The sequence below is a fragment of the Phoca vitulina genome, unplaced genomic scaffold (assembly GCF_004348235.1).
Source record: "Phoca vitulina isolate PV1807 unplaced genomic scaffold, GSC_HSeal_1.0 scaffold49, whole genome shotgun sequence".
In the NCBI taxonomy this organism is placed as follows: domain Eukaryota; kingdom Metazoa; phylum Chordata; class Mammalia; order Carnivora; family Phocidae; genus Phoca; species Phoca vitulina.
Window position 1 is genome coordinate 821,537 of NW_022589752.1, and position 288,358 is coordinate 1,109,894.

Below are 288,358 nucleotides of genomic sequence, written 5' to 3' on the forward strand. Positions count from 1 at the left end.
TGTCCTGACCAGATCCTTGGGCTGGTCCCTCCACGATCTGAACTTGGCCTTGGTAGGATAGAAGAGGAGCTGACTCTTCCTCTCCTCTGCTGAGAGCATCCCCTCAACCATTCCAACCTATCACTTGGGATGCACCTTGTTGGTTGTTCTCCTTTGAGGGGACTTGAAATCCCAGCCTGTGCCCAGGGAAGTGAGAAAGTCCATCTGCTCCCACATACCTGAGGCTTATCTAGAACTTGACTTGGAGCAGGGAAAAAGAAGTCATAGATGTGACCACATGCCCTTCTTTCTTCTTCTCCACTTACTTCTTTTCCTGGAGATTTCCCATCCTTCCCTACACCAAGAGAGGCCTACCCATATCATAGACTGTGTTCTCCCTCTTCCTGTGCTCCCTAGTAAAAACTGAAGACTTCAAGGAGTTTGGGAATGTAGAAATCCTCTTCTCTCTCAACAAACTTTGCTTCTCAGAAGCCTGCTTTTACAAGAGCCCTAAATGCATCCATGCAAGAAACAGCATGTTCTCTAATGCCCTGAAACCTACTGTTTCATTGGGTGGAAAGTCCCAGAACATCATAATTTAAAGGGAAAGAAAATACATCACTTCACTGTTTCCAATGTGTATCTGTTACACTCCCATTCTTAAAGGAAAACTGCTAAAGATATTGATAATGTTTCCTTCCCACACATTTCTCCAGCACCACTTGTAACGAATATTACCTTGTGGTATTTGGGGTATCATAACTTTCCTCTCTAGGACAATGCTAATATCTTGGATGACTTTCATATCCAATATCACACAATCCAGTTCCAGTAATCACTTCTCTGGCCCTTTTTTCCCGATAAGTGTTGAGTAGTATCCATTGTCTTAGAGCCACACTGGGAACTTCAATGTGGCTATTTTGTTAAAAAAAAAGAAAGAAAGAAAGAAAGAAATCCCTTGTCTTTTAGAATTTTAACTTGTTTATGTCAGTATTATAATTAAAAGGGCAAGTTTTCTCGACTACCAGTATAATTTTTCAGTGGGATTTCTGAAACAAGGCTGCTCTTTGTGTTAGAAGTCTGGCTCTTAAGGTCAGAAAAACTAAAAACTGTCTCAAGTAGAAAATTAGGAAATGTAATCACAGAGGTTTGCTATTCTAAACATTCCTTTTTTTTTGTTTCCTTTTTTTTTATTATGTTATGTTAATCACCATACATTACATCATTAGTTTTTGATGTAGTGTTCCATGATTCCTTGTTTGTGTATAATACCCAGTGCTCCATGCAGAACGTGCCCTCCTTAATACCCATCACCTGGCTAAACCATCCCCCCACCCCACCCCCATTCTAAACATTCTTCATGAAGAATTGCTCTGTGTCAGAACTCGGCAGGGTGGTGACACCGGGTACATGACTGCACTGAAGTGAGTCCCTAGATTCAGGTCCCTGTCTCCGGGGAGCACAGAGTGGGGCACCGGCATTTGGGCAACCTTGGGTCCAAACCCAGGTGTGGGGAGGAAGGAGGAGACAAAGAGTCCTTTAAACTAGTAGTTATAGATTTTAAAGCATATCCTGGTTATACCTCTGTCAGACGGACATTTGCTTAGCCATAAACTATGAGGAATATTTTGTACTTACAGATCGTGAAAACATTGTCTGACAATTACCTAATATCAGTGTTCTGATACTTCAGTTTGTCTTTTTAAAAATAGAATAAGCTGCCTTGTGAGTAGTAAGTTTCTTTTCACAGGAACTATTCAAGTCAAGGCTGCTGAGGTTTATCATTGAAATTATGAAAATAAATTCCTTGTTAATTTACATTTGACAAGACCTAAAGTCCTGTGGAATCTCAGTCCAAAAGAGCAAAGAGACAAAATCAGTCCTTTGAATTTGGGGATGAAAAATCATCTCATTCAAAAAAATGTTGTGCTCTTAAGAACAGAAATATAGGAACACCTGGGTGCCTCAGTCGGTTAAGCATCTGCCTTCGGCTCAGGTCATGATCCCAGGGTCCTGGGATTGAGCCCTGTATTGTGTGTGTGGGGGGGTCCTTGCTCAGCAGGGAGCCTGCTTCTCCCGTCTGCTGCTCCCCCTGCTTGTGCTCTCTCTCTCTGACAAATAAATAAATAAAATCTTTTTTAAAAAATGGAAATATATTCAATAATTATTTCTATAACCTCAACAACACAAATATCAAACACCTCAGCCTCCACAAGGAGTATCAGCAAGATAATACTTTATATGTAGCCTGTAAAGGGCCATCAAATTTTTTTTTCCCACATCTGCTGAGCATTCACAGTAATTTCTATTTTAGCAGTTTCCAGTGATGTAAAGTGGAATAGAAGCCACTGCACATCTTTTGAAAAAGTTATAAATATCCAAAATGCCGCTGACTCAGGAGAACTGCAGATGCCCTCAAAACCTTCCTACACTTTTGCATGTCCCTCTCCCAGCTCCAAGGCCAGCCACTGCCTCCTCTCTCACTACCTGATGCCTTGCAGTGAGTAACATCAGTCATTTCTTGTTCTTGTTGCCTTGTGGTCTATAGTAAGTACCCCAGGGGCAAAGCACTTGTTTGTTCTATAATATCACTTGCCCTTTGTGTCTTTTTCTTGTGACAGAAGAGGAAGCAATATAAAAGATATTAAAATTAAAAACAGAAGCAGCTGTGGTCACTCGTGTTGGTAAAATGGAGCCACAGAGCTCTGTCCAGCCTTTACTGCAATGAACTCAGAGTTTAAATTGAAATGATAGTTTTTCTACTACTAGCTGGGTGACTTTGGGGAAAATAACTCATTTCTCTGTGTTTCATGAGAACATGAAACAAAAAATGAGGAGAGTATAACCCTTCCCTCACAGGATAGTTGTGAGGATTGAAAAGTTAATAGATGTAAAGCATTCAGAGTAGCATCTGTATATAACAAGCATAATATAAATGTCCGCTATTTTTGCTGTGGTTTGTTCAGGTGGAAATAAAGGACAACAAACATGGAGCTGATGTCCTACGTTCTATTATGATTTCAGTGTATTTCTTCTGATTTGGTCTTCAGGAAAACTACTGACTCACTCAATTCACCTCAAGGCACTCAGGTCCTCTTTTCAATGATTGCTTTTTCTGATAGCTAACAATCAGCCAATTGAGGCAATTATTATATGGTCCCTTAGCTTTCTTTACTTTACACTTGACAGTTTGACATCCCTAAAACCCATCTCATATATTTTCACAGTAAATGGAGGATTATAAAATTTATACCCTAACGTTATATATAGCCTACAAATTTAACACTAATAACATTGTATAAGCCAGGAATTGGCCAAATTACAGAGTCAATAAATAATAACCAAGAGAGTTAATGGTAATAGAATTAATTTGACAACTCCAAGAAAATATAAAAATATATTTTTTAGATGTCCAAACTACTTGAAGCAACTATATTCTAAGAAATATTTAAATTTGGGGGCACCTGGGTGGCTCAGTCGTTAAGTGTCTGGCTTCAGCTCAGGTCACGATCCCAGGGTCCTGGGATTGAGCCCCGCATCGGGCTCCCTGCTCAGCAAGGAGTCTGCCTCTCCCTCTCCCCCTCCCCCTGCTTGTGTTCCCTCTCTTGCTGTGTCTCTCTCTATCAAAAAAATAAATAAAATCTTTAAAAAAAATAAATTTTCATGTAACTGAGAAGTGAATCTATGTGAAATATGATAATGCCCAATTAGGCAGGATTTTTTAAAACTGGCCATTTAAAGTTCCCTAATTCTTTTCTTTTCAGATAAACCCATGTTTTCAATTTGGTCAGCATTTTCACCGTTCAAGAAAGAGCCCTGAAGGCTCCACGTCTCACAGGTTTCCCACAGGAATGCTGAGTGGCAGTGACTGAAGTAATAGCAGCTGAAAAAGGAGTCTCCCAATGGATTGTCAGTCTTCGGTTCCTTCCTCCCCCGGCACCTGGACAACGGAGAGGCCCCTCTGCACTAAGTAAGCCTCCAGGTTCTTACACATTTGGTTGGAGGACATGAGAACTTGAGCAAATGGAGGCTGAGCTATTACTATGAATATCAAAGGAGATGAGTATTTGAGAAAGCAATGCCACAGAAGCCCAGAGAAGATGGGTCCATGCAGAGTGGAGTGGTAAACAGTGTCCAGAGCTGCTGAGACTGGAACAAGATTGCTCAACATGCTTTTTAGTCACCTCTCAGATCTATGGTTTAGGTCATCAACCTTGTAAGCAGAGTTTTGGTGGAAAGCAGGTTTCCATGGATGGAAGAGTAAATAGCGAGTGAGGATGTAAAGAGGACTACATTCTCAATAAGTTTGTTTGAAGAAGGGAGGCCCAGTAGCTAAAGACTGACATAGGAAAGAGCAGGAACAAGTTTATATATTAAGATCAAGAATAAGAAGAGAGGAAAGCTTAAAAATAAAAGAGATGAACTAGAATTGGGAGATTTAGATTTAAAACTCAGCAAAGGGGATAGCCAGAGAAAGGAGGAGGGCTCCTCCATCCTCTGGCAGAGTGGGGAGGAATAAATAAGGTTTGAAATAGCTACTGAGAGGAATGGGAGAGGGAGCCTGCCAGAGACAGGATGAAGTCTACTATGGATTGCTTGCTGTCCAACTGAGATTATTCCAGCACCAATTTGCAAGAAAAGGGTGGATGGCTAGCCTGGCCCAGGGTTGGGATCTTGTCAACTGGTGTGGCAAGAAAACAGATTTCAAATTTTCCTAGCCAGGTCACAATCATGTAATTTCTAGAAATAAATCTGTTTTCTGTATGTGTGTGTATGTATATACTTATGTATAGATCTCCTAGTAGTTCTGTTTCTCTGGTAGGTCTCTGACTGATACAGATATTCATAGCTTATTCAAGGGCATAGTGCTGATAAGTGGTAGAGCCACTCTCCTGACCTGGGCAGTCTGGGCCTTGAACCAATGTTCTTAACCCACCACCCGACTCTGCTTCCCTGTAATTTCCAGTCATCGGTGGTCTAATTGAATATTCAGGACTTGGCCCTCATGGAAAAAGCAAAGAGAAAGAAAAACAAAACACACATGAATGAAGAGGAATACAGTATAAATGAGTTCATTGAGTGAAGGAACATGCAGAGTAAGGTGAATAGCATTAGACTCTGGAGAAGAGATTTTGGATTATGCCGGGAAATGAAAATGAAGAACGTGTATTTGCTTAGAAGAAGAGAAGAGCATTCCAAGTGAAGTGCATGACACATGCAGAAGCCTAAAGTAAATCACATAGAACATGGTTATGGTAAGCCTCCAAATGAGCAAAGAACATGCACAAAGAACATGAAATCTATATTACTTATCAACTGCCTCATAACAAACTGAGGGCTGGAATCAAGGGAAAACTCACTCTCACACATGTCTGGCAGTAATGCTGGCTGTCTGGTGATGACTGCTTCATGTGGTCTCTTCACATTAGCCATTTGAGCTTCTTTAAAATATGGTGGCTAGATCCCAAGGCTGAGTATTGACAGAGAGAGAGAGAACTGACTATATCAGCTTCTTATGATGAAGCCTCTGAAGCTGGGTAGTATCTCCTGTACTTCTTTACTGCTTTTATTCTACTTCCAATTTCAAATGGAAAACAACTACTTCACCTCTTGGTGGGGAAAGGCAAGGTCTGGACAGCATGTGGAACTCAAAACACTGCATTGTCAATTTTGGAAAATACAACGTGCCACACAATAACTCATGGCAAATTAGTCCCATTGTGAGCTGGACCATTATGTCTTTTAAATGCTTACTGATAGGGAGACTGGGTGGCTCAGTCAGTTAGGCGTCTGTCTTTGGCTCAGGTCATGATCTCAGGGTCCTGGGATCAAGTCCCACATCGGGCCCCTGCTCAGCGGGGAGTTTGCTTCTCCCTTTCCCTCTCCCTCTGTGCTCTCCCCTACCCTCTCTCAAATAAATAAATTAAATAAATAAATAAATAAATAAATAAATAAAATCTTAAAAAAAATAAATAAAAACTTACTGATAAATACTTGGCGGGGGAGGGAGAAGTCTGTATCACCCTCCTGTTTGTTTATAGTCCCTTCATTCAACATTCTTCAAAAAGTGGTCCAGCTTTTAAACCTAAATTAAACATTTAATTTCACACCTGAACCTCAGAGATCTGTAACACATAAGCACTTCCTGTTGAAGTTTTGTCATGGCACGAGTGAGGGAGGGAAAGCTCAGAGCTGAGCAAGTGAGCACAGCCAGCGTAGTCAACGGCCAGCTCGTGCCGTAGGCTGAGCTTGGGGCTAGGGCGAAGCATTCGACCTTTCTCATTCGACCTAGAAAATGACTTCCATTTACAGCAGAAGCATAAACAGAATCTGAACACATATGTTAATTATTCTTCCTATGGAGGGCACATGAGCCCGGGTTTTCTACTCTCATACAGTGGTGCCATGATGGAAAGTGCTATCATCGTCTTCATACAAGAGAGGCTTAAAGACACAACAGGCTTTTCAGTCTAAGGATCCATGACTTTTTGCTCTGGTTGGAGGCTGTTGTCTGTGATACACAAGGTTTCCCCTAAATGCAGTTTCTTCACCGTACACTAATTGAATCTTGGTCAGCTGTCACTCCACTCTATATCTGTGCACTTGATCTTACCTTGCTTCCAGGACTGTGCTAAAAATCTCACTTTCTGTCTGACTTTTCTAACTGGAGTCACTGACTTTTTCATGTATTTTCTGACAGCAATAAATGAACTTTTCCCATCTATTTTGTACTAAGTTATTTTTTCAATGCCTCCAACAAGCCACGTTGATTGACTTGGGTTTTTTTTATAATTACTTCTACCAACTGCTAATGTCCTAATAATTAATATCCTAATAATCTAATATTGAGAATACGGGAGTTTTTAGAGAACTGATAGAAACTGTCAGAAAGTTTCTGGAAACAAGATAGAAATCAAAGGAAACAAGTACTTTGAAAACTATAAAGCACCAATCACATACATATATGTACATGCAAACATGTATTTATATATATACACCTACAAATGCATATTTGAAACTTCTCCGTTTTTTGTAGACTTGTCTAAATATTTATTTATTTTTAAGATTTTATTTATTTATTTGTCAGAGAGAGAGAGAGAGCACAAGCAGGGGGAGTGGCAGGCAGAGGGAGAAGCAGGCTCCCCAGTAAGCAAGGAGCCCGATGCAGGACTCAATCCCAGGACCCTGGGTCATGACCTAAACTGAAGGCAGATGCTTAACCAACTAAAGGACCCAGGAGTCCTAATATTTATTAAATAATATGTAAGGGATGCAGTGATTGCAGCTACCTTCTGGTAGGTGAAGCAGAGGAAGCCAGGAACACTGTGAGAGTGTGATAAGAGCTAGTGTCAGATAGAGTGGCAGGAGACAATTCATATAGAATCTTGCCGGATTTTAAATGCATTCTAAATTTAATGAGACATCAATGCAGGGTGGTGGAGTTAATGGAGAGAGCTTGACTGGAGGAGATCTGTATTCTAGATATTGCTAATACAATTGTACCTGGTTTCAGGGTGACTGGGTGGCATTAGTTGGTTAAGCGTCAGACTCTTGGTTTCGGCTCAGGTCATGATCTTTAGGGTCCTGGAATCAAGCCCCATGTCAGACTCCATGCTCAGTGTGGAGTCTGCTTGAGATTCTCTCTCCCTCTCCTTCTGTCCCTCCCACTCATGCTCTCTTTCTCGAAAATAAATAAATAAATCTTTTCAAAAAAATTGTGCCTGGTTTGTTGTTATTGCTTAACTTTTCTCTATATTTGTTCTGTGGATGGTACTATTTCAGGACTTCCCAGGGTTTCTGACCACTTGTACTTGAGACTAGTTTTGAATATCCTTCCCTAAAAACTATAGCAAAGGATGAACTTAAGGACATAAGACTGGTCTGGGTGACCTGAAAACCCCCTCCAGGCATATAATTCAATATATCATGCTTTGGGAAACCTCCATATACAGGGAGCAGGGCACCTAGCAAAAGCATCCAATTTAATCCTCTCAAAGGTATTGCCCACGACTGGTGAGTGGTGTCTTTCATGTCCTCAATTGGGAGACACATCTCTTATCACTTCTATTTCAGGGCTAACACCTACACAGAATCAAATGCAATGAAGACTTACATTTTAATAGTTGACCCAGCACATAAATCTCTTACCCATCCTACAGTTTACTTACTTATCATTCATCTAATAATGAATTGTGGCAAATTCTTCGTTAGTCAAATTTCCCTAATTTGTTATTTTTCTATTTTTTAAACTTTACCAAAAAATGTTCATGATTAAAAAAAAAAAAAAAAGCAGTTGACCAGGTGAAAGATCGTTCAAAATGCTTACATGTGTTTTAAAATGTGACAGGTAATTAGTTTTCCATAATGTAGGACTCTGGAAAGCTAGTTTACAATGAATAATGTATCTGGAAGAGCATGGCCATTAGGCTGAACCTCGGGGGCTTTGCCGTTTCAAAGGAGAAAATATATTCTGTATATAATTGCATGGCATTTTTCATGGCTGCAGAAATACCAGTAACTAAGTAACTTTGACTATAATATTAACAAAAATTTGGCAGTGTACTTAGCAATTTTTAGTAAATGCAATACATTCATAACTGGCAGGATATAAGTATTCCTAAAATGGTCTTTAAATATTAAAATGGACTTCTTTCCAATCTTTATTTGATTCTAATCTAGAAGTAGAAATTCAAATTTTGCTGGGAAGAGAAGATTCCCACACCAGTGTGAAGCATTAGCCTCATGCCAAGTATATGAAGGAGTCTGTGAGGGAAGTTTAAGACAGCTTCTCTCTGTGCCATGTAACCAAAATGGAATGTTTCCTGAGGCATCAAACTACGATAAATTATCTGTTCCAGAACGGTTATTAAAAAAAAAAAAAGTAATGCACTGATTTTAGTTAATAATGCACTCCATTGTTCTTCCTCAGTTCTCTGGGGAGTATCTCATAACCCAGGGAAAGAAACAGGCAGGAAGCAATTAATTACAATAGAGTCAGATACTTTCAGTAATAGAAGAAACAAAGTAGAAACCAATCCTGATGTTCTGACTCTACTTTCAGTCCTTTGACTGATGTGCAAGAGGTCACTGTAGCCAAGACAAGGCCTCCAGAAACACAGTGAGGTGTATAGTAAGTTTAAGGCCATGGAGATGAATGGGTGTAAGTAGCCATGCTGGGCACGGCCTATAGAGATTTTTAGCTGGACAATGTGCATATATACAGGTTATGTGGGGGTTCGTGGAGTGACTCCCCCAGTTTGTAGGCGCTGGCTTCAGGCTTACAAAGGAGCAATTCTGTATTTACAAAGTGGCAGTTCAGCCACATCTAGAGATAGGATTCTGAGGGCTGTGTACAGACAGACAGATCTTACTTGAAAACCAAGATTTTTTAACTTCTGCCCATTGGGTCACCTGCACCTAGGCCAGATATTCCCATGTTGGTTGGCGGGTCTGTCATGGCTGCAGCTGGAGGTCTAGTCTCTGCTTGGCCCCTCCAAATATTTTCTAACCTTGCAAAGAGTCCAGAGGCCCTCCTTTCCCTATGCCCTGGGAACTAAGCTATATAAAGGTTAAATATACATTTCTTCCCGTGTGTAAATCCTCTCACTGATTACTTTTTCTCTCTCTGATGACAGTGTTCTATGTACTATACACTAACCAGCTAGAACCAGGGAGAGAAAAGGGCCAGTTAAATGTGGCAAAAATCCCCAGACTTCACATAACACATCTTCTGATCTGAGGTTTTGCACTTCTCACCAATTATCTAAAGAACGGCTGGGTGGGAGTCTTATTGTTTGACCTGGACCTTGAACCCTTTAAGACTAGATTGAACAGAAAATCTCTAGTGAGTGGTAAGTGCTAGGTACAGAATTAGAATTGGGCTTCTTTAGATGATCAAGTTTCTCACCTCATGGAGGTGACTTTAAGCTGAAGAAGTATTCATACTAGATGGGTGGAAGAGCCAGGACCAGAAGAGTTTCCTGAATACCAGCATTCTTGCCAACATACCTGGGCTGGATGATGGTTTAATGACTATGCCAAAGCCTATTTTTTAAATTTCACTCTAGTAGTATTATTCTTATTTCAAAGTAAATGTGGCCTTTAGAGCAAACTACTTCATCTGGTCATTTTAAATGGAAATATAACTATCTCAGATAGGTGGTATTTTATGCAATGAAACACATCCAAATTCTAACGAAGTAAGTCATGTTGTGAGAACAAATCTTGAACATCTCTGTGAAATGCAGAGACGGAAGGAAGGAGGGATGGAAGGAAAGAAGGGAGGAAGGGAGGAAGGAAAAGAAAAGAAAAGAAGGAAGAAGGAAGGCAGGCAGGCTTAACATCAACTTTCTTATCCATCAATACTTTTGCCAAAGCTTTAAATAATTAGACAAAATGAGTATCATAATTGAAGATTATCCATTTGGATTTTGGGCAAAGGAATAATTGACCTCATTGGCTTTTTAATCTTTCCCAGACTGATTGTTGTTTAGATAGCAGGTATTTAAAACCAGGGTGTTTATAATCAAATAAAACGTTCTTGGTTAGTGACCTTTTAAATATCACGTTGAGATTCCAAAAACAAGCCTACAAAAGAAGTGATAAAATTTTCAAAGACTTTGAAACACTGAGATCAAAGAATAAAACGTTAATAAAAAAGACACACAAGGTAACTCCTAGATAGATTAAAACTCAGACAGCATGACACTAATATGGTAACAAGCTATTAAAGATACATAAACACTTAGGGAATTAACTGTTTTTTAGCTTAAACATCTTTATGCTTAAACATTTATCTTGGGCTGTAAAAAATAGCATTTCAAGCTTTTTTAAAAAAGAAGAAATAAAAGCTTTCAATCATTTTACATGTAATAAATATTTACTTTTCCCTATTATGTACTAATCACTGTGTTTGTGGGGGTGGAACCCTTAACATGCCAAGATTAGCTGAAGCAATATAAAAGCAACTGTAAAGAGGTTAAGAGTTTGACACCTAAAATCTGAGGGGTAAATTTGTACCTGTGTCCATCCTGTTGAGTATGAAAGAAAATTGGTCTACAGTGGGGACCATTAAGTGGCAATCCTTTAGGTTCATGCCTCTGCAACATAATGAGAATAAATCTGAAAGGCCTCCCTGGAAAATGCCCAAGGGGACAAATAGCAATCAACCCGATGAACCCAGCTGCTACCCACCTCCTTCTACCCATTATGAACTGATGCTTCAGCTTTTATTTCCACTATTATAACCACTTTGGTAAATGAGGTGTTTGTGCCAATGTGCGGGGAAAAAGCCTTACAGACCAATAAGCATTTCTAATATCTATACTGAGAACCAATAACAGCTGAGTACTTTATTTCAAAGTGGAGGATTAGGAATCTGATCAATTTAAATTCAGAGGAGGCCCATCAAACATAACTGAGTGTGGCCAGGTAAAAATAGAGATAATTTCTCCTCAATTTCAGGGAATGACAAAGAGATAGGGATGACATCTACAGATAAACCAGTTTCTCTAAATAAGCTTAGCAAATACCACCAAGGCAGACAAGAATAATTTAACTAGATGACTCTGCTATTAAAATATATATGTATACATTTGTGTCTTGTAGGGTATGGGTATCCTTATGCCAAAAAGAATCCATTTTGTTCCCTCGACCTGATTTCTAGTAGTTTCCTTGAAAATCTTATCTGTGAGAAAAATGCTTGTGTGACTAGAGGTTGTTATGCTGAGCCAAATAAGTCAATCAGAGAAAGACAATTATCATATGATCTTGCTGATACGTGGAATTTAAGAAACAAAACAAAGGATCATAGGGGAAGAGAAGAAGAAATAAAACAAGATGAAATCAGAGAGGGAGACAAACCATAAAAGACTCAAGCATAGGAAACAAACTGAGGGTTGCTGGGGGTGGGGGGGTGCACGGAATGGGGTAACTGGGTGATGGCCATTAAGGAGGGCCTGTGATGTAATGAGCCCTGGGTATTATATAAGACTGATGAATCACTGACCTTTACCTCTGAAACCAATAATACATTATATGTTGAGTTTAAATAAAAATAAATAAATTATTAAAAAATAAATAAAAATAGGGTGAGGAAAGATGGCGGAGGAGTAGGGGACCCTATTTCAACTGGTCCCCGGAATTGAGCTGGATATCTACCAGACCACTCTGAGCACCCATGAAACCAGCCTGAGATGTAAGAAGATCTGGATCTCTACAAGCAGAATATCGCAGGCGGTTGGTTTCGAGGTACAAAGCGGGGAGCTGTGATGCCATGGGCAGATACCGGAGGATAAACGGCAGCGGGACGGTGCCTGGCCATGGGGATCCTACACCGCCAGTGAGCGACAGCCTTGTGCCCGGGCACAGACTCGCAAACCGGTAGCGGTGGGGAAAGGACTTTAGGGCAGCCCCCGGGGCGGAAACCCAGGGTGGCGGGGTTGCTCGGGCGAACTGGGGGCGGCTGGCGGTTTTAGAAGCAGAAAGGGCAGAGACGTGCCCCGACCTGGAGGCAGGACTGGGAGCGCTGTGGAGGGGCGCACAACCCAGGCCACTGCAGTTTATAGCAACACGGACAGAAACGGAGACAGTGTGGCCTGGAGAGCTCACTGAAGAACAGACTGCTGTCTCTCAGCTCTGAGGCAGAGGGTTGGAAACGGTCTCTTCTGCTCTGACTCACGGAAGAGACGCTGAAAGCCGCCAGGGAAAGCCGCCAGAGAACAAAAGCCCCAAAGACTAATTCCCACTGAGCCCATCCCCCACCACAGGGGGGCAGGGCAACTCCGCCCAAACAGGGTTGCCTGAGTAACAGCGCAGCAGGCCCCTCCCCCAGAAGACAGGCTGGGAAAACAAGGGGCCAGCAACCCTAAGGTCCCAAGAAAACAGGTGCATCTTGCTTGGGTTCTGGTCAATAATTTGGACTCTATACATTCCCTCAAACACCCATCAACAGAAGGACTAGGAGGAGGAGCCCCCAAAATAGAAAAGACTCAGAGACTATGACTTATGTTGCAGATTTACAAATGGATGCAGATATAACCAAGATGTCGGAGATGGAATTCAGACTAGCAATTGTGAAGACAATGGCTAGAATGAAGAAATCAATTAATGGCAACACAGAGTCTCTAAGAAATGAAAGCTGAATTGGCAGAACTTAAAAATGCTATCAATGAGATCCAATCCAATCTAGATAATCTAACAGCTAGGGTAACTGAGACAGAAGAGAGAATAAGCGATCTGGAAGACAATATAATAGATAAAAAGGGAAAAGAGGAGGCCAGGGAAAAACAACTCAGAATCCATGAAAATAGAATCAGAGAAATAAGTGACACCATGAAGCGTTCCAATGTCAGAATAATTGGAATCCCGGAGGGAGTGGAGAGAGAGAGAGGACTAGATGATGTATTTGAGCAAATCGTAGCTGAGAACTTCCCTAATCTGGGGAATGAAACAAACATTTGTGTCCTCAAGGCAGAGAGGACCCCTCCCAAGATCAAGGAAAACAGGTCAACATCCCGGCATGTAATAGTAAAACTTGCAAATCTTAGAACCAAGGAAACCATCTTAAGGGCAGTTAGGGGGAAGAGATTCCTTATGTACAGAGGGAGGAACATCAGAATAACGTCAGACCTATCCACAGAGACCTGGCAAGCCAGAAAGGCCTGGCAAGACATATTCAGGGTACTAAATGAGAAGAACATGCAGCCAAGAATACTTTATCCAGCAAGGCTTTCATTTAGAATGGATGGAGAGATGCAGAGCTTCCACGACCGGCAGAAACTGAAAGAATATGTGACCACTAAGCCGGCCCTGCAAGAAATATTAAGGGGGGTTCTATAAAAGGAGAAAGACCCCAAGAGTGATATACAACAGAAATTTACAGGGACAATCTATAAAAACAACGTCTTCACAGGCAACATGATGACCATTAATTCATATCTTTCAATAATCACTGTCAACGTGAATGGCCTAAACGCTCCCATAAAATGGCACAGGGTTGCAGTTTGGATAAAAAGACAGGACCCATCCATATGCTGCCTACAAGAGACTCATTTTGAACCTAAAGATACATCCAGACTGAAAGTGAAGGGATGGAGATCCATCTTCCGTGCCAGCGGACCTCAAAAGAAAGCTGGGGTAGCAATTCTTATATCAGACAAATTAGATTTTAAACTAAAGTCTGTAATTAGAGACACAGAAGGACACTATATCATTCTTAAAGGGTCTATCCAACAAGAAGATCTAACAATTGTAAATATCTATGCCCCCAACATGGGAGCAGCCATCTACAGAAGCCACCTGTTAACCAAAATAAAGAGTCATATTGGTAACAATACGTTAATTGTAGGAGACCTCAATACTCCACTCTCTGCAATGGACAGATCATCTAAGCAGAAAATCAACAAGGAAACAAGAGCTTTGAATGATACACTGGATCAGATGGACCTCATAGATATTTACAGAACATTCCACCCTAAAACAACAGAATACCCATTCTTCTCGAGCACACATGGAACTTTCTCCAGAATAGACCACATACTGGGTCACAAATCAGGTCTCAACTGATACCAAAAGATTGAGATTATTCCCTGCATATTCTCAGACCACAATGCTTTAAAACTGGAACTCAACCACAAGAAAAAATTTGGCAGAAATTCAAACACTTGGAAGCTAAAGACCACTCTGCTCAAGAATGTTTGGGTCAACCAGGAAATCAAAGAAGAACTTAAACAATTCTGGAAATCAATGAGAATGAAAACACATCGGTCCAAAACCTATGGGATACTGCAAAGGTGGTCCTAAGGGGGAAATACATAGCCTTCCAAGCCTCACTCAAAAAAATAGAAAAATCCCGAATTCACCAACTAACTCTACACCTTAAAGAACTAGAGAAAAAGCAACAAATGATGCCTAAGCCACGCATTAGAAGAGAAATAATTAAAATTAAAGCAGAGATCGATGAATCAGAAACCAGAAACATAGTAGATCAGATCAACGAAACTAGAAGTTGGTTCTTTGAAAGAATTAATAAGATCGATAAACCACTGGCCAGACTTATCCAGAAGAAAAGAGAAAGGACCCAAATTAATAAAATTATGAATGAAAGCGGAGAGATCACGACTAACACCAAGGAAATAGAAACAATTATTAGAAATTATTATCAACAACTATATGCCAATAAACTGAGCAATCTGGATGAAATGGAGGCCTTCCTGGAAACCTATAAGCTGCCAAGACTGAAACAGGAAGAAATTGACAACCTGAATAGGCCAATAACCAGTAACGAGATTGAAGCAGAGATCAAAAACCTCCCAAAAAACAAGAGTCCAGGGCCTGATGGATTCCCTGGGGAATTCTACCAAACATTCAAAGAAGAAATAATACCTATTCTACTAAAGCTGTTTCAAAAAATAGAAACAGAAGGAAAGTTTCCAAACTCATTTTATGAGGCCAGCATTACCTTAATCCCCAAACCAGGCAAAGACCCCATCAAAAAGGAGAATTTCAGACCGATATCCCTGATGAATATGGATTCCAAAATCCTCAACAAAATCCTAGCTAATAGGATCCAACAATACATTAAAAGGATCATCCACCACGACCAAGTGGGATTTATCCCCGGGATGCAAGGGTGGTTCAACATTCGCAAATCAATCAATGTGATAGAACACATTAATAAGAGGAGGGAGAAGAACCATATGGTCCTCTCAATTGATGCAGAAGAAGCACTTGACAAAATACAACGTCCTCTCCTGATTAAAACTCTTCAGAGTATAGGGATAGAGGGAACATTCCTCAAGTTCATAAAATCCATCTATGAAAAACCCACAGCGAATATCATCCTCAATGGGGAAAAGCTGAGAGCCTTTCCCTTAAGATCAGGAACACAACAAGGATGCCCACTCTCGCCACTATTGTTCAGCATAGTACTAGAAGTCCTAGCAACAGGGGCGCCTGGGTGGCTCAGTCGTTAAGCGTCTGCCTTCAGCTCAGGTCATGATCCCAGGGTCCTGGGATCGAGCCCCACATCAGGCTCCCTGCTCTGCAGGGAGCCTGCTTCTCCCTCTCCCACTCCCCCTGCTTGTGTTCCCTCTCTCGCTGTGTCTCTTTGTCAAATAAATAAATAAAATCTTAAAAGAAAAAAAAAAAATAAGTCCTAGCAACAGCAATCAGACAACAAAAAGAAATAAAAGGTATTCAAATTGGCAAAGAAGAAGTCAAACTCTCTCTTTTCGCAGACGACATGATACTTTATGTGGAAAACCCAAAAGACTCCACCCCCAAATTACTAGAACTCATCCAGCAATTCAGTAATGTGGCAGGATACAAAATCAATGCACAGAAATCAGTTGCTTTCTTATACACTAACAACGCAACTGTAGAAAGAGAAATTAGAGAAACGATTCCATTTACAATAGCACCAAAAACCATAAGATACCTCGGAATAAACCTAACCAAAGAGGTAAAGGATCTATACTCTAGGAACTACAGAACACTCATGAAAGAAATTGAAGAAGACACAAAAAGATGGAAAAATATTCCATGCTCATGGATCGGAAGAATAAACATTGTTAAAATGTCTATGCTACCCAGAGCAATCTATACCTTCAATGCCATCCCAATCAAAATTCCAATGACATTTTTCAAAGTGCTGGAACAAACAATCCTAAAATTTGTATGGAATCAGAAAAGACCCCGAATCGCCAAGGAAATGTTGAAAAAGAAAAACAAAGTTGGGGGCATCATGTTGCCCGATTTCAAGCTATATTACAAAGCTGTGATCACCAAGACAGCATGGCACTGGCACAAAAACACACATATAGACCAATGGAACAGAATAGAGAACCCAGATATGGACCCTCAACTCTATGGTCAAATAATCTTTGACAAAGCGGGAAAAAACATGCAATGGAAAAAAGACAGTCTCTTCAATAAATGGTGCTGGGAAAATTGGACAGCCACATGCAGAAGAATGAAACTCGACCATTCTCTTACACCATTCACAAAGATAAACTCAAAGTGGATGAAAGACCTCAATGTGAGACAGGAATCCACCAAAATCCTAGAGAACATAGGCAGTAACCTCTTTGACATCACCCACAGCAACTTCTTTCAAGATACATCTCCAAAAGCTAGTGAAACAAAAGCAAAAATGAACTTTTGGGACTTCATCAAGATAAAAAGCTTCTGCACAGCAAAGGAAACAGTCAACAAAACAAAGAGGCAACCCACAGAATGGGAGAAGATATTTGCAAATGACACTACAGATAAAGGGCTGGTATCCAAGATCTATAAAGAACTTCTCAAACTCAACACCCAAAAAACAAATAAGTCAATAAGTGGGCAGAAGATATGAAAAGACACTTCTCTGAAGAAGACATACAAATGGCTAACAGACACATGAAAAAATGTTCATCATCATTAGCCATCAGGGAAATTCAAATCAAAACCACATTAAGATACCACCTTACACCAGTTAGAATGGCAAAAATGGATAGGGAAAGAAACAACAGATGCTGGAGAGGTTGTGGAGAAAGGGGAACCCTCTTACACTGTTGGTGGGAATGCAAGTTGGTACAGCCACTTTGGAAAACAGTGTGGAGGTTCCTCAAAAATTTAAAAATAGAGCTACCCTATGACCCAGCAATTGCACTACTGGGTATTCACCCCAAAGACACAGATGTAGTGAAAAGAAGGGCCATATGCACCCCAATGTTCATAGCAGCAATGTCCGCAATAGCCAAACTGTGGAAAGAGCCGAGATGCCCTTCAACAGATGAATGGATAAAGAAGATGTGGTCCATATATACAATGGAATATTACTCAGCCCTCAGAAAGGATGAATACCCAACTTTTACACCAACATGGATGGGACTGGAGGAGATTATGCTAAGTGAAATAAGTCAAGCAGAGAAAGTCAATTATCATATGGTTTCACTTATTTGTGGAACATAAGGAATAGCATGGAGGACACTAGGAGAAGGAAGGGAAAAATGAGGGGGGCGGGAATTGGAGGGAGAGATGAACCATGAGAGACTATGGACTCTGAGAAACAAACAGGGTTTTAGGGGGGAAGGGGGAGGGGGGATTGGTTAGCCCGGTGATGGGTATTAAGGAGGGCACGTACTGCATGGAGCACTGGGTGTTAAACAAAAACAATGGATCGTGGATCACCACATCAAAAACTAATGATGTATGGTGACTAACATAACATAATAAAATTTAAAAAAATTAAAAATTAAAAAAAAAATAAAAATGCAATAAATAAATAAATAAATAAAAATAAATAAAATTTTTAAAAAATGCTTGCACGACTGACAATGCAAAAGAAGAAAAACTCTTCTAACCATCATAGATTCTGGGTCATTATTCATTCTAAACTTCATCTGTCATCTTCTCTACAGATATAATTCACTTAAACAATCTCAAATAAATAATTTCCTGTCAAGAAAACATTACTGCTAGGAATATCAAGTTTCCCAAGTAACCATTTATACTTAAAGTTATTTTAAAAACCACAATGAAAGAAATATATTGATATACTGGAGAGATTCTTTAATTATATAATATCCATTTTTGCTGTGGCAGTATACTTTTTACTAATTGATATAATTAAACTCTACAGGTAAGAGTTATGTCTGTGAAGCATAATAAAATAATTCTATTGTTTAGCAGTGAAAAATAAACTAACCTTATCAAAAATTCTAAATCATCTGCAAGGCACATATCAAACTCAGTAAGTGCATGCAGATTTAAATCAGTATCTTGGAGACATTTGTCAATTGATATTAATTACCTTGCAATAATTAATCGATTACTTAGAAATTGTACAATTTGACAATTAACAAATAGTTTTCAAATTCATTATATTCTTTTTATTTTGAAACTCGCAAGGATGGTATGAATTAGGGTCCCATCTTCAAGTGAGATTGTTATGCTAAATGGCTTTGCCAAAGCCTAATTATAATAAGTAGAAGATGTGGCATTTAAGGCCAGTTTATCTGACTCCTAATCCAGGATTATTTTCACTATTCTGTTCTCCTAATATCTGTAAAACTCATTCATTCATCCAGAGGTTCTGGTACTCTGCTAGGAATTGTTGTACAGTTCTGAATGAAAAATATTTTGAACATAGAATTCTTTTTTTGGGAGGGGGCAAGGGGCAAAGGGAGAGGGAGAGAGAGAATCTTAAGCAGGCTCCACACCCAGCAAGGAGCCCAATGTGGGGCTCCATCTCATGACCCTGAGGTCATGACCTGAGCTGAAATCAAAAGTCAGACGCTTAACTGACCGAGCCACCCAGGCACCACAGAACCCAGAACTCTATAATCAACTAAATTAGATGGAAAGTGAAGGTGGAATAAAAATAATTTTAGATATAAATTTTTATCAAAAGATAAAAATTTGAATAAACTAATGTCTTAAAAATATACTTGAGATGCAAGAAGGAAAATGAACCCAGAAGAAAGGAATGATATGCAAAAACTAGTAAGTAGACATCGGAAAAGCACTTTGGTAATCTCAAAACAACGATAATTTGTATATGTTTCAAAATGCTAGAATTAAAAATCATAGACAACAACATTAAGTCCTGGCTTATGTGGGAGAAGGATAGAAAGGCTCTGAGTTTAGACTTTTGTTAGAGAACTAAAATATTAAGTATATATGTGTGCTAAGCTGAACAATGGCCCCCAGAGATAGCCATGTCCTAATCTCCAGAACCTATGAATAGTGTTTTATATGACAAAGGGACATTGCAGATGGGATTAAGGATACTGAATTGGGACAACACTGGACTGTCCAGGTGGGCCTTAAATGTAATCAGAAGTGTCCACATAAGAGATCTGATGAGAGCAGAGACAGAGGCAATGTAATGATTGAAGGAAGATGCTAAATGTCTGGCTTTGAAGATGGAGGACTTGAAGGCAGAAAAGGAAAGGAAGCAGATTCACGCCCTAGAGCACCTGGAAGGAGCATAGCCCTGCTGTCACCTGGGTCTCTGCCCAGGGATACTGCTGTCAGACTTGTGGCCTCCAGAACTGTAGAAGAATAAATGTGTGTTGGGCGCTTGGGTGGCTCAGCCGGTTAAGCATCTGCCTTCAGCTCAGGTCATGATCCCGGAGTCCTGAGTTGGAGCCCCGCATCAGGCTCCCTGCTTGGCAGGGAGTCTGCTTCTCCCTCTCCCTCTGCCTGCCGCTCCCCCTACTTGTGCTCACTTGCTCTCTCTCTCTCTCTCGGTCAAATAAATAAATAAAATCTTAAAAAAAAAAAGTAAATTTATGCTGCTTTAAACCATCAAATTTGTGGTAATTGTTACAGCAACCATAGGAAACTAATACATTAAAAATGTGGACGTAATAACTAAAAGAACAGATGTGGAATATATTATTTACTTTCTAAGAATACGTATGCCTCTACTTGTGTTTCTAGGGGTGATTTTTATTAAAATAATATTCTTGGACACTCAGGCTACTCCTTCTCACTCTGTTTGGTAGACAAAATTACTTCTCAGAATGACAGTTTGGGAAAGGCAATTTATTGGTTTGCAAACTGGCCCCTGTACACAGAGGGCAAGGAGAGACTGAAGAAAGAGGCAGCCTACTCCAGATTGGCAAGTGACAGTTTTAATAAGCAAGGAAACTTGCATTGGAGGCTTGCTGCAAGACAAGAAAATCCCTGCACCTACCCACCAGACTTTTAGGACTTAGCTGGGTTCGGTCATGTATACTGTCCAGATAGTCTCAACAACCCCTTACTCTCTCAAGGCTATGTCCCTGGAACAGCTCCTACTGTGGGAATGGTGGGTAGACCATACATTCCAAGGACAGGGAAGGGGGTGAAGAGCCTCTGACTGCCTGGGTCCACCTCATGAGTCAACCGGTGGTCACATCCTCTCAGTGACCTCCTCCAACAAAACTGAACACTTAGCTCAACACCTTCTAATCTCCTTCCTCTCTTGTGATCTGTTTATCAGGAGAGAACATACATTCTACTCTGCTCAACTTCGCTTGTCCCTGAGGAAGGAGTTCTGTGGTTACTCAGCACTACTAGGGACCAGATAATTCTGCCTAATTCACAGACAACAGACTTAGAGTCACATTCTCCAAACCCTTCATCAGTAATAAAAGTGGCATTTGACCTCTGCCCGCCTCACTCTCTTGTCTATTTCTCAGTTGCTTCAGAACACACATGGGGAAAAACAAAATACCACACATTAGTTTTTTGAAATCTGAATTTTCAAACTGGTAATGAAAGAAAAAAGTGGGAGGACTTGATGAATTCAACTGAAAACACAGAAAGAGAAAACAAAAAGAAGCAAAGGAATGGTGGGCCACACATACACAATCAGAACAAAAATCCACAGAGAATTTAAATATAATGGTTTGGGAAAAAAAGCACACCAGGCAAAAATTAACCCAAAGAAAACTGACATACCAATGTTCATATTGCTCAAAATACATGATTTTTAAGAAATGCATTTGTGGGAATACATTTCACATTAATAAAAAACACATTTACATTGGTAAAAGATGTAAACAACAAAGGTGATATGAAATCATAAAACTACATAAACCTAAATTCATAGCCTCAAAATATAAAAAGTAAAAGTACCAAATTATAAAGACAAATTGACAACTGCATAATTACAGTGGAAAATGTTAATGCTATGTGTTGGTTAGTTATGCTCCATAAAAATTATCCCAAACCTCTCTAGCTTAAGATAACTGTCATTATTATTCATGAATCTGCTCATTAGCTAATTAATTCAACTGCAAGATGAACAGTTAAGATGACTTATCTTTGTTCCATGAAGTTTCTCATCTTCTAGCAGATAAGTCAGGGCTTGTTTGCATGGCAGGATAGAGGTTCCAGAGAGAAAGCAGATGCACACAAATATACCTGTGATCTAGGCTCAGAGTAGACACATCAATACTTCTGCTGTATTCTGCTGGCCAGTGCAAGGCAGAAGGCCAGCCCAAACTCAAGACACGGGGAAACAGATTCCACCTCTTGATGGAAGGAGCTGCAAAATCAGTTTCACAGAGGTCATCAATGTAATCAATATACCACATTTACCTTGCTCAGAAATTGATAAATCAAGGGGACAAAAATATTGGTTAAGGATGTAGAAGAGTTAATAATTAATTAACAAGCTTGATTTTATAGATACTTGATGATAGGTGATGAATGGATGATACAGAGATATATATACAACCTTGTATGCAACAAATAAACAACAAATTTTCTTTCCAAGTACATATGAAACAGTTATACAAATTGAACAGAAAAGCAACAAGGAAGTTTCAAGAATTTCCAAAGAATTTGTCAATCAGATCACAATATTTTATCACAGTGCAACTTAATTAGAAAACAACAAACTGAAAGAAACCCATTCATTTGGAGACTAGAAATGCACTCCTAAATAATTTATAGACTAATGAAGAAATCACAATAGTAACTATAAATATTCAGATATAAAAGAAATAAAAACAATGCATAAAACTTGTGGAATGATAAAAGAGCAACTGCACGGAAATTTATAACTTTAGATACACTTATTATGAACTAAGAAAGACTGACAATAAACAAGCTTAAGCATTCACCCCAAGATGCTGATAGAGCCTAAAGAAGAATGAAAAAAATAATAAACTGGATTACAAGCATTCAGAGAATAGTCTCCAACCACAAAGTAGTTACGCTAGTTTATTTGAAGTAAGAAATACTATAGCTTATACCTAAGTACTTCATGTATTTTCAATATACAAATCTGTACTTTTGTGTGTGGGAGGGGGAGAAGGGTTTCACACCTAAGTACTTCATAGTACTTGGGTTATTTGAAGATAGACTGTGATAAATTAAAAGTATATATTGAGGGGCGCCTGGGTGGCTCAGTCAGTTAACCGTCTGCCTTTGGCTCAGGTCATGGTCCTGGAGTCCCGGGATCGAGCTCCGCATCGAGCTCCCTGCTCAGTGGGAGGCCTGCTTCTCCCTCTCCCACTCCCCCTGCTTGTGTTCCCTCTCTCGCTGTCTCTCTCTCTCTCTCTCTGTCAAATAAATAAATAAAATCTTTAAAAAAAAGGGGGGGGCGGCATCTGCCTTTGGCTCGGGTCATGATCCTGGGGTCCTGGGATTGAGCCCCACATCCGGCTCCCTGCTCAGCAGGAAGCCTGCTTCTCCCTCTCCCGCTCCCCCTGTTTGTGTTCCCTCTCTCGCTGTGTCTCTCTCTGTCAAATAAATAAATAAAATCTTTAAAAAAAAAAAAAAGTATATATTGAAAAGTATAGAACCACTAAAACTTTTTTAAAAATAAATATAAGTTATATGCCAATAGTGAAGATAAAATGAAATCTGAAAGAACTTGAGGGCATTATGCTAAATGAAATTAAGTCAGACAGAGAAAGACAAATATTATATAACATTACTTACATGTGAAATTTTTAAAAATCAAACTTGCTTCTTAAATTCCACATATGAGTGAAATCATATGGTATTTGTCTTTCTCTAACTTACTTTGGTTAGCATTATACTTTCTAGCTCCAACCATGTGGTTGCAAATGGGAAGATTTCATTCTTTTTTATGGCTGAAAAATATTCCATTGTGTGCATAGATATAGATATATACCACATCTTCTTTATCCGTTCATCAGTCGATGGACACTTGGGTTACTTCCATAATTTGGCTATTGTAAATAATGCTGCTATAAACACTGGGATGCATATATCTTTTCCAATTAGTGATTTCATATTCTTTGGGCAAATACCGAGTAGGATGATTACTGGATCACAGGGTAGTTCCATTTTTAATTTTTTGAGGAATCTCCATACTGTTTTCCACAGTGGCTGCACCAGTTTGCATTCCCACCAACAGTTCACAAGGGTCCCTTTTTCTTTTCTTTTCTTTTTAAAGATTTTATTTATTTATTTGAGAGGGAGACAGAGAGAGTGAAAGAGAGAGAGAGAGCATGAGCAGTGTGAGGGGCAGAAGGAGAAGCGGACTCCGCTGAGCAGGGAGCCCGATGTGGAACTCAATCCTGGGACTCTGGGATCATGACCTGTGCCGAAGGCAGACGCCCAACTGACTGAGCAACCCAGGCGCCCAAGGGTCCCTTTTTCTCCACATCCTCTCCAACACTTGTTCTTCCTTGTTTTTAAGAAACAAAACAAATGAACAAAGGGGAAAAAAAGAGACAAACCAAAAAACAGACTCTTAACTATAGAGAACAAACAGGTGGTTATCAGTGGGGAGATGGGTGGGGGGACGGGTGAAATAGCTGAAGGGGATTAAGAGTACACTTACCTTGATGAGCACTTAGTAATACACAGAATTGTTGACACTATATGTTAACTATACTGGAATTTTTTTTTTTTTTTAATTTTAAAAAATCGAACTTTTAGGGCGCCTGGGTGGCTCAGTTGTTAAGCGTCTGCCTTCGGCTCAGGTCATGATCCCAGGGTCCTGGGATTGAGTCCCGCATCGGGCTCCCTGCTGGGCGGGAGGCCTGCTTCTCCCTCTCCCGCTCCCCCTGCTTGTGTTCCTGCTCTCGCTGTCTCTCTCTCTCTGCTAAATAAATAAATGAAATCTTAAAAAAAAAAAAAAATCGAACTTTTACAATATAGTGATTATAGGCAATAATACTGTATTATGAACATTAAATTGCTAAGGGACTATATCTTAATTATTCCCACCACAAAAATGAAATTATAATTATGTGACGTGAGAAGGTATTAGCTAACACTACAGTGGTAATCAAATTGAAATACATAGGGGCGCTTGGTGGCTCAGTAGGTTAAGAATCTGCCTTCGGCTCAGGTCATGATCCCAGGCTCCTGGTTTTGAGACCCCTGCCTGGCTCCCTGTTCAGCAAGAGTCTGCTTCTCCCTCTCCCTCTGCCCCCCCATGCTCTCTCTCTCTCAAATTAATAAGTAAAATCTTTTTTAAAAATTGCAATATATAAATATGTCAATATGTTGAACACCTTAAACTCACACAATGTTACATGTCAATTTATTAATAAAATTAATAATGAAATTTTAAAAATAAAAACGCTGAACTCATAGAAACAGAGTAGAATGGTGGTTACCGGAGGCTGGGCATTGGGGGAATTGGGGAGATGTTGCTTGAGGGCACAAACTTGCAAACAGTAGATAAAGTAAGTCCTGGAGATCTAATACACAGCATAGTGATTATAATCAACAATACTGTACTATAAACTTCAAAGTTGCTAAAAGATTATATCTTAATTGTTCTCACCACAAGTAATATATCTGGAAAATCCAAAACACTTGGAAATTAAATAACATTCTTTTAAATAAACCATTAGTCAAAGAGGAAGTTAAAAGGAAATTATATAATATTTTTAATTTAATGTAAATTTTTAAAAATGCATCAAAATTTGGAGATACTATTAAAGTAGTGTATAGAGGGAAATGTATCAGATTAAATACTTATATTAGAAAAGAAGGTCTCAAATCAATGATCTGTTTCCACCTTAAGAAACTAGAAAAATAAGGGCAAATTAAATCAAAAATGGTAAGAATGGTAAGCAAGCATATAAAGGAAATCAATCAAAAGCAAGCATATAAAGGAAATATAAAGATAAAAGTAGAATCAAATAAAATTGAAAACAGAGGAAAAACCAACAGAGAGAAATCAATGAAGCTGAAAGCTGGTTCTTTGAAAAGATCAATAAATGAGATGAACTTCTAGCTAAACTGATCAAGAAAAAAAGTGAGAAGCCACAAATTACCTATATTGGGAATGAAAGAAGACACATCACTACAGAACCACAGGTATTAAAAAAATAATAAGGAAACAGTATTAATAATTTTTTACCAGTAAATTTGACAATTTAGAAGAAATGGACAAATTCCTTAGATACAAACTACCAAAGATTACACAAGAAGAAAAAGATAACCTGAATAGCCCCATAACTATTAATAAAACCAATTTTTGGGTTACAGACATTCCAACAAAGAAAACTCAAATTTGCCAGCTTTATGGCAAATTCTATCACACATTTATGGAATAAATAGCATCAATTATAGACAAACTCTTCAGGAAAACAGAAAAGGAGGGAACATTTGGTTTAACATTTGAAAATCAGTAAGTGTAATCACCATATCAACAAACTAAAGAAGAAGATTAATATGATCATCTCAGTAGGAGAATAAGCATTTGACAAAATTCAAAGAAGTCCTTGGGAAAACCCACAGATAACATCATACTTAATAGTGAAAGACTGAATGGCTACCCCGGAGATCTGGAAAAAGTTAGGATGACCATTCTTACCATTCTATGTCATACTTAATATTTAAACCACTCTACATTATACTTGATATTTTAATAAGCTGATTGTTAATAAGGCCATTTTGGTAAGGAGCAAGAAAAATAAATAATATTCATTCAGAGTCCCGATGCACAATCATGACAATGACTGTCTACATAAAAACCTCATATAATAACCAAAAAAAGCTACTAGAATCAATACACAACTGCAGGATACAAGATCAATGTAAAAAATCAATTCTATTTGTATACACTAAAATAAATAACTGCTGAAAAATTAAAATTAAGGCAGTGTGTGCCCTGCGGTCCCCCGGATCTGTCTCTTGCTTCAACAGTGTTTAGACAGAACAGACCCAGGGACGCCCCTTCTACCAGCCTCCCACCACCCTGCAAACTTTTTCCCCAGGGGCAACCTTCGGAGGCATCTCTCCTTGGCCACCCTCTGCCTCTGGGACCAGCCAACATTCTATTTTGAGCTTAGCTCCTTATTACTGATCAATCAACCCATGAGCTCCCGGATTCCTCAGAATTATTCCACCCAGATGGAGACCACCGTCAACCGCCTGGTCAAATGCACCTGCAGGTCTCCAACATCTACCTCTCTCTGGGCTTCTATTTCCACTGTGGCGATGAGGTGGCTCTGGAGAGGGTTAGCGAGAGCTGGCTGAGAAGCGCGAGGGCACTGACTTTCTCTAGCAGATGCAAAACCAGCGCGGAAGCCGGCTCTCTTCTAGGACTTGTAGAAACTGTGCCAAGATGACAAGATGAGTAGCGTAAAACCACGGACGTGATGGAACCTGCCGCAGTCGTGGCGAAGAACCGGAAGCCAGCCCTCCTGCCCCGCGTGCCCGGCTTCCGTCTGCGCAGGCGCGCATCTCGGAGACTTCCCGCAGACCCACTTCCTGGGTGAGGAGATGAAACTCTTCAAGAAGGTGGCGAGCACCTGAGTCACCTCCGCAGGCCGGCCGGCCCCGAGGCCGGGCTGGGCGGGTATCTCTTCCTCTTGGAAAGCCTCGGAGCCCAGCGGCCTCTGAGGGGCCCCTCGGGCATCCCCCTGGTGCCAGGGCTCGAGCCGGAGCCCCTCCCTGCAGCCACTAGGCAGCATTCTAACCACCCTGGAGCCCTCTCCCAAGCTGTGGACCAAATGGAAACAATAAAGCTTTTTGCAGCAGAAAAGAGAAAAGAAAGTTAAAACAGTACCATTTATAATAGGACCAAAAAACATGGAGTACTTAGATATAACCCCCCCAACACACACACACACACACAAGATTTGTGTATTGAAAACTACAAAATATCGGGGCGCCTGGGTGGCTCAGATGGTTAAGCGTCTGCCTTCGGCTCAGGTCATGATCCCAGGGTCCTGGGATGGAGCCCCACATCGGGCTCCTGGCTCAGCAGGAGGCCTGTTTCTCCCTCTCCCTCTGCCCCTCTCCCTGCTCATGCTCTCTCTTTCTGTGTCTCTGTGTCTCAAATGAATAAATAAAATCTTAAAAAAAAAAAAAAAAAAGAAAACTACAAAATATTGACGAAAGAAAGTAAACAAAACCTAAATGAAGAGAAATAGCATGTTCATGGATTAAAAGACTCAATATTGTCAATTATCCCTAAACTGATCTATAGATTCAACACAAACCCAATTTTAAAAAGCAGGATTTTTTTTTTAACATAAAGCTATCCTAAAATTTATATGGAAAAAACAGAGGAACTAAAATTGTCAGAAATATTTTTTAAGAATGTGAACCAAGTTTTAGGACTCACATTCCTTGATTTCCAGACCTACTATAAAATTAGAAGAATCAAGATCGTGTAGTATTAGAAAAAAGGTAGATATGTGGAATACATGACAGATCCAGAAAGAAATCCATACATCTATATGTGGTCAACCAATTAATCAATTTTCAGCAAAGATGCCAAGTCAATCAAATGTAGAAAAGTTCGTCTTTTCAACAAATTGTGCTCAGCAATTGGATATCCATGTGCAAAAAAGAGAGGGAAAGGGGGAGAAAAGCCTTAACCCATACCTCACATCATATACAAAATATAACTTGAAATGATCATGTACCTAAAAGTAAAGCCAAAAACTGAAATTTCTAGAAAACCTTTGCAATGTTGGGTTAGGCAAAAATTTCTAAGAACACAGAAAGCACAAACCACAAAAGAAAAAAAAAAGTCGACTTCATCAAAATTAAAAATTTCTGTTCCCCAAAAGACAATGTTTGAAGAATGAAAAATAAGCCACAGACTGAGAGAAAATGTCTGCAAAATACGTATTAAAAAACCAACCAACCAACCTCTGATATCCAGAATTTATAGGAAGCTCTCACAACTCCATTGACAGTTGGATTGAGCACTAGGAACTGAAACTTGGCAAGCTTCCTTGTCCTGGAGGAAATAGGACTACCTGCTAAAGAATCATGCAAACCTTTGCAGGAATCTTGGCGTCATCACCGCAGGAGACCAGCATCGACTGTTTTACTGTGCGGAACCCATTCCAACAGCGACATCATGTGGCAGTGAGAAGCTAACGCAACAGTGTTCCACAAACCTTCCTGAGGCTTAACGTTAAAGCTTGGGTGGGGAAGCCGCTCTTAAAGTCCTGAGGACTGCATTGAGCCCCTAGAGTTCTTGGACAATTTTAGAAGTGGAGACGACTTCAAAGGTGAGAGATTCTGGATTTATCCTAATTAGTTGGGTGGGTATTCAAAAAAATTAATTAGAAAAATAAAAGAGATATGACTGTACTTATATCCTGAGTTTGTGAAGCATTTCATATTACCATAAATAGCACTATATTGTAATTTTATACTTTACACATGGCCATAGTTTAAATTTATAAGAACTTTGTATTCGTTTTCTATTGCTTCCATAACAAACTATCACCAACTTAGTGGCTTAAATAAGTTTATTATCTTACAGTTCCATAGGTCAGAAATCTGATATGGGTCTTGTAAGGCTAAAATCAAGCCACTAGCAGGGTTCTGTTCCTTTCTGGAGGCTCTAAGGAAGACTCCATCTCCTTGCCGGTTTGAGTTGTTAAAATTCAGTTCCTTGCAGTTATAGAACTGAGAACCCTGTTTTCTTGCTAGCTGTCAGCTGAGGGCCATTCCTGGAGTCTAGAGGCCACCCATATTTCTCAGCTTGTTGCTCCCTTCTAACTTCTTCAAAGCCAGGAATGGCAGCTTGAGTCCATCTCTCATGGAATCTCTCTCACCTACTCTTCTACCCTCCTCTTCCATTTTTGAGGATTCCTATGATTAGAATCTAGGACCCTTGCAGATAACCATAGATAATTTCCCCATCTCCAGGTCTTTAACTTTGTCACATCTGTGAAGTCCCTTTTGTCCTGTAAGGTAATATATTCACAGGTTCTGAAAATTAGGCCATGGACATCTTTCAGGGGGTGGGGTTATTCTGCCTACCATAGATATATTGGTGTGGTTTTTTTTTAAAGATCTTTTATTTTTAAGTAATCTCCACACCCAACGTGGGGCCTGAACCCACAACCCCAAGATCAAGACTCACGTGCTCCACCAACTGAACCAGCCAGGCACCCCTAGGTTTTTTAATATTTAAAAATCTAATCTTAAAAATATCTTGACTTTCCTACTGGGGAAAAGGCAAATTTTTAGATAGCATTTACCCAATTATTCCTAATCTCTATTTCGGCCTGGTTCCTTATTCCCCTCCATTGATTCTATACTAGGGGTTTCTTTTTTTTTTTTTTTTTTTTAAAGTTTTTTTTTTTTGAGAGCGAGAAGGAGAGAGAGAGAGAGCATGAGACGGGGGAAGGCAGAGGGAGAAGCAGGCTCCCCACTGAACAAGGAGCCCGATGCGGGACTCGATCCCGGGACTCCAGGATCATGACCTGAGCCGAAGGCAGTCGCTTAACCAACTGAGCCACCCAGGCGCCCCTATACTAGGGGTTTCAATGTTTCAATAAACCTCCTGAGGTAGTATGCAGAATATCAAGTGTTTCCTTATTTTTCTGGGGAAAAGTTGCAGAGTTTAGATCAGATTCTCAAAGTACTCTGTGAAAGCCTCTCCCCGGGGGGGGGGGGGGGGGAAGGGGGGAAACTACAAAACTGTAAATAATGTGTTACTTTCATATAACATGCATTTTCATGCCTCCACACTTTTATGCATCTTGTTCTATGAAATTGGGTGGTGTAGTGCAAAAGCTATAGGCTTTGAATCTCCCTCAGGTATCTGGCTCAAGCTAAGACTGACTAAATGTGATGGCATTTATCTAGTAAGAAATAAGGAAGGGCATCAAGTTCGGTGGGGAGCCACCAAGATGAGAGCAATTCAGGACATGTTTGATGAACCTTCAAGAACCTTCGAGATAACCAAAAAATCAAGGGGTGATCATCTTAATTAAGGGAATCTAAGAAAGAAAAGGTAGTCATATTGTCCATAATAAAATTAAATGTTTGGATATGATAAAAAGGTAGCATAAATTATGTTGATGGACAACAAAATAAGGGGAAATTTTGTCAAACACATGGCAAATTATCAACAAGAAAGGTAAATTCCAAAGAGAAATTCAATTTTCACAGAAAAGTGCCAACTCAATTTTAAAAATCACTTTATTCATAATAGCCGAAAATGTTGTCTATATGTAGATGCACCCACTACACTAGGTGAAAGTTATCAAGCATAAAATCCCGGAGCACCTGGGTGGCTCAGTTGGTTAAGCGTCTGCCTTCAGCTCAGGTCATGATCCCAGGGTCCTGGAATCGATCTCCAAGCAGGGAGCCTGTTTCTCCCTACCCACCCCCCCATCCCCTTGTACTCTCTCTCTTACTCTCTCTCCTCTCAAATAAATAAAATCTTAAAAAAAGAAAAAAAGCACAAGATCCCATTTACACAAAAGGAGAAGTGGACTGACTGCCAAAGGGCAGAAGGGAAACCTGGGGCGATGGAAATGTGGTTTTTTTTTCATGCGTGTGCATGTGTGTGTGTGAAATGGAAATGTTCTCTTGTGTGATGGGGATGTTCTTTACCTTGGTTACACAACTGAACCTATTTGTCAGAGCCCCTTGAACTGTACATTTAGATTAATTTTATTGAATGTAAACTATCACTCCTTAGCAGATTATTAATAGAGATGTGATGGGAAAGAGGAGAAAGCCAGGCAAAAAAGGTAAAAAATAAAGCCACTCTATTTAAAATTGTGTATATAATCCCATCTATACATTAATGAAAAATTGTATGTATGTATAAAAAAAGCTTGTCAGCAACCCAATACTTGTACCATTGGCATACAAAGGCAGAGAAGTTGGAAGCCAGATGGCAATGGATTAGGGAAAAGAAGGAGATGGAAGAAGTGGGACAGTGCAGTTAGCAAATCTAACATTGGCTAAGTTTTGTAGTTTACCCTTGGAGCAGCAATAACGAATGAAAGAGATACACATGAGGCCTGCTATAAATACTGTAACTGGCCTCAGTATTCCCAAAAGAGTAAGTCCCAGCACATCTGTAAAAATGATCATTTTTGAGGAATCCACACGAAGGAAAGAGCAACAGCTCTTGGGGTATAGGACAACGTTAGCTTTTCCACAAGAAGCCTAGCTTTGCATGGGCTGATTATGCCTCAGAGGTAGAGCACATGAGCAAATGGCCCATGTGAGCGGACAGAGAGCAAGCCTGAGTAGTTAGGGAGGTCTAGCTCTTTTAGAACTCAGCGCAGGCCTCTGTTGAGTATACAATTGTTCATACCAAAATGGAGCAAATGCCACCCAGCTACTTTTATGTTCAACAATTAGTAATAATGCGTGGGGCGCCTGGGTGGCTCAGTCGGTTAAGTGACTTCTGACTTCTCCCTCTCCCGCTGCCCCTCCCCCTGCTCATGCTCTCTCTCGAACTCTCTCAAATAAATAAAATCTTTTAAAAAAATATAAATAAATTATCATTTCCTTTGGGAAGCTACCTCCATCTCAAGCTGTGCCTACCTTCTCACTTAATAGTGTGGGTTTCAGAGCCAGATTGCCTGTGCTTGAATCTTTTGGCAGATCAAACTCTCTACTCAGTTTCCTCAACTATAAAATAGGGCTTAACTATGATATTTACCTCTACCTCATAGGGTTTCTGTAAAGATTAAAAGGGTTAATACAAAAATACATTTATTAGGGGTGCCTGGGTGGCTCAGTCGGTTAAGCATCTGCCTTTGGCTCAGGTCATGATCTCAGGGTCCTGGGATAGAGCCCTGCACCGGGCTCCCTGCTCAGCAGGGAAACTGCTTCTCCCTCTGCTGCTGTTCCCCCTGCTTGTGCTCGCTCTCTCTCTCTCTGACAAATAAAATCTTTAAAATTATATATATATATTTATATATATATATATTGTATTGCCTGGCATATAGTAAGCATTCAGTAAACATTAACATTAGCAATTGTTATAGTGTGTGTATATACATATACACACACAATACATAAACATATATATACCACATATATATGAATAGTATGTATAGTATATATATATACACACACATATATATACATACACACAGCACATTTTACAAATTATTTACTTGTGTGGCCACTGAAAATAAGCTCCGTGATCATAGGAACTTAAGCGTGTTTTGTTCACTGCCTCAAACTGTGCACTGGGATCTAGTAGGCATTCAGTAGTTGTTGAATGTGAATATCTACCGACCAAAGACCATGAAAGTGCCCCAAGGATTACAGTAGCTACACAATGGATGTTCGCTGACTGCAGGAATGAATGGAGGTGACCAGATGGAAAGTGATTTCAGACTACTGGCAGTACTACACTACACAAAGGAGGCAAACAAGAGATTTAGCAATATTCCAGTTTATAAACTTTTTATTTAAAAAATAAAATTGTAAACAAAATACAGAAAAATATTGACACCTGTGATAACAAGGAAATGACTCCTAATCTTTAGGGTAGTTTGTTATCCTGAAAGAGCAAAACCGTAAGTTTTATAAAGAAATTTTATTGTGCAAAGGAGGAATGTACTTTGTATGGTTCATTTACAATAGGTATTTGGCATTGACAGAAAAAGTATTTCTATGTATACATTCAACACTTTGCAGCATACTTACATTCAAGTTACATTTCCAAATTCTATGCCAAATACAATCTAACTCACCATCAAAAATCCCTAAGATATAATTCTGTTTATTTGGTAGGAGTGCAGTATGATTCTATCAGAAATAATTTTATGCTCCTACTAGATCAATTATACCTTAACTACTTCAACAAAATTCACTGACCTTTTCCTTCCAGTTGAAGCCAAGCCTCTTCTAGACAAATTAAACACTAATAAAATTTGGCCAGTTACAAAATTAAATAGTTTTTTCCTCCCTCCTTACAGACATTATTAGAACTTTCAATGGAAGGACACTGGCTCTAATAAATTACTTTTTCTTTTACAGTAGTTAGGACACAGTATGGATACAAGTTGCAGAATTTTAACTTCTTTTTAAAAGATGGCTGAAGCACTCTTCCTTTCGGTTGTTACCAAATTCCAAATTCAGTTGTTCTCAAAATAAAACATATTAGGAAACCCACATAGTGTTCTCAAAACTTTTCTGCATTTTCTCACACATTCCTCAAATCAGATTTTTTTATTCATTGACAATTTGTAAATTTCTTAGTTTCTCTCAATTACACTAGGATAGCTATTATAATTTTGATAATTTGACCATTTTATTTCTAAGTATGATTTTATTTAAGTCAACATAAATTACCAATAACTTCCATCTCTGCTACAGTTCTCCGAGAAATCTATCTGAACTTAGTGAGGAGTCAAGATTCCATGGGGCCTGACTAGGACTGGCAAACAAAACATCAAGATTTGAGAATTCTCATGCCTCCAAGAGATTCCAGATAAATCAAATCTACTCATAATGTACCAATTCTTTCTTAATTATCTCAAGTTAAGTTCATTTTTAAAAGTCCAGTAAGATAATTAAAGACAAAACAATGGAGACAGATGGATTTCATTGAGTTGAGCTCTTTCTGATTTACTTCAGGTTGTAACTTCTCCTCCAGCACATGATGGGGGGCAGTTGGTAGTAGGCTGCTGAGTTGACACCACTTCTAATTCAGATTCACGAACAAAAACCACTGCATCACCACTTACATTTATAAGACACTGTGCCTATACAAACAACAGGAAATGTTCAATCACCAACCCAACAATCTGCTCATAATTTTCTGTTATTTTAGGGCCAGTGCTACATAGCTGAAAAAGCACAGGCTTTTAAGTCACTTGGAAAAGATAGACAACCCAATAGAAAAATGAACAAAGGGAAAAAAAAGAAGGCAACTCACAAGAAAGGAAACTCAAAAAAACCCCACTGATAGAATTAAATTTTTTAAAGGAAACTTTAACAATTCTAAGTGAGCTATTATATGAACAATATTGATAAAAGGAATTTATTCTAAAATTAATCCTAAGCAACAATTCTTTGCCCCCAAGCAACAATTCTTTGCCCCCACTAAATACAGAAGTATTTATTAGGAATAATAATCGGGACGTACCACTACGTACCACTACGGCGATTAAAACTAGACAGATCATAGTCCAAACTAAAGGTTGTCTCTCACAGTAACTTAGGAGCTAAACTTCCAGAGGTATTTAAGAATACCCAGATGTGAAAACAGCATCTGATCTATATATGACCATGGTTATTAATATATTTGTTAAAACATGTTTCAAGCATCTAGAAACAAAAAGTTCTGAAGAGCAATTCTCTTTGGTGGAGGTTGGGGGGAGGGTGGGAGATGGGAAAGCCATAGCGGAGGGAAATCCTCAGGTTCCCCCAAAAGAAGTTTTTGACTACATCTCACCTGGTTTTTATTTGGATTCTCCATGAAGACACACTGCTTCATTATGTAGGAGACAACAGCATTCCCTCCTAATGCAGCAACATGAGCTCTCACCATTGCAAACACTTCAGCAATAAAAGCATGGAGAAAACCACTGACTCCTCCTTCCTAGAAAATAATATGAAAGAAAATCAAACTGTAGACATGAATGTATATAAAATGCCAAAAATATATATATTAAAAATCTTAAATAATCTTAATATAATGGATGGATCATTTTAATTTCCCTCATAACAGGGATTTGTTACATGAATGAACAAACCTTTACTGAACACATGTCTGTGATGGGGATTAATATCCTTACTTCACAGATGATGAAACTGATGTCAGAGACATATGCCCATGTGTCATATGCCCATGACAATGACCACATAGGTAATAAAAAATGGCAGAGCAAGAATTCAAACTGTTTCTCCAACGTCAACGTCTCCATCAAATCATTCCTATCACTCACAGAAATTGAAGGTAAATATAAACAATAAAACTGCTCTGCTCTCCATCTCTCCCATTCTGAAGCATGTTCCAGGTACACTTGCCTTTTTATCAGTTTCTCAAACCTATCAAAGCACTTTTCCTGCCTCAGGTCCATGCTGTACATGCTGTTTCTGAAGGTTCCTCACCCAATTTTCCACCAGGATAACTCTTACTCAATTCTTCAGGTCCCTGTTTATATGTAACTTTCTCAGAGAAATGTTCCCTAACTATCAGATCTAAATTAAGTTCCCCAGTTGAATTCTCTGATAGCCTCTGTTGTATTTCTTTATATTACTATCACTAGTAATTATACATTAGTTACATGATTATTTGTTGCATGTTCACCATGCTCTGTTTCACTAGACTGTCAATTCCATCAGGTCAGAGGCTGCCATCTGTTTTGCTCATAACTATAAGCTAGCACCTAGTTCAATAGGTACACACACTAAGCATTCCATACATATTTGTTAGGAAATGAAATCCAATAGTTTAGGGAATGTTTTCAGTATTCAAAAATAAAACAGAAACCAAAGTCTAGCAGAGAGCCTAAAACGCTTTAGAACCTAAGTTTTCCATGAATTCTACTGGAGGTTATTTACAGTCAAGGAAGAAATTTCCAACTTTAAACTGGAAGTTAAGGGCAAAATTTAATGCACTGTTAAAAAAAACATTTGACCAGATCACACCTTACTAAAAAGCCAGAGGATCCTATATATAGATCCTACATATAAAGGTAGCTCTTCGTAATTAAGGAATTGAGGTATTTCAGCCTACCTCCAACTCAGTCATAGCTCAGTACATTTTTTTTCTTTTACTTGTATCTGTTTTCCTCCTGCCTTTTAAATCTCGAAATTCTGATGGCAGAGTAACAAAGACTACAGAGGGGTAATTCTTAGAAGATTACATAATAGAAAGCAAATAACTTATCAAGCAATGAATAAATTTGGGATATTATGCCATCCAGTTAATATTACAAATCTCTGTTGAAAGGAAATCTACTATGAAGCAACATTTTGGGGTATGGCTGCTTAAGCAGTAGAGAAGGCACTTAGGAAATAAAATTTTATGGACTACAATAATGCAATATCCATGTACTATTAAGAGCAACTGGAAAGTTAATTCACCAATCTATACCAGCTTCTCACACCCAACTTTGTCAAACTTAAATGGGCTTAAAAGTGTCACCTATTTTAATTCTATATTAAAAAGGGTTTTGAGAATATATTAAGTGTCTTTTCCATCTCAACACAATTAGAATATGATTTAAAACCTAATGTATCATAAAGGAAACATCTAACCAATCTGTCAGAAGTCATTCCTTCATTTACACAAAAATAACTATGTCTACTCTGCCAGGCACTGTGCCAGGTACAGGACGGTGAGCACGATATTAAAACATAGTATGAGGGCTGGGGTGCCTGGGTGGCTTAGGGGGTTAAAAGTCCAACTCTTGATCTCAGCTCAGATCTTGATCTCAGGGTCATGAGTTCAAACCCCATATGGAGCCTACTTAAAAAAATAGCATGAGGGCTATTATTTCTAAGAAAGTATAGAAACACTGATGGTGAGACAATGGGAAAAAAGCATAATTAAGTCATCTTTATAATGCACACACTTTTAAAAAATACAAACTGCTCAAGAGTTTACTGGGTTTCATACCTATTCAATAAAAAATTTCCCTATTCACAATATTAATTTGCTCTAGCCTTATTTCATAACGTAAGACACAATATAAATATAATTTTTTTCTTGAACTTAAATTCCTGTGTAATTAAAGATATAATAGGCTGACTGTAATTCTTAAATTTGACCACATCAAAACATTTATAACTACGGTTATACAGTATGAGGTAAGAATTTGAATAAACGGCATTCTCATGTACTTTTGGAGAGGTGGGAATAAAATGAGTGGCCGCATTCTTTTTCAGGGAGAGAAAATGATAAACTATCCCCACAGACATCTATCTATAATATAGTCCCTTATGATTTCTAAATGTAAGGCCTTAAAAACTGTTATTTAAATATATCTCAGACAAATAACAGAAAACTAAGCTGTTCTTTCAGGCTGTTTCAAATCTCTAATCAAATATAGATCGATTTACTTGTTTTATTTATCATATGATAAGGATCTGGGATTTCTAATAATAAATGAAATTAAATCCAACATAACTCTTGTGATAATACTAGGTGCTATATGAAATTTAGTAAGTCTAATCTAGAATCAATCCATACAGGTTATTGAAAACAAAACAAAACAAAAAGGTGTGGGTATGCGCATGCGTATGTGATTACTTTGGCAAAAAATAACAATCTGGAATTTGTTTGGTTTTGTTACTAATGTCTTCAATCAGAAAATTCATAAAAACAATGTTATAAAGTTACCTCACGAAGAGAAGTGGTTTCCCGAATAAAAAACATGTTAATTATCCCAAGATATTTAGTTATTTTTGCTCCAGGAATAAAAGAAAGAGGTGTCATCTTAACAACCCCAACTGTAGTATTTGCACAAGGTGGAGTTGAACGGTTCCGGAAATTTCCTTCACCCATAGGACTTGCTTTTTCAACTGTCACAGCTAAATTTGGAAAAAGAAGAAAAAACATCAAGATCAGGTGTTGCTAACTCAATTATTCCCTAAGGTTTCCAAATAAGTGGTGACAACATTCAGCTGTCTGTGAGGCTAAGCCATGTCATGAAAGTAAAGAAATTATCATGCACTGCATGCAATTAAAAAGAGAGGGAAAGAATAACTTAAGAGGAAATGCTGGAATGGAATTCTTTTGGAAGAAAAATGGCATTCCTGCAAAAGAAAATGTTGATGCGGTGTAGCTACACACACAATGATCGTTATAAAGTGAAGAAAAAGAAAAAGCAGTAGAGCATTAAAAATTATCTGCTGTAGGAACAAATTATTACAAAGAGAGTGTGAAAGTTGTTATATTTCCCAGTGCAGTTTTTTCCATCTTTTTCAGACGACTTCATCATTGTCAACTTGTAGATAAACCTTATGTTAACTAGTTGTAATAGGTTTCTTCTCCGAACCTTTTTGATCAAACTCATAATTTTAAAAACTTAACAAATGACCTTGGCTGTCTAAAAGCTGATTGTTTATAAAGTAACATAAAAATAGCTACCACGTGACAAGTAACTAACATAAGCCAGACATATATATGTATATATATCTAATCCTTACAACAACCCAGCAACATAGGTATTATTATCCCCATTTTACACATGAGGAAACTGAGGCTCAGAGAAGTTAAATAACTTGTCCAAGGTCACACAGCTATTAAAATGACACTTCTATGATCCCAAACCAGATCTGGCTGGTTCCATATCCTGTGATCTTTCCTCTAAAACATCGTTACCTCCTTTTTAATGTAAATTCTTTCACTCAAATACATTTACCTCAGAGTCTACCAAAACACATGGAGTATAAAGAGCATGTAAGTAATGATGCTGACTCTAGCAGTGAGATAAGAATTAACTACTTTCTATTCAGAAATACCTCATTCTTTTAGCCCTTTGGATATCACTCTTAGTAAACTAACAGATGCCATCTACTACATAGTAGCTTGGGTCCTGGAAGAATGTCTCTTCAATAAGAGAGCTCATAATTTCCTTCCATTAGAAGGATATAATATCTATTTATACACTTTTAAGAATATCTTCACACAAAGTAAAATTTTAAAAACAATTGTACAGTTAAAATGAACAAATCTAAAGGCCCTTCAATAACTTTTGCTAAGTGACCATTAGAGTCTGCAGCTTTCACACTCCAATACATGATTGATTGGCAATGTTATTACTGGGTAGTAAGGTCTAGCCTTCACCACTGGGAAATCAGGGATATGCTTCTCAGATCATAATGTGGTAGAAACATCCGCCTACTTGTCTTAATTGATCCGCGCCTTATGGTCTGAGCTTTCAGTTTAATGAGCTCTATCCAGCTGCTGCATCTGTCTGCAAAGGAACTGTAATCAACTGACGTTGCTGAAAACACAGACAGAAAACAAAAGAAAAAACAAAGAAAAAATATAGATGACGTCTCTTACTCGTCATAACACTCCTTCTGATGACGTAATTTAACTGTAACTTAGAAAAAGAATGGTCCTTTTCAAGTCAGATATGAGAGATAGTAAAGAGTCAAGCTTTAGACACTGATTTGTCCAAAACCAAGTTCTCAATTAGCTGGCTGAGCGTTTTTGGCGATATCATTCATAGTGGTGTGGTCGCTTAGGGGAAATGGAAACAAGGTCTAACAGAAAGGACCATACATTGCTTTAACTTTATTTCCCATTCTTTTTACTTTACAGTGTTTTAACTGTCTATATTTTATAACTTTAATTTACAATTCAAACTTTGTGAATAATTCTTCCCTATTTTTACCTTAAAATCAAAAAAAATATTGAGAATCAAATGCTGAAGAATACATTTTAAAAAATTACTAGTTGACTTATCTTTTATTAAAACACATTCTTTCTACCATCAGTAACAGGAAAGCCAAAGGGTCACTTTGGTCAATATTCTGTTTTCACATCTGATTTTGGCAACAAAGCTTCTGATGACATTGAGTGGGGAGGCAGGTGGGAGTCTAACAAGTTCTCCTTTTTAAAAAAAATAGCTTTTACTCTTACTGAGCTAAAAAATGTTAAAGAGCTAAGATTTTATTTTTAGAAACAGGGAAACTATTAAAATGCTAAAAATGTAAATATTAGTTTAATTAATATTTTAAAAGACACATTCTAACTATAATAAAGCCACGTTTTGGTGTCTATTCCACTGTCCAGTGCATTTCTCCAATGTCTGTATGTTTATGCACCACCACACTAGAATTTCACACCTTTGGTGACTATTTGCTTAATTAGACAAACTCACCTCTCTGTGCAGCTGGTATACCTGAGTTAGAACTTGCACTCTCCAGGTGTTCTAATAAGACAATATGAACAACATTAGCTTGAATGCTAAGTACAAGCCAGTATCTCTTCTTTGCTGTTTGTTAATACCTCTATAAGCCAGATGAATAAGAGGAAATCTTTATGGCTTCATTATAAAAAGCAAACCAAATAGAAGTATTTAGGTTTTAAATGCAGTTTCTATTGATTTATGAAAACTAGCTCAGTTAATAAATATCATGCCAAGGAAGACTACTTGTTACTGTAACACAAGAGGAGTTTCAGAAACATTATAGACATGAGAAAATATAAACATAGTAACAAATGTTAGTAGGATGAAAGCAGGGTGAGAAAACTGAGCAGAGAAAAGCATCAATGTATTAGGAAGAAAATCTGAAATGAAACATGGAAGGAAAATGTTTGTGTGTGGGGGGGGGGGAGGAGCCAATAAGATTAAAAATTACAGACCAGGCAATGACCTATGTCTCACAGATAAACACAAACTGCTTACTTACTAGCCATAACCCTCCCCCTCGCCAACCCCCCTTCATTCAGGGACTTCACTATCAACAGCTCCCTCTGGTGGTATCAAGACGTCATAGAACTAAAAAGTGCTCCCCACAGATAGAACTAGATCCCAAACTGGAATCACTCCCTTTCCAGTAACCTTGTAAAAGGAGCATCCAGAATTTTCCTTAGTATTTTGTATTTTTATTATCGCTATTTAAAGTATTGTACAAATTTAAACAGCACTAATAAAAAAAATTTCATAATCTATTTTTTAAAGTTCAGACTCTACCTACATTAGCATATTTCAATTTTTGTTTCAAAGAATTTTATAACTGAAAGAATTGTGTTGCTGAGTTAGAAATAACTAAAAAAAAAAACAATAATTTCAGTCACCCAGTTTTTTTTTAAACTTATAAATTAAGTAAATACATATTTTTATCTCTGCTTAATGTGTTAATCTTTTGGTAATATTCTTAAATTAATAAAAGTTATACCTTTTAAAAATAAGATTTGTACAGGTTTCTGCTAATTGGGTGCAATGGGAGTATCTCTCATACTCCCCCCTCTTCCCATTTTTATAAAGCAAGTGACCACTAGCTAATACTGGAAAGTGTATAGTGACTGTCATTCCTCTTATAATACTGGGCTGTTGAGTAAATGGGATCACTAGGCAGGATCCACAAAATGACTGTGAGGGTACCATGCTATGGATGTGCCCTGACCATCATGCCCTCAGACTGAAGATCTAGGCAAGAAAACGTCCTCCCTGATTCAGGATCCTGAGGAGCTTTGGAACCCGGAAGGAGATGGAACCGACAGGAAGGAGACCAGAACAGAACTGACATTCAGAAGCTTACCACATCTCTAGGGACAGCTAGTTCAGCACTGAAAAAGGCTGTAGTGCAGAAGCTGGGACAGCAAATGCTTACCCAAGCTTACGAACGTTGGGAGAGTCCCAGGGCTCTCCTATGTCCTATGCAGTACAGACTTGGAGAGTACAGACTTACAGAAAATATAGTGGGCATTAGGAATTCTGTCCAAGTTTTTAAAATGAGGGAACAGGGGGCAAAAGCTAAAAAATAATGTGAAAATTACTAAAGTGAAACCGTCTTCTATATCTCAGTATTATCTGGGTAATATGAAATTCCCCAGTAGCAACTGTGTATAACTTAATGACAAATGTCCACAACAAGAGCTTAAACATGTACAAAGTATCTGCTCTCATCTCTAAATAACAAGTGAAAAAAAAGTACACAATGATCTGTAAAATATTTTTTTTTTTTTAAATAAAAAACAGTATCTTTGCAAAGACAGACAATAAAGCTGATTGAGGGTAGTTGCCTCTTGAAAAGGGAAATGAATGGAGAAGGGAGTTTGATTTTGGACTGTATGATTTTTTGGTAAGATTTGAATTTTTCACCATGCACATTTATTACTTTTCCCAAAAAATTTTACAAAGGGTGGAGAAGTGGGTCTTTTCCCTGCCTCCACATATGAATGTATTTGAATTAATATCTGAAAAAAAAAAGTTTTTAAATTGCAGATATTCTTTTTAATTTTTAAGTTTTTATTTTCATTCCAGTTAACATACAGTGTTATATTAGTTTCAATTACACAATATAGTAATTCAACAGTTCCATACATCACCCAGTGCTCATCACTACAAGGGCATTCCTTAATCCCCATCATCTATTTAACCCATCCCCTCACTCCCCTCCCCACTGGTAACCATCAGATTGTTCTCTATAATTAAGAGTCTGTTTCTCTCTCTCTTTCTTCCCTTTGTAAATTGCAGATATGCTTAAGGGAAAGGTTAAAATAGATGATTTTTTTTTTTTTATCTCACTTAAGGAGAGCAGGTTCATCTAACATGTTTGCTAGGATCTTAATTTTTCTCTCAGAGAAAAGGCCCAAGATGAGATGGTCCTGGGAACAGCTGAACATTGGCACCTCAGACATTTGAATACCTCAGGTATATAATGACCTCAGATTCTCAGTCACTCTGCTCTTCCAATTACAGTTTGGCTTCCAAGGTAATAGGCTTCTCAAAACAGAAGGTATTGCAGGTATTAGCTGTCTGGCTCATTGATACACTAGTAATTATGGTGAAAAAGAAATAAACCCATATGTAATCTCTTAAAAAAAAAAAAAAGACAACATATTTCATATTCAGGATTAGAAATCTTACTAACATCTTTTGGGCTTTGTTGAGGAGCTAATGCCCATTGTCAGCCTCATCTATGTAGAAGAGTTTGAGACAAACACTTCTTATGTAAGGTTCCCCCCATTTTGCTGCAGAAAGTCTCAGTCAAGCCACACAGCAGCCCACGTCTCTTACAATTTCCTTTCCCACTGGATACAAGAAAATGATTATTTTGCTCCATTAAAAAGTCACCAGTAGGTGATAACCCTGTTACCTATAAATGAACAACCCTAGAAAGTCAGCAAGGCAAAAAGAACATAAGATTTTATTATTCTTTTAGTATACTCTAACAATATTTAACAAGGCCTGTCAGTGGGGAGGGGGACCAACCTAGGTTAAAAGCAGTTGAGTAGAAATGAGCATATTGATGACCAACAGAAAACAATGTGGCAAGGATTCTTCCTCCCTCAATTATACATGCTCCAGTGCTTCTGAAGTTTGAGACTTCTCCATTCTTCTAAATAGTCATAACAAATGACAAAGGTATCAGCTGGCTATGATAAAGCTCTACGCTGATCACTAACTCCTCTGACAAGTTGTTCACTTTATATCATTAGAATTTACAGATCATCTTTGTTGTGAATAATTAAAAAATATCTGAGATAATCTTATCTGGTCATCTTAAGAAAATTACTAAAACTAAAAAAAGTTCCTGAAACTTCTGAAGATTCTCTGGCAGATTAAAATATATGTAATCTGGGGCGCCTGGCTGGCTCAGTGCCTACAGCATATAACTCTTAATCTTGGGGTTGTGAGTTCAAGCCCCATGATGTGCATGGAGCCTACTTAAAAGAAAACATATGCAATCTGAAGTCTTTAAAAATGTATACTTTATTTAGTTATTTAAACATTCTCGGGGGCGGGGGTAGGGGGGCGCACTTAGGTGGCTCAGTAGGTTAAGCGCGCTTGCCTTCTGTTTGGGTTGTGATCTCAGGGGTCCTGGAATCCAGCCCCGAACCGGGCTCCCTGCTCAGCGGGGAGTCTGCTTCTCTCTCCCTCTGCCCCCTGCTATGTTCTCTCCCTCTGCCCCCTGCTCATACTCTCTCTCGCTCTATCTCAAATAAATAATATCTTTTTAAAAATAAATTGTTTTTTTAAAAAATAAACAGGGGCGCCTCAGTGGGTTAAGCATCTGCCTTCAGCTCAGTTCACGATCCTGGGGTCCTGGGATGGAGCCCCATGTCTGGCTCCCTGCTCAGCGGGGAGTCTGCTTCTCTCTCTCAAATAAATAAAATCTTTAAAAAAATTAAAAAAATAAAACATTCTTGGGCTTTGTATTTTAAACTTTTTAAAAAGATTTTATTTATTTTAGAGAGAGAGAGCGGGCATGGGGGGAGGGGGAAAGAATCTCAAGCAGACTCCTCACTGAATGCAAAGCCCAACATGGGGCTCGATCCCAGGACCCTGAGATCATGACCTGAACCGAAACCAAGAGTCAGACGCTTAACTGACTGAGCCACCCAGGTCCCTAAACATTCTCAGTTTTAAGTTATTATGATCAAAATTTGGTTTTATGTCTCTTTTGGCATTTCCATCAATCTATAATGCACTGATTAGCTATGTCCTATAACTATAAAATCTGACTTAATGACGGACTTAAACAAATTATGTGTATAAACCTTGTCCATAATGGTATTCAAATATTGGTGGATTGATGATGAAATTGCCATATTATAGCTAAAAAGTATTAAAGCATAGAGAAAAATATAAATAGCTTCAATCTGCATAGCCCACTAAGGGGAAAAACTCAACTACCATCACAATACATACATTAGATGACAAACACAATTAGCTTCTCCATTTGGGTCATTAAAGCTTCCAGCTAAAGGTGTACAACAGCCTAAACCACTTTTCTTCAATCCCCATCTTCTATTTTCCTGCCTCTGTTTCCAGGCATCCACTTCTCCCCTCCCTCGTACCCTTCAGATTTTCTCTTCCAAATAACGCCAATTTTCGTTAGTAATCCAATTCAATTTTCTTTGTTGCTTACTCCCTCTTCCTCAGACTCTGGATTTCACTGAACTCAAGCTGCCTTGAAGAAGCGAAGATTCCTTATCTCTACTCCTCCATCAATTTTCTCTTTCCTTCCTTCCTTCCCATGTCTGGGATAAGTTTCTCATACGTTTTCCACTCCTTACTTTATTTTCCCTTCAATCTCCTTCCCCTCAGCATCTCTCTCCTTTCAGGACTTCTTACTAATTGTTGGGGACATCAATAACATGGAGAACTTCAGCACTTTTTATTTTTGCTACCATTTGGTCATAATGATAAAATAATTTTATGTTTTGTTTTGTTTTTTTAAAGATTTTATTTATTTATTTGACAGAGAGAGACACAGCGAGAAAGGAAACACAAGCAGGGAGAGTGGGGGAGGGAGAAGCAGGCTTCCCGCAGAGCAGGGAGCCTGCTGCGGGGCTCAATCCCAGGACCCCAGGATCATGACCCGAGCCAAAGGCAGATGCCCCCCCCTTTTTTTTTTAAAGATTTTATTTATTTATTTGACAGAGAGAGAGAGAGAGACAGTGAGAGAGGGAACACAAGCAGGGAGAGTGGGAGAGGGAGAAGCAGGCCTCCCGCTGAGCAGGGAGCCCGATGCAGAGCTCGATCCTGGGACTCCGGGACCATGACCTGAGCCAAAGGCAGACGCTTAACCGACTGAGCCACCCAGGCGCCCCAATAAAGTACATTTTAAAAAGAGAGAAAAAACAGACATGCAATGAATTGTTAATACATAAAGACATTTTTAGTTTGTGCAAAGAATTGTGTAATAGTTGTTAAGAATTTAGAACCATTCATTGGCAGGATAAAATAAAAGCTAACTCTTGTAGTTTTTATAGGTTTATATTTCTAATCACTAGCTTAAAAAATGTAAGGCAAGTCATTAAATTTAAAAAATTAAACTACCTTTTAATCAAATTTGGCTTAACAAAAAAATAACCCTTATAGCCTCAATAAAAATAAAGATAAAAAAACTTCAAATGTGATACCTAATTATGGAGTACAATGTATTGAGGGTTTTATTTTTATACTGAAATCCAGATTTTGGCCTATGCTTGTCACATTAATCGGCAGCTGCTTAATGAAAAGAGTACTCCTGCCAGCCTATTATGCCATCGAACGTGAGGCTATCACTCCAGCATAAAGCAAAACGAAAGCAGGAACAAAGTTGGTATAAAAGACTTTTCTTCTATATAGTTTCACCCAACAGTATATAAAAACTAAATTGACTTAATTAAACCTTTTTAAAGGCTTAAACTCTCAGAATTTTAATTTTAAAAAACTATTATCCTATTATAGATTGAACTTATAAAGTACTTGAAATATTTATAGTGGCACATGATTCACACACATTTATCTAAGATCTTAAGCCCCACAGTATGGTATCTAAGATACTGAGATTTAGGTCTTTAGACATGTATCAAAAATAATATGCTAACCTTCTATAAAAACTACATGCATATGAAATTTTTGAGATCAACTACAGTCTGTAAAACAAATCTTATTTTTTTTACTTTTCACCCAGATTACTGTCACTCAGATTCTCCATTTTCACTGTATTTGCTCTATCCCTTGATAACATTTTTTTTTAAAGTCTCTTAAAACCATTTCAGAGTAAAGTAGTAAATATTCAGAAAACTAAAGTACAGACATTAATGATGAGGAAAAAACATCATGGGAGTGGTGTAAAAAGTTTGTTATACCTCCTTTTTCTCATAATACAGCCTCATATAAGTAATTTACATTGATGCCAATCATCTATTTTCCTTAGTATTCATCAAGAATTTTGATGACCTTCACATGATAATTTCCTGGAAGAAATTACTCAGGCTCAGCACCTTTTAATATTTCAAATCAGAAAAATCAAATACTTAGAGCAAGGTAACCAAACCAACATCAAACTCTCTTGTTACCTTGAGAAACGAAACTAAATATAACCAAAGATGAAAGGAAAAAATTGAACATGGATGGACAATTCAGGCCCAGGCTTACTCTACACAGTGAATTAGGATACATGTAATTGAAGCATCTTTTCTTCACATAATAGTCACTCATCTTCAGTAACATAAAAAGATAATTATCAGAAAGGTTTATCTACAAGTTAAAAGATGGAAGTATTAATATATACTGTGCTTAGCTCTTGAAACTACTCTGTCAACATAAAAGAAAAATTTTAATAAATCACCAAATTTGTAATAAGAATGTGAAAAATAAATTAGGATTCAAAGTTTTCAGAATTTAAAAAAAAGGAAAAAGCTCCATCAGCTTAGCGAACTGACCTAACAAAACCATAAAAACTATATATTTATTTACTTATCAATATTAGCAGTTAACTTTTAAGCCTCTTGTGGTTGCATATAATAGAGAAATTTTTGAGCATTTATTCCTAGCACCCTTACCTTCCTCTCTTGCTTGTTACTTCTAAATTGCTAAGCTTAACTTTTGCCACATATTTCTATTCTCTATTTAAAACCTTTCATGTTACAATACTCAATTACTACATTCATATATTACACTCTATTACATTTTTCAGACCTTTTCAAAACCCCTCCTATCCTCAAATCTTCCAAAATACTTTGTGATAACTTTTTCAAGTATATTTAGGATAGCCCATGTCCTCCTGAAAAGACTTGAGAAAGCAAAGACAGTAAATAAGCATGCAATGTAAACTACAATTTACACAACTATTTATAAAAAGGTACAGGTAAACTATTTAGTGTTTACTGATGATTTTAAAATGTAATATTCAAGGAAAAGCACATAAGTTTTGCAGTTAATACTTAGTAAAAAAGTTTTATATATATTAGTATTAGATGTAATGCTATTGAACACTATGAAAATGATGATGATGGCAGCACGATCTGATTCAGTGGTTTTCAAACTTTTTGAAACTCTGTCTTACAACAAAATCACATACAGAAAATCAATAAATAAAAGCATACTGAATCAAAGCTGCTCTATTCAAGGGTAGGAAGGGGGTCCAGAGACCCATCCTCTCACTCCTCCACTCTCCCCTCAGCTCCCTTCCCACCCTGCCTTTTGGAGAAGCAGAGTTTAAAAATTACTGGTTTAACAGATTTGAAGCTATTTGGAAATTTTTAATGTAACACTAGCTTTTGATTTTGATTAATTGGCTTTTGATTTGTTTTTAATAATAGAAACATGTTAATTATTGAAAAACCATAAACCACAGAAACCCAAGGAACCAGAATTTTAAAGGGTAGAGAGAATCTTAATCTTTTCACACTTTATAGATGAGGAACTGAGGCTTAACTGGCTTATTAGAGGTTACTGGGCCAAGTTCTCACACTATCAGTAGCAGAACTGAGAAGAGAATCGAGGTCTGCTACTTTATTACTCCACTTTATGGCCCCTCTCCACACTACAAAATAAATTGCAATATTTTAAGTACTGTTCAGATAGGACTTACTCTACTCAAATTCTTCTTTTGTTGTTCTTCAGTTCAGAGTATCATTTGTACAAAATAGACTAATGACCCACAAGCACGAATTCTAATGACCTTTGAAAACATTTTGAAAGCTAATGCAGAAACCGCAAGGTATCAATGTAGATATGACAAATTTACAGAATTTAAATCCAATCTTCTGCAGAAATCAGTAATGATTAACAAGGTAAAAGTGAGCTAATAGGGACCCGATCTGCATAAATATATATACCTATATATTAGCAATTGATCAAATTTTTTTGTTGTTGCTGATTAGACTTTTGTTGTTGCTGATTAGATTTTGCCACATCGCACCCCTTCCATTGCAGGGTAAGGACAAACGAAACGACACCTAAAACTGATTTGGAATTAACCTTGTGTTAAATACAAGTTTCTGTATAAAGTAGGTGTTTTTTAAAAAAATTCTGTCTACCCAGTTCTAAGGAAGATTCTTCACAGTTCTTTTTGTTCTGGAAGCTGCATTTAATTTATAAATCTGAACTCAAATTATCTTTGGATTTGATTTTTTCCTCTCTGTTCTTTCAAGGAGTTCAATTATGCTAAAATTCTCTATCGAGTTCTAAATTAGAATTTTAGTTTAGATAAAAAAAGAAAGAAGACCACAGTTACCATGTTAGAAAGTTCAGAATCTGAAAGTAGCTTATCTTTTCATCTTCAAAATATGAGACAAGATCTATTTATCTACATACATAAACAGGCTTTGCACTAATTTAGTAAAGATTCTATTGACATAGATGCAATGTGAATATAAAACTATTCTGTATCATAACTAATGCTACGAAATAAGGTATAGTAATTCTGAAAATTCGTATAATAAAAATTGCCCTGAAATCAGAAGAGAAATAGAAAATACTACCTCCCATTAGTACAGATCTAGGTAGATTTAACTGCTATTAAGTTAAGAGACTATCATTTTGCATTTGAAAATATGGCAGTATCTTTTAAGTACATAACAATGTTCCTCAATAATAACCAAGACACTCAAAAGACAGCTCATCCCTTTCTCACTTGTACTACCCCAACCCAAACCTCTCTCCACATTTCTTCTGAAGAAAATCAGTATTTTGTTGTCTATAAAAATCTAAAAATTTTTGTAAAATTTCTATTGTGGCTGGAAAAAACCTTACCAGATATAAATATCAATAGATCATGTGTGAATAGTTACTTTGGGAAATCCAGATCTCTGAAAATAAAATTTTAATACATTTGAAGTATAAGAATGGAACATCACATGATGCTCCTTAAACCTTAATAATTTATGATAAGATTACCTGAGAAATTAAAATAAAAGGAATTATTACTCTCTCCCCTGTATGAACATGAAGAAATAGACAATGAGGGAATGAAGAATAAATCTTCATCTCAAGATTAAGTAAAACTGCCTACGATGAAGAAGTAAAAGGAACTAGAAACTAGGATTTGTGTTTGCATTTCCCTCACTTAACCAACCTTTAGCTGGTGGAAAAGGATGAGAAGGAAGTGAATCTGAACAGAGCTCCAGTGGAAACTGCAGAAGTTCTTCATTATCTGTAGAGGCTTGAGAGGCAAGAAAAACACTGGTTATTTAGTAATGATCTAGTATTAATTTTTTTAAATTAAGAATGTGGGATAAAATATATATTTCCCCAAATCCAATTTATTCTGGTTATTTTCTTCTTGGTTTCTCCCATGGAGACCCATCCTTCACCTGCACGATGATGAAAGATGCTATCTTTCCTGCTAGGACTGTAGTGAGTCTTCGAAAAAATACTAAGTATAAATCTCTTAGCACAATGCCTTCCAAATAATAAGAACTCAATAACAACTATTATTATCCTATTCTTTGTACCATACTGGTTCTATGATACTTAAACCAGCTATTTTCTATCTTCTTTGATAAATATCTGAACGTAATTGTTTTAATACATCTCTATTTAACATTAATTCAATGCTTTACATGTAGAATGTAATCTATAAAAATTTTAGACTAATCGTGAATATTTTATTTAGCTGCTACGTACCTAAATTTTAGAAAGCATACTATTTTCCTCTCCTTTTTTCAGAACACATAGCAATTTTTAACAATTTGAGTTTCTCTGGGATATATTAAAAATGGTACTTCCTAGATTTTTACTGGATAAAGGACAACTCTGAGGACCTTTCCTAAGAAAAATACGTGGTGCTTACTACATCAGTAGGTTCTCAATGCCTTGAAGACCTCCCCAGAGATCCTAGGACAGAAACCTCTAAATTACCGCAGAATATGCTATAATCTAAGTCTAAAAAATAGCAGCATTCTCTATGTAAATAAACACCAGTCAACCACCTATTGACGTTGAAAAATACCAAGTCAACCACAAAGTTATCTTGAAAAAGATAAACAGAAAAAGTGACAGTATCTCTTCTTCAAGAAACAAGTCATTTATTTAATCTACCTTTTTCACTTAACTATAACTGTAGATAAACATTAACTATGCTCCCATCCATCACAGGTTTACCTCTTTGCAGTGACTTTTCAACATGTGTTTTTGTGGTCTGTAAAGCCTGATTTTTGTCAAAAGTTATTGCAACTGCTGTGACTGTAACCTAGAATTACAGAAACAATATGATTAGCAAAATAATCACTGACAAAATAAGTCTCTCAAAAATCTTCAGTACAATGGAACAATTTATATTAACTGGCTAATCTGCTTTTGCTAGTTAAAATTCTGAACCAGAATTACAGATAAGCGCAGATATTTAGACTACAACTGAGTCTGACACATATACCCAACCCTAGATATTCCAGAAAGAGCTCAAGTACCTTCTCTAAAATATGGAGACTGAAGAAATCCCACGTAAGAATACATCCTATTGTATATATGCTAGAAATGTGATTCTACCTTTGGATAATTCGGAGTTCAGAAAAATAAAACATATGTGGTCTGATTCATTCTAGTGTGTTTGTTTAAAAATATTTTGAAGTAAAATCCTTTATATTTATTCAATTATGGCAGATTTATAATATTAAAACATCAGATAAAAGCTAGAAATCTTCTTTAATAATAAACTGAATCTTAATTACCTGTATTAATTCATCTTCAGGCAGAGATACTGTAAAATTTACATGGCAAAGGCAGCAGGGGATCATAGACCGCAGTTTAAAATACAGGCTCTACATAACAGAAAATATTAGTAATATCACTCCTTTTAATTTAAAAAAAAATTTTTTTTTTTAAGATTTTATTTATTTATTTGACAGAGAGAGACACAGCGAGAGAGGGAACACAAGTAGGGGGAGTGGGAGAGGGAGAAGCAGGCTTCCCGCGGAGCAGGAAGCCCGATGCGGGGCTCGATCCCAGGACCCTGGGATCATGACCTGAGCTGAAGGCAGACGCTTAACCAACTGAGCCACCCAGGCGCCCCTAAAAATTTTTCAAAACTGATTTTTCACTGAACATTATATCATGGCAAAAGAAAAGTTTAAAAGATTAAAACAAAGCTGGTCCATTTCTATTTTGTGTATTCTTACATTATTTTAAATATTTAAGCAGACAATAGGTTTAATCATATTTATCAATAAATCATAAAAATATAAGAAAAAATTTTTCATTTACACATATACAATAGATTTCTCTGAAGCTTAAAATTATGAAATAACTTAAAATGTATTTAATAGTGTGGCTTATTAAGATGGAGAGGACAGCTTTAGCATTTTACCAGTGAGAGAGTTAAGATTAATACAATATGTAAATAAAAATCATTCAACCCACAACTGTGTAAGATACTCCAGATAATATACACACTTTTTTAATTTCATAATTCTTAGGAGATTTAACTAAAATATAGTTAGTCAAAAGGTTCCTACCTTGAGCAAATTTTCACAGAGATCATTAAAGTTCTTATTAAGGGCTTGATTAGTCAGGTTAAGGCTGCTTAATCGGATTACTCTTACTGATGTGAACATCTAAATATGGGGAGATATAATAGCATGTCATTTTATTATTTTTAACTAAATACTGTAACAGTTGATAAAACTGCCAAGTAATGAGTAATAATAAATAATGTGGTATGAAAAAGGCTAACATTTTAGTTGCAATAAGGTGGTCAAAGAGAAAACATATTAAGAAGGAACTTGCTAAAATTACATTATGTTGTATTTGCTTAAAATTATGAAAGGTTTACCTGTATTTCAGATGTCCAGTTATTTATACCAGGCATAATTTCTGTATTACAACTATAAAAGCCTGTCAAAATAAATCATAGTTAAACTATTTGATAATATTTCATCTATTTTTATGTTAAAGAATAACATTTTTCACTTATTACATGGAATTCTAACTATAAGATCTATTTATTCTTTTTTTCTAAAACACTACACCTTCAGTAAGCTTTAGACCATCTTAACAAATTATCAGTTTGGGTTTTTTTTTAAATGTATGAACATAAAAGGATTAAAAATCAGTTCACCTAGGAGCACCTGGGTGGCTCAAGTCAGTTAAGCATCTGATTCTTGATTTCAGCTCTGGTCATGATCTCAGGGTCCTGGGAGATCAAGCCCCACAGGCTCTGTGCTCAGTGGGAAGTCTGCTTGAGATCCTCTCCCTTTCCCTCTCTGCCCCTTCTTCTGCTCATGCAGGTGAGCTCTCTCTCTCAAATAAATAAAATAAATCTTTAAAAAAAAAAAAAATCTAGTTCACCTACTTTTTTTTTTAAAATTTTAGTTTTTAGTGATCTCTACACCTAACGTGGGGCTCGAAATTACAATCCCAAGATCAAGAGTCACATGCTCTACTGAGCCAGCCAGGCGCCCCCTCAGTTCACCTAAGTTCTAACATAAATATATTTTTTTAATTTTATTTTATTGTTATGTTAATCACCATACATTACATCATTAGTTTTTGATGTAGTGTTCCACAATTCATTGTTTGCGTTTAACACCCAGTGCTCCATTCAATACGTGCCCCCCCTTATTACCCATCACCAGACCAACCCATCCCCCCAACCCCCTCTCCTCTAGAACCCTCAGTTTGTTTCTCAGAGTCTACAGTCTCTATGGTTCATCTCCCCCTCCGATTCCCCCCCTTCATTTTTCCCTTCCTACTATCTTCTCTCTCTCTCTCTTTTTTTTTTTAACATATAATGTATTATTTGTTTCAGAGGTACAGGTCTGATTCATCAGTCTTACACAATTCACAGCGCTCACCATAGCACATACCCTCCCCAGTGTCTATCACCCAGCCACCCCATCCCTCCCACCCCCCACCACTAACATAAATATTTTTAAACTATGGTTTTTAGCCTTGGAGCAGCAAAGTACATGACAGGATGTGACACTGATAAAGCCTTTAAAATAAAGTTAGTACTATAATAATTTACAAACTAAAATATTGATATATAAAACTAGTCTCATCTCAAAAGTAAGTTTTTTCTGTTCACCTGAAGGAGGAGGAACATCAGTAAGCAGAGAATGTACATCTTCCATAGCATCTGTGTCATCAATCTGAAAATAAAAATATTAGAACTATTATGTATTAAATGTATAATTTCAAATTTTAAAAAAATCATTGTTTTTATTATTTACTAAAAAGAAAACATCAGAGTCAAGGCAGAGCCATTTTTCCCTAAATTAAAATACAAAACTTGAAAAAAAGTTCTAATATCTATAAATTTCTCCACAATTATTATAAATACTTCTAAGTAAATATTTCACATTATAATGTATATTCAGTTAAAAAAAAAAGACCCTTTTCTCAAGCCTTTATGAGGACATGTTTCAAAAGGCTTACAAAGACACCATAAGCAATTATCATCTCTACTTGTATAAGTTAATAAAGTGCAATTTTAAAAAAAAAAGATCTTTTGACTTAAATACAAAAGTGCTTTAAAACTGAATTACATAGGGATAAATTTAAAGGCACATCTAAAAAAAAAAACAAAAAACCCAAATCCTATTTTTCTTGTATCACAGTATTCCATTGTGAATAATAGTGAAAATATCCAACTAGACATATACTGACATTCATCTGTACATCGGGAGTCTAACTGACTCTCACACACTTCAAGCGTCCCTTCACATTACCCTTGAGACTTTAAGAACCATTTTTAACTTTAGTTACCCACAGTCATGGCCATACCTCAACCCACTATTCCCAAAAACATTCCACACGCAGATCCAACTACAATGTCCTGTCTGTCTGTTCCTTCTCTTACTGAATCTGCCTCTGTTCTCAGCCTTCTGTCCAGATCTGAAGCACCTTCATTCTCTGCTTAGCCAGGATCCAGGACCATAAAGATCAATAATATTCTAGAATGCTAAGAATCACTGGAGAGTTTGTTAAACAGATTCCTGGGACCTACCTTGAAATTTTCATTTACTAGGTCTGAAGCAAGGGCTCCAGAATTTGCATTTCTTACAAGATTCCAGATGGGTGCTGATGCTGTAGGTAGTCACAGCACACTTTAAGTGGCACTACCCCAAACAGTACCCTAGAACCTTCTACCTCCTCAGTCTGACATATTCTTTTACCAACCTCCATTTTTTTTCGTTCTCAGACTGTAGAAAAATATGAGAAACAGGCACACATCCATACAGTCTGAGTTTTCTAAAATTAACACTCTCATCTCAGTTAAGTCTTGTGCATCTCCCATGGCTAACAACCTGATCACGATCATGGGCACTGTTATAGATTCTTCAGACTTCTAATCCCATCCCAATACAATTCTACCATGAGCTTTCTGCTTTCCTAAAATAAAGGCATCTGATTTTTTCTCTCAACCGGAACCTACCAGAACATTTCTGAGTATCCTCATTTGTTTTCCTTTCCTTAATACCAAAGGAAGATCATCTATCTCCATCAAAGCTAACTATCTACAGGGCAGGGCAGAGGGAGCAGATTTGTGAGGTAGGAGGCTCCATACATCTTCCATGCCACATTTATTCTCCAGGAAAGTTCTGAGTGTATTTTTATAATGGAAGTTCAACTATACCTTCTGAATTCAGTAAGAAAACACTACACTCAGAATTCGTAGTGCTATTATAGCACATGTAAAAGGATACAATTATACTAACATGTTGTAACACATGAAGCAAGTAGACATAGGAAGTCAATAGCATTTTAATTTAATTAAGTTCATTAAAGTTTACAAAAATAGCTCTAAGAATTTAGCATTATTTTTTAAGCTTAGCATTATTTTAATTTTATTTCAACCCATACATTAATTTTTCCAGAACTACCTGCATTATTGTACCTGGTGTTGATCAAAAAAATATAATACCAGCTTCTAATATTTTCAAATTTGTTGTAATTTCTATAATAAAATTTTTATATATTTATAGCAGTTGTAATAATACAAAATCACACCACATCAATTTAGGATCTGATTGTAACAATGAAAATCTTATCTTCCAAAAACTTTAAGAAATTACTCTAATGCAATAATACCTCCAAAACAAAAGCATCTTTTTTCCCATGTGAAAGGTCCAATTCTGTAATTTCATCAGAGCTTTCTGACTGAGATCTTAAAAGTCTTGAGCGTTGCCTAGGTTCTGGGACGGGTGATCCTATAATCTCTTCAGATATATCCTAAAAGAAATACAATTGCTTTATATCATATAAGACTGTCTTTTTCAGTTTGGGGGTTATTTTGTAAACTGCAGTCTTTTTTTACTTTTACTAAAGTATAATGGATATATAATATTATATTAATTTCAGATATACAACATGATTCAATACTTGTACACTTCAGTTTGGTTTTAAATTTTTATATTAATAAATATCTGTAGAGAAAAAGTCTGTAAAATATATTCACAGCCTATATTTAATTAAAACTTTTATAACTAATTAGCCTTTTATAGAGTACATGGATATTTCCTCTTACCAATAATAGCAGCCTTGATACACTAATCCATTAACATATAGGACTGCCACAGATAGCAAGGCAATACTGACCTCTAGTGTACAGAGCAGACACCACAACGAGTAGGGAATTGGCAGGCCTTCCAGCTCAGAAGGTATTTTCTACTCAGCATTTAAAAGACCGAACAGCCCAGAAATAATTATTTTTTTTTAATATTTTATTTATTTGACAGAGAGAGAGAGACAGTGAGAGAGGGAACACAAGCAGGGGGAGAGGGAGAGGGAGAAGCAGGCTTCCCGTGGAGCAGGGAGCCTGATGCGGGGCTCGATCCCAGGACCCTGGGACCATGACCTGAGCCAAAGGCAGACGCTTAACGACTGAGCCACCCAGGCGCCCCAGCCCTCAAATAATTAAAAATGTAGTCTCCGAAAAGGATTCTAAACTTTTATATCTTTTCTTATCCAGTGGTAATTTTTCAAAGCTCCACATAATAAAATGAGGAATATGATAAATGTGTGCATGTATACATAATACATATATTATGCAGGTATTTGCTGTGCAAATTATTAAGCTAAATAAACTTTGGTAGCTACAACAATGATGTTTTTGAGGTCAGTGTATGGTGCCACCCTATATGGGTCTGTAAGCTTTCACCTACTACACAGCCAAAGATCAGAGCCAACCAGAGATTCTAAGTATCTGTTGGCTACAGGATTATCAGAATGTGAATATGTGAGGACAAATGCAAAATGCAGAGCCTATTGTTGGGATAACAGAGCTATGTTTTTTAAAAAACAAGGAATATAAGAAAATTTTTTTCAAAAATCCAGCTTTAAATGTTCATTGCTAGTGCGTACCTTACAGAAGACTACCACAATTTCATAACAGCGATCTATAAAGTAATTTCACATTTATTTCTCTTATTTGTACCCCAAATTAACTTGCCCTGTATAATTCTGACAGGGTGCCTATTATAATGACCACAAAATGAGAAAGAGCTACAGTTCAGAGGTAAAGCAGTTTGCCTGGGCTTGAAAACTAGTTTAAGTGACAAACCTATCCAGTGCAATGCTCTTCCCACTAGATAACACCTTTCTTTTTATAATTTTTTAGTAGTTTAAGATTTGGTTATGCTTCTGTTCATTATATTATGGACCTAATAAAAGCAACTATCTGTTATTTAATATATCTTAGATTCTTAACGAAGTTTCACCACTGGTACTATTTATTATTCTAAAAGTTTTGCACCTTTTGATACCTTTGGTTGACTGAATTATCTCCATTTAAGTGGTACTACTCCACATTAGAAAGATTTTTCAGTGTTGAGAAAAAAATCAAACGAGTACATTCACTTCAGCTGGAGCTACCTTCCTAAGAGAAGAAACACACTGATCCACATGTTCAGGGTGGGCGTACATTGTTTTAGAAACAGAAAAGACAAAATTGTAATATGAGTAGTGGCCTACTACAGTGACTTTGTCAAACAAATTCTGAGATGTTATGCTGAAAGATATAATGCATTCAGTATCTGAAATAAGGAGAGACATATTAGAAAATTCATGAATTGATTAGTCTTTTTGTGGAAATACAGTCATATTCAACACAAGAAATCCAGATATGCTGAAATTTTAAGAATCATAACAGATTTATTCCCTCCTCTAAAATGTACTAGTAAAACAGAAGTTCGATAAATATTTATTGAATAGATGAATTTAATTCACATTCTCTAAATATGTCTGACTTTAAAAGGCTCATATTAAAGACAGACAGACATGTAAAAACTAAGTGCAATAATATGGAACAGGCCCGATGACAGAAGCACATACAGATACAATAGGAATATAATGAAGGAGAGGGTCAATTCTTCCTGCGGGAGGTCAGCACAGAAGTACATAGTTGATAAATACTGGTAAGCAAGAGAGTTCAGCTTGTATCATGGAGCCCTAACATAAAGCTTTGCAAATCATTCTCCCCAACAGGCATAAATGCGATTTGTAAATGTTCAAATATCAAAACATAATTATAAAAGAAAAATAATGTATGCAAACAAGTAGTCAGTAGTGTTGTGTGGAAAGCTTTTACAATAGCTATTTAAGCATTAATATATTAACACACCAACTTTCTTAGTGAATTTAAAGAAGCTCTATATCAGCACTGTTAAACAGAAATATAAAAGCTAGCCTCATAGGTAATAAAATCAAAAAGAAACAAAATCAATGTTAATAAAATATTTTATTTAATTCACTATATCCAAAAGATTACATTTTCAACATGCAATCAAAATTAAAAATACTCAAGATAATTTACATTCTTTTTCATACTAAGTCTGATTCAAAATCTAGTTGTGTATTTTATACTGATAGCACCTCTCAATTCAGACCAGACACATACCAAGTGCCCTATAGCCACATGTGACCACTGTCTACCACACTTAACAGTGTAGCTCTGTCACATCTTTAAAATTCCTCTCAGCTTAACTCTGCTACAAAGCTGTAAGTCTGAAGCTAGAATGCAGATGTACTGTCCCAGACAACCAACCAAAATGTGTATGAAATCAAATAATAACAATAATGTTACCCAAACACTTTCTTTTTACAGAAGTATTTCATTATCAGAGACTCATAAAAAACAAATAGATTCATTCTAACTCCAACACTTCTTTCCTTCAATTCAGACTCTGGCTATAAGGCACCCCAACACTGTGATACCTACTATAAATTTGGTATCAAAGATTGACTATGGAAGTGACTGGTAGGAAAATCCCGAGAAAGAAGCTAAAACTGAAAAATGGTGTATTCTTTCACATTTTAATCATATAGAAAAGCAATCTTTTACTAAAAATGAACATTTAAACATTTATTTAATCATTCAGCAGTATTTATCAAGAGGCTACTACTAGGAAGAACTGTTCTGGGCCTCAGGAATACAACCCCAGGGGAGCTTCACTCCACTAGGAGTAACAAGCAATTACAACAATCAAAAATATTTCTTTGTGTTTACACACACACACATACACACAGATAAGAGAAACAAAAAACAATAAAACACAGAAAGGGGATAGGGAGTATCAAAAATTGATGGGAGAATACAATTTTCAAATAAGGTAGTCAGAGTCAGCTCCCTAAAAGGAGACATTTGAGCATGATTGTAAAGGGAGGTGAAAAGAATGAGTAATGAGGAGAACAATTCTCAACAGTGAAAAAGAAATATTTTATGTCCAAAATAAGATAACCCCAAAATAAACTAACCCCTAGACAATAACTTACATATTCACAATGTAGATTTATTTTACTTACTGGAGGATTGATTTCATATAATTCTTTATTTTTAGCAATTGTGTCATTTATCTTCTTTTGCATATGCGATATATGCTGTTCGTAGGAGCCATCATTAGGAGTCTTCCCAGCAATCTGAATGCCACCAGGCGTTGGTAAAGCTGCTAAATACACACCTGTGGCCGACTTGTAAAAATAATGGGGGAAATAATCAGAAAAAATAGCTAAAGAATAATAGTCCTTAAGTTTTCATATTTAGGAAAGCTGTCTTTGCCTTACAGGAAAAAGATAATTAGCATCAGTACACGTACTGGACATATGTTGAAAGAGCACAGAAACACGTAACTGGTAACAGGAATTGGTTGCTTCTGGCAAGAATCCTGGGTAGGTAGGTGGATCAGCAATGAAAGAAGGATTTACTTTTCACTGCATACCCAACAGCACTTTTAAATTTTTACCTTATGATTGTAAAAAATAAATTGCACTGAAAAAACAGTTTCCTGGGGCTCAACCATCAGAAGTATTTGAGACAGTGGGCACAATGCTTTTTAAATCTTTGAATCTGAATCAAGCTCTTAGTTCTCACAGACACCCACCAATAACTACAGTTTTGTATTAAGCCGAAATTATACATTTGTAATAATTGCTAAGCATGCGAGTTTTAAATGAATGAATTATAATGAACACTTTCTTCACAAGTTAATCTAGATATCAAACATTTTAATATAAATCAGATTACTTTCATTAATCATTGCAAATTTCTCGTTAAAAAATTGTTTAAAAAATTACTTGATTTGTTTATCATCACCACACAATTATCCCCTACCTACAGAAATATACATATTTGTAAATGTATGAACAGGAAATAGTTTAGCATTTTATCTACAAACGCATACGGAGAAAAAAAAAATCCAAGTTCTATAAATTTCTTTAAATTAAATTTTTATGCATCTCAGAAAGATGGCAGAGAATTCCAATTTGAAAAGTGCCAGTGTCACAGATAAAGATTCTAGCTAGCAAAGTGTCTAAAATAGGAGAGGATTTCCATAAATACTGTTAATCAGTTTCTACCTGGTCAATATGTATTTTGCAAGCACCTAGTTCTCTGGGTCTCAGATGACTTATAAAGACAACTCTTGTTTCCCCACTGACAACTTTCTAGTCAGAACTTCTTTTCTACTATAGAAGCCAAGGTGAACATAAGGCTGAGATAAAGAGCTTTCCACTCCCTCACAATTTTTCTTCTTCTATTTTTTTAAGTAGGCTCCACGCCCAGGATAGAGCCCAGTGGAGGCTCAAACTCACAACCCTGCTGACATCAAGACCTGAGCCGAGATCAAGAGTCGGACGCTTAACCCACTGAGCCACCCAGCACCCCTCCACTGCCTCAAAATTTATCAACACTTAAGAAAAACATACTTTAAAAAAGAAAAGAAAAGAAAAGAAAAGAAACACATACTTAATTGCACATTCCACTGTTGACCACAGGTGCACATTTATGATGAAACTTAATTCTCTATCCAGCAGTAGGCAGTGTTTCATAGGTATTGCTTTATTTTCTCCATACAACTAAAGATTATTTTAGCATAGTGGTCCTCCCCCTCAGGAGTGATTCTGCACCCTAAGGGACATCTGGTAATGTATGGAAACATTTTTGCTTGTCACACTGAAGGGAAGCCATTATAGCATCTAGTGGGCAGAGGCCAGGGTGGCTGCTAAACATTCTACAATGAACAAGACGGCCCCCTACAACGAAGAGTTTTCCAGTCCCAGATGTCAACAGTGCTGAGGAGAAAACCTGTTTTAGCAATGCATAAAAAATAATAAAGTCCAGAACAATGATGACCAACTTACTAAACAAGCTACATATGATAATTTTTAGAAATCTGACTATTGAGATTATGGTCAGAATATAAAAATATAATAATATAAATATAAATAAATTCCATATAATTTTATTAATTGAATTTTAAATAATTCATAAATAATTGTAAAAATAAAATATTTAAAAGCCTATCACCAGATTTTTTATTTCTTATAACGTCCCCAACCCTTAAAGATCTTAATGCCAGTTTCTTTAAATAAGTTCTTTTAAAAGACTCTTTGAATCACACAAAACAGAATCTATTACAACTACAGGAATCACAAAACAAAACCAAAACATCTAAACTTACCGCTAAGCCCATCAACATATTTTCACCCACTGTGATCTGAATTCTCAGTCCAAATAAAGCATTCATTCCTTTGAGTTTTAGTTTATTCATTAGCTGAGTATGCACTTCATATTCCATAAATGGCAACAGATTACTGATAGCTGTGGCATTTGCTTCTGCCTGTGCTTTCTTTTTTAAGCGACACAACCTGTTAAGGAAAATAAGTTAGTCACTAGACAGTATTCTTTGTACCATCTTAAGAAATGTTCAATTTTTAAAACTTTCTATAAGTGTACCTAATAAAACATTTATTTGTTTCAAATGCGCTTATTAAGTTATATCAATAATCTTTTCTGCCATTGTTTTCATTGTGTATGCCTTTGCTAAAAGTCCTATTTTAATAAACGAAAAAGAAAAATCTCAAAATCTCCAGAAATGAAAAAAATACCAATTAAAATTGTTAGAAAATATAATTTAAAATCTTAGGTTTCATAACTCCATGTGATCATATGATGACTGGATAGCAAAGGAAAAAAGTTAATTTACTCATTAAAAGAACACAAAACTTTCCTGAGTACCTACCAGGTGCCAGGCACTGTTCTAGGTGATAAGAACTAATCAACAAACAAAACAGAGTCCCTATTCTCATGGTTATATTCCAGTGGAGGGGGGAGGGATAAACAAAGAAACAAGGTAACAACTTATCTGAAGAAAATGAACCAGGTGAAGTGAGTGGGAATAAATAGAGAGAAGGCCTCACAGGAGAGATGATGCCTGACCTGGGATCTTAAAAACAAGATGGAACCAAGAGAGCTGGAGAAAGACAACTACAGAATGGGGCTGGCATATTAGCAGAAACAAAAGGAGACTACTACGCTAAAGTGAAGTGAGCAAGGGTGAGAGTAGTACGGATGGGGGTGCAGTTAAGCAGGGGCATGATCATGTTAGGGGCTTACAGGTCATGGTAAGGAGTTTGATTTTATTCTACCAGCAATAAGAAACTCCAGATAGTTTTTAAGTAGTAACATGATCCAATTTATGTTTTAAGATATCATTTATATTGCTATACAGAGCATGGAATAAGGATGACATAACTGATAAGGAGATGGTTGCAAAAAGCAATATAGGTGACAATGAGAGCTTAGACTAAAAAGGTAGCAGTAAAGATGAAGGAAAGATCCCCAAACTGACAAACCAGGGTATTTAAGTTAGTAGTTATCAATCTTTAGCTTGACAGCTCATTAAAGAACAATTACTAGGACCCATCCCCAGAGTTTCTGATTCAATAGGTCTGGAGTAGAGCCTGAGAATCTGCATTTCCATAAGTTCTTTCAAGGATGGTGATGTTATTGGTCTAGGGATGACACTCCGAAAACTGCTGATGGACACTAACTCCTTCCTACCTAAAACAAACAAACAAACAAAAAACTGGATAAATTTATATATTTTTAAGAATCTTCTTAAAAGCATCACAGGACCAGGGCAAGGGGTTAGTGGAGAATATAAACATAAGGAGACAGCACAAGGAGATTCTTTTGTGGTAATGGAACACAGTTCTGTGTCTTAACTATGGTGGTGGTTACACAAATCTACTTGTGGGATAAAGTTTGCACAGAACTATACATATACACACAAATACATAAATGAATACAAGTTTAAAAAAGTATAAACACTGAGTAAGGTGTATAGTAAACAGTATTACACCAATGTTAATTTTCTAGTTGATACTCTACATAGCTGTATAAGATGTCACCAATGAGGGAAACTGGGTGAAGAGTAAATGGGATTCTTTGTACCACTTTTGCAACTTCCTGTGAGCCAATCACAGTCTAAGGAAACAAAACACAATGAATAATAATGAACAGAAATAACAGAATACAAAAAATTTCAGATATTAAAACTATCCATGGGGCGCCTGGGTGGCTCAGATGGTTAAGCGTCTGCCTTCGACTCAGGTCATGATGCCAGGGTCCTGGGATCGAGCCCCACATTGGGCTCCTGGCTCAGCGGGGAGTCTGCTTCTCCCTCTCCCTCTGCCTCTCCCACTGCTCATGCTCTATCTCTGTGTCTCAAATGAATAAAAAAAAAAAAACAAAAAACTATCCATTAAAGAATCAGTCACAGGCTATAACATATAATATTAGATTTGAAAAGAACAAAATAAAACTTATAGAAATAAAAATAGATTATGAAAAATTTAAAACCCCAATTATTGGGCTTACTAGAATATGAGAGACAGCTGAAGAGAGAATTAAAGAACTGAAAGATAGATAAGAAAATATCCAGAGGTGCCTGGGTGGCTCAGTCAGTTAAGCATCTGCCTTCGGCTCAGGTCATGATCCCGGGGTCCTGGGATCGAGCCCCACGTTGGGCTCCCCGCTCAGCAGGAAACCTGCTTCTCCCTCTCCCTCTGCCTGCCATTCCCCCTGCTTGTGCTCTCTCTCTCTCTCTGTCAAATAAATAAATAAAATATTAAAAAAAAGGAAGTATCCAAAATATGACGTAGACAAAAAGATAGAAAATACAGACAAGAGAATAACATAGAGGAGGCAGTGAGAAAGTCTAACATTTTTAATTACAGTATCAAGAAGAGAGAAGAGATGAAACATAGAAGAACTAATATCTAAAAATTTTCTAAAGCACATGAAAGAATCTGCAGATTCAAGAAACCCAATATACAACAATTAGGATAAAAGAATTCCATACCTAACATTTCATAGGGAAACTGCAGAAAACCAAAGACAAACAGAATAACTCACAAATAACCTGGGTGGGGGGTGGGGGGAAGGTTACCTTCAAAGGAATAAAAGTTAATCTAATAGGTTATTTCTCAACAGTAGCAATGAAAGCCAGAAGGCAATGGAGAGGTATCTTCAATGTGCTGTAAGAAAATAAATGTGGCAGCCCAAAATATCTTTTCAAGGTAAGTAAATATTTCCAGACAAGCAAAAATAGACAGTTCACCACCAGCAGACCCACCAAAATAAATACTAAAGGGTATTAGCAAAATAAAGACAATCCCAAATAGGTCTAAGATGTAAGAGGAAATGAAAGCAAAAGTAAATAGATCAGAAATACATTCAAAAATAAAACTGAACATGACTTTGTAAGATAACTCCGATGCAGGGAGGTTAGGCAGGAGGACAGTGTCAAAGAATACCATACTTGGCATGAAGAACTGGACAGAGCAAAGAGAGCATTCATCATAATAAAGAAGGCTAGGGACGCCTGGGTGGTTCAGTAAATTAAGAGTCTGCCTTCGGGGCCCCTGGGTGGCTCAGTCGTTAAGCGTCTGCCTTCGGCTCAGGTCATGATCCCAGGGTCCTAGGATGGAGCCCCGCATCAGGCTCCCTGCTCCGTGGGAAGCCTGCTTCTCCCTCTCCCACTCCCCCTGCTTGTGTTCCCTCTCTCACTGTGTCTCTATCAAATAAATAAAAAATCTTAAAAAAAAAAAAAAAAGAAAAGAAAAGGAGGAGGAATCAACAAGGAGACTAAGGATTATACATAAAGGTAGGAAAAACCTGGGGTGGTGGTGGCAGGGGGCACTATGAAGTCAAAGAAATATGAAGGAGAAAACGATCAACTGTATGATACTGCTGAGATGCCAAGTAAGATGAGGACAGAACCACTCAATGGATTTGGTAACCTGGCAGTTGTTAGTGACCTAGACAGTTATGGCTGCTTCCTGTATGCCAACGACAATTTATCATTTCCTACTCCAGTACATTCTAAAAGGAACTGTTAACAGCTAAATGAAGTAGTAAAAGAAACACTACATGGCACTGTTCTTTAAAAGAAAAAAAATTAATTTCTAAAATGTATTACATATTTAATGTCCTTAAAACAGAGCCACATTACTATCCCACAACAGGTTAATTAGTAATCTTCATAATAATAAACATCTGTACAGAATTTAAATGTTTAAAACTGCTTTTTTTTTTTTTTAAAGATTTTATTTATTTATTTGACAGAGAGAGACACAGCGACAGAGGGAACACAAGCAGGGGGAGTGGAGGAGGGAGAAGCAGGCTTCCCGCCGAGCAGGGAGCCCAATGCGGGGCTCGAACCCAGGACCCTGGGACCATGACCTGAGCCGAAGGCAGACACTTAGCAACTGAGCCACCCAGGCGCCCCTAAAACTGCTTTTGCATATGAACTTATTTGAGTTTTATAAAGAGTGTATTCCTCCTCCCAATTTTCTATGTGATTAAATACAAGATTTGGATAGCATTGCCCAGCCTGCCCAGGATCACACAGATAGGAAACAGTACAGCTGACATTTGAAACAGGTCTATTTGACTTCATATCCCATAACTCTTTCGAAGACTCCAAATACTATTTGCACAAATATACCTTGCTTGAATAAGACAACCTTTTCCAATAACTGTTGCATCTATTGGGAGGTCTATAGTTGTAAAGAGAACATCAGGAACTTTTTGTTTTCTGCAGTTATAGCAGTATGTGAGATGAGCTGGAAATGGCATATTCAGTTCATCATATGGTATGTGACAAAATCCACAGCCTGCAGGCAAATTTTCTTCTAGCCTATATGAATACATCAAGAAAAAAATTGAAGCACTCTTTAAAATTCTATGCATTTTTTCAAAAACATATTTTTCATATACAGTACTTACGTACAAACTACACAACTTCCACAGTAGGTTATGAGAGTACCACTATGACTACTAAGAATTAAAAATGACCATGAAATCAGAACCATACACTTCTGTATGAGAGAAAACACTTACACAAGTAGTCACTGAATTGCATCAATTCATATGTTTGTGAATGTCCCACCTGACAAAAACCACTATTATCCGAGAGCTTATTCTTTGTGATACAACATAAAAATAAATGGTTAGGTATGGGTGACATTTTCCTACTATCCGACAAATATAACTCAGATATAATCACAAAAAAATCCCAAGGAAAAAAACCTCTTTAACCAGACAACCTAACAATTTGGAAAAAAAAAAAAATTATGATCAAAAACAAACCCATTAAAAATTTAAAAAGTCAAAAATAGGCATAATCTAACATTTCTAATTTCCAATGACTGCTTTATGATTTCTGAGAAACCATACACCTGTTTCACAAACAACATATATATCATATATAAACCACAAATGACAACACACAACCTTCCCAATCATTGTAAAATGTTTGTTGCAATAATGTTGTTTATTAATTCATTTTAGAATGATTAAGTATTTTTTTCACTCTTCCAATCTAAGGAAATTCGGGGAACAACAGAAATGGAAGCAGAAGGAAGTTCCAGGAAGAACTCCAGACTTTCATACAGCCACACCTTCTAGGGCTCTGGAAAGATGTTCTCTATTCACTCCAAGCTAAAGCAACCTGTTAGAAGTTGAAGCTTGTCAAGTGGACAAATTAAAAAGGAGAAAGGAAACTCATACTGTATCTACTAGAAGTCAGGCTTCCTGCAAATTTCTTATACACATTATTTCACTGAATATCCACAATAACCTTCTAAATCTAATCAATCCCAGGTATTATTCTTTTATTGTTGAGATGGCATTCTGGTATATTAAAAGTAACAGGAAAATCAAACAGATTCTAAGTGAAGTTGTGTGACCTTGCACAAGTCATTAAACTTCTCAGAGCCTCCTCTATAAAACTAGAATAATAATATCTACCCAGAAAGGCTCATTTTCTTTGAAGATAAGAACACACAGCTAAACACCACCCCCCCCCAATGTAATATGCAGCAAACAGTAACAAAAACTAGTTCTTCTTGGCCTGAAACAAACCTGAGATACTAAGTAACTTATTCAGTAACACTAAATACTAAGCAGCAGACTTCAGATTCTAATGTCAGGTTGTTTGAACCAAAGCCCACGAGTTACAAAGGGGCATAAAAGGATGAAAACTGGGGCAATTTTTAACTAAACACCTCACAGAAATTTGAACTTAAGTGATGTAATATCATAGGCATAAAAATAGAAGTATTTAAATTTAAGAAAGCATTTTAAATATGAAATATACAAAAGGGACTGTCTTTGAATACTGAGATCACAGAGAATGTTTTCTTCCTTCCACTCTCCTGTATTTTTCAAATTTTCTCTAGTAAGCAGAAATAATTTTATAGTAAGAAAAAAAGACATTTTCCTCTTTTACAGATAGGGATGGTATCTGTTGCACTAGATTGCCATATAAGAGAATTCACTGTATCCATCCAAGCCACAATACCAAAATAATCAAGCTGCATGGGAAAGGTCATTTGTTAAATCAGGCTTCTATCTACTCAAGAATGAAATCAACTGACATGTGTCAGAACTATGTTGCAGCACTGGGACAACTCACCCGCAGGCAGTTTTCTCAACAGAACACTCTGATTTTTAACATACTTCAAAATGTTCCACACCTCTATTTTCCTATTTATGATGACTTTCAATGCTCAGTAATATATTACGGTCAAAATCCATTTTTAATACAAGCTAAAGAAGAAACTGACCAAGGTCTTCTATTTGCCTACCTGAGCTAGAATATCTTTGTTATACAGAGACTTGCAAATTTATACTAAAAAAAAAGCAAATATGCATACAGTGGAGTAAGGGGTAATTAAAATTTATATTATCCAGGTATACTCTGGCACCAAACTAATAGTTTTCTGTATGTATATTTGATAATTTCATCTGTTTATGGAAAGTATTTTTGACATTTATGGAAGCCAACAGATTAAGGGATGAATAAATAAACTAAAAAGTAATCTCATTTTAATCTCAAATTAATAATTTCACTTTTACTTTCTCTTTCACAAACATTAAAGTTACACTTCACTTTCCAGGAACTTTTATATATAATTTTGGTACAATATAGTGTTTTGATTGTTTTGTAAATTATAAATTTTCTGTATGCAAATTGTTTCATGACCTTTTTCTGTTTCAGAGGTAAGACAAAGGGAAAGGAAAAAATAAAAAATTATTTCTATAGTGTAACAAACAAAAAAATATATACTTGAAATTCTTTGAGAGTCACACATGTAATTTATCAAGATACTAGGAAAATTATAGTAAGGTGTGTCACGTAGTACAGAACTCAGTACTTCTCTATTGCTACAGGTTAGGTCAAAAGCAGTAAAGTACACTGGTCCTGATTTCTATAGTGCACCACAGTAACCCACCCTCATACAGAACTATCCTGGCTCTAAAGTTAAAAGTCAACTTTTCCCTTCTTTGCCCTTATAGAAAATAAGCCAGGCTGCCATGACAACCTCTGCTCCAAACAGCCCTCCACGGTGCCATCCTGCAGAAATCTAGGGTTGAGTACAGCTGCCGTGCCGGATGCAGATAAAATACAGACCTCTTCACTATAAAAGAAAAGAATATAAAATAGTTAATATCTTCAGGCAACCTAGCTTTGGAAAATGTTAAATATCAAAGTGTTTATAAGGGTGACAATTTAAAATCAAGTTAGACTACTAAATATTAATAATATCATAGGATTATCTCCTACTCTAGGATAAAAAATAGAAATAATTATTAAAATGAAAAGGGCAAGAATTATTACTTAAAAGGTATAAAAGATAAAGTATAATATTAATGACAGTAAATTCCTTTAAAATATGGTAAAACTGATAAATACTGGAATGTTTCAAAATAAAAGTAGTAACAAATTATATTGCTGAATTCAGCAATAATCCATAAAACTGTATTAAAGCACTCTTTAAATGCATGTTAAAGTTTATTAAAATTACTTTAAAAGCTTAATATGTAATGATCAATGTCAATATTGCTATAGCTTAATTTAAACTTACTAACAAAAGGTATCTGAAACAAACAATATCCAAAATACACTAAATGGAGCTTAAACTACATCATTATATGTATGACAAAAAGTGATTTTCAAAAGAATTCTTTGGAATTCTTGATTACATATCACCTAATTTTAAATAATCAATACAATTATTGAATAAAATCACCCAAAGCAAATGAGAAAAGTAGCAGTCTAGGACAAAATAATGGAAACAAAGTATAAATGGACCAGAAGCCTGAAAGGACATGAAAGAAATGGTCACTTGATCTGTGATTTAGTAGAGAGAGGCCAGGTTTTTAAGTGTTTAAAGTGGGCACTGAGAAATCTGATGGCAAAAACTATGTCTTTTAAGGGCCCCTGGGTGGCTCAGTGGGTTAACTGACTCTTGATTTCGGCTCAGGTCATGAGCTCTGGGTCGTGGAATCGAGCCCCGAGTCAGGCTCTGTGCTCAGCGCAGAGTGTGCTTGGGATTCTCTCTCCCTCTACCCCTCTCCCTGCTCTCTCTGAGTAAATAATTAAAATCTTAAAAAAACAAAACAAAAAACAAAAAACTACGTCTTTTAAGACCATAACCTTAGGACCTGAAAGCTATGACACTAAAACTATGAATGAGCCAAAACTATCTATTGGGAAGTAAGGCAGGATAAGCATAACAAATTACTAGTTTAACACAATTAGAATAGCTACACTGGGGACAGAAAGGTGCAAGAATATCATACATGGTCGGCAAAAGAAAGGGCCCTCAGAAGATGAAACAGCATGGCTTGGCTCTGTAATGTCCACATTTACTGGAGTCTAATCATTTTTCTCTAACAATAAAGACCACCATATGCATAAAAGAATTACCCAGGTAACAGGTGACAGTAAGAATTATCCAAGAATAGGTGGAAAAATAAACAGCAGAAGGTCAGTTTCTAGATGTTATCTGTTATAAACTTTTCAAGGGGTTGAAAATAGGGTTCATCAATGGCAGTCAGAAAGTTAAATCAGAACCTGAGTAAGGAACTGGGCAAAGTCTTGGTTAAGGTAAGGGTCAAAATAAACTGGGTGTAAATGGGCAAATGAGGTGGGTGGAAAATATTAAGCTGTGATTCAAGAGTGAAATTTTATAGTTTCAAATTTTTAAAGGCAAACAGTTTTGAGCAATAATGAAGTCCAAAATGTGGTTGAAAGTTAAGTGGGGATAGAGGAAGACTTGAGAATGAGAAAGCATTAAGGTCAAGCTGTTAGAAGGAGGGTAATCATGTTCAACTGGTGGAGATAGCAGAGAATTAAGAAAGGCGGGAGAATGTTTTGGAAGTAGAAAAGTCTAAACTGTGGAATGGCAAGGACTTTAAAGTAAGAGAGGTTATTCAAACGAAAGGTAGGAGAAAAAGGAATTCAGAGTAAGAGTACGGAAGTCCCTTCCTAACTTGGCAGAGATAGGAAGGATGATGTGTTGGCAGGAGAAATTTATGTTACAAATTAGTAATAGAAGGCAGAAAGAGCTTACAGACAAACTTTAAAGAAAAATGGTGTTCATTTACAACAGATCAAGGGTCCCAATATCCCAGAGGAAGGAGTTAGCAGGGTCACAAAGTGGAGTAAAGTTGGCCTAGAATTAATACTTGCTATGTGCCAGTATCAATTCTCATTTAATTCTTCAATAATCTTAATTGATAAGTGATCATTAACTCCATTTCAACGTAGAAATTGAGGCTCAGAGGAGTAGTTACTTTTCCAAAGTCTCACAGCAATTAAGTGGCCAAAGTGGCACATGGACCTCGGTCTGATGTACTCCAAAGCCCATGCTCCCAGGTCACGCCACAATTCTTTTTTCTATACTTGCATAAACCTTTTACCCTTTCAGATGACAATCTGTAAATTACAGCATCTAGAAAATCAAGTTATTATCATTTACCAGATGCTAGTTGATTCACTGTAGCCCACTACAGCATGACAGCCTAATGCTTTAGCATGTGATTTTATTTCTTGTCTGATTTCTGCCCACCACGCATCTCGAGTTTCTGGTTCATCTGAAAAATAAATTTTAAATCAGTTCACTACTCAATAGCACATTGTCTATATGATAAAGAAATGTTTAAAATAAACATACTCTGGAAGGCAAAGACATACTGGTCTATAACAGATTTTAAAACTAACTTCACATGTTTAAAATGTTACTTCTCAAAATGCTTATTAACATTTTAATTTAATGTTACTTCTCAAAAAGTTTAACATTTTAAACTTGAGTGACAGAAAATAAACCAAGTAGTTCTATTTGCTTTATTACTTCAGGGATGTATTTTATTAGATACAACTTAAAATGTAGACCCAGAGTTTCCAGATTCTAATCCTAAACTGAGAGGATATTCTGTGTCTCACTCACCTTGCTCAGTGAACATTTTGAGTCATATCCATAAATTTAATTTAAATTCTGATTTCATTTCCTGGTACCTATTTTTTTATAACCCACTATATTCTAGGTTCTTTCCAAGGCAAAGGTTTGTCAATGTTAAAAAAGAGAAAGCCATGTAGCCATCCTTGTGGGTCCTAAAGCAAAGTAACAAGAAATGAAGGGACTAACCAATTTAAAATAAAAAAAGCAAATACATTTAAAGATTATGACAAATAATCTGGTTAATTTCAGTTAACACACTGTAACTTCATGTATGGTTCTGTAATTAAGAAAATGCCTCAGAATCACCGCATTGCATTTTATTACCACAGGGAGTCCAACACTGCTTGTAATGGGCATTATAAATGGAGCATCTGGCACACATATGGCCTAATCACGTGCATGTGGCTGCAAACCACTGGGGAAGAGCAGCTGCAAATTATAGTAACATTTATGTGCAAATCAGTCTATAATGAGCATATTCTAATGTTTCTTTTTGGGGCAAATTTCATTTGGGAACAATTTGGGATAGAAAAAACTTAATCTAACTCTAAATAGGAGGCTAACCTCTTATTGTAAATTTTCCACATAAAAGACACTATTAAAACTGAAAATCAAACAATCCAAAAACTGCGTTTTTGAATTTCAGTACATATCCAGTTTTCAAAATATGTTTTTTAAATAAGTAGAATAATTGGAATTATACTCACTAGTAAAATACTGAAGACAGCAAAATAAAGAAAGGTTAAAAGGCTTGTTATAGCTGACATTCCTATGATGTGATTTTGTTTCCTCCACAGGGAGGAGACCAGCAAAAGGGAGAAATGAGATAAAAGCCAGAGCTACAAATGATGCCAGCCAGTTCTTGTATTAAAGTTTTGGATCCAAGACAGAGCTACACTAAAACTTTCTTTCAGAAAAAAACAAAGAAATGCAGACACCAGGAAACTGAAGAAAAGATCCAAGGATGAGATAAAATAAAGAAAGAAGAGAAATAGAAAAGACTACAACATGGTATTAGCAATCAATATTATGAATTAAGAAATGTGTAAGGCAATTAGGTAGCCCTATTTTGCACATACATTATGTTAAAGAATTTCTTCATATTCCCCCTGAAATATAGACATTAACAGCACAAATACACTATCAAATCCATTCCCTTTTTTTAGGCATACACGTTCCCAGACCAATTTGGGTATCTATTTAACGTCTTCCTTTCCTAATAAGGGAATTTTTAACATAAGACAAAAACTTATTCAAGCAGCTGCTCAATCTATCAAATTATTCATGATTCTCTGAAAACAGGTATCATAAATAATAATAGAAATACATCTCAGTTTAGAAAACAACTATTTTCCCTGAAAAACTGTGTAAAATAAAGTTTAACTTTTCTTTAAAAACACTAGTTGAACCTGCTATTTACTTTTTAAACCTTTCTGGGAGTTTAAAATATTATTTGCTAAAGCAAATAACTGTATACTATCAAAACAGATTTTCTCACATTAGATTTGCCTACATCTGTGGCACAAGTAATACATGGTAGCCTTTCTGTTTTAAATTGAATTTTACAGAAAGTAATCCATAACATTGTTTTTTAAATTTATTTCAAAAAAATGGAGGAAGTTACTTATTTTAAGTTCAGGATATATTTATTTAGAAATGGCCAGCATGTCTAAATGGAAATGTATGTAATAATAATTACTATGAAATACATATAACCACATAGAATACAAAGTTTATTTACATCAAACTTACCTTGGTATAACACATAAAATAATCAGATAATTAAACCAAAAACTATGAAAGAATAAGTGGCTGATTTAAGAAAATAATAAACAAAATAAAAAGCTGAATGCAGCGCAAGTGGAGCATTCATATTCTTCTGACAAGTTCACAAGCAGCCTTTATTTTGACACATGAGCCACACAACTGCACATGGGGATGCCATTGTTGTATTTAATAAAGTATTTACAAGTTTAATAAAAGCTAAAGAGTTACATAACATGGGAGCTAAGGAAGCAAATGGCATTATGTCCACACTCCAAAGAATTTGTTAAATTTTGGTTTTGGCTTAAGCAAAAGCTCAGAGAACAAAGGGTTTTGCAAAGCAGATTCAGCAGACAGGAGCCAGAAACAGTGGATATTTTGGCGCATGCTTGGATCAGGTGACAGTACAGACTGAAAACTATGGCAGCTCACTGAAATGGTTACAGAAAGTAATGGCCCTAGATTCTAGGTGAAAGCAAGGCAAGCATACAGTAGGGAGCACTTCATCACAAACTAGGAACTGAATTAACAATAATTACCTACAACTGTAAGCAAGAAGCCAAAGAATGAATTTGTGGGCTATTAAATTTAGGGACTATTTAATTAAAATAAAATTAAGAATAATCAATTTATTTAATATTTAAAAAATTAAATTTATCTTCAAAGCCTATACTATATTTATGCCAGAGATGAGCCAGAGACTATTCACATGGTAATGATTCAGCCTAACTTATATAACTGAAAATTCAGAAAAATCACCATATTTAATCCTATAATAGAATTTTTAAAGCTTAAAAAACTGTTAACTATATTCTTCTAAGAAACACACTAGTTGAATTTGAATTGTTTTATTCACTCTCCAAAAGTCAAAACTGAGGATCTACCATACTCATATAAAAGGCAAAACAAAGAGTATGGCTTAAAAATTTATGGCAACTATACATGCCACTCATGAAACTGAATACAACTTAGTCATTTGAAGGAAATACAGCTGAGATGTGAAGGTGCAATTAATCAACATTTCAGAGATGTCAAGAAAAAAATATCTTCACTTTAAACACCATGCTCCTCCTAATAATCCATAGAATTATTTGTAATTTTAAAAAAGACCTCATTTTAGAAGATATTAAAATTTATTTATTATATAAATTATATTTCATACTATATTATGTTTTTCTCCTATGGGTCAAAACTCTTCATAGATAATATCACAAATCTTTTTTTTTTTTTTTTAAGATTTTATCTTTAAGTAATTCTACACCCAACATGGGGCTCGGACTTACAACCCCAAGATCAAGAGTTGCATACTCCACCAACTGAGCCAGGCAGGTGCCCCACAAATCTTTTAATATATCCTTTTATTTGTAGTCATGAACTGGGCTGTAGGTCAATACCTCACTGATGCTTCTTTTAGAGGTAATGCCTGCACACTTGGGTTGGTATCACAATTAATTCATTTTACTACTGTCACTTTTCTAGAGCATGGCCATAGCTTGATATCTTGCCATCTTTTTAACATTTTATCTTATTTCTGAAATGCAGGTGAAACTGGTAAAGATTCCTAAAATGAAAATAAATGCTTATATCTCAGAAAGTGAAGAAGTGGACAACTCAACATAATATGCCTTTATAAAACTGAATCCTTTTGAGATTTTAGGCAATCACACACTTGCAACTAAGAAACACTGACTACCTAAAGTGTTCAATTTAATTCTATTTTTACATAGTTCTGGAAGAGAATAATTCTGCCACTGAGACTCTTTTAATCTGACTTAAAGAAAAAAAGGAAATGGGCAATTATTCAATCTAATTTTTAAATAAACAAGAGGAGATCAAGTGTTAGGTGGGCTCAAATAAACATTTTTAATACAATGATAATCTATCTTGTTACTGGACAGCATAAGAAAGCCACATTCTTAAATACCTTAAAGTATTATTCCAACACAAAACAACCTTTTGAAGAAGATAAATTTCCCCTAATGAAACAGAAATTAGAGAGTTCAAGTTTAAGTGTGCATACAGTCTCAAACTAGGTACGGATTCAGTACCAACCTAGGAAGAACAGTCCCATCATGGAGGAAATGATGTGCAAATTCAGAGCAGCCATCAGTAATTTGGGATGTTAGGATGGTAGCTGGGATATAATCCATGTTAGATCAAACTGGAATCTTCACTATTTATAAAATAAGTCAGATATATAATTACTCCTTATCTGTGAGATTTACCTCTTTATATATATAAAGTTATATATTATATTTACATGTCACATTATAATAGTGTAATTAATATCCAGTTATATTAGATAATATATAAAGAGTAAAATTTCAAAATTAAGGAAATTACATATCTCACTTTTTTTTACAGATAATAAAGAATGGACAGTAGTCAATATCCAGTTACACTATAGATAGAAGATTATTTATTACATTTATATGTTACATTACATATAAAGAGAAGCTCACACATCATACATGGCTATATTTATGCCCTCTTGAACTCTATATACCTACTTCCTAAAACCCTTATTAAAATTCTTAAAACCAAAAGCTGTTTAACTACTTTAGGCTTAGTTCTGCATGTCTGCTCATGAGTACCTCTCAAATCAGTAGAATTCAAGTTCCAAGAAAGCCTCTCTCCATTTAACTACTACTACTACTACTACTACTACTACTACTACTACCACCACCACCACCACCACCACCACTACCACACACACACACACACAGCAAAATAGTATAAGAAATAGCCTAGACTGGGTGTATAAACAGGTTGTCTGCCTGGCTGAACAATCATGTTCCCAATCCCCAACATCATGCTCAAGACATGGTAGGCACACCACAAACATCCACTGAATAAAAGATTTTTACTTAAAACTGAAAAAAAAAAATGTAGATTATCAGAATGATATGTGTATTCTATAAATATTTCCTTATACATCAGTTGACTCATTTTGTTAAAATATGTTTAAAGTAATAATTATACTTATTTTTTCTTGGTTTTGATTATTAATTTTTAACCCCAAAGTAAATTTTCTAAACAACTATAATTCAGATGACTAAATAAAAAGAGTAACATTTTCTAAATTCAGACCACTAATGTAAAGCTTCCCTTAGCACTAGTAAAGGTTCATTTATTATAAGACTGAGAAAATCTTAAGCATATGTCCTAAAATCTACAATCTAAAATAATAAAATAATAAAATATAACTTTGTAAAATATTCTCAAAAACAAAAGTTATCTAGTTTTAAACAAGCTGTTTTGGGGCGCCTGAGTGGCTCAGTCATTAAGTGTCTGCCTTTGGCTCAGGTCATGATCCCAGGGTCCTGGGATTGAGCCCTGCATCTGGCTCCAGCAACCCCGCTCCCTGCTCAGTGGGAGGCCTACTTCTCCCTCCCCCACTCCCCCTGCTTGTGTTCCCTCTCTCGCTGTCTCTCTTTCTGTCAAATAAATAAATAAAATCTTTAAAAAAAAAAAAAATAAAACTAAACAAGTAAATAAATAAAAGTAAACAAGTTTTACTAACTCAGTGCTTAAAACATTCACTCTTAAAAATATTGTCTAAGTTTGGAAGCTATTTCAAACTAGCATTTTTTCAAATCACTTTATATAGCTACTTTATTATTTCCTCTTGTGACTTCTTGAAAAAATATCTAAGCTCACACGTATCCTACATGAAAAAAGAATAATAAATTTTTCTCAACTACACTGAGACTATTCCTAATTAAAAATTATATCCATAGGCTATTCAGAAATACTTTCAGTGGTAAACTCAGAAGAAAGAAAGAAAAAAAAAGAGCATAGCCATTTAAGAAACAATGAGCTAGAACTTTTAAAATCTACTCTTAAAATATTTTTACAACTCAATTTTCAAATATACTTGGGTTTCCAAAAGATAGGATTCAACTGCTCACTGGGATTTTAGACTTGTAGCTATGTGGGATAATCCTAATCTATCTTTCTCTCAGCTCAAAGTTGCTAAGAGACTGTTTGACTTGCCACATTCTAATTACCAAGTCCTGCTGATTTTACATTTTAAATATTTTCTAAATTTATGTTAAGAATGTAAGCCCTGAAGCCAGAGTAGTTAGGTTCACACTGTAGCTCAACAAATTTCTATTTTACTTTGGGAAAATTGTTATGTTTCATTTTGCCCAACCACAAAATAGGAAAAATGCCTATCTCAGAGCTGTGTTTTGAGAATTAAATGACCTGCTATCATAAAGCACTTGGAAGAGTGCCTGGCACATAGTAAGGGCTCTATAAACTTTAGCTCTCCTATCACCACCAAATCCTAGGTCACTTACCAGGCCAGGAGTATTGCAGTCAACCAACTGGCCTCCCTGTCTCTAGGCTTGCTGCCTTTAAATCCATTCTCCATTCTATAATCAATGATCTAATACAAATGTGACCGCGGGATATGCAGCCCATTCCTGGCATATCATACACAAGATCTGCAAATGCTGCTTCCTCCTTTCTAGCAGCAAGATTCATCCTTGTCTTTCTCAAAGTCTGTTACCAGGCCAGAAACATAAGAAGCAAGATAAGAAAAGGTAATAAAGTAATTTTAAAATAAATGCTCAGATAATTGAGTTTTCTTCTTCCTGCTATATAAAAATATTTTCTCTCACTGTAGTTAACACAACCTAAGACAGCAAAGCAGGAGAAAAAGGGAAATACACAAAAAAAGTTGAACTAACAAAGACATTCTGTATTCAGTGGCAAACAATGGGTATGAAGTAACTATGTAAACATCATCAAATAGGTAATGGCTAGGATATTGTTTTGCAATGCACTACTAAAGTTTCAGAACTACATTCAAGGGATGGAACAATATGCCTCCAAATACACTGTCTGAAATATAAAATCTGTGTGAATCTTTTATATATCCTTCAAACTAAACTCAAGAATTACCTCTCCAAGCTTCCCTGCCACGTAGTTAATCACGCCTTCCTCTTTAATTCTGTATCTTATATCGCACCATACCACACCACACAGTAAACCATTAACATATTTTTTCTAACCTCCCGGAATATGACTTTCGTGAAAGCAGGGAGACTGGCATCTTCGCACACCTATCATCTAGCAAACCATATGGCACAAAATAAGTTCTAATAAATGCTTGCACGATAGATCATATTTCATGAAATACTACCGTGTGATAAAAACGTGTTCTTATATCTTTCCACACTTTAATGTTTCTGAAATAAAAATGTCTAATAATTAATCAATATACTAAATATGGTAATGTTTCTCTTTTCTCTTGGAAAGCTATTATTAAATTGGTGATACCTCACATAATAAATGGTGTCAGAGAATCCAGAAAATACAGTATTGATGAACAATTTCTAACATTAATAAAAATTATACCAACAATTATTTTTCTTACTGACGTGGCCAATTCATGATTTTCTATGGTAATAATACAGGACAGCAATGGCTAACTTATTCCTTAATCACAGAGAAGAATACATAAATGATTTGAATATATTTTTCAAATATTACATTTTTATATTTCAGAATTACCACATTATTTTTCTTAACCTAATATCAAAATCAGCCTGATCTCTGAATAGTACTGTTAGCATAAAGATTCTAATATCTCAGTCAAAAGCACAGAGCTATGAGAACATTAAACTGAAAGTCATCTTTGATATTCTTTTAATATTCTGTAACTTATATCCATCTTTTTTTCATACACTCACTACCTGACTTTATTTTAAATGATGGCAAGATATACTGCTTCCTCAACCATGTTTCTCCTTGCCAAATTCTGTAGTTCTGCTTATGCGGGACAAAGTATTATATCTATAAGATTTAACTTCTTGTCTACTTTCCAAGACTGTTCTTTCATCTAACACACATCTCACCCTAAACATCTTTGCCCTGACAACGTTTAAGCTCCTTAAATTATTAATGATCAGTCTATTCCCAACGTCCTTTTCTTACATAATTAGGCTTTTTCACTTCCTATACACTAATCTGCCTACATTTTAAAAATATATTCTTATTTTTATTAAATGAATCCAGCAGGGTATTTTTCTCACTAAAAACCAAGTATAACATATTACATTAAAAATGATTATTTTAATTCTAATCAATGTGATAACATGCCGGCAAAAACTTGGATAGGAGTTAGAGTTAATTTCCCTGAAGATTTACCAATTGAAGTTAGTCTAAATCTGCAAACGTTGGACCTGATCAGATTGTTTACTAGACTGAACTTAGGTAAATCTGCATGATGAACATGAGATACTTCATAGTCAAACATGCATTACTTACATCAGAACTTACATCCTGGACTCCTAAGAACAAAAAAAGTTTACAATATTGAAAAGATTATGGGATATTATCTAAAATGCTGAGCCTCTTGGTGTTTTTGTTTTTCTATAAATAGATATATACTTTCTGACACAAAGAACTGGTAAAATCCTTCAGGCAAAATACCAGCTTCTATTACTGAATCAAAATGGTTTTATTATTTAATTCCAAAAATAACACAAAAATTTACATATTTATATTAAAAGAATATACTTTTATCAAAAAGAAAAATTGGCTTTGACTCTAAACCACATCATCAGCTGTAAAGTTATCTTAGTTTAGTTTCTCTAAAAGCTATAAACTATATCCATATGTAAAATTACTTAAAAAGAAAAATTATATTCTCACATGAAAGGGGAAGGAAGGGAGCTTATGAAAGCCGTTAATCCCTCCAAATCTGGTCTTACTTACCAACTTTTGAAACACTTCTGGAATTATAAATAAAAATGGTAATAGTTACAATTTTATAGTACTTATAGAATACTAAATATATTATATTCAAATCTAAATTAACATTTAAACATACTTTAAGCTTATCAAACTAGCCATTTAATTAACAATTAATATTTCTTTAATCGTAAAGCTAATGCCTATGTTATTTACCTGACATGAAAAACTGTCAAAAATGTAATAAATATAATTTAAATTAAGGTTTTTGAAAGTTAATCACCTAACAAAAGCCATTTGTAATTTATGGTATTTCTATGGTTTTGGTTAATTCATTTTAGTTAACACATTTTTATATTTGCATTTCCATGGAAACTATAAGAGTTATAACATATGTACTGCAGAATGTACCTGTATAACTGAATTGACATTAAACCTATTTAATCTAGAACATTTCTAAAAACTTCACTGAGCTGCCATAATTTTTGTCAGCATATGTAGTACTGAATGACCATCAAAATACCTGAATTGAAACTATTCCAGTCTAGCAGTTTGTAAGATCTTGTGTTACCCATAATTCCGACAAAGGCTGAGTTCAAAACAGCAAATTAGTAGATCAGTTTTAGGTGCAGAATAGTAGGAAAAAAACAAAAAAACACTACAAACAAGAACACAATTGACAATACCACTTGACAGGAACTGGAAAGACACAGACAGCAGAGTTAATAAGAAGTAGAAATAGAAAGAGAAGGAGCATGCTATCATAATCTAACATTAACTAAAGTCTAGTTGTTTAAGATAATGACTTTGATTTTTAAAACCACCCCATTCTTTTCCTTGTGGTTTAATATTTAACAAAAGAGAAAATTCTAAAAGAACTAACTCCAAAATAATAATCCATAGTTAGCAGGTGGTAGTGGTTTTAAAATAAGATTTTATTCCTTCTACACTCAGTGTAAAATGAAAATTTCCCATTTTCACTAGACAAAAAATAACTGCAAGAGTCATTTGAGAGTGCAAATACAGCATTTTTAAGAGCACATGCATCTCAATCCATCTTAAGTTTCTCTCAGCAGAGTAACTCAGTGTCATAAAATTAATACATCATCATGGTAGATGCTAATCTAGAGGGTTTTTTTTGTTTTAACATTCAGCTTTTTTCAACAAATTAAATCTTTTTCATAAATAATTATTTATGAAATATTAAGAACATCAATAAAATGTTCTTAAGAAAATCTTCCTTTTTTAATGCATAATACATATATAAAACAACCCAAAGAATGTGATTTTTGTATCAAAATAATGTAATATTGAAACCATTAGAATATATAGTTGATTTGTATTTAACTGAAAATAAAACAAAATTAAAATATAACTTATATATCATTAAAAGCATTTATATTTATACGCCCATAATCTTTTGGGAAATAAGTACATTAGTAACTGAGAATTCCTACATGTGAATTGAAAAAAATATTCTGAAAGGGGAGGAAAAGAAGAGAATGGATAAGCTGATAATTACAATACACAAAATGTATTCTTTAATAAAGATTCCGGTATTCTTCCCTGGGCCTGGATCCTTACATTTATCACACCACTAGAACAAACTGGCAAGTATGATAAACCCCAAAAAAGGGTTTTTTGTAAAAAGTAATAGGATTTTAAATACAGCTCTCTACTTAAACTTATTTAAGTAACCTTTGTTCTCCCAGACTCTATAGCTTACTCAGAGTGCATGGAAGCAACAATAAAATCAAAATGTTTTCAGTAAACAGAAGACATCAACAGTTAAATTTATTCCTGAAACCATTTTTGGAGCTTATCAGTAGGCGCCATCTATCAAAATATTTGAGTCAATGGTCCAAAGAAACGCAGGTAACAAGCCTTGGGTCACACAGTTAATGTCAGGTATATTAAAACTCAGTATTTCCTTGCACTTTCCAAATAATTCAAGTTCCTAAACACAAAGATATGGAACTTGAAGAGTCTCCAATGTCTCAATACATTAAACTGGCATGAGTCTAAATATGCCTTTAATTACTACAGAATATACAAATACTACATGAAGAAAAGATCTTAAATTGATTAGAAAAAATGACAGCAGAAAAAAATAATAAACCAGAGAAGAAAAAGAGAAGACTAATGCTTAAAAGATATATTTGTTCAGCTCTAAGAGTTAGATAATCCTAGCTACTATTCCTCTTCTGAAATCTCATTCAAGCTCTGGGAAAAATTCCATCCTGCTTCTCTGGAATTATTAACTGAAAAGACATCAAACCGCAAGGCACGGATTAAAATTTTTTTTAACTTAAAAGAATGGTAATGCTCTGTAACCTCAAAATCACTATCTGCAATGTTTTGCATAAAATAATTTCAAAGTGTTTTACTCTTTTTGTAGCTGTCAGTACAAGCCTCAGGAAGAGGTTATTGAAAGTGACAATTTAAAATTTTCAAAAATATGTATGTATATATGCCAAATAAGAATACTAACATAACTTCAGCTTTTTTAGTATGTCATCAAAAAATAAGTGCCTTGAGCAAATTACTGGGAATCCAGTCAATGAGAGATGCAAGAACACACACCATATGGAAAGTTTCTACCACACTTGCCATGCTTATTTTGGATTTAGAAAAACCATCAAACATTCCTAATCCAAGGGCCCGATATTGGGATTGATTTGATGCCTTTCTTCTTTTACAATCATGGCCCCATGTTTTAAAGAAGTGAGCTACTATTCTTACTTGTTCATTGTTCACTTATATAGAACAAACAGCTTCAGAAAAGAAACCAAGAATGCACAGACAGCACTATTTTTTTTTTAATTCTTAGACACTACACAATGTTTATAATTACATTTCAAAGGAATACTTCTTTTAGGAATAAGAAAATTACTAAAATAATCTACAAAGAGTTATTGCTAGTGAAAAGAATTAACATCTTAAGATAATGGCCACAATGGTCAAATTGCGAAATTTGTTATCTGCCTGGATCAAAGAAAAGAGCTGACTGAAAAGTTACCTAAGAATTCCTTCAAAGTGATGCCTTGGCCAAAAAAATGAATCAAGATTTGTTTGTTTTATATAAAAAGCTAACTAAAATAATACTTCTACTTATTTGATCATTTTTAATTAGGATTACTGCAAGTACTTAAAGCAACATGCCAGTTTATACTTTCTTTTTCATTTCTCTTTTTGGATAGATTTGATTTTTTTTAATTATAAAAATCAATCTTAATAACCGCAGTTTAAGTAAGTGAAACACTGAAAACAAACTTTTAAAGAACATACCAGGATTGTGGATACGATCCAAAAGCTTCACAGAGCGTGCACTAACAACACCCCCAACATGCACGAGAAATCCAGGAGGAAATGCCGTCAAGGTAAAAAATGGAAATTCCTAGTAAAAATAAAGGGGGAAAAATATAACTGATCATGTGCAAAGTACAAAAAATTTGCTTGTTAAAAAGCCTGATCCCAACAGATTATATTCATACTATGAGATATGAATCCTATCCCTTAACAAAAGGCTACCAGTTATACATTACACTTGCTTTGTAATTAAATGTTCTCTTAGATGCTTAGAGTTCCTAATCCATTTTCCCATATACATCATGTTATACAGAATCCAAACACTCTTTTTATCAATTCTCAATGAGAAAAAAAGGTTCTCAGAGTTTCAATTTAAGATCTTTGAACACATCTTCCTTCCTCTCAATCTCCTACTCTGATGCAAATTCACAGTGAGATGTGGGGATTCCCTGCTCTTCTACTCTGAGTCTACTTCTCAGTGGGGCAGAATCCTCCTCACATACACACACCAATTCCAGGCTACTGGTAAAGACTCTGAAGGCCTGGTGCAAGAGATCTACAAGAATGTGGGACTGAGGGAGGAGTGGGACAATGAACAGTGTGGGTTAAGAGATTCAGGGAAAAGCAAAGGGCAAATACCAAGCTGAAGTGGGTAGAGAATAGCTGTGTAAGATTATCTACTCTATCAACACCAGGTCAGCTGGAGAAAATTTTAAGTACATAAATGCGTATTAAGGAAAAGGGAGAAGAATGTAGATGACAGCAAGGGAGGAAATAAAATTCCACAAGTTCTTCCAAGTTTCATTCTCCCCTTCTCTCTCAAGGACATCAATCTCATCAATCTAGAGGTAAGAGGGAAATGGGAAAACAGAGAAAGGAAATTCATTGAAATAGCACCCAGGAAGAAAGGGGAGCTCTTGTGACTCTCCAAATATAGAGGCCTCTCATATTACACAAAATTGGATACAAGCAAGGGAAATTTAGTATCTGCCTCATCTGGCTATATGATTAATGTAGCTCACTTAACCAGAAGTCATTTGCCAGTAGCCTCAGCTATTCAGAACATAACTGAGAGGTGGAAAATAAGCAAAACAAAACTCTCAATAGTCAAAAGAACTGTTATACTTCCAAGTACTAAAATTTATGTACCTGATTCATAAGAAATCCCTATAGATCATATCCATACTATGCCATACAGCAATTATAAACATATAATTTTAGGAACATATTTTAAAGTCTAGCAGTATCTTTTTTTCTGGACCATAGCAGTTTAAATGCAGCAAACAAAAGCTGAGAGATAAAGACATACAGAATACTAAGCAGGCACATTAAAAGCAGCAAGATTACTGACTGGCTGCTTAAAGCATGGAGAATACAAATTCACCAAAGCATAATTCACAAAGCATAGCAACTTGGAGTCATTTAGCACAAAGGCAAACAGTCTTGCACACTTCAATAACCCATGAAGATATAGTTTAAAATATATAGAGAATTTAGAAATAAATTCAGTTAGAATTTAAAAGTAATATTTAAATTAACAAGGGTAAGGGCGCCTGGGTGGCTCAGTTGGTTGAGCGGCTGCCTTCAGCTCAGGTCATGATCCTGGAGTCCCTGGATCGAGTCCCGCATCGGGCTCCCTGCTCGGCAGGGAGTCTGCTTCGTCCTCTGACCCTATCCCCTCTCATGTGTTCTCTCTCTCTCAAATAAATAAATAAAATCTTTAAAAAAAAAAAAAAAAAATTAACAAGGGTAAGAAAAACCTGGGCTACATTAAAAAAAAAAAAAGCAAAAACCAATCTATGGAAATAGACAGGTTTAGCCCAGCTGACAGGCAAAAAAGAAAAAAGGGAGAGGATAGGAGGGGAATCTCACTTACATGAATTATAAAATGTTTAGTCAAAATACCTCCTTATTTCCACCTGAATTTTTTAAATATAAGTTTTAAATGAGACATATACAAATAAGCTTATGCTATTAGAAACTTAAATATCTTACCTAAGTTAGGCCTTTATGATTTTTTTTCAATTTTAAGTACACAGTTTTTAAATTTCCTCAAAATACTGAAGCATATTAGAAAAAAGTACATTTAATCTTTATACTTAAACATTTTAAATATCCTGGACAAGAGACACTGAAAATAAAATTTTTATAAGCTAAATGGAAAGCTGTACTTCCTTCTGAAACTGAGAAATAAGTTAGGTAAATTCACATATTGGAAAATATCTGCATATAAGAATTTAGGTAGGTATAAAAATTAACCTAAATGACTTCTCTGCTTGAGATTCTGACTCTTCTCCCCAAATTCCAGAAGATGGGATAAAGGGACAACAGGGAAAGCATCATACTAGAGTTGGTGGTCATAAGCAGAAAAAGTAGGGGAATGGCTGCCCAAAGAGGCAGACGACCACTCTGCCAACTTAAACTCTGTCCTATATGTCCAATCAGCACACCTACTTTAACACACAAAATTTAACCTGGAGTACATAAAAATGGTATGGTTATTCAACCAAAACTACATCTTCAAATAACTCTCTCAGAAGAACTATGGCTGATACCTACTGCTAAAATACCTATCATCTCCACCCCCATCACCAGTGACACCAGTGACTACCAGTGACTGTTAAATACCCCTCATCTCCACCCCCATCACATAGTGACTACTATGAAGTGCCTACAGAGTGCCAGACCTCTGCACAGTATCTTAAAACTATGCTTTATAATCTTTCCCATACCCTAACGTGAGAGTCAAGAGTGCCTAGACTCTATGTGAGCAACAAACCTTATCATCTGGCTCCTTGAAATATCTGATTAAAACAGACAAGGAGTTGGTTTTAATCTCTAGTCTATCATTATACCTGATGACTTTATAGGTTCTCTTCCATTGAAAAGAACAGCTTCCTTAAGATCAGCCAAGCCCAATCCGTTTCCAATGCCTAGATGAGAATTTCAGGGACCAGAGAAGCCATTTTCTCTGCAAAGTCCTAATATTTAAAATGCCTTGCCTTGTGGTACCACTAGGTAAGAATTCGTATGTTGATATTCTGACAATAAGCCAAGTGCATGCAGCATAAATCTATTTAATACCATGTGTTCAAAGACAGGCTAGTCGGAAAATCTGGGGACACAACAGGAGTAATTTTTTAACATTTAAATAGAATTTTTCTCAGAATATATTTAAATAGTTTATTTTTTCAATCAAATATTCTTTTTATTATCCCAAGAAACGAGTCAACTTTCTACATAAGAAAACTCCGTGCCAGATTCCTACTATGATTTATTGTATAATTTTACCCCACTATTAAAAACATCATAATTATCAAAAGAGTTTGCTTTATATAAATGTTTCCCAAAATGTGGTCATCACTAACAGGTATTTCACATGGAAGATTCCATTTTAAAATATATTTGGGAAATACTAGGTTAAACCAAGTCAACTAGGTTTCTTTATTGAAGAAAAAAATCCCAGCATCTGAAAAGTAACTTCATTTTTCTTACAAGTGAAAGAAGAGTCATATTGAAAAATAAATCTATTTGCTTTACATCAAATAGTTCATAGGTGGAACCTAAATCTAATCAAATTTTTATCTCTACATCTTATCTCCTAATCATCTGACACCTATTACCAAGATCATGTCAATTTATTTTTCACGGATTTTGTGAAAGAAAAAAATAACACTTTTATTTTTGAGAACTGCTACTTGAGAACCCATTAAATAAAAGATGCTGGAAAAAGGTTTCTCTTTTCCTCAAGAAAAAAAAAAGCCATACATTTTATGAAGGGTGGCAAGGGGTAGAAATGAATATCTTTAAAAAATGAATATAAAAATGGTATTAAGTATATCATTTGTTCACCTTGACCTAGTATTCGACTTGGCAGAGTTAAGGCCTATCTGAACACATGTGAGGAGAATTCTTCATACTTCTAAACAAATTTTTTCCCCAAAACAAAGACATACTAATGGCAACCACAGGTTAATGGGAAAGCTAAAAATGATGTTTGTTCTATTTATTGTGTACCCAGGACAGAGAGGTAGTCTCACAAATTCAAGTAACTACTCAGGGTTACGTAACATAAATATATTGCCAACTCAGATTTTACAAGGTTGTAAATGAAAACTATAGTTCTCCCACATCTTTACCATTAATTCCATAAAGATTATCTAGTAACGTATACCCAATGTGATGTGTCCAAAACTTTAAGAATGTTTGAAAGCATATTTGAAAACATAAATTTTATCCAAACTAAATCTAAAACAATTTTTATTGATTAGTTTTTTTCTTCTTTTATTTTATTTTTTTTTAAATGTTTTATTTATTTATTCATGAGAGTCAGAGAGAGAGAGAGAGAGAGAGAGGCAGAGGCAGAGGGAGAAGCAGGCTCCCCGCCTAGCAGGGAGCCCGATGCAGGACTCGACCCCAGGACCCTGGGATCACGACCTGAGCCGAAGGCAGACGCTTAACCATCTGAGCCACCCAGGCGCCCCAAGTTTTTTTCTTCTTTTAAAGCTAGATGTTTTCAAAAGTTCTTAATATAGATAATGAAGTCACAGGCACAAGATACAGGCAAAATCTCATATCTCATATCAGTTTTTCTGTTCCTGTGAATTGTAGAATGACAATTACAAGGAAATACTCCTAATGTAAGGAACTCTATAGAGAATGTAAAACTGGGAGCGGGGAGGAGGTAAGAGTATTCTGGCCTAAAAAAAGGTAAGCGAACAGGCATACCTTCACCCTGACCCTCTTCTCTGTGTTTTCAGTCTCTTTCTCTATTTGGTTTTAATAAATGGTCCCAATGTTTAAGTGGGCTTTTGCATGACAGTAGCTGGTATGCCTGCAAGGTGTGAAAGTAGCTCAAGCCCAACTGCTGCCTGGGAAGGGATAAGGCAAACAACTGTGTGTCGCTAAAGTCTCATCACTCTGCTTAGCTCAGCTCAGCTCTGCTCTGCTCCCCACAACCTTGTCTAAAAGGCAAACAGTGCATACAGATACTTTCTGCACAGGAAAGAAAGTCTAAAAAAAGTAAACTGTTATATTGTTTGTAGTCACAGAATCTGTAAACACACTATTCTCAAAAGCTAACCTCTAGAGAAGAAATATCTTTTTTTATAAAATGCATTCTTTTATAGGTATTTACTGTTTCATCTTTTTTTTTTAATGCTAGTATAAAATGGAACATGTAAAAGAAAATTCTGTAAGTGCTTATAAACTTCCAAATCAGACACAATGAAAGCTATGGAACTGTGCCTTAAAATAACTGACATAACATATAAATAATCATGCGCTGTATTAGTTAAGTAGAAAAAAAAAAAATGAGCCTCATAATGCTAATAAATTTTTAAAAATTGCATTACGAAAAAAAATAAAGCTGGCAACATTTGTTAAAGCTTAAATAAAACTTAAATGATCAAGATTAAAACTACAACAGCTACCAATACAAGAAAAAGGCTCTCACACATGTTCAGAAACATACCCGCCTTCTACAGAACCTATGAGGCGATCCTCCCTTAGCAATGAAGTTTATACAAAAAAATAAAAAATAAAAAGAGAAAAATCATCCAAAAATTTTGACTATTTTCCCATTTAACATAGTTAACTAAACATTAAACTTATAATAATTAAAAGAGATGTATTCACATACCAAATAACCACATTGTTTATGTTAATCTGTAGAAATACTGAATCTGTGCATTTCTTACCCCTAAGAGATTGGCCAGACATAAAACTAATCTCAGCATATAAATATATTAACACACTAAAGAATTACCTTTTCTTTTCTTTTCTCTTTTTTAATATAGTCTCCATGCCCAGCATGGAGCCCAACACGGGCCTGATCTCACAACCCTGAGATTAAGGCCTGAGCTGAAATCAAGAGTCTGATGCTTAACCAACTGAGCCACCCAGGCACCCCAAGAATTAACTAAAATATTTTTTTCTGGAAAAAGTCTACTATTTCCTTCTATATATTATAATTTTAAGGTAAGATGAGAAATGATTTCATCATTCAGTGGATATTTCCAAATAGACTATTTCTAATAAAAAACTGGAGAACAAAACAAAAAAGTTACAGAATTATTCCAAATTAAAATTAATTATTCATAAACAAATTTCTTTGATACCTTAAATAAATTTTGGACTCTGAAACTACATTACAGATACATGATCAAAACTAGTTTATGGAAATAAGTTATAAATACATGGAAGCATGATAGTAAAAGCATATTAACAGTGTAAGAATAAAGAATGTTGAATGTCTCTTACCCTTTGTTCCAGTGCTGACTGAGTCTGTTGTCTTAAAAGAGCTTTAAATGGCCCCCCTTCTTTTCCAGCACTACCACTTCCCATTCCTACAGAACATCAGTACATAAATAACAACCAAAAAACAACTATAGAAACAAAGTTTAACTGCATTCATCTTCATAAATATCATGAGTCAAAATCTTAAAATGATCCAAACATTTAAAGTATTTGACATGCAATTAAGCACATATTTTACTCTATTTTATTCACAAAGTTTTCTTTAGAAGCAAGATGTCAAAACTGTACTGATCACAGTTTTAAACTTATTTGTTTAGACTCAATCTGTTCTAAAACTTAATTTTTAAATTATGTTAATGTAATGAATTTTTGTATAATATTCAATTTTTAAAAGTTGAGTCTTCTAATACAAAATAATCAAGATACTACCAATTACAATTGACCCTTGAACAACATGGGTTTGAACTGCACAGTCCACTTACACATGAATTTTTTTCAATACAGTACAGTACTGTGAATGTACTTTCTCTTCCTTATGATTTTCTTAGTAACATTTTCTTTCCTCTAGCTTACTTCATTGCAAAAATATAGTATATAATACATGTAACAAAATATGTGTTAATTGACTATGTTATCAGTAAGGCTTGTGGTCAAGAGTAGGCTATTAATAGTTAAGCTTTTGGGGAATCAGAAGTTAGATGCACATTTTCAACCTGTGCAGGGGTGTGTTGCTCAAGGGTCAACTGTACTTACTACGCTAACAATTTAAGAATACTAAAAGAAACCAAGAAACATCAAATGCTTGTTTAAAAGGAACTATAGAGAGGAGAAGCACTTTTAATTGTGCTTACTTAAAATATTCCAAAATTCTCTAAAGAGCATGAATTTTAGGCAATTTTGAAATATAGTCAAATCTATTTTCTGATAACTTCTCATTCCTAAATATATCATCCATGACAAAACACTATTAACATTCAGAGTTTTCAATACTCACTGGCAAAAATCAACATAAAATATTTTTAAAAATTAAAAATCACAGACATATAATAGACACATCACAAATGTACATAGTTATGGATGAAAAGAATTATATTTTCCAAGCTCTTAGATGTATTTTTTAAAGGCTTAATTTTTAATTTCTTTCCCTACTTTATTTTATTCTTTTGATAGTCCCAATAGACCAACTGCGATCAGAGAATTACAGACAGCAGGGAACAGGTGAGAAGCCAGTGCTCTCTGGTGCGACGGGCTCTACAGCTTAGAGTTAACAGTTCAGTCCCACCCTTTCAAAACGGAAGATACACAGTCAGATTTACTGCAATGACTTAAAAAAGGAACTAATTTACTTTTACATTTTTAGCTGTTCTTGGATAAGGAAACAAAGGTTAGCATGTGTATAGTCCCATTCTGTTCTTTAAAAATAAAAAAGGAACATATTTTTCTTGTAGTAACCTAAATATGTTTTTTAGAGACTATACAATACTAAACACTGAAATGAAACTAAGATCTTTATATGAAGCATATTGAAAGCCATAAAATAAAATGTAATTTTGTAGAGATAAATAAAACATCAGAAAATACAGCAGAATAACTTGAAAATTAATGCAATGGACAGAAAAAAAAATGGATAAAGAAAGAATACCACCAAAATGAGACTTAAACTCATTCAAACAGAATAATTTACTAATGTAACCATATGGCTTAGCAACATGATGGTGCAGGTCTGATATGAATGGAGTTGGTGTGAAGGGAAAGAAAGTAAGGCATCTAAAACAGAAACTCTAGTAATGAGAACCCAACAATCACTGGAAATATGCAGATCTATGTCCTCAGACATACAATTTTTTAATTAATAAAATAATTTCAGCAGAATATTCATAATTATCCATCAAGTAATCTTCAACCATGTCCTCACGATCATCGTAATTATTTAATTCTGTGCACCAGTAAGAAAAACAAGAAGTACGCCCTGTGTAAGACACCCAACACTTCTTTATAGTATGAAATAATTACTTGTTTTCAAAGGTGATTTAAAATAAAGGGATTAAAAAGCTGACATAATGTGATCCTACCAGAAGCAGCCAGGAACAGCTCTTCACTGAAAGAAACACTTTTCCTCAGAACTGGGCTGACAGGGCTAGAATGATGAGGGGGAAGGCTAGATTCCGAGAGGAGGAGACAGGACTTTTTAAGATGAAGGGAACCACAAGAGAGAGAGGGGGAGCTGGGACACAGGTAAATCCTAGGCCCCTGTGAGTAAGGTGCTGTGGAGGAAAGTAGCAGAGAAAAGATGCAGATTCAGAAGATGACCAGAAAATGCAGAATAAGGAAAGCAATGATGATGCAAAACATAACAGTAAAAATGGAATTTAAAATGCTACATAAATTACACTAAGCATATGAAGTCATTAGTAAGACCCTCTACCCAACACAATATAAATTAAAGGAACAGTCTAAAACCTAGCAAAACCTTTATAAACTTTGCATTTATTAAAATTTTTTAAATCACTAACATGGGATTTTATGCCATTCTAATCACTTGGAGCTGATTTCTCAAAAACACTTAAATTACCTGCCTTTTTTTGCTTAAGAATGTATAAAGTTAAAATGTATATTTTATAAATTTTTAAAGCCAGAAACTTATTGCCTCAAATATAAACATTATTTAAAATGGCAAAGTACAGTTCTTTAAACGTTACTAAAACATATCACTTATGAGTATTTTAATTGAATACCCATAAAAAAACAGCACCACATTAAACGGTTGCCATCATTAATTTGAAATAAATACTAACTTCTTTCTGTTCATCTTTGAGATGTATATTACTACTTTTCTTTTTCCTCTAAAATTTTAAATATTCAAGTTTGATCATAACACTGTTCACATTTACAAAGATCTGAGTATGTAAGGGGCAAATACTCTCAAATCACAAAAATTATACATGGTTAAAAGTTTTCTTTTTTTGGGCGCCTGGGTGGCTCAGTTGGTTAAGCGACTGCCTTCGGCTCAGGTCATGATCCTGGAGTCCCTGGATCGAGTCCCGCATCGGGCTCCCTGCTTGGCAGGGAGTCTGCTTCTCCCTCTGACCCTCCCCCCTCTCATGTGCTCTCTCTGTCTCATTCTCTCTCTCTCAAATAAATAAATAAAATCTTTAAAAAAAAAAAAAAAAAAAAAAAAAGTTTTCTTTTTTTTTAAAAGCAAAAATTAGCTTGAGTCAGGTGTCAAATCAATACCCTAAAACTAGCATTCTAAAATTCCATTCCTACTAGTTGAGTACTTGGAAAAAAATATGAAAATGAAACCTTGTAAAATGTCAAAAATTAGAATCTACAGAAATAAATCAGTATGAATTTTTTAAATGAGACCTATCTAAAAAAAGACAATAGCTTTAACTACAAATAGAAACCCAACTTTCTCAGTCTAAAGCTTTATTAACTTTATTCTATTTTTGGTTCCCCAGTTTACATATAATCAATCAATCATAATCAGCTTACCCCCGCTATTTCTCAAGAGACTGAGTTGGTATATAGGTAAATTTGAAAGCAGAGAATTATGAAATACACACTCAATTATAGTTTTAGAAATTTTAAAACAATCATAATTTTGCCATTTCAAATCTCTTCTGGAATGGTCCTCAGGAATATTTAAAGATATTTAGGGATTCATGATAAGCGAAAATACTGTTAATGTTCTATAAATATGCTATTAAAGATAGTGAATAGCATATGATAGTAGAAAAACAAAATTATCTAAAGGCATCTGATAAATACAGAAATACATGAGAATAGTAACTTATAAATGAATGTTTAAAAACTAAAATTTTGGAACTAGAAAATAAAATGCAAAACTGTTTTCATTGATAATATAATTGATTGCCTACAAGAAAGCTAAGGGAAGACAAATCTGATTCAGTTAACTTATTACTTGACAATCTTTTTTAGACTTGGCCTTTTTGGTGAATTAAAGAAAAGGAAACAGAAAGACCAAGAAAAGACTTCCAAAAATTTGTCTGTGGTTATGGCAAAGAATAAAATAAAGATAAAAATATCGAAAAGTAGCCTGGAATACACAAATAACCAGTGGTCAAAGCCTGAAAAAATATTTTTAAGAAAACTCATTCTTCAAATACTATCCTAAGTCTTTCTTGTTTTGTTAGGCATGAATTTGAAGGCCAGAATCTCATCCTTTATTAAAAAAAAAAACACTTCACTACCATTTGAATGGTTCAGTTTTTATGGCATAAATATGGTTAAGATGCCACATTCCGTGTATCAATTACTATCAAATATCTCATGATTTGGGGTGCCTGGATGGCTTAGTTGGTTGAGTGTCCAAGTCTTGATTTCGGCTCAGGACATGATCTTACAGTCATGGGATTGGCCCTACATGGGGCTCCATGCTCAGCGGGGAGTCTGCTTGGGATTCTCTCTCTGCTCTCCCTGCAGCCCCATCCCCGCGAGCATGTGCGCATGCTCACTCGCTCACTCTCTCTAAAATAAATACATCTTTTAAAAAAAATCTCATGATTTTAGATGTTACTCATATTATGTATATGTAAATAAAGAATAAAGTTATTCTTTTCAAAGAATTAGGTATTCATAATTATCTTCCTCACATTTTGTGACTACATTTATAAAAATAGATACTAAATCTACAGGCTTTCTTTTTTTTTTTTTTTTTTTTATAGATTTTATTTATTTATTTGACAGAGAGAGACACAGCGAGAGAGGGAACACAAGCAGGGGGAGTGGGAGAGGGAGAAGCAGGCTTCCCGCGGAGCAGGGAGCCCGATGCGGGGCTCGATCCCAGGACCCTGGGATCACGACCTGAGCCGAAGGCAGACGCTTAACGACTGAGCCACCCAGGTGCCCCTACAGGCTTTCTTTTTAATGCCCTTTCTTTACTTTAGAATTAGAACTGGTTTTCAAATTAGATTTCTTTTCATTGTTTTCATAAAATCTGGGATCATTTTATAAATTTCTTGCTAACACACAAAAGGTTATTAAAGATGATAAAAATGAACAGGAACAATGTAAAATGTTTTCATCAATCTGGAGAGAAAACTGCCAGACAAAAACAATATTTACAAAAATTGCTAACTACTAACTTTTTAACTTTTTACATTTCACTTTTCTTAATGGTTTGAATAAGTTAATTCTACTTTAAGAAGTAATGAAATAATTTGACTTTTTAAACAATTTTTATCATAAAACATTCATAAAAACTCACAGAAATTATTCATCAAAATACAAATAGGAGAGGGAAAAATTATAAATTGCATACATTGAGAAATATGTAAGAATAAGTAAAGCAAAAATGCTACTTTCTAACCTAGAGAGCAAGACTAGCAAAACCAAACATTTTAAATAGCAAGAAGTTAATAAATAGATATATGTACTCCAATATAACCATTTCAATTGTTCTAAAAACTTTTTCATAATAAAATCTTAGAATTAAATTCAGAAATAGACAGAAAAATGAATTCGAAAATGTTTCTACTGCATGAGGAATTGGATTGCAAGCTACCAATGTTACTTTCTTTTCAAAAGCTTTAAGATGTTATTCCTCATAATATGAGCATGAAATGAAAAATGTCTACATGCAAAAATAAATTCTGGACTTCATATCTACACTATGATTAAATCAATATATGCAGATCTTTGAACAAGATCATTTCTGAGCTATATGAAATTTTCATATTTTAATGATAGTAACTGAAAATGATCAGTATTCACATAATCTTTTAACTTAAATGCCAAAAACAGGAGGAAAGCCTTGGATGGAAAGCTAATAAAGAACAGAAACAAATTTGAAAAAAAAAAAAAAAAGAAAGAAAGAGAAAGAAAAAGGTGGGTGGAAGCGCCTTACCAGTTTTGGGTGTCAAACTCAAATCTGTGTCAGAAGAAGAGGACTGTCGACTGTAGGACTTGGAAGGTGAAAAGGAATAAGTTTGGTTTTTCAGAGGGGTTGAGGGTCCTGATGAGTGAGTATTGGGATTGGGATCTTCATTGAAGGGAATCCTGCCAGAAGAAGGTGGAGAAATATTAAGCAATCATGTGCCAAAGGACCTGACGGAAGGCAGCATGATCCAAACACCAGGAAAGTATTGGGCAGGGCCAGCAGTCATTTCTTAAGTGTGGAGCTGGGTATGAGGCTAAAGACAACCAATTGCTGTTCAACCATTCATCATTCTCCAGATAAATAATTATCTGCACTTAAACAGTTAATAAGCCAAGTAAAAAAGCAAAGAAGCATGAAATGACAGACTAAGGGGGTAAAAAATATTAAAAGGAAAAATAAAATAAATACATGACTGAAAATACTTCCAAATAAACAATGCTTTTTTAAGTTACAAAAGAAAAAATGATACTGCAAATGGTGTGTGCAAATATTCACAATAGTTTTTATATTTGCACACACAGATATCTTCAAAAGAAAAATGTTTCCTTATCCTATAGCATCAAGAGTGCCACAGCTAAAAACACAGCAGAGAGAAAAATGAATATAGCTACACAGAACCATTGCATTTTATGCAGAAGAGTTGCTTACCTGTTTTCCAATAGCTCTCTTCCACAGAATAAACTGGACCCTACTATGTAAAAGGTTTTGTACATAAATAAAATAAGCAAATCAGAAGCTTTGACAGCTATTTCATTTAGAATCCAATCATCAATTTTATTTCTAACCAAATGCAGAAATAATGGCAAAACACTGGAGGATACTCCTAAAAACTTACAGGATGCATACATAAGATAGGGGTCTTACAGGATCTATGGAAGAGACTTTGGAAGCTAGAAGAACACTTTCACTTCAAAGTAGTTAGAGCCTCTGTGGTGGCTATATACTGGATTTCTTCACTGCAGCTGGACTTCAAGTCAGAAAAGGAGGAAGCAAAGACTTGTGGTACCTGCCTACACTACACCACCTGCCTGCCTGCCCTTTGCAGCCACTCTGCCTGTGGCCTGCCTTCCCCAGCTCTTGAGTCTGAGCAGTCTCGTACCAGTATAGATGAGAGTGGGAACAGACACAGAGAAGTTCTGAGTAAGTCGTGAGCCAGTAGCAGTGTGAATTGGGCTGTTGTGAGTCGAGCGGCATCCATGGCTTGGAGGATGAACCAGCGGAGACCTGAGGGAATTTGTAGTCAAAGTGGAAGAAAAGAAAACAATACATACAACAGATAGCAAAGTTATGTTAAAATAATTTCAAAGGAGCTTTAGTTAGGGGAGAGGAATTTTTAATCCCCAACATGCAAAAAACAAATTGAAATTTAAAAAGAATAGCTAAATACTAACTTGTTAGGATACAGTTATAGTTTTAAGGGATCAGATTAATAATTAGGACTGTGAATAAGAAAAACAGCAAGCAGAAATAGTGGCATTAAATAAGAAAAAGACTAAGATTTGGATTCTTAGTTGCTTTAAAATATGTATTATTTTGATCACCATAAAGCTTTACTACACAGGGACAAAACACCAATAAAAGTGAAAAGTCAAATATAAAGTTCTTATGTTATTTCTGAAACTGAATTCATGTAATTATAATTTTCTATTTTTTTAAATTATATTTTCTATAAAGAAACTTTAACAGAGCTGTTTCTGTCTATAATCGCAAGATAGTGGTACTAAAGAATATGAAAAATGACAGCATAAAGAAAAATGAATAAACTGAATGGATATAAGCAAATATAAACATTCCAGTATTTCAGCACTCCAAGTATACTGCTTTCCAGATTATACTGGAAACAAAACAAAGCAATGGGACACTGCTTTTCAAAACACATTAATAAAACAATGTAGATAATTTTTGTCTAGCTCTCAAACAGAATATATTATTTAAATTTAAACAGAACCTACTAGGGGCCCCTGGGTGGCTCAGTCGTTAGGTGTCTGCCTTCGGCTCAAGTCATGATCCTGGGGTCCTGGGATCAAGTCCCGCATCGGGCTCCCTGCTCAGCCAGAAGCCTGCTTCTCCCTCTCCCACTCCCCCTGCTTGTGTTCCCTCTCTAGCTGTCTCTCTCTGTGTGTCAAATAAATAAATAAAATCTTTAAAAATAAATAAATAAACAGAACCTATTAAACTACATTCTGAATTGAAATTTTATATCAACTGACATCCTGCAATAGATCATATCTATATGTATGTATAGATATATCTACATCATAATGAGCGAAAAAGAATCAATCATACATAGGTGAATACACTCTGAAAAACTATCATATCTCCATTTTTAGAATTCAAATTAAAAGCAGATCAAGAGGTCAACTTTTCCTGGCCTATTCTTTTCTACTGGCCAGCAATCACAATTTGTCAAGGTTCAAACATGAGCTATCATTAACTGGCAATAATGGTCTTTCACAGAATCTACAGACTATTTTCTGAAAATATCACTGGTTTTACAATAAGACAATGTTACTGTTTTTGTTGCTAGTTTAAAATAAAAATGTGTTTAATACAACTGATAAAAATCAAACATCTCATTGGTGACCTATCTGTATACAAACAACTGAGTGAGGTTTTTTTTTTCTTTCTCTGTTGAAGGGACTAATGAAGTTAAAAATTCTAAGAATCAGTGCTGTACAGAGGAGAAATTACAGTTAACGTCTCTTAAACGGTACTTTTTTTTTTTTTAAGTAGAGAAGCAGTAGATCATATTTAAATGCACTTTGTACCATCAAGATATTTCAGCAAGGAAATATCAAAGAGATTTATATCATTGTATCATTCATTACACTAAATATCTGAAAGGGGAAAAAAACAATGGAGTAACACACACCATTAATACAGGTAAAATAAAATGAATAAAATAAAATGAACATTGGAAAAGGTTCAAATTATGACATCTAGTTAAATCTAAATACAATGGAGGGGGTATAGCTCAGTGGTAGAGCATTTGACTGCAAATACAATGGAGCATCATCATATGTATTCTTGGAGTTCTAATTCTTATCAGTCTCCTTGCATGAAAGATTATCTTGCAATAATTCCCCAGTGACATTTCTAATACTAAATCCATTCAGACAGGAACATAATCCAAACTACCTTTTATCAACTCCTGTCTAGAATCAATGTTATAACATCAAAATAATTATAATCAGTTGAATCATAAAACAATTTAAACTAGCACCCAGGGGCGCCTGGGTGGCTCAGTCGTTAAGCGTCTGCCTTCGGCTCGGGTCGTGATCCCAGAGTCCTGGGATCGAGCCCCACATCCGGGTCCCCGCTCCGCAGGGAGCCTGCTTCTCCCTCTCCCACTCCCCCTGCTGTGTTCCCTCTCTCGCTGTGTCTCTGTCAAATAAATAAAATCTTTAAAAAAAATAATAAACTAGCACCCAAAATTGATTCATTATCAAAAATACAAAGAAGCTGGCTGAAATAAAGCAGCCTGAGTACTGAGTTTGTTTGTTAACAGCATGACTAAGGTAGTAAGATGACTTTCAGAAAACCTTAATGAAGCAACTTAAATTCTTCATGATGTGAATATTTGACAACTTAGGGCAGATAGGCTACAACAAAATTAGAAAAGGAGAACACTTACACAATCCCAGAAGATTTACATTAATGGAACTATTCCTAAATGTAGGCAAAATATATTCCACTACTATCAATATATCATTTTAAGACACCAACAGACAATATAATATTCTCTTTCTACGAAATAATTTAGTGAAAAAAGGAAAACTTCAGACATCACAGCTGCAAAAGCCAGGCCCCTTCAGGCAACTTACGTAAAGCTGGAGGATGGCAAGAGAAGGAGGGACCCAAGTCTTTACTTAAATTTGGTGTGGAAAAAGAAAATAAAAACTGAATCCCTCAAAAAGTTACACCTGCAATCTGACTTTACCTGTGGCAGCAGACAATTCATATCTTTTTAAAACATATCTTAAATGGAATATAAAGCAAATTCACTCTTCAATTTATTTAAAACAAGTTATTTCACTTGTCAAGGTATTTCCCAATAAAATCAGGCAATATATATAATACTGTGCTCCCTCTTGTGACTAAAATTTAATCTACACAACTAAAGGCCAACAGAAAGGAAATAATTAGACAAAAAGAATAAGCTTAAGAGGAAAATCTCATCTCTAAAAATATTGTTAAAAAAAAAGTTGAATCACCATATTGTACATGTGAAACTAATAGAACACTATATTAATTATACTGGAATTAAATTTTTTTTTAAAAAAAGGATCGTGATTGTTTTCTAGTCAACCTCTCTTGACTATTGTTAATCTGGGAAGCATTTCAGGTTTTCTGACTACAGAATTCTGACTCCCTGATGATACAGGGCAGGGGTGAGCAAACTATACCCTACAGGTCAAATCCATCCTGCATCTGTTTTGTAAATAATCAAGTTTTATTGGAACACAGCCACACTCACTTATTTGCACACTGTCAATGGCTGTTTTCATGCTACAATGGCAAAGCTGAGTAGTTATTAGCAAAGACTAAATTATTATTTACCTGTGTCTTCTGGTCATTTACAAAAAAAAATTTGTTGACCCTTGATCTAAAAGAATCTCTAAATCAGTGGGTCTCAATGGAAGTACTACTGACACTTACGCTGGAACAAGTCTTCATTGTACAGAGTTGTCTTTTGCTGTATACAACAATCAGCATTTATAGTCCCCAACCAGTATCTTCCTCACCCCAATCATTATGACAGAAAATTTTCATTTTAAACCTTCCTTATAGACAGCACCACCCCACCACGTTGAGAATCTTCTGCCTTAGACAAAAATGATAACACATAAGCCAAATCCAGTCAACCAAAGTGTTTTGTTGAATCACACTCGGTTTTTTAAAAAATGTATGAGCCTAAATTCCTTTAGATCAGGATCAGCAAACTCCTTTTTTTGGTAAACAAAGATAGAAACTATATGGCTAGAGCATGGAATATTTACTATCCAGCCTTTTACAGAAAAAGTTTGCCAACATTTGCTTTACACAGTCCTCAATACTCCCTATTTAATTATACTGAATTATTTTATTTATATAAATGGTCTGGCCTCTGCAGACATTTGCATGAGACCCCAGCACAGGTCAATCTTTCCTACTATACTTTTCCTTTCTATACTATGTTGCTAATAATAAGCATAATTGGATTATCAGGTATAATAATGGGTTTTAAGCATTTCCCAAAGAATAAGTAAAAATTCCATAAATACCCATTTTACGCTTTAAATATATAGTGCCTAAAGATCTGAAATAAGTTTAGTTTACATTACTAACTTGAATTTCATATTAAGACAGTATAAATAAAATATTAGGAATCGCTAAATAGATTAAAGCTTCAGATTTTCATAGTCATCTCTGATAGTAAAAATTACCATAAGAAAAAAAAAATCACCATAGCAAAAAATGTATGTTAAACAAATCCACTAGAATATTTCAAATCAAATGAAAACATATAGGTAAAAGATAAAAAGCTCCATAAGAACTATTCATTGATTCATACTTACTCCTTCATTTCTTTGGATGGGGAATTACATGCAGGAAGGAATGCTGCTGGGCTACTTAGTTTATCCAGTGTACACGCTGTTCCTATGGCTCGTACCACTAACCCAGATTCGCCTTCCAGATCAAAACACTGTAAGTACCCAACAACTGCATTTCCTCTCATTTCAAGCACTTTCAAGCCAATCTTCCTCTGCAGTTCACCTACAAAAAAAAGGAAGAAAACTCATTCTGCTTCAGGTCTTCACATTACATAATATAAAGCTGGATATAGTAGCAATAAAAAAAAAAGTCAAAAAATCACAGATTTTTAAAACTTGAAAAGAACCTAAAAGATTATCTGCTCCAGCCTCCTAATTTCAGGGAGGTAAGACATTACTAGTTGCATTTTACAGATGTGGCAAATTAAGATTCACTCATTCATGCATTCATTTACCAAATAATTTTTGGTTGTGTACTATGTGCCTGGCATTCTTCCTTTCTTCTAAGTGCTAGAAATACAGAGGTGAACAAAAAAGATATATTATTTAATATATTAAATATAACATTTTATATTATATTAAGTATAAATATATTTATACTGATTTATAAATATTAAACTGTAATTGATATATTTATTAATATAAATGTATTTATATTTTATAGTTAAAACCATATATTTATTATACATAAGTATAACGTATTTGTATTTATTAAATATAACATTTATACTTATTTATTGTCTGATATACATATGTGAGTATATATACATATATATACACACACATATATACATATAAAATTTAAAATGATAAACAAGTTCTTCAAAGAAAAATAAAGAAAAGTAATGGAGTAAGAATGGCAGGGAGAAGTACAGGGAGCTAAAACAAGTTGTCAGAGAAGGACTATGAAAAGGCAACAAAAGGGGCACCTGGGTGGCTCAGTCGTTAAGCGTCTGCCTTCAGCTCAGGTCATGGTCCCAGGGTCCTGGGATCGAGCCCCAGATCGGGCTCCCTGCTCAGCAGGAAGCCTGCTTCTCCCTCTCCCACTCCCCCCTGCTTTTGTTCCCTCTCTTGCTATGTCTCTATCTGACAAATAAATAAATAAAATCTTAAAAAAAAAAAAAGAAAAAAGAAAAGGCAACAAAAAACAATAGAGGGATTACCTAAGCTCTGACTACAAATAAATGCTAGAGGAAGGAAAACTAGAACCCAGTTTCCTACTTCCTTGCTCAGGGTTCTTTCCACTATGCCACTTCATGAGCACAAATTCCTTTTACTACCTAGTTAAGAAGGAAGTATAAGCTTCTGGTTCAGATTTCCTCTTATAAGATGGCAATGTGTGTATGTTCAGGAAGATGGGGCCAGGGTAGAGAATCAGTCATATATAATTCATAGCCTTCACTGTAAAATTTCAGGTAGCATGTCAAAAGGAAGTGAAAATGTAACAGTGTTAAGTAAATCAGTAATGAAGTTATTTTTTTTAAATACCTGACATTAAAGAAATGAGTCTCTGTCTGGCCTCATTTGATGCCCTTGGTGTACGAATTCGATCAATCCATTGATATTCTGGGTCTTCATTGACCACAAGCTCTTCTACAAAACCATGAATTATTACAGCTCTATAGCACTTTGGAATAGATGTTGCTGTTAAAAGAAATTGTCTATTATACTTTTATTTATCACAAGGTTAAATTCAATTTTTAAAAAATGTACAATTAAGTTCTTACCTTTTGGATACATAATACAAGAAGACTTTTTAGTGTGCTAATTTCAATGTAATTATAATAGTCATACTTCCAATCAGTCTTCTAAATTCCATATTATTCTTAGAAATAATCATTTTCTTTAATGAGACCTCGTTTTTCTCATAGTAAACATAGTAGATAGAAATTGTATTTTTATAATTTCGAAAACAGCCATAGACAATCTTAAATAGCATTCAATACAAAGTTTAAAAAAAATCAGAATCAGGGCGCCTGGGTGGCTCAGTCGTTAAGCGTCTGCCTTCGGCTCAGGTCATGGTCCCAGGGTCCTGGGATCGAGTCCCACATCGGGCTCCCTGCTCTGTGGGAAGCCTGCTTCTCCCTCTCCCACTCCCCCTGCTTGTGTTCCTGCTCTCGCTATGTCTCTCTCTGTCAAGAAAATAAATAAAATCTTTAAAAAAAAAAAAAAAAAAATCAGAATCAATGTCAGCTAGGTAATCATTATAAAAATAGGTACAAAGTGGGTAATAAATACAAAAAACTTTATTCAAAGCCCTTTGAAAAAGTTCTTTTGTACAACATATAGTGCAGTCTTAAAAATCAAACCATTACCTTTCTGACATAATCTGAGGAGTCATATAGCCCTGCAATTTCGAATAATCCATGGCCATATGGCCAACTGGTTCAGTAGTCACTATACTATTTAACAAACTCATTTAATATAAATAACACCAAATGTCATTAGATTTAAAATAAGATCTAGTTGGGGGTGCCTGGTTGGCTCAGTTGGTTAGGCAACTGCCTTCAGCTCAGGTCATGATCTCAGGGTCATGGGATCGAGCCCCGTGTCGGGCTCCCTGCTCGGTGGGAAGCCTGCTTCTCCCTCTCCCACTCCCCCTGCTTGTGTTACCTCTCTCTCTGTCTCTCTCTCTCTCTCTGTCAATTAAATAAATAAAATCTTAAAAAAAATAAAATAAGATCTAGTCGGATTCAAAAAGGGGATAACCTATAGAAAAACAAACAAACAAAAAAACAAAGGGAGAACCTAAGAAAGAACATCTACACCAAATTAGTCTCTAAGACATCCATGCCTTAAAGCTAACTCAACTACTTAGGAGTTTTCAACCCTATTAATCCAGGCTGGCTGTGACTGCCTACATCTGCCCAATGCCAGCCCATATTTCATGGCACTTGAGGGACTGTACCTGTAGATACCTATTTAAGTTTGGATAGCATCACAATGTTTGGCTATAGTGCTCTGCTCCTATCTTAACAACATCTACTAAATTACCACTGAAGGAGAGTCTGACTGGCTCAGTCAGCAGAGCATATGACTCTTGGATCTCAGGACTGTGGGTTCGAGCCCCATGTTAGATTAGAGATTACTTAAAAATAAAGTCTTTAAAAATAAATAAATAAAAATAAAGGTAAAAAAATAAAATATCAGTGGATTTTTCTTTTTTGACAGTTATACAAAGTTCAATATAGTCGTATCTTTCACATATTCACAAGGCAACTTGTTCTAATTTATAGAAGAAAAATTTAATAGGCAATAAAATATTCATTGCTGTGAAATAAGATAAATATGTGAAAATTATTTTAGAGCTTTTATTTAAAATTATTTTAGAGTTTTTCACGGAGATTGACCTACCGGTAGAAGAGGAAAACCTACAGGGTACCTGGGTGGTCCCTTCAGTTAAGGGTCCAACTCTTGGTTTCTGCTCAGGTCATGACCTCAAGGGTCCTGGGACCAAGCCCCACATCAGGCTCCTTGCTTAGTGGGGAGTCTGCTTGAAGATTCTCTCCCTCTGCCCCTCCCCCCATGTGCATGTTCTCCCTCTCTCTCTCAAATAAATAAATAAATCTTTAAAAAAAAAAAAAAAAGAAGGGCGCCTGAGTGGCTCAGTCGTTGAGCATCTGCATTCGGCTCAGGTCATGATCTCAGGGTCCTGGGATCGAGCCTCGCATTGGGCTCCCTGCTTGGCGGGAAGCCTGCTTCTCCCTCTCCCACTCCCCCTGCTTGTGTTCCCTCTCTCGCTGTGTCTCTGTCTGTCAAATAAATAAATAAAATCTTAAGAAAAAAAAAAAGAAGAGCAAAACCTGCATTAGATGAGTGCTGCAAGCTTCTCCGTAAGTTGATGTCTGATAATAATGCTTTTTAAGGCCACTGGAGACTTCTGCAAAATACACATGTCCACCCACCACAAATAGCTCCGTATCTGTATTACCTAATTTTAGATGGCCCATTTGAATTTGAATCTGAATTTGTCTGATTTGAATTTGAATTAAGTCTGATTATATCATACATGTAGTCATCGAATTTGTTCTCCCAAATGTAGATATTAGAGAGAGTGGGATTTGTTTTCATTGATTACGAAAGTACAAGCCCATCTCCCCCTATGTTGTTGCTGACTACTGACAACCAGCTGACATCAAGTTAGCACAGGCTACTGTTCAGATACAGTGCATCACCTAACTGTTTTATAATATCATGCTTACACATGAGCAATGCAACAAGGCAGTGATTTTCTTTCAGCATGTGGCCTAGATGAACTGTGGACGCCTCCTATTCACCATACAGTATAGGTAGGTTTGGGTATATTCCCTTAGTTGTTTGGTTTTCAGTTAGGACTGTAGCAAATGCTATCACATTTTGCATTTCCAGACCACAGTCACTCCGATCTCATTTCTCTAAGGATGAATTAATTTGTAGCATTCCTGCAAAACACATTCCACCTTCATTTTCAAACTTGTTTCCAGTCATTCTCAGATATTTCAGAGTTGTATTGTTATGTAGTGCTTTTACAATCAATTCTCCACCTTTGGGCCCAATATTACTAACATAAGATTTAAGTAAACAAGATTAAGTTGTTTCATTAATACATGGATTCTTCTTTAAAATTCGGGAAAAAATCCAAAATCTTCAGTCACTCTTTCTACCAGCAATAAGCAAATAAGTTACCAGCAATGTTTAATGTGATTCCTTCCAGAGTCTGGAGTAGGGGCGAGAGTGCAAGGCAGAGTAGGGTCATGATAACCATGTACACCTCATGCCCCAATGGACTATTCTAACAAAAATTTCTAAGAACTTGTAAAAAATTAGATTTCATTTACTTTAAAATCAGATAAATAGTCCCCAGAGCTACGGTAATTGTTTCTGAAAAATTGACAATTTTCTCTTTGGCATTAAAACCAAAGTATGATAGATTTTCCATTAGCGTTCTGAAATATTAATTTGATTCCCTATATTTAACAATTAAATTTCCTGTTAAATGAGAAATAAAATGCATTTACTTACTGCAAAAGAATTTGACTCCACATGATGACTGCCTAAATCGATTTAAATCATTGAAGAGGTCTACTTTGACAACTACATTGATTTCCCCACGGATACCTAAAATTTCAAATGGAAAATCAAGTTTTTACCCTTAACAAAATAAAACACAATTAAATAATCCAGCAAATGAATGTCAACTGATGATTTTAAAATATCGTATCAATCATAATAGCAGTGCTAACTTTGTTTCCTAATTATTTTTACTCTAAGTAGTTTATTACATTTTCTGAAGTATACATATATATTATAGAATGAATAAGTCTACTTATTTGAATCAAAACTAACTGCAAAGGAGCCACATTTGAATTGATGACAACAATGATGATGACGGTAACATCTGAGCACAGATAATGTTCTAAATGCCTTACGTGTAGTATCTCATAGCTCTCACACCAACCCAGTAAGGTAATTTCTGTAGTATTATCATCCTCATGTTACAGAGGAAAACATTAAAGTTTAATGAAAGTTAAATAATTTGCGTAGTGTCAATAACTAGTTAAGTAGTACAGTCAGGATTAGAAGTCAGATCTTAAATGGTCAACAAATGCCAAGAATCTGATTTAACACGAAAGTTTTATTCTTTTTCTTTTTTTAAAGATTTTATTTATTCATTTGACAGAGAGAGAGACACAGCGAGAGAGGGAACACAGGAGAGGGAGAAGCAGGCTTCCCGCTGAGCAGGAAGCCTGATGCGGGGTCCCAGGACCCTGGGATCATGACCTGAGCTGAGACAGACGCTTAACGACTAAGCCACCCAAGCGCCCACACAAAAGTTTTATTCTTTTCAATGAATATATTAAGTTAAAATGAGCTAAGAAATTCCAAAAATTAGGGTTTTTCAGAACATGTCCTAACAAATAAAAATAACCCAGTCTCTATCTCTAACATTTACCAAATATTTTTACTGGACTGTCCTGATTGCATGTCAATCAAATTCAGAGTTACAGAAGGCCTTCTAAGAAGAGTGACTTGCTCATTTACCCATTGAAATAATGAGATTATGTCCTAACAAAGGGTCCATAAACATATTAAACCAACTATAAACAGTATTTAATATAAAGTATTTGGAAAATTCATTCCTGCCTACTGCTATTGCCTTTAATCTAAGTCCAGATTATTTCTCCAGTGGCACGTTTTATTGGTAATATACTATGGGACTGGATTTTATTTCCTGACTACAAAGATAATATACTTATGTTGTATATTACAACATTTTATTGTACAGAAAATACAGAAAAATACAGAAAATACAGAAATACAGAAATACAGAAAAAAGCAAAAGAGGAAAAATAGGATTACAGTCCAGAAATAAAACTATCCAAGAATAAATATTTTATCGGGATGCCTGGGTGGTTAAGCGTCCAACTCTTGGTTTCAGGTCAAGTCATGATCTCAGGGTCCTGAGATCCAGCCCCGTAGGGCTCTGTGCTCAGCAGGGAGTCTGCTTGAGATTCTCTCCCTCTGCCCCTCCTCACACTCTCTCTCTCTAAAATAAATAAATAAATCTTTTTTTAAAAAAAAGAATAAACATTTTATCATGTATTCTGCCAATTTATCACATGATATCACATATATGCAATTCTCTTCTTTCTAAACAAATATATAATCATCCTATAATAATGTTTTATAATCTGAATTTTACAAAATTTTACAATTTTACAAATCATACACATTTCCTTATGCCACTCTACTCTAAAAACATGCATTTTATTCTGGCTGCATAATTCATGGTCTATATATGCTCTAATTTATTTAAGTAAATCTTCCTTTCCAATTTATTTTACCATTGTAAATATTAATAAATAATAATAGAATGTGTCACAATAAATATACTTTTGCATAAATCTCAGTTTATTATTCTTATAATAAACAACTAGCAACAGGACTGCCAGGTCAGAAATGGAAAATAGGCAGAAAGATTAGGCTAGACTACAGAGAGAAACATCTGCCAGTTCCTTATGGGTCCATTTGCCATTCTAAAAAGATGGCATATTTTTAGGCTGGCAGTTCTCAAACTTTCTGATGACATAACCACTTTTACAATCTTAAAAATTATTGAGAACTTCAAGGAGTTTTTGTTTATATGCATCATATATCAATATTTACCATGTTATAATTAAAATTAAAATTGAGAGGGACACCTGGGTGGCTCAGTCGGTTGGGCCTCTGACTTCAGCTCAGGTCCTGATATCAGGGTCCTGGGATCGGACTCTCCACTCAGTGGGGAGTCTGTTTCTCCCTCTCCCTCTGCCCCTCCCCACTGCTCACTCTCTCTCTCTCCCTCTCTCTTCCTCTCTCTATAATAAATAAAATCTTTTTAAAAATTTAAAAATTAAAAATTTATATTAAAATTGAGAATGAAAATTAAAATTAAAGCTGAGAATTTTAAAAAATATTTATTACTATAAACGTTTTTATAAAAATAACTATATTCTGAAAAACAAAAAAACTAGTAATAAGAATAGCACTTACATTTTTGTAGTTCTCTATAATGTCTAGCTTCATGGAATACTGTTAGATTCTATTTCTGTTCTGCATTCAATGTGTGGTAATATTATACATCATAAAACCTCTAGAAAACTCCACTGTATTTGTAAGATTATTTTTAAATAATGCATTTACTTACTATATTGTACAAATTTAACAGGGATTACTTCAAATTATATACTCCTTACCATGTATAGTATCATAAATTGGAAACCATCCTGAGATGACTGTTGCAGCCTCACTGTAGAGTAAAGGATCAATATCAATGTACACTTTACCAATGGCATCATTTGCACTGTAAGTGTCATGGTCAAGAACTGTGATCTGCAGAGGTTCATCCTGTAAATCTTCATCATCCACCTAAAAGTACACCTTAAAATTAAATCTTTTAATTTTTAAGTCTTCATTACCATAAACATATACATATACCAAATGTAAAAGATTACTTATTTCTAGAAAAAAAACTTACAGATTTATCTCTAAGCACAAAGGTAAAGGAATTAACACACACACACACAAGTTATAACCCCTTTTTCTATAAAAGATGCCAAATTTCTAAGGAAAAGAAGTACAGTTCGGGGCGCCTGGGTGGCTCAGTTGGTTGGGTGTCCAGCTCTTGACCTTAGCTCAGGTCTTGATCTCAGGGTCGTGAGTTCAGGCCGTGTTGGGCCTCGTGTTTAATTTCTTTTTCTACATATTATCCTGTGTCAGGCCCATGTTTAATTTCTTTTTCTACATATTATCCTGTATTTTACTAGTCTACTTATAATATCCAGTAAAAATGAGTCCAAACATTATCTACAGGAGAGCAAGGATGCTAATGAGCACCATGATACCATCATTTCTAAAGACAATTTCACAGAATAAAACTATAGGAAAAACTAATATATTATTGGTAAAAAAAAAAAAACACTAAAGTTCATGAATTAAGTAAGTGAAATAAATGTTTCTTCTCTCTCCTTTTACTTTCTATCAATTACTTATCACATGGCAAGCACTAGCCTAAAAGAGGGACTACAATGGAGAATGCAGTGAACTAAATGTCTCTGTGCCCTGAAAATCTGTATATGTAAGTCCTAATGCCCAATATGATGGTATTTGGAGATGGAATCTTAGGAAGGTAATTAAGTCAAAAGGGTGGAGTCCTCTCAAATGGGATTGGTATCCTTGCAAGTAAAGACGGGGAGAGACGATCTCTCTCCCCTCTATGAAAGGACAAGCAAGAAGATCACTATCTACAAGCCAGAAAGAGGGATCTCAGCAAAACAAAACCATGATAGTACCCTATCTCAGAATTCCCAGCATCCAGAAATGTCAGAAATAAAAGGCTATTGTTTAAGCCACCCACTCTACAGTATTCTGTTACAGCAGGCCAAACTGACTAAGGCAAAGAAGGAGGCAAAAAAAGATTTTTCCCTTTGGAAGACATGTTCATTATTTCGGATATGGAATACCATATCTTATGGATACCATATCATCCTCCAATTTGCCAGTACTCCTCATCAAATGTAGTGGCTAGATGGAACACAATATTACAGATATTTGTAAGGATGGAATATAAAAGGATTATTTCCTGTAACTTAAATACTATACTTTTTAAATGTAGTCTATGAATGTTTGTCATTACAGCAGATATACCATACTGTTCATTAAGACAGTTTGTGGTTAACTAAAATCTCTGTATTTTCCTTACATATGCTTTGGTCAAGTGATATCTCTGCAAACCTATATACTTTGGTTAATTTTTTAAACTTAATTATTAAATATTATGCCTTTCTCCATTCCATTTAATTCCTTGTTAATTTTAGACTAATAATCTAACCTCTGAAGATTATTTTAAGAATTAAAGTAGAAGGAATTATTGTTTTTTTTACCTTTATTAATGTTTAACTCTAAATTTTTTTTTGTTGTTTTAATTTTATTATGTTAGTCACCATACAATACATCATTGGTTTTTGATGTGGTGATCCACGACCCATCATTTTCGTATAACACCCAGTACTCCATGCAGTACGTGCCCTCCTTAATACCCATCACCGGGCTAACCAATCCCCCCTCCCCACTCCCTTCTAAAACCCTGTTTGTTTCTCAGGTCCATAGTCTCTCATGGTTCATCTCTCCCTCCAAATCCCCCGCCCATTTTTCCCTTCCTTCTCCTAATGTCCTCCATGCTATTTCTTATGTTCCACAAATAAGTGAAAACATACGATAATTGACTTTCTCTGCTTGACTTATTTCACTTAGCATAATCTCCTCCAGTCCCATCCATGTTGATATAAAAGTTGGGTATTCATCCTTTCTGATGGCTGAGTAATATTTCATTGTATATATGGACCACATCTTCTTTATCCATTCATCTATTGAAGGGCATCTCGGCTCTTTCCACAGTTTGGCTATTGCAGACATTGCTATGAACATTGGGGTGCATATGGCCCTTCTTTTCACTACATCTGTGTCTTTGGGGTAAATACCCAGTAGTGCAACTGCTCGGTCATAGGGTAGCTCTATTTTTAAATTTTTGAGGAACCTCCACACTGTTTTCCAAAGTGACTGTACCAACTTGCATTCCCACCAACAGTGTAAGAGGGTTCCCCTTTCTCCACAACCTCTCCAGCATCTGTTGTTTCTTTCCCTGTACATTTTTGCCATTCTAACTGGTGTGAGGTGGTATCTCAATGTGGTTTTGATTTGAATTTCCCTGATGGCCAATGATGATGAACATTTTTTCATGTGTCTGGTAGCCATTTGTATGTCTTCTTCAGAGAAGTGTCTTTTCATATCTTCTGCCCACTTTTTGACTTATTTGTTTTTTGGGTGTTGAGTTTGAGAAGTTCTTTATAGATCTTGGATACCAGCCCTTTATCTGTAGTGTCATTTTAATCAGGAAAGGATGCTGTATTTTGTCAAATGCTTTTTCTGCATCAATTGAGAGGACCATATGGTTCTTCTCCCTCCTCTTATTAATGTGTTCTATCACATTGATTGATTTGCGAATGTTGAACCACCCTTGCATCCCGGAGATAAATCCCACTTGGTCGTGGTGGATGATCCTTTTAATGTATTGTTGGATCCTATGAGCTAGGATTTTGTTGAGGATTTTGGAATCCATATTCATCAGGAATATCGGTCTGAAATTCTCCTTTTTGATGGGGTCTTTGCCTGGTTTGGAGATTAAGGTAATGCTGGCCTCATAGAATGAGTTTGGAAGCTTTCCTTCTGTTTCTATTTTTTGACACAGCTTCAGGAGAATAGGTATTATTTCTTCTTTGAATGTTTGGTAGAATTCCCCAGGGAATCCATCAGGCCCTGGACTCTTGTTTTTTGGGAGGTTTTTGATCACTGCTTCAATCTCGTTCCTGGTTATTGGCCTGTTCAGGTTGTCAATTTCTTCCTGTTTCAGTCTTGGCAGCTTATAGGTTTCCAGGAAGGCCTCCATTTCATCCAGATTGCTCAGTTTATTGGCATATAGTTGTTGATAATAATTTCTAATAATTGTTTCTATTTTCTTGGTGTTAGTCGTGATCTCTCCGCTTTCATTCATAATTTTATTAATTTGGGTCCTCTCTCTTTTCTTCTGGATAAGTCTGGCCAGCGGTTTATCGATCTTATTAATTCTTTCAAAGAACCAACTTCTAGTTTCATTGATCTGATCTACTGTGTTTCTGGTTTCTGATTCATTGATTTCTGCTCTAATTTTAATTATTTCTTTTCTAATGCGTGGTTTAGGCGTCATTTGTTGCTTTTTCTCTAGTTCTTTAAGGTGTAGAGTTAGTTGGTGAATTCGGGATTTTTCTATTTTTTTGAGTGAGGCTTGGATGGCTATGTATTTCCCCCTTAGGACCGCCTTTGCAGTATCCCATAGGTTTTGGACCGATGTGTTTTCGTTCTCATTGATGTCCATGAATTGTTTAAGTTCTTCTTTGATTTCCTGATTGACCCAAACATTCTTGAGCAGAGTGGTCTTTAGCTTCCAAGGGTTTGAATTTCTGCCAAATTTTTTCTTGTGATTGAGTTCCAGTTTTAGAGCATTGTGGTCTGAGAATATGCAGGGAATAATCTCAATCTTTTGGTATCAGTTGAGACCTGATTTGTGACCCAGTATGTGGTCTATTCTGGAGAAAGTTCCATGTGTGCTTGAGAAGAATGAGTATTCTGTTGTTTTAGGGTGGAATGTTCTGTAAATATCTATGAGGTCCATCTGATCCAGTGTATCATTCAAAGCTCTTGTTTCCTTGTTGATTTTCTGCTTAGATGATCTGTCCATTGCAGAGAGTGGAGTATTGAGGTCTCCTACAATTAACGTATTGTTATCAATATGACTCTTTATTTTGGTTAACAGATGGCTTATGTAGATGGCTGCTCCCATGTTGGGGGCATAGATATTTACAAGTGTTAGATCTTCTTGTTGGATAGACCCTTTAAGAATGATATAGTGTCCTTTTGTGTCTCTAATTATAGACTTTAGTTTAAAATCTAATTTGTCTGATATAAGAATTGCTACCCCAGCTTTCTTTTGAGGTCCGCTGGCACGGAAGATGGATCTCCATCCCTTCACTTTCAGTCTGGATGTATCTTTAGGTTCAAAATGAGTCTCTTGTAGGCAGCATATGGATGGGTCCTGTCTTTTTATCCAAACTGCAACCCTGTGCCGTTTTATGGGAGCGTTTAGGCCATTCACGTTGAGGGTGATTATTGAAAGATATGAATTAATTGTCATCATGTTGCCTGTGAAGACGTTGTTTTTATAGATTGTCCCTGTAAATTTCTGTTGTATATCACTCTTGGGGTCTCTCTCCTTTTATAGAACCCCCCTTAATATTTCTTGCAGGGCCAGCTTAGTGGTCACATATTCTTTCAGTTTCTGCCGGTCGTGGAAGCTCTGCATCTCTCCATCCATTCTATTTTTTTTTTTTTTAAAGATTTTATTTATTTATTTGAGAGAGAGAGAGAATGAGAGACACAGAGCATGAGAAGGAGGAGGGTCAGAGGGAGAAGCAGACTCCCCGCCAAGCAGGGAGCCCGATGCGGGACTCGATCCCGGGACTCCAGGATCATGACCTGAGCCGAAGGCAGTCGCTTAACCAACTGAGCCACCCAGGCGCCCTCTCCATCCATTCTAAATGAAAGCCTTGCCGGATAAAGTATTCTTGGATGCATGTTCTTCTCATTTAGTACCCTGAATATGTCTTGCCAGGCCTTTCTGGCTTGCCAGGTCTCTGTGGATAGGTCTGACGTTATTCTGATGTTCCTCCCTCTGTACGTAAGGAATCTCTTCCCCCTAACTGCCCTTAAGATGGTTTCCTTGGTTCTAAGATTTGCAAGTTTTACTATTACATGCTGGGGTGTTGGCCTGTTTTCCTTGATCTTGGGAGGGGTCCTCTCTGCCTCTAGGACACGAATGTTTGTTTCATTCCCCAGATTAGGGAAGTTCTCAGCTACGATTTGCCCAAATACATCTTCTAGTCCTCTCCCTCTCTCCACTCCCTCCGGGATTCCAATTATTCTGACATTGGAATGCTTCATGGTGTCACTTATTTCTCTGATTCTATTTTCATGGATTCTGAGTTGTTTTTCCCTGGCCTCCTCTTTTCCCCTTTTATCTATTATATTTATCTACAATATTATATTGTCTTCCAGGTCGCTTCTTCGTTCTTCTGCCTCAGTTACCCTAGCTGTTAGATTATCTAGATTGGATTGGATTTCATTGATAGCATTTTTAAGTTCTGCCAATTCAGCTTTCATTTCTGCCCTTAGAGACTCTATGTTGCCATTAATTGATTTCTCCATTCTAGCCATTGTCTTCACAATTGCTAGCCTGAATTCCATCTCCGACATCTTGGTTATATCTGCATCCATTTGTAAATCTGCAGCATAAGTCATAATCTCTGAGTCTTTTCTATTTTGGGGGCTCCTCCTCCTAGTCCTTCTGTTGATGGGTGTTTGAGGGAATGTATAGAGTCCAAATTATTGACCAGAACCCAAGCAAGATGCACCTGTTTTTTTGGGACCTTAGGGTTGCTGGCCCCTTGTTTTCCCAGCCTGTCTTCTGCAGGAGGGGCCTGCCGCACTGTTACTCAGGCAACCCTGTTGGGCGGAGTTGCCCTGCCCCCCTGTGGTGGGGGATGAGCCCAGCGGGAATCAGTTTTGGGGGCTTTTGTGCTCTGGCAGCTTTCCCTGGCTGCTTTCCGCGTCTCTTCTGCGAGTCAGAGCAGAAGAAACCGTTTCCAACCCTCTGTCTCAGAGCAGAGAGACCGCAGTCTGTTCTTCAGTGAGCTCTCCAGGCCACACCGTCTCCGTTTCTGTCCGTGCTGTTATAAACTGCAGCGGCCTGGGTTGTGCGCCCCTCTGCAACACTCCCAGTCCTACCTCCATGTCAGAGCACGTCCCTGCCCTTTGTGCTTCTAAAACTGCCAGCTGCTCCCAGTTCGCGTGCGCGCGACCCCGCCGCTCCGGGTTCCTGCCCTGGGGGCTGCCCTAGAGTCCTTTCCCCGTAGCTACCGGTCTGCGAGTCTGTGCCCGTCCCCAGCGCGCGAGGCTGTCGCTCACCGGCGGTGTAGGATCCCCATGGCCAGGCACCCTCCTGCTGCCGTTTATCCTCCGATATCTGCCCACGGAATCACGGCTCCCCGCTTTGTACCTCAAAACCAACCGCCTGCCTTATTCTGCTTGTAGAGATCCAGATCTTCTTACATCTCAGGTTGGTTTCATGGGTGCTCAGAGTGGTCTGGTAGATATCCAGCTCAATTCCGGGGACCAGTTGAAATAGGGTCCCCTACTCCTCCGCCATCTTTCCGCCCTCCCCGGAATTATTGTTGATATCACTGATGTAATAATGTGACTGGATGATTTGTTTTCAAAAAAGGGGATACCTCTCTATAAGAGAGACATAATTAAAAATTTATGGATGAAATTGCATAATATTTTGAATTTGCCTTAAAATATTCCTGCCACCCCACCCTCCAAGTAGGGAGTGGTGTAACAGGTAAAACAAGAATAGCACAACATATAGGTAAAAGTAAAGGTAAATGATGGATAAGTAACCTGTCCACTTTTATGCATATTTGAAAATTTCCATAGTGAAATGTTAAAATAATCATTTTGATTTCCAAGCCATTGTAAATCATATGTCATCAATGGCATTCCATACTATGGCATTACCTATATATTTAGTAAAAGGCAAAAAGTCATAAACTAAGCCATTAACCACTGCTCCAAAGACATCCCTTCAATTTTTACCTCCATTAATAACATGTTTTGTGTACACTATTTAACCTCCTACACATTTACCTATGAGTACCCTCATCTTCTGTACTGGTACACTAAGGTATTCCTTCCCTGACACTATAGGTCTCCATAGCAACTAAATGACTAGAATTGTTTATGATATATATAGATAGCTAATAATACAAATAATCTAAGAAAAATTCAGGAATTAATTTTAATTAATTTTAACAAAATAATTAAGGATATTTCATAGATTTAATTGAGCCAGTATCAAATCATGAAATAATTTAAATTTTCTCATAAATGTCTTAAGTGTTTAAAAATGTTAGTTGCACAGCAATTTGTCCAGTTAAAAGACTAAATTTCCCACCCTCCTTTGTAACTACTGAGATATAAGCATAAATCATTAACATAGAACTAGATAGGATAGGGAAAAATTTCTCAAAACAGGGCTTGCTCAGCTGAAAAATATATATTAACTCATCACCACCTCTCCTGCTTTTTCTTCCAGGCCTAGAACACTGATGTGATTACTGGAACTCCAGCTGCTAACTTGGAGGCTAATGTGACCATGAATATTGGAAGCCACAGGATACGGATGATGGAGAAGACAAAAGGATCCTAGGTTCCAAATGATTACATGGAGCTTCCAAAGTTTCATTATACTGCCTGGCCCAGTATTTCTTTTATATAAAAGAAAACTAAACATCCATTTGTTCATGATATTTGAGAGTTTACAACATATAAACTAATGCTAATTGCAACTGACAAACAAGTTTAAAAAAGTATATAATTAATGTTAACTATAAACACAAAGTTTAAGAACATCTGTCACACAAAACACACTATTATTAGAAGTACTAGCCAAAATAGTAAACTTAGTAAATTTTAAGGGAAATGGCTGGTAACTTTAGTTGCTAAATCTCATTAACATTATAAAAATCCCGGGGCGCCTGGGTGGCTCAGTTGTTAAGCGTCTGCCTTCGGCTCAGGTCATGATCCCAGCGTCCTGGGATCAAGCCCCGCATCAGACTCCCCGCTCGGCGGGAGGCCTGCTTTTCCCTCTCCCACTCCCCCTGTTTGTGTTCCCTCTCTCGCAGTCTCTCTCTTTCTGTCAAATAAATAAATAAAATCTTTTAAAAAAAATTACAAAAATCCCTTATTTCAGAAAAGTAAGTACAAATATATTATCTTTTAAAGTTACCTAAGCTACCTGAGTACTTTGCAGCTTTAAAAATTCTGGTGCATCATCAATAAAATGAAATTAATATTCTTAAATATTAATGTCCTACTATCATGAAAATTACTAATAAGATAACCCAACTTAAAAAAAAAAGATACCCCAACTTAAAAATGAGCAAGGAACTTGAACAGTTTTCCAAAGAAGACATACAAATAGCCAATAAACACATGAAAAGATGCTCAACATGACTAGTCAATAGGGAAATGCAAATCAAAACCAATGACATATCACATCACATCTACATTTTCCACATTAAGCTAATCACCAAGTCCTGTGAAGTCTACCTCCATAATGTCATCTCTAAATATCTTCTTTGGGGAGTTAAAATACGAGATGGCAGTTCAAAGTAAAAGAAAGGCAAATGGTCCTTAACCATAAAAAAGCATTATCATGCTCATTCATGACAAAAATGCATATTAAGATTACATTGCAAACATCACTTCACACCTACTAGGATGGCATGATTTTTTTAAAAAAACAGAAAATAACAAAGCTTGACAAATATGTGGGAAATCAGAATTTTCTCATACATGCTGGTGGGAATGTATAATGGTGTAGCCACTACGGAAAACAGTTTGGCAGTTCCTCAAAAAGCTAAACATACAATTTATCATATGACCCAGCAATTCCATTTCTGGGCATATACTCAAAAGAACTGAAAACAGGTACTTAAACAGATACTTGTACACTAATGTTTACTGCAGTAGTAGTCACAGTCGCCAAAAAGTGAAAACAACCCAAATGTCCATCAACAGATAAATGGATAAACAGAATGTGATACATACATATACACACACACACACACACACACACACACACACACAGAGGAATATTATTCAGCCATAAAAAGTAAAGAAATTCTGATACATGATACAACATGGATAAACCTTGAAAACATTATGCTAAGTGAAAGCCAGACACAAAAAGACAAATATAATGATTCCACTTGTGTCTAACACAGGCAAATTCAAGAGACAGGAAGTAGGTTAGATGTTATTAGGGACTAGGAGAAGAGGTGAGGGTTACTGCTGAATGAGTAGTTTCTGTTTGGAGTGATGAAAAAATTTTGGAAATAGTAGTGATGCTTGTACAACATTGTGAAAGTAAGTAATGCAACTGAGTTATAATTGGTTAAAATGGCATTTTTTAATATATACTTTTGACTACAATTTTTTTAAAAAATTTAATCTGTACACTATCCTTAAGTGGTTTTTGGCATATGCTAAAATCCAGAGAATATTACAGTAATAATAATATAATACTTTAAGAGATTGTTTTTTTTTAAACCTGTGTTCTTGCATTCATACACTGTATTTTCTTAACTACAACATTATTTTTTAAAAACTTAATCTTGGTTAAGCAAAAAAGAAAGTATTTTTATGGTGTAGGAAGACTACTATACCTGAAATAAAAGGTACTCCTATCATTCCTGGGGGGAAGGGGTCATGTCAAAAATATATACTAAAAAATGCTGATATTTAAAAACTTACCTTAAGGGGCACCTGGGTGGCTCAGTCAGTTAAGCGTCTTGCCTTCAGCTCAAATCATAATCCCAGGACCCTGGGATCGAGCCCAAGGTTGGGGGGGGGGTCCCTGCTCAGCGGGGAGTCTGTTTATCCCTCTCCTTCTGCCCCTCTTCTGCTTGTGCTCTCTCTCTTGCTCTCTCTCTCAAATAAATACTTTTTAAAAAATTAAAAATTAAAAGCTTACCTCAAATTTAAACCATTCTGAGTTCCACTGAGGGTTGAGGGACTTGAGATACACATCTGTTTTAAAGGTGGTATTTCCAAATTTTACCTAAAAACAAATAAACAATCCAAATATAAACATCAAAAATATGAATAAAAGTAAATTTTGGTATCAGCCAACCAATGGGAAGACTAACCATGGAGGGGAAAAAAAAAAAAGGCAACTATCCCCTGAAACAAAAGAGAAGAAAGTACAGTCCAGTAAGTTGATAGGCTATACCTTCATGAAAGAAGAGATTACCTACTGCTCTGGTTGACTAGCTCTACACAGAAATTAAAAACAGACTATTTTGTCAATATGAAGGAAGGAGTCAATATAGCCTCCAGAGAACAAAAGCTCAGACAAAAGAGGAATCTTGATGGCAGAGGACCAGCAAGGATAAAATCCGAAGGTAAAAACAGCAGCTGACCCTCCTTTCACCATCTCAGCTTGGGAATCCAGAACTCCAGCCCATTATTGTAAAAACTTAGAAATATCTCCTTGTATTTTCCAGCTTTCCCATTTTGTTATTTTTTTTAATCCCTTATCGGTGCACACATAGTAATTAGCAACAAACCATTATCATTAAGGGCTTTATCTTTGGGGACAATGAAAGGGATTGGATGGGGAGACTATCTTATTTCACAACCAGTCTTGGCAGACACTAAATCACAAAGATCCAAAAATAAATAAGAAGAGAATGAAGAAAGCAGAAAGCAGGCTAAATCCCTGGAACTTGCTTCCAACAAAGAATGGAGATTATAAAATCTGACTGAACTTGAGGAAGTTGGTCAGGAAGCTTAAGAGCAAAACAGCTGAGAACTACTTCCTAGATGGCCTCACCTTTCCTAAATTTGATGTCTTCCCTATTACCATTATCTTTCCTTACCTCTAAATTCACTAAAGCTTATTCCCTTTAAGACAATTTCCAACAATAAGAAACAAACTGAGGGTTGCTGGAGGGGAAGGGGTGAAGGGATGGGGTAACTGGGTGATGGACATTAAGGAGGGCACAATGATGTAATGAGCACTGGGTATATATAAGACTGATGAATCACTAAACTCTACATCTGAAACTAATTAATACAGTTATGTTAATTAATTGAATTTAAATTTAAAAAAAGACAATATCCAGCACATAGTTTTATACACTATAGATTCTTAGGAAATGCTAGTTCAAGCAGATAATCTTATGAAACCTCCTTTCTTTTTTGAAAGAAACCTCCTTCTCCTTTGGTATTATATTTGCTGATTTTCCTGTTTTACCATTTATCCGTCCAAGAAATTTCTAAAAGCAAAATATCCAAAAGAATAACTGCTTTTATCTTCTGTATATTTTTCTAGGTGTTTTATCATTTAATCTGAATTATTAGGCATGGTACCAACCATTTTGGTGCTTAGGCAGGTTAGAGGGTAGAAAAGGTTAAAAAAATTATGTGAAAATAATAACTTCTGACACAATAAAGAATGTAAGAAAGTCAAAGATAAATAAGAAATTGAGAAAAAGTATTTGCTAAATATATACTAAAGAGCGACTTTCCACAATTTCTAATGAGTTCCTATAAAGCAATATGAAAAAGATCAATAACCCAACAAAAAAAATGGGCAAAAGACATGAACAGACAATGCAAAGAAATGGAAATATAGATGTTTTTACTTATTTTAACATAGATGCTTTTAAAATACAGTTAGGGGTGCTTGGGTGACTCAGTTGGTTAAGTGACTGCCTTCGGCTCAGGTCATGATCCTGAAGTCCCTGCTCTGCTTCTCCTTCTGACCCAACCCCCTCACATGTGGTCTCTCTCTTTCTCTAATTCTCTCTCTCTCAAATAAATAAATAAAATATTTTTTTAAATAAATAAATAAATAAATAAAATACAGTTAAACTTTGAACAACATGGATTTGAATAGTACGCATCCACGTATAGGCAGATTTTTTTCAATAAATATACTGGAAAATCTTTTGGAGATTTGTGACAAATTGAAAAAACTCACAGACAAACCATGTAGCCTAGAAATAGCAAAAAAACTAAGAAATAGTTGTCATGAATGCATAAGATATATGTAAATACTAGTCTATTTTATCATTTACTACCATAAAATACACACTAAGTATAAAAAAATAAAATTGATCAAAACATGCACAGAAATACGTAACAGAGCACACATGACGCCATTAGCAGTTGAGAGAAATATAAATGAATGGAAAGATGTGGTATTAAATCATAACTGCATAAAATGAATTGTAGTATATACTGTACTACCATAATAATTTCAAACCACCTTCTGTTGCTACTGCCATGAGCCCAAGTGTTGCTAGTATCCGCTTAAAACACTGTATGATGCTACCCATCTCTATGTGAGCAGTTCATCTCTCCAGCAAATTGCATATTGCAGTACAAAGTGACCTCTTGCAGTTCTTGTGTATTTTTCATTGTGTTTAGTGCAATACCGTAAACCTTGAGTAATGTCATGGGACCGATAAGAAGTGCCACTAGTGTTGCTTTAAGTGCTCCCAAGAATCAAAGAAAACTCATGACATTACAAGAAAAAGCTGAATTGCTTGATATATACTGTAGATTGAGGTCTGCAGCTGCACTTGCCTGCTGCTTCAAGATAAATGAATCCAGCATAAGGACCACTGTAAAAAAAGAAAATTCATGAAGCCAATACTGCAGCTATGCCAGCAGATGCAAAAACCTTACACTTTTTGCAAAATACCTTTTTATCTCATATTGAAAATGCAGCTTTTATATGGGTGCAGGATTGCTATAAGGCAGCTATATTTATAGACTCTAATATGATTCGAGAAGAAAGTGAAGTCATTATGTAACAACTTAAAGCAAAAGGAAGGTGAAAGATCTAAAGCTGGATAATTTCATGCCAGCAAAGGATGGTATGATAATTTTAGAAAGAGGACTGGCTGAAAAAATGTCAAGATAACAGAAAAAGCAGCTCTTGCTGACCAAGAGGCAGCAGACGAGTTCCCAGATACCATCAAGAAAATCACTGAGGAGAAAGGATATCTGCATGAACAGATTTTTAATACAGACAAAAGTACCCTATTCTGGAGGGGGAAAAAATGCCACAAAGTGTATTTATTAGTCAGGAAGAGAAAAAAGGATTTAAGGCAAGAAGGGATAGTCTAACTCTACCATTTTGTGCCAATGCAGTCGGGTCTATGATCAGAACTGCTCAACACCAAGGGCATCGAAGTGGCCTACCTGCCCCCAAACACAAGCTCTCTATAATCAGCCTCTAGATTAGGGGGTCATAAGGACCTTTAAAGCTCATTACATGGTATTCTTTGAAAAGGATCGTCAACCCTATGGAAGAGAATTCTGATGAGAAAACATGAAAGTCTGGAAGGATTACACCACTACACAACTACACCATCGTTGTAGAAAAAGCCATGAAAGCCATCAACATGAAACAAATTCCTGCTGGAGAAAACTATGCCCAGATGTTGTATATGACTTTACAGGATTTACAACAGAGCCAATCAAGGGAATAAGGGAAGAGTTTGTGGGTATGACAAAAAAGGTAGAGGATGAAGGGTTTCAAGATTTGGATCTTAAGAGAAATTTAAGAGCTAATAAACACCACACCAGAAGAATTCACAGAAGATAACTTGATGGAGATGAATGCTTCCAAACCAGTGCCAGACGACGAGAAAGAAGCTGTAGAAGAAGCAGTGACCAAAAACAAACTGGTATTAGACAACCTGGCAGAAAGGATCTGACTATTCAAGACTGCTATTGATTTATTTTACAACATGGACCTTTCTAGGATACTAGCACTGAAACCAAAGCAAACAGTGGTACTGTGTAGAAATGTTTTTTAAAAAATGAAAAAGCAAAAATGTCAGAAATTACAACATATTTCAGTAAAGTTATTCCACGTGTGCCTCTTTCCTGCCTCCCCTTCCAACTCCTCCACCTGTTCCACTTCTGCCACCCAAGACAGCAAGACCAACCCCTCCTCTTCCTCCACCTACTCAACATGAAGACGAGGATGAAGACCTTTATGACAATCCACTTCCACTTAACGAATAGTACATAATCATCATGCCATATAGTTAATAACTTATCTGTTGTGTATATGTGAATGTCTTCATGTGAAAATCTAATAACTGCATGGCAAGAGCCATATGAGGCATTTCTGTGTCATCATCATTGCCTAAGTAGTCATCTATGCAAGACTTGTATAGAAGTGCTTAGCTTATACTAAGCAATATGAGCAATATTTAATACAAAATTAATCAGATGTTAGTTTTGTTTTGTTTTTATTTACTTATTTGAGAGAGAGAGAGCATGTGCACATGCGCACAAGCAGGGAGAGAAGGAGAGGGAAAAGCAGGTTTCCCGCTGAGGAGGGAGCCCGACGGGGGGCTCGGACCCCAGGATCATGACCTGAGCCAAAGGCAGACGCTTAACTGACTGAGCCACCCAGGTGTCCCAGAAGTTAGTTTTCTTACTGTTTTATAACTTTGCTTTCAAAGAATTATGTAACTACAGTATGCCTCTCTCTCATAATTGGAGAAACTATCAGCGTTTAATCACAAGTAAATACAGTAGAGTACTGTAAATAGATTTTCTCTTCCTTATGATTTTTTTTTTTTTTTTAAGATTTTATTTATTTATTTGAGAGAGAGAGAGAGAGAAACAGCATGAGAGGGGATAGGGTCAGAGGGAGAAGCAGGCTCCCCGCTGAGCCGGGAGCCCGATGTGGGACTCGATCCCAGGACTCCGGGATCATGACCTGAGCCGAAGGCAGTCGCTTAACCAACTGAGCCACCCAGGCGCCCCCTTATGATTTTCTTAAGAATAATTTTCCTTTCTCTAGTTTACTTTATTGTAAGAATATAGTATATAATACATATAACATACAAACTATGTGTTAACCAACTTTATGTTATCAGTAAGGCTGACAGTCAACAGCAGGCCGTTTGTAGTTAATTTTGGGGGCGGAATCAAAAGTTATATATGATTTTCAACGGAGCTGGATTGAGAGGAGTATGTCAACAGCCCCTAAAAGGCCCCACATGGTTCAAGGGTCAACTATATATCAAAAGATGAACAACCACAAGAGAAATGCAAACTAAGCCAACACTTTTACTTATCATGTTGGCAAACAGTTTGAAAACAGTGTTGATGAGGTCTTCTAATACTTTGTTGGTGGGAGTATAAAATAAAACAATCTCTAAGGACTGCAGTTTGACAATGTATCAAAATGTTAAATGCCTACACCCTTTAACTTCAGAGAGAAGTGCACAATGACATGTACAAGCAGCATTATAGTAACGAAAGACTGGAAATAACCTAGATATCCACCAATTTGGAACCGGTTAAATGAAGAATGGTAAAGCCACACAGTATACTGCTAATTAGAAGAATAAAGCAGTTCTCTCAGCACTGGTACAGAACAATCACCATTTATTTATTTATTTATTTATTTTTCTTTTTTTTAAAGATTTTATTTATTTATCTGAGAGAGAGAATGGGAGACAGAGAGCATGAGAGGGGAAGGGTCAGAGGGAGAAGCAGACCCCCTGCTGAGCAGGGAGCCCGATGTGGGACTCGATCCCGGGACTCCAGAATCATGACCTGAGCCGAAGGCAGTTGCTTAACCAACTGAGCCACCCAGGCGCCCCAGAACAATCACCATTTAGATAGATCTTTCTTCTGTGGAGCAGCATGTATGGCATTCTTTGGGAGAAAAAAATGGCAAAATGTTGTAAGTCACATAATATATGCCTTTATATAGCATAGGTTATTTCTAGTGGGTTATACAACAAACGTTAACAGTGGCCACTAGAAAGAACAGAGTAGGTTGGTTAAAAGAAACACGATGTGAGAGAGGTTGACCCATTTTGTATCTTCTGAATTCTGAACCATGTACATATATTTCCTATTTGTAAAACATATTATTTTAAAACTCAAAAACTTAAAAAATTCAAATTAAAATCGTAGTAAATTTATTTTGATTAAAATTATAGCATTCTGGATCCACTTCCAGGAATTTATCCTAAAGAAGCACTTTCACATGAGTCTCCCTCCTAAAACACACTAAAAAAATCTAAATAATCATTCAACAGGAAAATTATTGAATAAATCACATGTACTGCTATTAAAGAATGGAGTTGATTTTAAGTACCGTTATATGGAAATGTCCATGACATAATAACTGAAAAAAACAAGTTGCAGAATATATAAAGCATGATTACATTTGTTTTTTAAAATATAAGTAAAAAAAAAAATTTTTTAAGGAAATGAGGGGGAGTAAACGAACTGAGAGTAATTGTCTCTGAAGAAAGGCCTGACATGGTATAGGGAATACAGTACAGTGCAGCAAGTACCAAGTAAGGGGCTTTCAAGTTTTACTTCTGAGTTATTTGAATCTTTTGTAACAGGAGCCATTCATGTATTATTTCCATAATTTTTATTTTTTAATCACAAACAGTAAAAAATGAAACTTAATGGGGATGTGGGTGGGGGGAGTCTAGGAAGAAGTTACTCAGTTACTAATTTAATTTTCATTACATTTTAATATTCAAAGCATCAAGGAAATACTTATTTCTTAATTTACCTAATAACAGCTTTATTTGAAGTAAAATATTGTTAGGATTATGAAATCATTCAAAACCTTTCAAAAGCCAAAAGTTTGGGTTCAACTGCCAAAACTACCATATCATTCTTTAAATTATGAGTTCAGGGATGCCTGGGTGGCTCAGTCAGTTAAACGTTTGCCTTCGGCTCAGGTCATGATCCCAGGGTCCTGGTAGCAAGTCCCACATTGGGTCCTTGCTCAGCGGGAGCCTGCTTCTCCCTCTGTCTGATGCTCCCCCTGCTTGCGCGCGCTCTCTCTAACAAATAAATAAATAAAATATTTTTAAAAAATGGAAATATATTCAATAATTACTTCTATAACCTCAACAACACAAATATCAAACACCTCAGCCTCCACAAGGAGTCCCACATCTGGCTCCTTGCTCAGCAGGGAGCCTGCTTCTCCCTCTGCTTGCCGCTCCCCCTTCTGTGCTCACTCTCTGTCTCTCTGACAAATAAATAAATAAAATCTCTTCATAAATTAGTTTTTAATTAATTATGAGTTCAGCCTCTTCAGGTTTGTTCCCCTACACTGTACTGCTATGTTGTGCCTTTTATCCTCTTCCGGTCAACTATCCATTGTAGATACAGTAAAGATCGGACAGCCCTCAACTGCATCAAACAAACAAAAACAAGATTTTAGGAAAAGAAAAAGGCCAGAGTGTGCACTTTGCCAAATTGTGATGAGTCCCCTTCTACTAAAGAAGAATCATAGTTCAATTGGTCTTATTTAATTTGAAGGAGATTTTATTACCCAGCAATTAAATGAATGCCTTACAACTTTGCTAAAGAACATCACAGATTTTAATGAGATTCCCTAGTAAAGTAAAAGCATTCTCTTTCCCCACTCATTACCTAAATTACCTTGAGAAAGTTATTTAACCTGTTATTTAAGGCTGCTTCCTCCTCTGAAAGGGGGGACTGTTGTATTACAGGAGAAAATGCATGTACAGACCTAGCAAAATGTCTGGTATATCATTAAATATTAATTTCTTTTTCTCTCCCTGTTCCCTCAAAGGCTCCTGGATAAAAACAAAATGATAATACAGCTTGCCAAACAGTTTGTAACATGCACATTAATACTGGGATAAATTTCCCAGTATTAATACTTTTTTTATACAGAACTTCATCTCTTTCATTCTGGGGATTCCTGCAAGAATAATCATCTTTAAATAATACTTGGTGCGGTGCCTAAGTGGCGCAGTTAGTTAAGCGTCCCACTCTTGGTCTCGGGTCAGGTCATGATCTCACTCATGGTCGTGAGATCAAATAATTTAGTAACTTGGTTAAATCAAAGAATCATTAAAAATGATTCAATTTGCTAAATATTTTAAGATAAAACATATAAATAAATATTCATTCCTCTACATTTGAATGAAGGCTAAGGCCTCTTCTTTGAGTAAGGGTCCACTGTTTAGAGTTCGGTATCATCTTTTTTGCATAAACCACACCCATAATGTACCATCTGTGATTTCCAGTTTGGGTTTTTTTATGTGGTGGTAGAACTTAAAATTGCTTGTAAAAATGTATGAACACAGAATCCTAGATTTTTTTACAATCTTTTCTCCATCTAATTCTAGAGTAATGTTTAGTGACTGTATCCATATGTCTTTACATAGCGTTATCAACTTCATTTTCACTCTTATTTCACCAATTTACATTAGGTTTAAGTAAATTACAGTAACAAATAGAGTTGGCATAAACAGGTTTGAGGAAAAAACATAAATGCCTCTTGGTAAAGTATTATCAGCCAACTGATGGGAGAAGCAGGCACAAGAGAGAATAATCTACCAATGTGGGATATTCAAGAATAGGCTTATGGAAGGAATGCAGAACACTGGGGACTGTGATAAGTGAGTTAATGCAAGTTGTTTAAGAGAGCTTCTACTATACAGACTTCTCCCCCCCTCCCTCGTTTTCAGACCGTTCAATAACCTGCATCCACCCTACCTAGCAAATTTTATTCCCCACAAGAACCCTCCCTTCAATTACGTATGTTCTATCCCTCCCCTTTTGCTTTTACTGAGTTTGTCCTAGTCATCTAAAAAATGCCGCTCTTCCTCTCTGCCTATAGAAATTTTACCATCCTTCAAGCCCAGCACAAAGACTTCTCATGACCAATTCAGGCATCATTATCTCCCTTTCCTACGAGCTTATACAGTACTTAACAGGCTACATCACACAATTTATCCCTTTATTATATGGTAATCCTTCATTATCCCCTTTTTCCTGCATTAATCTTTCCCTTTCTGCCGGATTTTTCCTATTACCACACAAATATGTTCTATTCTCTTCTAACTTTTTTTTAAGTACTAAAAGGTACATACTCCCCAAATACCACACTATTTCTCCTCTCCCCTTCTCAGCCCTGTTTCTTGAAACAATTGCCTATTCATGCCACACCTCTTCCTCACCTCCCTTGTACTTTAACCCTCTTTAATTCACTACAGTATGGGCTTCCTTGACACTCTCATCAGAAGCAGTAACGACCTCCATACTGTCCAATCCAGTGATTTTTTTTGTCCTCTTTACTTGACCTTTCAGTGCCATTTAATGGTTGAGGGCTTCCTCTTTCTAGAAACTTCCTCTTGCCTTCTGAGACATTACTTTCCTGATTTTTCTCTCTCCCCATTGGCTGATAATCTCAGTTTTCTTCCCCTAGTCCTCCTCCTCTAATAGACAGCTAATGTCAAGTTTTTTCAAGGATCCATATCTCTGCTCTCCCGCTAAGTCAGAGGTTTACAAGAGGGACAGACCAACTCCTAAGGGAATTTTAGAAAATTCTATGGGTGTATTTGTGGAGAATAGTTGTAATATTTAGAAGGAAGGGCCAGAGAAGCTAGGTATCCTGCAATGCAAGAAATAGTTCCCTACAATGAAGACTTGTCTCATGTCATGACCTTCAAATGTCCTACCAGATAATCACATAGGATTAAAAACCTAACTCATTTTACAGATAAAAGTGTAATGGGGGAAGAAAAAGTGTTGTAATGAAGTTTTCATATACATAATTGTCAAGAAATACAACCATCATGTAAATTAAGGGAAAATTCTGCTCTTCCCCATGAGTCGATTATTTTGAAAAATCAGATAGCAGTGAAGGACTATCTGAGATGTCAAAACTGCACAACTGTCTCACTCAGTATGAGGAGTCAGATTCATGTGATTTTTACACATAGGTGAGACACTCCCTACTTTGTATCCTTGCTTTATTTTCTCCATAGTCTCATCATCTATCAGTTTACCTTTTAATTATCCTCTTTATGAACTCCATCCTCCCACTAAAATGTGAGTTCCATGATTAAAGAAATTTTTGTCTTATTCACTACTACATCCCCAGCACACTGTACTATACCCCGTACAGTGATGGACATATACAAAGGCTTAATAAATATTCATGGACTCAATCTGATTACTTCTTACCTTCTACTGTGATCATGAACAAGTACTTCTAAATTGAAACACATACTAAAAAAATTCTCTAATTTGTCATACTACTAGTTAGAACAATATATTGATTTTTTTTTTTTAAACTGTGAGGCTAGGTTACATTGGCCATAAATATCATGCCAGCACAGTAAAGCGTGGATTTCAAAATACCTGCTATATAAAGGAGGCACTGGGTCTCACAGAGTGGAAAAGCACTGGCCTATATGAGCTCATTTCTAACTCACAACTCTCTTCTGAACACCATACTCACAAATCTAACTTCCTCGTGGACAACTCCAATTAACATCTCAAACCTAATACACCTAAACAGAAATTGATTCTCCACCTACTCAATCAATCTCTACAAATCCTATGGAGCCTCAGAAAATTAGCCCAAAGATTTCAGAAAGCTACAAGTCATCTTTTAGTTTCCCTTTCCCTGGCCCCCTACTCCAGTCAACCAACAAATCCTCTAGAGTCTATCTTCAAGGTATATCTGGAATCCATCCACTTCTCTCCATTATCAAACCAACATCTTGGCCCCCACCTTTTCTTTTTTGAACTATTATAGAATCTCCTAATTAGTTGCCTGCTTCAGCTCAGTCCATACTCCAGACAGCAAAAAAAAAAAAAAAAAATACTAATCTCAAAAACCACTTCCCACAGAATTTAAAATAAAATCTATACTCCTAATCATGGCCTCTAAGATCCTGCATGATTGGCTCCTTGACTAACTCTCCCACTTTATCTTACACCACATGCCAGCCACACCCATCTTCCTTCCCTTCCTAATACACTCCCTGAGCAGCTGGCTCCTCCTCATCCAGCAGGTCTTCGATTGACACTCCCTCAGAGGTCTCCTGATTTCCCAACCTAAAGTAGATGTTCCCTGTTAATCTCTATTGTTTTCTTCCATGACACTCATCATAATTACCTATTTAATCATTTCTTTATTATTATTATTATTTTTTTTAAAGATTTTATTTATTTATTTGACAGAGAGAGAGATAGCGAGAGCAGGAACACAAGCAGGGGGAGTGGGAGAGGGAGAAGCAGGCCTCCCGCCGAACAGGGAGCCCGACGCGGGACTCGATCCCAGGACCCCGGGATCATGACCCGAGCCGAAGGCAGACACCTAACGACTGAGCCACCCAGGCGCCCTCATTTCTTTATTTTTTAATGTCTGTCTCTTCCACCAAAATATAAACTCCATAGAACTAGGAACCAAGTCTATGTTGTTCGCTATCAGATATGCATCAGCTACACCAGAGACTAGCACTGGGCCTGTCAAATAGCACTCAATAACTATTTGCTGAAAGAAGGAATTAAAAGTCACTCTTGAATCCAACCCCTCCTTCACCATCAAAACCATTTATTACCAAGGCATGATGATTTTACCTAAGCAATGTCCCTCAAGGGGTGCCTGGGTGGCTCAATCAGTTAAGCATCTGCCTTCGGCTCAGGTCATGATCTCAGGGTCCTGGGATCGAGCCCCGCTTTGGGCTCCCTGCTCAGCCAGGAGCCTGCTTCTCCCTCTCCCCTGCCCCTGCTCATGCTCTCTCTTGCTATCTCTCTCTCTCTCAAATAAATAAATAAAATCTTAAGTAAGAAAAAAGAAAGGGAAATGTCCCTCAAGTCTTTCTCCTCTAATCGGTTCCCACAGACATTCTCAACATGCACATATTGCGGGGATAATTTTACCACCTTCTTAACTGATTTTCCTGTCTCATCTCTCATCTGTCCAGTCCATCAATAACATTACCACACAAGTCATCTATAAACAACCTAATAATAAACATCATATTTCATTTCTCCTTAAAAAGTTCTCTTTGCTTGCCCCTGCTTATAAAATAAAGGAAAAATTATTCAGTACAGAAAATGAGATTTGGTACCAACCTACCTTTCCAGCCTCATCCCCCATAACCTCCACTACCTACATATTCCCTTTTACTCCAGACATGTCTCAAACTAAGATAGTTCCCTGAACATACCATGTATCCCATTCTGTGCCTTTGATGTTCCCTCTGCCTAGTAAAATCCTGATGTCCTTCAAGATTCAGCTCAAATGTCATTTTCTTAGGAAAACTTCCTAAACCTTCAGAGACAGAATGAAGTTTCCATATTCTACAACACTCATCAACTTGTCTAGAGAGGCAATGTTAGCACAGTGGTTAAGAGAACAGACCACAAGTCTATTTACAAGGTTAAGAAACCTTGGGCACATTATTCACTGTTCCTAGGCCTCAGTTACCTGTAATATGGTATAATAATATAATAGCAGGACTGTTATGAGGAATAAGAATTAAAAAGTAGTTAGCAAAGACCTGGCAATAATGAGACTCAACACATGTTAGCTATTAGTTATTAAACTCTATAGGTCAGTCTCTGAGCTACCTGAAAGCAAAGACTATGCCCTGGTAATCTGTGTATTCCCATTACCTAACATCTGGCCCAAGAACACACTCAGCATCTGTTTCTCAAGTGAAAATGAAGTTGGGAGTAAGAATGACCATGGCAATGTTGGGGGGGGGGGCGGTAACTGCAGTTATTAAGTCAGAGAACCTTTACGGAACATCAAGAATATTTTATATTGAGATGAAATCAGGCTGTGTATTATCCTGTAGCTGTCAACTCTAAGCATTACTAGCCCAAATGATTATTATTCTAATGCTCTGGCTCATCAAGTCAATTTTTATTACAATTTTTACTTGGCTTCTTTCAAACTCTGGGTTATTACTTTCCAGGCCCTAGGCCTGTGCTAATTTGCATGAGTTTTAAACTAATCATCTGGCTTAAAAAGCAATTTTGCAATTTAAATCCATGGCACTTAATTCGCTCCCTACCTCAAGGCACTAAATTACCCTAAAACAGCTCATCATACCTACCAGTCCATACAAGACCAGAAAGCGTTATGGTTGTGTTTTAAAACTTACACTGATGATTCAGAGAATGTTATGCTCAAGAGTGGATCGCCTCGCCTTGTAGGTCTCCAAGTGCCCGTAACGGACTGTTATCTACCTTCTTAACGTGATCTCCATCACTTTGGCTTGAGAAGCCACCTCTCCTTAAACAGAAGAACGTACACGTGTGTGTGTGTGTGTGTGTGTGTGTACACACCTCTCCTTAAAGAGAACGTACGTGTGTGTGTGTATATGTGTGTGTTTCGGTGGCTACGCGGATACGCCTCGGGATCTCCTCCTGACTGGCAGGTGGCCTATTATGAGTCCTGACATCAGGGTCACCCCCGCATGCAGAGCAGTAACTGCCTCCCCGCGCGGCGCACTCCGCCGCAGACGCCCAGGAGCGGTGCACCCATCACATGGGCTGCAGTCTCGGCAATCAGCCCTCAAGGGAGGACTTGGACAAGCACCGCACAAAGGACGGCAGTCGAAAGGAGAATGGGCTGAAGAGCTGGGGGCGAGGTGGGTAGGATCCTTCAAGGGCTTGGCACTCCCTGTGTTTTGAGGGGCAGGACCTTGCACCAACCTCCACGAAGGCATCAGTCAGGTCACTAGCTCGGTCCATCACTGGCAAATGGCGCCCGGCCACGATTTTCACCTTCAGCTTCCCAGGCATCTTCTCGGCTTCGGCCTCTCCTTGGGCTCCTGCAGAAACAAACAAGCGAGTCTGCGCCGAGCTCTTAGCCCGGCGGGGGAGGGGCGGGAGCGCGCGGGGAGCTGCGCGCGCCGCAGGGAGCGCGCGGGATAACTGACAGCGGAGGGCGCGCGAGGGCGCGTCATGCCGCCGATCGTCACTCACTCTCGGATGAATGAGGGGGCCGTCCCGCGCGGGCGCTGAGGCCTCATTCCGGAGAGGCAGTCGGAGGAGTGGCCCGGGTGGATTCTTCTACCCCGGTCCCACAGTGCTGGCAAGAGAAGCAAAAGCCAGTCAACATCCCGTGGAGGCTCTGCCACCCCTACTTGTGTTTTCCTCCCCCCAAAATGGCGGCTCTCGGGGCGTGGAGGAAACATCGATCATTCGGCGCTCGGCCCACTTCGCAGGGGAGAAATTAAATTCACGGAAAGCAGATGGAGGGGGCGGGACGGACTTCGAGGAAGCCGGAGGGCAGGGAAATGGGTCGAGCCCTGCATCATCCACCGAGCCAGGGCCGTAGGTTGCTGCCCCGCTCTTTGAGAGCTGACTCTGTCCTTCGGGGGCGAATCACTCGTAGGGCTCGGTTCGGTGACTTCCCGGGTCGCCCCCTTCACAGCTACAAACGCTGCATTTTCGAGGGGTGTGACAGAAAGAGCAGCGGCGGAGACTGCTAGAGGAGGGATTTCAGTCGGCCTTTAACCACCACTTAGTGGTTTGTAAAATCAGTTTAGCTGGTTTCTACCTGGAAGGGATGCAGTTTTTGTTTTATATGAAGGAGAGTAGGAAATTTCAGGGACATCTCGGGTAGTCAGGTAAGTATTCTATAGCAACATTTTTTATTCAGTCATATACACGTGTACTGGGTTATAGATGTTACTGTAGGTCTTGGGGAAAAACAAAACTTTGAAATCCAAAACCACTGGTTAAAGGAGTTTCCCCTGCACGCTTGGATTGGCTCAGTGTGTTTATTAAGCATCAACAACCCTAAAACCTACTTTGCTGGCAGGAGTTCATGACCTCCTACCCTATGAAATTTCTAGTCAACTGCAAGAAACAAAGATGAGCTTAATGAAACACCTTGAACAACCGACCCAATTATATATGTGAATATACATGCAAAAACGAGGCAAAATCTATAGGCTCAAACCATCAGAAAAAATTAGGGAAATTGAGGCAAACGCACAGGAGGATACCAAATACCAACAGTACATGTCATATCAAATAACAAAATCACCATTAACAATTCTGGTAGAGGGACGCCTGGGTGGCTCAGTTGGTTAAGTGACTGCCTTCGGATCAGGTTATGATCCTGGAGTCCTGGAGTCCCGGTATGGGCTCCCTGCTCAGCTGGAGTCTGCTTCTCCCTCTGACCCTTCCCCCTCTCAGGTGCTCTCTCTCTCTCATTCTGTCTCTCTCAAATAAATAAAATCTTAAAAAAAAAAAAAATTCTGGTAGAAAGATTTTACCACTGGATTCTTTAGGAATGGAAAATTCCCAATGAAGATTTTTTTTTTTTAACTGATTCACCTTTTTTCTTTTTTTAAGATTTATTTGTTTGAGAAAGAGAGCATGGGGGTGGGCAGAGGGAGAGAGAGAGAGAGAGAGAACCTAGAGCAGATTCTGCACTGAGCCAGAAGCCCTTTGCAGGGCTGGGTCTCAGGACCCTGAGATCATGAGGACCTGAAACCAAGAGTCAGATCCTTAACCCGCTGAGCCATCCAGGCCCCCAAACAGATACACCTTTTTAACTTTAAGAATACTGAGGGATCAGTGGATGGAGCAAGTGACTTGATCTTGAGGTTGTGAGTTCAAGCCCCACAATGGGTGTGGAGATTACTTAAAATTAAATATTAAAAAATAAAACAAAATACTGGGGCACCTGGGTGGCTCAGTCGTTAAGCGTCTGCCTTCAGCTCAGGTCATGATCCCAGGGTCCTGGGATGGAGCCCCACATCTGGCTCCCTGCTCCACCGAAAGCCTGCTTCTCTACCACTCCCCCTGCTTGTGTTCCCTCTCTCGCTGTGTCTCTCTCTGTCAAATAAATAAAATATTAAAAAAAAATACTGAATAGGTATTTAAAGAATTCTCTTTAAAAGGACAAAAGTTCCTTCTATAGAGGGAATATCGTTCATGTAAGTGAGAAGTTGAAATCTTCCAAAGAGAAAAGAAAAAGGCTTCCTCAAAATAAAAATCTAACAGATAAATCACTGACTTTTCAGACTAGAGAAAACTTCATCCACTCAAACAATAACAAAAGGCTAGACGGCTACAGCTCACACGCAGATTTCCTTAGATCCTACTGCAGCTTTTTGTGGAATCTACCTCTACTCTTAAAATGCCCTTACCATTGTGAGCAACACTATACGATCAGTTAATTTTGGTGTGTTCTGTTTTGGTGGTAGAGTTGAAATAGCTTTTTTTCTTTTTTTTAAGATTTTATTTATTTGAGAGAGAGAACACAGAGGTAGAGAGCACAGAGGGAGAGGGAGAAGCAAACTCCCTGGTGAGCAGGGAGACCAATGCGGGGCTTGATCCCAGGACCCTGAGATCATAACCTGAGCCAAAGACAGACGCTTAACCAACTGAGCCACCCAGCACCCCTGAAATAGCTTTTTTACTGAAATCAAAGTATTACCAATTCATTAAAAAAAAAAAAAAATTCTGAGTATCAACAATAGCCAAACTATGGAAAGAGCTCAAATGTCCATTGACTGATGAATGGATAAGAAGACATGGTGTATATATATAATGGAATATTAGTCATCAAAAAGAATGAAATCTTGCAATGATGTGGATGGAGCTAGAGTGTATTATACTAAGCGAAATAAATCAAAGAAAGACAAACACCATATGATTTCACTCATATGTGGAATTTAAGAAACAAAACAGATGAACAGATGGGGGGGAAGAAATTCTTAGAGATTCTTAAAGACAGAACAAACTGAGGATTGATGGAGGAAGGTGGGTAGGGGGATGGGTTAGATGGGTGATGGGCATGAAGGAGGGCTCTTGTTATGATGAGCACTGGGTGTTGTATGTAAGTGATGAATCACTGAATTCTACTGAAACCAATAATGCACTGTATGTTAACTAACTAGAATTTAAATAAGAATTTGAAAAGAAAAAAAAAAGTACTGAAACATAAAAAGAAAAAAATTAGAAAACTGAAGTTTTGCAACAATCTTAATGGAAAACAATGCTTTGTATTACAAGATGTTGTAATGTAAAAATATATTTGCAAATTGCACAATTAGAGGTTAGCAATCTCAGCCTCCTAATTAGTATCCTGTAAGGTACTTGTACGTACCTGTTGCCTTAGGCTTCATTAACAGGAGATTATAATTAAGATGCTTCCTGAAGACTTTTTTTTAGTAGAATTAAGCCTGACTTTGGTTTGTTTTCTAATAATTGTACTAGTTTGTTTTAATTAATGCTGGGAACAGTGTTAACTTTCCTGACAAATCTATCATGATCTGGTTCCTAATTAGCTTCTGTAGCTTCATACTTCACCACTCTTTTTGCATCTTAGATCCCATAATAATACCATGTATTGAGTATTTGCTGTGTACCAGCTACTGAATTCAGTGCTTCGCAGCTTTTAAAGCTCCCTAAAATCCTATACAATAGGAATTACCAGCCTTCATTCTAGAGGTGATAAATTTGAAGCTTTGCAATGTTTACTCGATGATGACCCAAAGTCACGGAGCTAGTAATGTTGGAGGCAGGATTTATATCTAGGCAATTTGATTCCAAGAACTCCTCTTCAAAGGCTTTGTGTAGTTTCCTATAAACTATGTTTTTTTCTTTTTCTCATAGTATTCCTAGCAAACACTTAAGAATTCATAACTCAATTTTAATGTCTTCCCTTATCTCCTTCCTGATAAACATACTCTTCACTTCCACTGCTATGCTACCACTAAATTTAATGCATCTATTATTGCACGTCTATATACATAATTATTTATCTTTCTCTCTCCCCTATTAAACTTTGAGCACCTTGAAGGGAAGGACTATTTCTTGTCCATCTCTCAATTCTCAGTTCCCTCCCTGTGCCTTTCATGTAATCCACAAATGCTTATGCAATTAAATGTTAATAACACATATACATTTACTGCTTTGCTCTCTCTTTTCTGGCTTCCTAAAATGTTCCTTTGAATCCCTCTCCACCCCTCAAGGTTAAACTTCTCAAGGTTTATCTATATTTGGTGCCCTCTCCTCACTTCACAAACACTCCTAAAACTATTTCTGACCTTGGGGCACCTGGGTAGCTCAGTCGGTTGAGCGACCAACTCTTGATTTTGGCTCAGGTCATTTTGGCTCAGCGTGGAGTCCGCTTGAGATTGTCTCTCTCTCTTTCCCTCTGCCCTCCCCCTGCTCACATGCACACACGCTCTCTCTCTAAATTAAAAACAAAAACAAAACTATTTCTGACTTTAGCTACAGCCTCTCTACCAAAACAACTTTCTCTACAACCTTCTCCAAGGCCATCAATAACCTTTGATTGCTAAATCCAGTGGACAGTTTTCATTTTACAGGATTCCCAGTAGCATTTGACACTGTTAATCATGTTCCCCTTGAAATGGTTTTCCACTTCATACTCAGATACCATGCTTCTCTTACCTGTTGCATCATATATATATTTGCCTTCTCAGCTTCCTCACTGTCCTTAACAAATATGGATTTTCCTCAGGGTTTCAGTTCTTGACCCTCTTCTCTTCTAACTATACTCTCTCCTTAGGTGATTTCATTCATGCATGTAATTTCAATTTCTATCTATTTAGCTGAGGATTCTGACGTTTTTATCTTTAGCCCACAACTTTCTTCTGGTATCTGGACCCATGTATTCAAAATGCCAGGTTCCTATTTCCATTTGGAGTATCGGAGTGACCTTAAAGTCAACGTCCAAAACTGAACTTATTTTCTTTATCTCTCCCAGAATGACAACAACAGCAATTACCACAACAACAACAAAATAAAAAGCCTGATCCTCCTCTACTACATTACTGGTCTCAAATTACAGAACACCAGCTACCTAGTCAATTGCTGGAGCCAGAAACTCACTGACTTGAGGGTGGATACAAATGGCAACTTGAACTCTCAGGTACTTTTACTTTGATTTACTTCTAAAGCAGCAAATCAGCTGAGTAAAGGGTAAAAATGAGTTAAATAGCTAGGTCAGCTCCTCTTCCCGTTGGTTCCCTTGTATCTCATAAAGGTATGTCTCATGTATAGTAGACACAATGTCCTCATTAAGTAAAACGTTCTCTAGATTGGAAGAATCTTGAAGTAGAACACACTGCTTTGTATCAGTACTCATCAATGCATTCAGTGAGCCATGTCACCTAGGTGTAATGGAAAGGTTACAGGTCTTGACTTTCTTACTGGGCCAGCACCCAGAACAAGCTCTTCTTATCTGTGCCTGTACTGCAAAGCCTAGAGGTTTCCCGCTTATATCTACTTAAGGCCTTTGTGGAAAACTCTAGCCACAATTGACAATTATCTTTGACTCTTCATCTTCCTTACCCTTGACACCCAGTTAATCACAGTCTTATTGTTTATAACTCCTAAAGATTTCTCAAATCCCTCTACTTTCCACTATTACTTCTCACCTGGAAAACTGCAATCCCCACTTGCACTCTTGCTTTCATCTAATCCATTCACTATAAAGTAGTGCAAGTGATCTTTTTAAATAACAAATATTCGTATCACTTTGTTTTAGGGAAACTGCTTGCCAAAGATCCCCTATTCTTGTCAGACCCTTTTCTATATAAGAAAGTAAAAATGTTCAGAAATTCAAGAGCAGGACATCAGAAGTGGGTTTTTAATTTATTTTTGCCTTCTTAGGTTTTTTAAAGTCAAACTATGGCTTCTCCCCATTGTATTAATCTATCACCTAGCACTAGATCATTCCCTTTCAACTGAATTATTGTTCAAATGAATTGTTCCATTTCAGTATCTACAAACTGAAATAGGTCCCAATTCACCTCAGTTCATAGGATCCAAGTTACATGCCTGACGCTTAAAAGTTAACACTGTATTTCCTCTTATACGTATCATTTTTCCTTTGCCAATTAGGTGGCACTAATAGTTTTTATGATCCTATAAGCCATTATCTTCACAGAGACACTAACACATTAATTGGATTAATTACATTGATATATAATTTCCTAACCCCTTTGTTAACTTCAAATCTTCTCCTATTGTTAGAGGAGAGTCCAGTAATATATTCAATGTACCTTGGAAAGCAAACCTAGAGCTATAAATTTACTAAATTGTCATGAGCAAGATTCAGCTCCCAGTGTGGACAAGCGTTATTCAACAGAAGAATGCTGACAAGTGGAGAGGTTACTAATTACTACAATTGATGGCAAGAACAAAAGTGAGCTGAGTTGACGGCTAGTACCCTGTACAGCTTACTGTGATAGGAACCCTATTCAGTCTGTTCTAGATAGCTGGGTAAGGGACTTTTAAACCAGCTATAAGTTGTGTTGCTTCCCACTGGACGGAATAGTTTCACACATTACTGGTGCTATACTTGCAGACAGCTGCTGCAATTCAAATGAAGTGAAACTGAAATTTTAGCAATACTGTGGAAACCATATTGGAATAAGATAAGTCAGTTACATATCTTTTAATACTAAAGATGTTGGGGCTTAAAAAAGTAAATAAAGATGTTGGGACTTGAATAAATATTCCAAATTTAAATCCGGCTGCATACCCTGGGACCGTACCCACTGCTACTCCCCCTTGTGTCTTGACCACCAGGTAGATAATCTGTGTCATGCTTCCCACTTGAATAAAGAAAATGACCCACCATCTCCCCTAGCTAAGGGAGGTTTGTTCAAACATCCCCTGATTCATCCTACTCTTCAGTGCCTGTTTACTGCTATTTAGTTAAAAACCAAAATTTAAAATCTAGACTATAAGACTCTGCTAGATCATGTAACCTGGCCCCTACCAATGATACTAGCTTTATTTTTCATGACTCTTCCACTGGCCTATGCCATCTGCATTACTCTCCTTTTGACTACACGGCTCATACTTCCCCCACCCCGCTGGGTGTTTTGAGGCATTTCCTCCCCTGCTAACCACTTGGCAACTGGGGGATGGGGAGGACAACTTAGGTGTAAAAAAGATCCTGGCACTGGCGAATGGTGGTAATTTGCCTCCGGTTAGTGAACACTCCCCCTCTTTCCTTCCTGTAACACAGTTTTTGCAAACAACAAAGTATTTTTAAAATTCTATTTCTGTGATCATATTTTCCACAACAGTGTAAAAGTCCTGAGGCATAAATGAGCATCACTGTGCCTTGGAAAAAAAGTAAGCAAGGTGAAGAATGATAGCTGAGTGCTGAATTGTTGTTGTTGCTGGGTAATTAAATTGACCCTTTATTTGATACTATCTTTCCCATCTCTGGAATAAACCATACATATTCTCACTTGTTGCTCCTATCCCTCTAGAATGGGCCTTCTCTCCCCCCCTACTCAAATCTTACTGCTTCTTTCAACATCAATTAATATTTACTGACAACACTTTGTATAAAGCATAAAATGTAGACTTTGATCTCCAGAAGGTTACAATTTAGGTGTGTAGATAAAACATGTATACATAATAAATGTAACTATAATAAATGACTATATAGTCGTGGGTATTAACTGAATGATTTGGACAATAAAATATTAAAGGAGTTTGTAAAAATAATTTGGGAATAATTAGGGAAGAAGCCTCACATAGAAGGTAGAATTTGAATGGGACATTTCTAGATACATGGGGATTCATTTAGAAAAAAAAATCAACAGCAAAAATATTAAAAAATGTTTATGGCATAGTCTAGAAACTATGAGTAAGCTAGTTTGGCTAGAGTTGGGATTTTTTTTGGAGAAAAATGATAATTTGAAAGCTAGGCTATGCCTCGAAATATACATAGCAATCAGAATTGGGAAGGGGGTGATTCAATAGATAAAGCTGATGATCAAGAACATTCTTGTGTAGGCAAAGGAAGCCATTGAAGAATTTTTTTGGTGGAAAGAAGCGTAATTGGAACAATATTTTGGTACAATGACAGTTACATGAGGATTCAAGATAAATTGAACTGCTGAAGACCGAAAGCAAAAAAATCATTGCTGTACTTTCTTTTTTTTTTAAAGATTTTATTTATTTTTCAACAGAGGGAGAGAGACAGCGAGAGAGGGAACACAAGCAGGGGGAGTGGGAGAGGGAGAAGCAGGCTCCCCACTGAGCAGGGAGCCCGATGTGGGACTCGATCCCAGGACCCTGGGATCATGACCTGAGCCGAAGGCAGACGCTTAACGACTGAGCCACCCAGGCGCCCGCTGTACTTTCATTATTAAATTGGCATGAACATGGTGACAGTGGTAATAGAAAAGATAATTGAGAAGGATATCATTAAGGAAAAATTGATAAGAATTAGACACTATATATCAGGGAGAGAAAGGCAGGAAGAAAAAAAGTGCATGTTTCAAAACAGAGTAAAAGAAGTGGTGGCATCATTATTAGAAAAAATGAAGTCTGAAAGTCAAGACTGAAAGTCAAGAAAAAAGTTTTGTTCATGTTGAGTTCCATAAAGTCTTCCTCAATTATTCTAATCTGTTTTGACCACCCTAAAACCTGGTGACTTCACAAGAATTCATTATGCTCACTGTTCTGTGGGTTGGTTGGATAGTTCTGAGAGGGGAAACTAAAGGGACTTCCTTTTTAGAAAGGCTCCATCTCTGCTTTTTCTGCCAGGCCCCATTTCCTCATGTTCTATATTTCACCTTGCACCTGAATAAGTCAAAGAAGCTCTGTTCCCATTCCAACGGGGAAGCAAGAAAGTTAATCATTCTTTGAATTTCATCATAGGCCCCCAAATACCTGATGACATCCAAGAACTGGATCCTAAATGTGTTCCAGGACATTAGCTTTGAACAAACCTCCGCTGACGCTGATATCAATACCCCCTACCTTCAGTGATTTTTGAAATAACACCTATTGTTCACCTGTCACTCACCTTTGATCAGACCCTGCCCTGGGTTCCTGAAGAAACACGTACCCTGGACCTCTTTCCAGTATAAACCCCTAACCCCAAGCAATGAAGAGACTCACTCTCCTTCCATTTCCAAGTCTCCCAGACACTCCATCTGCTATACTCAATCACTTACACTACTCAGTAAACTCTGCTTTCACTTCCTCCTGGCTTGAATTTGATTTCTATCCTGTGTGAAGCCAAGGAAGGACTCTCTTGGCTTGTCCTGTGGGACCCCCCTCTGGGTCCTCAGACCTGGCCTGCCTATGTCAGTTCTGTAGGTTTTGCTGGACCCACTCATGTAATTGCATATAGGTTGACTACACTGGAATGTGGGCCTTACAAATCTGTCATTTTGGCGCTGGCTGTCAGGGCTCTTCTGCAGAGCAGGATAGAGTCTATGGCAGGATGGATTGGCTCTAGCGTGGTGGCTTCAAGCAGCATTCCAATGGGGCAAAAGCTATCTGCTGGTGAAATGTATTGCCTTCACTGTTTCTAAAGTTTGAAAAGTACATCTGTGGGCAGGACCCATTGTCATAACCTAGTCACCTCTTCCCTTGCAAAGTGACCTTGATGCCTAAAATGACATCAAACTAAAATGTTTTGTTTTTTATGTTTAGGGCCTTGAAAGGTGGGCTTCCTTTAATTGAGGTGTTGCATAAATACAAAAATTATCGTAACATAGAGTAAGATACAAAGACAAAAACATCCTTTATACTTTTTTCCTTTTACTTTGTCTTAGTTTTTAAAAGTTATGTATTTCAAATCAAATAATCCTAGCTTTGGGGCACCTTGAACTTATAATGACAGTATATCAAATCCATCTCTTTCCAGATAAAAGACAGATTGTCTAATGTTCCAAGAGTCCTTGTCATCCACAACTTTCCCCATTTTCTGTTTTTCTGACTCAGAAATAGAAATGATGGTTTGCGATGTTCCCTGATGATTAGTAATTTTGTGAAAAATAAGCAGGGATTAGCAGAATGAGGATACCTTAGTCAATTTCCTCAATTATTACAGGCTTGGAGTAGCAACACATGAAGATTTAATAACTAGGATGTAAGGAAAAAACAGCTGATGGATGGCATTGGAAAGTTGCCTGGAAATTTTTTGCTTGGGGTCAAAAGAATAAATAAATTAATGAAGTTGATCATAGGATATATTATTTTGATGTTTCATTATGTAACAAGCTAAAATATAAATATAATAGTTATTTTAAAATACTTAAAAAATATATTTTTTTAAGTAATCTCTACACCCAACATGGGGCTGAAGCTTAAAACCCTGAGATTAAGAGCTGCATGCTCCAACTGAGCCAGCCTTGCATCCCTTAAAATATTTTTTTATAGTCAACAACATAATTGACTAAATCAAAGGCTCATTTCAGCTCTCTTCTTACCTTGCCAGGTGTAACCTATCCACAGAGAAAACACTGATGGGCCTTCCTTGTCACATGGTGATGGTAACTGGAATTACAGAAATGGGGTCTAGGAGAAAATAAGTAAGTACCTTGCTCCTTGGGGGCTTTTATTTTTATTTATTTAGTTAGTTAGTTATCAACTAACATCTTGTTTCTTTTTTTAGAATTTATTTTTTTAAAGATTTTATTTTTTATTTATTTGAGAAAGAAAGCGTAAGTCGGGAGGGGTGGGGGTGGGCAGAGAGAGAAGCAGACTCCCTGCTGAGCAGGGAGCCTGATGCAGGGCTCAATCCCAGGACTCTGAGATCACAACCTAAACCTAGAGCAGACACTCAACCGACTGAGCCACCCAGGTGCCCCCTTTTTTTTTAATTTAAATTCAATTAGCCAACATATAGTACATGACTAGTTTTAGATGTAGAGTTCAATAATTCATCAGTTACATATAACAGGGCTTTTTTTTTTTAATCATTCTCTATTAAGTGGTTACAAAACACACAGTTGTTGCTTAAGACATCTGGTACTCTGAATAACAGAAAACTTAGCAAAAGCTTTGGATTTCTAATCTTCTAGACAATGCACAAACTTCAAAATATGAATGGCCAATTTACCCACTCTGTAAAATCTAGAAACTGCTACTTCAGCTGAAGAAGAGCCTTTGCTCTTCTGGAGTTTTAGCTCATCATTCATTGAGCTCTTACCAGCTCTTACCTGGACATTATCTAGGTGGGCCTGACCTAACTGTATGAACTCTTTAAAAAGTAGGGAGTTTTCTCTCTGGCTGGTTGCAGGAGGTGAAGTTTGAGGACTGTGCTCTGGCTGGCCTGGAAGAAAGCAAACATACCATGTTGTGAAGTAACAATGGTGGCCACAGGGGAAAAGACCTAACAGTAGCCTTTAGTTGCTCAGAGCAGATCCTGACTGACAGCCAGCAAGTAAATGGAACTTCAATCCTACAACCACAAGGAACTGAATTCTGCGAACTACACCAATGAGCTTAGAAGTGAATTTTTCCCCAGAGCCTCCAGACAAAAACTCAGTTCAGCTGACTCTTTGGTTTCAGCCTTGTAGTACCCTGAGCAGAGAACGCAGCCCCCATGCCAGAGTTCTGAACAGGTGGTAAGGTAGAGGATGGGAGAGAAACTCAGGTGACTCTGTAATGACCCCTCCAAATTCTCTAACGACCTCTGCCTTTGAGAATCAGCATACTAAAATTACATTGTGAAACTGGGGTGTAACAAAGATTTACAACAAAAGGAAGATAAGAATAAATAAAATGTCATGTGGCCCTGACTCATGATGAGTCACATGCTATGATAGTAGCAAGCCCAGTACAGCCACATTTAATTCACTATTGTCATGAATAAAAACTTCTGGTAGCGGGCACATATGTCATGTCTAGGCATATGTCTCACTGTATAAAAAACTTAGAAGCCCCTGCTAAACCTCAAAATTTCTTAATTATTTCACTCTCTGTGGCTTTGTTACTTTGTTTCTCTAAGGAAAGCAGATTTCTCATTGTTGTTGAGGTAACCATTTCTTCCTTTTATGTTCATGGGGCATTCAGGAAAGTCCAATCTGTGCCTTTTTTATTTTCACTTTTCTTGCTAGGAAGACAAATTCAGTTGCATTTTAAACTAAATAGCCACTACCTATGATTTTAATATAAATACATAACCTTAGCCCTCTTTGATTGAGAAGTCATATTCATTCATTCAATCATCCAACAAATATCTTTTGAGCCGCAGGTGTGTATCTTTAAGTTAGGCTCTGGGGATAGGGAGGAACAATATAACATGATCCCTGTTGGAGGAACATATAGCCTAGAGGTAGAGATGGGCTCCTAACAAGGAAATGCAATGCAGCAAGGCCAATGCTATGGGAGAGGCAAGGACAAGCAGTTGAGCAAACATTGAGGAGGAGTGGCTAATCCAATTGGCGGGGGCGGTTATCAGAAAAGGCTTCCCTGAGAAGTGTTTCCTATTGCTGCTGTAACAAACTACCACAAACTTAGTGGCTTACAACAACATATATTTGTACAGCATGGTGACTATACTTAATGAAAGTTGTTAAGAGAGTAGATCTTAAAAGTTCTCATCACAAGAAAAAAAAATGTAACTGTGTGGTGATGGATGTTAATTAAACTTATCATGGTGATAATTTCACAATATGTACAAATATCAAATAATTATGTTTTATACCTGAAACTAATATAATGTTATATGCCAATTATATATCAATTTTAAAAAACAGCACAAATTTATTTTCTTGCAGTTCTTGTCACTGGACATTGGAAGTCCAAAATCAAGGTGTTCCAGGGCTGTATTCGTTCTGGATGCTCTAGAGAAGAATCTATTCCTTACCCTTTCCTACTTCTGTAGACCACATACATTCCTTGGCTCATAGGCCCCCTTTCAGCAATGGCATCACTTTGACCTCGACTTCCATATCTCATCTTCTCTCTCATTCTGATCCTCCTGCCTCCCTCTTTGTGAGGGCCTTTGTGATTACATTGGACCCACTCAAATAATCCAGGATAATCACCCCATTTCAAAATTCTTAAATTCTTAACCTAATCATATCTGTAAATTCTCTTTTACCATGTAAGGTAAGAGGTTCTCGGGATTAGGATGTGGATGTCTCTGTGGGACAAGGGGGCATTATTTAGCCTGCCACAGGAAGCAATTAGAGAAGGAGACTGAAGAGTCTTCCAGACAGTGGAAACATGGGGAAAAGCATAAAAGAAATCTAGATGCGGGGAATTTCAGAACTTTATACTAAAGTGTCCTTGGCTATAAAATAATATATAAATAAAATAATAGTGTTTACCCCACCTCATCATATAGGATGAGATAATACATGTAAAGCTCTAAAACCAGTGTGTTCATTCTGTGCTCTTGCATAATGTTAGTCATGGTGATGATGAGTAAAGGAGGAGGAAATCTACAAAAGAGGCTAAAATAGTAAGCAGGGACCAGCAGTTTTGTTGAATTAACCTGAGAGGGATTCACTCAAGAACTTTAAGCAGAGGGATGCCTGGGTGGCTCAGTCGATTAAGCATCTGCCTTCAGCTCAGGTCATGATCTCAGGGTCCCGGGATCAAGCCCCGCATCAGGCTCCCCGCTTGGCGGGGAGTCTGCCTCTCCCTCTGCCCACTGCTCCCCCTGCTTGTGCTCTCTCTCTAATAAATAAATAAAATCTTTTTTTAAAAAAAAATAAATAATTTTAAGCAGAAATGTGGCATGACTACATATGTATTTTAGTTGACTGTCCTTGCTGATTGGAAAACAGATTGCAAGAGACAAGATAGAGGTAGTAAGTAGGGCTGGAGCAAGGGTCAAGTGAGTGAAGAAGCACTTGCTTTGTATCAAGGTGAACCAGCCGTCTTTACAGCCACTGTTACTTCTCTGCTTCAGGCTGTCATCATCTCAAGATAAAATGTCATTTATCTTGTTTACTGAGTCTTTTGGTGCCTCCTTCAATTATGCATACAATACAATTAATGCAAAAAAAAAAAAATCCATGATGAACAATTTATGGAAATCGCAAATAAAGTCAGGGTTGTTAGGGAGATTATTGAGATTATTAGATGAGAGATGATGACAGCCTGAAGCAGAGAAGTAACAGTGGCTGTAAAGACAGCTGGATGGATTAAGGATAGCTGTGAAAGGAATTGTGGCAGGGAGGGTTGGTCTGTGTCTGAGAGAATATACTCAAGGGGAAGCAAAAGTTTAGATAGGGGAAAGGGTAGAATGTGTCAAGGAGGAAATTAAAATCTATTTTGGACATATTTAGCTTAAGAAGACTCTAATACATTCAACTTGGAGATTCCAGTAGACAATTGAAAAATATGAGTTTTTTCAAAGCAAAAATTATTCACCAAGCTTTTCTGCTCCCTCACCTGTTAGCCTCTAAGGTTCTTCACTATTGTCTTCCTGCCAGACCAGTTCTATGGGAGGAAAGAAAAGGATCTCGAAGGACCTAACTCCTTGGAGTACAGGAGCAAAAGATTGGGAGCTAATTTTTAGAAGGGAGATGACCAAGGAGTGTCAGGCATGTGTTAGAGCAACTGATGGATCTTCACTTTGTCCCTGAACCATTTTCAGATCATTACATTTGCACTCTCTCTGTTCCTTTATGATTCATGACATCAATCTCTAACCTTTGTTGGTACTGTCACTTATTGACAACTTGGTCATTACCTCTTTCTCATCAAAGACTTTGACCCCTGGGTGAACCAGCCGTATCCTATTATTAACCTGGAGCTCTTTCACTCTAAAATCTTACATGCAAACATACCACTCTAGAACTTTGATCTTCCTTCCAATTCTTCCCTTAGTCACTTCTGTTAACCATCGGTTCCTTGAGCTCATCAAGACTTAGTTGCCCTTGACCCTCTGACATGGGTGTCTATCAGCTGCTTTCTACTTTAACTTCTATTTCTATCCTGTTTATATTGCAGTGGTGCATCACTTCAGACATTTTGTATCAATATCCTCAATTCCCATACTTTATTTCCTTTTGTCATATCACCAGATAGACTAACTCTGCAAGGACCATCATATAAATAGATGCATATTGGGGTGCCTGGCTGGCTCAGTCAGTAGAGCATGTAACTCTTAATCTCGGGGTCATGAGTTTAAGCCCCATGTTGGGTTTGGAACCTACTTAAAATAAAAACAAAAATAAAATAAATAGATGCATGTTATACATTACACAAGAGCACCCTACAAAGGGAACAAGTGGAAACCAACCCAAGCTGTATTCAAAGACCTGGGGTAGTTCTTCCCTGATGGTGCAACTTTTTCTAATCTGCCAGTCTAGGGACACCTGGGTAGCTCAGTAGGTTGAGCGACTGCCTTTGGCTCAAGTCATGATCCCAGAGTTCTGAGATCAAGTCCTGCATGGGGCTCCTTGCTCAGCAGAAAGCCTGCTTCTCCCTCTGCCTGCCACTCCCTCTACTTGTGCTAGCTTGCTCTCTCTGACAAATAAATAAATAAAATCTTAAAAAAAAAATAATCTGCCGCAGTCTAGTGCAAAGGTTCACAAATTGTGGGCACTGCAGATCAAATCTACCCACTGTCTATTTTGTATGGCTCACAAGCTAATAATTATTTTTACATTTTTAACTGGTTAAAAATTTCAAAATAAGGATATTTTATGACACATGAAAGTTGTATTAAATTCAAATTCTAGTGTCCATAAATAGTTTTATTTGAATATATAGTCATGCTCATTCATTTACATATTGTCTATGGCTGATTTCACACTACAGAGGCTGAGTTGAATAGCTGTGATAGAGACCATCTGGCCCACAAATCCTAAAATATGTACTATCTGTCTCTTTACAGAAAAATACTTACCTACCCCTGTCCAGCAGGTCTGTTGCCTATAAATCTGTACTAACACTTGGACTGTTAAATATTTGCTAGAGAAAAACCAACAATTATACAGATTGGTGCATTGAATGATATATTCATGATCCTAAATCCCACCTGGAAACTCAACATTACCTGGATTCCCTTCTAATTTCCCTAGTCAGCTCTCTTTTCTCCAGCCTTTCACTTTGTTCATCCTCTAAGCCTCCAAACATTTCACCCCCTCATCTCAACAGATGCGTCACCTCCTACTTCTAAGTGAAAATAGAAGCCATCAGATTGGCATTCCCTCAGTTTCCTGCTTCTGCACCTACAAATGTGTCTGCAGTTGCCCTCATCCTTTATTTACTACCTCTTGTTTCAATAGAAGTGGGACTTTTCACTCATTAAAACAAAGTCTTCAACCAGTGCTCTGGATACCATCACCTTCCTCTTCTCCAGTGTCCTACAAAAAATGATTAGTCCTTCTCTCCCTTGAAGCTTAACACTTCCCTGTCTGTTGGTTTCTTCATTAGCATTTTGACAAGGTTATTCTCAATGGACATAGTTAACCTCACACCATCTTCCTTGAAAGAATTTCTTGACTTGGCTTCCAGGAATTCACATTTCCAGTTTTCCTACGTTGTCATGAGCTGTCTCACTTGCTGGTTCCTTCTCATGTCGCCAACTTTTAAACTTTAAACCCGCAACTTTTAAACTACTACTACTACTCAAACTTTTTAGTCCCAGGACCCCTTTACACTACCTTAAAAATTACTGAGAACATCAAAAAGCTTTTGGTTATGTGGCTTGTATCTATTAATATTTACTCCACTGGAAATATATATAATATATATAATAATTATCTATTGATTCAGTTAAAAATAATAATTATAAATCAGTTACATGCTAATATAAATACCATTTTTGTGAAAAAGAAAACTGTCTTTTCCAAAACTGTGATAAGACTAACATTGTTTTACATTTTTAAAAATCTCTTTAATGTCCATCTTGGAGGTCTAGGGATCCACAGACTATAGCCTACAGGCCAAATTCAGCCCACTGCCTATTTTACTGGATTTACTGGAACACAGGCATACTCATTCACTTCTGTATGTTTATGGCAGCTTTCTCACTACAATGGAAGAGTTGCATTTTTGTGACAAAGATCATATAGCCTGCAAATCCTAAAATATGGACGTTTTTAGTATACGGACTTTTATGGAAAAAAATTTGCCCACTCCTAGTCCAATTTAACAGCTAATCTATTGTAACAGGTTGTTTTGGTTGAAGCATATGAAGAACATCTGACCTTACACAGATATGTATTTGGAAAAGGAAGGAGTATTTCTTTTTTAATATTTATCTGAGAGAGAAAGAGAGAGCCTGAGGGGGTGAGGGATGGAGGCTGAGGGAGAGAATCTCAAGCATACTCCCCACTGAGCATGAAGCCCCTATATAGGGCTCCATCTCAGGACCCTGAGATCATGACCTGAGCCAAAACCAAGAGTTGGAGGCTTAACCGACTGAGCCACCCAGGTGCCCCAAGAGCATGCTACTCTTGATCTCAGGGTCATGAGTTTGAGCCCCACATTGGGTGTAGAGATTACTTAAAAAAATAAAATCTTAAAAAAAAAGAAAATATTGTTTCCTTGAATTATGCAGATCTTCCAAATGTCTGCACATCTCATTATATGATATCAAAAAAAATTAGATTTGCTATTATCACCATCCATCTCATCAAACAAGTATTAGGAATCTATCAAGCTCACAGGGGCAGCTATAAGTCTTCCAAAATTCTAAGTTTTGCTTGAAAGTTCAAATTTTATCACTGGTAACGAATGCCATCAGTTGTTTTCCTTGAAGTAGCAAGGTTACTTGGTTCATTTTCAAGAAAATGTCTGTTAAAAACCCAAGTCTGAAAAAGCATATTTTTTTCTGTTATAGTCATTTTTTTTCCAAGTAAAAATTGTGTTCCATGAAAAATATCAGTTAGTTCAACTTGCAATTCAAACAGTGGCACAAGTGTCTTTCTTTAAGACAAGTCTAGTTCTTTGGCTATAAAAGGACTTTCCATGTTGATAGACAGAATGCTAAATAAATATGTACTGAAGGGTTGAGATTTAATGAGTAATGTTTACTCTGTCCTCAAGAACATTTTTCAATGGAACTGGCACCTTTATTTTAACTACAAGAGCAGTGATGATAAGTACAGTGGTTTCTAATCGAGTTCAATGATACTGTCTTTTTTTTTTTTTTTAAGATTTTATTTATTTATTTGAGAGAGAGACAGTGAGAGGGGGAATACAAGCAGGGGGAATGGGAGAGGGAGAAGCAGGCTTCCCGCGGAGCAGGGAGCCCAATGCGGGGCTCGATCCCAGGACCCTGGGATCATGACCTGAGCCGAAGGCAGACGCTTAACGACTGAGCCACCCAGGCGCCCCAATGATACGGTCTTGATTTGTGCTAAAGTGGCAGCAGATTTACCCACCATTGTTTTTGTATTTCCAAAGCAATTGTTAATACAGTTTTTTTAAAGGCAGATACTGTTTGTGAATTATTACAAAAATAGTTCTGACCTCCAGGCCCCCATGTAAAGATTTCAGAGAACCCCGTGGAGCCACAAACCATAATTTGAGAGTAGTTGCTCTGAACATTCAAGTGTCCTAGGACTTAATCTTTGTATTTCCCCTTTTCAGTTTACTCTCAGTTCCTAGATAATTCTTAGTCTCGTGGCTTTAAATTAGGTATTCTCACAACTCCTAAATTTATGTCTCAAGACTGAGTATTTCTCTTGTTGAATGGATGTGTATAGGTATGATATTGTGATATATAAGAAATATGTATTTGGTCTTCATCTCATTTCTGGCATAGAGCACCTAAAACCCTTGGAATTTCCTGAGTAATAAAGAGTGATAAATGTATCTTGATATTCAAAACCAACCTCTTTCAACCACCTCTAAGATTATGTTAAAGAGGAGACTTTTAGAAAGCACCAAGAATGGGGGCTGCCTGCAAGGGGAACCAATCTGGTGATTGGACGGTTGGAATTTTCAGTCCTACCCCCCTGACCTCTGGGGAAGGGAGGCAGGAAGTTGAATTTATTGCCAGTGACTTGATCAATCATGCCTACAGAATTGGAGTCTTCATAAAAACTCAAAAGGCTAGGGTCAGAGAGCCACCAAGTTTGTGAACACATGGAGATTCGGGGACAGTGGCACTCCTGGAGAGGACACAGAAGCTCCATGTCCTTTCCTACATACCTTGCCTATGCATCTCTTCCATCTGGCTGCTCCTGAATTATCCTTTCATAATAAACTGGTAATCTAGCAAGAAAATTGTGCTCTAAGTTATCTGAGTCACTCTGGCAAGTTAATCAAACCCAAGGAGGGGGGTATGTTGGAGTCTCCAACCCATAGTCATTTGGTCAGAAATATTAGTGATACCTGGATTTGCCCTGCCATCTGAAGTGGGGGGAGGGCAGTCGTGTAGGACTGAGTCCTTATCCCGTGGGATCTGACACTACTATCAGGTAGATAGTGTCAGAAATGAGTTAAATTGTATGATACCCAGCAGGTGTTAGAGAATTGTGGGGGGAAAACCCACACATCGATATTGAGTGCAGAATCATAATAGGTATTTCAAACCTAATATTCTCAAACAGAATTCCTGATCTTACTAGTCAGTCCTCCCCAAATTGCTGTTCACATTCTTCCCCATCTCATTAAATGATCTCATCTGTCTACTTGCTCAGGCAAAAAATCTTTGAGCCATCCTTGACTGTCTCTTTCTTTTGTACCTCACATTCAATTTGTCAGCAACCTTGTTTGTAGAATCATAAATCAGATTCTTACCATTTCTCATCATCTGCACAGCTACTACCCAAGTGGTCCAAGCCACTATTATATCTTATCTAGATCATTCCACCACCTTTCTTTTTTTTTTTTTTAAAGATTTTATTTATTTTACAGAGAGAGACACAGTGAAAGAAGGAACACAAGCAGGGGCAGAGGGAGAGGGAGAAGCAGGCCTCCCGCTGAGCAGGGAGCCCGACGCGGGACTCGATCCCAGGACCCTGGGACCATGACCTGAGCTGAAGGCAGACGCCCAACGTCTGAGCCACCCAGGCGCCCCATTCCACCACCTTTCTAACTGGTCTTCTTGTTTCTTCCCTCAGCTACCTCTGGGTTTTCTGTTTGTTTTTTTCAATGTAGCAGCCAGAATAATTTTTTTGAAAGGTCAGATGATGTTACTCCTTGGCTCAAAAACTATTATCTTCCTATATGTATCAATCAGCCTGGGCCACCATAACAAAATACCATAAACGGGGTGGCTCAACCAACAGAACTTTGTTTTTTCACAGTTCTAGAGACCAGAAATCCAAGATCAGGGTGCCAACGTGGTTGGGTTCTGGTGAAAGCTCCCCTCCTGGCTTGAAGACTGTCTGTCTTCTCGTTACGTCCTCACATATCAAAGAAAATGTGAAGAAACTCTCTGGTGTTTTTCTTATTAGGACACTAATACTATTGGATCAGAGCCCTACCCTTATGACCTCAATTAACCTTACTTACCTCTATAAAGGCTCTATCTTCAATACAGTCACATGGGGGGTTCAGCATGTGAATGGAGGGGTCAGGGAGGAGACAATTCAGTTCATAGAACCATTTCACTCAGAGTAAAAGCCAAAATCCTTATGATGATGCTTTAGTTATCTATTGCTGCATGAAAATGAACCCCAAAATTTAGTGGCTTAGAAGAACATCCATTTTATTTGCTCATAATTCCATGGATCGCAGCAATTTGGGCTGGGCTTAAGTGGGAGATTCTTCTGCTGCTCTTACCTAGGGTTACTCATGTGTCTGCAGTCATCTGGTAGCCTGACCAGGGCTGGACTGTAAAAAAGACCTCACTCACAAGTCTTGTGGTAAGTGCTGCTGTTGGTAGGGCCATGTAGTCTGCAGACTAGTCCAGACTTCTTCCCGTGGCAGTCTCAAGACTGCAAGAAAGAGCTAGCCCCAATATATGTGTTTTTCTTTTTCTTTTTTTAAAAAAGATTTAATTTATTTATTTGACAGAGAGAGCACAAGTAGGCAGAGTGGTAGACAGAGGGAGAGGGAGAAGCAGGCTCTCCACCAAGCAGAGAGCCTGGTGAGGGACTCAATCCCAGGACCCTGGGATCATGACCTGAGCCGAAGGCAGATGCTTAACCAACTAAGCCACCCAGGCGCCCCTAGCTGTGTTTTTATAAGCTTCTGTTTTTGTCATGATTACTAATGTAGCATTGGCCTAATCAAATCATAAGGTCAAACTTAGAGTCGATATAGGAGGGCACTAGACAAGGGTGTGGATCAGTAGTGTGCCAAGGGTAAGATGGGAGCAGTCTACCCTGGGAGTGGGCACGAAGTGGGCATATTGCCAGGGGAATTTTATTTTATTTATTTTTTGGTTTTTAATATTTTATTTTAGGATACCTGGGGGGCTCAGTCAGTTAAGTATCTGCCTTCAGCTCAGGTCATGATCCCAGGGTCCTAGGATCCAGTCTCGCATCAGGCTCCCTCCTCAGCAGGGAGTCTGCTTCTCCCTCTCCCTCTGCCCCTCCCCCCTGCTCATGCGCGCGCTCGCTCTCTCTCTCTCTTTCTCAGATAAATAAATAAAATCTTAAAAAAAAGATTTTATTTTATTTTTGGTTTTTTGTTGTTTTTTTTAAGATTTTATCTTTAAGTAATCTCTACACCCAACAGGGGGCTTGAACTCACAACCACAGGGTCAAGAGTTGCATGCTTTACTGACTGAGCCAGCCAGGCACCCCAAAAGGACACTAAGGTTTTAATAAGGGAATAAAAATAAGGAATAAGGAATAAGGAATAAAAATACTGGCTTTCACCAGTATAGATTCACATTACAGTACAAATATTGACAGCATACTCTTGTCTGTTTTTGGTACAGAAGATGGTATCTCTGTACATAACCTTGTAAGTCTTCAGTAACTAAAATGTAAGACAAAGTAAACAAAATCCCTAAAAAAAAACAAAACAAAAAGCCCAACCTGTTAGTTTATAGTTTATTTTAAAAATTCTGAAAGACATTGCAAGTTCTAAAGTTTTAGTAGTGCTACCTACATACAACCATCTGGTCAAGAACCAAGTGAAAGAGCCTTCTTGAAAGGAAGCTTTGCAACAGTAGAGTTGTGTTATAATATGGATGTTTCTTTTTTTTTTAATTTTTTTATTGTTATGTTAATCACCATACATTACATCATTAGTTTTTGATGTAGTGTTCCATGATTCATTGTTTGTGCATAACACCCAGTGCTCCATTCAGTACGTGCCCTCTTTAATACCCATCACCAGGCTAACCCATCCTCCCACCCCCCTCCCCTCTAGAACCCTCAGTTTGTTTCTCAGAGTCCATTGTCTCTCATGGTTCGTCTCCCCCTCCGATTTCCCCCCCTTCATTCTTCCCCTCCTGCTATCTTCTTTTTTTTTTTTCTTAACATACATTGCATTATTTGTTTCAGAGATGCAGATCTGAGATTCAACAGTCTTGCACAATTCATAGCACTCACCATAGCACATACTCTCCCCAATGTCTATCACCCAGCCACCCCATCCCTCCCACCCCACCCCCCACTCCAGCAACCCTCAGTTTGTTTCCTGAGATTAAGAATTCCCCATATCAGTGAGGTCATATGATACATGTCTTTCTCTGATTGACTTATTTCGCTCAGCAATCTACACATTCAATGCAATCCCCATCAAAATACCATCCACTTTTTTCAAAGAAATGGAGCAAATAATCCTAAAATTTGTATGGAACCAGAAAAGACCCCGAATAGCCAGAGGAATGTTGAAAAAGAAAAGCAAAGCTGGCGGCATCACAATTCTGGATGTTTCTTATCACAAGAAAAAAATTATACATGGCACATTCTCATTCATATTTTGTAATGTAAAAAGTTACAAACATACCTAATCAAATTAATAATAATGCAAGAATTGAATGTATTTGTTAAGTATCCTAAAACCACTATACAAATAATGGCAACTTTCACTCACAGATTATTTATATGGTAATACCCAGTGTGAATACACTGCTACAAAAATCAAAACAGAAGGAGTAAACTTGAAATGTTTTCTATAATAAAGATCTAGCAGCATGACTATCTAATGCTGTTTTATCCTGACTGCTTCTGAAACGTTGCCAGGGGAATGTTTTTTTTTTTTAAGATTTTATTTATTTATTTGACAGAGAGAGACACAGCAAGAGAGGGAACACAAACAGGGGGAGTGGGAGAGGGAGAAGCAGGCTTCCTGCTGAGCAGGGAGCCCGATGTGGGACTCGATCCCAGGACCCTGGGATCATGACCTGAGCCAAAGGCAGATGCTTAACCGACTAAGCCACCCAGGCATCCCTGCTAACATGGTATTGACTAGGACTACTCTTCTGGCTACATTCAGCTGGGAGCTCAGCTGAGGCTGAAATGTTCAAGAAGACCCCTTAACGGAAAGGTCCTTAACTGCATGGCATTAACTGCACAATACAACTTTTGCCATAGGTCATTGGTCAAAACGAGTCACAAGGCAATCTGGATGAGAGAAGCAGCATGTGTTGCATAGGATTGAGAAGAATAGTTGACAGTCATAAGATTCTGCACCCAATTTCAACGTATGGGAGTTTTCTCTCTATTCCAAGCAATTCTCCGACCCCAGCTGGGTGTCCTACAATTTAACTGAATTCAATTCTGACCCTATCTCGTGAAATAGCATCAGATCCCACAGCTTAAGGCCTTAGTCCCACAAAACTACTCCCACCCCAGTTCAGAGGCCAACCACAAATCCAGGTTGTCACCTGTGCTTCTGACCAACAGTAAGTCTGAGGTTCCCATGACTCGCTTCTCGGGTTCAATTCATTTGATAAAGTGGCTCACAGAACCCAGGGAAACACGTTTACCAGTTTATTAAGTAGTATGATGAAAGATACAGATGAAAAGCCAGATGAAGAGATACATAGGGCGAGGCCCGGGAGGGTCCTGAGCACAGGAGCTTCTGTCTCCTTAGATTTGGGGTGTGCGGATGTGTTCACCAACCCTGGAAGCACTCTGAACCCCATACTATTGGGATTTTATGGAGGCTTCCTCATATACCAGTGATCAATTATTAACTCCATTTCCCTCCTCTCCCCTGGGGTGTGGGGTGTGAGGCTGAAAATTCCAAATTTCTAACCATGGCTTAGTCTTTGCGGTTACCAGCCTGCATCCAGAAGCCATCCAGGAGCCCACCTAGAGTAGCCTCATTAGAGCAAAAGATTCTCCCAGGGCTCTTATCTCTTAGGAATTTACAAGGGTTTCAGGAGCTCTGTGCCAGGAATGAGTCAAAGACCAAATATATATTTTTTATTGTAAATCACAGTATCATAGATTATTTCTCAGACCCCTCACAACTCTCTGGCTTTTGTTGATTGTACTATTCAAAAAGTCACATAGGCTTGTAGACAAAAATATCTTGGATTTATCTATCTCTTAAATCTAATCCAATTGTTTAACCATTTTTTTCTATTAATAATTTCTGCAAAATAGCTATTATATTCTTTTGTTTCTATTATCTTAGCTTCCAATCTAGTTTAGATCAAAAAATCAAATTGCATGGCAAAAATCTATAAACAGCATATAAACTTTTCTACTATAAGTAAAATAACACAATTTGACGTATCTAATGATATTTGTAGTAGTTATTGTACCTAGATTGTGAATCATAAAAGGTAAGCAGCCGGGGCGCCTGGGTGGCTCAGTCATTAAGCATCTGCCTTCACCTCAGGTCATGATCCCAGGGTCCTGGGATCGAACCCTGCATCGGGCTCCCTGCTCTGCGGGAAACCTGCTTCTCCCTCTCCCACTCCCCCTGCTTGTGTTCCCTCTCTCGCTGTGTCTCTGTCAAATAAATGAATAAAATCTTAAAAAAAAAAAAAAAAAAGGTAAGCAGCCCAAGCAAGGAGGTATAATTTATCGTATACAATAAAAAATAAAATTGTAATATTTTCCTCATTTGTTGATTCTTCATCTCTCTCAGCAGTACCAATGTTTATGAATTTATTTATTTAGTTAGTTAATTTATTTTTTAAATTAACATAAAATGTGTTATTTGTTTCAGGGGTACAGGTCTGTGATTCATCAGTCTTACACAGCCTAAAGTAGCAGTGCTCACCACAACACACATCCTCCTCAATGTCCATCACCCAGCCACCCCATCCGCCTACTCCCCTACCCTCCAGCAACCCTCAGTTTGTTTCCTGAGATTAAGAATCTCTTATGGTTTGTCTCCCTCTCTGGTTTTGTCTTGTTTCATTTTTCCCTCTCTTCCCCTATGATCCTCTGCCTTGTTTCTTAAATTCTGCATATCAGTGAGATCATATGATAATTATCTTTTTCTGATTGACTTATTTCACTTAGCATAATACCCTCTACTTCCATCCATGTCATTGCAAATGGCAAGATTTCTTTTTTTTTTTTTGATGGCTATGATGAATTTTTTTATTATATAGCATTTCATCACTATTATCATTACACACACTAAGGTGGGTCCTCCATATTACTTCCTGGTAGGTAGTATTTTGGGGGGGCTTTTCCAGCTCTAATCATGGCCAGAATTTAGCTTTTCTGTGTCCTACCCTTGAATCTATCCTTTCTACCCCGTTCTGTGCCTTTTTTCCTGGAAATCTTGGTCTAATACATTAGTGGTCCACAAAAATTCACTCTACCCCCCTTCTGACTTGGCATAGACTCTATTTCCCTGCCATGCTGACTTGGGGGTTGGCCATGTGACTTGCTTTAATCAACAGTATATGATGCTGTAATAGGAAATTATGTGAACACAGGCTTCTTGTCTTCTTGTGCTGTGGTGATTTGACCTGGGTAGCTGCTATATAAACACATGGAGCACATGTGAACCCAACCTTCAACCTAGAACTTGGAACCCAGAGACTAGAGATAAGAATCTTAAAAAAAAAAGTATCTTGCCTGGAATAGCCAAGGAGCAAGCAACCCACAGACCTGTAAAAGAAAATGAATGCTTTTTTTATTTTAAAATATTTTATTTTTAAGTAATCTCTATACCAATGTGGGGCTCCAAAGCCCAAGAACAAGAGTCACATGCTCTTCCGACTGAGCCAGCCAGGCACCCCTATTTATTTATTTTTGAATGCTTGTAGTTTTAAATCACTGAGTTTGGGGTGGTGTATTCTGCAGAATTATTGCAGCAATAGCTGACTAAAACATTTGGGCAGTTACTCTCTTTTCGTCGTAATCCAGGAGTCGTGGGACCAAAGGGCTTGAGGCTCCAGGACCTTTGTGCCTAGAACTTGTATATTGGTGCTTTAGGGGTGAATACATAGCATCAATGCTGCAGGATTGGAGAGTTGGAGCACCAGGCTAAGGCACTGCAGGGGGGTGGGGGCGCGGGAAATGGTATATAACAATGACACCCAGATGTCTGACATATGGAGACCTCGGGGCCAGGGAACGCAAAAGATTGAGGCTGGGATTAAAGGGAATACCAATTCTGAGCTCTTGTAGAGTACATTTTCAGTAAACATGATTGTTTTCTTCTTATTGAAACTATTAAGTGATCTTTCTCCCTTGAGGGCAGAGACCATGTCTATCTTAATTATATGTCCCTAGCACATATTGACTAGTCGGTAAACATAGGTAGAATCTTGAAAATCTTGAAAAACTGAAAAGAAAGCTAAGAGGTCAAATGTGGCCTAAAATGGGCACAGATAGTCTCAGAATACCCTGTAATCCACCCCTTCTTATTTAAAACCATTAAGACCTACATCCTTTTAGCAACAGCATTAGGTCTAATTTAATATTAGGTACAAGCAAAAGATCCACTTAATAGAATGGAAAAAACGCAAATCTTCTCCCCTCCTGTCTTTGAATTAATTGGATGCAAAACCTTTAATTACACAAGTAGAAATAAAAAGTCTAGATAAACACAGACATTACTTAGATGTTAAGAAGTTTCATTCAAAGTTGAAAAGGTCTGTTGCCAAACTAAAAGATGCATATTAGAGAAAAATTAGCTGTACAGAACATTTAAAAAAAATTTTTAAGTCGGCTCCACATGCAATTTGGGACTTGAACTCATGACCTTGAGATGGAGAGATCAAGAGTCGCATGCTCTACCGACTGAGACAGCCAGGCACCCCTGTGCAAAATATTTTTGAAATGATTAGGAAATTGGGGCGCCTGAGTTGGTTAAGTGACTGCCTTCACTCGGGTCATGATCCCAGGGTCCTGGGATGGAGCCCAGCGTTGAGCCCCGCGTCAGGCTCCCTGCTTGGCAGGGGAGTCTGCTTCTCCCCTTCCCCCTACTCATGCTCTCTCTCTCTCTCTCTCTTACTCTCTCTCTTTCAAATGGATAAATAAAATCTTTAAAGAGAGAGCAATGATTAGGAAATTTAAATATGGGAAGCATATTAGATATTAGGGAATTATTGTTAATTTTCTTAAGAGTGATAATGTAATTATGTGAGAGAATGTCCTTATTTCTTTGGACATACATGCTGAAGTATCTAGGGGTGAAGTTTCATGGTATCTGTAACTTACATTCAAATTGTTTAAAAATATTGTAGAGAGCAAGATGGAGTCACTCACGTCACAGTGACTCATGTCAAGCAGCCAAGGGCGTAGTAGCTAAGACCGGATATTGCTGAAACCAGCACAGATGCCCAGATGATGTCCAGAACTGATAACCAGCAGAACCAGAAGAGGCCTGCAAAGGCCCAAGACTGATTAAACTCCTTTGAGGACTTTTGCAGCAAACTCTCAGACTCCTCAGATACTGACCCTTTCATATCTCACCACGTTGAAGAGACAACTGGTGCCAAAGGCTCTGCCTGATTGATCTCTGAACATAATAGAGATCCTCCACTGCTACAGCATAATACACAGCACGCACTGAGAGCTGCCCTGGACCAGACTGAGTCCTCATCTCAACTGTGCGCTCATGGACTGACTTCATGTTTGTTATTAACTTCTCACCTTTGTTGTATGACTTTGTGTTGTGCTTTGCTTTGTTTAATGTGTATGAAACCAAGTTAAATGTGTAACAAAATGTCATTGAGTTTGGAATCCTGAACCTGCTTTGTAATTATGTTAGCCTTGCTTTATGATTAATAAAACCAACATTGTGGAAAGACACAACTCATATCTGCGCATTCATAGTGTGCTCGTGACAAATGTATATATAGATATAAAATAAACAGGGATAAAGCAAATGTTAACAATTTACAATTTTTATTTTTTTTATTTATTTTTTATTTTTTTTATTTTTTAAAGATTTTATTTATTTATTTGACAGAGAGACACAGTGAGAGAGGGAACACAAGCAGGGGGAGTGGGAGAGGGAGAAGCAGGCTTCCCGCCGAGCAGGGAGCCCGATGCGGGGCTTGATCCCAGGACCTGGAATCATGACCTGAGCCGAAGGCAGACGCTTAACGACTGAGCCACCCAGGCGCCCCAACAATTTACAATTTTTAAAAAATATTTTATTTATTCATTTGACAGAGAGAGAGCAAGCACAAGTAGACAGAGCTTCAGGCAGAAGGAGAGGAGTAGCAAGCTCCCTGCTGAGCAGGGAGCTCAATGCAGGGCTCCATCCCAGGACCCTGAGATCATGACCTGAGCTGAAGGCAAATGCTTAACCAATTGAGCCACCCAGGTGCCCCAACAATTAACAATTTTTGAATCTAGGTGGAGGGCATATAAGTAATATACTATTTTTTAAAAACTTGGGGCACCTGGGTGGCTCAATTGGTTAAGCGACTGCCTTCAGCTCAGGTCATGATCCTGGAGTCCTGGGATCGAGTCCCGCATCGGGCTCCCCGCTCGGCGGGTAGTCTGCTTCTCCCTCTGACCCTCCTCCCTCTCATGCTCTTTCTGTCTCATTCTTTCTCTCTCAAATAAATAAATAAAATCTTTAAAAAAAAAAAAAAAAACAAAAACTTTTCTGTATGTTTGAAAATGTTCAAAATAAAATGGAAATAAAGGATAAAAGATGCAGGCTCATAAAATGGGAGAGAAGAGGAGAGGATATTTTAAAAAATGGGTAGAAATGAAAATGTTGTAAACACAAATAAATTTTACCTAATTCACAACCTTGTGGTGAGCTAATTCCCTGTTTCCACCCTAGCTTAGGTTATGTGCTTTAGGTTTGCAACTTAAAAATATATTTCATCTAACTAAAACATATAAAAATAATTAAAATGCTTATGAAGTTTATACATTAAGAAGTGCTCAGGGAGGGACACCTGGGTGGCTCGGTTAAGTGTCTGGCTTTGGCTCAGGTCATGATCCCAGGGTCCTGGGATCGAGCCCCACATTGGGCTCCTTGCTCAGCAGGGAGCCTGCTTCTCGCTCTGCCAGCCACTCCCCCTGCTTGTGCTCTCTCTCTCTCTCTCTCTCTCTGACAGATAAATAAATAAAACCTTAAGAAAAAAAAAAAAAAAAAAAAAAGAAATGCTCAAGGAAACCCACCCTCCCATATATCTGTTTATAAATTAAAACTTGTAAAAAGTATTTTTTCTTACAAGAGCATGGAGGATATTGCCAGTTGCTAACTTACTAGGTAATATGGTTGTATTTGGACATGTGGCTCCCAGTGAAAGACTGTGTTTCCTAGCTTATGTTTTAGCTATAAGTGGCCACTAAGTCCTAGTGAGCAGTAGTAACATATACCACTTTCAGAGTAGAACTTTAAAACACTGAGTGTGCAAAAAAATTTTAAAAAACAATAAAACACTGAGTGTACACTTTTTCACGTTCTTCCCCTTTTTGTAAGTGAGAACACTGCCTAGGACTCAGCTTCAAATAAAAGACACACCCAAGGGCAGGGTTTCTTAATCTTAGGTTCATGAACCTGGGTAGGAAAATATTATATCCTTGTCTTCATTAGCCTCTAGCTGAAATTAATATTTTCTTCAGTTATGAATGTAGACAACGAATCACACTGTGGTATTAGTAATACCTATGAATTTGCCACTCAAAAAAATTTTTCATATCACATTACAATTTTTTCAGGTCTCTCTAAATATCATTTATGCTCAAGTATACTTCAAAGTTATGGTTGTTACTAGACCCATTGTTAGATTAGGTTGTTTAATGAATTAAGTATATTTATTATTATATAACTATGTAGAAAACTATTTTATAACTGTAATCCAGTATAATTTATTTCCTTTAAATCCAAATGTATTTCATTTTATGCATTAAAAAATGTATTTTATGTATCATTTTGAGAGACAGTATATATGCTTGAAGAGAGTGCCAAAGGAATTTATGGCACAAAAATTGGTTAAAAACTCTTGCCCTAACTAGGAACTAATACAGTATTGTATGCCAATTATTCTTCAATTAAAAAAAAAGCCTCTTGCCCTAGGCAATGGTGAAGACACTGGATGGAACGTATAAGATCCATTTAATGACTCTCTAGAGCAGAATCAGCCAGAAAACTTGGCCCAGTCACCTCAGGATCATTACATAAGAGAGCACTAAATAGGGGCGCCTGGGTGGCTCAGTCGGTTAAGTGTCCAACTCTTGATTTCAGCTCAGGTCATGATCTCAGGGTCATGGGAGCGAACCCCATGTCAGGCTCCTTGCTCATTGGGGAGTCTGCTTGAGATTATCTCTCTCCCTCTGTCCCTCCCCCTGCCCCGCTCCCTCCCTCTCTCTCTGTCTCTCTCAAATAAGTAAATCTTAAAAAAAAGAAAAGAAAAGAAAAGAAAAAAGCAAGGTCAAAATAAAGCACAAAACCTGCTTCCATTGGTGGTGGTGGTGGTGGTGGAGGTGGTGGTCGTGGTGGTATGTGTGTGTGTCTTATTGTAGTTAAAAGCCAGCCCACAAATTTCATTAAAGTTAACAAATGACTCTTCTGAGCCAGTATAATCTGGCTCCAGGACAACACTGATTGTAACTAAAATAAAATACAAATCCACAATGGTGGCAAGAGATTTTTTCCTCCTGACACCAAATGCATGGTGTCTTTCCTAATACAATTTCTCCAACTCTACAACATCAACTAAGTGTGCTACAGTTCAATTCAATGTGGACACTACATACCCAGTATTAATGTCAATCTCCAGAGATTTAAGTGCTCAGTCTCACAAAACTGACCTCACTTCAGATGCCAGTCACAAGTACCAGGTCCTAGGTTATCCACACTTCTGTCTGACGTGGCTACAAATTCAGGGGTTTCCTCAAGCCCACCCCCCTCAGGTTCAACAAGTTGCAGAACCCAAGAAAATGTTTTACTTGCTATTACAGTTTATTATAAGGTATATCAGTGAATAGCCAAATGAAGTAAAAGAGCAAGGTCAAGACGAGTCCTGAGCCTGTGGAGCTTGGGTGCACCACCCTCTTAGCACGTGAATGTGTTCACCAACTTGGAAGCTCCCCAAACCTCATCATTTGCAGGGTTTTATGGAAGTTTCATTACATATGCATGATTATAGTCAATGGTAATTAACTCAATCTTCAGCTCTTTTCTTCTCTCCAGTTGGTGAGGGGCTGAAGGTTCCAAGCTTCTAATCAAGGTTTGGTCTTTCTGGTGCCCAAGTCCCATCTTGAAGCTACCTAGGCACTTGCCAAGACTCCCCTTTATCAGGACAAAAGACATTCCTATTGCCCTTATCACTCAGGAACTTCCAGAGGTTTTAGGAGCTCTGTGCCAGGAACTGGGGACAAAGACCAAATATCTTTCTTATTCCATAGGTAGAGAAGGAAAGCTCTTCTTTACAGTAAAAGTCTAATTAATTAATGTACAAAGAATGATGCAAGTAGAAAATAACCACTTGGCAAACACTATAGTAATAATTGTTTTAGACAAGTGTCATCAATGGTTGTTAAAATTAGTAGGCAAATATATGCTGAGAAACAGGATATTTACATAGTCTTAAAAGTATCTCCCCATAAGATACTTATTAATTACAAAGAGAAAAATAATTTTATGGTGGAGAAACCTAGTGAACGTTGTTTTAACCTAGCAACTAGAGATATCACCATTATGCTTTCCCTGATATGATGCACTGAGATGGACAAAACATTCCTTATATCATATTCTTCGCAAACATACATAATTGGATCATACCTCTTAGAATGGCTATTATCAGGGTGCACGGGTGGCTCAGTTGGTTAAGTGTCTGCCTTCAACTCAGGTCATGATCCCAGGGTCCCGGGATCGAGCACCACATTGGGCTCCCGGCTGGGCGAGGAGCCTGCTTCTCCTTCTGCCTGCCGCTCCCCCTGCTTGTGTTCTCTCTCTCTCTCTGACAAATAAAATCTTAAAAAAAAATAACTTGAGTGTCATCATAAGGAAAGATTAGATAAACCCAAATTGAGGGCATTCTATAAAATAACTATACAGCGGGCGCCTGGGTGGCTCAGTCGTTAAGCATCTGCCTTCGGCTCAGGTCATGGTCCCAGGGTCCTCGGATCGAGCCCCGCATCGGGCTCCCTGATCTGCGGGAAGCCTGCTTCTCCCCCTCCCACTCTCCCTGCTTGTGTTCCCTCTCTCGCTGTGTCTCTCTCTGTCAAATAAATAAAATCTTTAAAAAAATAAAATAGGGGCGCCTGGGTGGCTCAGTTGGTTAAGCGACTGCCTTCGGCTCAGGTCATGATCCTGGAGTCCCTGGATCGAGTCCCACATCGGGCTCCCTGCTCAGCAGGGAGTCTGCTTCTCCCTCTGACCCTCCCCCCTCTCATGCTCTCTCTATCTCATTCTCTCTCTCAAAAAAAAAAAAAAAAAAAATCTTTAAAAAAAAATAAAAATAAAAATAAAAAAATAAAATAAAATAACTATGCAGTACTCTTCAAAAGGGTCAAGGTCATGAAATACAAAGAAAGACTGAAAAATTGTTAGGATTAAAGAAGGATAAGGAGACTTGACAATGTCCTGGATTAAATCTGAGGCTAAAAAAATAACATTAATGGGCAACTGGCAAAAAAATTTTTTTAAAGATTTTATTTATTTATTTATTTATTTGACAGAGACAGAGATAACAAGAGCAGGAACACAAGCAGCGGGAGTGGGAGAGGAAGAAGCAGGCCTCCCCGCCAGGAGGGAGCCCGATGTGGAACTCGATCCCAGGACCCCGGGATCATGACCTGAGCCTAAGGCAGATGCTTAACAACTGAGCCACCCAGGCGCCTGCAACTGGCAAAATTTAAGTATATCATATTAATTAATTAATAGTATTGTATTGATGTTAAGTTCCTGATTTTTATCATTGTATTGTGCCTATTTAAAATGTAAACACTTGGGGGAAGCTATGTGAAAGGTATATAAGAATACTTTGTACTGGGGCGCCAGTACAAGACTGTCAAATCTCTAATAACTCTACCAGAAACTCAAGAATCAGACTAATGATTTGAAAGAATATAGAACATTTGAGTAATACAATGAACACGTTTTTAAATATATGTACACATAACAATCAGAGAATATGTCTGTGTTTTAAGCACACATGGAATATTTACAAAAAGAATAATAAAGTACACCAAAGAGAATAGAAAGAAGTAATAATAAGAGTAGAAAATAATGAAAAAGGAGAAAAACCAGATAAACAAATTGAGAAGCTGACTGAAGAAATTAATAAAATAGTTATGCATTTAGTGAAAATGAAAAATAAAGAGAAAACATAAATGGGTGAAAAGAGAGTATAACTATAGATACAGTTTAGATTGTTAAAATCATAAGGAAAATACGTCCCACTTATGTAAATTAATATAAACATATGATGAAATAGATAATGTTCTGAAAAAATTAACTTTCCAATATTTATTGAAAAAGTATTTGACGGGCGCCTGGGTGGCTCAGTTGGTTAAGCGACTGCCTTCGGCTCAGGTCATGATCCTGGAGTCCCGAGATCGAGTCCCGCATCGGGCTCCCTGCTCAGCAGGGAGTCTGCTTCTCCTTCTGACCCTCCCCCCTCTCATGTGCTCTCTCTCTCCTCTCATCCTCTCTCAAATAAATAAATAAAATCTTAAAAAAAAAAGAAAAAGTATTTGAAAAATCTAAAATATCAACAAAACAAAGAATACTTCAGTGTTTTTTAAATGTGAGATAAATTCTGTTGTAATCAAACTGTTTTAGAAATAGTAAAAGAGGGAAAGCTCCCCAAATTATTTTAGAAGACCCTACAACCTTGGTAACAAAAGCAAGGACACTACAAGAAAATAACACCATAGACAAACCTCACTTATGAATGCAGAGCCAAAGTCATAAATAAAACTTGAAAAAAGTCAGGACCAAATAAAATTTATTTCATGAACATAAGCATGGTCTATCTAACATCAGAAAATCTGTAATGATTTATCATATTAACATTATTTCATATTCAAATATTTATACTAAAAGAATTCTCACACATGTCCAGTCAGGTACAAAGATATTCACTGCTGATCTTTTGGTTTAATTTCCAAAATATTGGAAACAATCTTTTTCTTAAAGATTTATTTATTTATTTGAGAGAGAGAGAGAGAGAGAAAGAGATAGAGCGCACATGCACATGTGTTGGGGGAGAGGCAGAGGGAGACAATCTTCAAGCTGACTCCCAGCTGAGTGCAGAGCCGGACTGGGGCCCAATCCCATGACCCATGAGATCATGACCTGAGCTGAAACCAAGAGTCAGATGCTTAACCAACCGAACCACCCAGGTGCCCCAATCTTTTTTTTTTTTTAAGTAAGCACTACGCCCAACATGGGGCTCAGACTCACAACTGTGAGATCAAGAGTCCTATGCTCTACCTACTGAGACAACCCAGTGCCTGCCCCCAAACTGGAAATAATCTAAATGCTTTTCAACAAAAAAATAGATAAGCAAATTGTATATTATTCACTGTATGGAATACTTCGCAGCAATTTAAGTGAATCCACTACATATATCTGCATGCTTAAATCTCAAACACATAATTTCTAATGAAAAAATAGTTTGCAGAATACTATGTATGATGAAACATTTGTGTAATATTTGTAAACATGGATAATAATTTTATATAATGTTAATGTTATATACGTGTATGGTAAAATATATACAAACATGGAAAGGAAGAATATACATATATACATATACATATCAACTTTGGGATAGCTGTTCTTCTGAGGAAAGAGAAAGGAAAACAAGGTGAGAGGGCTTCATCTCTATAATGTTTTATTTCTCAGGAAAGATGGCCGAATGTTAGTATTTGTTAAACTTGCCTTAGGTGAACACAGTTGGTTGTAATATTGTTCTTGGTACTCCTTTAGTCAGTGCTCATTATTTCATTTTATAAAAGTTAGAGATGTTTGCTTGATGTGACTAAAATAAAATGTTTGATTATAGAGGGGAATAATAGCTCCTACCGAGATCATAAAGCCACAGTTAATTATACAGTAGTTCTAATATTGACATATGATTTCAGTTTATATGGAAATGTACTCTGTTTTAGGGCTATCTCCTTAGTTCCATTCATTACCATTTCAAAAGCATGTATCTTCAGGGTTTGTATCCTTGGGAACCTTCCTGGTTGCTAGGTAGGCCTATAAAAGCCCTAAGACTCACATTCAGTTGTCCATGACGGTTACTAAGCTAAAATGAACCAAGGAGAGGTAGGGGAAGAACTTGTGTGTTCTAAATTAGAGTTTTAGTCTAATATTTAGCCTGTATCTAAAATACCACAGTAAGCCCCTTGAAGAGTACAGAGAGATCTAGAATGCAGTCATTGCTCTCAAATAAGTTCCATTTTAGTTTATTATATACATACTTAAAATGTAACAATAGAGAAAAGTATGAAAATGAATGGTAAAGGTAATAGGAATTCAGAAGCAGAAAAGCATCTCTGTGAAGCGAGATGCTTGGTGAGATTTCAAGAGGAAAATAAGGCCTTGCATGGGAAATCAAGGGTGAGAACTGTTCAGATAAAAAAGCAAGGTGGGAACTAAGTCAGGGTTTAGGATGAGGAAGTTGGCCATAGAACAGATTGTATGAGATTTGAATACTTCTTGTCCATTACGACGGACTCCAAATTACTTTCCTTTAATTTTAAAATACAAGCAACACTAGTTTATACATAGGTACTTTCCCCAAGAAAGCAGAGGTATGGTGTAAAAAAATAATTTAGAGCTGAATTTCCAGATAATTTCAATGCAGTAGATGGTGAAGGATGGGAAAATCCAAAGAGAGGTAAAAGTTTTGTCTTATTCAAGGGAAGGATGTTAAGTACCAATTAATGCTTTATGTGTAAAACAGTATAAATATGTTATTACTCTACTTCTTTCTTTTTTTAAAGTAAGTTCCACACCCAACGTGGAGCTCGAACTCATGACCCTGAGATCAAGAGTTGCATGCTCCACTGACTGAGCCAGCCAGGTGCCCCTTACTCTACTTACTTCTGTATTGTTTATGTGTCATGAGTTAGAGCTGCCAGTCCAAATAAACTCCTTTCTTTACATTAATTGTATTTTAGGAGACATGCTGCCTATCCCTACCACTGGCCCTTGGATGAATGAACCTGCCTTCTCCATTCCAGCAGCATTCTCTAATTTTGTATCTAAGAGAGGAGGAGGTAGGATATCCCCAGAGAGAATCTTTAGGATTTATTTTCTCCCAGAAGGTCCTGAGCTCCTTATGCAAATTCATCTACTTCTGCCCTAAGGAACCAGCTTTACATTTCAGGAGTCACACTGAGTGACAGACTTGATGAAGCAATGAAAGATATTTGCTATACTCTTATTACACCCTCATTAAAGATCTCTGCCTGCCTGACATTTGTATAAAGAATAGGGCCATTCTAGTGACTCTTCAAGAAATAAATAATAAGCATTTCTTGCAAACAATATCAAAAAATGTCTTACTCTGCTATATGTAAAATATCCATAATACTGCCTTGGTCCATAGTAGAGGACTTGAAACCTTCTCTCTTTATTTACCACCACTCTTATTATTTGTCCTAGCTCTTCTAAAATTCTTTTTGATCCAAGAGTCTTTTTCTCTTGGATGTTACGTAGCTTATTTTTCATTCAAGTAAATCAGTAAGAGCAATAAAGTAAAATAAAAGGGTGTTTAAGGCTAAATCCAAGACTAGAGTAAAGAACAAGAGGGGTGGGGTGGGAGGTGGAAAAGAGCTAGGGAAGAATCTGGGTATCAGGAACATTTGGATTTTTCACTTGTGACAAGTACCAGTTGGTGTTACTATTAGGTATGCTGAATGTCAAAATGTCTTGAATCTGATATTTATCATTGCATAGGTTTTTTTTTTTTTTCATCTTTAGACAGTTAGAAAATTTTCAGGTATCAGAAATTTTCAATACTATTCTGGATAAATCAAGATTCAACCAAACAAATTCTTCATTGGTAGAAAATAAAACTTTATTCTTTAAAGCTAAAAGCTTGATTGCATTCAATGTAACCATTGATTTTAATCTTATGAAAATTTCTAATACTCACAAAAGTGAAGAGGCTGGTACACTGAATGCCTATTAATATATGTTACACCCAGATTTAAAAATTATAAATATTTTGCCATATTAGATTCATCTACCCTCCTTTTCTTTCTTTTTACTGCTAAAGTATTTTAAAGTAAATCCAAAACCTCATGAGACTTCATCTCACCTACTTATAATTCTACTGATTTTTAATTGAATTATCAAGTAGTTAACAGAAAACAGAATATTACAGGAAGTATCTAGTGAGGTGCAAAGTGTAGCAATTAATCTTTTCTCATTTAATCAAAGGGAGCAGCAGGGCTCTAGTAATATCATTATATTTAGAAATGGAAATTTTTTAAAAATCAAAAACAAGGAAGCAATTTTAAGCCTTTACTTCTGTTTTCCTTCCTCTTGACCTATTCCCTATTAACAACTGGCTACTTCTTGGCACTCTGGCCCCTCAGTGTAACTAGGATATACGTGAATCATACTTAGGTAAACCATCAAGGGACTGACAGGATCCTAGGACACAGTTCAAATAGAAGTTTTTATATTTACAGCAAAATCCTGGCCCTTCTGTCTGGGAGAACTTTGTAGTCCTTTATACTTTAACACTTCCATTTAGGTTACTATTAATTTAAGTGTGTATCAGTATCTCAAAACAATTTTTCTTTGTTTCACATGAAGAAAGGGATGAAGAAATACCCAATGTTGATGAAGATAACAGATGATGAATTTCTGCTGGGAATATGGTTGAGACATTGAAACCAAAACCTAGTTTGATAATAATACTTGAATACCAAGCTTCAATATTTGGTATCTAAAGTTCTGTTAGCCTGTTCATAATTGAACAGGATAAAAAATTCTTAGTGCGGAAAGGACCCTCCCTCTGTCAGAAGATAGAATGCAAATGCTGACTGCGTTTTTTTCCCTCCCATGCCAGCTTCCCACACTTTTCCTCCAGAGAAAAGGTCACTCTGCCAGACTGGATTGAAGAACCGTTGAGATGCAAAATTCAAGATTGGGAAGGGTGGGAAGAAAAGAAAAAGCTAATTGATGAGGGTCATTTGAAACAGGTGATGGAGGGATGCCTGGGTGGCTCAGTTGGTTGGCATCTGCCTTCAGCTCAGGTCTTGATCCCAGGGTCCTGGGATCGAGGCCCACATTGGGCTCCCTGCTCAGCAGGGAGCCTGATTCTCCCTCTGCCTGCCACTCCCCCTGCTTGTGCTTGCTCTCTCCCGCCCCCTCTGTGTCAAATAAATAAATAAAATCTTTAAAAAAAGATAAAAATAAAACAGAGGTGTTGGAGAGGAAGGGAAAGCAGCTGAGAAAAAGGGAAGAGAATATTATTGAGTGTGGTTTGCCAACAAGTGGCTCCAGAATAATGTGGGGTTACAGAAAATCGAAAGGAGAGAAAAAAAAACGTGGGGAGTGCTGGTGGGGTATATGAATCGAAGTTTACTGACAAGTTTAGAGGAGAGCCAAGTAAATTATTAGAATTCCTTTAAAAATATTTTGGCTATTTGAACTACACATCTTTGAGAATGTTTCCATTTATCAACAAATATTTTTCTATGCTGGTACATATTTGAAAACACCTTTTTGATGATAGTGTTGTAGCATTTCTTTTCCTTTAGCATCCCCAGTTCTTGGTCACACCAAAGAATGAAGAGGTAGACCAGACGAAGAGTGCTGGGCAGCAAAGCAAAGTTTATTGAGCAATAGTACAAAGCTCCCGTAGAGGAAGGGGACCTGAGAGGGTTGGCAATTTGGTGTTTAAATCTAGGGGTTTTTATGGGCTCTTTGGTGTGGGCTGTTTTAATCTCATTAACCCTCCATGCACCTGTCACACCCAATCAGGGTGGAGGGCTCCTTCCAGGGTGGTATTTTGTAGCCTCAGGGATCAAGTGGGTGGTGGCCACCGCTGCCCTAAGGGATCAAGTGGGCGGTGGCCGCCACCACCGCCCCCAGATGAAGCTCTTTGTTTAAATATCCCACTGGCAGGGCACCTGGGTGGCTCAGTCGTTAAGCATCTGCCTTCAGCTCGGGTCATGATCCCAGGGTCCTGGGATTGAGCCCCACATCGGGCTCCTTGCTCAGCGGGAGGCCTGCTTCTCCCTCTCCCACTCCCCCTGCTTGTGTTCCCTCTCTCGCTGTGTCTCTCTCTGTCAAATAAATAAAATCTTTAAATAAATAAATAAATATCCCATGGCTATTGAACTGACCCTTGGGCCTGGGTTAGGATGCACAAGGCCATTCCCTTCTTTTCTGTCACATTCAAGTTGTAAGTCCCCCCAATAGGAAGACTCAAAGCTGGGGCACTGAGTAAAAAGCCTAGAATAACAGATGGGTTCTTTTTCCTTTTAAGGGTAGTTTTCCTCTTAGGATGGGGTGGGGAGGCGGGGGGGGGGGGGGGGGGGGGGCGTTGGGGGAGGGCCCTTGTCCCTGCTTGCCTTTCTTCCAACTATCCTTCATTAATACCATAAGTTTCTATAAAGTGTATATATTGTAGTTAAAGTAGCATTGTTCTATTATTGGATTTATATTTCCATTCTTCTACTACTTAAAATCCATTGTGATGAATATATTTGTAATCATGGTTTCTTTCTTGTTTAAAATATTTCATCAGGGGGTCGCTTGGGTGGCTCAGTCGTTAAGCCTCTGCCTTCAGCTCAGGTCATGATCTCAGAGTCCTGGGATCGAGCCCTGCATCGGGCTCCCCGCTCTGTGGGAAGCCTGCTTCTCCCTCTCCCACTCCTCCTGCTTGTGTTCCCTCTCTCGCTGTCTCTCTCTGTCAAATAAATAAAATCTTTAAAAAAATAAAAATTAAAAAAAATAAAATATTTCACCAGGATAGATGCATAGAAATTATAGGATGAAAGTTATAAATGTTTTATATTGTCAATTTTTTTCTTTTTTCTTTTTCTTTCTTTTTTTTTTTACAGTCCTGAGGTCTTTTATTTTTTTTATGCTTATCATACCGTGAATTCATAGGGAATAGGTTCCAGCAGCTCAGTCTCCTTTCCATTGGTTCTCACAAAGCGTGTTTCTCTGGGCAGAACAGCCTGGAGCTTCAGTTGAACCCAAGAACCTTTCTCTTCTGCTTCCTTCTTTTTCTGATCATTTTCCTTCACACTGTGCAGGAAGCTATCTCTGCTCTTTGAGTGCTTAATATGCATTAATCCTCTTGGCAAGAATCTTGCCCTTGTTTGTTTACAACAATGCCAATAGCATGCTGGGTAATGTTGTAGACTCTTCCAGTTTTGCCATGGTAACATGTGTGGGTGTTCCTTTTTGAACAGTGTCCATTCCCTTGATGTTCACAATATCACCTTTCTTGTAGATTTGCATGTATGTGGCCAAAGGAACCACTCCATGTTTTCTAAAACGCCTGGAGAATACAGCGGGGGTGGGGGGGGGCTCCTCTTTCCCTTTGTGTTGGTTATTCTTCAAATTACCCGAAGATGGTGGTTCCCAGGTGTTTTATTGCTTAGTGGCTTAGTGTTTTGTTTTGTTTTGTTTTGTTTTGTTTTGTTTTGTTTTGTTTTGTTTTAAGAGAGTGAGCTCAAGCAGGGAGGGGCAGAGGGAAAGGGAGAGAGAGAATCTTAAGCAGGCTCCATGCCCAGCATGGAGGTGGGTGAGGAAATAGGTGAAAGAAGTGAAGGGGATTAAGAATACACTTATCATGATGAGCACTGAATAATGTATGGAATTGCTGATTCACTACATTGTACACTTGAAACTAATATAACACTGTATGTTAACTATACTGGAATTAAAATTAAACAAAACAAAACAAAGTATGTGACCACTAATACTGGCAGGAAGCTGAGCCTATTGATTTTGGGGGAGGGGGCGGGAATCTCACTACTGACTCCATGGAGGACTATAGGACCCTTAGTGACCCTTATCCCTCTTTGGCCCTGTTGACTCTGCTTTTAGATACACTTTGTTCTTTTTTCCCAAAATGTAAATCTCCAAAGTCAAAGGTCACAAATTGCACAAAAATAACTGTAGCATTTAAAATGGCAATCCATCAGCTACTCACTATTCCCCTTTCTCTGCTATGTTTCTCCATTTTCTTACCTTCCAGCACACCATATAGGGACTTGTGTGTGTGTTCATGGTTCTACTCTCTGCACTAATACAGATTTGTGTCACTTTTGTTCACTGTTGAGTCCCCATTATCTAACACAGGGCCTGGGACACAGCAGACACTCAAATAGTCTGAAGCTGCTCTGCTGTTTGGCTCCATGCAAATGTCATCATCCACCTCTTTCCACTGTGCCACCCCAACAGCAATCAGATCACTCACACTGAGGGAGGACTCCTGCTACAGCTTTCTGATTGGTCTTTCTGCCTCTGCCCTGCCCCCAGTGCTTCTGTGGATGAATCTTCCTCACACATGCACTAGATCACATCACTCTCCTGTTTAAAAGAGTTCAGTTTCTTTCCATTCCACTTAAAATAAAATCCTCTTCTTGCCTATATACTTTGGCCTTTGCCTGCATCTCCAAACACCTCTTGCACTACTTTGCCTTTACTACCTTCCAGCCATAAACACCGCCTTTTGGGTTTTTTGGGGTTTTTATTGTTGTTGTTTGGTATGAACCAAACTTTTTTTTTTTTATAAAGATTTTATTTGTCTATTTGAGAGAGAGAGACAGGGATAGCATGAGTGGGGAGGAGAGGGAGAAGAGTGGGAAGGAGAGGGGAAGCAGACTCCCTGGTGAGCAGGGAGCCCAACCTGGGCTCTATCCCAGGATCCTGGGATCATGACCTGAGCCGAAGGCAGACGTTTCACCAACTGAGCCTCGCATGAACCAAACTCTTTGCTTTAGAACTTCCACTTCTGTTTTTCCCACTGCTTGCAGCTCTTCTTTCTCTCTCATGCTACAGTTACCTATCATTTCACCCAGCTTATCTTCTTTGGAGATTCTCTCAGATTATGAAAAGACTTGTTCAGTCATTGATTACGTTCTTTTCTTTCGTTCGTTCTTTCCTTTTTTTTTTAGGGAGGGAGAGAATCTTAGGCAGGCTCCATGCCCAGCATGGAGCCCAACAGGGAGCTCAATCTCATGACCCTGACACCATGACTTGAGCCACCCAGGCACCCCTCTTAGTGTCTTTTTTTTTTTTTTTTTTAAGATTTTATTTATTTGCGAGAGAGAGAATGAGAGACAGAGAGCATGAGAGGGAGGAGGGTCAGAGGGAGAAGCAGACTCCCTGCCAAGCAGGGAGCCAGATGTGGGACTCGATCCCGGGACTCCAGGATCATGACCTGAGCCGAAGGCAGTCGCTTAACCAACTGAGCCACCCAGGCGCCCCTTAGTGTCTTTTTTTATGTGATTGTTTTTCTGATTTTTATTATGCTTGTCAAATCATAAGATTGGAATCTTTCCTATTGTCATCAGAAAATCGTGACTATCATCTTTGAAAAAGGTCTTCAACTACTTCCCTCCATGCTGACCTCAAACTTCCTAATTGATTAAGTTCTTTCCAGCTTATCTCTTAATTTTGGCAAAAGACCCTGTGGGCAAGTATTCCCTTAAGGCCTGTCCTGAGGCAGCAAGACCCCATCCATGACAATGATGACCTGATCTCTACCGCCCAGCTGCTTGTACCCACCAACCTTTGTCCCACATTTTCCGCATACAAAACTCAAATTATTTCAGCACTTCAGAGATAGTCTTTGAGACATTAGTCCATTGTCTTCCCAGTGTTGGCCTCACTGAAATAAATTCCTTTCCTGTCTCACCATCACTTGTCTCTGTGCCTCTGGATTTTGTGAGCAGCGAGTGGCCGAAACTGGGCTTTCTGGGACTCCTGGATCCAGGTGTTTTTGCACCCCTGCGTCCTGGCTACATTTTACATTACTTTGCATTTACTTCTTAAAGTGATCTTTGATAGATTATCCTTATGTTTATCCCTCCTTCCTTCTTCCCTTTCTTCCCTTCCCCTCCTCCCATTTTTTGATAAAACTGTTTTATATTTTGAAATACATTTTAAAAGAACAAAAACAGGGGTGCCTGGGTGGCTCAGCTGGTTAAGAGTCTGCATTCGGCTCAGATCATGGGTCCTGGGATCGAGCCCCACATCGGGCTCCCTGTTTAGCAGGGAGGCTGCCTCACCCTCTCCCTCTGCCTCTCCCCCAGCTCGTGTTCTCTCTCGAGTTCTCTTTCTCTCAAATAAATAAAATCTTAAAAAAAGAGAAAAGAACAAAAACAAACTCTCCCTCCTGGTAATGGTAATCTCGAGTGCTTTTGGGCATACAAAGGGACCCTATTCACTCACACACCCTCCCTTTCCCATCTCATTTATCTTGTTTGTGCCTCAAACCAACACAAAAATAGATCTAATCTGTTTTGTACAAAATGCCCTTCAAATATCTAAAGATAGCTATAGAAGTCTTCTCTAGGCCGCAGAGCCACAATGATGTTAACTTCTCCATAAGCAACAACATTTGGAAATGTTTCACTAACCTGCTCAACCTTCTCTTCTTCTCAACCATGCTCTTCTTCGTTCTCTTCCCGAAGTGACAGCAGGATTTCAGATGCGACATTACACGTCATTTGTAAAACTGTGGGACGCTCCGATCAGATGGGGGCTCGTGGCGCGGTCAGTGAAAGTGTTCACCCAAGGCAGAACGAAGAACTTAGAAGTTTATTGAATACACCGCAAGGGAGTAGCAGGCAGGACAGCAAAGGAGAGACTATCAGCCACAAGACGTTGATGAGGGGCCCCGGTTATAGGGCAGAGTGAGGAAGTATGGGGACATATGGAATTTTCCCTTTTTTGGTAACTGTGCCTGGTTGTAAGTAGCCCATTGGTTAGTTACGGACTATGGCTATTTTGAGGTAGGTCGCTTAATGAGCTTGTTTGCCTTCAGCTTGGTGGTCCCTGTGGGCCCTTAGGCCCCGCTCAAGCTTCCGTTGCTCAAGCCTGTTGCCTAAAAGCAGCCTCTACAAAAACTACAACTGAAAATAATTGGAGGGGGTGCCTCAGTGGTTCAGTTGGTTAAGCATCTGCCTTTGGCTCAGGTCATGATTCCAGAGTCCTGGGATCGAGTTCCACATCGGTTTCCATGCTCAGCAGGGAGTCTGCTTCTCCCTCTACACCTCCCCCCTGCTTGTGATCCCTCTCTCTCAAATAAATAAATAAAATCTTTAAAGAAAAAAAAAGAAAATAATTGGAGGGACGCCTGGGTGGCTCAGGTCATGATCCATTGTCCTGGGATCAAGCCCCACCATGTCAGGCTCCTTGCTCAGCAAGGAGCCTGCTTCTCCCTCTGCCTGACACTCCCCCTGCTTGTGCTCTCTCTCTGTCTGTCTCCCTGACAAATAAATAAAATCTTAAAAAAAAGAAAATAATTGGAAATATCTTTTTTTTTAAGATTTTATTTATTTATTTGACAGAGAGAGACACAGCGAGAGAGGGAACACAAGCAGGGGGAGTGGGAGAGGGAGAAGCAGACTTCCCGCCGAGCAGGGAACCCCATGGGGGGCTCGATCCCAGGACCCTGGGATCATGACCTGAGCCGAAGGCAGACACTTAACGACTGAGCCACCCAGGCGCCCCTGGAAATACCTTTTAAGAATAGATTCAATTGCCTAATATTGCTAAGTTTTAGTTAAAACTTTTTCTCTTCTTGAAGAGAGCTATGTACCTCATGGTTCTCTCTCACAGAGTGCTTGTGAAGGTTAGTGATGTTCATAAAGTGTGCAGATCACTGGCTAGCATAGAGAAATGTTCAATAAACGTTAGTTGTATACTAGTAACTGACCTATTACTTTAACTCCCAGGAGGCACATATATAATCAGCCTAGATTTTCAGGTTATATTTATCCACACCCTCATTAAAAGAGTATTTATTCTTTTGTCTTTATTTTAATGACACTATAAATTAATAACAATCCTATAAGGGGCTGATTTGAACTCAGTTCAGTGGAACTATTACTTTCTTTCGTTGAGATACTCATCCATGTGTGGAAAACATACTTATGTATCAAAAACAAAGAAGATTCTTTTTTTTTAAGATTTTATTTATTTATTTGAGTTAGAGAGCACGCACCATTGGGGTGAAGGGCAGAAGGAGAAGCAGACCCCAGCTGAGCAGGGAGCCGGTGTGGAACTCGATCCTAGGACCCCGGGGATCGTGACCTGAGCCGAAGACAGACGCTTAACCTCACCTGAGCCTAACGCAGACGCTTAAACTACTGAGCCACCCAGGCGCCCCAACAAAGAAGATTCTTTAATAGCAGTTCAGTTCAAATAGTCTTAAATTGTAAAATAATTAGTCCAGGTTCCTTTTTTTGTCAGGAAACAAAAGATGAACAAGACTTTTTCTGAAAATATTCACCTTTATTTGAGGAAATTTTATGTCTATATTAGACAATTTATCTAAGTCAACAGATAGGAGGAGACCTGTAACCAGAGTTGTAAAGCTGAGAAAATAACCATATTAATACTAATGTTACTTTAGTTAAAATCTTGAAGGTATACCATCATGTATAAGAATCTAAACTAAACAATATTAACTTTGCTTCTTACTAAATTTTTTTTTTAATTCATCACTGCATCACTATGTTTATTTCTTTGAAGAATATTTCCTAGCACATATTTGAGTACATGCCAAATTGAAAGTTCCATTGTTATGAGATGAAGGCTTTACAACCCTAACCACACCACATCTGAGGCTGGAATAGTTATGTACAAAGGAAATATTTGAGGGAATATCCCAGTGAATGAAAGACAACTCACAAGCAGTAGAGCCCTCTAAGAGCATAAAATTATGAAGAATTTCCTATTTCCATAAACATTTATTAGTCTATTTAGTTACTTCAAAATCATCATGCATTTTATATTCACAGTGCAAATAGTTAATGAGTTACTTGAAGAAGTTAAACAATCGTGTAGAATTGCAAGCCTTAGGTCATATTCCACCATCTAGCTCGCTATCAGGTTACCGGGAAATTAAGATCTCTTAGAACTGTTTCACTGACTTCACAGTAATAAATTCGTCACAGCCTGAAGTAAACAAAGTGATCTTTAAAAAGCCAACACAACTTGGAAGTTCTTCATAATTTTAACAGGTATATTAGTGTCAGTAATTTGGTGAGAAATGAAGTCAATTATCAGCTCTGTTAGGTAAATCTCCTGTAATCTTATGAAAAAGGTCTGAATAACCTGGCACATTCAGCACTTCATGCTCAGGAACATCAATGACTTTTCCAAAATGTGCTAGTCATCCAAAACTTAACTTCAACTTTCATGATGAGAAATACATATAACTTATTTAATTCTTTAATTAACTCAATCATTTTCTTTTTTTTTTACAGTTAAAACCAAATTGATTTGTTTATTCCTTAAAGTCGAGATGAGTTTCAATCTTGTTAACCATAGAACACAGTTTATTTTCTCACCTAGAAAAGACATTTTCATTTGTCACAGGTCTAAAACACAAACAGTACAGGACATATAATTGGGTACTATTTTGCCACTGATATTAAAATTTTGTTTAAAATGCCTCTCATAGATTATTTCTATCACAACTTATTTTTTAACTCAATCATTTTCTAAGTGCCTACTATGTGGCAGGCATTGTTCTAGGCAGGGGATACAAAAACAAATAAATGTAGTTTCTACCTTTACAGAGCATACATCCAGTTAGGGGAAAAGAAACATAAATAGATAATTATAATACAGGATGAAATGGAAGTATATTACTTGTGACTTTACTAAAGGCGACATTTGTACTGGTCTTTTACTTTCTGTTTTCATTAAAATGAAATTGACATAACAAAATTAACCATTTAAAACTGAACAATTCAGTGGCACTTAGCACATTCACAATGTTATACAATGACCATCTCTATCTAGTTCCAAACAGTTCCTTTTCTTTTTTTCCTAGCTTTATTGAGATATAAATTGACATATAATATTGTGTAAGTTTAAGGTGTATAATATGATGATTTGGTATATGTATATACCGTGAAATGAGGTTGGTTAACACCCATAAGGTTAGTTAACACAGGCATCACCTCATAAAGTTACTTTTTTGTGTAATAAGAAACTTCAAGATTTACTCTTAGCAATTTTCAAGTATATAATACAGTATTGTTAACTATAGTCACCATGCTGGGCACCTGGGTGGCGCAGTTGTTTAAGCGACTGCCTTCGGCTCAGGTCATGATCCTGGAGTCCCGGAATCGAGTCCTGCATCGGGCTCCCTGCTCAGCGGGGAGTCTGCTTCTCCCTCTGACTCTCCCCCCTCTCATGCTCTCTCTCTATCATTATCTCTCTCAATAAAAACAAACAAACAAACAAAACTATAGTCACCATGCTGTACATTAGATCCCCAGAACTTGTTCATCTTATAACTAGAAGTTGGTGCTCTTTGACCATATTCAGTTATTCTTTCCCCATCCCCCCTCCTCCCAAGCATTGACCAATCTGCTCTTTGGATATTAATCCTTTATCAGATACATAGTTTGCAAATATTTTCTACCCTTCCAAAGGTTGCCTTTTCATTTTATTTTAATTTTTTTTAAAGATGTTATTTTTCAGTAAACTCTACACCAAATGTAGAGCTCAACTCACAACCGAAGATCAAGAGTCATGTGCTCTAGTGACTGAGACAACCAGACACCTTTGCCTTTTCATTTTATTGGTCTGTACTGATCTTGAAATATGAATAGGAGTTTTTTTGGGGTACCAATCAAAGGAAGGACATATTTTAGGTGTTCCACTGTTTTTATGATAAATTATTAAACACAATTCACAAGTGGTATTCTAGCATGATAAAGCTAAGTGAAATAAATAATGTAACAGTTTTGGTATACAAGTTATTTGTTACGAATGTTAATGTCAGGTGATTCATATATATTATAAATCATTCTGAAGTATCTTATGGGCTCTTAAAATCTTTAAGGGCTCTAAAAGTTTTTCGAAGCCCTTTTACCAGAAAAATATACAATAACTAGTTTAATGGGGCGCCTGGGTGCTCAGTCGTTAAGCGTCTGCCTTTGGCTCAGGTCATGATCCCAGGGTCCTGGGATCAAGCCCCACATCGGGCTGCCTGCTCAGTGGGAAGCCTGCTTCTCCCTCTCCCACTCCTCCTGCTTGTGTTTCCTCTCTCGCTGTGTCTCTCTCTGTCAAATAAATAAATAAAATCTTTAAAAAACAAAAACTAGTTTAATAAGCAGTCTCCCCTCAGTATGGTGTGAACATAAAACTTACATTTTTCTAAATGACTTAAACTCTTCTGTCAAAATCCCCTGATTCGTCTCTTACTGATATCTCAGTCAGATCCCAGAGCTTTCCAGTCATATTCAGTTATTTAAAATTCAATTTAGTTTGACCCACTAGGTCTGGGTTCTGCTCACCAGAGTGTCTCCCTTCCCCTATGTCAGCCAGTTTGTGGCCTGAGGGACTTAGAATGGGAAGGAATGCTCTGTTCTTTTTTCTCTTTATTGCACATCTTGCCAGGTAAGTATGGTAAGATGTTCTTCAGTACAACCCTAATGAAATATGTACTGTGGACTCTACTATTTGTTTATAGGAAGTCAATGAACTCATTAACATTTTATTATCTAACATTATCTACCAAGGCTTTCAGTGATGTGTATCTTGTATGGACTCAGAATCAACATTTCACAATTTGAAACATGCGGTTACCTCTTTATAACTTTGCAACACTGTTCATTCAAGAAATATTTATTATCTACTCTGTGTCACAGTGTTATATAAACCACAGCACAAGAAAAAAATGGGTTTCATTTGGATATATTATTTTTTTTTAAGTTATAAACACAGACCTAGGTACTCCAAACATTTTCTTTTTTTTCTTTAAAGATGTTATGTATTTATTTGAGAGAGAGAGAGAGAGCCTGCGCGTGCATCTGCACGCACATGAGTAGGGGGAAGGGCAGAGGGAGAGGGAGAAGTGGACTCCCAGCAGGGAGGCTGACTCAGGGCTTGATCCCAGGACCCCCGAGATCGTGACCTGAGCAGAGGGTAGACACAAATGACTGAGCCACCCAGGCATCCCAGATATTTTCTTTTTACTGATGCAAAATTTAAGTTGCCTTTAAGTGTTTCGAGGTCCCCATTGTGACTGGTAGTTCAGGTTGACATAACCTGACCAACTCTATTAACAATAGCAAACATATTGAGTAGATACTATGTGCCATTGCGTTAAGCGATTTACATGTCTTATTTAATCGAGGTAATAATCTGATAAGCTAGTTAGTAATATCATTCTCATTTTACAATGAGAAAACTAAGTATGAATAGTCATTAAACTAGCTTTGTTTTACCTACCTGCTAAGTAAGTCTTGCCCTCTGATTCAAAAGCCAGCTGAGCTAGTCCAGGTGTCTGACTGGAGCAATGATATGAATCTAGGTTTCACCCCTTACTAGCTTTGTGAATTATATCACCATTCTCTGTGTCAGTTTCCCCATCTGTAAAATAGAATAGTACCTTTCTTATAAGTATTGTGAGATGAATTCAGGTAAAATAAATAAAGCATTTAGAGTAGTCTGGTACAGAATATACATTATAAAAAACGTTAAATATTACAAGCCCATACCCCTTATCAAAAATCCATGAGGTTTGATATGTTTTGGAATTCAGAATTTTTCAGATTTTAGAAAGGTAAATGAGAGCATATAGCAAATTTGTATAACATTTCCAGCAGAGTCTGGGAACCTCCTTATAAGCAAAGAAATGAATATACCTGATTTAAATTTATGAATTCACACAAAGTGGAATGAATGAGGACTATAAGGAATTTGATTTCAGTTTAGCTCTGAATTGTTAATTAGTCTGTGATAAATGTCAAAAAGAACTTTTGGGTTTTAGAGCTTTTAGGATTTGAGAATTTTAGTAAAGGGCCTATTATTAACAACTAAATTGTATAGCTTAACCCATAATGGTCAGAATCATTTTTACTTCAGGCTCTAGAATTTCAAATGGGATTCAAAGGAACATTTCCCATGTAAATTCTACCAGTTACTTGGCAGAATTTAACACAGTAATATTATTTGACAACCAATTTCATTTTATCTGCTTCACAAAAGTCTCTTAATTGTGTTTCCATTTCAGAGGTTCCAAAAGACATTTTAAATCATTGTAAAATTTTGACTAGCTTCCCAATACAAATAATTTGATTTATTTAGATTTTATCTTATGCCATGAAGTCTCAAAAGCCATTTAAATGTTTCCCAAACCTTAATCATTTTGGTGCAATAATCTGAAAACTTTTGAAGTCACAACTATCATTCAGAATAGACTATGTTTTATTGCGGTTAACATATAGTTTTCCAAATCTCCATGGTTTAAACAATAAACAAAAATAATATAAATAAATACTGACAAATTGTTAAATGGGGCATCACATTTGAAAATTAAAGTTACTGGGAATATGTTTTGGCTAATTGCCATTTGGATTAAATTATTTTAACCAAATCATCTGAAGCTAATGTTATTGATAATTATTGCTGAGTAGAAAAAAATACAGGATTTTTTTCTTTATACATATTAATATTTTGTAGTTTTTAAAAATTAGCGTGTACTATAGGAAAAAGAATTCTTGCACATTTTTATTTCTGGGTAATTTATTCTTTTTGTTGCAATTGCCAATATAATCTTTTAAAAAAATATTTTTTCTTCCATACTAGTTATTGGAGGGGTATAGATCCCATTTACATTTTTTTTTTTTTTTTTTGAGAAAGAGAGTGAGAGAGAGAGAATGTGTGAGCTGTGGGGGGGGGCAGTGCGGGAGCAGGGAAGAACAGAGGGAGAGGGAGAGAGAGAATCTTAAGCAGACTTTACACCAAGCACTGAGTCTGAGGCAGGGCACAATCTCACGACCCTGACATCATGATCTGATCCAAAATCAAGAGGCAGACTCTAGGGGCGCCTGGGTGGCTCAGTTGGTTAAGTGTCTGCCTTTGGCTCAGGGCTCCCTGCTCAGCAGGGAGTCTGCTTCTCTCTTTCCTTCTGCCCTTCCCCCCTCACTCGTGTTTTTTTCTCTGTCTCTCAAGTGAATAAATGAAATCTCTAATAAAAAAAAAAAGAGTTGGACTCTTAACTGACTGAGCCACCCAGCACCCCATACACTTTTATATTCTATCTAAGAGAGCCTTGGCTGAGTTCAGAGAGAGATTGATTTTATGGGTCTCATTGTGCCCCCACCTTTCCTTCCCCAGGGTGTTTTAATTTTATTTATTTATTTGTTTGTTTGTTTGTTTATTTAAGTAGGCTCCATGCCCAGTGTGGGCTCAAACTCATGATCCTGAGATCAAGACCTGAGATGAAATCAAGAGTCCTTGCTTAACCGACTAAGCCACCCAGATGCCCACCTAGGGTGTTTTAAAATGATAAACACAGTGCTTATCTTTTTTCCTATTTTGATGACAAAATAGTCATAAATTAACCCACAAGTGTAAGTTCTGATTTAGCAGCAGCCCATCTTGTGTATATTGTTTTCATATCAATTATTTCCCAAATAATGTATTTTAAATTTCCTTTTTGACTCAGTTTTTATTTAGAAGGATGTTTCTTTGTTTCTTAATTTTTGACCTTTCTTTTCAACCACAGGTAAATAATTTTGATTTTGTATGAATCGGCATGTGTTCTGTTTTAATGTTTATTATTTTATGATCAACACAAAATACAATTAACATTAAAAGAATCAATTTGGGGTGCCTGGGTGGCTCAGTCATTAAGCGTCTGCCTTCAGCTCAGGTCATGATCCCGGGGTCCTGGGATCAAGCCCCACGTCGGGCTCCCTGCTCAACCGGGAGCCTGCTTCCCCCTCTGCCTGCCGCTGCTCCTGCTTGTGCTCTCTCTCTCTCTCTGACAAATAAATAAATAAAATCTTTAAAAAAAAATCAATTCGTGTCTATATAATACATAAGTTTTATATTTCTTTTATGGGTAGCTAGGAAACTTTATATTAATTGGATTTTTCTACCATTCTGCCTCTTCTCCTTCCCTCCCCCCACCCAACTTTTGATTTTTTTTCCATCTGAAGGTCTGTGTATCGGTCACCTCTCATATATTTGTTTCAGACATATGGCTTTGGGTCAAGAAGGTGTAATTGGGTTTAGCTATTATTATTTCTGGACACTGACTCAAAGTTGTAGGAGTGGGTAGAAACTTCTCCTTTTTTTTTGTTTTTGTTTTTGTTTTTTTTATTTGACAGAGCGAGACACAGCGAGAGAGGGAACACAAGCAGGGGGAGTGGGAGAGGGAGAAGCAGGCTTCCCGCCAAGCAGGGAGCCTGATGAGGGGCTCGATCCCAGGACCCTGGGATCATGACCTGAGCCGAAGGCAGACACTTAACGACTGAGCCACCCAGGCGCCCCACTACTCCTGGTTTTTGTAAAATGTCTCATACTTGTCACATAGATTGAAAATCCCTGAGACTGATCCTTAAGTAACCCCATTTGGCATATTTTGGCAGCTGTGGTACTGTAAACTATTTGGATAAGATATTCAGTCAATTTTCTCTCTACTGTATAATTCTCTCTACTACCTAATACCAGATTCTAGGCCTTATGGTCCTAACATGTTGACAAGAAGAAAGAATCACATTTTACCAAAGTCCAAATACATGAAATCCAATGTTTCCTCATTGTCACTAATGGCCTGACACCATCATAAAAGTTAATTAATTAGTTCAGTAGGCTTTGTCCTTTTTAAACCATCAGGATTTAGCTTTGCTATACTTAAAGGTCTTCTGGATTGTTATATTACTGGATTGCCTGATAAGTTCTTATCTAGTGGTTACCTAGGCATCCTGGTTTATCTTGCCAGTTTACGATTAATAGGGATCATTCTGCCCATCTTCATTTAAAAAACAAAACAAAGTAAACAAAACAAAACAAAACGCCTGGTATTTCATTTAACTCTTGAGCAGCAATCTTCAGAATTTTCATATCCATAAGTCCTCCAAAACAATGGCCAATCTCTCTGCATCTGCTTTGGGTTTAGGTGACTTGCGGACATTATCACCGAGCCACCAGTCACTATGTCACTCCTCATTCTTTGCTATTGTGCTCTCTTTCCAGGTCATGTTACTCAGGGCAGCTTTAAAATATACAATGGGAAGAAAAGGAGAGTAACATGAGCAGACCTAGTGGATTACAAAGGGCCAGTGAAAGTAGGTCCTTGATATTCTCCTTACAGAATATTCTCCTTTAAGCTCTGATAAATCTATCCCTAGGAAAGAAGAAAGAAACATCCTCGGGATAGGCAGACCTCAAAGCCATAACTCAGTTCTGGGTTTTGAAATTCATTTACTGAACTAATGTCAAAACATTGGAACAATTCCCCTGGGTTAAGTTAAGAAAGTCTTTTACCTTCTACTATTTAGTAATAGTAGAATCATCTCATTTATTTATTTTTATTTTTTAAAAGATTTTATTTATTTATTTGAGAGAGAGAGAGAGAAAGAGAGCGGGGAGGACAGGGGTAGAGGGAGAGAAGAAGCAGATTCCCCGCTGAGAAGGGAGCCCCATGAGGGACTTGATCCCAGGACTCTGGGATCATGACCTTAGCTAAAGGCAGATGCTTAACTCACCGAGCCACCCAGGTGCCCAGAACCATCTCATTTAATAATAACTAATTATTATGTACCATTTCATTTAGTTCAGATAAACATCTAGTAATAAGGACTCACAACATATTTGAGATTTGAGCCCTTATTAGGGCCAGCTATTATTTCGAATATTTGACAACCATCTATTTAAATCTTCTTGACATCACTGTTATTATCACTGTTTTGCAGATAAGGAAACTGAGGTTCAAAAAGATTAAATAAGTTTCTCAAATTCTATAGCAGGATGTCTAACTACAAATCTCAAATCCTTTTAAACTCCTTCATTACGTCTCTAATCTCTGTGTAATATGCTTTAAAGAGCTAGAAAGCAAAACTATGTCCTTTGGACAAGATAGAATAAAATCTGAAGCTGCAGTAAATGGTCCTTACTTGTGTGTTTTTCATATGTGGTGATTATACAGGTAGTAGATATTAGCCTTTTGTAATTTGTGTGCACACAGAGTTGCTCTGAAATCCTTACCTACGACTATCAAAATATCGTTTTAAACACTCTTTATGGGATATGGAGTAGGCATAAGAGGAGAGATATTAGATGTTTAACTTAGGAATTGATGTTAAACTAATTAGGTACATCTGGGAAAGTTGGAATGGTAGTAAAACAATATAGAGTGATTATTCAAATCAGTATACCTTAGGAGTCTGAAAAAATTGGGTTTTTTTAAAGATCTTATTTATTTATTTGTCAGAGAGAGAGAAAACGCACAAGCAGGGGGAACGGCAGGCAGAGGGAGAAGCAGGCTCCCCTCTGAACAAGGAACCTGATGCGGGACTCAATCCCAGGACCCTGGGATCATGACCTGAGTTGAAGGCAGACACTTAACCGACGGAGCCACTCAGGCGTCCCTGAAAAAATTGTTTTAAACTGTAATGCAGAACATATTTATCCTATTACCTATTTTATTATCTGACAAATTATTATTAAGTGCCTATTAAATGCCAATCATCAGGTAAATCCTAGGAAAAATGGATTTAAAGTAGGCGAAATATCTGTTCTTTTACGTGTAAGGTGATGTTTTTGCCACTGATTTATAGAATTGAGATAAAGTATTGATCAACACTTGTGAACTTTTAATTAATACCACTTGAAGAACAATAATAAGGACTGGTAAACCCTCTTCATCAAATTCTATGAAAAATATAATCTCAATATTATTTTTAAATTAGTCTGCTTTCCCCCATTGATTTGAAATATTACCTTTATTGCATACTAACTACCCATATATACTTGATTTTTTCTCTTTCTCTTCTTTTTTCTTTTGATCTATTCATTCCTGTGTCAGCCTCACAATTTATGGCTTTATGAAATGATTCAACATTTGGTAAGGTGCATCACCTTTCATTACTCCTATAAAGATTTTTTTAAACAAATAGTCTTTTATTTTATTTCATTTTTCAAAGATTTTATTTATTTTGAGAGAGAGAGAGCACAAAGGAGGGGAAGGGTCAGAGGGAGAGGGAGAAGCAAACTCCCTGCTGAGCAGGGAGCCTGACGGGGGGCTCATTCCCAGGACCCTGAGATCATGACCAGAGCCAAAGGCAGATGCTCAACTGAGCCACCCAGGTGCCCCTATTTTATTTTTTTTAAAGTAATCTCTCTGCCCAATGTGGGGCTCAAAGTCACAACCCCAAGATCAAGAGTCATATGTTCTACCGGCTGAGCCAGCAAAGTGCCTCACTCCTATACAGATTTTTTTTTTTTTTAAGATTTTATTTATTTATTTGAGAGAGAGAGAATGAGAGACAGAGAACATGAGAGGGAGGAGGGTCAGAGGGAGAAGCAGACTCCCCGCCAAGCAGGGAGCCCGATGCGGGACTCGATCCCGGGACTCCAGGATCATGACCTGAGCCGAAGGCAGTCGCCTAACCAACTGAGCCACCCAGGCGCCCTCCTATACGGATTTTTAAAAGCTTTTCCCCTTATATATTTTAAATGGTTAAAATATTTTTTTAAAAGATTTTACTTATTTGTCAGAGAGAGAGAGCACAAGCAAGGGAATAATAGACAGAGGGAGAAGCAGGATCCCTGCTGAGCAAGGAGCCCAATGCAGGGCTTGATCCCAGGACCCTGGGATCATGACCCAAGCCGAAGTCAGATGCCCAACCGACTGAGCCACCCAGGTGCCCCTAGATGGTTAAAATTAAAATGAAAATTTCTCTGTTCAATTAAATCCATAATTGTAATTTACAATATGCAAGACACTACCTTGAGACCATGGAAGATGATGTAAAGACAAAAAGGACAGAATTCTTGCTCTCAAGGACTTCATCTATTATGTGAAATAATGGAGTAATAATCTAATTCTAGGAATAGGAAAGAGAGGCAAGCTAGAACAAGCACCAATAGACATATTTTATAGAGTTAAATATTAATTAGCTCTTATAACTGAGCACGCATATAAGTAGCACAGCCTTTCTTAGATGTTTAATGTGGCTGTTGTAGTTTTATACATGGCCAGACCCCTTAAGCTGTCTTAAAGTTGTGAAGTACAGAACAGGTGCAGGCTCATTTTTATACAGCATCTCTGAAAATCTAAGCATTTAGAAGCTCTTCCTTTTTCATTTTGGTGAGGGAATAGAAGAACAGAGTATTCATGTCTTTTACATTTTTTAAAAAGTTTATTTAAATTTTTAAAAAAGATTTTATTTATTTGACACAGAGAGAGAGAGTACAAGCAGGGGGAGGGGCAGGCAGAGGGAGAAGGAGAAGAAGACTCCCTCTGAGCAGGAAGCCTGATGTGGGACTTGATCCCAGGACCCTGAGATCATGACCTGAGCTGAAGGCAGACACTTAACCGACTGAGCCACCCAGGCACCCCTATTTATTTATTACTTTAAGTAATCTCTATACCCAACGTGGAGCTTAAACTCACAACCCTGAGATCAAGAGTCATATGCTCTTCTGACTGAGCCACCCATGCCCCCCTACGCACATCCTTTAACGTCAGGTATTACAGATGTTTTGGATTTCTGATTTTTTTAGTTCACTTTACAATGATGTTAAATAACTCTGATTCTCTGTTAGGCACACAAGAGTGATTCATTTTTTTTTTTTTAAGATTTTTATTTATTTATTTCAGAGGGCGAGGGTGGAAGGGGCAGAGAGAGAGGAAAAGAGAGAATCTCAAGCAGACTGCACTGAGAGCCCAAAATGGGGCTTGATCCCATGATGCTGAGATCATGACCCAAGTCAAAATCAAGAGCCGGCTGTTTAACCAACTGAGCCACCCAGGTGCTGCAAGAGTGATTCATTTTAAACATATTTTCAATTTGATGTCTGATCTAACTATTAGATGTGACCACATAATCTTGTTTCACAGAATAGTTTCTTCTGCAAATTCTTTTTTTTTTTTTTAAAGATTTTATTTATTTATTTGACAAGGAGATAGAGAGAGAGCACAAGTAGGCAGAGTGGCAGGCAGAGGGAGAGGGAGAAGCAGGCTCTCCGCTGAGCAGGGAGCCAGACGTGGGGCTCGATCCCAGGACCCCAGGATCATGACCTAAGCCGAAGGCAGGCGCTTAACCGACTGAGCCACACAGGCGCCCCTGCAAATTCTTTGTGATATTACTCTGGTAACTAAAGTTAACTCCACTGTAATTAAAAAAATTATGACCAGAGCCTCTGGAATTATATTCAATGATCCTTTCATTCCCTCATACGAAATGCTCATTATTTAACAAGTTATAAACGTTTTACTAGTCTTTTATGTGTAGCACAATCTTTATGACTTACATCTACAATGTGGGTGGCATATGGCAGAATTTTTGTTAGGTGTTCTAAAAGATGTATAAAAAGGAGAAGTAAATTTGGACTAGGAAAATCCAGATAGGCTTTATAGGGATAGAAAATTTTTCCCTTCATCCATTCTATAGTTATTTGGCTGGTCTAAATTAAATTGATATAAATCAGATTAACAGAAGAAAAACAAACAAAATTATGTATATGGGAGCCCTATAAAGATAGGGAGACTCAAAGGACAGTCTGGTAATCGAGACTCATGTAACATCCTGAGCTAAGAAAAGGGGTAGTGGTTTGGGAATACGAAGGGGAGTAAGACCATTCATAGGAAGTCAGAAGAGATGTTCGGAAAACAAAGCTTGCCCTGCTATGCAGATAAGTTTCTTAGGGAAAAAGGTACCTCTGGAATAGCTCTTTTTCCAGTACAGGCCCCCTTTCCAATGTAAATTTAGGCAGTTGAGGGGGAGGTAAAGAGCTTTTCCTGAATCTGCTGGGTTTTGATTGCCTTTAGCTCAAAATAATCCTCATGCCAAAGTGACATATTTTGAGATGGTAAATTCTGCTCCCCTTCAGCTCCATGAACATGATTGCTGGACAGCTAAGCTCTGAAGAATGAGTGGGAGACAAGTATGTACTGGAGACCCCAATGTCATGCTAAATACAGGAAGGGGATTAAAACATGTTGGACATTTTATATGGATGTTATATTTTCATAACTATCTTCTATACTCTAGACCTGTTGCAAAGTGCTGGGCAGATTTAATGATACCCTGCAGCAACGAATTTGTTCCAAAGCCAGAGATAATGTATGGGCTGGCCTGTGGTCTAGGAAGTAATCAGGTAGAACAGCTCAACATCATCAGAGTACTCTATGGGGATGAGAAAATATAACCCTTGACTGAGGGTTATTCTTGTGTAAGACTGGCAGAATTTCAGGAGCTAACTAGGTGGGCTTAAGCATTTATTTATTTTTATTTTTTTACTTTTAAATATTTTATTTATTTCTTTGACAGAGAGAGACACAGTGAGAGAGGGAACACAAGCAAGGGGAGTGGGAGAGGGAGAAGCAGGCTTCCCGCTGAGCAGGGAGCCTGATGTGGGGCTCAATCCCAGGACCCTGGGACCATGACCTGAGCCAAAGGCAGACGCCCAACGACGACTGAGCCACCCAGGCATCCTGGCTTAAGCATTTATTTATTGAGTACCTTTTATGTTCTAGGCACTATTCCAGGCAGTGTAGCAATAGACAAGATAGACTGTGGCTTTGCCCTCCTGGGGGTAATATTGTAGTACAAAAGATAGATTCTAAAAAAGTAAGTATGTTGATTTCTTTTTTTTTTTAATTAAGAATTTCTCTCTCTCTCTTTTTTTTTTTTTAGATTCCATTTATTTATTTGACAGAGAGAGACACAGAGAGAGAGGGAACACAAGCAGGGGGAGTGGGAGAGGGAGAAGCAGCCTTCCCGATGAGCAGGGAGCCCGACGCGGGGCTCTATCCCAGGACCCTGGGATCATGACCTGAGCCAAAGGCAGACACTTAATGACTGAGCCACCCAGGTGCCCCGTTGTAGGATATTCTTTATCTATCTATCTATCATCTATCTATCTATCTATCTATCTATCTATCTATCTATCTATCTATCATCTATCTATCTTCATCCAATCATTTCCCTAATGAAGGATAGCTAGGTTGTTGACAGTTTTAGCTATTTTGAACAGTACTGCAGTATACATTCTTGCACACTTTCTCATGTATATGTGTGGGAGTTTTGTATGTATCTGGAATTGGAAATTTGTGAGTGGTAAAGAATACCTACCTATTTTCAATTTTATTAAATATTGCAATATTGCTCTCCAAAGTTTTTTTTCCAAATAAATTTACTTTCCCATCAATAATGTACAATTGGAAAGAAAATAATAATGTAAATTGGCATTATAGGAATTCAATTTTTTCTAATCTAATGGATATAAAATGGTATCTCATTATTGTTTTAATTTGCATTACTTTGATTATTTTCCTAAGCTTATTGGCTGTTTGGATTTCATCTTCTGAGAATTGATATTCTTTGCCCATTTTTCTATTGAGTGGTTTGGTTTTCTTATTAGTGGTATTCTGAATAATAGTTCTTTTTTAATCATATTACATAGGCAATTATATTATAAAAAACTTATCAGTCCTGTGGTGCCTGGGCGGCTCAGTCAGTTAAGCTTCATATTCTTGATTTCAGCTCAGGTATTTTTTTTTTTTTTTAAGATTTATTTATTTGAGAGAGAGAGAGAAAGAGGGAGGGAGAGAGAGCGCTTAGGGAGCAGGGCAGAAGGAGAGGGGGAGAGAGAATCTTAAGCAGGTTCAACATGGGGTTCAATCTCATGACCCTGAGATCATGACCTGAGCTGAAATTTAGAGTCTGACGCTTAACCGACTGAGCCACCCAGGCGCCCCCTCCTTTGCCCATTTTGAAAATTTTTTTCCCCTATTAAGTGTTCTTTATATACTTTGGACACAAATCTTTTATCAGATAAGTGTTTTGCAAATTATTTTCTCCCAATCATGTGGTTTGACTTTTCATTTTCTTAACTGTTTTTCACAGAGCAAAAGTTCTTAATTTTAGTGAAGTCCAACTCACCAATTTTTCTTTCATGGATTATGCTTTTGATGTTGTATCTAAACCCAAGGTCACTTAGATTTTCTCCTATGTTTTGTCTTAAGAATTTTATAGTTTTGTTTTACATTTAGGTCCAGAATCCATTTTGAGTTAATTTTCAGAAAGATATCAAGTCTATGTCTAGATTCCTCTTTTCTTATGTATGGACATCAAGTCCTTCCAGCACCATTTATTGAAAAAATTATCCTTTCTCCAAGAATTGCCTTATGCTCCTTTTTCAAAGATCAGTTAACTATATTTATGTGAATATATTTCTGCACTATCTATCATGTTCTATTAATTTGTCTATTCTTTGCTAATACTTCACTGTCTTGATCACTGTAGCTTTATAGTAAGTCTTGAAGTTGGGTAGCGTCTGTCTTATGACTTTGTTCTTCTTCAGTATTTCATTGACTAATCTGGGTCCTTTTCCTTTCCATATAAACTTTACAATCAGTTTGTCAATATGCACAAAAATAACTTGTTGGGATTTGCATTGGAACTGCATCGAATATATAGATCGAGTTGATAAGAATGGACATTTCTTATATATATATTTTAAATATTTATGTATTTATTTTAGAGAGAGAGAGAATGGGTGCTCTTATGTTTGCATGAGCTGCGGCAGAGGGAGAGGGAGAAGGAGAGGAGCAGACTCCCCACTGAGTGTGGAGCCTGCCACAGGGTTCAATCCTGCACCCCCAAAATCATGACCTGAACCTAAATTAAGGGTCAGATACTCAACTGGCTGAGCCACCCAGGCACCCCTCTTATATAAAGTTTTGTTTATAACATTAACATTTTTAATCTTCCAGAATTAATTTTTTAAAAAGATTTTATTTATTTATTTGACAGAGAGAGACACAAAGAGAGGGAACACAAGCAGGGGGAGTGGGAGAGGGAGAAGCAGGCTTCCCGCTGAGCAGGGAGCCTGATGTGGGGCTCCATCCCAGGACCCTGGGATCATGACCTGAGCCAAAGGCAGACGCTTAACGACTGAGCCACCAGGCGCCCCCAGAATTAATTTTTATACATAATCTGGAGGGATAAGTTTCCCCCCATCTGAATGGCAATTATTCCAGTAATATTTATTGACTAGCCCATCTTTTCCTAACTTTTAATGCCACCTCATATATCTGTAGGTCTTTTTCTGGAAACTTTGTTAGGTACTACTGGTCTATTTGCCATTCCTAAACTGTTACATAATAAATCCTAGTAGAAGGGGTTCTCCCAACTTATTCTGCAACCCTCCTTCCACCACAAATTATAGCAGCTTTTCTTGGACCTTAAGTTTTGGTATGAGTTTTAATGTCATTTTAACACATTCTGTGAAAAACCCTGTTGAGATTTTAATTATTAATACATTATAGTTATTGATTAGTTCAGTGAAAACTGAGATCTTTGTATGTGTCTTTTCTTGTTTATGAAAAGATTTGTCCATTAATATAATTTTATCCATTAAGGCCTTGCACATCTTTTGTTAGTTTTATTCTTAGGTACCTAATAGTTTTTTTTTTTCCTGTTAATGGATGCTTCCTTAAAATTACAAACTTGTGCAGTTCTCAAAATAATTTTTTTTAAGATTTAATTTTTAAGTAATCTCTACACCCTACAAGGGGGTCAAACTCACAACCCCGAGATCAAGAGTCACATGCTCTACTGACTCAGTCAGCCAGGTGCCCCCAAAATAATTTTTTAATAATTTGCTATTATTTTATAATTCAAAATATATTTCTAAAATTCCTGAAATGTCAACTCTTTTAGTATAAAATACATACAACTTGTACAAAAATACAAGAGATACTATCTGAAATGTGAAAGTATTAGTACATTATTTCTCTCAAAATTGGAAGGAATGTGTAATGTTTTTTATAGTACATGATTTAAAAAAAAAAAAGCCAAAGTCTAGAAAATGTTGATTCAAGTCCCTTGCTGTATTTTAACACTATATTTTGTTTTTCCTCTTTTAAAAAAATTTTTATTTGTTTTATGTTTTTAAAGGTTGTATTTATTTGAGAGACAGAGTGAGAGAGAGAGAGCATGAGCAGAGAGAGGGGCAGAGGGAGAGGGAGAAGCTGACTCCTTGCTGAGTAGGGAGCCCAACTGGGGGCCGGATCCTAGGACCCTGAGATCATAACCTGAGCTGAAGGCAGACACTTAACCAACTGAGCCACCCAGGTGCCCTAAAATTTATTTATTTATTTTAGAGAAAGAGAAAATCAAGAGTTGGACACTTAACCAACTGAGCCACCCAGTCACCCCTCTTGTTCTTTTTAGTTTATGAGTTTACCCTTATTTATTTATTTATTTATTTATTTATTTATTTCCCACATGTGGTGGGAAGGAGGGGGAGAGGGAGAGAATTTCAAGCAGGCTCCCCCTCGGGGACTTGATCTCACCACTCTGAGTTCATAACCTTAGCCAAAATCAAGAGTTGGACACTTAACCAACTGAGCCACCCAGTCACCCCTCTTGTTCTTTTTAGTTTATGAGTTTACCCTTATTGATAGTGAGCTATTTATTTTGATTTACAAAACTAAGTAGGTTCATTCTGAACAATCAGAATGTAAACTTATGTTAAGGAGGTAATTAAGCACTTGAATGTTAATTAAGTTGAATCCAGTTAGTGATTTAATTTACCACTAATAAACATATTCACTGTCCTAAGCATTTCAGGGAAGACAGATTAATAAGTCACATCTTACACCATTTTCCTAAATCATAAAGAAAATTAGGAGGTCCCAGTAAATTACTTCTGGATTATCCAGTTTCCAATATTACCTTAACAGGGGAAACAGCTGCTATAAAACTTGGAAGCTAAAAGTTTTTAAGGTAGCTATTTTAAGGTCCATGCAGGAATACCCTGAAATAGGCATGGAGCCACTGTAGTGCTGAGTCTCAAAACTATTTTTCTTTCCTTCCCTTTCATCTTCATCCTAGGCTACAACCTGTTTTTCCTGGCTCTCAATAATTCTCAGTACCGGGCGCCTGGGTGGCTCAGTCTTTAGGCGTCTGCCTTCCGCTCGGGTAGTGATCCCACGGGTAGTGATCTCACGGTACCAGGATCGAGCCCTGCATCGGGCTCCAGCCCCGCATCGGGCTCCCTGCTCAGTGGGAAGCCTGCTTCTCCCTCTCCCCCTGCTTGTGTTCCCTCTCTTGCTGTGTCTCTCTCGGCGAAATAAATAAATAGAATCTTAAAAAAAAAAAAAATTCTCAATATGGTCAAACATTTGGCCTTAAAAATAAATCTTGAAGTCCTGTCGTTGTCTTATACAAATATCTCAAGTTTGCCCCAAATACCATGATCTCAGTATACAGTTGATGGGAATTTAGTTGCCCAACCAACTGTGCGGTCAACAGTACAGAGCAGCTCCGCGACCAGGGCGATCCAGTTAATCCCCCTTGCCCATACTCAGGCCAAATTCAGAGACTTTTCCGGGGGTTATTTCTGGGCATGCCCCTCGCTTCCCTGAAAAACTCAGCCATAACTCAAACCCAGCCCCCCAAACACTCCTGATCAGCTGACTAATGCTTCACAGCCTTTCGGGTCTTGTCAGAGATCAGGCTCATGCCTGAGGAGGAGCCTGCGTTTTCGCACTAGCAGCAAGCCGGGCCGAGTGTTTTATGACCGAAAAACCGAGCTCACAGCAGCGGGCCCATTGTGCTTGAGGTTAGAAAGTCGTCTTCAGCCTCTGACGCAGACGGAGGCCCCGCCCTGCGCATGACGCCAGCGTCAGGCCAGTCCCGGCATGCTCCGCGGTCGCTGGCGGTGGAGCGCAGACGAGCGGAATTTTTCTCGTGAACATCCTCTGCTCAGTTCAGCTGCTGTCCAGACCCGGATCGGCTAAAGTGCCGCGTCCAGCCATTCTCCTACCGCTCGCCCGTCAGTTTGAGCGCCCCTAGCCCTCCTGCGAGGGCGCCCCGGGACGGAAGGATCCACCAGCCTGTCGGCGCCCGCCGTTCTCGTGGTCGCCGTCGCCGTCGTCGTGGTGGTAGTCTCTGCCGTCGCCTGGGCCATGGCCAATTACATCCACGTTCCGCACGGCTCCCCGGAGGTGCCCAAGTTGGACGTCACGGTTCAGGATCAGGAGGAGCAGCGCTGCCGGGAGGGGGCCCTCAGCCTCCTGCAACACCTGCGGCCGCACTGGGACCCTCAGGAGGTGACCCTGCAGGTAACGCCCACATCTCAGCACGGGGTCTCTCACAGCTCAGACTGGGCCTTAAGGAGGGGGAGGGTTCTCACAATCTCTTCAGTTCCCTGATGATCGGGGAGAACCAACGGGAACGTCTTGTTCCTCGGTCCTTTGGGAAGTGACCGTGTGTTTACTCCATCAAACCTACGAAGGTCACTCCCCCTTCCTTCACAATTGCTTATTGAGGTTGTCCTTAGGGCAAATTTTCTTTCTGGAAGCAGCTACGTAAGTGACGCACCCATTCACACCCGGAAAATTCCTGTTGATAGTTGCCCCTCCTCCCACTCCCCTGTCCCTTCTAACTGCAAAAGGAACCTTTTCCATTCCCCTTGCAAGGGGTCCTCTTCAGTCGTCCCTAGGTACCTTCTTTCCTTCCACAGATGATGCGGTAATTAATCCTTCTGATCTTTTCCTTTCCCTTCCCGCCCCTCCCCCTCCCCGGCGGTTTACTCCCATTGATGTCTCACCCTGCGTTTTATCTTCTCAAATCCTCGGATTGGCGAGTACTCGATTTCAAAGTAATAACCATGGTCATGCATTACTCGATTGGTTTCTTAGGTAGCACTACACATATTTTATTTGAATCGATATTTCTGAATTTTTTTAGTCGTATTAGTAAAACTAACCGTATTTGATGTTAGATCGATCAGTGTGCCATTGTATTCATAGAACAAAAATTGGGAGAAAAAAATCCTTAGGGATCTAGGTGTTTTCTAAAAACTTACTTCTAATAAGTTATGATTTAGTATGACATTTATTTTGAGTATTTTAACTTTTAGAGGTTCAGGATATACGACAGTGAACCTCCATTTTCCTTGCATACACAAAATAGTTAATAATTTTGAAGGCTGAGATATTTGGGGTTTGTTTCAAATCTGAGCAATAATGTAAGAAGTAGCTAAATTATCTGCTTTATTTTGTTGACTAATTTATTCAGCAGTGTTATTGACTTAACAGTATCTCAGATTCTAAAGTAGTCACCTATACAAAGATGAATAAAACATGAATGGTGCTCTAGGGCTCAGAATAGTTCCTGACACTTGAGCTTTCAGAAGTGTTAGTTTCAGTTCTTGCTGCCTAGAAGAGTTTTGAGCATATTGAAAGGAGCCATATGTTTTGGGATAGAAAATTGTTAGACAAAAATTTTGAAATTTTAAGGGAGTGTTAGCTAACTAAACAGGACATAGTCAATCCAGAATGATTTTCATGTGTAATTTAAAAAAATTAGTAGCTAAGAAAGTTAAATTAATTGAAACTTCCAAAATCAAAACTTCCAAATTGAAACTATGAACTTCTTTAGTTTATTATTCATTCTCTCTTATTACAGAAGAGTTTTATATTTATTAAAATGATTTATATTCTGGTAGTCAATTATAAACTAAACAGGTATTAATTAAAGGCAGTGCTGCTTCCTGGGAAACTTTGGTATTGGCAGACTATGCTACTTTTTAAGTAGAGACTTTAGAATTTGAAGCTTTGAAAACTGGTGTTTCCACTGATGATGTATTTGTCTGTAGAACAGTAATAATAGCTACGCTTAGGTACCAATGTGCCAGGTTGTGAGTTAGGTCATGTATATATTTTATCATTTCATTCTACAAATAACTATATTAGGTAGATACTTTTTTTTTTTTTTTTTAAGGTGAAACTCAGTGAAATAAAGCCAGGGTGTAGGTGAAAAAAGGGACAAATGTGGTTACATCAAACTTTTTGATTGTCAGAAAGTACTTGGGATTGAATCTTACCTTTTATCTATGCAGCAACTTTTTTTTTTATTATTATGTTATGTTAATCACCATACATTACATCATTAGTTTTTGATGTAGTGTTCCATGATTCATTGTTTGCGTATAACACCCAGGGCTCCATTCAATACGTGCCCTCTTTAATACCCATCACCAGGCTAACCCATCCCCCCACCCCCCTCCCCTCTAGAACCCTCAGTTTGTTTCTCAGAGTCCATAGTCTCTCATGGTTCGTCTCCCCCTCCGATTTGCCCCCCTTCATTCTTCCCCTCCTATGGAGCAACTTTTGACTTTAAGGCCTTTGGACTCCTAATCCAAACTAATTACTTGTCAGCGAAGGTAAATACTACCACTTATTTTGCTGTAAGGATGATTATGAGTTAGAAATATAATCCTTCCCTGTGCTTTTGATCCAGAAGCTGAGACAGCTGTTATTCTGAATTGGTGGTCATTCATTGGTGGTTTCTCACCTTGAGAAAATCTGACTCCCATATTCTGTCATTCCAAACTCTTCTTTATGATGCTTCACGGTTTCTTTAGTAAATCTCAATGGGAATATTTCTTTTGAGATTTGCTTTTATTTCCTTTGAAGTATAAAGAAAACAGTCATACTGAGCACTTCAGAAGGGGAAGTATGTATCATATGTTCAACAGGTTAATACTGGTATGTAGCCCATTTTTTTCAAAGAAATTTTTTTCTAAAATTTTTATGTAATTAAAATATGCTTCTAATATACCTTAGAAGCTTAGTCCAGTAATACTTATTTTACCTGGCTACTACGTCTGAGCTGAACTATTTGGAACATACTGGTAAATCCAGAAGCAAGCAAAAAAGACTTTGATGCAGTCAAAATGATACAGGGCCCAGTCTTTACTCAGAACTTATAGACACATGGAATGCTGTATCTCTTTTTACATGGGATTTTAACAAGTTAATTTTTTGGTTTTCCTATTCACACAAGATTGAAAAAATAAAGTATAAAAGGGGTGGTAAGCTTTTTGGAGTGTACCCTACTTAGAGTAGGCAGAGTAGATCAGAAACAACTACTGTACCAGTCACAGTGCTTTTTATTTCATAATATTTTATTGAAATTCCCAGTCTAGTAGGGAAGATAAAACAATCACAACATAGTGTTTTTGGAATGAAAATTCATATTCATGTGCAAAGACTACAGAAGAACATTTAAAAAGCATACTGGTTTTCTTTCTGCTGTACTACAAGTTTGTCATGTTTTTGGATGCATAGTTTTGATATTTATTTTTTAAGCATACATATACTATCTTGGAAACCAGTATTTGTGTTTGGTTGTGTAGCTACATAGCAGTTTTCATATCCCCTTCTTTCTCTTTACTTAGCTATGTTGGAGATAGTCACTAAAATATCCTATTAAAAAACCTATAATCCCTCTTATTTTAATATTGATATTTGATATTTCATATTTGATAATATTTATTTTTTTAAAAAATTTCATTTTTTGTTTGACAGAGAGCGAGCGCGCACACACACAAGCAGGGGGAGAGGGAGAAGTAGGCTCCCCGAGGAGCAGGGAGCCCAATGCGGGGCTTGATCCCAGGACCGTGAGATCATGACCAGAGCCGAAGGCAGAGGTTCAACCAACTGAGCCACCCAGGCGCCCCTTTAATAATATTTTATTTTATTTTATTTTTTAACGATTTTATTTATTTGACAGAGAGAACACAGCGAGAGGGAACACAAGCAGGGGGAGTGGGAGAGGGAGAAGTAGACTTCCCACAGAGCAGGGAGCCTGATGTGGGGCTTGATCCCAGGACCCCGGGATCATGACCCGAGCCGAAGGCAGACGCTTAATGACTCAGCCACCCAGGCGCCCCTATTGTTTTATTTTTTAAGATTTTATTTATTTGTCAGAGAGAGCGCACAAGCAGAGGGAGTAGCAGAGGGAGGTAGAAGGAGAAGCAGGCTACCCGCCGAGCAGGGAGCCCGATGCGGGACTTGATTGCAGGACCCCGGGATCATGACCTGAGCCGAAGGCAGATGCTTAACCTACTGAGCCACCCAGGTGTCCCACCTTTAATAATATTTTAAATGAAGAATCAAAACCAAAATATATATAGTTCTATTAAACTATGTCTCCTTTAGTGTTCTAACTTAATAATCCCCCCATTTTTTTAAAGTATAGTTGACACAAATTTGTTACCTTAGTTTCAGGTGGGGTTTTTTTTTTTTTTCTGTTTTTAAAAAGAGGAGTTTGTGGGTGCCTGCTTCTCCCTCTCCTACTCCCCTTGCTTGTGTTCCTGCTCTTGCTATCTCTCTCTCTGTTAAATAAATAAAATCTTCAAAAAAAAAAAAAAAAGATGTGACTAAGAAGTCAGAAGCCTCATACGCTAGTTCATTTTCAGGTATTAATGGCTGTGTGACTTGGACTAAACAAACAACTTGACCTCTCTTTGGGGCCTCAGCATAATGTGGTGGAAAGAGGATGGCTTTTGAATCCTGATACCAGCTATTTGTAATCTTTGGCAAGTTTTTTTTTTTTTTTGTCTTTTTGTTCTTTGGCAAGTTTTAAATCTCTGTGAAATGAGATTAGTATCTACTTTGGAAAATAGAAGACTAGCAGAAAATAATAGAATTTTACTACTCTAATATTACTCTCATATTGCTTTACTACTAATAGTAATTTTACTACCAGCACCAATTTTTACTACTTTACTACTAATAGTAGAATATCCTGAGAAATGAAATACATAAAAGTTATGCATAGTATATTTTAATACTACGTGCCTCCAACTCTTCCCCTTCCATCTCCCTCAGCAACACCCCCATTTGTAAGTGGAATAATTGATCTGAAACAATTATAATCTCCTAAAATTCAGTAATTCTGACATATATATGTGTGTGTGTGTATATATATTTTTAAAAGATGTATTTATTTCTTTTAGAGAGGGAGAGCAAGAGCGTGGGCAGGTGAGGAGGGGGCAGAGGAGAGGGAGAGAGAGAGAGAAGCCGACTCCTGATGAGCAAGGAGCCCAGTGCAGGGCTCAACGTCACACCCTGAGACCATGACCTGCGCCAAAATCAAGAGCCTGATACTTAACCAACTGAGCCACCCCGGTGCCCCCTGGTATATATTTTTTATAGCAGGCATGATGCTAATTTTAAGCAGCATTCTTTTGTATGATTAACTGTAACAGAAGGTAGGCATGGGAAAATATAGGAGGGGAGGCTTCATTGAGGAGGGGATACCTGAACTGAGCTTTGAAGGAAATATATGGTCAGATGGAATGGGGAAGCATTTCTGGGCATGAAAGCTACTTTCACAAAGCTATACTATGAGGGAAAAGAAACACAGCTAGACCATGAGTATTTTGGGCAGAATGGAGTGTGAACAAGAAGAGAAGTGGGACTGAGTTTTGAGAAAGGGAGTTGTTAGATGTGAAGGTTTTGTGCAGGAGGTGGTACTTTATTATCTAGGATATAATGGGAAGCCAGTTAATATTTTTAAGCAGGTGAGTTCTATTGTGTATTATTTAGAGCAGTGGCAGGCTGTATTGAAGGCAGCAATAGTTGAATGAGATGTTTTGAATTGGGGAATAAGTGATCACTTAGGACATTGGTTTTGAAACTGGTGGTTACCCCACACTAATTGGATGTTAAATCAGTGTACTGGATTGAAACCACTACAGTTTAAAAAGATGAGTTAAAAGTGATAGGATAGATCAGAGAGGCTTGCAGATAATAAGGTAAGGACTGCTTGGTGAAGCTTGTTTTAGTTTCATATGAAAGTATGTACTAAATTAGATGATAAATGTATATTTTTGTCTGAGTATCACATAAAAAATGTTTGAGAAAGACTTAACTTAGGAGAGACTGTTAATGTTAGTTCACACAAGAGGTGCTGTCACCCAAATTAGGACAGTGGCCTGGGAGATGAAAATAAAGCACGGATTTGACATTTCAGAAAATAAATACGCAGGAGTTAATGGCTTGCAGGTGAGGGAAAAGGGAAGTTTAAGGGTTTTTTTTTTTTTCCTGTGGGTGACAAAGATGGGGAAGTAATGGTAGACCTATATTTAAGGAATCAGGTTATTTCTCATGATTTTGTCTTCTCAGGAGTTGCTCTTTGATATAACAGATGGGCCATAAATACATTTTTATCACCCTTTTAAAAATTGTGAGATACAACAAAGAAACAGGAAAATGCATGAAACATAAATTTTTTTGTAGAACAAATACTGTGTAACCCAAACCCTGGGAAAGAAAATATTATCAGCAACCCAGAATATCACCGTTTTTCCTTCCTGGTCCTAATCTCTCCCTCCCTCTAGTGGTTGTCACAATAGCAGTTTTTTTTTTTTTTTTTTAAACAGACTATTTTGAATTAGTCATTTTTTTGCAAGTCAGTATTATGAGAAAATAATATATTAAGTGTATGAATTTCCTTTTACAAGGGACATGAACATGAAATAATTTAGTTTTACTAAAAAGATATATCGATATTGAAACTTTGACTAGGAAGAAAAACCATTTACTATCCATATTTTATTTAAAAAATCAACTATCTTTTCTACTTCTTTCATACATATCATACCATATGTACAATTTTGTATTCCTTTTTTTCATGCTGCTTTTCTTTCACTTTCCCATGTTGGTATGTTATTGACTTTAATGTTTGATAGCTATAAACATAGTATTTGGTCATGTTAAACATCATATGAGTTAATTATTAAAATGAAGTTTAAAAAATTCTGAAGAGTATAAAGTAGAAAATTAGAAAGGTTCATATCCTATCTAAGCCTGTTGACTTTGTTTAAAAAACATAAATAACATATGCTCTTAATAAAATACTTAAAACAGATAAAAGGCTGTAAGCTGAAAAGTAAAAAGTTTAACTCCCTCAACTTCCAAGTCATTCATTCTCCCCACAGTAATTAGGTGAGCAGTTTTTGAACTTCTAAAAAATTAGCAGATTATGGATTTGTTAGGGCACATACCTACCTTTGTTAATAAATATCAGTAAATAGGGTGCCTGGGTGGCTCAGTTGGTTAAGCGACTGCCTTCAGCTCAGGTTATGATCCTGGGGTCCTGGGATCGAGTTCTACGTTGGGTTCCCCCTGCTCTGTGGGGAGCTTACTTCTCCCTCTGCCTCTGCCTGCCACTCCCCCTGCTGTGCTCTCTCTCTCTGTCAAATAAATAAATAAAATCTTAAAAAAATAAATATCAGTAAATATAAATATATTCCTTTTGTATACACAACAATGCATTCTGTATGTTGCATTTTAAAATAATATATCTTAGACATCCTTCTATGTCATAAGTATATGTAGTCTGCCCCATATTTTTTTTTTAAGATTTTATTTATTTGGAGAGAGAGAGAGAGAGCATGAGTGGGGAGGAGGGGCAGAGGGAGAGGGAGAAGCAGACTCCCCACTGAGTAGGAAGCCCCACGTGGGGCTCCATCCCAGGACCCTGAGAGCATGACCTGAGCTGAAGGCAGACACTTAACCGACTGAGCCACCCAGGCACCCCTACCCACATATTTTTTTAAGCATTTATTTATTTGAGAGAGAGAGCGAGCGTGCGTGTGCAGCATATGCATGCTTGCGCAAGTGGGGGAGGGGCAGAGGGAGAGGGAGAATCTCAAGCAGACTCCCTGCTGGGCATGGAGCCTGATGTGGGGCTCGACCTCACGACCCTGAGATCATGACCTGAGTGGAAACCAAGAGTTGGAGGCTCAACTGCCTGAGCCAGGTGCCCCTGCCCATATTTTTTAAGCAACATTGTTTTTATTTTTATTTATTTTATTTTTATTTTTTGCATATTAAAAACAGTATTGCGTGAACTGCTTTTATATGTATATTTTGGATAACTTTTCTAAATATGTTCTCAGAGTAAATTTTTTTTTTTAATTTAATTAATCTCTACACCCGATGTGGGGCTTGAACTCACAGTCCTGAGATCAAGAGTCACATGCTCCTCTGACTGAACCTTCCAGGCACCCCTAAACCTTATTAGTGGAATTAAAAGGTTAAAAACTGTGTGCCAGTTAGGGTTGTTCAGAGAAACAGAACTTCATATATATGCTGTCTGGGCTTTATTTCAAAGAATTGGCTCATACCAATTGTCGAGGCTAAGTCTGAATTGTAGGGCAGGATAATAGTAGAAACTTAGGCTGGAGTTGATGCTGTAGTCTTCTTTTTTTTTTTAGTATTTTATTTATTTATTTGACAAAGAGAGAGTGAGCACAAGCCGGGAGACGGAGGGAGAGGGAGAAGCAGGCTCCCTGCTGAGCAGGGAGCCCGACATGGGACTCGGTCTCAGGACCCTGGGATCATGACCTGAGCCGAAGGCAGCCGCTTAACCAACTGAGCCACTCAGGCGCCCCAATGCTGTAGTCTTTTTTGTTGTTGTTGTTTTTTGAAGATTTATTTATTTGAGAGAAAGAGAGTGCCCATGTGTGCGTACAAGTTAGGGGAGGGGCAGATGGAGAGAATCTTCAAGCAGACTCCCTGCTGAGTGTGGAGTCCCAGTGCGAGGCTCAACCTCACCACCCATGAGACTGTGACCTGAGCTAAAACCAAGAGTCAGGTGCTTAATCGACTGAACCACCCAGACGCCCGATGCTGTAGTCTTAAGGCAGAATTTCTTCAGGGACACTTAAAACTTGTTTTACTTTTACATTCCTTAAAGATTGGATGAGGCCCACCCATGTAACTGATTGTAGATGTTAAGTGCTTCTACAAAATACTTCACAGCTGCATCTAAATTAGTGTTTGATTGAGTAACTGGGTATTATAGCCAATCCAAGTTGACACATAAAACTATCAGGCTGTTTCTCACTTTAATATTGCTAAATTGTCATGAAAGTTATGTTAATATATTCCTCAACACAGTGTTGGAGAGTACGTTTTCCTTATACCTGTCCAATCCCTGATACCAAATTTAAACATTTCTGCCAGTGGGATACATGAAAATGGTATTGTTTATTATATTCCTTTTAATTTTGTTATTTTGGAAGATGATGGAATCCAATGGTTTCTTCTACAAAACAGTTAACTGATACGTATTAATTTCCACCTTTCTAGGCTTTTTAGTTTGTTTAGTAATCATCTTAATTGAAGCTTGTCTTTACTATTTTATTGGCCAGAGAGAGTTTATTCATTTAAATTCAGTAATTATCATCCTAGACCATAAATACATGTCAAAACAGGTTCCCTGCTTGGTATCTTAAGTCATCCTTAGGACTAAAGAAATTTCATAGTGGCTAAATAAATTTTAATATTTTTATTATCTCAGGGTTTGTAGTTGCAGGACAGTGCCACATACTGAAAGAAGGTATTGGATTAATGTTTTGGGGGTCTTAAGATGACCTTCAAGTTTATTGATATCACTTTAGCTTCTAAGGTGTCATTAAAGCTATAAACTCTTTTTGCCCACCAGGTATTCTGTATTGCTGTAAATAGCATCTGTGGCAGGTTTGGGCAGTTCTGTAAGTTCCTAATTGATATGGTCAATAAGTCCGGACTGAAGGGTAAATTTATGTGTCTTCTGTTTTACAATAGTACATAAGGGAGGCATTCCTATAAAACATAATCTGTTCAGTAATACACTCTGGCAGAGGAGACAAAACCACCTCATATAATATCTGTTCCAGCACTCTAATTTGCATCCAAACTTTCCCATCAACAGTAGCCTCCCCATATCTCCAGTTTTAACTGTTGCTCCTTTTAGAGTCTCTCACATAGGTGTTAGATTCAATGCATTGGGCTTCCATATAAAGGAATCTCGAAAAAGTTTCTTCTCTCCAACTCTAGGCCATTTTACCCACATATTTGCATTGGTCTTGGGTCCCGGCTACTGAGGGTCAAGATCCTACCTTCAGTCATTTTTCATCTTGATTAATTCCCACATTGGTGGCACATTCTTAGTATCATCCTTGTATTCTCTTCATGTTCTGGTTTTTTAAGGTCTCCCAAACTAGAGTAAATAGAGTGGATTTGTTAGGGGCCCTTCAATGCTGGGAGACTGGTGGCAGTTCCTGTCAGTCTCTGATAAATCTCTGATAATAATGTTAAAAACTTTTGCTTCAGCCTCATCAGTATCTGTTTTATTTATCTGCTTTTTCAGTAACCACTAAAAACTTCCATTCAATTGGGACAAGTAGATTTGCCATCTCCTTTATCTTTTCCACTTGCTAGTGAACCATTCTAATTTTCTTGGTATTATTCCTAAGACTCATGATGGTGAGCTTGAGACAGCAAATCTGATCCAATATTCTGAATAGTTTCTTGTGTTGGTAATAGTAAAGTTACAGGGGGGACTCATGTAGTAGGAGTAATCTTTATCACACAGTATTCACCATGACCTGGGCTGGGACATATTAAATGGTTGAATTATCTTGGTCACTATAAAGCAAGTCTAGTGTGGCCTGCATGTATAGCATATCAGCTACTTCACTTTGCGTGCAAAGGACAGGACAGTTCCCCTCCTCAGGATAAACAAACTTTCTAGCCACTTTCATTCATTGTACCAGGCTAGCACTCTTGTTTGGGTTAGTCACTGCCATTAAGGACTGTCAGTAGTGAGCTGTGGGTCCTGCATTAATGCAAACATGTCATGGTCTTCAAACCATAGACTGCTTCTTAACCATTCTTATGGGCCATATTAATACAGGTTTTTTAGGGAGCTAGCTTGAGCCACTAAATGAGACAACTTTTACGCTATATCCCCTGGTTTCAGTAGTTTCCTGATTTTTTTTTTCTCCTTGCCACCTGAATCATTTTGGTAAGCAGCTGTAAATCTACTGTTCAGCATGATTTTTCTCTTTTGTGTTGGTTTTGAGGTTAGCAGCTTGATATTGCATTGGACCAGTTGGAATCTGGGTCTGTGTAACATCACAGTTCACCCTAAAAGTGTCTTTAGCTTTCTGTTCTAGGTACGATGCTAACAATAGCCAGGAATTGTGCATTTAGCCAGTTTCTCATTTTGCATTTTATTGTGGATTCAGTGACTAAACTCCTGGGGTTAGATCTGTCATTGCTAGGTTTCATTTACTTTTACAAACTCCTGTAACAGATGGCAACATGCCTGCTATTTAATACTCCAGGTAATTTGGCAAATACCTAGCATCAGGGATTTATCATCCTCTAACCCCTTCTTTATTTTTTTGCCCAAATAATGCTTTAGCAATATTACAGTGAATCTAGGATCATGCTAGTGAACTTGAGGGTGGGTCTGATAACAGATTAAGAGTCATGATACCAGTTTTTTAACCTGTTCTGCCATTGTGTAACTTTGGATAAGGAAGGGAATTTATCTAGGCCATAGTGTTCTCATTCTACAAATTGATCATTTCCAGGGTATTTTACAATCAGTCTATGCATAAGCAAACATTTATTGGATATGTCTATGTTCTAGGCTGTTGTTTCTCAACCCTTTTAATAATTACTCTCTAAACAGAAAGCTTAAATTAATTAAAAATTTTATTGATTTCTACCTAACAGAAATTGTGTACCAAAGAATAGGATTTTGTACAGTTGAGTTTTGATGGTCCACAAACTATTGTAATACCTAAGATTTTTTTTGCTCATTTGGTGGTGATATCTGTATGCATGTAATGCATGTAATAGGCTAAGAAATTTCATTTCATTTCATATATATATATGTATCCTTTGACTTAGGATGTTGTTACATCCTAATATCCATTGTAAGTCAAAATATCCTAAATCGAAAATGCATTTTACACATATAACCTACTGCACATCATTAGCTTAGTCTAGCCTATCTTAAGTATGCCAAGACCACTGATACTTGCTTACAGTTGGGCAAAATCATCTAACACAAAGCATATTTTATAATAAAGTGTTGAATATTTTATGTAATTTATTGAATATTGTACTGTAAGTGAAAAACAGAATGGTTGTATGGGTACAGAGTGGTTCTAAGTGTATCGGTTGTTTACTCTCATGATGTACGGTTGCTTGAGAGCTGCAGCTGTTGCTGCCTATCATCAAGAGAGAGGATCATACTGCATAGTGCTAGCCCTAAATTCATACTCAAAGTATGGTTTCTACTGAATGTGTATCGCTTTTACACCATTGTAAAGTTGGAAAATTGTAAGTCAGACCATTGTAAGTTGGGGACCATCTTTATGTCTTTATTTATATCTGTATCTCCTCAAAATACTAAGGTAGAAGGCGCCTGCCTGGGTGGCTCAGTCGGTTAAGTGTCTGCCTTTGACTCAGGTCATGATCCCAGGGTTCTGGGATTGAGTCCCAAATCAGGCTCCCCGCTTGGTGGGGAGTCTGCTTCTCCCTCTGTCCCTACCCCCACTCATGTGCATGTGCGCGCGCGCGTGCGCTCTCTCTCTCTCAGAAATAAAATCTTTAAAAAAATTTAAAAAAAAATACTAAGGTAGAAATTAGAAGGACCTGTATATTTCTTTTCAGTTTTTTTTTTTTTTTTAAAGATTTTATTTATTTGACAGAGAGACATAGCGAGAGAGGGAACACAAGCAGGGGGAGTGGGAGAGGAAGAAACAGGCTTCCCGTGGAGCAGGGAGCCCAATGCGGGGCTCGATCCCAGGACCCTGGGATTATGACCTGAGCCAAAGGCAGACAATTAATGACAGCCACCCAGGGCCCCTCTTTTCAGTTTGAAGAACCATAAAGCTTTGGGGAATTTTCTCTAAGATTACCATGAGTTGAAGGTAATGAGGAGATTCCATGAAAGTACATTCTTCCTGATCTGAATATTACATTAACTCTTTTTAATAAAAATCTATTTGTTGATAAGTGATAATAAAAAGTACACATCATCAAGCGTAGAACCTGATGAATTGCTATGGGTGTTGGTATGTGATATAGTTACTGTAGTCCTTGGTATAGGATTCTGACTTTGTTCTTTAAAATTGCCTTGACTGTTCTTGACTTTTTAAATTGTCATATAAATTGCAGACTTAGCTTTTCAATTTTTACAGAAGAAATTGGGTGAGAGTTTGATACTTTGTGCAATCTATAGATATTTGAGAAGTAAAATCATATAATAATATTGTCTTAAAATCCATAAACAAGGTATATCCCATTTATTTAGTCCTTTTATTTCTCTCAAACTTTTTTTTTAAAAGTAAACTCTTCCCGCAGTGGCGGGGCTTGAACTCATGGCCCCAAGATCAAGAGTTGCATGCCCTGGGATGCCTGGGTGGCTCAGTTGGTTAAGTGTCTGCCTTAGGCTCAGGTTATGATCCCAGGGGCCTGGGATCAAGTCCCGCATTGGGCTCCCTGCTCGGCGGGGAGTCTGCTTCTCCCTCTCCTGCTGCTGCTCCCCCTGCTTGTGCTCTCTCTCTCTCTCTGACAAATAAATAAATAAAATCTTAAAAAAAAAAAAAGTTGCATGCCCTACAGGCAGAGCCAGCCGGGTAACCCTTCTCTCAAACTTTTGAAGTTTTCAGTGTTGTGATCTTGCATGTTTCATTTGATTTTTTCCCCCCTAGGAATTTGATTTTTTTTTTGATATTATTATAAAAGGTATCACTTAAAAAAAATGGATCGTTGGTATACAGAAATTCAGTTGATCTATATTGAAGTTTTCAAACATTAATTCTAATGTTTAATGTGTATGCTTTTTGCTTTTTTCTCTATCTGCAAATAATGATAGTTTTGTTTTTCCCTTTCCTATTCTTTTATTTATTATTATTTTTTTTAATTTTAATTTTTATTATTTTTGCCTTACTGCACTGGCCAGGACGTCCAGCACAATGTTGAAATAGGTGATAGTGGGCACCCTTATCTTGTTCCCAATCTCAGGGAGAACACTTTCAATAGTTTATTATGAGGTATGATGTTATGTGTAGGTTTTCTTTGTTTTTTTAAATTTTTTTAATTGTTTGACAGAGAGAGCACAAGCAGGGGGAGCGCAGGCAGTCGGAGACGGAGAAGCAGGCTTCCCACCAAGTAGGGAGCCTGATGCGGGGCTCGATCCCAGGATCCTGGGATCATGACCTGGGCTGAAGGCAGACGCTTAACTAAGCCACCCAGGTGCCCCATAGGTTTTCTTTGGATACTCTGTCAGATTAAGGAAGGTTCCTCTTTTAAACTTATGTATGTATGTATTTTCAAGTGATCTTTACACCCATTGTAGAGCTCGAACTCACAACCCTGAGATCAAGAGTCGCACGCTCTATGGACTGAGCCAGCTAGGGGCTCCAAGGAAGTTTTCATTTTATTCTTGTTTGCAGATGTTTTCATCATACATGAGTATTAAATTTTATCATGTGCTTTTTTTTTTTTTTAAGATTTTGTTTATTTATTTGACAGAGACACAGTGAGAGAGGTAGCACAAGCAGGGGGAATGGGAGAGGGAGAAGCAGGCTTCCCGCTGAGCAGAGAGCCTGATGTGGGGCTCGATCCCAGGACCCTGGGACCATGACCTGAGCTGAAGGCAGATGCTTAACGACTGAGCCACTCAGGCGCCCCAAAAGTTGCAAATTTTGAGTGGATTTGAACTAATACTGCTAATCATCTGTTTGCTTTTTAAATGTACCATTTGTGCTCAGATATAAAAAAGAACTTGAAATTCTTGACTTAAGCTCTTGAAAAGTCCCAAAAGTCCCTTTTAGAAAATATTGTAGAAATCTCTACTTAACCTCTCACTTCCTCTAATTAAGGTTGTGCTTTTTTTAGCCATAGCATTCAAGTTTGAATTCTAACCTGAATGCTTTAAACAATTTCTAAAGCATGTTGTGTTAAGAAACCTTTAAAATTAACATTTAAAATTAATTTTTATAAGTTGGATATTTACCATAATGTGTAACTTATGGTAGCCTTATATTTGTATATTACACTTGGGAACATTATTAAAGACCTTTTATATGTTATATGTTATTGCTGGAGGAGGGCAGTGTTTCTGTCTTCAGAGACTTTCCAGTTTATTAGACATAGGAGATACACACACACATTTGCAATGATTGCAGGACAAGCATACTTTGAGATATAATAGGTATCAAAACATTGTGTGGAATTACTGGAGATTGAATAATTAACACTTTTGGATCAAGAAAGACATAATGTTACAGGAATTATAGCATGCCTTTTTGTTTAAGTCTGGAATTAAAATTATAGACGTTAGGCAAAATTGTATTTAAAAGTTTTTTTATGTTAAAAAGTAGATATTTTCTTTTAATTAGTATTTAATTATTTTAAGCTATCTGCTGTTTCATTCGTTAAATGTATGTAATCGCTTTTTCCCTCATTTTTTCTTTCCTTTTTTTTTTTGGCAGCTTTTCACAGATGGAATCACAAATAAACTTATTGGCTGTTATGTGAGTAATACAATGGAGGATGTAGTCCTGGTGCGAATTTATGGCAATAAGACTGAGTTGTTAGTTGATCGAGATGAGGAAGTGAAGAGTTTCCGAGTGTTGCAGGCTCATGGCTGTGCACCGCAACTCTACTGTACCTTCAATAATGGACTATGCTATGAATTTATACAGGGAGAAGCATTGGATCCAAAGCATGTCTGCAACCCTGCCATTTTCAGGTACATTTCTTTTTCTAATAACTTTTCTTTTTGAAAAATAAGAGTATTAAGTGCGCTAAGGAAATTATTTTTTAAAACTGCCTTTTCTTTCTTTGAGCAACTATTTCGTTACCTTAGAAACTTTCTTTAGTTAGGGTTCTGTTTTGTTTTTGCTGAAGAAAAAAAATCCTTTCTGTCTGCCGTCTCATCGTTGACTGCAAAAAAAAGGACTGTGAGATGTGGTTTTGGATTAGTCTGCTGCAGAGTATCAAGGCTTCACTTTAATTAATTAATTATTTATTTAACTTTATTTTATTTTTTAAAATTTAAATTCAATTAATTAACATATAGTGTATTATTAGGTTCCGAGGTAGAGGTCAGTGATGCATCAGTTGTATATAACACCCAGTACTCATTACATCATATGCCCTCCTAATGCCCATCACCCAGTGACCCCATCCCCTACCCGCCTCCCCTCCAGCAACCCTCAGTTTGTTTCCTGTAATTAAGTTGTCTCTTATGGTTTGTCTCCCTCTCTGATTTCGTCTTGTTTTATTTTTCCCTCCCTTCCCCTATGCTCCTCTGTTTTGTTTCTTAAATTCCACATATGAATGAGATCATATGATAATTGTCTTTCTCTGATTGGCTTTTTTTGCTTAGCATAATACCCTTTAGTTCCATCCACGTCATTGGAAATGGAAAGATTTCATTTTTTTTTTTTAAGATTTTTAATTTATTTATTTGACAGAGAGAGAACACAAGCAGGGGGAGAGGCAGAGGGAGAAGCAGGCTCCCCACTGAGCAAGGAGCCTGACGCGGGGCTCGATCCCAGGACCCTGAGATCATGACCTGAGCCAAAGGCAGTTGCTCAACCCACTGAGTCGCCCAGGCGCCCCTTATTTATTTATTTATTTATTTATTTTTGATGGCTGAGTAATATTCTATTGTGTGTGTGTGTGTGTGTGTGTGTGTGTGTGTGTGTATATATATATGTGTGTATATATATATACACCACATCTTCTTTATCCATTCATCTGTCGATGGACATCTTGGCTCTTTCCATAGTTTGGCTGTTGTGGACATTGCCGCTCTAAACATTGGAGTGCAGAGATCCCTTTGGATCTCTACATTTGTATCTTTGGGATAAATACCAAGTAGTGCAATTGCTAGGATGTAGGGTAGCTCTATTTTTACCTTTTTGAGAAACCTCCATACTGTTTTCCAGAGTGGCTGCACCAATTTGATTCCCACCAGCAGTGTTAGAGAGTTCCCCTTTCTCCGCATCCTCGCCAACATTTGTTGTTTCCTGACTTGTTAATTTTAGCCGTTCTGACTGGTGTGAAGTGGTCCCCTTAATTTTTTTAAAGTAGTGCTTGGATTAAAGCATTTTACTTTTTTTTTTAAAGATTTTATTTATTTATTTGACAGAGAGAGCGAGAGCAGGAACATAAGCAGGGATAGAGGGAGTGGGAGAAGCAGGCTTCCCACCGAGCAGGGAGCCCGATGCGGGTCAGTCCCAGGACCCTGGGATCATGACCTGAGCTGAAGGCAGAGGCTCAACCGACTGAGCCACCCAGGGGCCCCAAAGCATTATACATTTCTTATCACTAACTTTTGTAATTCAGTTGCTCATATTTTCAGAGTTTTTGCTTACTAAGATTCTTTTTTTTTAAAGATTTTATTTATTTGACAGAGAGAGCTCACAAGCAGGGGCACAGTAGGCAGAGGAAGAGGAAGAAGCAGGCTCCTGGCTGAGCAGGGAGCCCGATGCGGGCCTTGATCCCAGGACCTGGGATCATGACCTGAGCCAAAGGCAGATGCTTAACGACTGAGCACCCAGGCGCCCCTCTTTTTTAATTCTGTTAACACTGTTACTTTTTAAACTTCTTATTTAACTCACTGTATTATGTTACTTTTTAAACTTTATTTAATTCAGTATGTTTTCTGTAAGAGTAATTTCTTGCATATGCTAGATCATTTTTCCAAAATTACTGTCTTTTACAGTTCTTTTTCTGCTCTTAAAAACTAGCGAATGAGCTTGATTTGAGAACTGCAAATTCATTCATAGTTTAAACCAGAAGTTCTCAAACATTTTGTTCTCAGGACCCCTTTAGAACTCTTAAAGGTTATTGAGGACCTAAAGAGTTTTTGTGACTTATAGCTATCAATATTTACCATGTCAGAAATTAAAACAACTTTTTTTGAATACAAGAATATCAGGCACACATTGTTAGCTGTCAGGGTGATAACGTTATCACACCATTTCATGTAGCTTCTTGAAAACTACACCGTGTACTCATGAGAGAATGAGAGTGAAAAAGGGAAATATCATCTTATGAAAGTAGTTTTTAACTTCATAAACCTGAAAGGGTTTGAGTCTCTAGGGATCCTGGATCATATATATTTTTTTAAATTTTATTTATTTACTTGAGAGAGAGAGAGAGAGCACGTGAGTGTGAGTGCGAGCATGAGCAGGGGGAGGGGCAGAGGGTTAGGAAGAGAGAAGCAGACTTCCCACTGAGCAGGGAGCCTGATGCAGGGGTCCATCCCAGGACCCCGGGATCATGACCTGAGCTGAAGGCAGTTGCTTAACGGACTGAGCCACCCAGGACCCAGGTCCCCCTTCTTTTTTCTTTTCTTTTTTTTAAAAATTTTGTTTATTTATTGGAGAGAGAGCCTGGACCATATTTTAAGAGTTGCTTCATTAACACTGGTGAGAATGGAATGGCCTAGTATTTACCTATTTTAAACTGGTTTCAAATAATATTTCAAAATATTTTGGCATAGAAATCTATCTACTTAAACCCCAGTTTTTAACCAGATAGTCTTTTCCCTTATGTGAGTGTACAGTTTAGAATGTATTGAAGGACCCTAATTAACAGATAATACGTTTTTTCTTTTGTGTCACATTTTTTGTGGTCTTTAGGTTTGTGTGTGTGTGTGTATATCAGATTTATTTATAAATCCTCAATCTTTTTTTTAAAAATAATTTTATTTATTTGAGAGAGAGAGTGAGAGAGAGAGAGCCCATGAGCAGGGGCAGAGGGAGAGGGAACAGCAGACTCCCCTGCTGAGCAGGGAGCCCCACATGGGGCTCGATCCCAGGACCCTGGAATCATAACCTTAGTGGAAGGCAGACACTTAACTGACTGATACACCCAGGTGTCCCTGTAATTCACCATATTTGAGATACATCTATATAACAGGATTAAAAGTGATTAGATGCATAAATTAGGCCAAAGGAAAAGCTGGAGTTAGATTCAGATACAAAAAGTATATTCCATAAGGTTCTTAGAGAAGGGCCATATGAGCTTCCTAGTATAACTAAAGCAGGGAGAAAAATATTAGTTTTAAGAGTCAGTGTCCAAAGGATTTAAGAAGAAAGTTGCCTAAGGGTAATACCACTTTTACTGGTGTAGCAGTCTTAACTGCCTTTGTAAAACACATACTTTTATGCATTTGACGTTGATATTCCTAAACTGTCTTTAACACACCGAATTTAAACTTTCAGTTGAACTATTGGCAGTGGTTACTGTTTGCTGGTCAGAAGTTCATATTCAGATTTCTCCCTTCTATTTACTCTATAGTCTCATGATGGAAACTGGATGCCTAGGGCAGTTTTTTTTCTCTTTGAGTGATTGTGAAAAGTTATGGAATCTAAAGCCATGTGAAATTCTATATATGGCATTATATCTCTGTCACTCAGGATACACAGTGGAAACCAGACTGCTTCAGATTTATGGGCTGTGTGAATTTGGCCATAGTACTTAAACATTTTGTGCCTGAGTTTCCTTATCTAAAAAATGAGAATAATAGTACCTACTTCTAGGGTTGTTGTAAGGATTAGAGTTGTTAGTATACGTAAAAAGTTTAGAACAGTGCCTGGCATATGTTAAACACTATGTAAATGTTAGGTTTTATAATTATTATAATTTTTTTTTTTCCTCAAGACTTCTCACATTTTATCTGATTTAGGCAGATCTTCTAATAACTTGGACATTAATTAAAGTATTACAGTATTTAGGCAAACTATGGATATTACTAATCAGTTGACTTTATTATGCCTTTATTTTATTATTTATTTAAAGATTTTATTTTTTTGAGCCAGCAAGAGAGAGAGAGAGTGTGTGCGAGCATGAGCATGGGGAGAGGGAGAAGCAAACTCCCTACTGAGCAGGGAGTTTGATGTGGGACTCCATCCCAGGAACCTGGGATCATGACCTGAGCCGAAGGCAGACGCTTACCCCACTGAGCCACCCAGGCATCCGTTATTGTGCTTTTAGAAACATATTTTCTGAATTCTAAAATTCATAGATTTTTTTGCTCTTATGTACTATTTATTATAACATGTAGTATTCCTTAAAGTGTACGCAAGCAGCATGTAGATGTGGCATAGCAAGTAATTATTGTCACCACTAAACCCTCCTTCTTTGTGACAGACAAAACTAACCAGTCTTGGAGCTCTTTACTTCTGAACATAGATGAGATTTCAGAGTCTTTCTCAACTAAGCAATTTTAGGTAATTACTACCCATGAGTAGTCCCTTGTTTTGGTTTTTATTTTAACTTCCTCTAAGAGACCATTTTATATTAAAAAGTCAAGATTTTAGGGGCGCCTGGGTGGCTCAGTTGGTTAAGCATCCAATTCTTGGTTTCAGCTCAGGTCATGATCTCATGGGTTGTGGGATTGAGACCTGCATTGGGCTCCACATCAGCGGGGAGTCTGCTTGAAGACTTTCTCCCTCTGCCCTCACCCTAGCTCGCATGCTTGTTCTTTCTCAAATAAATAAATCTTAAAAAAAAAAAAAGTCGGGGCGCCTGGGTGGCTCAGTTAAGTGGCTGCCTCCAGCTCAGGTCATGATGCCAGGGTCCTGGGATCAAGCCTGGCATCAGGCTCCCTGCTCAGCGGGAAGTCTGCTTCTCCCTCTCCCCCTGGCTTGTGCTCTCTCTCGCTCACTCTCAAATACATAAAATCTTGAAAAAAAAAGTTGCATACTTTTATAAAAAAAAATTAAAAAAGTCAAGACTTTATTTTTAGTTGATACTGAAAAAGGTAGTAATGGGTAAGTTACTATTAATTAGAGAAATGATATATTAAAGTGATGATGGTGGCTAATACTGATACAGTACTTAATATGAGCTGGACACTCTTCTAAACACCTTTGTGTGTGTGTGTGTGTGTGTGTGTGTTTTAAAGATTTATTTTAGGGGTGCTTGGGTGGCTCAGTTGTTAAGCGTCTGCCTTCGGCTCGGGTCATGATCTCAGGGTCCTGGGATTGAGCCCTGCGTCGGGGCTCCCTGCTCAGTGGGAGGCCTGCTTCTCCCTCTCCCACTCCCCCTGCTTGTGTTCCTTTTCTCGCTGTCTCTCTGTCAAATAAATAAATAAATAAATAATTAAAAAAAAAAAAGATTTATTTTATAGAGAGAGAGTGGCGGGGGAGGGGCAGAGAGAGGGAGAGAGAGAATCCCAAGTAGACTCTCCACTGAGCACGGAGCCTGAAGCGAGGCTCCATCTCACAACCCTGAGATGTGACCTGAGCCAAAACCAAGAGTCAGACACTCAACCAGGACTGAACCACACAGGCATCCCTGTATGTTTTTAAATTTTTTATTTATTTTTTTAAAGATTTTATTTATTTGACAGAGACACAGTGAGAGAGGGAACACAAGCAGGGGGAGTGGGAGAGGGAGAAGCAGGCTTCTCGCGGAGCAGGGACCCCGATGCGGGGCTCGATCCCAGGACCCTTGGATCATGACCGGAGTCGAAGGCAGACGCTTAACAACTGAGCCACCCAGGCGCCCCAAGTATTTTTTTTTTATTAAGTAAGCTATGCCCAGTATGGGGCTTGAACTCATGACTCCGATATCAAGAGTTGCATGCTCCACCGACTGAGCCAGCCAGGCTCCCCAAAACACCTTATGTGTATTAATAAATTCAATTCACAATAATCCCAGGGAATAGTTAATATTAAGATCCCATTTTAATACATGAGAAAAGTAAGGTGCAAAGATTTTAAGTAATTTGTGTAGGGTCATTCACATGGCTAGTAAAAGTATATCCCAAAAGATACTAATGAGTAACTTAATCTTTTGACTTACTCACTGAGAAAAGATCATAAAATATAAAGGAAAATAGTAAGGCCTTTGTTACATCACATTAAAAAAAAACATGAAAATTTGTAGAGTTGAAGTGAAAAGACTCAAGAAGAAAGGCAGACTTCCCCCATTTATTGATTTGGGATCATTTTATATAATTAAATAATTGTCATTAAGTTTTCTATAGAATTTCTGTTCTAAAAGGAAAGCTTTGCATAATTGATTTTTTTTTTTTTTAAAGATTTTATTTATTTATTTGACAGAGAGAGACACAGTGAGGGAAGGAACACAAGCAGGGGGAGTGGGAAAGGGAGAAGAAGGCTTCCCGAGGAGCAGGGAGCCTGATGCGGGGCTCGATCCCAGGACCCTGGGATCATGACCTGAGCTGAAGGCAGACGCTTAACGACTGAGCCACCCAGGCGCCCCTGCATAATTGATTTTAAGTAATCTTAAGTAGAAAGAGAATAATTGTAGATTATAGTCTTTTTCGACTTTTTTTTTTTTTTTTAAGATCTATTTATTTAAGAGAGCGAGTGAGAGAGTGTGAAATGGGGAAGGGACAGTGAGAGGGAGAGGGAAAGATAGAATCTCAAGCAGACTTGCCATTGGCCATGGAGCCCCACACAGGCTTGATTTCACTGCCCTGAGATCATAACCTGAGCTGAAATCAAGAGTCAGATGCTTAACCGAATGAGCCACCCAGGTGCCTATTCAATTATTCAATTACAGTTTTTGATCAAGAACACTGAAGTTTGCCAAAACTCGGGGTGCCTGAGTGGCTCAGTGGTTAAGCGTCTGCCTTCGGCTCGGTCATGATCCCAGGGTCCTGGGATCAAGCCCCACATTGGGGTCCCTGCTCGGCAGGGAGCCTGCTTCTCCCTCTCACACTTCCCCTGCTTGTGTTCCTTCTCTCACTGTCTCTCTGTCAAATAAATAAATAAAATCTTAAAAAAAAATCTTAAAAAAAAAAAAGTTTGTCAAAGCTCACTTTGGTATTTGATACATGTCATAAACGTGTTTTTTACATTAAATTATATGACATTCTGAAAAAGATCAAACTGTGGAGACACTAAAAAGATCAGTAATTGCTAAGGGTTAGTGGGGAAGGAGGGATGAATAGGTGAAACAGGATTTTTAGGGCAGTGAAAATGTCTGTATGATATTTTATTGGTGGATACCTGTCATAAATTTGTTCAAACCCATAGAATGTATACCACCAAGTGTGTACCCTGATGTAAACCATGGACTTTGGGTGTCAGTATGGGTTTTTCAGTTGCAACAAATGCACTACTCTGGTGGAGAATGTTGATAATGGAGGAGGTGATGCTTGTGTTGGGTAGGGGACATTTGGGAAATCTCTGAACCTTCCCCTCAATTTTGCTGTGAACCTAAAACTGCTCTAAAAAAAAGTCTCCTAGAAGAAGCCTTTTACTGTACTTTCACTTAGATCTCCTTATTTAGAATATATGATACTAATGCAGGCATATGCACATTTCATTAAAAAAAATGGTGTTAGAGACCAAATAGCAATACTTTCAATTAAATTCTATTACAATTGGCTTGCAATGAATGATAACACTGAGTTGACTCACAATTTTGAAAAAAAGAAGCAGAATGGAGGTTGAGAAAAGGAGGAAAAGAAGATGACAGTAAGGGTATGGTTAGTTGACAGTGTGAGTAGTAATACTGGCTATTTAGTTTATTTTGCAATTAAATTTACTTCGGGTAATGTAATTCTCTCATGGGATATTTAAGTGTTCAGAAGGTTTTGTTAATTACTGTAAAACAGAAAATACAGAAAGCTAATTGAGGGAAGGGGGGATATTGATAAAATAGCTGAAGTATAAATGATTTTAAAAAGGAATGTTGTATTGTTTTCAAGTAAGTACAGGGAAGTACTTTTTAAAAAAATACCAAGTAAGCAATTGAATGAATGATAATTCTAGAGCCCCAAGAAGAAGTTAGGGAAATAAATATAAGATAATGTGCTTTATATATTTAGCTTTTCTCCTTTAAAAAATGAATCTCGTATATTTATGATAAAAAAGGGTCTTTGATTTATCAATTAATAGGGCTTATTACTAATTTTGGATTAGTTAGTTATCACATTTTGAGCCATTGTTATTAGGTAAACTGATATGCAGCCAACAGTAAGTGTTGATTGAACCTTGGATCAAAGTCCACAGAGCTCTCTTGCTATGGTTCATTCAGACATAGCTACTTGCCTGTATTATGATTGTTATAGAGTATCTGCTTTGAATATTAAAAATCTGATATATATTTATGTTTAGGGAAAGAAAAAGAATTCAGACAGTCCCTGCTCTCCTTCCAAGTAATTTGCAGTGTGTGACAGACAATAATCTTGGAAAAAAGTATGCTAAATAGTATACACAGAAGAACAGAAAAGGTTTTCAAAAAAAAGTACAGATCGTTTATTGTCATATACTTGGGAAATTAGGCAGTGTTTCACTGAGATCACATTTGAACTGGACTTTATTTATTTATTTTTAAAGATTTTATTTATTTATTTGAGAGAGAGAGAGCATGAGCTGGGGGAAGGTGCAGAGGGAGAAGCAGACTCCCCGCTGAGCAGGGAGCCTGATGTGGGGCTTGATCCCAGGACCCCAGGATCATGACCTGAGCCGAAGGCAGATGCCCAACCAACTGAGCCACCCAGGCGCCCCAAAACTGGACTTTAAAGGAAGAGGCAGAGCTTATGGAAGAGGCTGTGAAGGAATGGTATGATAGATAAAGACGAGTTGCACCAGGTTAACGCTTAACTAGTAATTTAGCTTATGGAAATTTATCATGATGTTTTATTTGAACTTTTCTGTGGCAATCAAGTATTACAGAGATATTCAGAAAATTTTTAAAAATTCACAGGTGGGGCGCCTGGGTGGCTCAGTCGTTAAGCGTCTGCCTTCAGCTCAGGTCATGATCCCAGGGTCCTGGGATCGAGCCCCGCATCGGGCTCCCTGCTTGGGGGGCAGCCGGCTTCTCCCTCTTCCACTCCCCCTGCTTGTGTTCCCTCTCTCGCTGTGTCTCTCTCTGTCAAATAAATAAAGTCTTTAAAAAAAAAATTCACACGTGTTTAGGAATTTTCTCATCAGGTGTTTCTCTGAAACTTGCCTTTTGCTAGGAATCCTGCCTGCAGTTTAATTAAAAACCACCCAGCAACAGACATAATAGGAGGAAATTCAGTTTAAAATTAATTATTGCACATTTATCAAAAAGCATAAGTAGAAAACACTGACTTCCAGTGCTGGAATGTATTGTAGTGGAACTGGTACATTGTGAGTTACAAGTAATACTGGTAATGTTCTCTTGGAAATTAATAGGACAATATATAATAATTCATAAAAGAAAGTTATATGTTTATGTCATGACAGCTCTTATATTCAGATATAACCAAGGCACATCAGCGCAAATACTATGCTACTATTGAAATGATAATTTTGAATAGTGTCTAAAATATGCAGAATGGCTGATGCAGGGTTAAGAGGGAAAAAATCAGCTTAATAGCTGAACTGTGGCTGCAATTACACAATAATTGGCTTATCTGAAAATCCAAAGGGAGTATGTAAAAATGAAATAAACTATTGGAGTGGTAGGCTTAGGGATTATTTTTCAATTAAAAAATTCCTATTATTATAATGCTCTTAAATTTTTTTTTTAAAGATTTTATTTATTTGAGAGAGAGAGCACAAGTGGCGGGGGGAGAGCAGGGAGTCCGGCATGGGGCTTGATCCCAGGATCCTGGGTTCATGACCTGAGCTGAAGGCAGTCGCTTAACCAACTGAACCACCCAGGCGCCCCTTGCTCTTAATTTTTTAAAAGCTTCCAAGAGTGGGGACAATTAGTATTAGTGGATATTTAAGAAAATTTTCTGAAGCCTTGAAATTTTCAAATGTTTTGCTTTACTGAGAATGGGATTTTAAGGTAGCATTTGCCTTGATGTTAGTGCAGTGAAGCCTTACTATTTTTTGGGTTGGGGGGGCAATTTTTTTTTAAAATTTAAATTCAGTTAATTAACGTATAATGTATTATTGATTTCAGAGGTAGAGGTTAGTGATTCAGTCAGTCTTATATAATACCCAGTGCTCATTACATCACATGCCCTCCTTAATGCCCATCACCCAGTGACCCCATCTCTTCACCCTCTCCCCTCCAGCAACCCTCAGTTTGTTTTCTTTCTTTTTTTTTTTATTTTAAAGATTTTATTTATTTATTTGACAGAGAGAGACACAGTGAGAGAGGGAACACAAGCTGGGAGAGTGGGAGAGGGAGAAGCAGGCTCCTGGCCGATCAGGGAGCCCGATGAGGGGCTCAATCCCAGGACCCTGAGATCATGACCTGAGCCGAAGGCAGACGCTTAACGACTGAGCCACCCAGGCGCCCCTCTCAGTTTGTTTTCTATGATTAAGAGTCTTTTATGGTTTGTCTCCCTCTCTGATTTCATCTTGTTTTATTTTTTCTGCTCTTCCCCTATGCTCCTCTCTTTTGCTTTTTAAATTCCACATATGAGTGAGATCATATGATAATTGTCTTTCTCTGATTGACTTATTTCACTTAGCATAATACCTTCCAGTTCCATTCACGTTGTTGCAAATGGCAAGATTTTTTTTTGATGGTTGGGTAATATTCCATTGTATATATATGCCACATCTTCTTTATCCATTCATCTGTCGATGGACATCTGGGCTCTTTCATAGTTTGGCTATTGTGGACATTGCTGCTATAAACATTGGGTTGCAGGTGCCCCTTTGGATCACTACATTTGTATCTTTGGAATAAATATCCAATAGTGCAATTGCTGGGTCATAGGGTAGCTCTATTTTTACTTTTTTGAGGAACCTCCATACTGTTTTCCAGAGTGGCTGCACCAGTTTGCATTCCCACCATCAGTGTATGAGGTTCCCCTTTGTTCACATCTTTGCCAACATCTGTCGTTTCCTGAGTGGTTAATTTTAGCCATTCTGACTGGTCTGAGGTGGTATCTCATTGTGGTTTTGATTTCTATTTCCCTGATGCCAAGTGATGTTGAGCATTTTTTCATGTATCTGTTGGCCATTTGTAGGTCTTCTTTGGAGAAATGTCTGTTCATGTCTTCTGCCCATTTCTTGATAGGATTATTTGTTCTTTGGGTGTTGAGTTTGATAAGTTCTTTATAGATTTTGGATACTAGCCCTTTATCTGATAAGACATTTCCAGATACCTTCTCCCATTCTGTCTGTTGTCTTTTTGTTTTGTTGACTGTTTCCTTTGCTGTGCAAAAGCTTTTTTTTTTTTGTACAAAAGCTTTTTATCTTGATGAAGTCCCTATAGTTCATTTTTGTCATTGTTTCCCTTACCTTTGGATGAAGCCTTATTTATTGAGACTAGGTAGAAGAAGGACCAATCTATGAGAGTGAAAATCAGAAATCTTTAAGTAATTTTTAATTACCTTCTGATACATACAAATAAAGATTCATGGTTTATTAAGTAGTGCAGAATTATATTAATGAAGAGATTTTTTTTTATAGTTTTTTTTTATATAAATTTACTAATAGAAAACAATTTCTCTGAGGGGGTTGGGAGAAAAATTTCTCTTAAGTCTTGTTAAGAACTATATTCTTTTTATAACTATTTGATTAATTTATTTAACTAAAATTTTTTTTGGTGGAGGTGCTGGGCAGTGAACTAAAAATTTCTTTTTACCTGTAAAATACATGTAACAATTTACCATCTTAATCGTTTTTAACGTATACCATTAGTACTATTAAGTACATTCACATTATTGTGCAACCTATTTCCACAATTATTTTCATCTTACAAAACCAAAATTTTTTTTTTAAAGATTTTATTTATTCATTTGAGAGAGAGACAGAGAGAGAGCATGAGCAGGGGGGAGAGGCAGAAGGAGAAGCAGACTCCCTGCTGAGCTGGAAGCCCAATGTGGGGCTCCATCCTAGGACCTGGAGACCATGACCTGAGCCGAAGGCAGACGCTTAACCATCTGAGCCACCCACGCACCCCCAGAACTAAAATTTGTATGCCTTAAACTGCAACTTTCCAGTTCTCCCCTACCTCCAGCTTGGGCAGCCATCATTCTACTTTCTGTCTGTATGAATTTGACTGTTGTAGGCATTTCATAAAAGTGGAATCACACTTTTTGTTTTTTTGTGATTGGCTTATTTCACTGAGCATGGTGTCTTCAAGGTTCATCCATGTTGTAGTGTGTGTCAGAATTTCCTTCCTTTTTAAGGCTAATACTCCATTTTATGTGTATATACTGTAATTTGTTTATCCATTCATCCATGGATGGACATATGGGTTGCTTCCACCTTTTTGGCTATTGTGAATAAGATTGTTATGAACACAGGTGTACAAATATCTTTTCAAGACCCTGATTTCAATTTTTTTGGATATATAACCAGAAGTGGAATTGTTGGATCATATGGTAATTCTAGTTGTAATTTTTTGAGGAACCACCATACTGTTTTCCGTATCAACTGCACCATTTTACATTCCCACCAATAGTGCACAAGGCTGCAGTTTCTCTGTATCCTTGCCAATACTTATTATTTTGCTTTTTTGATAGTAGTCCTCCTAATGGCTATGAGGTGTTCTATCACTGAGATTTTGATTTTCATTTGCCTAGTGATTAGTCATATTTAGCATTTTTTCTTACGCTTGTTGGCCATCTTATGCTTGTTGGCTTCTTGGGGGAAATGTTAATTTACCCGTTTTCTTCTTTTTTTAAAGATTTTATTCTTAAGTAATCTCTACACCCAACATGGGGCTCAAACTCATAACCCTGAGATCAAGAGTCTCAGGATCTACTGACTGAGCCATCTAAGAGCCCCTGTTTACCCATTTTTTAATTGGATTGTTTATTTTTTGTTATCAAGCTGTTGTATTTTTTTTTTTTTAAGATTTTTAATTTATTTTTTAACAGAGAGAGAGACAGCGAGAGAGGGAACACAAGCAGGGAGAGTGGGAGAGGGAGAAGCAGGCTTCCCGCCGAGCAGGGAGCCCGATGTGGGACTCGATCCCAGTACCCTGGGATCATGACCTGAGCCGAAGGCAGATGCTTAACACCTGAGCCACCCAGGCGCCCAAAGCTGTTGTATTTTATATATTCTGGATATTAAGCCTTATCACATATATGATTTGCAAATATTTTTTCTCATTCTATAGGCTGCCTTTTCACTCTGTTGATTTTGTCCTTTGATGCAGTTTTAAATTTTGATATAGTTTACTTAATTTTACTTTTGTTGCCTGTACTGTTGATATCATATCCAAGAAATCATTGCCAAATCCAGTGTCATGAAGCTTTCTTCCTTTTCTTCTAAGAGTTTTATAGCTTTATTTATAAAAAATTTTTTAAAAGATTTATTTGAGAGAGCGAGTGGAGTTAGAAAAAGAGAGTGAGCACGAGAGTGGGTAAGGGGCAGAGGGGAGGGGAGAAGCAGACTCCCCGCTGAGCAGGGAACCCGACGCAGGGCTAGATCCCAGGACCCTGGGATCATGACCTGAGCTGAAGACAGATGCCTAACCGACTGAGCCACCCAGGTGCCCCAAGAGTTTTATAGCTGTAGCTCTTACATTCAGATTTTGATTCATTGAGTTAATTTTTATGATGTAAGGCATTTGGATATCCAGTTTTCCCAACAGCAGCTGTTGAAAAGACTGTCCTTTGCCCATTGGATGGTCTTTGTACCCTTATCGAAAATCATTGCCATAAACTTGAGGGTTTATTTCTGGACTGTTTGTTCCATTGGTCTATATGTATGTCATTGTGCCAGAACCACACTGTTTTGATAACTGTAGCTTTGTAATAAGTTTTGAAGTAAGGAAGTGTGAGACCTCCAGCTTTATTCTTTTTTTTTCAAGGTTGTTCTAGCTGTCTGGGGGTTTCTTAAAATTACATTTGAATTTTAAGATGGGTTTTTCTATTTATGCAAAAAGCTCCACTGGGATTTTGGTAGGAATTGCACTGAATCTATAGATTACTTTGGGTAGTATTGACATCTTAACAATATTAAGTTTTCCAATCCATGAACATGGGATGTCTTTCCATTTATTTGTGTATTTAATTTTTTTTGGCTGTGTTATGTAGTTTGGAGTATAAAAGTCTTTCACCCTCCCTGGTTAAGTTTTTTTTTTTTTTTAAAGATTTTATTTATTTATTTGACAGAGAGACAGTGAGAGAGGGAACACAAGCAGGGGGACTGGGAGAGGGAGAAGCAGGCTTCCCGCCGAGCAAGGAGCCTGATGTGGGGCTCAATCCCAGGACCCTGGGATCATGACCTGAGCTGAAGGCAGACGCTTAACCATTGAGCCACCCAGGCGCCTCTCCCTGATTAAATTTGTTCCTAAATATTTTATTCTTTTTGATGCTGTTGTAAATGAAATTGTTCTCTTAATCTCCTTTTTGGATTGTTATTGTTAATGTAGAACTGCAGCTGATTTTTACGTGTTACTTTTGTATTTTGCAACTTTGTTGAATTCATTTATTAGTAAAAACTATTTTTCTTAACAAAGACATTCTTCACAAATTGCATGTTTTGTTGAGGCCCCATTTATCAAAAATTTTAGATGAGTATGGAACTTGTAATTAGGACTTAATTTTTTAAAACTCTTAGCAAGGCCTAGTTTTCTGTAGCTGCTGTGCTTGTGGTTGAACTATACTTGTTATTTCCATGAAGATATTTGTATTATACATAGATTTTCTTCCTTCTTAATTTTGCTAAGAAAAGATAGACCACTAGTTCTAAGATTCATAGAAATTGACTTGAATTCTAGACTTTAAGAGAAAACTTATACAGGGATGCCTCGGTGGCTCAGTCGGTTAAGCGTCTGCCTTCGGCTCAGGTCATGATCCCAGGGTCCTGGGATCGAGTCCCACATCGATCCCCTGCTTCTCTCTCTGCCTGCCTCTGTCTCTCTCTCTCTGATAAATAAATAAAATCTTTAAAAAAAAAAAAAAAGAAAAAAAAGAAAACTTACACAAAATGTGTCTTTCTTGTCAAAGAACAAGTAGTATTTCAAATGGATGGTCACTTTGTTTTTATATAGCAAGGTATTAATTTTGTTACAATTCTTACTATATGAGATTTAGAAAAAATTCAAGATAGGTTTATTGTCAGGTAGATTAAAATCTAATATAGGGAGGATCCCTTGGTCTTACAATAAGTTTCTAAATCTACTCTGAGTCTGTTGCCAAGATAATGACTCTCATTCATCTAGTATCTGTTAAAGTACCTTCTCCAAGTGCTGAGTGTTACAAGAGGTAAAAGAATAGTCTTTGCCCCTTATAGGATAACTTAATGGTAGTATTTATCAATAGGGTTGATAAAACAGTCTCAATTATTGCTATTATTATTTGGTGCTGTTCCATTTTGAATTCTGTGGGAAAATGCTACAAAACATTTTAAATAACACTGAATACACTTTTACCTATTATAGATATGATACTATCATTTAATACTGATTTTGTTCCTTATATAATCTAATTTTATCAGTGTACATATAGATAGGGCAAATATATTTGTAATCTACTTTAAAAGATATTAATCATTAGCTCTTAAGTTCTATATCTAAATCTTTGATGTAGATTTTTTTTTAAAGATTTTGTTTATTTATTAGAGCGAACTTGCACACAAAATCAGGGGGAGTGGCAGAGGGAGAAGCAGACTCCCCACTGAGCAAGGAGCCTGATGCGGGGACTCCATCCCAGGACCCTGGGATCATGACCTGAGCCCAGTGCTAACTGATTGAGCCACCCAGGCATCCCTTGATAGAGATTTTTTTTGTAAATAATACTTTTGCTATAGTATGGTCATTAATATTTTAGTTTGTTTTACATTTGAGTAGGTATATATTAGTTTAGGCAGACTTTTAAAAGATTTCATGTAAAAGTAGTTCTATTTCATCTGTAATTTCAGAAATTTGTTTAAAGGAGAAAATTATATTTGATAAATTTTTTCAAGATTTATTTGAGAGCGAGAGAGGGAATGTGCACGTGAGCAGGAGGAGGGGCAGAGGGAAGGAGTCTCAAGCAGACTTCCCACTGAACGTGGAGTCATTTGTGGGGCTGGATCCCAGGACCCTGAGTTCATGACCTGAGCTGAAATCAAGTCAGATGCTTAACTGAATGAGTCCCCCAGGTGCCCCTAAAGATTTTATTTTTTAAAAGTAATCTCTGTACCAACCATGGGGCTCAAACTCACAACCCTGAGATCAAGAGCCACATGCTCTACCAACTGAGCCAGCCAGGCGCCCCATATATTTGATAAATTTTTGATAAAAATCACTGTCATTTGGAAAACTTTACTTTTGTAACTTCATAGTTTATGTCTATTTACTGTTTATTGTAACTGGTAGGAAATTGGTGTGAAATGGGAAGTCAGTCTATAGGATCTTTGCATGTGAATGTGAATGTGAAGTTCATGTTGTCATTATTAAACATAAAGTTTTCAGTTGATTAAATTTTTACATAAGTTTTTTCTGGTATTCATACCATGTTAGATTTGAAGGAGAACATCAGGGTTATACAATAGGCCAGTAATTATGTTTTTCTTTTATCTTTTTTTTAAAGATTTTATTTATTTATTTGACAGAGAGAGACACAGCGAGAGAGGGAGCACAAGCAGGGGGAGTGGGAGAGGGAGAAGCAGGCTTCCCGCTGAGCAGGGAGCTCGATGCAGGGCTCGATCCCAGGACCCTGGGATCATGACCTGAGCTGAAGGCAGAAGCTTAACAACTGAGCCACCCAGGCGCCCCGCCCCTTCAGTTTTATGTAGCATGGATTTCACCTTTCTTTCTTGTCCCAGCTTTCCTCTTCAAAGTTTTAAAATCAGTTCTTACTGGCTTAAAATATGTCACATACACACTTGTATCTGTAAAACATATACATACACACGTATATGTATGTATATATGTGTGTATATACACACACACCTATACACACACACCTGTACATATACACTCCTTTGTTTTGGTTTTGTTATCCTCTGACTACTTTTTCATCAAGTTTCTTTTTTTTTTTTTAATATTTTATTTACTTATTTGACAGCACAAATAAGCAGAGAGGCAGGTAGAGGCAGAGGGAGAAGCAGGCTTCCCGCTGAGCAGGGAGCCGGATGCAGGGCTCATTCCCAGGACCCTGAGATCATGCCCTGAGCTGAAGGCAGATGCTTAACCAACTGAGCCACCCAGGCGCCCCTCCTCAAGTTTCTTGATGTTAAAGTTTTCTTGATGTTAAAGTACCAGGTGTTCATTTGGGCCCAGCTTTCTATGTATATATGAGATTGGCTAAAACTAGATTTTTTGTGTGTATATTCTTTTTTTTTTTTTTTTTAAGATTTTATTTATTTATTTGACAGAGACACAGTGAGAGAGGGAACACAAGCAGGGGGAGTGGGAGAGGGAGAAGCAGGTTTCCCGCTGAGCAGGGAGCCCTATGCGGGGCTCGATCCTAGGACCCTGGGATCATGACCTGAGCTGAAGGCAGACGCTTAACGACTGAGCCACCCAGGCGCCCCTGTGTGTATATTCTTGTAGACATGAATATGTGGTCTTGTGGAAGGTCAGTCAAACAATAATTAAATTTTATGTAAAGCACTGTTGGCTAATTTGTTTGAGAGATATGAACCAAGGCACTTATTCCTAAAAAGATTGAAGATTTTGATATTTTGATAATGTATTAAGCCTCTTGATAATTGGAAAATTCATTTATTGGTACATACAACTGAGAATACTGAGTTTAAACATGGGTGGATCAAGGGACTCTAACATTGTCATTAGGGGAGTATTACTCTTCTGTTAGCTTTATATTCTGGCAAATTTTCCTTAAGCGTGGCAATTATAAGGGCGTCTGGCTGGCTTGGTCAGTGGAATGTGAGACTCTTGCTCTCAGGGTTGTGGGTTTGGGCCCCATGTTGGGTTTAGAGATTACTTGAAAATAAAACCTTAAAAAAAAAGGATGGCAATTATAATTATCAGCAGTTGCAGGCTTATCTGATCAGTTTAGTCGTGGTGGGAGGAGGGTAGGGAGCAGGGGCGTTCTTCTAATAGCTTCAACCAGAGTAGCATCAGTCACAGTCCTGAGATCAAATCCTTTTGGCTTAGTTTGGGTAACATGCTCAGAACCAATCACTGTGGAACAAATATAGAAGGATGGAATGCTCTGGGCCAAGTCTGTGTCATCTTAACTCCTAAAATTAGTGCTGCAGATAGGATAGGGAGTTAGGATTGAGGTCAGCTCTGTATGAACCACATGAAGTAAAAATAAAGGGGATGGAGGTTTCTCCAAAAGAAAATCAGAACTCTTTTGTTACTATAAACCAGGTAGAGAATATTCTCTGTAGTATAAAAATGTGTATTTAATCACAATACTGCAATGGTAGATTCTCTGTGTGTCTTAATTGAGCAGTTCTCAAATATTTTTGCATATTTAATCCTTTGAGACCTTTTTTTTTTTTTTAGAAGGGGGTAGAGGGAGGGGCAGAGGAAGAAGGAGAGAATCTTAAGCAGGCTCCATGCCCATCGTGGAGCTGCTGTGGGGTTGATCTCACGATCCTGAGATCATGACCTGAGCCGAAACCAGGAGTTGGATGCTTAACTGACTGAGCCACCCAGGTGCCCCAGGTAGCTTTTAAATATCTTGATGCCTTGGCTGTACGCAAGACCAATTAAATCAAAATTTCTAGGGGTAGTACTTATGCCTCTGTTTGTATTAAGTTTCCAGTTTGATTTCAGTATAGAGCCAAGCTGCAGAATTGTATCATTATATCAGTGTTTCTCAAACTTTACAGTGGATTGAGATCACCTGGAGATCTTGTTTAGAATGCAGAGTGCTGGGGCCCACCCCCAAAGATTGTGATTCAGTAGATCTGAGGTGGGGCCTCAGACATTCCTAGGTGGTGCAATGTTAATAGGTCCTAGAACTGTACTTAAAGAGCATTACATTAGGGCGCCTGGGTGACTCAGTCAGTTAAGTGTCTGCCTTCGGCTCAGGTCATGATCCCAGAGTCCTAGGATCTAGCCCTCCTTCAGGCTCCCTGCTCATTGGGGAGTCTGCTTCTCCCTCTACCTTTCGCCCCTGCTCGTGATCTCTCTCTCTCTCTCTCTCAAATAAATAAATAAAATTTTTTTTTTTTAAAGAGCATTACATTAGCTTGTGAGCATCTTCCAAATTAGCCAGTTTTAAGTTCTTTAATTTGTAGATTACTATTAAGTCATTTTCGCACCTACTAGTCTCTATACAGGCTGTTTGGTAACTTATTTCTGTTTTGTGTGCTTATTCTTATGTTAGCATTTGCTGTTCTTGGTTCTACAGATGCAAAGATAGCATGGATACAAGTATACACAGTTTCAAATTATTTTATTGTTGAATCAAGATTGATTCTGACATCATAAAATCTTAATGTTCAGGAAATTTGTCTTTAACACAGTTACAGAAATTAACTTCTATAACCCATTTATCTGCCCAGTTACCTTTTTACTTTAGTCCCCTTTTGTCCTTTAACCTCAGTGACTGTAGAGGATCAAAATTCAAAATGTATCTCTGATTAATGTCTAATATGGGCCTTGAAATCATTTATAATTGTGTATTGGTCCTAACCATTGTTTATGTAATCAGAATAGACGACCTGCTTCCAGACACTCAACCTCTTTTGGACACAGTATTTATTCACTGAATTAATTGTAGGTGTTTCTTCCTACTGATGCTTTAAACATTTGTTTGCCTCTCCTTGTGAGAGTTGACTTGACAAATTATTTTGAATCTTGTATTAGGTAAAAATGAAATCGTGTTATAAAATGAATGCACACCAAGTTAGTTTACTCATGAACCCTATGATGCTTAACATTTTCTTTTTATGCTGTTTTGTTTTAAAACAGGCTAATAGCACGTCAGCTTGCTAAAATCCATGCTATCCATGCACACAATGGCTGGATTCCCAAATCTAATCTATGGCTAAAGATGGGAAAATATTTCTCTCTCATTCCCACAGGATTTGCAGATGAAGACCTTAATAAAAGGTAAATTTACTTTTACATTTGAAATCGTTTTACCTTGTTTTGCTATAAAGTTTCAGAGATAGCTTACAAGGTTTTTGTGTATATAATCTGGTTTGGTTGTTGTCTTTGCATTTGATTAAATTAGCACTGATTTATTTGACTCTCAGGTGGCACTACATTAATATAACTGTCTCTCTCCCCCAGCCAACTCAAAAACAAAACAGAACAACAACAACAACAACAAAAAACACCCTACAAAAGCCTGGGGTAGGGGTGAGGAGTGGGTAGAGGTGACCAGCCAAGAAACAAATATAGAACAATTATTTGGAAGTAAACATAATATAATGATTGCTATGAATGGTACTTTTTGCACAGAATGAGTTGGCCATGGAACCCTTTTTAAAAGAATTCTTTTCAAGCTGTTTTAAATAGGCCTCGAGATTTGCATTGGGACAGTGTAGTAATATTAGAGTGTGAAAAAGGTTGGATTGTCTTAGTTTACTGAGACTATACAAGTCCTAGATAATGAGGTTGAAAATTCAATTACTGGAGTCTTACTCAGCTTTTGTAAAACTGACTCCCCAGGTTCCAAGTAAGGTATTTTATTATTTTTTATTAAAAAAATTGTAACTTAGCATTTAGAATCTAAATTATATGAACATGTTTTTATAGTGATTACTACTAGTACAAAAATTAGGAATTCTCTTTTCTCCTTTATATCTAAAACATACTCCCAACTTGTATTCAGGAATTTTTCATTTTAAGAACAGTAGAGACAGGCAGGACCTATAGAGTTTTTCTTGTTTCTTTTTACTTATTATAATTCATTAGAGAAAATAGCTGTATTGTTCTGTTGAATTATTATTTCAGAGATTAGTTTGATTCACTCAGTGTATGTGTTTTTATTTGCAGGTAGTTTGTCAAACTTTGAATTTGATAGGGATAGTATACCCTTTTAACTGGGATAGGCAAACATCTGTAAATGTGTCCAATGTGCTAAATACTCAAGAAATGACAGCATAAAACCACAAAATCCTCTTTTGAAATAACTATTTTATTGAAAAAATTTATTGAAAAATTTAAAAATAATGAAATACATGGCAGTAGTGAATGTATGATTTTCTTGACTTTTTTTTTTTTTAAAGATTTTATTTATTTATTTGACAGAGAGAGACACAGCGAGAGAGGGGACACAAGCAAGGGGAGTGGGAGAGGGAGAAGCAGGCTTCCTGCCGAGCAAGGAGCCTGATGTCGGGGCTTGATCCCAGGACCCTGGGATCATGACCTGAGCTGAAGGCAGACACTTAACAACTGAGCCACCCAGGCACCCCTGATTTTCTTGATTTTTTAAGATAATGCAGAGTTCAGAGGCAGTATTGTATTGTGTGGGTTAAGAGTACAAGACTCTGGAGCCAGACTGCCTAGGATGAAGCCTTAATTCTGCCAGTTAACAGTTCTGCTGTGTAACCTTGGGCAAAAGTAAAATGGAAATAATAAGAGTAGTATATTTACCTTTTAGAGTTTTTTATGAGGGTTAATTGAGTTATTATATACAAAGTATGTAGGACAGCGTGCAAAAGCACCCTGCCCTAATAGATAATATACAACTAAAACATTAAAAACAATTAAAATATTAAAAATCTGGGGGCGCCTGGGTGGCTCAGTCGTTAAGCGTCTGCCTTCAGCTCAGGTTGTGGTCCCAGGGTCCTGGGATTGAGCCCCACATCAGGCTTCCTGCTCAGTGGGAAGCCTGCTTCTCCCTCTCCCACTCCCCCCGCTTGTGTTCCCTCTCTCACTGTCTCTCTCTCTCTGTCAAATAAATAAAATCTTTAAAAAAAAATATTAAAAATCTGTTTCATATTCTATTCCTTTTTGTTTGTATGTGATTGTAATTACCATGTTCAATCCTTTCAGTTCTATTATTTCTATTCAGCTCTGTATCTTTTAAATAGACTTTTGAACCATAACACCATCTTGAAAAGAGTGTATAAGGATTACTTTTGGTAGCTGTGTGTAGAGAAGAATACAGTAGTGGGAAAATACAGGCAGCAACCACCTGAATAGGCAAATTCATTAAAGTTAAGTTCATTGATAGAGAATCTTTATTATATTATAAAATGGAAAAGTAAGGCTATAATTTGAGAGACTGTAGAGAAAGAATGAAGAAAGCTAGGCTTAAAGTGTTAAGGGAAGACAAAGCATAAACTAACAGCAATTTTGTAAGCCAGATGGTGCTATTGATGAATGAGTGGTAGCACTCTATTTTGTTTCATTTTATTTTTATCAAATGAATATAAATATAGTGTAATAAATAGTACAGAAGAGTGTAGAATTAAAAAGCCATGATCTCCCATCCTGTTTGCCACTCTACCTACCATACTTCCCAGTCTCACTACTCTGAGACAATTTCTATAATAGATAATGGAGTATTCTGTGATATGATAGTCAAAGATAATGTCTGATGATTATCATAGAATTGATTAGGTTTATCAATAGTAGATCATGTCTGTTGACTTCGATAGATAAATTTAGCTGACTTGTACTGCATTCACCCTTCAAAGCTTGAAATAGATGTTTTAGTTCTTTAATAAACTGTCTTTATAACTTTAATATACTTAAGCCTCTTTTTATTAAACTCTCTGTGTCTTGGAGATAAATGTAAAACATTTAGAATAGTGCTTAGTAAATGTTAGCTATTAAGTATATATATTACTTTCCTTCCCCAATTTTGTAATAATAGATTTTTTGCCTTTCTGTCCTGCATTTTAACTTGCTTAGTTTCATTTTATTCATATTCAGCTCATTAAGTAAAGATTTTCCTTTATTCCGACTTTTATAATAATTGGCTTGTTTTAATTCGGGAGTCTATGCAATTGAATGAAAAGAATTTACTAAAAATAGATTTTAATCTTTAAACTTGAAAAAAGTCATTAATATAAACAATATATAACTCTTTTTTTTTTTTTTTTTTAAACTAAAAGGTTCTTAAGTGATATCCCAAGCTCTCAGATTCTTCAGGAAGAAATGACTTGGATGAAGGAGATTCTTTCCAACCTGGGCTCACCTGTTGTGCTTTGCCATAATGACCTATTGTGTAAGAATATAATCTACAATGAGAAACAAGGTAGGTATCTGACCTTAGCAGTAAGTAAAGTTGATTTCTTTGATGTTCTTAATGGTCCTTTGATCTTTGTATCAGTAAATTTAATTCAGATATAAGGATTAAAAACATTCATGAAGTCTTTAAAGATTTTCTTTTATGTTATAAAGTCATGGTAACTGTGCTAAATTAGGAATATGTATTCTCTATATATTTGTATAAAATATGTTTCTTAGAAAGTTTGGTTCTTGTTAAGAATTTTAAATGAAAAATGATAAAATGACTTTGTTTTTAAATTTAACTGTGAAACCTATTTGGTAATTCATGGTTTGAAAATGTCCCTGCTTATAATGGGGGTTATTGAAAAACCAACTGACATTGCACTGCTCTTAATAAGTATAGAATTTTCTCAGTATTGGGAAGGACAGCAGTATTAGAAACAAATTTGTCTTCAGGTTTTCTATTACCTGTTTATTCTGATTTGTTTGATATTTTGATGCTAAGGAGAGAGCCACAGGTGGAGGAAATGTTACTTGTACTGGTTGAAATTTATATCTATTAAAGTAGTAATCAAGAAGCTTTGGTAAATAGTTTTAACATTTTTTGAGGTATAGATAGTGATACATTTTGGTGAAATGTTTTCTGTGATCATATCTTGCTGTATTCAAATTCTCTGTTTCCATATTTAAGAGACACTGGTTGTATTATATTATTGGATAAAGTGGTTTGAGGTTTGGTTGCTAAAACATAGATGCCCCTTCAATGCTTAATTGAAATTTGAAAATATAATTTTGGTTGAAGGATTATTAATTCAAAAAGTTTGAAACTATGAAACTTGCATTTTAAAGGAAACCAGTTTTGAGTATAGTCATTATAGTTGGAAGATTATTTTCGATCAAGATTGTGTTTTTGTGAAGATACTAAAGCCAAACAATTCTGATTTAATGGTCATAATTCTATGAAATTACTATCATGACCATTCTTAATAGATTTTAAGTTGAGACTGTTCTAATGCAAAGGCTGTTAATATTTGTAACTGACTTTAACTTGAAGAAAATCAACCAAAGAGCACTGTCAAGGATGGTAGACTGAAGCACATATTCTTAAAAACATGTTTGAGTACGTTTTATATCTTATAGTATGGATTAGAGATTCTGTTTCTTAAAAATACATTGAGCTGACATCTTTATTTTGAATATTATGAAGTCTTTGTGTGGAAGCATTTTTTTAAAAAAAACTTAAGGTGTATCCTAAACCATGGAGTACTTGACAGTGTCCTTTATTATTTATTGTCCATTTATCTTTTCTAATTGCTATGTATATATTACTTTATATACTAGTAACCAAATCTCAATGCCATTTGTGAGACAGAAGTATTAGTTATACATTAAAGTGATATATTAGCTTTTTTAAGTTCAGAGCAAGACCAAATAACACATTCTATATAATGGAATTTCAAGTGAGGGACTTCATCTTACGTTTGAAGTGGACACTCAGCTTTATTTTTAACTGCAAGTTAATCAAAGAGAATCTTATTTCCTTTGGAATATATTTTAACTTTTCATATTTTTATTTTATAAGTTTCTTTTGCATATTCATTTCACAGAGCAAACTTATAAAACTAAAATATAAGGGACCAAAAAAATCAGATTACTTTGTCTTAGGTATTAAAAAAATGCATTTTTACTTTTAATCAGTTGCCTATCTAAATTGTTTATCAGTGATATGAAAAGTTCTCATATTTTCAAACAAAATCTTTGTTTCAGTTTGACTCTTAAGATTTCAAGACTATCATTTGCTTATTTTACGAAGAGTTAGCTAAATCATATTTTTGTGTCTAATTTTTCTTCCCTACACAGAAGAATGAATTTCACAGTTCAACAAATGTAACTATTTTGATATATTTTTTTAGAGTTTTCCTTTCTTCAAGAAGTCTATTGTGTACCATTTGTTTCTTCTTGTCTTTGTGGTTATATTTGTGTGTTATGGATATGTTCTTTTTCCTTACCAGTGGTTTTATAGTGTCTTTTAGGAAGGCAAGTTTGGACTTTATGGCATCCATTAAAAAAAAGAATCAATTGCTATGTGATTAGTTGATACATAGCATTAAGAAAATACGGTTGGAATGTTCAAGTAAGAATCTAAAACTCATGAGAGTGTGGCAAGAGCTTTGTTCTGTGTATTATCTAACTTTCAAATTAGGAGCTAATGGTTTTGAAGTAATATAACTATGACATATTTGCCTTTAGTTATAAGGAGAAGATACCATTCCTTGTGCTTAAAAAATTGTAAACTCTATAAATTTAGTAAATTTAATGAACAAAAAGATTGTAGCATTAGTACTTAGAGCTGCAATCTCAAGGAGGATAATTAAAATTAGAAATAGGGACTGCAAAAGTTCTTTACCTTAACTGGTTAACTTGTTACAGTATCTAAAAGCCAAGGGTGAAGTCTTTGGAGGTTAAAACAATTTCTACATAGAACAAGTGATTAAGCTGCATATTATATTCACAGATGTGTTTAATTTGTTATCACTTGTTAAGTCATTCGTGTGATTTGAGTTCAGGACTTCACTGTTTTGTACCCACTTGAGTTAAAAATATGTAAACATAATAAGATGAAAGCTAAGGGATTGGCTTTAACATCATCAAGGTTAGTATCTCTCTGGTATGTTTCAGACCCTTCATTTCTCAGAAGTGCAGATTTTAGTTAAACTTCATGAATTTATACTGGATCAACTTGTAGTCTCCGTATGTAATTTTCAACCATAATAACTTAGATTTTGTTTATTGTCACCAGGTTAAACATTTCTAAGTCACTCTTTTTTTTTTTTCCTAAGTAACTCATAAAAGCAGATGTATTAGAGCTTAGTTACAACTAAGAGAAGTTAGAAAGAATGTACATGTTGGAACCAGGCACACTTAGGTTCACATCCCTGCTCAATCACATATAGAAGTAGGTGATACTAGATAAATTATCTTTTTTTTTTTTTTTTTTTAAAGATTTTATCGTTAAGTAATCTCTTACACTCAGCGTGGGGCTTGAATTTACAACTGTGAGATCTAGAGTCACATGCCCCACTGATTGAGCCAGCCAGGCATCTGCATTTTATCTCTTTATTAAGTGTTTATATTTGATCCTGACTTTCTGCACCAGAATCACCCAGGGTACTTGGAAAAAAATGTAGGTTTTGGGGTCCCATCTAAGACTAACTGAGCAAGAATTTCCGTAAATGGGCTTAGGAATCTGCATGTTTAACATGTTTCCATGCAGTGTGTATACTTTTTGATAATCTAGAACTTTTAATTTGCTTTATTTCTAACTTAGAGGTAATATCTACTTCAGATGGTTGCTGACAAAATTTTAGATCATGTATATAAAGTATATAGCATTGGAGTAGGTACTTAGCAGCTCAGAGCTGCTGCTATTATAATAGGGGTTGGCAAACTTTTTCTGTAAGGTGTAGATAGTATATATTTTTAGGCTTTGTGTACAGTATTACAGTCTCTGTTGCAACTCTTCAGCTCTGTTGTAGCACAAAAACAGCCATAGATAATACATTAATAAATGTGAGTGACTGTGTTCCACACTATTTACAAAACCACAGAGTGGGCTGGATTTGGCCTGAGCATATATAGTTTGCCAACCCCTTTATTATGTTTGCAGGATGCATTTTACAATGTGCTTGATTCTGAAAAAGTGAAAATAGTTACTATAAGCCAGTGGTTGACTATGTCTTATAGCTAGGGGAATTATGGCTCATAGGTATGAGATGACAATTCAGTTTGTCTTTAAGTACAGCTTACAGATTTTATCTTAACTATAACTTGAGTGAGTAAAGTTTAAAAATGTATATATGTATGTGTGTATGAATATATAAGTACATACTTATACACACACACATACACAAAGACTGTGAGCACCTGCAGTTTATAGGCTTCTGCACCTGGGAATGTTACAGGAGATGGTAGGCATCACAGGAAGAAATACTGCCTCTATCTGTTCTCACCATGTCAGTTGACAGGACACAGGAATATAGGAGAAGAGTGAGCTTCCTTTCTGAAGGTAATGTGGTAGCTGTCAAGATTTTTGAAAAGTTAGTGCCAGGAATTAGGTGGTTGGTAAACAGCGGCCCCATTCCTTGCCTTCAGTGAAATGACATCTTAAAAAGGTAAGGAAAGAATACTTAATGATATGATGATAGAATTTATTACATAATAAGAGAACCAGAAGCAGTGTTCTTGCTTCCAGATCTGTGAGTCATCTTTTAAATTAATCATTAATTTAAAAAAGAATTTATATTAAGTAGAACAAATTGTAATATTGCTTATAGACTGACTTCAATTCTAATATAATTTCAACTAACCCTTTAACTGCTGCCATGTTAGAAGTAATTGCTAAAGCTTTTGAGTATGTTTTCTCATGTCTTGGTGCTCTCTGTCTGAATGTTTATTGGTAGCTGTTTCATTTCTTTCTCTCTCCCCATTTCTTCATTAAAAGCTTATATAAAGATCTAATATAGAACTTTAAATTTCGGTAATGGCCGTCATTGATTATTTTCCCTGTCAGTGAAATACAAGATGCTGATTTACAGCTATTTAAAGAAATACACATGAGTGGAAGAAAAAAGGAAGCTTTTTATGGGAATTACAGTGTAAACCAGGGTTTTCTTTAGAGTTTACACACTGTAAATAGAAAATGTGTGAGGCACCATTCTCAATCACTCAGTTGGCTCTAAATCTTACCCACTCTAGTTATTAATTCAAAGATATTGTGGTTTGGTTGTTCCATTGATATTTTAATGACATAGTTTTTTTTGTTGTTGTTGTTGGTTTTGTTTTAAAATTTAAGTAAATACAAATTTATTTTTGTATTTGGTGACCTGTATTTTCCAAGGTGGAGTTTTTATGAAGGATAGTCTTAACCTTGTTTTAACTTGTATTCTAGATTACTATTTAGCATCAAATAAAATATCCTTAAATAAGGTTATTAAAAGCTTAAAGGGACTGTAAAAGCCTAAACTATTAACTAAACTCTTAAGGAAGAGCTGCCTAAAATAGTTACTAGTTTAGTGTTTTTTCTTTATTTACTCATACGTTCATTCCCACTATATGTTCAAGCATATACGTGGATAAGAATGTCAGAAATGCCATACTTGTTTTTAGTGTTTAATGCTTATTCCTTCTTCCCTACCACCCATTTAAATAATGTGTGTTATCACTGTGTCTCAGCATTCTATGCAAAAACCTCCATTGATAAGCATTTTAATACTTACTGTGTGCTAGAGATTACTCTGTGGATTGCATGATTAAAGATGAAAGGGACCTATTGTCCTTCCAGGAAGCCATATTCCATGTAGTGGAGGAGTCAGATCATGAAATAGATATTTACATTCAGAATGATGAGTGCTGTGGTGAAGGTATACAGGTACTACTAGACGCCAGAGTGAGGGATGAAGGGAAAGTTTCTCAGAGCAGAATATTCCCTTTCTCTGTATAAGAGAAAAAGCAATTTGCTAACAGTAGTGTAATTGTGGTTATTTTTTCTCTTTGTTCTCTTTCTGCCTTACCTAATGCTGCAGAGCAAGTAGAGTGACTCGAAAAGGTTTTCAAGTTCTCATATTGGTTATTTTGCTTTTTATTTTTATCCTTTTCTCCTTAACAACAAAATAAGGGGATCCAAACAAATGTAGCATGTGAATTTTATAGGCTTAGTTAAATAAACTAATTTTTTAGGTTTTAAAGTACTTCAAAAATTGGCCGACTGTTTTCAACTACACTGAGATTTGAACAATTAAACTCAATAATGTGTGGATTTCATTTCTGTGAAGATATGCAGGAAATAAAGTAATGAAAAGAAAAATGTAGCTTTTGAAAAATCCAGGTTATAATTTTATTCATTAATCTTATAATTTACCCATTATGTGTAGTTAGTGTGCTAATTATATAAAGATAAATAATATATAAGCTTTGCCCTTAAAGCAGTGCTTCTTTACTCTTTTAGAGGTCAGGGATCCCTTGAGAATCTGGAAAATTGAGAATGTCCTCAGAAAATTAATATACACATAAAATTTTGTAAAAAATTTTAAGGAGTATCATTTTTTTTCCACCCTTGAAACCTCAATTAAAAATTCATGTCTTAAAGAATTAACAAGATAGTCGTGCCATCTGAGCTATTAATTCTTAATAGTGATGTGGATGTTCCTCTAAACAATTGGACATTTTAGAAATCAGAGTTTAAATTTGTACAAGAAAAAAGTTCAGTGTATTTTCTGTTAGTAGGAAAGCATTTTCCAGTAATTTGATTTTTCTGGCACCCAAAATAAGTGAAGTAGGACTCTTTAATTTTATTTTGTTGCAGAAGATTAAATTTAAGGTTGAGTTCCACTTTGTTTGCAATAGTTTGAAAAAAGAATAGTTAATGCAGATTTTTTTTTTTTAAATTTTCCTTTTAAGCTTTGTGTCTTGTAAAATGTGAGTTTGCCAAATTTTCTTCATCTGCTACAGATTAGGTATGCCATTGTTGCTGCCATGTGGCGGCGCACCCCGTGCTTCTTAAACGCACTGACTGGAGGTTTATCGCATCACTTGTTCACATGCACGGAGCCTGGTAACAGCCTCATCTGTATCTTGTTAGCTTCATTTTCTTATTATTTAAATTTCATTATTTATAAACTCAACATTGCATTTAAAAATAAAGGCTAGTTTTAATGAATTAATGCTACTACAAAAAGTCATTGCTAAAATTTTCATACTGAAACAGATTTTAACTTTTGTTAAAATGATCTATGCTTTATTTAAATTGTATTTACAAGCAGGCATTTTTACCTGCCATTTTAACTGTATTTGCCAAATTCTAAATATAATTTTGAAAATTGAAATTGAAGCTTTTGTTTATGTGGCAAAAGTAAGCTTCAGGACTGGGCTGTGTATTTTTATTGGCATGTAACAGTTAATATGAGCTCTACAAGAATTTGTGTTTAAAGAGTTAAAGTGATCAACAGCTACGATTTTAAAAAACTGTGTATTAAAACTGTTTTGGTTGGCTCAGTTGTGCAACCTGTTGAATCTTCTTGAATCCTGATTTCATAAGGCCGGTTGGATAGATATATCCCAAATTATTGTGTTTATTAGTCTCTTATCTATTGACAGTTTTGTTTAGAGAATTCATCTTAATCTTTTTAAACTGTCGTTTTTTTTCCTCCTAAAAGTAATGTTTATTGTAAATAATTTAAAATACAAGGGAAAAAAGGTCACTTGTCTATCACCTGTAATGAAACCAGTTGAAACGTATTGTTTTGGTTAATTTCCATTCATCTTTTTCCCCCTATGCATTATATGTTATTTCCTCTCTCTCCAGGCATACTATTTTAATATTTTGGATCACTGTGTTTACTATTTTATATCTTTTTTTCATATAACATCTGTAATTCTCCTGGTCATCAAATAATTTTTGAAAATGAAAATTTTTTTTCATGGCTGCAGAGTATTTTATCATGATGGTGGTTTTCACCCTTTTATTCCCAGAACAAACTCTAAAACATGTTCTCACTTCCCATTCTGCAATTTAGTAAAGTGATTTGGTTAACTTTAAGACTGTGGGATAGTTTTTTGAATTCAAGACTATAATACTTGTGGTGGTTCAATTGCAGTGATTTATTGTATTCACCAGCATTTTAAAACCTTAAATATATTTTGTCAGTATGCATGTAGATTTTGATAACTGGGTTTTGATACTTTGGAGATGCTTACTTAATTTACTCTAGACTTATTTATACAAGTTTAGAATTACATATTAAATGCAATTACATTAAAATTTTTTTTGCTTTTATGTAAAATATTCCATTTGCCATGATATTTTTGTGTCATGTAATTCTCTTTTTCTGAGTTTGGATATGATCAACATATATTCCTAAATTAAACATATATATCTGTATCAAGATCAAAAGCTCTTTTATTTAGGAAATGCCAGTGTGTGTAGACCAGGAGTTTGTTTTGTTACTTCAGTTTGACGTTTAAAAGTGTAACTACGCATTTGCTATGCATTTTCTCGATATAAGCTGCTTAGGAACTGTTCTTACAGCCATCTCTGTTTGTGTATCCATTTTAACTGTATGGCCCCGTAAGCCTTTGAGTTTGTGATGCCTGGTGTTGACAGTGACCCATTTTTATTTTTATTTTTTTAATGTCTCTAACTTTCTCTCTCTTTTAAACTTTTTCTCTTATCTCTCTTTTAAAAGACCTATATCTTTGTTGAGACAAACCCTCTATAATACTTAGTACTCAAAAATGAATGTTCCTGAGCAGGAGTATGTTCCTTGGGCAGGTGGAACAGGATTGTCTTTGGAAAAAAAGGAATGAAATATGCATATATATTTAGCATTAATTTAGAATAGGAATCTAGCTTATGTAAAAATTTCTCAAAATAAAAAGTTTACAATAAGCAATTTTACCTTTGTTCTTTTTAAAAAATAAAACAACCACCTTAATGCTGCTCAGGTATGCTATTGGAAATCTTATTTACGTAACATTGCAGGATAATACGAGTTTATAGCAACCAATTTCTTAAATTAGGGATATTAAGTTGATCAAGTATCATAGCATAACTGCAGGGTTCACAGAATTCATCTTTTAAAGTTTATATTTGATTTGTATATGTAAAATAGCTTGTCAGTTTACTTTTGGAGTATCATACTTTGTTAAAATTGCACAGGTTATTAATTTCCAAAGATTAACTATTCATTTCTAATTAAACTTGAATTTTTAAGTAACTGATGCCCCCTTGTGGTGAAAGGGATATTTTGCTTTTATTTGAATTTGGAGAATGATTATTTTGACTTTAATATAGTGGACGTTAATGTTCACAAAGAAGCTGTTGACAATATGTAATTTGAATTTTGTAAAGCTCATTGCCATAAAATTCACAGCCTTACCCTGTATTGTCTCAGAAGTGCATGTAACCAAGCACATACAATGAGACAAAATTTTGGAAGCTATTTAATTACAAATAGCATAGGGATTTTCTGATCTTATATGATTTCTTATGTCTTTGTTTTTGTGTCTCACATAGGTGATGTACAGTTCATTGATTATGAATATTCTGGATACAACTACCTGGCATATGATATCGGAAATCATTTCAATGAATTTGCAGGTAAAATCCAGGGCGTAACTAATGGAACAACATATGTAACTTTGAAATGATACTTTTAGAATTGTTTTTTTTTGGTTTGTAGTTTTTCTCTAGAGAAGTTCACCTGGGAGTAGGAACAACATTTTTTAACCCTTTTCTGACCTTGTTCTTTGTTTTTCTTTATTACTGGAAGAAGGAGAAGAGATGACCCTTTCCTTAATTCCTTAAGGAAAATAAGAAAAGAAATAATACTTGTGGCTTAGAGTAAGACCTGATGTAGTACAAGGTGCTTTATAAATCTCATCTCATTTTTTTCCTCCACAAGAATCATGTCACTTAGGTTATTCCCAGTTTACAAATGGAGAAAGTAACTTACCAAGATCACAGTAAAATACAGAGAACTAAGATTTAAAATTTTTTTTTAATCATTTAAAAGCCTTTGTTATTTCCATTGTATACTTGAGCTTTAGGAATAAGAAGCTCAATAATTTGGTTTTTTTTTTTTTGTCTTTGGCTATGAATAATTGAAAAGCATCCATTTTATCCCTGAAAATTAATCTTTTATCACTGTTAAGTATAAAAGCTTTAGGTTTATGTTAAAAGGAATTAATTTAAAATGCATTTTATGACTATATTTAGAAACACAAAATGTTCTAAAACTAAAGATTCCCCCTGGAAATTCCCCCTGGATGGGATATACTTAGTAGGAACTTTTCATTGCTGAATTTATATTTGTATAAATTTATGCATTTCTATATTTTCATATACTTCAGGTTATCAGACTGGGAAAAAGTTGGGGAGGATTTTAATTTACATGTTTTCAGTTATTTTCCTACACCAAACTTTTCATATACATGCTATATCCCCACACATGTGCTGTACATATTTTCACATATCTTTGGGAGGGAAAACAGCTGTGATTATAATGAGATATCACCATATCCTTGTTAGTATAATGGGTAGTCACTGCTGTCGATATGAAAGAGGAAACTCCAGTGATCCTAGTATGATTTTCTGTAGGAAAAAATTAAGCTAAAGCTTGCAAGCTAGGTAGAATTTGAGATGTGCAGATAGAACGAAAGGAAAGCACTGCAGGAAGGAGGAAGAATATGTCAAGGTGAGTGTACCTGCTTGTAGGATATAAAACTGATGAAGGAGAATTTAGGGGTTGGGTTATAAGACCAGGGAAGTAAAATTTGGATCAACTTATGCAGAATGTTGAGTGCTAGGCAAAATAGTATGAACTTTATTTTCTAGGTTAGCATTTTTCAAACTGCACATCTTAAAACCAAATTTGCAGGGTAATTATTTTAAAGCAAGGAATGGAAAAGAAAAGAAGTAGAAAATATCAGAGTTGGAAGGCATAGTTAGAGTACATATTGTTTTGTGGAACCTAATACTAGGAGAGTATATCAAGTTTCAGTATAAAATGTATTTCTTACCCCGTGAGTAATGTTCAAAAATGTTTTTAGAGCTGTAGTTCTAGGAAATGCTCTAAATATTAGTGTGCATAAGAATTTCCTGAAGTGCTTATTAAAAGCACTTTTGATGCTTTGTGATGATGAAATGTATTGTGCTTTAGAATTTAAGTTGGAATACATTATGATTTTTTGGTTTATTTTAATAAATGCTATTAACATCTAGTTATTTTAGGATTTCTATAGGGATTTTTTCTTTTTTTTAAAGATTTTATTTATTTGACAGAGAGACACAGCGAGAGAGGGAACACAAGCAGGGGGAGTGGGAGAGGGAGAAGCAGGCTTCCCGCGGAGCAGGGAGCCTGATGCGGGGCTCAATCCCAGGACCCTGGGACCATGACCTGAGCTGAAGGCAGACGCTTAACAACTGAGCCACCCAGGCGCCCCGTCCTCGAGGGATTATTAAATACATAGAAGATAATGTGTTTTTAAAATCTTTAGTGTACTTTTTTTTTCCATTTCAGGTGTGAGTGATGTAGACTATAGTCTCTATCCAGATAGGCAACTACAGGGCCAGTGGCTGCGTTCTTACCTTGAAGCCTACAAAGAATTTAAGGGCTTTGGGACTGAAGTTACTGAAAAGGAGGTGGAAATACTCTTCATTCAGGTCAATCAGTTTGCATTGGTGAGTTTAAATATAAACCATGGAAGATTTTTTTTTTTTTGTAAGATTCTTAATATAATTTTATTGTTTTTAAAGATTTTATTTATTTGAGAGAGAGAGAATGAGAGATAGAGAGCACGAGAGGAAAGAGGGTCAGAGGGAGAAGCAGACTCCCCACTGAGCAGGGAGCCCGATCGGGGACTCGATCCCGGGACTCCAGGATCATGACCTGAGCTGACTTAGGTCGGCTTTACCAACTTAACTTACTTAACCAACTGAGCCACCCAGACGCCCCATTGATTCTTAATATAATTTTAAAAAGCTTTTAAATTTTCATCATCTTATAAAACAGTTTCCCATTTTCAATTTTGTGCATTTTTGTTCAAAATAAGGACAAAACACTGTTGTTTACAATTCCTCTGTTGTAATGCTTTTGAGGACAGAGATTTTGTTTCATTCACTTACATATCCCTCACCTCTAGAAAAACAGTGCCTACCCACATGGTAAGTGCCCAGGAATAATTTAATGAATGGATTCTTGTTAGAGTTAGGGTTAATTGTGAAGCAGTTCTTTACATTATATCTATTCTCTTTATGTCACAAAAAACATAATCAAAAACAGATTTATGGGAAATGAGGTTTTCCACAGTACGTTTAATCATCACATCTTAAAATATTAAAAGTAGATTGGAAGAACCAGTAGAATTATGTTTTCATAACTTAACCAGTATTTTATCTTGATCTTCTTTTGATAAGCAGTTATTTCCAGACCCACTTCTCTGTACTCTTAAGCACGTTTGTTTTTTAAAAAATAGTTCATTTAAATTACCTTTTGAGAATGATGTGATGAATTAGAATGAGCTTTCAGCTAAGGTGTTACACAATTAAATTGAATACTAGTTTGAAGTTATTTTAGCTACTTATTTTTAGTTTTAATATAATTTGGTACAGTTGACATGGGGAATATTTGCTGTGTTGTCTTTACAAATAGACCCTGTTGATGGCTCATGGGTGTACTGTTTCCATTGTCTTAAGAGTAGCGTTTTCCCAGAGCCATTCAGAATACATCTCAAGTAAGAGGGTGTGCTGAAACTTGACTCATCTTCTGTTCTGGTATCTGTTTTCAGTAGAACTGTTGACTAAATGGCATGCTCTCCAGCTGGTCCTAGGATGCCTGCTGTTTCTATATATTCTATTTAAGCATGATCTTAAAGTAGGGAATGTAGGGTTTTTTCTCACAAGGTCACTTAATGAGCTTTAGAATCACCCTAATACTTCTGTTTAGCCAGTTTCTATATTAACATGAGGAATATTATTGTTGCTATAATTTATATTTTTTATGCACCCATTAACATAAATTATTCCTAATGCATTGAGTTCATTAATTTCCACAAAAAGTCCACATACCTTATAAATTCTAGTCAAACAGAACCACTATTTACTATTAGAGAGCTAATTTGGGTTCCTTGTAAACTTTTGATGATAAAAATTCAACAACTTTGGATACTGTGGTTGTATTATATATACATGGTATTGAAAAATAATTCTGGATTGATTATCAAGTTGTTTATAAATATCCATTAATCAGATATCTAGTAATTATTATTACTTTGGGTCATGTAGATTGGAGGCTTAAAAGAAGAATAAAACAGTGCATTTCTTCAAAGTACTTATAATTAGGAAGGGCAAATAATAGTGTACAAAATACTTCTTTTTGGGTAACATTTAACGCCCATCCCTATTTAAAATTCTTAGCAAATTAGAATTGGAGGGAAACTTACTTAACCTGATTTAAAAAAACAACAGTATTTAACCTGATTTTTTAAAAAAGAATATATGAAATGTACAGCAAACATATTCATGAAATGTCACATGTTCAGGAGAAGGTCTTATAGAAAAAGAATTAGAGGATGGTTGAGACAAAAAACTTCAGTACCTTTTTAATAATGCTCATTTAGCATGTCTTCAATTTACATAATCTTTAGTTTTCATATAATCATTACACAGTAGGTTTATGCTCTGAGATTCTCATACCAGTTTCCAGTTTTTCCCCATTAAGAAACCATTGAGAACCAGTTATGAAGCCAAGTTTTGTTTGAATTCCTCCTCTTATTTAAATTGTGCTGGAATCCTCTCTCTTTTGAGGTGGGTTACTTTCTTGCATCAGGGCCTCTTTTGCTATCTTCAGAATAGAAAGAATATAGCAAAATTTAGATGAATGCTCACATTTGGCTTCAGCCCCTCTTACTGAGATTACTAATTTTCCTGAGATTTGATGTATCTGCCTTTCTTTTTCAAGGTTGTTTTTGTAGGTTTTTTTTTTTTTTTTTAAGCTAGCCAGTTTATGTAGTTCTCTTACCAACTCTTAATTTCATCCCACAGTCATTTAGTAAATGTCTGTCACAGTCTCAAGTGTTTGAATGAATAAATAATTGGGAAGGTAGGGGGAAATAAAAGCAAACCCTCAATCTTTTTTCTTTATCATCTTTCATGCACTCTTCAGACCACTGCAGTCTTGTCTTCTCCTCTCACTATTTAAAAAAAAAAAAAAAAGTTCATGTCAGGGTTACCAATAATGACATAATTACTAAGTCTAGTTTAGACTTTATCTTTTTTTTTAAACTTTGTCTTTATCTTACTTGCTCTGCCCATATCATTTAACAGTATTTACCATTGATTTTTAGAATTTTCTCTTTCATTGCCTTTTGTGATAACCATTCTTCCTTGGTTCTCCTCATTTGTGTTTTCCTACTCAGTTTCCTTCCTTGACTCTTTTTTTTCTTCCTCTTTTCCCAATCCTTTTATAATACTGGTGTTCCGTAGTGTCCTGAATTTGGGCTCTCCCCTCCTTTCACTTTATATACTTTCATTGGGTGATCTAATTCCATGACTTTTTTTTTTTTTAAGATTTTTTTTTTATTCATTTGAGAGAGAGCGAGTGAGGGCAGGAGCAGGGGGGAGGGTCATTGGGAGAGGAAGAAGCAGACTTCCCGTTAAGCAGGGAGCCTAACTTGGAGCTCGATCCCAGCACCCTGAGATCATGACCTGAGTCGAAGGCAGATGCTTAACCGACTGAGCCACCCAGGTGCCCCTAATTCCATGACTTTTACTGTCCTTTCTGTTAATGATCCCAAGTTGAATTGCTTTCCTGTGCCGATCTCCCGATTAGTATCTGTCTCTATCTGGTGTTCCTTTTGTAATTGAGCACAGTATGTCCAAACTTGAATTTTATTTCATGCACCCTGTCCTCTGTCCCATTATTTATTCTTTATTCTGTCTTGGTTTAATTAAAATATCATCTGAATTCTGTTTTCTGAAACCAGGAAAGAAGGAATTTTCTTTTATGTCTTGAGTTCCTTTTCATTCTCACATTTTCTCTATTTCCAAGTTCTGTTACTCCCAGTTCCTAAGATTCTCTCAGTTCTAACCCTTTCTCCTTAATTGTATGATCTTTGACTGAGCTCTTAATCTCTCACCTGTGTTAGCCTTTGCCGATCTCTTTGCCTCCAGGTTTTTTCTGTCTGTATTTCATCCTTTACATTTAAAAAATTATCTTTTTAATAACTAGATCTAATTCATGAATCTAATTTTATCACGTTCATACTTTATGGTTTCCTGTGACCTATAGAGTGAAATCCAAATGATAACATTCTTCAAATTCTTATTTCCCATTTTCCACCTCCCATTTCTGCTCTAGCAGAGTCATCTTGTTTTCTGCACAATCCATGATGTTTAAAGCCTATATGCTTTTTTATAGTTATTTCTTCCTACTTAGACTGCCCTTTTCCCTGCATCCTCTGACAAGTTCCTCTTGTTCCATTTGGACATATCTTAAATACTGTTTCCTCCTTTGGGACTCTTCCTTCCTTGTTCACTTGTCACGAAGAGAGCATATACATTATAAAACTGAAAACTGATTTGATAAGTGGGGAAAAGAGGGTTTTTTAAGATTTTATTTTTGGAGTGCTCACGCATGCACACACACACACACACACACAGGCAGAGAAAGGGGCAGAAGGGGAGAGGGAGAGGGAGAGGGAGAGAATCCCAGGTAGACTCCACTCCTAGTGAGCATGGAACCTGACTGACGCAGGGCTCCATCCCATGACCCTGAGATCATGACCTGAGCCAAGTGGGATGTTCAACTGACTTAGCCACCCAGGTGCCATGGAAAATGGCTGGTTAAATGTTTGTTTATTGCTGAGGGCATGAGCAGACTTGTAAATATTAAAAGACTTCACGTGTCATTGATTGTTTACTGTAACTAATATTAAGATGGTAAACAAAAGTAGGTATTTGTATAAAATCAACTAGAGTATACATAATGGGTTTTTAAAGCTGTTCAGAGTCTTTAGACACATTATTTTCAGACTTTGGATTATTTCTAAGTGAAATCTTAGAGTTTTTAGGGGTTTTTCAGAAAGGATACATTTTAGTTATTTGTTCATCATATAAAGCTTTGAATTTTTCTTTGCAACAGAGATGAGTAGCCTAGAAATTAAAATGCCCTTTGATAGACTTACATATCTATAAATTCCAAATCTGAAAGAAATAGGTAAATCACACAGAACATTACATTATTTTATTTGGACTTAAATATTCTCTTTGCCATTTTGGGGAATACAAATGATGAATGGACTCTTCCTGCATTTCCTTTTCATCCATTTAAGACTCTAATTTTACATATAAATTTTTCATTTTTCACCCTGTAAAAGGTGTTACCTGCCAAAATGAGATTTTTGTAAAGTTTTATGTATAATTGTTCTCTAGTGTAGAATCATTTATTTATATGAATGAATGCTGCCTGAAGGTGGAGGGAAGAGCTGGTTTGATGTTATTTTTAGGTGTAGAATTTCCCATTTTCAGTCTTTCCTACTTACAGAATTAGCCTAATAGGAAGAGATTACAGTAGCATCCACAGATGATTTTTATATCACTTAAAATATACCTAGGTGATTTAGACTAGTGGATCTCAAACTTTTTGGTTTCAGGATTCCCCCTTTATACTTCAAGATTTTTTTTAAGACCTCTATGAGCTTTTGTTTGTTTAGGTTAATTGTCAAGATTTATCATATTGAAAATTAAAACAAATTCGAAATATTAAGTAAATATTTTTTAAAATAATAAACTTGTAGGGGTGCCTGGGTGGCACAGTCCGTTAAGCATTTGACTCTTGGTTTTGGTTCAGGTTGTGATATCAGGGTTGTGGGATTGAGCCCTGCATTGGGCTCTGTGCTCAGCATGGAATCTACTTGAGATTCTCTCTGCCCTCTCTCTTTACCTCTCTTGCTTGTTCCCCCCGCTGAAATAAATGAGGTAACTATTTTCCAAAACAAGAACAATTAGAAGAATGGCATTATTTAAACTTTTGCAAATCTCTGTAATATCTGGCTTAATAAAAGCTAGATTCTTATATCTACTTTTGCATTTCATCTGTTGCAATATATTGGTTTGGTTAAAGTATATAAAGAAAGTTCTGTTTCACACACGTGTTGTTGGAAGAGGTGAATATTTTGCCTTTTCAGGAATTGTGGATATTCTCTTTGCTACTTCACCAAAACTCAGCAAGTGATCATTTCTTAAAGGTTAGTTGTAAAATGTGCAGTCTGAAAACATCAGTTAACTTTTTGTACTCCAGTACGTTATAATCCATTGGTTTACCTTGCACTTTGAATGGCTCTTTTAGCAGTGCTTGATTTTGTAGTTTTAACATTAGTAAGTATATTTGGAAAATACTGATTTGAGTTTGTATAGATCTTACAAATATTGATACATCTTATATAAAAATATCACATCCATTGATATCACAATCAGTATCATCAGAAAAAGTTTTAAGTGTACTGTATTGAGAAGCTGTTAAGCTCACAGGGTCAAATACAAATTTTCCAAAGTTCTAATTTTAGGTTGAATACTTGAAGACTATCATTGGCAACAACTACTGTCAATTAGTTTCATTGAAATGACAGGTTCTCTTTTTTTAATCTGAGAAATATCTGCCAAATGCCCAAGTCTAATAACTAGTTCGAATATCAGTTATTCTTTCAAGTAAAAATGATGTTCCATTAAAGATGTACAAGTTCAGCTCACAACTCAGTCATAAATGTTTTTCCTTAAAAGAATCTTCCTCCTTTGGGTAGAAATACAATAAAATGAATACTTTCAGTGGCTTCATAAAGGACATTCTTTAGCGAGACTGGCCTTTTACTGTGTGTAGTGATGATGTGTGTGTGTGTGGATGTTTGGTACTGCTGTCTTGACATATTGTAAGGCACCAGTAGCTTCACCCACCCTTGCTTTTAAACCATCGGTGCAGATGTTAAGGTAGTCAAAAAGGCAAGTAACACATTAATAATATTATAAATAATAGTTTTGGGCCTCAGGAATCTCCCGTGGTTGAGAACCACTGTTTTATACTTTAAAAAGAAGGAAGGTGCATCTCATCTCATAATTCACTTCTCAATACCTGAGACATCCTTGGGTAGAAAGAAGACCATTTTTGAAAATTTTTATTATTTTTATCATTCTTATTTATAAAATGATATTAATTAGCATTTTATTGAATGTTTGTTACATACCGGATATAGAGACTAGGCTCCAGTGAATCTTTAAAAAGAAAATAAACTTGTTAACATAAATAGCATTTAAATGAAAAATAACTGTTTTCCAAAACAAAAAACAATTAGAAGAATGGCATTATTTAAACTTTTGCAAATCTCTGTAATATCTGGCTTAATAAAAGCTAGATTCTTATATCTACTTCTGCATTTCATCTGTTGCAATATATTGGTTTGGTTAAAGTATATAAAGAAAGTTCTGTTTCACACACGTGTTGTTGGAAGAGATGAATATCACATCTTCCTTTTACAGATGGGGAAACAAAGGTACAGATGGGTTAATGAAATTGCTCAAAGCCATACAGCTAGTAATTTTTGCAGTTTGACTCCAGAGCTCAGCTTTTTTCCCCCTAAGTTAACCATTAGGCTTCATGTACATGTACTTTAGGTGTTTACTCTTTACAACATTGTTTATTCTTTCTATATTTGATGGGAAGTTATATATTCTGATAGTGATTTTTTGAGGAAGTTAAAAACAAAATGCAATAGTAATTTTTAAATAGATATTTTTATAGCAACATACTCTAAAGAGATCTTTAGAGGGTAAAATTTTGTTTTATATGTATAATTTCCATTAATCTTTAAAACAATCCTGTGTGGAATACAGAATGGCTAATAGATTCCCATCTTTTTTTTTTTTTTTTTTTTAAAGATTTTATTTATTTATTTGACAGAGACACAATGAGAGGGAACACAAGGAGGGGGAGTGGGAAAGGGAGAAGCAGGCTTCCCGCAGAGCAGGGAGCCCGATGTAGGGCTTGATCCCAGAACCCTGAGATCACGACCTGAGCCGAAGGCAGATGCTTAACAGACCGAGCCACCCTGGTGCCCCTAGTTTCTCATCTTTTAAGTGATGATTTGGACATTAAAAATTTGTGACTTATTGAAGGTTGCAAAAGGAGTTAGTGACAGGACCTGGACCTAAACCCTTACAGTTCTCAATTCAAATTAAGAATCCTTTCTCATACACCGTGTTGTTTTACCTACCAAATTGGGTTGTTTGGTTGTTTTAATACCAAGATCACAGCTGTGGAGTAATTTTTTTTAGATACCTTTTGTTGTTACTATAGGGAATTTAGCTGAAATAAGACCCTTATCTTTAAGACTTTTTTCTAGTTGTAATATTTCTAGTTGGAATAGACTACTTCGTGGGAAGTGAAGTTTTATGATTATCAGAATCTTAAAATATTTTTGTGTTTACCTGGAAATAGATTGTAAAGCACACACACAAGTAGTTATTTTACAGTTCCTACACATTCATCTGTTTTTCTCTTAAAGTCTTAAAACCCATTTTTCTCTGACATAAGTAAAATCATGTTACTTTATGTCATGGTTGGTTATGCAGAATTGTTGGGCCAATAAAAATTGTTTTCAGATGTTATGTCTAGAACATTTTTCATATTTAAATATATCTTTTGTTTTTGAGATTTGGACTTTTTTGTTTATATTTTTATGTCAAAAAACAAAGTCTTTTGGTAATTATGTATTTTATAGGAAAGCCTGTTAGCAGTTATAACCAACATCTATTCGTGCTTATGCCGAACTCTGTCTCCACAAAGCAGTTACAGGAATTGGGCTCTTATGTTTTAAGCAGTTATAATATATTCTAACCTCTTTTGGTGTGGACAGAAGTGATCTGTAGCCATCCAGGTAACCTCACACTTTAGTATTACCTGTGTTTTAAATATTTTATATAAAAAAAAGCATCAAGACAGTAGTTCTGCATGGAGTTGATGAAAAGGGGAAATATTAATTATTTGACAATTGTTTTATAGAGAAATATATTATCATAATTCTTGATTTTCCTTCTCTCCTTTTTAGGCTTCTCATTTCTTTTGGGGATTGTGGGCTTTGATTCAAGCCAAATACTCCACTATTGATTTTGATTTCCTTGGGTAAGTTTAATTGTACTATATGCATACATTTGTCCCCGCTTTTTTTTTTCTCTTTTGATGTACACGTAGAACCCATAGGGTACACTGTAGTTACTATTTTTAGTCAAATGTTATAAGGGTTGCATACATTTAAATAATTGGTCTGCAAGGAAATCCTGGTATCATCTGTTAAATACTGTATTAGGAAAGTGTCCAGTAGGTGGTGCAATAAACTAAAAATATGTCCTTTGAAAAATCCTAAAACTTAAAAAAAAAAAAAAGTTTAGAAGGGTGAGTGGAAAATGAAGGAAGGATTTTTTCATTTTTTATTAATTCTGTTATTCATTTCTCACTAGGTATGCAATTGTTCGTTTTAACCAATACTTTAAAATGAAGCCTGAAGTTACTGCATTAAAAGTGCCTGAGTAAAGAAGAGATTTGATTATTCTCAAGTAGCTGAACAATGCTTGTGTATCTTTTCTTAAGAAATTTTGAAAAGCCAATATTTGTTAAAATTCTGTTGTTTAATTTGGTTATCGTGCTTTACAAATTATGCCTCTAAACAACCAATCTATTTTTTAAATAGACTGAATGATGTCAAGAAGTATACCTTACTGCTATCAGTATGTGGCAGATCAGAAGTTTGTTAAATCTGCAGAAAGGTATAAATATGTCAGTTTAATCCTTTCTTTGATAATTTATGTTATATGTGAATTATTTATTATAAATTTAACATAATTCTGTGACTGCTTTCATCTGTTTCATCTGTTGGTTGAGTGTAAGCAATGAAAATGTTCCAGAGAAAATTTTTTTAAAGTTTTACTTTAATAATATTAATTTTAGCAAAAAATCTAGGTGTTCAGTGTAACCTTTTTATCTTGATACACTATAAGAAATATGAATCATTCACTCTTGAAATGCCAGATACTGGTATAGATAGCTTAGGGTGTTCATAGAAAAGTATCTGTGTATGAGGGTAAGCTACATTTACTGTCTACATTTAGTGGTACATCTTTTTGAATTGAGTATTGGAAAGTGTTTTTCTGGGGGGGGGGGATATATCTTAAAATTAAATTCTCCTTTCCATACATAGTCTGGCAGTATAAATATTAATATTTACCTATAATCCTGGAATAGATATACAATTTTATGTTACCAAATTCTGCATTAAATAATGTTTTCACATACTAAATATGGTCATTTAAGTTGCTAGTTTGTTCTTAAAATTTGATAATATCACATTTTTTTAAACCAAAAATTTTGTTTTACTTATTGAAATATTCTGTGTTTTTGTCTGTTTAGCTAGTAGAACAAATGCTAATTTTTGAAACAAAGATAGAATGATTATCATACTTGGGAACAAGAAAATAGCATTTAGATAGATTCTTTTTTCCCTTTCAAGATTCATTCCTTAAAACTTTGTTTCATGTTTTAGTTTGGCTCCATGTCTTTAGAGTGATAGCAAATGATTACGTGATGTATGTAGGTTCAGAGAAATAAATTAAAAGCAGTTAAAAGAAATAAGGAACATTTAGGACATTGATCTGATACACTTAAAATCCAACAAAATGTGAATTAAACAGAAATATTCATGGTAGGGGGGCTTCTGTTCTAGTTTCTCTTGATTTTGTTTGTGTATTTTTTATTTTGTTTGGGAATGAAAGGGTGGCAGTTATATGGAAGGAAGTTAGATCTTTGCAATAAGTAGGCTTCATGTTTTGAAGACTGCTTGCTGCTTTGTGGAGTTGAGCAGTCATGGTTAACTTTACTTAGAAAATTAGTCTGACAAGCTTTGCACTTTGGTCACATAAGTGCCCATGTACAAAGTTGACTTAATGAATCTGCATATTCAGAATATGCAACTACAAATATATCCTCTGAGAAATCTTCTGGGGAGTTTGATGTATTATTATTCCAAGTGACTTATATCTCAGATAAGTGCTTTAAAATACTTGGATTATCTCAAGATGTTTAAAGCTAATAAAGTAAGTAGAAACACTTAAAGGCCATTTTAAATGGTAAATTCTAGTTACATAAATAGAATCTTAAAATCTGCTTGTGTCTATAACAGTGTTAGACTAAGATTTGTTTTCTACCTCCCCAATGTTACAAATATTCACTTCTGTTTTTATAAACCATATTACTATAGGATCAATAGAATTTTACCTAATTGACTGAATGGAACCAATTAAACAAGTAATAGCCTTTTACATAATGTTAGAGTGAGCTTGAAGAATTGTTTTTGGTGGAATTTTCATCTGTGGTTGGAACATTTTCTTAGGACAGTGAATAATATGTAATAGCCTTGTTTTTTTTTTTTTTTTTTTTTCTTTCTAACTTTACTTAAAGTGCAACAGTATATATCTTGGAGAACTATGGGAGGAGAGAAGATCAGTTTTCTACCTTACTCCATATTCTTCCAACTACTTTGAGTAGAGATTCACTGAGCCTTTGCTGGTAGATTGTGCATAGCTGCTAGCTGTGATACTCAGAGAGGTTCATATAGAACTGAATGTAAAGGTGAAGAGAGGCTCTCACTTTAGCCCTAGGAGTATGCAGTGGACCTGGAAACAAAATGAGACATTTAAGATATTTTCCCCACTCTGTGGCTAGATTTTGGGTGTCATGATGCTCCCACATCCTGTACAGGTTTTTGGGATCATGCTGCAGACTAAGAGGATTCAAAATTGCTTCCCTTTTTATTAACCATTTAAAGGATTCTGAAGGAAAAACATCCCTCTAAAATTTGTCATTTGGCTTGCTGAGATAGTCTGTTGCCTTTTTATGTTAAGCTAAGGAACTTGAATGCCTTACCTAATAACTCAGCTGGTAGTAAGTTCATTTTGTAAATAACGAAAATGGTTGTTAGAGAAGTGGCATTCATGTATACTCATTGTTGTTAGTCAATAGACCATAGTGGCCTGGATGCTTTAACAAGCAAAATTCCACATTTTTTCCTTTTGTTCCTTACATACTTGTATGATCTTACCTGACCAGTAATATATATATATATATTTTTTTTTTTTTCCCTCTTGACCCCATGCTACCACCTGATTTTCTGGAAATCAGAGAGATGTGGTAGTAAATAATACTGTTCACATGGTCATTTGAGATCAACATGAGCACAAAACTCAACTAGGTCTGCCTGGAATGTATATAAAATGGTGTAAATAAAAATTTGTAAATTAGTGTGAATTGTATCTTGCATATGAGATTGTGTATTGTTTTGCATTCTCTTTTGTAGATTTTTTTTTTTTTTTGTAAGCAAATGATTCAGCTCTTTGGTTTTAGACTGGAAATAGCCAAAAGTTCCGGCTGCACAGTGGGATAACAAGAGGAACTGGAAAAATAGGGTTTATCAGTTTTTGTTAATGTCAGTACTTATTTATTTAGCCTCTCAGTGCCTAATATGACTTCTCTTCATTCTTTAGTTGGCCATTAGTTTTTGTGAGATTAGGTTCCTATAAGCAGTAAATTAATACACTGCTAGAGCTCCTTTCTTTGAGTCATGATTCTAAGCTAAAGCAAATTAAAAGCATAATGTGATGATTGCAGACTGAAGTATTATCCTTTCCTATTTTCAAGGTTAACTTTTTTTCTACAAAGAAGAAAAAACCTTGAAATTTTACATGTCTCTGTGAATCTAAATCCCATATATATGAGATATGGTAATAGCTCTTGGTTCAACTTAAGCATATCTCATTTGGCTTCTCTAAATATGAAGTTGTTCATTAGGGGATTGTAAAAGAAAAGACGTAAGTCATGAGTAATCTTTTAATGACTGCTATTTTCATCTTTGCTGAACTACAAATATTTATTTCAGCTTATAAATATGTTACTAAGCTTCCAGATTTAAAGGAAAAAAATTCCCCCAAGCACTCTCAATTAAAAATTAAAAACCTTCACTTTATATAGATTTTCCTTCTTTATATTACACAAAGATTTCTGTATCATTTTTAATTCCTTCATAATAAGAATGAGAATACTATCAGTTTGATTTTCTGCTTTAAATTGCTTTTAATAAGCATTTTAGATGCATTTCAAAGTGATAGAGACTTAAGCTTCTAATATTAATCAGTCATTCAGTTGATAGACAAAGTTACCAATGCTTTATGCTAGGAGGAGAGTTTTGTTATTGGCAGCAACTTACACTACTTTCCTCAAAAGGCAAACACAAGTAATTATTATGCACAAAGGAAATGAATTATAAGTATGTGGTAAAGCAGCTTTCTCTTTATTTCAAAATTGATGTGCTCTGATTTTTCTTCCTTAGGTTCATTAGATTTAGAATGTCCTTTGACTGGAAACTTAGTTACATATTAAAGCAATCTGTTTGGCTTTTCTTTTCTTTCTTTTTTTTTTTTTTTAAAAGATGTTAGTTATATTGAACCACCTTTTTTTTCCCAGTTACATATCACTTGTGTGATTACAGTGTTATGTCTTGGATTTGATGTTTTTGGACAGAAAAGCATATCAGTTATTTTAAATGATATTTTTTCCCCCCATCTTTGAAGCTTAGTCTATAAATGTGTTTATATAAAAGAAAATGCTGGGGTTTGCATTACTTGAATACTTGAAAACTGAAATTAGTAAGGTATTTTACATAATGAATTAGATTTTTCTTTTTTTTTTTTTGAATTAGATTTTTCTGAATACAGTTTTTAAACAAACAACTTTCATTTCTGGATCATAATTTGAAATAGAAGGTTTCAACTCTTTGAATGGGAAAAAATGACAGGCTTATAGAAAAATACCCTTTTGTGTTTCAGGCATCCCAAATTCAACTTTTTTGTAGGTTTCTGTCCTAAAACCTGCTTTCTCTTTTCTCCTGTACTTAATGCACTTACTATGCTATAGATGTTATCAAACAGCAGGTTAAAATAAAATCTCTGTTCATTATGAATCTTTCAGCTTTTCTAGTTATGAAAAATTGCTCTGTAAAATACTCTTAATCCCTAAATATAGGCATATTTTTGTTTACATCTTACCCATTAATGGTATAAATACCATTAATCATTCTAACAAAACACAAGATGTTTATAAAAATTGAAAACATTACATGTTGTATTTCAACTAGTTAGTGAAGGGTAAGAAGAAGATGGCTGATTTGAATTGTTTCATTAGTTAAATTTCAAAACTCTTTAATAAAGGAATTTTCAGAGATAGGTTGAGACCCAGTAGTATCCATGTAAACTAGCTTTTATGACCTGGAGAAAATGCCCAAAAAGCAATAGAGGAGACGAGAAGATTTACTTGCCATGGTTGTGGTGTGCTGCTACTTCAATTTAGGTAGTGACACACTGAAATTTTTATTGTCCAGTAATCTGAAGAAATTCCCTGTTGTTTATGTGTACTAAACTAACTATAAATTGGTGGAATCTGCTAAGAGGAAACTTTTTAACTGTATTGTATTGAGGAACCTTTTTACAGCTGGGTGAAGTTTCCATGATACGAAGTATTTGAATTTTAAAATAAGACTGTTATCATAAGAAATAAGACATGGCATTATTCCATGTTCTCAAGTGATAATTTCCTTATTGAATTTCAGAAGAAAAAAACAAAATGAGTAATTGTCACTGCGTTAGCTGTATGTTGAATTGGAAAATTGTGGCATAAAGCTTAAATTTGTGTTTATCAAATGTGAACCATAGTAGTATAATGCTGCTTTGTATATACTGTAAGTGCTACAAATAGTCTCAGCACTGAAATGTATTGATACCTCTCAAATGAATGCAAATTTTGATGTAGGTGTTTTGATATGCCTCAGAAAGTATCTGAGTGTCTGAGAACTTGTTAATCTGTTAATGGAGATACTTCCTGTTTTTCGTTGCATATTTTCATGTTTAAAATCTAATTTTTACATTTTTACTACTGTTAATTTAAGTGTAAAATTTGTTCTGTGGATAAAAATGAGGTTGCCAGTGAAGAAAACTAAAAATAGCCTCATTCATGTAACTGCTTAAGTAAAAATACATTTTTGCTGTATGTTCATAAACTTTTAATGAAGTTGTTTGTATTTCTGTTTGAATATAAGTGATGTTTAGGCTTTATTTCTGTTTAATAAGGCCTTTCACCATTGATTAAATGAAGGAATGTATCTTTTTGAAGAGATTTATATTCTGTAAATAAAAATTGGTTGTAACAATAAAGTTGGGTTCTAACTGCAGTGTACCATAAATCTTGTTGTTATTTCAACTTATTTTGGTGGTTTTTCTTTTTTGAGGGGGCAGAAAACAAGACTTTTCAAAGTGTATAACTATGTATTTGAAGTGATTATTTTTTTTTAATTAACATATATTATTTGTTTCAGGGGTACAGGTCTGTGATTCATCAGTCTTACTCAATTCACAGCGCTCACCATAGTACATACCCTCCCCAATGTCTATCACCCAGCCACCCCATCCCTCCCACCCCCACCACTCCAGCAACCCTCAGTTTGTTTCCTGAGATTAAGAGTCTCTTACAGTTTGTCTCCCTGTCTGGTTTCGTCTTGTTTCCTTTTTCCCTCCCTTCCCCTATGATCCTCTGTCTTGTTTCTCAAATTCCTCATATCAGTGAGATCATATGATAACTTGTCTTTCTCTGATTGACTTATTTCACTTAGCATAATACCCTCTAGTTCCATCCGTATCCATTCCCACCAACAGTGTAGGAGGGTTCCCCTTTCCCCACATCCTCGCCAACATCTGTCGTTTCCTGACTTGTTAATTTTAGCCATTCCGACTGGGGTGAGGTGGTATCTCCCTGAGCTTTTGACTTGGATTTCCCTGATGCCGAGCGATGTTGAGCACTTTTTCATGTGTCTGTTGGCCATTCGGATGTCTTTGGAAAAATGTCTGTTCATGTCTTCTGCCCATTTCTTGATTGGATCATTTGTTCTTTGGGTGTTGAGTTTGATAAGTTCTTTAGATTTTGGATACTAGCCCTTTATCTGATATGTCATTTGCAAATATCTTCTCCCATTCTGTCGGTTGTCTTTTGGTTTTGTTGACTGTTTCTTTTGCTGTGCAAAAGCTTTTTATCTTGATGAAGTCTCAATAGTTCATTTTTGCCCTTGCTTCCCTTGCCTTTGGCGATGTTTCTAGGAAGAAGTTGTTGCGGCTGAGGTCGAAGCGGTTGCTGCCTGTGTTCTCCTTTAGGATTTTGATGGACTCCTGTCTCACATTTAGGTCTTTAACCATTTGGAGTCTATTTTTGTGTGTGGTGTAAGGAAATGGTCCAGTTTCATTCTTCTGCATGTGGCTGTCCAATTTTCCCAACACCATTTGTTGAAGAGACTGTCTTTTTTCCATTGGTCATTCTTTCCTGTGAAGTGATTATTTAAATCTATAATTCTCTGGTTTTATATAGTGTTAAAAAGTTTTGAAAAAAGTTTGCTTTCAGAAACTTAGTTGAGATGAGAGTGGAATATTATGTAACTCAGTAAACAAATTCTATTTATTTAGTTAAAAAATTCGTTATTCTTCTAACCACTGTACTTTGTATCTTCACTGTGATTAGGGCCAGAAACAGATAAATAAACTCTCCGGGACTTAGCATCTTAGTCTAGGCAGGGAGTATCCATTCAATCAGCATTTATTAAGCTTTAATTATCAGGTAATGTGATAGATGGTGGAGATACAAAGATATAATCTCTACCATCAGATAATCATGAAGGTTAATTCTCCATAACAAAAATAGCTCTGTGTGTGTGTGTGTGTGTGTGTGTGTGTGTGTGTGTGTGTGTGACAAAATGTTTTCCAATTTAGGTTTATCTAGTGTTCTCTAGATAAATTTCTATTAGAATGAGGTTATGTGTCGCCAGCCGAAATACTACAAAAGTGTTGTGTCTTTATGAGGGTATCACATCTGAGGAACTCATTGTTGATGTTGATTTTGATCACTTGGTCAAAGTATTATTGTTCTGTGTCTTCACCTTGTAGTGTTTATTTTTCCCCTTATGGGGAAATAAGCAATCTCTGGAGAGAGAGAAACTTTTAAGATTAAGTATCTTGCTTGTCAAACATCCCATTTCCCTCCCCTGACTTAGCAACACTTGATAGTTGTCTAAACCAATCTTTATGATGGCTGCAAAATACCATTTTTCAGTTCTGTTACATGATACACATGTATCAGCATTTTATTGTAAGGAATCCTCCGTCTGTATGTGTGTGTATCTATATCATCTACCATTCATGTGACAGTATTTTAAGTATAGACTCTTAGGCTTCTAGTTTATTTAGTGGATTATAATCTGTTACTGTACTTATTTACATTGATGTTAAAATGTCTGAGATTTGGCTTGGGGGAGCCCCATCAGATCTGGCTCCTTCTGATGTACCAGAACATGTTTTGAGCACTTTATTACTTTATAGTAAAATAAGATGTTCCAGACTAATTTTGGAACCTTCCAGAGCCTTGGAATCAGCCATTTTTCCAAGGAACTTTTTTTTTTTGAAAATGGTATTTAGAAACTTAAATCTGAGAACTAGGTAAACTCATTAGTTCTGGGATATCACATCCCAGGCCCTTTTAGCTGGCAGAGCAAGGAAACATTTATATGTAATATATTTTAGAAATTGTGAGTACATACACTTCAGTTTGCCTCTCCCATTTCGTATTTTTTTTCTCCCTTTACTCTGATGATATATATTTTGTTAAGAATACTACAGAATTAATGTGCCCTTTTCATTCATTGTATTACATGAGGTATGAAATGTTAATATGTTTTACTAGTAATTTTAACCTTAGTCATTTGATTAAAGTGGTGTCTGCCAAGTTTCTCCCCATCTTCTTCTTCTTTTTTTTTTTTTTAAAGATTTTATTTATTAGCGTGCCCTTCAGCTCTAGCACGGGGAGAGGGGAGAGAGCAGAGGGAGGAGAAGCAGACTCACCGCTGAGCAGGGAGCTGGATGGGGGCTCATCTCAAGACCCTGGGATCATGACCTGAGCTGAAGGCAGACGCTTAACTGACTGAGCCACCCAGGCGCCCCTCCCATTTTCTACTTTTAATTAATAAGCATCTTGTGGGAGGAGATGGCAGGAGTTTCACCTACTCTGAAACTAGGTGATTTTTGTGCTATTCTAGCATCCATTAGCAGTTTTTGCCTGCAGCAGTTATTGTGATGTTTGCCTGTTGCTGATATTCTATTTCTCTCTTTCCTTCTACTTTCTTTCAATTTTAATTCTAAAATTGAAATTTTATTGTAGGGAAGAGCTATATTCCTTCAGTTTACTTATTTATTCATCTATATCAGAACACAAGGATATTTAATTCTGTAGGTTGTAATCTATTACATTGTGTTGCTCACTTTGTCACAGTTTGGTGATTGAGTGAGAGCTCCTTTAAGTTGGCTGCTGTATCCTTTCAATATGCTCGTATTGTTTCTTTTTTTTTATTTTTTATTTTTTATTATTATTATTTTTTTGGCTCGTATTGTTTCTTGAGCACTTCCTTTTCTGGCAACATAAGGCTTTCCAGGCTAGGCTTGTACCTTCCCTGCCCCAACCCTCAATTCAATTATTTCTTCAAGGAGCCCTGACTATAGAGAATGAGATTTAGAAACTAAGATCTGGGTGCCAGGTGTGCTCATTGTTACTGGGTGTTACTGCTTCTATATTCTGTCAGGTGACAGTATCAGGAAGTTTTATATATATATTATGTATTTATATATTAAATATATAATATATATATATTATGACTTCATTTTGAAATCATTTAAGACTTACAGAAAAGTCACAAGAATAGTTCAGTGTACTGCCATATATCCTTATTCAAATCCCTCAACATTTCACTTCCTTTTCTTTATCTTTTTCTCTTTATTTTTGTGAATTATTTGAGAGCAGTTTGCACACATAAATCTCATTTACCCCTCAATACTTGTTATTTCCTAGGAACACTGTCTTCTCACCTCCATTTTTTCTATGTATGTAGTGTGTTATTTTTTTCTGGCTCTTTTTTTCCTTTCCCCTCTTTCCCTCCCTCTTCCCTTCCTCTCTTTCTTCCTTTCCCTTCCTTCCCTCCTTCCTAGCACACGCAGGAGGGGGAGTGGCAGGCGGAGGGAGAGGGAGAAGCAAGGTTCCCTGTTGAGTGGAAAGCCTACATGGGGCTTGATCCCAGGACCCTGGGATCATGACCTGAGCCAAACGCAGACAATTAACTGACTGAGCCATCCAGGTGCCCCTTTTCTGGCTCTTTTCAAGATTTTTTTCTCTTTAGTTGGTTTTCAGCGATTTGATTATGATGTATTTAAATGTGCATCCTTTGTATTATCCTGCTTAGGTTTTGACCTTTTTAAATCTGTAAATTTATCTTTTATCAAATTTTGGGGAAATTTCTGCCATTTTCTTAAGTATATATTCTGACCCATTCTCTTTTCTCTGTGAGTCTCCAGAGACTGTTTGATATTGTTTGACAGGTCACTAATGTTCTATTCATTTTTTCCCCAATATCTATTTTCTTTTTTTCAGGTTTGGAATATTTCTATTGGTCTGTTTTCTTATTTCACTGATATTTTCTCCCATCTCATTTCCAAACTGCTGTTATGCCTATCCAGTGACTTTTTTCATTTTAGTATTCTTATTTTCAGTTCTGGACTCTCCATTTGATTATTTTTAAAGTTTCTATTTCTTTCCTGAGATTCCCTATTGATCATGCGCAGAGTCATCTTTATGTCTTTGAGTATAGCTGTAATAGCAGCTTTAAAATCCTCGTCCACTAATTTCAACAACTGAGTCATCTCAGGGACTATCTGTTGTTTAGGTTTCTTTTGAGTGTGGCTCATATTTTCTTGTTTCTTTGTATGTCTAGTAGTTTTGATTTGTATCCTGGACATTGTGATTGACATGGTGTAGAGACTCTTGATTCTATTATGATCCTCTGAGAAGTATTGATTTTCTTTGTTTTAGCAGGCAGTATAACTTTGGTAAGAGGCAGCTAAAATTTTCAGGTTTTTTTTTTAGCTTTAGCTCACCTGCTTGGAGTATGCCCCACGCATGCATTATTTCAGAGGTCAGTCAGAGATTTGGGCAGAGTAGATGTATGCAGATTTTAGTGCCAAAATTGGCACTAAATCTGGGTCTTTTTGAAATATCTTTTCATACTTCCCAGCTGGTGAGGTTGTTTTGAACTCTGTCCTCTTGTTCTTCAGGTAAGACTGCAGGTTTTCTGAGTTTTAGTGACACCACAAACCTCTAACTTGTGGCTTGCCCTCAGGCATAATGTTAGTAAAATGGGAAACTCCATCTCATTCTCTTTTATCTAAGTGTAAATTCTGCTCTAGCTCTAGTTTCTTTTTGCTCTTGGTTGCTCTCTAGTGCTTTTAGGTAGTTTTTATATTATATCTCAGTTTATGATTATCTATGGGAACCCTGGTCCAGTAGGAGTTATTCCTCCATCATTCAATGCAGAACCTTTTTATCTTAGCTTTTTTAGTTGGGAATATAATTGAGACCTTAAATTGGTATGAGTGTTAAAGGTTTTGAAATTTTCTCTAAATACTTTTTTCAACCAAATACTATATATTCTAACTTGCAGTGTTTTAATTACTATTTTTTAGGAATTGCATAATTTGTTCCTTCTTACCCAAGAGTTGTTTAATAGAAAGTTGTTTAATTTCTAGGTGGAAGGACCTTTCTAATTTTTGGTTTTGTTCTTAATATCTTGATTTATTTCAAGTGTTTGTAATATTTCTACCTGATGGAAATTATTGATGTTTTGACTTAATATATGGTCCAATTTTGGGAATGTTCCATGTATTTTTGAGAAGAAGGTGTATTCTCTCTTGTCAGGATGTGGTGTTACACACACAAACACAGTCTATCCTCACTGTTCATGGATTCCATATTTATGAATTTGCTTATTTGCTGAAATTTATTTGTAACCCCAAAGTCAGTTCTTGGGGCTCTTTTGTGGTCATTTGCAGACATGCACATGTGCAGAATGATGAAAAATTTGAGTGTCTGACATGCACATTCCCAGCTGAGGTTGAACAAGCTGACACTCTGCCTTCTTGTTTCAGCTCTCATACTGTAAACATAAATATCCTTTTCACCATATATTTAGTGCCACGTATTTCACATTTTTGTGCTTTTTGCACAAGTAGGGGGAGGGGCAGAGGGAGAAGCATACTCCTGGTGGGGCCCAGAGCGGGTGGGGATGGGGTGGGGGGGTGGGGGGGTTGGAGGGTCGGGGGGGTTGGGGGGGTGGGTACCAGGACCTGGACATCATGATCTGAGCCAGAGTCAGATGCCCAACAGATTGAGCCACCCAGGTGCCCCCTCCCTGAGTAGATTTAATGTTCCTTGACGTGAGCTTTCTTTATAACATGGTGCTAGGTACATAATGGGACCTCACTTTGTTAAATGAATGAATCAAAGTATTAGGAAATATTTCCAATCAAGCAGAAAATAAGACCGTATTTGATCTTGGAGAGAGAGAAGCCCTGGAAATGACTGGCTGGAATAACTTTTCCTGAACTGACATGACACCTGAAAAGCTACTTCACTGGGGAAGCTGTACTTAACTATTTTGGAAATTAGAGATCCATTTTTTTTTTTTTTTTTTTTTTACCATATACTTCTGCACGATTTGGTTTTATTTAGTTGAGCCAAAATTTACAGAAGTATGTAGATATTTTGTTAACTGTCACTGACTTCCTAGAGGTGCCCAGAATACAGTGTTCTAAGAACCTACCACGCTTCTGCAGCCAATTAAGCCGACTGTGCTCTTTGTCCATGGGGGCCCAGTGTGCCAAGGCTGCAAACAGTAGCCTCCTTGGTAGTGTATGCAGCCTGTTGATTGTATGGGTTGCCCTAAGGGACCTTGGAGACAGCCCTTTCCAGTGGATATTGAGGTCTGACCTCATGCTATCTCCAATCTAGGCTGCAGACAGGTATGCGGGGTGCCTTCGGAAAGCCCCAGGGCACAGTAGCCAGGGTCCACATTGGCCAAGTCATCATGTCCATCCGTACCAAGCTGCAGAACAAGGAGCATGTGATTGAGGCCCTACGCAGGGCCAAGTTCAAGTTCCCTGGCCGCCAGAAGATCCACATCTCCAAGAAGTGGGGCTTTACTAAGTTTAATGCGGATGAATTTGAAGACATGGTGGCTGAAAAGTGGCTTATCCCAGATGGTTGTGGGGTCAAATACATCCCTAATCGTGGCCCTTTGGACAAATGGAGGGCTCTGCACTCATGAGAACCTCGGCACTGCCCCCTTTCTATTCATGCCCACCAATAAAACCTACTTCCTGTCAAAAAAAAAAAAAAAAAAAGAACCTACCACACTAGCAACTTTTCAATACCCACCAGAGTATATTTTTTAAAAATGTATGTTTATAATTGAGACAAGCAGTAAAAGATTTTTTTCCTTTACATGAGTTCAGTCAAAATCTGTAGTTGTTATTCTCATAATACTATGTAAATACTTTTATTCACAATAAAACCCAAGGCAAGCATCACTGACTTTATTATTTAAAGTGGCCATCATTAAAAATTCATTATGCAGGGAACAACTTACTTTTCTCTAAAGATTTGGCAGTTGAGTTGGATTATGTCCTACGTTCCTTACCCAGGATATCACAAAAGAGGAATCAGCCTAAAACTACTCTTTGACATATCAGGGTTTTTTCTTTTTTCTTTTTTTTTTTTTTTACTGTATTATTTTAATTAAACACAAGATCATGAAACAAACATCTTGGTTTCTAATGCAATTTCTCTAGTTGGTTTTCTCAACTATTTATATTGTGAATCTTAATAGTTGAAAATTTATTTGGTCTCTTATAAAAACATGTATTAATAATTAGTTGATAAAGGATTGCCATTTTAATCTCACCACATTTTAAGAATCTAACTCAAACTGTTCTCTTTTTTCCCAATTTTGTAACACTTGGAAAGAATTTAAAATTTTATTGTGTTTCTAGCAGTTTTTTTTCACATGGAAGCAGAAGGCTGTGTAGGTGCTTTGTAAAAGGCTGTCTTAGTGACATCCCTAACAAGAACCCAAAGCAATCCTGTTAAAAAAGATTTCTGAGTTCCAGCTTTGAAATATTCTAAAAAGAAAAGTAAACAAGAAAGAAAATGTAACTGCTTGACCACATTTGCCAGTGAGTTTACTTCCTTGGTTAGAGGAGCAATTTTTTTTTTTCTCTTATGTTAGCTGATACTGTGTTGACAACATCAGCCCAAATTATCTTTTGCAATAAAAAATGGAATCTAAGGGGGGTTGCTAATAGCACCAGACTTTGTAATGGTTGAGTGGAAATTAGTTTCTGCTTTTCTTTTTCCTTGTTAACTCAGTATCTCATTGGAGACATCCAGAAACTAGAGGTAAGTAAGTGTTGGGTAGTGGAAAGACCCTTTTCAGGTGACAGGAACTCCCAATAATGACCATGGGTTTTATGGGCTTCGTTTTCTCATTACAATAACCAAAACACCTTTGAAAGGATGTCATAAAAATTGGGGCTCTTTCATATAATTTTGTCACTTTGCCATATCACTTTTTTTTCCTTTGTTGCATTCTCTACTTAAAATTCCTATTCAGACGGTACGCGAGTTGACAATCCCACTTTATCAGAACACTGGCTACCACAAGAAAGTACCTTTGGAGCTCTCAAGTCAAGTCTTTGATCTGTGAAATATTATGTAGGTTCTTTTTTGAACAGGGGCCATTTTTACCTAGTTTTTGGATTGTTACGCACTGAATGTATTGCCCCCAAATTGATGTGTTGTAGTTCTAACCCCCAGTGTGGCTGTATTTGGAGATGGAGCTTCTCAGGAAATAATTAAGGTTAAATGAGCTCAGAAGGTGGAACCCTGATTTGATAGGATTAGTGTCCTTATAAGAAGAGACACTAGAGAGCTTACTCCCTCCCTCTCCAAGTGCACACATGAAGAAAGGCCATGTGAGCACATATCCTTTACAATCCAGGAAGAGAGTTCTTGGACACCAAATCAAATGGCACCTTGATTATGGACTTCCAGCCTCTTGCTGAGAAAATAAGTGTCTATCATTTAAGCCACCCAGTCTATGGTATTTTGTTATGGCACCTGAGCCAACTAATACAGATGTTAGGAACATGGATTGTCTTAGAACTTTTCTATTTTAAGTATATAAGGGAAGGGGTGTGTGTGTGTGTGTGTGTGTGTGTGTGTGTTGCAGGTGGGGTTTAAGGGATGGGAGTATGTAAATATTAGCTGTTTTACAGGGTACTTTCTTTCTTGCCTTAACTGAGGATAGCCTTTCTCCTGAGGATACCACTTAAGTCACAGTTCCCAAAGCAAAGACAGTGCATTCTTTCGTTAAGCCATGTGTCTAGGGCTCAGAGCACTGTGGATATTTTCTTAGCCTCTCACTGCTATTTCTCTCCAACAAACGCTTGCCCTTGTTTGAAGTTCATGAAACATGGTTATATCATACTCAACTTACCCTTCATACTATTATTTCTTATTCTTCTGGTTATACGTCCTTACTCATGAAGGCCTTCAGTATCTGAGCCACAGTCCTCTCTTTTTCTCACTGCTGCCATCCCCACAGAAAACTTAGCTGTACTGTGAATATCCCTTCCAGTAACTCAAGCTGAAAGTTCTTTGGCTTCTTCAAATTTTAGTGTTCTTCATTTTCATTTCATATCAATAGCCTATCTGCATGGTCATAGTCTGTGCCTAATTCATCATCTGAAAGTGTGCCACAAAAATGTAAAACTTAATTATACCAATCTTTGGTTACATTTTCCTGTTTATCTAGATCTTTTCTTTTTTCTTTTCTTTTCTCCTTTCTTTTTGTCCCACCTTACCTTTTCTTTTAGCTCATTAAAACCTCTGGAACTTGGACCCTCTTTTGGCCTATCACTGTTGCCTAGACTAGACACTGGTGTGTCACCTCAGACCCTTGTGCCAAGCATCATTAACTATCGACTCCCTCTATTTTTCTCCCACCACTGTCCAACCAATCTTTAGGCTTGGCTATGTCCAACCATGTGCCTCATCCACTCCTACCCCTGGGGCTGGCCCTGCATGGTGACACAATTCTGCCTAGTTGATGCCTCTACAGTTCCAAAATCTCTAATGTAGCCTGGGCCATTAAGAGCACTTGGCTTCCAGGGCGCCTGGGTGGCTCAGTCGTTAAGTGTCTGCCTTCGGCTCAGGTCATGATCCCAGGGTCCCGGGATTGAGTCCCACATCGGGCTCCCTGCTCGGCAGGAAGCCTGCTTCTCCCTCTCCCACTCCCCCTGCTTGCGTTCCTGCTCTCGCTATCTCTCTCTCTGTTAAATAAATAAATAAAATCTTTAAAAAAAAAAAAAGCACTTGGCTTCCAGAGCAGAGGGCTGAGTTAATTGTATTCATCTGTTAAATCTGTGTTATCACTGTTGGTCCTAACAAAGCCCTTCTAGTTAGTTCGCTCTTTAATTTTTTAATTCATTCCCTTTTTATCCATATCCTCTACTCCTATTTCCCTACTCATAAACAACCATTTTTATTGTATATCTCTTTATTTGAATGTAGTTTTACAATATATGTATAGTTTTGTGACCATTTATTTTTAATTCATATAACTGATGTTATTGATTTCATTCTTGTTCTTTTTCACCAAGTACTATATTATATTTATTTATTTACTTATTTAATTTAGGAGGAGAGCACAAGCAGGGAGGGGGTGGAGAGAGAGAGAATCCCAAGCAGACTCCACACTGAGCATGGAGCATGATGCAGGGCTCGATCCCATGACCCCAGGGTCATGACCTGAACCAAAATCAAGAGTCAGATGCTCAACCAACTGAGCCACACAGGCGCACCACCAAGTACTATATTTTAAAGATTAATTTGTGTAGCTATGTGAATACCTCTAAGGTACTGTGTCTTTCAGCTGCACAATACTTCATGGTGCTCATGCAACACATTTCACTTATCCTTTCTCCCAGTGATGGATACCCAGGTGGCTTCCAACTCTGCCACCACCAACAGTGATATGATAGTGAACTTCCTCATTATATATCAACTAGTGGACACAAGTAATAATTTCACTGGGATATAATCCAAGGAGAAGAATTGCTGGGTCATAGAGTATGCATATATTTATTTTAATCAAGAAGAGCCAGATAGCTCTCTGGACTGTTCTAATGCTCAGACGCTTAACCAACTGAGCCACCCAGGCGTCCCTCTATTTTTACTCTTAAGATGGTTAACCTTGGGGTCCCTGGGTGGCTCAGTCATTGAGCATCTGCCTTCGGCTCGGGTCATGGTCCCAGGGTCCTGGGATCGAGCCCTGCGTCGGGCTCCCTGCTCCGCGGGGGGCCTGCTTCTCCATCTCCCACTCCCCCTGCTTGTATTCCCTCTCTCGCTGTGTCTCTCTCTGTCAAATAAATAAAATCTTCAAAAAAAAAAAGATGGTTAACCTTAATTACAAATATGTTCATATATATCCTAACAAGGTAAATATTTCAACTTACCAATATTTGTATATTTATGGCAGATTTGGAAATGTGCTGCTCAGATCTCCCTTCAAGAAAAAACTTTGTATGGAGTGTGATTAACTTATAGTCTCCAGCAGTTAACTCCTTTAGGCTCTGCCTCATTCAAACTCACATCACATTCCTTTCAGGGCAGCCCCCAGCCAATGGTGCAAAGACCTAAGGATTTCCGCCCTATGTGGGACTCTTCCAGTGGGGAGTCTTCGCCCTGGAGCTCCCCACTGATCTAGAAGAGACTGTCAGGCCTGCTTCATGGTCTGGAATTTTTCCCTGACAAATCCTGCTTCTTCCACTTTTCTTTGACAGGTGCTATTCCCCAATAATAAGGCTTTTACATTTCAAACTCTTGTCTTGGCATTTGTTTTCCAGAAAGCCCAACCTGCAATAGTTGGTGATGAGTTGTCCAAGAAAGCAGCAATAAGATAGGAGTTTGGAGCTGGTTCACTCACTAGTAGGTGGTACACAGACAGACGCTGGTACTAAGTGGCAAACCAATTGATCATGATTTCATTGATGATGAAATAGGATGGTGTGTTGGTGGATGGAAATGTATTGGTCAGTGTGATCATTCAGGAGTTTGAAATAACAGGAAGAATGATAAATCTGAAGATAATAGAATTGGATTGTTGTCAGTAAGTTACATTGACACCCAGCAGTTGGATAATGAAAAACTGAGGTCAATTAACAGAGGATTGCAAACCAAGTAATAGAGCTCATCTCTTTGATAGCTAAAAGGGTTGGGAAGTTGTATATGCTGAAATTGGATATATGAGTCCAGAAGAAGACTCAACAGAGGACTGTGTTTCACGGGGAGGCTTGGAGGACACACCATTCACCAAGGCCATCAGGAATGGGCAGGTGAAAGGTCGCCAGCATCACCAAGAAGTTCAGTTAATGGCCTTCCCCTGGTAGCCAGGGTTGATGGTTGGAGAAGCTATCACAGAACTTATCTCAGTGATAGCAAGGATGATAGTGCTCCTAAGTGTATAGGATAGATGGTGATGGTTAACTAGATGTTCATGATTAGCAAAGCAAACAACAAGCCTGAGGTAGCAGCCAAGGGATCCTGACCAGTTGAGAGTTAATGGAGATTATTACCATCATTAGATGTGAGCAAGCAGAGCCCCTGCCATGGGCCCCGTGCTTTGGAGTACTTAAGTCTTCCTCTGGTGCCTAGTCCCAGCTGGGGCCGGGACTGCCATCCAGGCAGAATACTGCAAGACTAGACCAGGTCCCACTGGCTCCAGTTCCCATTTTTCCCCTTTCAGGGCTCTTTGGCCCTCTACCCTACATCTGGGGTCAACCAGGTGCCCCAACAAGCCCAGGGACTCATGCTTCTGTGGTGGTCCTGGAGCCCCGTGGCCAGGCCTCAGAGAGGACAGCTGGATGAATGGATCACTCCTGCTCATCACATTATTTATCTCATGGGATCATGACAGCAATAGGCTGATAAAAGTTTAACAACTAGCTCTCTCCCCCAAAACCCCTGAAGTTTGCTGATTCTCAAGGTGTAAATATTCTCATGATGACCAATTTCAGGCTACTACCATGAAGTCACTGAATGCAGAGCTGGGAAGAGATGTTAACAGTTGGCTGTCATGAGCTAGTACCAGTCACCTCTAGCATATCAATAGATCATTTAAGACTACTTCTGAACTAGTTCCGACATGCTGCTTTTGGAGTGACTGACTGCTGTAGGACCTCAGAATGAAGCTAGGATTCTGGCCTACCAATGGTCTACTGCTGATTCTTGGGATTGAACCACATGTAGGCCCATGCATTGATCTCACTGATAGATGTTTTGACCATGGTACCAGCTCTGTTCTACAGCACCCAAGGGCAGTTGGCATGGTTTTAGGCATCCTTTACTCTGCTAGCCGTCCTCCTGCTAGTATCCAGAGTGGTCACTCCACTCCCTCCTTTGGCTCAGGAAGTTCTCTTGGGGGTGATTGCACCTATCTCCTTTGAGGGTTTTCAAGACTATTGCTCTGTGAAGCAGAGGGTTTTCAAGACTATTGCTCTGACTGATGTCTTCTTTTGCCTTTTTTTTTTTTGCAAATAAGACCACTAACCTCACTCCCATGGATTCCTCATCTATTCTTCCTGCTGGTGGTAGTATGTGGAAGACAGTGATGTCAAATAAAAAGGGACTATATTCTTGGAATGCAGTGTTATGACCTAAAGAGTTCAAGAGAAGACATGGTTGGAAGATATACTATTCTACATTTTTGCTATAAAACTCCAAATGGTAAATTTAACTTTAACACATTATTGTTCACATTTTTTTTCATACTCTGGGTAAGACTCACATTTGCAGTTATCATCAATAAAGCACAGGAATAACTTTGAGAAAGTCAGTGGAAGCCAGTATTCATGGAAACTACAAAGGATGATAAAGGATCATAAGTAACGATGTAACCAGCATTAAATAAACGGTATAAAGGAACTGCAGGCAGAGACAAGAAGATCTTTATTGTTTCAAAATACTCTGAAGAGCCATCACACTGTGGTTAATAAAGGGTTGCTACTTTTTTTTTTTTTAAACAGTAGAGGATGTGAAATTAGCCAGTAATGGTGCATTTGAGAATAAAGAATTAGGAGATTGTTCCTAAACCTAAACACAAAGAGATGGTTTCTGGACACTACAAAGAATACTTATGTGCCCTGATTGGGCAGAAAAACAATATGTAATTACCTCTTCTCTAGCTGTTATGCTAAATCTTCATTGATAAGTCACTACACATGGGCCCATGAATTTTGCAATACACTTTAAATCTAGTTTAAATACAGACCAGGCTCTACAAAACATTTGCTCAGAGCCCTACACATCTAAGGATTGGCTCTGGTGAAGATGGTTAATAGAAAATAGCATCAGAGATGCTAAAGAGGGGCCAAAGAGATGAGCTTACTATAAGTAAATAAGAGCAAAATTGGATGAGCAGAAGCCTGAGGGCAGTTTTGCTAATAAAAATCTCCTGCCCAATTGTTAAGAACAATTTTCAAATTTGAAATCCATTTACAAAAGAGTTGGCCTGATCCTCAGGGGGACGGTACCTTTGTCACCATAGTTAAATAAAACTGTAATGACTTGCCAGTCCTTATTTGAAGGGACCTACATTGAGAATGTACACTGGAGAAAGAGGAATTGCCTGGAAAATCTGAGGTCTGTTGAACATAGAATAATAACTGGAAATAGAAGTATCATGATGGTTCCCCCATTAGAGTGGGGACGTATAGAAATCAGGCTCTAAGTGGAGTCCTTGTCAAGGTCTGGCTGTATTGGATCCACTGGGTTCATAAAATTTCTTGGTGGTAATTTTCCCAGTACCCATTGAAAATTTGGAATTGAGATATTTAGAAGTTGGAGTACCTTCCGTATTGGATCCTTGGCCTATGAAGTTTTGTCAGTCTTTGTGGGGAAGGCCACGTGGAAGCCTTTGGCACTGCCCCCACCCAAGCCAACAGAATAATCAAAAATATTATTGCATCCTGAGGAAGATGGTGGAGATTAGTCCTACTCTTAAAGATCTAAAGGATGCAGAAATGGTAGACCCTGTCATATCTCTAATTTGCAGTTTGGCTCTTGCAGAAAGTGGATGGCTTTCTGTAGGGCTTGCAGTTTTTGAAGGCCACAGCCTGCTGAAGCCTCCTTTGCCTGGCAAAGTAATAAAGCTATTGTTCCTCTTTATCCTAAGCTCTGTCTTTGTGTTATATTTTGGCTCCAAAGCACGGAGGTTGGTTTTTGACAACAGTAGTAACATCTGGGACAAAATATGAGCAGTACCAAAAGATATAAGCAGATTGATTGAGCAGATAATGTATCCCCTATGTCATCATATTTGCACCATTGTCCCTCTTCTAACTCACACTTATGGTCAAATGGGAGGTCCTGTCTGACCAGCTGAAGGAAGGAGAATGATCCTCAATTTGGTTTATAGACTGGTTGGCTTTGTATGTAGATGTAAGCTGGATGTGGACAGCAGCTGAATTAGTGCTCCACTCAGGGTGACCCCCGAGGGTGGTCTTAAAAAATATTGGTGAAAGAAAACATTTCCAGTGGACAGAGTACTGTACGGGACAATAGGCTATCCACTTTGGGTGGAAGGAAGTTATACTATATAAGGATTAGTAAGCAGTGACAAGCTGGTCAGAGATGAATAAAGATTGAGACATCAGTGATAAGATCTGAGATAGAGACATATAGATGAATATATGGGAGTGGACGAAAGTGTAAAGATCTTTCTGTCATACATTAACATGCCCCAGATAGAATCCATCATCGTAGAGGCACTAGTCAACCAGGTAGACAAAATGGCTTGGCCATTGACATTAGCCAGCCTTTACCAGTGGCCACCCCAGGGCTAGTATGATAGACACATGAAGTGGCCATATTAGCAGTGATGGAGGCTATGTGTGGGCTTAATAGCATGAATTCCTATCTACCAAGTTGGATCTGCTGCCTTTGAATGTCCAACCAACAAAAGAGAACAACCCTAAGCTTCTGGGATGGCCTAAGTCCTCTTTTATAGGTGTTACTTTCCAGTGATCCTTTGTACTCCCAACTCAGTCTCTGTTTCTGCTTCCCAGAGAACACCTCCTGGGATATGTATTTTCCAAGAAGGCATTATTTGTGGTGATTCTTCCAAAAATATATCATGCTCCTAAAAACCACTATTTCACCCCTGTACCTCCCCTTTTCTCTAGCAGTTGATCTTGCCTCCAATTTAACAAAGAATCAAAAAGTCCCACCACATCACATCTTCAAAACTACAAGTATTATGTATCCTCATCATCTGCTTTTCTGCAGCTTTAGAAGTAGAGATGCTTTAATGCCCTTTATCTCATTCAATACCAGTGCCTCCCTCTGTGTCCTCTCCTTTATGTTCAGTATTTCCCCTTTAATAGCTTTCCTCACAGGACATGAGAATACTGAAGTTTCTTACCTTAAAACAGAGAAACAAAATAACAATAAGTAACTACCTCCCTTTACCTGCACATTTCTATATTTAATTTCATAGCCAAGGTTCTTGAAAGATTAGTTTACTCTTGCATATCTTCCCTTCTTCTGCTTTTTTTGTTCTTTTCAGGCCCTCAACAGATTGAATGATGCCCACCCATACTGGGGAGGGCCATCTGCTTTACTCAGTGTACCAATTCAGATGCTAATCTCTTCTAGAAACACCCTCACAGGCGCATCCAGAAATAATGTTTACCCAGCTATCTGGGCATCTCTTGGCCCAGTCAAAAGTTAACACAAAAAACGAACTATTATAACATTCAACTTCCTCTTTCATCTATTATGGTTTTAGTTTTTTTTTTAAATTTTTTTGTCAGAACAAAGGGGTTTTAAAAATGAATATGTGATATCCATTCTAATGAGAGCAGAGAGTTTCTTTATTGGTTTTCTTTGTAAATCAACCAGTGTAAAATTTTTGGTGAAACCTAAACTTAAATTTTGAAGCACTTGGCAAGAATCAATCTGTCCACTTACCTCTGGTTAGGAGAGGGAAGCCCAAGTCTAGTGAAGCAGATCAGGATACACTGGGCAGGTACATGGCCTGGATATTCTTCTTGCACTAACTCCACGGAGACCCTTCCTATTCTCCATGGACAAAGGTAAGTTTCTAGTATTCTTCAAGTCCCTATAGAAAGGATGGAGCCAGAGTGGGGGGTAGGGGATAGGGCGGGTGAATCCAAGGAAAGAAAGGTTATGTGAATAGTCTGAACCCTAATATTGACACACATCACCTTTTCCTCCTAGCTCCCTCGTCTCCTGATCATTTCCATTCACTGACACTGACCTCAAGTACATATTGATCTGAGTATTAGACACTACAGCACATATGACCACTTGGCTTAACCTTCTGTAAAATTCCATAGGTATTCCTGTTATTGAGATTCAGATGCCCTTTTAAATTCAGGCCAGCTTCCTATGTTCCCCTTTCCTGATGGCCTCGGGGACTCAGCCTCCTTTCCTTTCTTCTTTCTTTTCTTTTAAAAAAACCCACCACTTTATTTTTTCCCCTTATTATTATAAAGACAATACCTGTTCGCTGGAGAAAAATTAGAAAATAGAGAAGCCAAAAATTATTAAAAACCTATTTTCATTTTGGTATATATATTTTCCAAACTTCCGTTATGCATGGTTATCTTGTGTTTGTTTATAGGTGTATGTATGTACATAAAACTATTGCATTAGTCCATCATAGGAATGAACACACAGGAAGACAGACAGACACACACACAATTGACCACGGTTGTTTTATAACCAGCGTCTGTTTTTTGTTTTTTAGGAGAATAATTTTCAGTTTCATACTATATCATTTTTAATGGCTGCCTAGAATTCCATTCCATAATTTGCTTTGCTAAGCTCCTGTTCTGGATATTTTGGGTTCCTAGATTTAAAAAAGAACTTAACACTGCTGTGACAAACATCCTTATGTCTAAATCTTTGTGTACATTATTATTTTTTTTTTTTTAAAGATTTTATTTATTTATTTGACAGAGAGAGACACAGCGAGAGAGGGAACACAAGCAGGGGGAGTGGGAGAGGGAGAAGCAGGCTTCCCGCCGAGCAGGGAGCCTGATGCGGGGCTCGATCCCAGGACCCTGGGATCATGACCTGAGCCGAAGGCAGACGCTTAACGACTGAGCCACCCAGGTGCCCCAATCTTTGTGTACATTATTAATTTCAATCCTTACAAGTAGAATTCTGGGTCTAATAATGTCCATAATTTAAAAAAAAAATATTTTATTTATCTATTTGAGAGAGAAAGAGAAAGAGAGCATGAACGTGAGCAGGAGGGAGGGGTGGGGGAAAGAATCTTAAGCAGACTGTGCTGAGCGCGGAGCCTGAAGCGGGGCTCAGTCTCACGACCCTGAGATCATGACCTGAGCCAAACCGAGTGGGACACTTAACCAACTGAGCCACACAGCCTCCCCGATGTGCATATTTTTGATAAATTTTTTTTGTATTTACTTCCAGAAGACTTGAACACAGTTTTACTCCCACCTGAAATTTGAAGATCCTTGCAACACTGGCTAATTATTAAAAAAACAGCAATCCAGTAAGTCCCAAATGGTATCTTCTTTCCTTCATTAAAGCTTTGGCCACCCATTTTATTTCTCACCCCCTGTATTTTGGAGATTAGATTCCCACAAATAGCTGTAGGGTAGAAGGCAGCCAATCTTTATTGCATACGCATGCCTTTCCGGGCACTGGGCTAAGTTCTGGGAATGCGTAAGTAAATCCAGTAACCCCCCCTTATCGGCAGTTTCGCCTTCCGCGGTTTCAGTTACCCCTGGTCAACCGCAGTGCAGAAACAGACGGTCCTCCTTCTGACAAATCGGCAGAAGGTCAGTAGTACATCACACTACGTCATGACAGCTGCGTCACTCCATCTCGTCACCTAGGCATTTATGGTCTCGCTTCACCACAGGCAGACTGGTGAGGACAGTACAATAACGTATTTTGAGAGAGAGACCACGTTCACATAACTTTCATTACAATATCTTGTTATAATTGCTCTTTTGTTATTAGCTATTGTTAACTTCTTACTGCACCTAATTTGTAAGTTAAACTTTATCACAGGTATGTATGCATAGGGAAAAAATAGTATGTGTAGGGTTCAGTACTATCTTTAGTTTCTGGCATCCATGGGGGTCTTGGAACGTATCCCGCGTGGGTAAGGAGAGAACATAGCACTGTTCGGGTTACCTTACATTTGAGTTTAAGGGGACCGAAGGCAGGGGTTTAGAGAGACTAGGAAACACATTCTTACGATACTGTGAGTTAAGAGTAATAGCGGTGTGTGTGTGTGTGTGTGTGTGTGTGCGCCTGAGTGGCTCAGTCGTTAAGCGTCTGCCTTGGGCTCAGGTCATGATCCCAGGGTCCTGGGATGGAGCCCTGCACAGCGGGGAGCCTGCTTCTCTCTCTCTCCCTCTGCTGCTCCCCCTGCTTGTGCACACTCTCTCTCTCTCTGTCAAATAAATAAAAAAAATCTTAAAAAAGAGTCATAGTGTGAATGAGCTATTTGGGAACCCTCAATTGGGAAGTGAGGTCAGCTCTGAGTGTTAGGTCTGTCTGAGTGTTAACTCAGTGTCAGAGTTAAGACAAACCAAGATTAGGCGTTAGCCAGGCATAAAAATGGGTTTTTGGAAAGGGATAACAATATGTGCCAAGGCGAGGAAGTGGGAAGCACAGAGTGGCTTGTTGGGGACAGCAAGTAGCCCGGTGTGGCTGCAGCAGTGTGTAAGTTGGGAGAACGGCAGTAGAAATTGGGTTATGAGAGTAGAAAGCAGCAGAAATTGGGTTATGCAGGTTGGCAGAGGTTGGCTGTCAGTATTTAGGATTCTTTCCTTGTGGGTGTCGAGGAGTGCCGGAAGGTATTAAACAGAGTCACATGGTTAGATCTGCGTTTCGGAGAAGTAAGTGGATGCAGCGTGGAGGGTCAGCTGGAGAGACTGCTGACTGGAAGCAGGGAGGCCAGCTAGAGTCTAATGCAGTCTGTTTGCAGCCAGACAGCAAGTGCTCACACAGGAAGAATGTGGATGGAGAGGATTGATTTAGAAGTTAACACAGGTGGGGCAACCCTCTTGGGTCTCCTCCCTCTTTGGGAGCTTTGCACTATCACTCAATAAACTTATACTATCACTCAATTTTTAAAAAAGGTAACACAGGTGATAGAGCATTTGGGCTGTTTGGGCTGTTGAGTGTGAGGGAAGTGGAATGTTCTGGTGTGGGTCACTGGTTGAGTAGTGGGGACATTTTAGCTTTAGAATTCCTTCGGTTCTACATTCCTAACGGTTTCCTTTGTCTTATGGTCTCCCCTCCCCCGTACTCTAGGAATACACCAAGCTGCTTTGTCATACACTGCAAGAAAAATGACTTCTGTGGAGTGGGGAAAGGTTAGAGAAAGGTGAGAAGGAAGCTCAAAGAGGAGTTAGAAATTAAGATTGAGGGGCACCTGGGTGGCTCAGTCGTTAAGCGGCTGCCTTCGGCTCAGGTCATGATCCCAGGGTCCTGGGATTGAGCCCCGCATCGGGCTCCCTGCTCATTGGGGAGCCTGCTTCTCCCTCTCCCTCTGCCGCTCCCCCTGCTTGTGCTCTCTCTCTCTGTCAAATAAATAAATAAAATCATTAAAAAAAATTAAAATTAGTCAGGCTGGAGATAAAATGATGAAAAGAGGATATAAATGTAGGTGATGAATGTTTATTACCTTGATTGTGGTGATGGTCTTATGGATGTGTGCATGTCTCCAAGTTCATCAAATGGTATATATTAAATGTGTCCAGTTTTTTGTATATCAGTTATACCTCTGTAAAACTGTTTTTTTTTTTTTTAAATTAAACCATTAGGGGTTTGGATAAAGTGAACGAGGTTCTATCTGTTCATAAAGTCCTGAAATACCAAATTAGGAGCTAACCATGAATAGATAAAAAGGAAAATTTTGGACAATAAAGCTTAGTAAATGTAGGGACCTTGTGACAATGAGTGGAGGTAAGATCTAAAAATATTGGAAGAGTCAAGAAAGTTTAAGTCACAAGTGAGAAACCTCCAGACTGAAGCTTAGGGATGGCCTTTAACTCAGTTGTACCTGGTGCAGGGGTAGACTCGATAACCCCACAAATGCCTACAGGTGTGAAAAAACATCATGGTTTGCATATTTGGGGGCAATATCCTAAAAGACCACAAGGTGGTAATGTCATTACACAAGTCTGTCCTTCACTCTGGTTGCTTCCTCTTTTTCTGTTTATATTTATGCCTTTCTTTCTCTGTGTTTCAGTCCTTTTAATTTCTCTGCCCATTTCTGCCTTACATGTCCTCCCTTTTCTGTATCTTCCTTAACTGGCCGTCATTCGAAGTAATGCAATTTTTCCATTATTCACTGAATAGAGCTTTGTCATGGAATTAAACAGAACATGTAGAAAAATGGAAACCTGTATGAAAGGGCACAGAATAGTATAATGAATCTCTAGGTACCTATTTTCCAGCTGTGAAGTTATCAGTTCATGGCCAATCTTATTTTACCTATATCTCCACCCATTTCCCTGCTTTTCAAATTATTTTGAAGCAAGCTCCAGTTCTCTAACAAGTTCATCTGTAAATATGTCTGTATGTATCTCTCATACATGAGGACTCTTAAACAGAACAGTCAATATTACTCCAAAAATGTTAACAGTTCCTTAATATTACAAAATCCAGTTAATGTTCAAATTTCCAATGCCTCCCCCATGTACATTTTTAAATATTATTTTAAATTTGTCTTTTGGAATCCGTATTCAGATAAAGTACATATGCTGTAATTGGTTGATTTTTTCCTCATATTTTTTACTATACACGTTCCCAGCTTTCTCTCTCTTTTTCAACTTGCAATTTATTTGTTGAGGGAATTATTTTTCCTGTAGTTTCCTAGAGTCTAGATTTTTGTGATTGATGTCAATTTTTAAAATGGGTATGAAGCATTTTGTAATTTTCTAAAACATTTTAAGGTGAAGCTAACCACTTGCTTCTTTGTTTCTTTTGCTGAGCTTCTGAACACTGATGGAAAAAAAATTATACACCTCTACGATTTGTGGCACCAGTATCATACAGATCAGATCATCATTCTTCTTGTCCTTAACATGTTTTATTGTCCTGTTTCAAACCTCTACTGTGCTTCCTAAACTCTAAGGCATATTCTTTCTGCATCCGGCATGGACTGCACTGGTGATCTTTTCTCCTTTATTTTAGATTGACTTTTCCATTGGTCCTTGTGTTCTGGTCTCACTATCCTAAAATAATGCATGGTGTGGGGCACGTGGGAGGGGGTGCTATGCCTGCTGGTCCATGTGTCCTGGTGCAACAATTTGCTTTCAGTCCTCACCTGTGTGCCTCAAACTATTCTCTCTAGAGGTTCTGATGGTCAAAAACAAGTGGCCCATCTTCCATGCTCTTTTTATAGCTAAGGGCACAACTGATCATCCCCAAATGTGCCAGGCTCTGCTTTTCTGGATTCTGTCTTCTGGTGTTTCCAGGAACACCTCTTCCAGTTCTCCTCTTGATTTTTTTCACTGTTGCTTCTTTGTTTCTTTGGCTGGCTTCTCCTATCTCTTAAATTTCCTGGTTGCTCATGGCTTCCCTGCTCCCCTCTTCTCACCCCTAATAGGCTCTGCCTGGTTTTATCCATTTCCATAGCTACAGCACCATTTCTAACTCTGTGCGGATGCCTCCAGATTCTCTAAAACTAGTCTCAAATTTTCTCTTGCACTCCAGTCCCCCAACTTTAAATGGCCTGCAACATATATCAATCTGGAACTCTGCAGGCACTTTGAAACAGTTTTGTCTTATGAGTTCTGGGTCTCGGTCACCATCCATTCAGTTTTCCAAGCTAGATATTTGGGTCACCTAACACTCTTGTCTATTAAATCCAATCAATCTCTAAAGTCTTTTAAATTTACTTCATTGATTCTAAATATACTTGTGGAAGTTCTGTGGGACAGTGGGATCAGCAAAAATCTTGGCTCTTATGGGACTTCCAAGTCAGTGGGAGGCAGAGAATACACAAATCATTAAGTAAATATATGGTATAAAAGGTGATGTTATGTAATGTGGAGAAATTTTTAAATGTATCTTGTGCTGGCCTTTCCTTTCCACTGGTACGGCCACTGGTCTGGCTCAGGCTTTCTCTACATCTCCTTTTCCCTGTTGTCCTGGCTTCCAAACAGGTGCCTTTGCTTCTAGTTTCTCTCTATTGCACTCCATTATCCGTACTTCCACTTGGCTAATATTCCTTAAAATAAAAAGTCAACATTAATAACACTTTTTTTTTTTTTTTTTGCTTAAAAGCAATGGGCTCCCTTACCTGAAAAATAATATCTAAACTTTTTGGCATGGCAATTAAGGCCCAAATTAACCTTTTAGTCTCCTGTTACTGCCCACTCCATTGGTGTCATGTCAAGCTTCTTGACTTTCCTGGTACATGTCTTCTTCTAACACTGTACTTTAGACCATTGCCTATTATCCTGCCTTGAATACTTTTCATCACGTTTAATCTTGAATCTCACACATCTTGAGAAGTTTTCTTCAATCTTCCAGGCTGAGTTAGCTATTCCATCCTCCATGCTGGACCACCACACTGTTCTTAGTTCTGTAATAGCTTTTAACATGTTTTCCTTGGAATTAAAACCCCTGGTAGAGGTGGGGCAGAAATATTGTCTTCTGCTTCCGTGTGACTCACCCATCCATGTGATTCTAGGACCGACTGCAGAGGTTCACCTGGGATGAAGAAAAAGGCCTGGGCTCTGGGGCCAGGCAGGTCAGCGTGACTTTGGGCAAGTTACATACACTTCCAGGGCCTCATGTTTAAATGGATATTGGTAATTGAATATATCTCACAGAATTGTAAAGATTGGTGGAAATAATGCATATAAATCACTTCACACAGTGCATGGTAACCATACTTGCTCAGTAATGCTAGCTTTAACAGATGCTTGTATGATCCCCACCCAAATGATTATCCTGTCAGTTAGTAGCCCCCAAGCGAAAAAGAGAAGATCGCTCACCGCTGGTTTAGGGGAAACAAAGGGAGCAATTCCATCAAGTGTAATTAAGAGGATCTGGGAATACTTTGATAGCGTACATGCCGTTTTGCATCTCCATCTGGGTCTAACGTGTACCCTTCAGTGGGAAACAAAGCCATGATGGCACTTTATTTAGGGCATCATCAGACCTGTTACGAACTGAGGCAAAGAGTTTGTTTTGAGGAATAAAGGAGGGAGAGGATCTGAGGGAACCATTAACGAGCGCAGCTACCATTTCACAGGCAAGAAGAAGCAGGTTCGCTGCATGCGCCTCTCAGGGAGGGAAGAGAAAATGTCAAGGATTGTACTGGGAAGGTGTTGGAACATTTTGTGTGAATGTGGATGTTTGGTTGAAATGCCTCTAAGGCCCCAAGATAGCACCACAGGCTGTAAATAGACAAGGAGAAAGAAGCCAGAGGAGGAGTGTGTTTCCCTGTGAAGAATACAACTCAGATGGGTCAGGGGTCAGCGGGATAAAAAAATGTCCAGTGTCCTTCCTTCAGAATGGCATCCCAGAAGAGCTATGACTAATTCATTCTGGATTTGATGTTTCCTTCTGCTGCTGCTACTGATTCTTCTAGAATGATTAAAAAAGGGTGAGTTAGGGGCGCCTGGGTGGTTCAGTTGGTTAAGCGACTGCCTTCGGCTCAGGTCATGATCCTGGAGTCCCGGGATCGAGTCCCGCATCGGGCTCCCTGCTCAGCAGGGAGTCTGCTTCTCCCTCTGATCCTCCCCCATCTCATGTGCTCTCTCTCAGTCTCATTCTCTCTCTCAAATAAATAAATAAAATCTTTAAAAAAAATAAAGGGTGAGTTAATGAATTCTGCTTTACAGCATCAAGGAGGCCTGGTACACTTGTAAAAGCCTCTGGTACTAAGGCAAAACAGAATTCCTATGGATATTCTAATATGAATTGGAAATGTTCCATTAGTACGGAGAGTATCAGGGTGTGTGTTTTCTTAGGTTGATCAGGAGATGACTCATCCTGGGGGAAATGTCTGTCAGCATCCCCCCCAGCCCTTACATAGCTTGTATTAATCACTTGCATTGATGTCACCCACTGGTATTCAGTCTGGAAGGATCTGCAATAGGTTAATCTTTCACAGTTTCTTGGGATTTGGAGGGCAGCATTCTGAAAACCTAGTTTTAATTTTGATAAATGAATTTAGCAAGTAGTTAATCCCTGAAAAGGACCAAGATTTACAAATCAGTCAAGAGATGAAGTTAGCAATTTATTATACACATGGGATGCTGCAATCACAAAATAAGCACTTTGACAAATCGAATGAGAAGTAATCGAATGCTGCATATGGAGATAAATTTATTACTAGGATTTGCCCCTTCTCTCTGTAGAGACCTAGTCTGTCTTTCCTTCATCAGGAGACCTTTTTTGGCAAACCCAGCTGTGCACTGGTCATTTCTCTATTTTTACCTCTTTCAATGCTTGGTGTATTACTTAAAATAACAGAGGTTCCTTGGGAAAAATTTTGCTCAATCTCGCCATCAGGCATGTTTGTTCTTCTCCTGAACAATTTATCCTGTGGATACAATGACGTTTGTAACTGACCACGTTTCCTGTATCCCTTTGAGTTCAGGGACAGAATGAAATTTTACCCTACCTGGCAATAATAGATGAAGATGTGGTATGAATTGGAATGTGCTAATTTTCTCCCCTAAATTTTATTCTCTTTTGCCTTTTGACTTTTACTCTCTCTCAACTATTTAATCAAGAGCCATGTGTGTATATCTGTGGTAGGCTAGAGGAGGAGGGTCATGTGTTTTTTTTTTTTTTTCTCCTGGTTATAAGCTTTGCTCCTGGGCATAGAATAGATGCTACAGAATTTTTTTTCAGATTAGAGAATTTCTGAGAACATGCCATAGTATTTTGGAATAGCTTTTAGAGTTATTTTTGCTACATATTCCCCCTTCGCCCCACAAATACTTGTTCAAGTAAATTGCCCTCTTTTTTTTTTTTTTAATTAATTTATTTTAGGGAGGGAGAGAGCACGAGCAAGTGCAGGGAGCTAGGAGAGAGAAACTTTAGCAGACTCCTCACTGAGCTGGGAGCCTGAGGCGGGGCTTGGTCTCAAGACCCAGAGGTCTTGACCTGAGCCAAAACCAAGAATCAGACACCCAACTGACTGCGCCACCCAGAGGTCCCTTAAATTGCCCTCTTTATCTTACTCCTTCCTAGAGCCATCCTTCTAAAATGCAGATCTGACCCTTCCATTCTAACATTTTTGTTCTTAAAAACCTTCACTCCTTTAGTGATTTCTAACTGTTGCTAGGACAACAGCCACATTCCGTATATGGCACACAAAGTCCTGTGTGACTTAGCCTCTATATCTTTAGCTTTCTCCCACTTCCCACCTGTCACTCTGTGTTTCACACATCTTAAATAATTTGTGGTTTCCAGCTGTAATTAAAGTCTGTAGTCAGTTAAATTTCTGTGAATCAAAACAGAGATTACCCTAGGAGGGCCTGACCTAATCAGGTGAACCCATAAAAGAAGAGAGATCTGAAGCATGAGAGAGATTCATCTGCTGACTTTGAAGAAGTAAGCTGCATGTTGTAGGAGGACCTTGTAGTTAGAATGTGAGGGCAGCCTCTAGGAACTGAGAGTGACCCCCAAACCAATACTCAGCAAGAATACTGGGACCTCAGTCCTACAGCCACAAGGAACTGAATTTGGCCAACAACCTGAATGAGCTTGGAAGAGGATCCTAAGTCACAGATGAGATCACAGTCCTGGCCACACCTTGTTTTCAGCCTGGTGAGACCCTGAGCAGAATATGTAGTTAATCTGTGACCAAACTCCTGACCCACAGAAACTGTGAACTAATTAGTTTTTTA

General features: G+C 37.2%; 2 protein-coding genes, 1 long non-coding RNA gene, 1 other non-coding gene and 1 pseudogene across 16 annotated transcripts; 3 read left to right on the plus strand and 2 right to left on the minus strand.

Annotated features, from left to right (window-relative positions):
* Positions 1 to 33,064: 33,064 nt before the first annotated feature.
* Positions 33,065 to 133,288, minus strand: C2CD5 (C2 calcium dependent domain containing 5). Of its 12 annotated transcripts, none has more exons than XM_032387472.1 (29): positions 133,065 to 133,287; positions 132,792 to 132,910; positions 119,251 to 119,337; positions 109,262 to 109,433; positions 106,548 to 106,643; positions 103,035 to 103,190; positions 101,571 to 101,769; positions 95,980 to 96,131; positions 90,114 to 90,199; positions 89,326 to 89,358; positions 83,832 to 83,940; positions 81,067 to 81,132; positions 71,595 to 71,709; positions 69,153 to 69,248; positions 66,272 to 66,463; positions 61,940 to 62,126; positions 59,787 to 59,951; positions 56,076 to 56,216; positions 54,070 to 54,133; positions 52,816 to 52,877; positions 52,499 to 52,597; positions 51,716 to 51,805; positions 51,150 to 51,237; positions 50,122 to 50,208; positions 40,479 to 40,529; positions 39,492 to 39,593; positions 37,985 to 38,175; positions 35,090 to 35,236; positions 33,066 to 34,397 (listed from the first exon to the last, which is right to left on the minus strand). In XM_032387472.1, exons 2-29 carry the CDS (start codon positions 132,879 to 132,881, stop codon positions 34,266 to 34,268), a joined length of 3,255 nt encoding a protein of 1,084 aa, XP_032243363.1. In that variant the 5' UTR covers positions 132,882 to 132,910; positions 133,065 to 133,287; the 3' UTR covers positions 33,066 to 34,265. The 12 variants fall into 12 exon arrangements, with proteins under 12 accessions (XP_032243370.1, XP_032243363.1, XP_032243364.1 ...); XM_032387473.1 differs by lacking the exon at positions 95,980 to 96,131 and adding an exon at positions 97,112 to 97,236; XM_032387479.1 differs by lacking the exon at positions 119,251 to 119,337 and having other exon boundaries at positions 33,065 to 34,397; positions 133,065 to 133,288.
* LOC116621602 lies at positions 105,285 to 106,464 on the minus strand (annotated as a pseudogene).
* Positions 130,910 to 160,912, plus strand: LOC116621605. Of its 2 annotated transcripts, none has more exons than XR_004297414.1 (4): positions 130,910 to 132,727; positions 137,836 to 138,000; positions 143,332 to 143,425; positions 160,327 to 160,912. It is a non-coding gene; the product is annotated as an uncharacterized LOC116621605 (long non-coding RNA). The 2 variants fall into 2 exon arrangements; XR_004297415.1 differs by lacking the exon at positions 130,910 to 132,727 and adding an exon at positions 133,384 to 133,711.
* Positions 160,913 to 196,879: 35,967 nt separating this feature from the next.
* ETNK1 (ethanolamine kinase 1) lies at positions 196,880 to 261,709 on the plus strand. Its single transcript, XM_032432662.1, has 8 exons — positions 196,880 to 197,334; positions 212,355 to 212,614; positions 232,576 to 232,716; positions 235,677 to 235,819; positions 244,865 to 244,948; positions 246,870 to 247,030; positions 255,445 to 255,518; positions 255,854 to 261,709. The coding sequence occupies exons 1-8, from the start codon at positions 197,179 to 197,181 to the stop codon at positions 255,924 to 255,926; spliced, it is 1,092 nt and encodes a 363-aa protein (XP_032288553.1). The 5' UTR covers positions 196,880 to 197,178; the 3' UTR covers positions 255,927 to 261,709.
* Positions 261,710 to 268,177: 6,468 nt separating this feature from the next.
* LOC116621618 lies at positions 268,178 to 268,311 on the plus strand. Its single transcript, XR_004297424.1, has one exon. It is a non-coding gene; the product is annotated as a small nucleolar RNA SNORA70 (small nucleolar RNA).
* Positions 268,312 to 288,358: the final 20,047 nt, after the last annotated feature.

Bases quoted from the DNA above. Each gene is read 5' to 3' on its own strand.
- C2CD5 (XM_032387472.1), bottom strand. From the start codon at position 132,881: ATGCCTGGGAAGCTGAAGGTGAAAATCGTGGCCGGGCGCCATTTGCCA. The intron at 81,133-83,831 runs GTATGTTCTTTA...TTTTGAACTCAG, and splicing joins GGATCGTATCCACAATCCTG to CCTTTGTCGGAATTATGGGT. The intron at 59,952-61,939 runs GTAAGTTTAGAT...TATTTTTACAAG, and splicing joins ATATGTTGATGGGCTTAGCG to TCGGCCACAGGTGTGTATTT.
- ETNK1 (XM_032432662.1), top strand. From the start codon at position 197,179: ATGGCCAATTACATCCACGTTCCGCACGGCTCCCCGGAGGTGCCCAAG. The intron at 235,820-244,864 runs GTAGGTATCTGA...TGTCTCACATAG, and splicing joins AATCTACAATGAGAAACAAG to GTGATGTACAGTTCATTGAT. The intron at 247,031-255,444 runs GTGAGTTTAAAT...TCTCCTTTTTAG, and splicing joins AGGTCAATCAGTTTGCATTG to GCTTCTCATTTCTTTTGGGG.